We start from the raw sequence: 246,531 nt of genomic DNA, 5'->3' as shown, positions 1-246,531 counted from the left end.
CTATGGGGTAATGAGCAAGACATGATGGAGACCAGCCTATTCCAGAACGAGCAGGCGGTTTATTGTCCTTGCGAGGCTCCTGCAGTATGGGCACAGAGAACACTGTGTCTCGAAGGAGCACATTGTAGCTACAGCTTACATAAGTTAAAAAATAAAAACACTCTCTCCCAGCAAGACATTTCCCACCTCGCCCCCATCCTCCTGACTAGCAGGGACACTTCTGGGTTGGGGGACAGGGGGCCTTCAGGCACAAGCCCTGGGTTCTTGTCAGCTCCTCCTCTTGGGCTCCTACAATCGGGGGCCCACTTGTGCAAGCACCTGGGGGATTTCCAGATGGGTCCCATCCTGGAGTCACTGGGGTCTACACCAGGTCCTCCCAATGAGAGCACATGATGAAAACTAAAATGCTGTGAGTCTGCAGTAGGTGAGGCGAGGGCGTGGGTCCCTAAGAGCTGTGTGGCTGCCTCCCATGGATGTCACATCAACCTAAGTAACAAACCAGGAGAGGCTTGCTACAAAAACTGAGGCTCACTTGGGAACGGGTGCCACATGGGAATGTGTGTGCCATGGTAAACTGCATGCTTGTCCAGGGAGGTCAAGGAACACATGTTTTTAAAGGAAAATGTGGAATATTATGTCATCATTTTGAGATAAGTGTCCTCGGCTAGTAGAATCAGTAACAAGGGTAGCATCGGTCTAAGGCTAGACAGGCAGTTGCTGAGCAGGTGTCCTCCAGGAGCGGTTTTCTGTGTAAAGTTGCAATGGCCTTTGTGCAAAGTGGTGGGGTTGTCTGTTTTTGAGATAGAGTCTTGCTCTGTCGCCCAGGCTGAAGTGCAGTGGTGCGATCTCAGCTCGCTGCAACGTCCGCCTCCAGAGTTCAAGCAATTCTTCTGCCTCAGCCTCCCGAGTAGCTGGGACTGCAGGTGCACACCACCATGCCTGGCTAATTTTTGTATTTTTAGTAGAGACAAGGTTTCACCATATTGGCCAGGCTGGGTTTTTTTATTTTTGGAAGTGGAGTCTTGCTCTGTTTCCCAGGCTGGAGTGCAGTGGTGTGATCTTGGTTCACTGCAACCTCCTGAGTAGCTGGGACCACAGGAGTACACCACCATGCCCAGCTGATTTTTTGTATTTTTAGTAGAGACAGGGTTTCACCATGTTGGCCAGGATGGTCTTGATCTCCTGACCTCGTGATCCACCCACCTCAGCCTCCCAAAGTGCTAGGATTACAGGTGTGAGCCACCACACCTGGCCCAAAAGTGGTCGTTTTTAGAGACTTTTATGCTAGTTCTTGGTATCAGGCATTCATGCATAAGAACCCTCTGTTGGTGGCCTTCTCTGGCTCTGTTTCTCAGGGTTTTAAACACAAGTGACTCCACTTTGACTCTGACAACTTTCACCAAAGACACAGTGAGAGCAGCTGTCTCAGCAGAATCTGGGAGAAAAGGCAGCTGGCCGAGCAGCTTTGGCCTCAGAGCTCTTTCCCCCAGAGCAGAAATCCCAGGTGGGACCTCCATGCCCTCAGGGCAGGGCACCCGGTCTCCAAGGAGAGAGAGAGCAGAGTGGGCGCCAGGATCTGAGGGGCCCACAGCCTGGAAGTCCGGTGGCTGGCCGCCTTCTTTCAGAGCCCAGCCGCCGCTGGGGCAGCAGCCTCCGCTGTTTCCGGGCAGGCTTCTCTTCTGTTTTGGGGACTCCGTCTCAGTGGAAGTTTCTGATCCCAGGAGTGGCAGAGTCAGGCAGTCTCATGGCTGGAATTTGGAGCAAAGCTGGTGTTCTGGAGGAGATGGGACACTGGGGACAGACGAGTCCCAAACAGGCAGTGGCATTACCTAGTGCGGTGGGGTGGGGGGCAGTTTGCAGCTCAGGGAGGGCTTCCTGAAGAAGGAAATGCCATAGGAGCATCTTAACAATGAGAAGTTCTTGGCTGGATGAGGTGGCTCCTGCCTGTAATCCCAGCACTCTGGGAGGACAAGGTGGGCAGATCACAAGGTCAGGAGTTTGAGACCAGCCTGACCAACATGGCAAAACCCCATCTCTACTAAAGACACAAAAAATTAGCCAGGCATCGTGGCACGTGCCTGTAATCCCAGATACTCAGGAGGCTGAGGCAGGAGAATCACTTTAACCCAGGAAGTGGAGGTTGCAGCGAGCTGAGATCGCGCCATGGCACTCTAGCCTGGGCAACAGGGTGAGACTCTGTCTCAAAAAAAAATGAGAAGTTCTTATAAAACTTGTAGGAATTCTTTGGCAAAGCACAGGAGGTTGAGAGGGAAAGGACATTCAGGCCCCCCGGGTGTGGGGAGGAGGACACCGTAAGACCCACCCAGGGAGCTATAGCTGGCACAGCATTTAGAGGGGAGCCAAGTATCACCCCGAAAGACATAATCCTGAACACCTTCATCCTTAATGCTGAAATCCCAAAAGGTCAAAGTCCCAAAGCTATCATTTCTGGAAAAAACAATTTACAAGTCTTAAAAATATATTTATTTGCTTTTTTTTATTTTTGGAGACAGAGTCTTACTCTGTTGCCCAGGCTGGGCTGAGTGCAATGGCACGATCTCAACTCACTGCAACCTTTGACTCCCAAGTTCAAGCGATTCTCCTGCCTCAGCCTCTCAAGTAACTGGGACTACAGGCAAGTGCCACTGCACCCAGCTAATTTTTTTGTATTTTTAGTAGAGACAGGGTTTCACCGTGTTGGCCAGGATGGTCTCAATATCTTGACCTAGTGCTACACCCACCTCACCCTCCCAAAGTGCTGGGATTACAGGCGTGAGCCACCATGCCTGGCCTATTTACATTTTTAAAAGGAGATTTATTTAAGAAACATATAAAAGCACAACAGAACACTTCATAGGCCAGTTTACAAAATAAAACAGGCAATAACACCATACATATTCTTGCAAACAGAAACACCCAGGTGTGCCAACGACAGTCGCATGGGTATTAAAATTCTGAGCAGACAAAGCATACTCATAAAGAAATACGTCAAAAAGGGAGAGTATACATGCATATCACCAAGTATAACAATTATAAGCAGGCAAACCGTATTCAGAAAGAAGTGAGTCAAAAAGGGAAAGGCGGGTGACATTGCCAAGGGGGTTGTGTGCACTTGGCTTCATAACGGTGGTCGTCTGAAATATTACGTGGCAGACAACTAAGCCTTTTGATGAGACTGACCGAAAGTCACACTGTGCCACCAGGGCTTGTGCAGGTGCCCCAAGAGCCAACATCCTGAGAAATTTTATTTCCCAAATGCAGATGTACAAAAAGGACATCTCTCATCTATTGAGGAAGTTTCAATGTTTTTATGTTAAGAGGCAAAAAAGCCAGTGGTCTAAATCTCAGGCCGAGGCCAAAAACCTCAAGGTCCCTCAGGGTCAGGGGATGCTGGTTAGGTCTTGGAATCTAAAAGTTGTGAGCCTGACGTTCTGATGTCTGAAGCTACAGAAGGAAAGCCTGTCCCGCCTTCCGCATTTGCTCTCTCCCACGCCCTGGCTGCTTGGATAGCACCTGCCAACACTGAGAACATCGCTTTGCACGCAGCCCACTCGGACCCACACACTGGTCTCCCCTGGAGACGCCCTCACACACACACCCAACACAGTGCCTCACCCGGTCCCTCCTCTGGGCAAGCGGATGCCTAAAATTCACCCACAAATCGACCCTTGTCATCCTGGCACCCATACACATCTCCTGAAGCCACATTTTAATTTCCAAAGGAAGACAATAGCCAGGACATAGTTTTGCATCATATGATGCGATAGCCTGTGATGGTGATTTTCAGGATTTTAGAATTTAAGGATTTTAGACAATCGGGATTTAGACTTTGGGGATTTGGATCTTTGCGGATTTGGATCTTTTGGGATTTCAGCGTCCAGGATTATGGCATTTGGGATTGTGTCTTTCAGGATTAGGATCCACAACCCCTTTTGAGAGAAGCTTGAAAGAGCAGGCAGGTGGTGACCAGCATGAAGGACCAGGAGCCTCCTTCCAAATGTCTTGGGGCCACCAAAGATGAGAGGCTGGGGGCTGGACTCATTCACACTTAACATGGATCCTGGGGTATCAGGCAGAGGGTAGGGTAAGAGGGGACCCATGCGGGCTGGGGCCGACTCAGGACAGTGGTCTTGTCAGCAGAGACATTTAGGAGGCAAAGTTATCTGGGCTTGAACCTCAGTTCCCTTGGTCCCAGAACAAGGTGAGCTTCAGCCTGCTGGTGGCAATGAAACAGTCAAGGTCAGCTGGGTGCGGTGGCTCACGCCTGTAATCCCAGCACTTTGGGAGGCTGAGGCGGGTGGATTACCTGAGTTTAGGACTTCAAGACCAGCCTGTCCAATATGGTGAGACCCCTTCTCTACTACAAATACAAAAATTAGCCAGACATGGTGGTGCGCCCTCTAATCCCAGCTACTAGAGAGGCTGAGGCAGGAGTATTGCTTGAACCCGGGAGGTGGAGGTTGTGGTGAGCTGAGATTGTGCCATTGCACTACAGCCTGGGCAACGAGAGTGAAACCCCATCTCAAAATAAATTAATTAATTAAATAAAATAAAAAATAGTGCAAGGGAAGTCTGAGCAGGGGGTGCCTGGGCCAGTCTGCAGTGGCTGTGTCCACCCCTGGCCTGAAGCCTCGCTGATTGTGGAAAGCCAGGACCCTGGGCTGGGTCAGTGGCTCGGCTGGGCAGCCAGCCTCTCTCACCAGATGACCAGGTGAGGTGTTGCCAGGGCAGGAAAGCAAGAGGTTGCAGGGGCACCTGCCCAGCTCTCACTGGGCATCCTGGAGCTGCTTTGTGGCGGAAGGTGATCACCAGCTAACAGTGAGGACACTGACCCCTAGAGAAATAGTCACAACCCCACGCTGCAGCCCTGGAGCAGATGCAGCCCCTCCAACCAGCATCCTCTCCTCCGCTCAGGCTGGGAGGGCCAGGCACTTGGCCTGATGGGAATTTTCTTTTTCTTTTTTCTTTATTTTTGAGACAAGGACTTGCTCTGTTGTGCAGGCTGGAGTCCAGTGGCGGGATCATGGCTCACTGCAGCCTCAGCCTCCCAGGCTTAAGAGATCCTCTTGCCTCAGCTCTCCCTGAGTAGCTGGGACTACAGGCACATGCCACCACAATGGACTGACTTCTGTATTTTTTTGTAGAGACGGGGTTTCACCATGTTGTCCAGGCTGGTCTCGAACCCCTGGGTTCAAGTGACCCACCCAGCTCTGCCTCCCAAAGTGCTGGGATCACAGGTGTGAACCACCGCACCTGGCCAGATGAGAATTTTAAAATCACCCCACACTGGGCAGGGCCTCTTTGGGTTTGAAACTGGGTGTATTCTGGGGCATCTGTGAAGGTCAAGACCAGAGCCGCAGTGCTGTCTCCAGGTTCCAGACCCTTAGTCAAGGCACGATCTGTTTTCTTCATTACAGACCAGATTCCTAGTCCATCGCTCAAACTAATCAAAAATCTTGCCTGGGTGTGTCCCTCCCCCCACTTTTTATTACTTTCCCCCAAAGCCTTCCTTGAATACAGATCTACACATGATGTGGCCACTCAGCCGAGTTTAACCCCCAGTGTGCTGAGCGTCACCCCAGGAATCCAGGGTGGAGTCTGCGGGGTGGGGGCAGGGAGGACGCTCACACTTTTGTCTACAGCTGCTGCTCACCCCTGTCTGTCAAGTACCGAGGTTCACAGGGGAATAAGAACCCTACAGATGAATCCTTTGTGTGCTCAAACACTGCTGTCTGCCAGTCGGAAGGGCAGAGGCACCACAGCAAGGCTGCTGCGGAGTGGAGTGCCCAGAGCGGGTGGGGAGGGACAGCTCGGGCTTCGGGACCTCGTGGACCACCAGGTCTGGGATGGCCATGCCAAGCTGTCCCAGGAGGTGGAGATCAGAGCAGGATGCTGACAGTCTGTGTGGCCCATCAGAGCCTACCCTGGGAGAGCTGTTTTGCATGACGAGGGGACATCATCCCCCTTGACAGCCCAGGGACCTCCACAGGGCCCACGGAAGCAGCCCACACTGGCCCTCAGAAGGCAGAGGATGGACACCAGCCCCCGTACAGGGCCGAGCTGGACTCAGTTTTATAGGTTTGGCTCCCTGCTCACCCGCCTCCCACCATCACCAAAGCGGGTAACAGCTCCTGCCCCTTTTTCTGGGAGAGACTGAGGGTGGTGATGCTATTTGTTCAAGGTCGCATAACTAAGGACAGAGCCTGTCTGAGACACACCCCCGGCCATCTCAGCCCTCTTCCTAGAGAGGTTCCTCCACCCTGCAGAGGCCTGGGGAGCGGCAGGATGTCAGAGCAAGGACCCTGGAGTCAGACAAACCTGGTTCAAACCTGCCTGGCCACTGCATGGCCATGAGCAGGCATGTGACTTCTGTGTCCGCCTTCTCACCCGCAAAACAGGGAGAAACGCTTCCTGCCTCCCAGGCCACCAGAGGCCAAGTAGATGCCCAGGAAAGCCATGTTGCCCAGAGCTGCCCCCTGGGGCTGTGCCCACACTCCCGGGGCACCCACACCTCCAGGAAGAGTACCGTGGCCAGCATAGCCTGTGCCTACCTAGCTGGCACTGAGTCAGAGCCTGAGTCATGGGGCCGCTTCTTCCAGTGCAGGAGCCCACGTGGGCACAGATGGATGGGTCCTGCCTGGGGGTGGCATCCCAACATTTCCTTTGCAGATCCTGAAGAGAAATGGAATTTGCTTCAAAAATCCTAAACAGAAAGCTGGACTCTGGAACTGGCCCTCGTGGTGTTGGCATCCCTTCCATGCACACTGTGGCCTTGGGTGCCCCTCTGTGAAGTGGGGTCTCAGCCTGCCCGGAGCCCAGGGCCCAGGCCACCCCTGCAGCTTTCCTCCTCCAACCAGTCGCTCTTTGGGGCCCCACCCACTCCTGGCTACTGAGGTAGCCTGCAGGTGCCCCGCTCGGGTGGGAAGACAGGCCGATTTCTAACCCGAGTTAGGTGGTCCAGGGATAGCAGGGCGACCGCTGCAGACAAACAGTCTTGGGCTGGATCCCATTCCCACGCCTGGTCCAGTCAGGTTCCCCATGAGTCCAGATCACGGCCCTGTCCCTCGCTGCCAGTGCCGGCTTCCAGCTCACACAGACTTCACAGCCAAGCCGGCTTTCCTGGTATCCGGCTCAGTTTCAGCCCATTATTCCTCATTACTCTCCCAGACTGCTCTCTGCAAAGCCTCTCCCTCCTCCACCTTCCTGCCCTTCAACGGTTTGCAACAGGACTCATTTCTTGGCTAAGGGACAGGCCATCAGTCTTCTTAATCTGGTCTCATAAATCAGCCACCTGAGCACCCCCAGGCACCTCCACTTCCTGCCCCCCCCGAATTCCTGAATCCTCTGGCACCTCTTGGGGCAGCCCCAGGACCCCCAGCTCCCTCCTGGGGCAGGGGGCAGCCATGCCCCAATACCTGGCACTGTCCTTCTCCCCTCCCCTCCCAGGACCTGTCCCTGCAACAGGCTGAGGGCTCACAGCTGCTCCTGCAGGATCTGGACAGCAGCCTCGGCAGCTGCCTCCCTGTCAGAGGGGCCGTCCCTGGAACGGGACATCTTAAGCTTCTTGGGATCAATTGCCTGTGGCGTTCCAGTTCATCCCCCTGGCTGGTGACTGTCGGCTTTATCCAGAGGAGGCATGAGGACTTGTTAGGATGCAGCCTTCCCTTAGGGTAGGGAGAGCAGAGAGGGGCCAGCTGGGATCTGAAGGAGTGGAGGGCTAGTGGAAGCACCCCAGGGCCCATGACCCCATCTTTACAAAAGTGCCCTGGGCTTTAGCTGCCTACCTGTCCAGAGCAAAGGGCGATAAGATAAGCCAGAGTCCAGCACCTGGCCTGGCATAGCAGGCACTCAAGAAGGCTGTTGAAAGGCTGTGTAGACCTACCGGGAAGCAGGCATGCTTCGTGGGAGTGTTGCCAGCCGCTTGAGAAGTCGAGGCATGATCAAAATCATTTGATCTAGTTTTACACATATGCTTTCTGCCAACTGTGACTCACTGTGGAGTGTTCTGTCCTGGGTTTTGCAGCATGAGGCTGTGGGTCTGGTGGTGTTCTGTAAGGGACCTGGCAGGACCCTGATGAGGGCTTGCTCTGGCCATGTGCCCAGGTCCACCAACCCAACACCTCTTTAGGTTAATTTCTTGGTGTGGGGTTTCTGGAGCACTCCAGAAGAGAAAGGGGTGTGTGTGTGTGTGCACGTGCGCATGGGTTTCTCGGTGGGAGAAAGGGCCCAGAGGTATCCTTAGCCTCTACCCCCAACCAGAGACCCCCTCAGCCAGACGTGCCCTTTAAGATTCTCACAGCCAGTCATTCAGCTGCAACTGATTCTGCACCTGCTCCGTTCTGAGCAGACCGAGATAGAAACGCAGAGCTTGCCTTCTGAGGCTTCCTGGAGGAGAGGTGTTAACTCTGCCATAGGCTCGGGAGATGAGGGGTCATCAGCCACAGCAGTGCTTCTCAGACTGGTCTGGGACCAGCACCTGGGAACTTGTAGAAACAGATTCTCAGCACGGAACAGCCACTCTGGGCAGGGCCCAGCACCTGAGTCTTAATAGGTGACTAGGTGTTTCTGGGGAGAGCCACTGGACTGGGGCGTGGGAGATCTGCTCCCAAGCAGACCAACAACCAGGGCATTCTCTCCTTCGGCCAAGAGTTAGGGGCCTGACAGTGTTTTCTGCACTGGTCAAGATGCTGGCAGGTGGACAAAGCATGTACTTGGCACATTGGCAAAGCAGAAAACAGTGCTAGAAGAATCATATTTCTCCAGAAAGCATCCATAGAGTCACGGAAACACTAGCATCCTGACAGACACCCAGTGTGTTTCATCCCCCAAATCAGACATGAGGACAATTGTCCCAGGAAGCAAATGTGTATTCAGGTTCTCCCACTCAGCTGACCGTTGCTTCTCCCTCCTGCTCTTGCCTCTTGGGACCTTCCTTCCGGAATTACGTTCCTTTAGAAATGGCTCCAGGGAGGTTCCACGCGCACTTGGGATTTGTCTGGAGATGCTGACATCTTGTTCTTGAAAGATATTTTTACTCAGTACAAACTCGAGGTGGACCCTGTTCCTGCTAGTGTTTCGTGACGTGGTTTTCCAGGTGCCTGGTCTCCATTAGCGCGGTGGGAAGCTGGCCTGTCATCTAATTCCCATGTATTTGTAGCTAATTAGTCTCCTCCGCAGCTTCTTTTGAAACTGTCTCTTTGCTATTGTATATCCCTGTGTTGGGTCCAAGCTTGGATCTTTTGTTTAATCCGTTGCTCAGGCTTTATCATGTTCCCTGAACTGATATTCGTGTCTTTTAACAATTCTGGAAAATCCTCAGCCATTACCTCTTGAATAGCAACTCTTGCCCTTCTCCCTCTTAGAGCTTTCTGGAGCTGCGAGCAGATGAGCATCTGGCTTCCTGCTCTGACCTTCCCTCTGAGCGTCCACCTCACACGTTCGGCCCTGCATTGTGCATTCTGGCGGTTGCTTCAGCTCAATCTTCTAGGCCACAAATTCCCTCCTGCACGGGGTCTATTTGCTGTTCAGCCCGTGCACTGAGTTCCTCATTTCACTTATTACATTTTGCATTTCAAGAAGTTCTATTTGACTCTTTTTGCGTATCTCCCTGAACGCTTTTGTAGTGTATTTCTCCTTGTCTCTGCTCTCCATTTTTTAAATGTCTTTAGAGATGGAGTCTCGCTCTGTTGCCCAGGTTGCTGCAATGTCTCGATCTCGGCTCACCACAACCTCCGCCTCCCGGGTTCAAATGATTCTCCTCCCTCAGCCTCCTGAGTAGCTGGGATTACAGACATGCACCACCATGCCCAGCTAATTTTTTGTATTATTAGTAGAGACGGGGGTTTCACCATGTTGGCCAGGCTTGTCTCGAACTCCTGACCTCAGGTGATCTGCCTGCCTCAGTCTCCCAAAGCGCTGGTATTACAAGGGTTAGCCACTGCACCCAGCCTAGAATTTTTAAACTTATTTCTATTCTATTTCTGATCATTCAAACATGAAATCATTTGATCTAGTTTTACACAAACGGTTTCTGCCGACTGCGACTCACTGTGGAGTGTTCTTTCTTTCCTAGGCTTTGCAGTGTGAGACTGTGGGCCTGGCGGTGTTCCGTAGGGATCCAGCAGGACCCTGATGAGGGCTTGCTCTGGCAATGTGCCCAGGTCCACCAACCCAGTACCTCTTTAGGTTAATTGCTTGGTGGGGCGGGGGGGAGGGGTTCTGGACCACTCCAGAAATTTGAACCTGATCCCGAGTGATTGGCAGCCTAAGCTGACACATTCTCAGGAAGGAATATCCTGTCATCCACAATGATTGCAGAGGCCAGGACAAATGAATATTGTTGTCATTTTTCTTTGCTAAAGGGTTGTTTTTCGGGGCCACCCTTACACTGAAGGTACAGCCTTCAAGGACCCCAACTTGAGAGGAGAACCCTCACGTGCCCGTTCCAACCTTTTGGGAGCTCAAGATGAGGTAGTGTCTTCTGTGCCCTGCACAGTGTTTGAACCCAAAGTCCCGGGCCCCACGTGTGGCCAAAACGCCTTGGGCATTGGGAAGTCAGAGTTTGCTTCCTGTTCTGGCATCAGTTCCCCTTCATTTCTGGCTCTCAGAAATTTTCCTACACCCTTGCAAACTTAGCTACACATTGAATAAAGAAGTTGGTGGTGACTTGTCCTGGATTTTTAAGGGTTTTGTAGCAGAAGCCCCCACCCCACCTTACCCCTGACCCAGAAGGTCTGACCGTAGCAGAGCAGATCTCACTACTTTAACAAACCATTTCTTCGTCCTTTAGGCTCCTGGACAGCTGGACCACAGCGTCAGACTCCCCTGACCTGAGCACAGCCATGCGTCTGCGTTCTCTCCAATAGGAGGTGGGTGGGAGAGGTAGGCACCATTCCTGCACCTGGTCCATAAAACCCTCCCACACGATGCCCATACCCTTCCCCTTCTTCAGTGGCCTTAGAAGCCTCAGGTTGATGTTGGCGGAGCCATGAGATACATGCGCCTGGGTCCCTCGTCACTGCTCACAGGAGAGCTGCCTGCCATGTCAGGGGCTAACGAGTAGGAGAAAAACTCCTGGGACCAAGGGTGTGTCCCTACAGCAGCTGGTGGGACAGCACAGTCCACGGGCTCACGCTTTGCCAGAATTGAAGCCTCTTTTTGGGACCCCACAGCTTGGTGTTGTAGCAGAATCAGGGAACCAGAAAGACCGACTTCGGTTGCAGAAGAATCTTTATTAATGTGATCATGGGCTCTGAGAGCCTCTGTTCAGAAGAAGAGCTCAGAACAGAGAGAGTAGCTTTTGGCTGGGCTCAGTGGCTCACCCGTGTAATCCCAGTACTTTGGGAGGCCGAGGCGGGCAGATCACAAGGTAAAGAGATCAAGACTGTCCTGGCCAACATGGTGAAACCCCGTCTCTACTAAAAATGCAAAAACTAGCTGGGCGTGGTGACAGGTGCCTGCAGTCCCAGCTACTTGGGAAGCTAAGGCAGGAGAATTGCTTAAACCAGGAAGGAAGAGGTTGCAGTGAGCTGAGACTGCACCACTGCACTCCAGCACTCCAGCTTGGGTGACAGAGTGAGACCCCATCTCAAAAATAAAGAAAGAAAAGAAAAGAAAGTGGCTTTCTTGCATATGTTTAAGGTGGGAATCTTTACAGAAGTAGAACAAAGAACAGTTAATCAATCCATGACGTGTTTTATGACGGATTCTATGCCTTGGGAAACTGTATATCCAGGCCCCGCTTATCAGTCTGTGTCCTTGCAGATGCTCAGTGAGAAGAGCTAGAACTTTCAGGGCTTAGAGAAAACATGCAAGGAGTAAGATAAGGTTGTTGGTTCGCAGGAGTAGGCAGTAACTTAGCTGGGGAAGGGGGCTGACTCAGGAATGCAGGCTAAAAGTTTAGTCACTGTTTTCCTTAAAGTGAGAGAGTTATTTTTTTAGTGAGGCAATCGACTGGCAATTATTATTATTACTTTTTCTACCTTCTTCAGTGTCACATACAGAATCTTTGCCTGGCGTAGGGACATCAGGATGTTTATTTGGCCTGGCTCTCGGGAGGTGGGGTGGCGGGTTTCAGAGCCCAAGCCAGCCCCTGGCAGTCCAAATGGGATGCTGGTGCTGAGAAAGATTTACCCCCCTTCTTCCTGCCAAAGCAGAGCTCTGGGCCAGGCCCTGTGCCAGCTGCCGGCCTCCAGATAACCCAGCCATGTCCCTGCTCTCGAGGAATTCCTAGGTAGTCGGGACACATATAAAGGCAACCCTGGGACAAGAGGATGATGGCTGCAGTGGGTCTGAGGATGGGGGCCATGTTACTCTGGTGACAGCATGTTCATGCTGAGGCTCAGGGGACTGGGGGAGGGCTGTGCTGGGTGCAGGGACCACATGGGCAAGAGCACTGGAGCCAGAGCACCAGGCAGGGCTTCTCTGGGCTGGAGCAGGTAGGAGTCTAGGAACAGCCCATCCTTGCCTGGCAGGAGACACTGCACAGGTCCCTTCAGAGAGGACAGGGACCCAGGGCTGGCAGGACCAGAAACCTCATCTCCAAAGCCATGGATGACAGTCCAAAGCCTTGCCTGGCAGTCACTGGCATCCTCAGGCTGCCCACTGTGCAAACTCATCATCAAGAAGCCATCAGAGCTCTAATGACTACAGGGAGGCTCTTCTCCCGGGGATGAGGACTGGCTTCATGTGGCTGGCAACACTCCCATGACAGGCTCTGCAGGGACACAGCAGGCCAGAGGATGGGTGTCGGGACCCTCATCGGAAGCCTTCTCTGCTCCTCTCAGCAGCCTGCCAGGAGAAGTGCCACCAGCCTGCCGGCCACCGAGACTCAGGTGCAGCAGACGGGCCACCACTCAAACGTGCTGGAGCCAGGGTTTGAACCCAGCTGTACCCGCTGATTTATGTGTCAACGTGACTGGGCTGTGGTGCCCGGGTGCTCAGTCAAACACGAATCTAAATGTTTCTGTGGAGGTATTTTGTAGGTGTAACTAACACCTACAATTAGTTAAGTGAGTAAAAGCAATTACCCTTGTTCACCTGGGTGGGCCTCATCCAATTTATGGAAGGCTGTCGGAGCAAAAACAGAGACTTTCCAAAGAACACGGACCTCCACCTGGAGACTGGGACACAGAAATCCTGACTGAGTTTTCAACCTGCCTGACGGATTTTGGACTTGCCAGCCCCCACAGTCACATAAGCCAATTCCTCTCTCTCTCTCTCTCACTCTATTTACACAATGTACAGTTGAACAATGCAAGTGTAAACTACACAGTCCACTTATACACGAATTTCCTTTCTCCTCTGCCACCCCTGAGCTGGCGAGACCACCCCATCCCTCCTCCTCCTCAGCCCACTCCTGTGGGAGCTCTTAAGCCCATCACCTAGAATTCTACCATTTACGTAGAATATTACTGGCTTTACCACACATCCATCCAACCATCCTGCTGTCCATTCAGCAACGCGTCTTATTTTTCAATGCATTTCAAAGAAAACTGAAGAACCCAGCACACTTCCCCCAAATGCTGCAGTGTTTATTACTTCCGATGTAACATTTACATACAAGGAAATTTGCAAATCTTGAAAGACATTTTCTGAAAGTTGGCAAATGCGTACACCTGTATAACCCAAGCCCCATTAGAATGGGCGTCACTCACCGTCAACCCAGTGTGAAGCTTCCTCATGCCTCTCCTCAGTCAGCCCTTCTCCTGCTCCCAGGAGGCAAACACAGATCTGAGGACTTTTTCCCATCATAGATGGATTTTTCCTGTTCTAGAATTCCATATAATATAGGGCATGATTTCAGAGCACAGTACTGAATGTACTTGTATTAGTTTATGCCTGTGAAACAAATTACCCCAAATTTAGCAGCTTAAAACAACAACATTTATTATTTCACAGTTACTGTGGCTGGGAACCAGGACGCAGCTTGACGGGGGCCTCTCTGGCATGGAGTCTCTCTGAGGCTGCCATCCGCACGTGGACCAGGCTTGCTGGACGGAGGCTCTGTCCCTTGAGGGCTGTGAGCTAAGGGTCTCCGCTCCTTGCTGTGTGTTGGCCAGAGGGAGGTGTCTTCAGCTCCTTGGCCCTCGGGCTTCTCCACAGGGCGGCTCCCATGTGGAGCAAGACGGGAGCCAGCGTCTTACTGTCACCCACTCTGGGAGGTGGCATCCCATCACTTATGCCATATGCTACTCATTAGCAAGAAGTGGGTGACCAGGCCCTGCCCACACGCCCAGGAGGGGTCATACCTGGAACGGGGACAGAGCACCCATCACAGCCAGGAACGGCACTCCTGGTGCTCCCTCCGGATGCCCATCTGGCTGTATGGAGGGGGCCATGGTGACAGACCTGTGCCCATGTCCTTTGGCGTGCCCCCTCCTGTGGTTGCAGGTGGCCTGCACCCTGACCTACAGCCAACTGAAGCCCAGAGGTCCTGATTTTTGCCTCTCCCAGCCTCCCACGAACAAAGGGTGTCCCCTCCCTTTGTGTGGACACCCCATGTTGGAAGCACATACAGGGGATGCCTGGGGGAGCGGGGAGAAGCCTGAGCCCTGGGTTCAGCATCAGACCCAGAGCAGCACATGGTCCCTATCTGCCCAGGGAGGAAAACCCGGGCCTCAGTCACTCAGGGACTAACAATGGGGCTGCAGCCCTGTCCTGAGTGCCCCCACCTTCACAAGGGATGCAGGAGGTGAGGACAGGACCAGGAATCTGCCTCTCCCTCGGAGATGAACAAGCCCCTCCCTCTCAGAGAGGAAATGGACAGGAGCCATGCAAAGTCTGCACAGAGAGACAGAGAGGGAGAGACAGGGGGAAAGACAGAGAGAGAGAGATACAGAGAGAAGAAGGGAAACAGACGGATGAAGGGATGAACATAGACAGATGAGAGACAAACAGAAGGAGGAAGAGAGACGGGAAGGAAGGGAGAGACAGAGGGAGAGAGGAAGAGACAGAAAGAGATTGAGGGTGAGAAAGAGAGAGGGAGGAAGAAAGGGAGGGAGAGGATGAGACAGAGAGACAAAGTGAGAGAGAGAGACAGGAAGAGGCAGAGGAGACAGGGAGAGAGCTGAGGATGGGTGGGACAAAGGCAGGGAAGGCTAAGGGCTGGGGACAGGGAAGGCAGAAGTCAGTGCCTGCAGAAGCCCACCCCTCCCGGCCGCCGGCTGCCTCCAGGCATCTCGGAGGAACACAGAAGCCTCTTCCTGGAGCTCAGGGCAGGCCCTGGAGATGTGGAGGGCCCGGGCCCCAGCCTGGACCCAGCCCATGAGCTGCAGGCAGGGTGGTGGGAGCTGCATGCCCCCTGGCAGGGCCCTGCTCAGGAGGGGCCTGGCCCCTGTCCAGCTGGGGAGCAGGTGCAGCAGACCCTTCAGTGGGGCAGGGCACCTGCCAGCACAGGAACTCAGAGAGGCCCGGCCACTCCTTTGTCCCCATCCATCAGCCCAGCTTCTCCTCAGGCCACCCCTCCAGGCTGTGCCTCCTCGCAATGTGCCCAGACACTGCAGGCACAAGCCCTGTAGCTGAGCCTTGTGGCCTAAGACATGCGCCCCACTTGCTGGTGGCCCTGGCTTCTTCCAGACCACAAATGGCCTAAGGGACCTCTGCCCAGGTGGAGCCCCCACGGCCATTCCTCTGGGGCCCCAGCCCCTCTCTCCTCTCTCCTCCTCCTCGCTTCGAACTCTCTCTTCTTTTTTTTCATAAGAGACAGAGTCTTCCTCTGTCACCCAGGCTGGAGTGCAATTCTGGGCTCACCACAACCTCCGCCTCCCAGGTTCAGGCAATTCTCCTGCCTCAGCCTCCCGAGTAGCTGGGATTACAGGCGTGCGCCACCATGCCCAGCTAATTTTGTATTTTTAGTAGAGATGGGGTTTTACCACATTGGTCAGGCTGGTCTTGAACTTTCAACCTCAGGTAATCCACCCACCTCGGCCTCCCAAAGTGCTGGGATTACAGGCGTGAGCCACCACGCCCGACCACTCTCTCCTCTCTTTCCCACATTCTCCAAGTTTTCCTTTGGGCTTTTGGAAACAAAGCTCAGGAAAGGCTCAAGGACCATACAGCAAGAGTGTGCCAGAAAGAGAGGAGAGGAGATGGAAAGAGGAAGGAACGGGAGGCAAAAGCCCGCTGCGCATCACCCATCCAAGGGCGAACCCGGCCTCACATAGAGGTGAATTGCTGAGGTGGCAATGTGGGGCCTGCTGCCCTGGAGAACAGCACGGTAGCTGCCCAGACATTTGAACCTGGGATCACCGGGTGACCCAGCAACACCACCTCTGGGGATGCACCCAACAGAGGTGAACGCAGGGACTCCAGAGCCACTGGCACCCACAGGGTCACAGCAGCACCCCTCACAGTGACCAAAAGGTAGAAGCAGCCAAGAGCCCCTCAACGGGTGGATCCAAACACTGTGGTGTGTGGTCTACACACGCGACAGGAATCCCACTCCCCATGAAGAAGGAAGAAAAGTCCGGCACTCGCCACAGCATGCGTGGACCTCGAGGACCTTGTGCTAAGTGAAATGAGCCAGTCATAAAAGGACGAATATGGTGTGACTCCACTCGAATGTGGTACCTGCCGTGGTCACATTCATGGAGACAGTGGCGCTGCCGGGGAGCTGGAGAAAGGAGTTCAGGTTTAATGTGTATGAAGAGTTTGGTTTTATGAGATGCAGAGTTCTGGAGATGGGCGGGGGTGACGGTCACACAACATTGGGAACATTCTTTTTTGTTGCTTTTTTACTTTAAGTTCTGGGATACATGTGCAGAACATGCAGGCTTGTTACATAGATAAACATGTGCCACCATGCTTTGCTGCATCTATCAACCTGTCATCTAGGTTTTAAGCTCTGCATCCATTCGGTATTTTTCCTAATGCTGTCCCTCCCCTTGCCCCCCACCCCCTGACAGGCCCTGGTGCGTGATATTCCCCTCCCTGTGTCCATGTGTTCTCACTTATGCATGAGAACATGCAGTGTTTGGTTTTCTGTTCCTGTGTTAGTTTGCTGAGAATGATGGCTTCCAGCTTCATCCATGTCCCTGCAAAGGACATAATCGCATTCTTTTTTATGGTTGCGTAGTATTCCATGGTGTATATGTGCCACATTTTCTTTATTCAGTCTATCATTGATGGGCATTTGGGTTGGTTCCAAGTATTTGCTATACTGCACTTTGTAAATAGTGCTGCAATAAACATACATGTGCATGCGTCTTTGTAGTAGAATGATTAATAATCCTTTGGGTATATACCCAGTAATGGGCTTGCTGAGTCAAATGGTATTTTCTGGTTCTAGATCCTTGAGGAATCGCCACACTGTCTTCCACAATGGTTGACTGAATTTACACTCCCACCAACAGTGTAGAAGTGTTCCTGTTTCTCCACAGCCTCGTCAGCATCTGTTGTTTCCTGACTTTTTTTTTTTTTTTTTGAGAAGGAGTTTCGCTCTTGTTACCCAGGCTGGAGTGCAATGGCGCAATCTCGGCTCACCGCAACCTCCGCCTCCTGGGTTCAGGCAATTCTCCTGCCTCAGCCTCCTGAGTAGCTGGGATTACAGGCACGTGCCACCATGCCCAGCTAATTTTTTTGTATTTTTAGTAGAGACGGGATTTCACCGTGTTGACCAGGATGGTCTCGATCTCTTGACCTCATGATCCACCCGCCTTGGCCTCCCAAAGTGCTGGGATTACAGGTGTGAGCCACCGTGGCTGGCCTGACTTTTTAATGATTGCCATCATGACTGGCATGAGATGGTATCTCATTGTGGGTTTGATGTGTATTTCTCTAATGACTAGTGATGATGAGCGTTTCTTCACATGCCCTCTTCTGAGAAGTGTCTAGGAACATTCCTAATGCCACTGAGCTCTACACTTAATGACAGCTAAAATAGTAAATTTTATGTTATTTGTGTATATTTCACCACAGTTTCTTAAGTGGCTAATTTTTTAAAGGAAAGTCAGAGGGTGGGAACAGCCTAGAGTGACAGGGAAATTTCTGGAGACAGTGAGGCCTAAATGGGGGCTTGAAGGGGGAGCCCAGCAAAGAGGTGGGGGAGGACAGAGCAGGGCAGGTCAGCGTGGCCGGTCCATGAAGCCGCACTGGGTGGTGGATGAGGACCGGAACGCCCAGGGCCCTGTGCAGGCATCTGGCAGGCCCCAAGAGCCATGGAAGGCACTGAGCACTGAGCTGCAGAGGCGGGGTCAGCTGGTGTTTCCCCTTCACCAGGCTCCCAGTGAGAAGGTATTGCAGGGACAAGGTGGGTGCGTGACCCAAGAGCAGCATCCGAGGAGGACAGGCAGGGGTGCGGGACAGAGGATCAGGCAGGGCACAGCTGCTCGTGGCCGGGGGAAGTCATCCCCCGCTCTCTGACAGGCTTGTCAACTTACCAAAACGAATAAGGACAGCCAGTTAAATCCAAATTTCAGATAAGCAACAAACAACTATTTAGTGTGAGTATGTCCCAGATACTGCATGGGGCCTGCTCACACTGTGAACGTGTTCCTGGCATATTCGTTGTTCTCATGGAGCCAGGCGCCTTGGCTCTCATCTGGACACTGATGAGGCTCCTGTCCCTTATCTGGAAAGGGGTGGTCACTGCCTCAGCAGGGTTCTCCAGGAATCCCCCAGCCAGACCTCCCAGACCACCAAGCCAGGAGGACCCCCGCCCCCAGCCCCAGTCACAGTCACTTCATTGGCTCTGCTGCCTTTGTGGCACTTGCAGGCACTGAAATGACCCAGCTGTGTGCCTGTCTGTCTGGGATCTGCCCCCCACTCTGAGGTGCGGGCTCTGTGAACACAGGGACCCATCACCGCCATGTCCCCAGCACCTAGCGGAGGCTGGGCGTGTGTGGGTGTGCCGCTACGATTTCCTGAAGATGACGGGGACGGATGCCTCCCTGGAAGGGAGCCTGGGGGACGGAGAGCAGGAAGACGAGGGTGAGTGGGGCAGGCCCCATGCACCTGCTGTTTCTGCCTCACCAAGCCCTGCCTGCTGATGACCCACCCTCTCCCCTCTGAGGCTTGGGCTGGCCTCTGCCCAGGGGACCAAGTGCCCCTAGCTCTGGCCAGATGTGGGCAGGTAGATCAGTACCAACCCAGCCTGGCCCTACCGCCACCCCTCCCGACAGGACCAGCATCTTGTCCACAGATTCCCACAGCAGCCAGTTACCATGGCGACAGCAATCCGAGGTCACCAAGCTGGAAACCGGAGGATGCTTCCCTCCTGGAACACCACCACGAGTCAGAATCTAATTTTCATTACAGCCATAATAGTGGTTTTGCATAATCATGCATATATTAATACCTAACATGTCTGTGTTTATTTGGTTAAAATTCATGAATTCAGGTCTAAATAAAAAGTGCTGATGGCTGAAGTTTTTCATTCTCTTAGAATGTTCTTGGTTGTTTTTTTTTTTAAGCCAGTCTCTCCTTGGCAGCAACTTGCTTTTAATCCCATTATTAACAGAGGGAGAGAGGAAAACAAATCAGGGCTCTCCTCCCAGGGCTGGCCACCTCTGGGGAGAGCAGGGGGCGCACTTCTGGCTGTGGAGGTGGCATGGTCACCTCTGGCCTCTGCCTCGCTGTGTGGCCCAGACCAATCCCTGTCACCTCTCCAGGCCTGTTTCCTCAAGTGGAAAATGAGAGAAGGCGTTAGTTGGTCTGTGAAATCCCTTCTGCTTCCAAAACGCAGCCACGGAGCTGACATTTGCTGAGACTCACAAGCACCAGCCTCTGGGTGGGAGGAGTAAACAGGTTCCTGTCCTTGGGTCACTGCAATCTGATGGGGACTCATTCAAGAAACAGGCAGTGCAGTCTGGACGAGTTAGTTCACAGCCGTAATTCCAGCACTTTGGGAGGCTGAGGCGGGTGGATCACCTGAGGTCACGAGTTCGAGATCAGCCTGACAAACATGGTGAAACCCCATCTCTACTAAAAGTACAAAAATTAGCCAGGCATGATGGCGGGCACCTATAATCGTTACTCTGGAGGCTGAGGCAGGAGAATGGCTTGAACCTGGGAGGCAAAGGTTGCAGTGAGATGAAATCGTGTCACTGCACTCCAGCCTGGGTGACAGAGAAAGACTCTGTCTCAAAAAAAAAAAAGAAAAAGAAAGAGACAGTGCTGTCAGGGAGGGAGGGCTGGCATGAAGGAAACAGGGAGCCGTGGGACAAACAGGGCATCTCCCTCAGCCATAGTGCCATGGGGAGAGCCTGCCAGAGGAAGCAACATTCCAGCTGAAACCTGAAGGGATAAAGCCAGGAAAGGGAGGAACAGAAACAGGTGAGGCTAGAAGGCGGCCCCTGGTCCTTCAAGGCCACAAGAGACAGTCTCGTTTAAACTGAGGTGAGACAGAGTGGAGCGGTGTCCACAGAGTCAGCCTGGGGAGGAGTCCCTCGGGGCTGCCGTGGGGGCTGGGAGGGAAGGAGCTGAGGCTGCAGTGCTAAGGCTCACTGGGGCCTCTCCTCCCTTCCCCTCCGGCAGCAAGGCCAGGTCCCCAGGTGAGGAGTGCGGCTCTGCACAGGAGCTCCACCCTCAGCCCCACGCGCACAGGGCAGGTCCCAGCTCTGGCCCAGTCTGCCCTGTGGACAACCTTGCTTGGCCTCGGCTTCCTTATTTGTAAAATGGGGTGAGATCCCTTTCTGGACAGATGTGGGAGGCCCAGGAGCTGGCCCAGGCCTGTTTTCACAGCCTGAGGCATCGTGGCTGTGTCTGCACCTGCACAGGCGCCTGGAGCCTCTCAGCACACACACACCTGAGTCACCACCTCCATCCCCTACAGTGAGGCAGACACCCAAGGTAGAAAAGGCCTTTAGAGGGTCCCCCATCAGCCAACGTCTTTGAGCAGTAGCCCCCAGTGCTCTGGGTGGTGCTGTGGTCAGCTCAGAGCTCCAGCCTCCAGCCCCAGCCACGTGTCACCCACTCTGCCAAGTACCGGGGCCTGTGCAGACTTCTGTTCTTTTCAAAAGCTGCAGCAGCAATCAGAAGGGGCCCAAAAGAAGAAACAGGGGACAGGCCTTCTTCCTGCGGGGTGGCCTCAATTCACCCGTCTCCAGAGTGGGCTGGGCCTCGGAGGCAGGGGCGCTGTGCTACAGGCCACACCTGGTGTCCTGGTGTCCCCTGCTCCTAAAATGCCAAGGCCAGCCAGCCCTTGAGGAGAGAGGACATACAATGGGAACAGGGAGGCCCAGGGGAGGCTAGTGAAGCCTGGGCAAGCCCTCTACCACCAGCATGGCATCTGCTGCTCCGCCCACTGGGCACATCCATGTGACTAGTCTCTGTACCTCTCTGGGCCCCTTCGCCTCCCCTTGAAGGGCAAGGACAAGAACTAAGGGGAGGAATCACAGGGTTTGCTGCCTGCCCAGTGTGCATTCCCTCCTCCCAGCAAGCACACAACCCAGCTCCAAAGACACTGTCTCCCTTTCCTAGTCTCAGGCAGTGGTGCAGGTGGGTCACCCCCATCCCTGGATCCCAGAGTGAGCTGATGGTTCAGACCTGGCCAATCAGAGCATAACATCTCTATGGCTCCTACCCAATGCAGCTGAGCGAGGCTCCTCCTTGGAGATTTTGACAGAGCTCAGGGAGAGAAGCTCCTGTTCACCTGCGGAGAGACACACAGGCCTGAAGCCTCGGGGCACTGCTGGGCGCTAGGAGAGGAGGGAAGCAAAGGCAAAAGGAAGCACAGCCAAGAGGTAGAGAGAGACTGCATCCTAGTGACACAGTTGGAGCCCTTGATTCAGCTAGACCTGAAGCTGGAAGCACTTCTGGGATTGTTTTTTTTTTTTTTTTGAACTTGAACCACTAAGTTATTTGTTTCTCTTATTTCTTTTCTTCTCTTCTCTTCTCTTCTCTTTTCTCCTTTCTCTCTCTCTCCCTCTCTCTTCCTTAAGCCCAATAAGTTGGGTTTTTGTCCTTTGCAGTCAAGGGTACTGAAAATACCCATAAGAAAAATTCAGGGTTAAGCACGGTGGCTCATACCTATAATCCCAGCACTTTGGAAGGCCGAGGCAGATGCATCACTAGAGCTCAGGAGTTCGAGGCCAGCCTGGGCAACATGACAAAACTCCGTCTCTACCAAAGATACAAAAAAAAAGAGCTGGATGTAGTGGTGCGCACCTGTGGTGTCAGCTACTTGGGAGGCTGGGATGGGAGGATTACTTGAGCCTGGGAAGCAGAAGTTGCAGTGAGCCGAGATCATACTACTGCACTCCAGCCTGGGTGACAGAGTGAGACAGAGAAAGGAAAGGGAAGGAAGGGGAAGGGAGGGGAGGGGAGGGAAGGGGAGGGGAGGGGAGGGGGAAGGGAGGGAGGGGAGGGGAGGGGAGGGGGGAGGAGGGGGAGGGCAGGGGTGAAGGAAAGAGAAAAGGAAGGAAAGAAAGACAAAGAGAAAAGAGAGGGAGGGAGGGAGAGGGAAAGGAAGGGAGGGAGGGAGGGAGAATTCAGGACAGTGACAAAGGGTGAGTAGATGATTATTCCCATGTGATGCTCTCACTCGGCCTCAGCCACAGCAGCAGAGCGTGGGAACTAGGCCTGCCTCCTCCCCAGCTCCACAGGCCCCCATCCACCCCTCGGCCGTGAGAGCACCCTGCCATGAGCATCATTCTATGTCCTTGACACCCCAGGCCCCACCATGAACATGGGGGAGGAGACACCACCCCCCACTTAAGAGAAACCTCATCTTGCCACCCACCCTGCTGGGGAAAGAACAGCAGAGACACACAGAGAAACTCATAAACAGGCTTCTGAGCTTTTATTCAAAACACTGGCGGCGGCTGCCACTTGGTTTCTCTACGCCCGGCCCACCAGGGCCAGCAGGGACCAGCGCCGTCAGCAACTTGGAGGCAAGTTCATTCACACCATAGAAACTGTACAGCGACTGAGTGCTAGAGTCACAGCGGCAGCCCAGGCCGAAGGCTTCCTGGAGGATGTGGCCTCTGCCTCCTCATCAGGCTGCAGCTTGGCCCAGGCTCTGCCAGGAACACTGATTATTGCACAAAGACAAAAAAGAATATGTGTATCTGGGCTAAAGAGCAGCTTCTAAGACCCCAAGCCCTTACACAATGCAGCAAAGGGGGCCGGGGTTGACCCTGGAAGCGGAAGGCTCTGAGCTGAGGATTTGGGGGGAGACAGGCCAGCAGGGACCAGACAGGCTTTCCACACTTTGTCCTCCTTTAACGGGCTGCCTGGTGCAGGAGAAGGTAGAGCAGGGGAGAGGAAGAGGGTTTGGCCAGGGTGCACCGTCTCTGCACAGATGCCAAGGTACCCACCCACTGCCACTCTTCAGAGCCCAGCAGAGGCAGCTCAGGGTGTCCCCACTTTCCCCACAGCTAGGCCCGTGCAGATTAGGGCAAATTTGTGCTTTTGTGACAGACACAGGCCTGAGGCCATGGCCCCAGACCAGAGGGTTGGGAGGCCCTTTGCCCAACCCTCGCCCATTTTGGCTTGCCCTGGCCGGTGGAGCACAGCTTGCCTGGTTCCCCATCTGTCGCCAGGATCAGCAGGTGGGGCCTCCAGGAGCCCGGGCTTGGCCAGGCCATCTCTCATAGCCCCCTGTGAGGAGCTTCTCTGCCTCTGCTCTCAGCTCTTCAACCTTCTCCACACGCCCTGCTCTGTGGACCCTGGAGCCTTCGCTCGTGCCCATGCCTTTGCCTAGAACGCCCGCCCCGAGGTGTCTGCTTGTTCCGGAGTCACAGGGTTTAGGGTGAGGGGAGGTTTCATGTCAGACATGTCTGAGGTGTGTTCCCCGCTCAGCTGCTCTGAACCCACGTGACAGCAGGAAAGGCTGCTCAGCAGAGTCACAAGATGACCCGAGGCTGCTTGACCAGTGTCTGATCCTGTCCCCTTAAGCCCAGCCTTCCCCATGGCCTTCCCAGGTCATGCAGCCCCTCTTCTGGGCTCCAAACACGCATGTCCCTCCAGCAACACGCGGACTTGCAGAGTTGAGTCTGTCTGCCCCCTCCAGTTCAAGTGCTCAGGGTCAGCCAGGAGCAGTCAAGTCAAGCCTACCCAGACCCACTTCCTCCCCAGACAAGGTACCTCATTCCAGATAAAACCACCACCGTGGAAAGGGAGGAAGGGCCCAGGCTCTCTGGAGCTGGCAGCTACGGCTCAGACCCAGCCTTCCCCACAGGTCTACCTGCCCTCAGGGAGGACCGGACAATTCCTCCCTCTGCAGGCACCTTGCTCAGCTTCACAGCTCTGGGTGCAGAGTGGGGCCCTCCACACCACCCCAGCTTCTTTGCTGTCAGAGCCCTGAAGGATACTGGGCTGGCCGCTTCCCCTAGCCAGGACTCAGTTTCCAGTATATATGGTAGGCTTGACAACCCCTCCTGGCTCCCTCTCCCTCAGCCCAAAGGGAAGGTCTCTGCATGTGACAAAGCACACATTGCCCGCCACCTCCCCCATGGTCTCTGTGCGAGCCTGGAAGGCACCCAGAGCCCCTCAAAAGGGCACCCCACACCCTCACCAGCCCAAGCACAAGCTGAGTTCTTCCAAGTCAGAGTTTGGGAACAAGGACAAGGCCCTCCTCGGCAGGCCCCCCTGAAGCCCTCGGAGGGGAGCTTAGCAAAGACAATGTTATTGCTGAAACACAGCATCCCCAAACTGGCGGCCTCTGCAGCCTCTCCAGACCACGGCCACCAACATGCTCCCAACCGCCTTCAAACTGACTTCATGAATGCCACTCACTTTTTAAAAATTAGCCTTGACTCAAGCTAATGTCTGTGAAATCACGGGCTCAATGTCTTACTTTTTTTCTAATAAATAGTGAAATAAATGCAGAACTCTTCAAACACCTCCGTCTAGAACCCGTTTGGGAAGCACTACTAGAGTGAAAGCTGGCCTGCAGTTGGGGGCAGAGTGGGAGGAGAGACAAGGGTTGACAGGTAGGGCCCGAGGATGTGGCCTCCAGGTGACTTGAAAGACTGGGCATGGGGATGGAGCCAGACAAAGGGTCCAGACAGGTGCCCCCACCCCTGCCTAGAATTCTGTCAGACCTGCTTTGCCCTGAACCTGCTGGGGCGGGGGCATAGTTGCTCAGGGTGGGGACAGCACAGCGTCTAGGTATAGCCACAGCTCAGGGCCCACATTGGGGATAAAAGGCATAAGTGACTGAACAACTGATTGCCTGAGCCGGGGCACCTGCGGGGCAGTGGGGGGCAGCAGACACCAGGCAGCCACCTGGCCCCTCCCAGCAAGCTGCAGCCGGCTCCGTCTCCCTCACCCTTCCCCTGCAGGCTGCCTCCACTCCTGCCCGCTGCGCTTCTGAAGATGGAACCCACCCCTTCGGAAGTGCTCAGGAGCCCCAGTCCAGCCTTGAAGCTGCCCTCTACCCCCCACCCCTGTCCTAAGGAAAAACAGCTACTCACCCCTGATTTTTCTAAAGAGAGACATCTAACCGGTGGACTAAGGGGATGTGTGTGCTCTGGGGTGTCTATAAAAGACTTCACAACAACGAGACGATCAGGATGACGGGACAGACACCCCGACACGTGGGAGCCATGTGGGATCTTAGCAGCGTTTCTTCTTTAAAGGAAAAAACAAAAACAAAAACCACACCCTGAATTGCACCTCTCCTCCCGGGCCTGGTGCCCTCAGAGGCCTGGGGGTCCTCTCCAAGCTACCCTCGACCCAGGAGGAGACACCAAAACACAAAGCGGTGATGCCTGGGCAGGACAGGTGCCCTGGGGTGGGTCTGGCCTGAATCCCAGAGTGTCAGACAAAAAAGCCCCGTCCAGGCCCTGGCCCACCTCCCACCTTTAGCACTTTCTGGAAGTCATAAGCTCTCAGTAAAAAAAATAAATATATATGTCTGTCTATGTATATATATATATGCATATATATATATATATATGTATATGCACTGGAAGGGCCATGGTGGGCCACGCAGGCCTGGTTCACCCAGACAGGCTCAGCCCGGCTGTCGGGCTCCTGTACCCGGGGTAGGGGGGCCCTGCACGATCCCAGGTGTGGACCAAGTATTGCTGTCTGCTCCTGGCTCCTGAGGTAAAGAAGGTAAGATGGGGTGGGCGGTGGGCATCCCCTGCGACCCTCATCTCTTCCTCTTGTTGGCGGCGTCTCCCGGCTCCAGCTCTCCGGGGGGCTGCTGCGGCGGGGACGGCAAGGGACCCAGGCCCATGGGCAGCGATGCCCGGCCCGGGGGGTCTTTGCCGCAGTCCGCGGCACACGAGGGGCTCCGGGCCAGGCCGCGGGCGGGGGGTGCGGTGGCGCGGGGGCGGCCGGGGGCGGCCAGGCTGCTGGTGCTGCTGAACTTCCTGGCGGGCGTGAGGCCGGGGGGCGGCGGCGGGGGCGGCGGGCAGAAGAGGGAGGTGAGCGAGAGGCTGCTGAGGGTCTCCGAGTGCTCGCTGCCCGCGCCCCCGCCGCCCGCGCCCCCGCGGCCCTCCTCGTCCGAGGGGTCCATGGAGTCGTGGTGGGTGCAGCCCGGGCTGGTGGAGCCCCCGCTGCTGTGGCTGCGCTGATGCGCCCGCAGCCCCCGCAGGCTGAACAGGCCCCGGCCCCGAAGGCTCAGGCGGCGGCGCGCGGCGGGGGACAGGCCAGCCCGGGGTCCTGGAGCAGCTGTGGGCGGCCCCAGGGCGCGCCGGGGGCTGTCGCTCAGGGTCAGGCTGTCCTCCAGCGTGGTCTGCAGGCTGCCGGCGGAGCTGCTGGGGCTGGCGTCCAGCGACGTATCGCTCCCGGTGGCCTGCGGGGAGGCGGGAGCGGTGGAAGCCGCCTTGTCTGCCCCCCACCTCCCGTAACCCGGACGCCCCCTCCCCGGCACAGCAGGCAGCCCCCACCCCTGGAGTTCCCTTCGCAGCAGGGCTTCTCCTCTTCCCACGTCCAGATTAGGCTGCAGTCACCGCAGGGCCTCCACCTGCCCTGAGAGGTTCCCGGAGAGGAGCCAGCAGCCACCCCAAACACAAGTCAGATCCAGCCCTGCCCGTTGTGGAGGGCTCCAGGCTCACTCCCAGGGGAAGCCCTGGGCCCACCGCCCTCCCCTAGGGCACGTGGCTACCCCACTGCACCCTCCACGGTCCTGACCCGGCCCCTGCCCTGCTGCTCCCACAGGCTCTGGTCCCACACTTGCTCCACCCCTGGTTCCCACCTCCTGGCCCCAGGGGCGCCCACCTCCTGGCCCAGGGGGCCCCCCAACTCCCAGCCACCCAGCCCCTACCTCCCGGCCCCAGAGTCCCCGACCTCCAGCCCCTCCCTGGTGCTGTTCTCCCTGCCTGTCCAGCATGGCGTAGACTTTACTCTGCAAACATTGATTCTGGTTATCACCCTCCTCCTCCTCCTGCACCCCCGCAGCTCACTCTCAGCACTAAACAGGAAGCCCAGCAGGCAGAGAGTTTGTATCCTGCCCGCCACAGCACACAGCCTGGTGTAACGGGGTTAGACAGTCACCCAATGAATGAATCAACGATCACAGGAGTGCCGGCCGGGCTGGCCCAGCCCTCACCACACTGTGGGAGCCAGTGAGGTCCCATTTCCCCACCCACACAACAGAGCCAAGTGGGTCTGCTCAGTGCTCTGGGCCACTGTGTGTCCATAGGCAGGAGGGCTGTGGCCTGGGCCAGTCCCATACAGGGGACCCTGTAGGCCAAGTCTTCCCATCTGCCAGACCGGCCTTCCCACCTCCACTCCTAGTAATCAGCCCTCACCCACACCACCTAGAGCACCCAGGGTGTCCTCCCCACTACCAGCACCCGCCACCCTGCAAAGTCTCACATACTCCTACTCCTCCTCTCCCCTTAAACTAGGGATCACAGGTCTCTTCCAGAGCCCCATCAGGGTCCTCCCCACCCTCTGCTGTCCCCAGGACCCAGCTCTGCCCATTCCATCTGCCCCAGTGCCACCTCCCCCTCCAGTCTCAGCATCACCCCTGTGTCCCAAATCCCCTTGTACAGTGGTTCCCTGGGCCTTTGGTTGAGTCCCTCCCCTCCCAGTCTCTTGGACTTCCAGGCCTGGCTTAGATCCTGCCCCTCTCCCACAGACCAGCACTCTGGAGCCCGAGAGGTGTCAGTACCTGCCGGAGGAGGGTGCAGTTGACCCTTGGTGACCGCAGAGATGCCCAGGAGCCCTGCAGCGAAATCTTGGGAAGGGTCCCAGCACTGGTGCCCTTTTCTGGGCCTTTCTGGCTGGCAGACACTGCAGGGTGGAAGAAGTCGGCTGGCATGGGCAGGAGAGGGCTGGAGGCGTCCAGGGAGAAGGGACTTGGGGGTGCTGCTGGGGAAGGAGGAGACAGAGCTGGGGGAGCACACTCACACCAGGGGGCAGCCCCTGGAAGGCAGCACTGAGCACCAGTGTCACTGAGCCAGCAAGGAGGGGTCCCCTAATAAACTGACTATGAGACCATGGGTAACTGGCCCTCTCGAAGCCTTAGTTTCCCCATTGTGACAGCAAGAGAGAAATCCTGAACCAGCCCTTGATGGGGCATAAGGAGAAGAAATGGCTGGAAGCTCCCAGCTCAGTACCAAGTACACAGTAGGTGCTCACTAAAATCAGTCACCCCCAGGTCCTGACCCCTCCATGGGGCCTGGCCAGGTCTGGGGGCCCCTGTAGGACAGCAGAAGGGTGGGGTGTCCCAGCTCCGGGTCAGGCACTGCATTGGATGGCAGATCAGTCTGGCCTGGTCAGCTGCACATGGTGAGGGGCAGGGATGGGGGTGAGGGGGTCTGAGGGCTGGGGCAGGTGTTGGGTGTGGGAGCATCAGGGGGTAGCAGCAGCCTCTGCTCACGGTCCCCTCAGCATTTTCAGGTTAAGGGAGAGATATTGGAAGAATGTACCCAAGACAGCTGGACAGTCTGAATGTCCCACCTGGGGTTCCTATGCCATGCCATATTACCATTTAAGGAAAACGTACATAAATGGTTGATTAAAGGGAATGAGATTTCTCCTTCCTCCAGAATGGCTCTCGGGTCAGACTCTGTGCTCTGACTTCTGGTTTTGGAAGTCTGGGGTTGTGGCACTTCAGTCACCCTGGCCAGCTGAGAGGCCATCGGTATTAAGGAGGGTACCCAGGAAAATTACCCCACCCTTGGCTCTTGGGAGGTGTCCCTGAAGGGCGCTTGGGGTGGGCTCAGGGTCTTGGGCATCCCTCTTCTGCTAGGCTCATCTCTCTGCCTCCCTCTACAGCCAGCGCTGGGAAACCAGGTTCCTGCCACCGTCCACAAGGACTACAGCAAAGATGAGTCCATGATGGCAGCCCCCTGGCCCTGTGCCCAGAGCCCAGCCACGGGCCCAAAACGCAAACAGAACACTGCAGGTAGGGCTGAAGGATAAGTATCAAATTTACAAAAGGGCTGTTGAAGACACCAGGCTTTTCTGTTTAACATCCCCATGTATCTGAAGATCTGCAGGCCACACACCTCTCAAATTCAGCTCTAGAAAAACACCACAATAATCTGGCAGTTTTCCTTCTGCTTGATAATGAGAGCTATGTGTACCCACCTGTTTCCCTTTTCACTACAGCTCCTAGGAAGCTCAGCATGAAGCTTCCTGTAGCCTAGGTTTCTGTTACAATTACCTCATCTTTTTATACTATTTGGCTCTTGTATCATTATTATATCAGGCCTGAGATTTTATGATTGTTATATCAGCTATTTCTCACGATCAGCTATCCATCTGGTTCTTTCTGGACTAAACATAATAGCCTGGGTAAAAACAGTAAGGAAAAAACTCAACTATCTCCCTGTGAAGCAGATGCCCAAGACGAGGGCTGCGGGGAGATGGCAGGGATCCCACCCCTCACCTTGACTGCTCTCGTGTTTCAGCCAGGACCTGACTGGGTTGAATGGGATCTCCTCCATCTCACACAGGAAGTTCTCTGAACCCGGTGAGATGGCCGTAGAGGACAAGGGGAAGAAGCATTCACCCAGGTCTCCCACACGCATGGGCTCAGGCAGGTCCAGCTCACCCTGCAAGGAAAGGGTAGGATGGGGCAGGACGGGGAAGGGGGACGGCTGCCCTCATGACCTGCTCCACGGCCCCTTGCTTAATGAGGCTATCCTCACGGCTAGTCTGACCTTCCTCTCAATTCCTCTACCTGACCATCTTCCAAAACACCTCCCAGTGCCCCACTGGATGCCCCAGGCAGTTAGTGATTTCCCTAGTACAGACCCTGGCCCAGTGAAGAAGCCAGGTCAAGGCTGGCGAAGGCATCAGAAGACAGCCTGAGCGGCCACATGAGTGTCCCGTGAACATGACCTTGGGTGGGTTCCTTCCCTTTGCTGAGTCTCAGTTTCCGCATCCAAAGAGAGTAACCCCTTCCTTCCTGGGCATTCCCTGGCCCCGGCATTCCTCAGCCCTGCAGCCCAGAGTGACCCCTTCCTAGAAGAGCTGCCTTAATGCACCCCCCCAAGGCAGGTGAACGCATGCCATCCCAACCTCCTGTGACTTGCTGGCACAAAAGACTGCACCCTGCCCGAGCAGTGGTCACACCCATAATCCCAGCCCTTTGGGAGGCCAAGAAAGGTGGATCATGAGGTCAGGAGTTTGAGACCAGCCTGGCCAACATAGTGAAACCTTGACTCTATTAAAATTTTTTTTTTTAAATTAGCCAGGCATGGTGGCAGGCTCCTGTAATCCCAGCTACTTGGGAGGCTGCGGCAGGAGAATCACTTGAACCAGGGAGGCAAAGGTTGCAGTGAGCCAAGATGGTGCCATTGCACTCCAGCTCCGGTGACCATGCAAGACTCCGTCTCAAAAAAAAAAAAAAAAAGACTGCTGCCGGCCCAAGTCCCACTGACTCCCAGAAACTGTGCCCCTGACGTCCTCTGTAGGAGAGCAGTGTGGGAGTACAGGGGCTGCAGCACGATAGCAATCAGGAAGGGGCTGAAATGACATGGAAGGTACCAGAAGAACTCCACCCGCAGCCTACCCTGAGCTGATGGAGGGCCAGTCTGCGGGTCAGAGGTGCCAAGCCCAGGGTATCCCCCAGCTGTCCTTTCCCCCCCACCTCCAGCAGGGCAGGACCACCTTGACCTTGAGATCATGAGCGCCGGTCTTCAGGTCTCACCCCTCAAGACTGCAGGAACAGCAGCAGGCCCTCCCTGCCCCGCAGGCCTCCTCAGACTGACCCCCTGGGGCACAGAGGTTTGGGGTCCAGTCTTAGGGGTGACTTCCTGCTCTGTCATTCCTGGCTGTGTGATGCGAGCATCACCCCACTTCTCAGAACCCCCATTTCCTTGTGTGTGAAGTGGGGACACATCCTCCCTGTTGCACAGAGCTGTGAGACAATCAGCTGGTGTCGGCAGAGCGCCTGCACACAGTAGGTGCTTGTGCCTGGCGTGACTCTCCAGTTTGCTTCAACCTCACAGCCCCGCCAAACAGGGATGACCCATGGAATGGATAAAAAATACCAAAAGCAGCAAAAAACAGCCAGCGCTGCTGGGTGCCAGGTTGGAGCGCTGGCTGGGCTTGTGGCTGTGTGATCTCAGGCAAGTCACTCCACCTCTCTGAGCCCTACTGCCTGCATCTGTCCAACAGAAGATGAAGGCCTAGCACGCAGTGGGTGCCACTTACATGGTAGACTGGAAAGACAGGGAGGGGGGGTCCTGCCTGGGTGGACAGGGGCCAGGCTTCGAGGACAGACCTGCCTGCCCAGGAGCTTACCTTGCTGTCTTTGGGGCCAGGTGGGCAGGCTGTAGGGTCCTCGAGACTCAGGTCGTCACCCAGAAGGATGGACGAGGACCTGTCTGAGTTCAGGGAGAAGGCTTCTGTCTCAGCCAGCTGCACCTGCAGGCAGAGGGGGTGGCCTTGGGTCACCCCAGGGCTGGGACAGCACACCTGGGTCTTGGGGCATGCAGCCACAGGCCTGAGGCTCTGAAGAGAGGCTGAGCAGTGGTCAGAAAGGTCCACACACCTGCTGGGCACGGTGTCCACACTTTGCAGGGGCACAGCCTATGTGACATGCGATGGTGACACAGTGGCCACCTCCAGTGGAAGCCAGCCCTGAGTGGCCCCTGTTGCTATCTGGGCCTGAGGACAGGAGAGTCGCCGTGGGCTATGGACTCCACAGCTGTCTGCTTGCCCCAGACCAAGTGCCTGTCAAGACTGGGCAGGGCTTGACTCACCTATGGCCCCGTGTGGATGACCTGCCCAGCGTGTCTCAGGCAGGGGACAATGTGGGGCCCAGAGACACTGGAGAATTTCCAGCCACCACAGGGCAGGGGTGTGGGGCAGCCCAGACCTCCAGCTCCTGCTGACGGCTGCTGGGGATCCGACCTGACAGCCACCTGAGGCTGGGGCCACCCTGGGGGCTAGAACACCCTGGTGAGAGGTCAAGGGCCTACCCTGCTGGGGAGAGTGGAGGGGCTGCCTGCACCTGCACTGGAGACAGATGCATGGCCACAGCCTGGGAACCCCTCCAAGAGCTGGGTGGTCAGCTCCCCCTCCAAGAGCTGGGTGGACCTAGGCCCCAAGCTGGAGGGCAGGGAAGGACACCTGGAGGAGGTTGAGTGCCAGGATGATGCCCTGGCAGAAGAGCAGGCAGATGACCCTCAGAAAGGGCAAGCTGCGCTGTGAGTGACACACAGGCTCCTGGCCTGGCATCCGCAGCACACAAGGTGGAGCAGCTGCCCTACCCGAGCACCTACTGTGTGTGGCACAGGGCTGAGGCCAGCAGCTGCGGCCACCACACCTGGTCCTGGCTTCAGGAGCCGGTCTGCCTGGCCATGGAAGCAGCATGTGCCCACATTGACTCAGCCTGGTCTCTACGGCCCAGAGCCCGGCTCTCCCCTCAGGCTGGCCCCCCACCAGGCTTTGAGCTGCCCTTGCCCAGAGACACTCCCAGGCCGCCATTACCTCTTGCTTGTCGTGGTGACACTTCCTGCAGCCGGCAGGCGAGGAGTAGTGATGGAAGATGGAGCCAGACAGGTTGTCGATGATGGTCAGCTCCCCCTCCAAGGAGTCCTTGATGATTAAAGAGACGCTATCCAGCCACAGGTTCTCCTAGGCGGACGGGGATGGGGTGGGGACAGGCGGGATTATCAGCCGGGTCCCGGGGCTGCGGGGTGGGTAGGACACAGCTGCCCTCCCGGTTGGTTCTCTGTGCCTATGGCCTGGGACCGACCCCCTCATCGTAGGGTTACCCCTTCTATGGAGCTGAGTGGGCGCAGGGGGCCCAGCAAAACAGAGGCCTCTGTGCAAAGCCTCCCCAGCCCCACTGCCCATCTGGCCCTGCAGTGCCCCCCTCCTCTGATGACCCTCAAGCCTCTCCAGCCCCTGCCCACCTGGGCAGGCGAGTAGCAGCGCCGGCACAAACCGCCCTCGGCGTCGCCCCCGCCGCCCGTCCCTCCCGGCCCACGGCCAGGGGCTCCTGGGGAGCTGGCAGGCAGCCTCGGGCCGGGGCCCAGACTGTGGGCCATCTCCAGCTCGAGCTCCGCGTCCATCTCAGCGTCCTCCTGCGCCTCCTTGTTGCTGTCGTCCAGGTGCTTCATGAGCACGGCCACCACCACGTTGATGAGCACAAACTGCGCAGTGAGCACGAAGCTCACGAAGTACAGCGGCGACACGAACTGCAGGCTACTCAGGCAGCTGCGCTCGTCATGGGTGCAGTCCCGCAGCGTGTCCTGCATGGCGGGGAGGGCGTCGAGGACGAGGATGACAATGAGGATATCCCAGAGTCTACTGGAGGCAGAGGCTGGCCAAGGGCCACACACGGAAGCAGCAAGACGGGGATTCAACCCCCGAGATGGCCCCCAGCTGCCCTGCCCGACTCTGCCTAGCGGCAGCCTCTGCCTGCCTCAGCCTCAGCTAAGTCCCCACATGGACAGACAGATGGCCCAGGGCCCTCTCCTCCTTTCTCGTTCCCACCCACATTCCCTCCCTACAGCTGGCCCTGCCTCCCGGGGCCACAGTCAGGCCTGAGAAGGAGCATCCGGGGCTTCCTTCAGGGTCCCCTGGGAAGGGGGTGACTCAGACCAGGCCACCTGTCCTTCCTTTCTGGTTCTTCTGCCAGCTCAACCCCCATCCACAAAGCCCAAGAAGCCTCCACCACCCTCCGGCTCTGGACCAGGGGAGTGGCCACCTCTCCCAGCCCCCCAGAGTCCTGCCCCCTTGCTGGAGCATTGAGGGATAAGCAGGGTGGGGGTGGGAGGCAGAGTAGGCCTGGCACTGCCCTCTCCACCCCAGGGCCCTGGAACCGAGGCCTCACCCGTATCCCCCAGGAGCCCCTCTCTTTCCTTCCAAGCCCAGCCCAGATTGTGCCCCAGGCCAGGGAGCCTCTGCCAGGTGATCCAGTCAGTGTGGCAAACAGCAGGGGGGCCTAGCCCTGGCCTTCGGGACTGCCTGGGCCCCAGGTCCCCTCTGGAACTGGGTAGAGCTGTCTCTCCTAAAATCTGAGCCCCGATCCCAGGCAACACTGGGAGATGGGACAGTGGTGGACAGGGGGCCTGTTTGTTCTGGCTCAGCTCTCCCCACTGTGCTGGTCCCACGCAGACCCCTCCACTCCTCTGGGCTCTGCAGCCCCCGCCCACGTGTGGTGGGGCCCTGGGCAGACAGAGCCCTGAGCAGCAGGACCATCAACCTCCCTTTCCCAGAACCTGGCTGCTTTCTCCACCGCAGCCCCCCTGGGAGTACCTTCATGATCCCATTCCAGTTGTCACCCGTGGAGACCTGGAAGAGCGTGAGGAAAGCCATGCCGAAGTTCTCGAAGGTGGCATGCCGGCTCATGCCCTCACACGGGTTCTCGTCGTTGCAGACTGGAAGCGGGGAGAAGGTCAGCCCTGCCCGACAGCAGAGTGCCTTCGGGGCTCACCCGGACCCGGTGCCCCCATCTTGCCTCAGAACCCTCACCACACCCTTGGAGGGGCAGGCAAACTGTCCGCAGCCTACAGATAAACTGAGGCTCAGGGAGATGGCGCATGAGCTGGGGCTCAGGTTTTGGTGAGTCTGACTCTGCCCCCACTGAAGAATGGGTTTCTGAGAAAGAGGATGAAATGGGGCCAGGGCCAGCCCCCCCAGGGAACCCTGCTTTCCAGAGCTGTCTGGTGCAGGGTGGAGCTCAGCGTACGCTCTGTTGCCCTCTGACCCAGCCCTGGTCTCTCCACTTGATGGGACGGGCACTGGCTCAGGACAGGCACCAACACAGGGATGGGAGGGCAGGTTCCCTGGAAGACCAGACAGCTGGAGGATCCAAGCTGGGCTCCAGCACACAAGCCTGGTGAGTGCCCGAGGACACAGGCTGCCCTCTCCCAAGAACTCCTACCCGAACCAAGAAGGGAGAGCAGATGGCAGAGGGCCACCCACCCGTGCGCCCTTCTGTAGGCATCTCCCCAACACAGAGACCCTGATGTGACAGGCTGGAGGGGTCTCAGGCCTCCCCCACCCCCCTGGCCATCCTGCAGCCCTGCTGCACCCCCACCACAGGCCTCCTCCAGGAGTCACTCACCCAGCTTCCCGAAGAGCTCCACCCCAAGGGCAGCATAGATGAAGAAGAGCAGCATGAAGAGCAGGCCCAGGTTGCCCACCTGCGCAAAGACAGGTGAGGCCAGGTGGGGCTGCGGAGCTGGCAGGGGCACACTTGGCCTGGGAAGGGTGGAGGCTGGGCGATGGGGGTGGGCAGCCTGAAGGTCAGGGCAGCTGTTACATTTCCCCGGGCTGTGTGTCCACGTCTGTCACCCCCACAGAACCTGGAGGGCAGGCTGGGTCCAACACAGGCCTCAAAATAACAAGAACACGCTCGTGCCGCCTTTACCACAAGCTGCCGTTTCCAGCACGTGCAGTTCATAAGCTCACTTTCTCCTCACAATAATGCATGAACTATCTTTTTTTTTTTTGAGACAGAGTTTCACTCTTTTTGCCCAGGCTGGAGTGCGATGACATGATCTCGGCTCACCATAACTTCTGCCTCCCGGGCTCAAGCGATTCTCCTGCCTCAGCCTCCCGAGTAGCTGGGATTACAGGTGTGCACCACCACACCAAATATTTTTGTATTTTTAGTGGAGATGTGGTTTCTCCATGTTGGTCAGGCTGGTCTTGAATTCCTGACCTTAGGTGATCTGACCACGTCAGACTCCTCAAGTGCTGGGATTACAGGCATGAGTCATCGCACCTAGCCGTGAACTATCTTTTATCCCCATTCTTCAGATGAAGAAGGAGATCGACCGAGAGGTGATGTCACTTGTTCAGAGTCACATAGCTAGTAAACAGGGATTCAAACCCAGCAGACTGGTCCCAGGGTCCATGCACACCACGTATGCTGCACACCTTGTGTGGCTACCAAGGTTGAATGGATGGATAAATGAAGAAAGGGAAGGAGGCCAGGCTCAGTGGCTCACGTCTGTAATCCCAGCATTTTGGGAGGCCGAGGCTGGCAGATCAGGAGGTCAGGAGTTCAAGACCAGCCTGACCAATATGGTGAAACCCCGTCTCTACTAAAAATACACAAATTAGCTGGGTGTGGTGCCACGGTTCAATAGCTTGAACCCGGGAGGTGGAGATTGCAGTGAGCCAAGATCACGCCACTACACTCCAGCCTGGGTGCCAGAACACGACTCTGTCTCAAAAAAAAAAGGAGGAAGAAGAAGGAGAAGGAGAAGAAGAAGAAAGAGCAGGGAGAAGGCAGGAGGTCTCAGCGCTAACACTAGCTCCTTTACAAAACCACGGAAATGCACTTGTCCCTGTCACTGTCATCTGCTGGTCTGGGAAATCTTCAAGAGCAGGAACACAGCTGCATGCGGTCAGATGTGCCTCCTTGGGCCAGCACAATGCCTGGCCATAGAGAGGAGGGAAGGCAGGAATCACGCAGGCCCAGGGGCCCCAGAAGCCTCTGCAAAGCCAGCCACCCCCGTCCCACAGCTCCTGTGGGAGAAAGCGTCCTGGATTCCAGACCTAGTTCAAATCTATCCATGCACAGAGACCACCTTTAACTGATGCTGTGGAGAAGACAAGGCTCAAACACTTCCTTGCCCTAGAAATGGAATATCTCTTAGAACCCTCAGGAGGCCTGCATGAAGAGAATCAGAAGACGTTCATGTTAATTGCTGGAAAGTAAACCCCATTAATCACCGCTCCTTGAGTTTCTCCGCTCCACTCCAGAGCAGGGATTCCTGCCCAGCCATTCTGCACTGCTAGTGTCTAATTAAATGACGTTCCCTTCATTAATGAAACAAGCACTTACTGAGCGCCTGTGAGGCAAACTGTAGGCCCTGACGGCTGATAAGGATCTGGCATGGCTGAGGCCCTAGGATTTCAGCTTTGTGCCCTGCACAGGCCGGGGATGGCAGCATCTCTTAACCAGGGTTGCCTTCAGCTTTTCTATCTGACCCTTCCTGCAGTCAGCATCTCAGAGCTGGCAAAGCTGCGGCAGCCTCCTCACCAGCTTCCCTACCTCCAGCCTCTCTCTCCAATCCACTCTCCTCCCAGCCACCAGAGCCACCTTCTCAAAGGCAGCTGTCTGCAATCTCCCATGTCTAGAACCCTCCTGCGGCACCCAGTGCCTGCAATATAAAGCCCGATGTTGCTGCCCTGGCATTGAAGGTGTGCTGTGACCTGATCCCCCAAGGACCCCCTCCCAGCCTGACCTTCCAACCCCCCACACTCCACCCACATAGAAAACAAGCCCCACAGTGCCTTGGCATACTCTTTTCCGTCTGCAGGGAGGACCCTCCGTCTTTGCCTAGTAAATGCCTCCTCCTACCCCTCAAAGCCCCATCCATGGGTCACCTCCCCTGAAAAGCCTTCTCTGGTGCCTCCTCCCTCTTTCTGGGGCAGAGCCTGGTGGGAAAAGGCTGAAGTTTCATTTTCCTAGCACTTTCCATAGAACCGAGGAATGGCCAATGTCCATACAACAACATGAGCATCAGCGAATGGATTTTGAGGGGTAAGCACCATTTCACGGCCAGCGGCACTTGGAACACACGTCTTCTAAAGTGCTGATGCAATTGTAATGACTACATGGGTCTCCTGCTGGAGGCTGGGATGTCCTGAACATCTCCACATGCTGTTCCCTGTGCCAGCTCAGCACTGGATTTGGGAGTCATGATAGGACTGCCCAGGGGTCAGAGAATGAGGAAGGGGAGTGGGACCAAGGAGGGCCAGGGAGGCCGAGGCACACACCCTCCATCCCCATCCCTAGCAGCTTCTTACATGCCCAGTTCATGGGAAGTGGCATGTAAGAGGCTGCTAGGGATGGGGATGGTGTGCTTTATGAGCTTTAACCATTTGAAACCTCACTGCAGCCCTTCGAAACATGCACTTGAGGGAGCGATGCTTCACCATCATCCTCATTTTATAGGCAAGGAAACTGAGGCACAAAAAGCTACAAGTCCTCTGAAGGGATTTAGTGTTAGGAAAAGCCACACGTCTCCGAATGAATACCCTTGCTTTCCATCCAGACCACGTCACTTTCCCTTTACAATGAGGCTGCTGGAAAGCTCACACTAAACTCAAGAACAGAACTCACTGGTGTCCTTAGCCAGGGTCCCTGAAAGAATTAGCTCTGCTTCCACCTTCCCTGGGCTGTTAATCTTGTATCCTCGTTTTTAATGTGTGGTATCTGTATTTTAAGGCGCCTAAAGTTCCTGACGGCTCTATGAGTCATAATGAATAAATAAATGAGCCTGAAGCTCAGCTCAGAGCAGAGGCCACCCTGAGGGGAGGGGGAAGGGGAACAGACAGCAGGGGGAGGGAAGGACTGGGATTGCAGAATTCTCAGGAGGATGAAAAAGAGGCCCTCTGTGGTCCTGATCACATCTCCCCTTTCACTAACGACGGGGTGCAGGTAGAGGGACTTCCCTAACTTCCCAGATGCCCACCTGGGTCAGGGTCTCACACTGTCCCTCCTGGAATGCCATCTTGGAACTTCCCCATCCACACTGCCACCTCCTTCTACCAAGCCACCCTTGGAAGTCCAGCTCCGTTTCTTTTCCCAGGCTGCCTTCCCAGAGTGTCCAGCACTCTTCTCTCTCTCTGGAACATGCTGGAGGTCCCTCCCCACATTTCCCTGAAGTATTTGTCTCCCCAAATCAGCCTGGGGGCAACCAAGGGCATGATGTGGATCCTCAGGGCGTGCACAGGGCTGGACAAAGAGTGGCACTGGCGACCACGTGGTGAAGCCGGAAGAAAGAAGCAGAAAAGGGCCCTTCCCACCTCTCAGGCCCCAGCTCAAAGTGCATCCCCAGAGACAGCATCTGCCCTGGCTCTGGCAGGTGCAAGGAGAAGGGAAATCAGAGCCTGCACAACCCAGGGCCCAGCTAGACTCCAACGACCTCTAGAAGGGCTGCCAGAAAGAGTGGCTCTTACCTGGGGCAAAGCTTGCACCACTGTGTCCAGCAGGGCCCGCATCCCTGTGGCCATCTTCAACAGCTTCAGCACTGCAGGCAAGACCCAGCCCTGCCCACTCAGTCCCGGGGCAGCCGGGACATGTGTGTGCATGTGAGTGTGTGCACGTGCATGTGCACGTGTGTAAACTCAGGAGAAGAGTGAGAACATGAAGGCACGTGCAAGCAGAGTTCGGCTCTCAGATGACACATTACACAACGTGGGTGTGTGCAGCCACAGGGTAAGTCGGGCATGCACAAAAATGTGTGTACACAAGGCGTGGGCGTCACTGTAAAAAATGCCCCAGAGGACAGGGCATAGCCACAGGAACAGAGGTCTATGAAGTGTGTGAATGAGTGCACCATGAAAAGTCACGGGCACAAAGGGCCAGCGTGAGTGGCCACATCTCTTCCCTTCCCCTCTCGATAAAGATGACTCTGGCATCACTCGCTGAGTTTCTGGCAGGCAGAAGACCATGAGGCACCTCGGCTTACCCTGAGGCAGGAGGCTTTTAAAAGAAGGAGCCACCTTGAGGGAGGGAAAAGGGGGCTCTGAAGACCCTGCGTCCTAGTCACTGTGTTTGAGAAACGCCAGTGAGGAGCTGGAGGTGTTTCCCATCTTCCCAGCTGGACTGGGTTCCTTGCATAACACTCTGAGACTGGACCCCACGGGTCATGGTGTTATAAGGAAGTGGGAGTGTGCCCATGTGTGTTGTGCAAAGCTGTCTGTGAGTGTGTTGGGGGAGGTGTGTGCACACAGAGGGTGCATACATGTGTGTTGGCTGTGTGCCTCCCGGCTCTTGCTCACTCCTGCTCAGCAAGGAGCCCACCATGCCCACGAACTCCTGCCCCCACCTCTTCCCACCCCACTCCTGTGTGCCCTCATCAGGCAATGGGGAGTCTCATCCCACTCCTGCTTGTCCCTATTCCCTGTCCCATCCTCTGCCCCTCACCTCGGGCAATGCGCAGGACCCTCATGATTCGGATGATAGTGGGGTTGATGGGCAGGGCCGCGTTGATCTCAATCTCCTCCAGGGTGATGCCCATGACTGACAGAAGCACAATGGCCAGGTCCAGCTGGTTCCATCTGCTCGGCAGTGCATGGGAAGGCAGGAGTAAGCATCAGGAGAATCTCTCTGATTCAGACACACCTTAGTGGGGGAGCCTCCCAGGTCCTCACCCTTCTATTGTGACCCATTGGGTTGTGTGGCTGCCCTCCCTTACTAGCTCCTCCTAATGCCACTGGGTCCAGGCCCCTTTCTGCTCCCCATAGCCATCATTCTCTCACGCAAGGGGCTGATCAGGCTAAATAAACATCTGTGGCCTCCTTCAGAAAAGGAGGCATGGACTGTAACTTCTAGAACTAATCTTGACCTGGCTGCTCCTTTTGTGTGGCCTTAGGCTAGTCCATCAACTTCTTTGAGCCTCACTTATTCCCTTAAAAAAAAAAAAAAAAAAAAAAAGCAGATGGTGCTCTGCCTATAGGGTACAGAGAGCCTACCAAAGATCAGCCAAGATGGGCCAAGTAGAATGGCCTGCATCTATCAGATGAGACCATAATCATTTCCTGTTCAGCGTCATAAGCAGCAGCTGGTGCACTTGTCCATCAGTGCCTAGATGCTTACTGGCTCCCCTCCTCAGGCTGCTCCAGGCTTCCCTAAGGGTCAAGACTGCTTCCTCGTCCTGCAGTCTACCCTATTACTGCCATAGCCCAGCCTGGCCACTCACCGGTCTTTGAAGAAGCGCCTCAGACCAAATGCCACCAGCTTGAGCACAGCCTCCAGCACAAAGACAGTGGTGAACATATAGTTGCAGTACTTGAGGGCTGTCTCCAGAGACTATTGGAGCAAAGAGAAGCATGATCCAGGGCACATGACCTGCTCCCCAACCTTCCTCCACTCAGAAAGTCTCTGGCTTTTTAAGGAGAGAATTTAATCCATTTACTTTTCGTGTCATTGTTTATATGCTATTTTATTCTTTCCATCTTAATGTGTACTATTTATTTTATGTTGTTATTTCTTCTGTTTCCTTTTTCTTATTTCTGTGTGTCTGGTCCAGCTGGTCCCCTTTGGAGGCAATATAGGGTATTAATGAAGAGCTACTGAGCCAGACTGCCTACATTTGAATCCTGGCTTAGTGCTCACTCCTTATTCACCATATGATCTTGAGTAAGTCATTTCATCTTAGAAAGCTGCTATGAAAATTAAATGAGCTAATAGTTCAGTGCTGGACACAGAACAATACTTGGTAAATGTAAGCTATTACTATTCCAACTTTTTCCTGTTAATTTAGAAGTTCTATAATTATTGTTTCATTCTGCCAATGCTTATCTTTCTTTTTCCCGCATTCATAATATTCCTCTCCTATCATTTGAAATAAGGTATTAATTCCACACCGGCTCTGCTTCCCTCTTCTTCCCCTCCAACTCCATCAAGGTTTTTAGAATGCACTTGCTCCTCACATGCCCCTCACATACCCAGTCTGCAGCAAGCTGGGAAATGGTCATCCTCACCCACCCCCAATGTTTGCCTGAAATGGTTCCCCCACCCTGTTCCCAAGTCTCCATATGCCCAGGAAGTAACTGAAGCTACATGGTAGGCTTTGAATGCAAATCTAAGTTCCCGACTTGGTTCACTACCTATGGCTAGGCAACTTGGACAGGATCAACATCTCTAAGCCTCAGTTTCTTCACCTATAAAATCTGTACAAAGGATTCCCCCTGCCACATTAAAGAGTTCATATATGTAGTGTGCCTTGCAAAGAGTCAATATTTAACACACCACAATCATCGCCACCCATGTGCAGGCCAGGGTCCAAATGTTGCCTCCCTGACCCTTCTCTTCCAGGCCCTGAGCTTCCTGAAGGTAAGCTTGTCCTGCGCATCCTCCCACTGCAGTGCCCAGCATAGAGCTCAGCATGGAGGGGCTGCTCAGATCCTGCTGTCAGCTAACCCCTTCCTGACCCTATCCCTGGGGTGGGGTCCTGCTGAGACCCCACCCTCACCTTGTACCCTTAGGCTGGGAGGCAGACCAGGGCTCACCGTGGGCTGATTGTAGTGCTCCAGGGACATGGTAACCACATTAAGGCAGATGATGAAGGTGATGAAAATGTCCAGGTAGTGGCTGGTACACATGGAGTGGATGAGCAACCGGGTGTGACAATAGGTGGCATAGTAAGGCAGCCGCTGGGCCTCTGCAGGGGATAGAGGTGGAGTGGCACAGACCACAGAAGGTTGGGGTCAAGGAACAGAACACAGAGCACAAAGGACGGAAAGGTGGATGAAAGGGAGTGGGTAAGGAGGAGGATGTCCGTCCACCCCAGGCCCTGGAATCAGTGTTAGAGCCCCTCCACCCAGCCAAAGCACCATGAGAGAAATGGTGGGGAAAGGTGACAAAGAAGGCAGAATATTCATTCTCCCCATCTACCCCAAAAGAGCTTATGGCAGGACCTCTGGGCTTGCCTGTAGGGAGGGCAGGGTTCCCATGGCCCAGGGCACCCAGGCTCTGCCTTTGCTCTCTGCCTGGACTGAACCCCCCACAGTCTCACTCAGGTTGGCAGTGGTGTCAGCCATTGGACTCTGGGTGGACACTGATGGGGCTCAGGTCCCCTGGAGAGGAAGATGCTGGGAAAAGTGGCTTAGCCCTGGGCACAGGGACTGTATCTTTTGTTCCCTTCCAGCTCCAAAGGCCCAGGAGGCTGGGGTCAGGCCCAGGCAGAGGGGCCTAGAGCTGGGTGGCCCATGCCCTCCACAGGCACCCACTCACTCCGGCGCTTCTTCTCCAGGCGCCGCAGCCGCTTCTCCTCACGCCGCCGTGCCTCTTCAGCCTCCTGGTGCTGCCGGCACTTGTGGAAGTTCTCCACCACGACGCCCACAAACATGTTGAGCACAAAGAAGCTGACGATGAGCAGGAAGGAGATGAAGTACAGCAGCATCCAGGGGTTGTGGTTGGTCACAGGCTGCAGGGGAGCCAGAGAGGGCTGAGGAGGCTGATCAGGCCCTACAGGGCCATGGGCAGGTGCCCAACCTGGCTGAGCCTCCAAGAAGTGAGGATGTGTTGAGCCTGCCTCCAGGAAGGCAGCTGTGAGGTCTAAATGAGGCAGCAAGTAGGAAGTAAATACCCTGGGCATGGCACAATAATGTGCTCAGCAAAGAAAGCCACACTTCCTTCCCAGCTCAGCTGCTGCCTCCTGGACACATCTGTCTTCTTCCTCTCGTTCACCTATTCATTCACCTATGCATGCATCTATCCATCCATCCATCCATCCACCCACCTATCCTTCCACTCACCCATCTACCCATCCACCTGTCCACCCACTCATCCACTCATTCACCCATCCATCCACCCACCCAACCACTCATTCACACATCCATCCACCCACCCATCCATGCATCCACCCATCCATCCACCCACCAGCCAGCAAGCCATCCATCCACCCACCAGCCAGCAAGCCACCCATCCATCCATCCATCCATCCACCCACTCATCCATCCATGCATCCACCCATCCATCCACCTGCCAGCCAGTCACACATCCATCTATCCATCCATCCACCCACCCATTCACCCATTCATTCATCCACCTATTCACCCATCCACTCACCCATTCATCTACCCATCCATTCATCTACCCATCAATCCATCCATCCATCCATTCACACATCCATCCACCCATCTCTCCCATTCATCCATTCACTCATCCACCCACTCATCCATCCATCTACCCATTCACTCACCCATTCATCCATTCACTCATCCACTCACTCATCCATCCATCTACCCATCCACCCATCCATCCATCCACCCATCTACTCACCCATCCATCTACCCATCCATTCATGTATCCATCTACTCACCCATCTATCCTTTCATCCATCCATCCATCCACCCACCCGTTCAACCACTCAGCCAGCCAGCCACCCATCCATCAATACATTCATCCATTCACTCATCCACCCATCCATCCATCTACCCATTCACTCACCCATTCATCCATTCACTCATCCACTCACTCATCCATCCATCTACCCATCCACCCATCCATCCATCCACCCATCTACTCACCCATCCATCTACCCATCCATTCATGTATCCATCTACTCACCCATCTATCCTTTCATCCATCCATCCATCCACCCACCCGTTCAACCACTCAGCCAGCCAGCCACCCATCCATCAATACATTCATCCATTCACTCATCCACCCATCCATCCACCTACCCATCCACCCATCCCTCCATCCATCTACCCATCCACTCACTCATCCATCTATTCATCCATTCATGTATCCATCTACTTGCCCATCTATCCATCCTTCCATTCCCATCCATCCATTCACCCACCCAGCCAGCCAGCCACCCATCCATCAATACATCCATCCTTTCACTTATTCACCCATCCAGAAACAAGGCAGAAAACAAGGTGGCCAGCAGAGGGAAGAACTTGGATGCACAGATTCCTTGGTGGAATCTGTGTATGCACATGCATGCATGCACTGGTAGGGGTGAGGGGACAGAGCAGACAAGGAAGTAGAGGAAGATGCATCCAAGTGTTCTCATTACTCCTACCCAATACTGCCACCCTCACTTCCAGCTCCAGAGTTTTACTGGATGGGACCCATGAAACCAAGAACCAAAGGGCCATTATATATAGGCCTGGGAGTTGCACACAGCCCTGCCTCCACCAAGTGGGCATTGTTTTAAGCTAGAAAATTTCACTGTTCTTTCTCCTAGTGACCCCCTCAGTCTGGACACAGTCAACCCAAGTCAGCCACACATCTTGCCTAAAGTCCCTCCCTAGCCCCAGAGGAACCCCTGCTTCCCGAGGGGTCTCGGAAGCCAAGTCTGAGTCTCTTCCCTGACCTCCTCCACCCAATCCCCCTCCCCAAATCCATCTTCACCCAGCAGCCCTCAGGAGGTTGCACTGACAAGCAGATCTGAAAAGCGGGGGCACCACTGTTGTTGCAAGTCCCGCACTGGCTCTCTGCTCTCAGAATAAACTTTTTCCCCTTGTCATGGCTCACTCGGGAGCTTGCAGACCACCCAGCCCTACCTGCCTCCTCTCCCCACCTCCTACCTCTCTCATTTTTTACCCCTGGCCCTCAACTCCCAATTCCCTGAACACATCACTCTCACCTCTCTGTTCCTGTGCCTGCTGGCTCAGCCCCTCTTCTTTGCCTGCACTTGGTTCTCCACCCACCAAGCTCTGTGCCCCTCTAGGCAGGAGTGGCTCAGCTGCCTCTCCACACAGAGCAGGGGGGATTTGCCAAAGCAAATGGAACAAGGATTTACGCTACCCAAGGAGCCGCCCTAATGGGGAAGATTCAGGCCAGGATATGAGGTGCGGGCTGTGCTGACAGTGGGGAGACACTGGGGTTATGGGTCTCACTGATACCAGTTTCAAATTCAAACCACTGGGCCCCAAGGACACCATGTCTCCCTGCATCCAGGCTTGGCCTGGTCCCAACAACACCTACCTGCTGGTCCACAGCGACAGCATCCAGTCCATTGTACATGATGTTCACCCAGCCATCCTTGGATGCCAGAACAAAGAGGGACATCAGAGCCTGGGAGACACGGGGAGAGGGAATGCAGGGGTGAGGGGTGTGTGACTCCAGCTGCAGCCACCCCTCCTCAGCTCTCTATTCTTCTGCCTCTGGGAGGCAGAGGGACACAGAGGTCTTCCCTGTGTGGTAGACCTGTACCTTCATGCAACAAACCTTTCCAAATGACCTACTATGTGCCCGCCACATACTCCGTAGTTGCTATTATAGAAGAAAGAGTACTGGACCCACAGTCCTGGGTTTTGGTCTCAGTTCTGAAATTATCCAGCTGTGTGATCTTGGGCAAAAAAATTCAATTCCTGCCCCCTTACCGAAAGAATGGAGCTAACAAATGCCTTTCTGGCAGATGTGCTGGGAGGGCCAGCTGAAGCTCAACCAGAAGGTCCCTGCCAGCCTTACTCTAGTGGGTAAGACATGCTTGCCCCAGCATCTGACAACAGGAGCTCATGAGAGGAGTCAGGAGCCCTGGGTCAGAGGTGGCCATACCCCCTTCTGCCACTGTGGGCTAGGACATGGGGTTCTGGAATGAGTCTCTGGCCTGGCAGCACTGTCCCTTCCTCCCACCATCCAGAGCACAGACCCCTGCCTCTTCCCTTTCCAGGTGGGAATGGTGCAGAGGGTGTCCAGAAAGGGTTCAGACCCAGGAGCAGGAGGGCAGGGGACACAGAGGAAGCCCTCCCCAACCCCCCACCAAGGGCACAGGAGGCTCCTACATTCGAAGAACCTGCCATCATGGCCCCATTGACAGATGAGGACACTGGAACAGATGAGGGTCTGGCACTTGTCTGAGGGCACACAGCTGGAGAGGGCCACTGAAGAGTCAGAGGCTGCAGCCCAGGCTGGATCTCTCCAGGTGGCTCCGAGTGCTGAGAACACCCCACAAGGAATTCCAGGAGAGCCCGAAGCCAGGTGGACCCAAAAATGCTCCAAAGGGGCAGGGCTGGCACTGGAGCAGAGCCCACATGTGAAAGAAGTCAGGAGCATGGGCAAAGGCCACAGGTGGGCTCCCCTCAGCTTCCTAAGACATCTTTTCCCCATAGGGGCAGGGGTAGTGACTGTCCCGGTTCCTGACACCCTTTCCCTGGGCACTCACTGCCCCTCTAAGGCCCTGTGGCTCCCCTCCCAGGTGGCACTGGGGGGCAAGCCCTCCAGTGTTATCTAGCTGGAGGCTGCCCATTAGCCAGTGGGGACACGAGCCTGAAGCCTGCTCCTCCCTGTGCTCCTGGGGCAAGGCAAGCCTGCACCTGGACATACCTGGGCTCCTGGGCAGGCCCTAGAGAAATGAGAGTAGCTCTGGGGAAAGGGGAGGCAGCCAGCCAAGGGCTCTCACCTGGGGCACTGCCCAGATGGGTCTCTCCTGGCAGGCCCCCAGGAGAGGAGACCAAGGGGAAAGCAGACACTGGAAAGGGGCTTGCCTGTCGATGGAGCAGAGAGCAGCGGGCGGGTGATGGGAGAGGGAACCACCCTGGGCCAAGGGCTTGGTACACTTGATACCTTTTCATCTCTACGGTGGCCTTCTTGGCAAGCTATAACATTCTCATTTCATAGATGAGGAAACTGAGGCTCAGGGAGGCCACAGTTACAGAAAGTGGCAAAGCTAGATTCACTCTTGACTAAAACTCCTGTCAGGGTCCCGTGGGTAGGGGTGAGGTGTCTGCTGGACACCGCAGGCAGACCCTCTGAGCTTCATCCCATCTGAGAGGTGAGTGCTACCCTCACCCATTTTGCAGAAGAGGAAACTCAGGCTTGAGAGAAGTCAGTGTCAGTTCTGGCAGTGCAAGTCTGAAGCCAGGTGTGTGATTCCCAGAGCCATGGCATCCAAGAGAGGGGAAGGTGTGATCAGGACTAGGAGGGCAGCGCTCACCTGGCCCAGGTTGTCGAAGTTGTATTTGTGATGGACCCAGCGGTAGTTGGCGGCCATGCAGTCCGAGCGGTTGGTGATGTTTCGGGTGTCCACACCCAGGCAGTGGTAGAACTTGCCTTTGAAGAGCTGGGAAAAGGGAGGCAAGGTTGGTGCTCTCACGGGTGGGGGTTGCAAGTCAAAAAGAAATCTGCCTCTTCATCTCATAGACTCAGCCTGCCTTGTGCTCAGTCATTTGGGCCCGTGTCTGTCTCCCTCCCTGGAGGGGGAGCCCATTGCTGGCAAGGCAGATGGCTGGCCAGCAATGGGTGGTGGCGGTTGGAATGTGGAGTCTCTCCCCTGGCTGTGGGAGACTTCCTCTTCCCCAGTCACAGAGCCCAGTCCCCACCCAGCCTGGGTACCCCTCACCTGCACTCCCAGGATGCCAAAGATGATGAAGAAGGCACAGCAGATGAGCACGATGTTGCCGATGGGCTTGAGGGAAGAGATGAGTGTCTCCACCACCAGCTTCAGGCCTGGTGCCCGGCTGATGACACTACGGGCAGGGAGAGGCCAGGCGCATATGAACCTTTGGCCAGGCCAGGAGGCAGCCCTTGCTCAGCCCAGAGTCACCAGGGCTGAGCTTCCGAGGGCAGGAGCCCCAGGGCTCACCAGGGCTGAACACCCTAGGGCATGAGGACAGTCACCGGGAATGCAGAGAAAGCGGCCAGGCAATCTAGACATGGCAGAGCAGGAGGTGAGCTGTACCCAGGCCTTAGATCTACAGCAGCAGCAGGGCACCTGCCCTCACCCCTCACTGTGCCCAGCTCCACGGGGGCCGTACCACACCCTGATCTAGGGACTGACGCCCAGAGATGGCAATGAGCCACCTGGGGACACACAGCGTGGGTAGCAATAGTGGGGTCCACCTTCAGCCCTGCTCTTCCAGCATGCCCCTCCCCCAGGGTCTGCAGACCCCTCCCCTGGGAACAGCCCAGGGTGCTTGGCACTCACTATTGGAGGACTGAGTGGGCGGGTGGGGAGGGCGGAGTGAGGGCCCAATTCAGCGGAGGCTTCTCTGTACAGTGTATGACACCTTCCCCCATCTGCCGGGGAGGGGTCCTCACCGCAGGGGGCGGAGGGTGCGCAGGAGCCGCAAGACTCGGAGGACCCCCAGGATCTTGGCTCCCCCGGCCGAGGCCACAGACACCACGATGTCGATGATGGACACGAAGACAAGAAAGCCGTCCAGCACGTTCCAGCTGCTGCGCAGGTACGCCTGCTCGCCGAAGTACAGGCCCAGCGAGACCACCTGAGGCGGGGTGGGGTCGGGGTCAAGCCGCCGCGGGACGGGGAGTGGGGGGGTAGGTGGGCGGGGCTGGCCAGGCTCTGCGCTTAGGGGCAGGGCAAGGCCCAGTGGGCTTCGGGGATGGGGCGGGCTCCGGCAAGTGGCAGCGCCGAACGGAAGGGTTGAGTTCAGGTCTCACTCTAAGGGAGGGTGATGGGCGGGGACGAGGCGGGGTCAGGGCCTCGGGGGCTGCCCCGTTAGGTTCCCGGCGCCTCTGGAAAATCCAATTCAAAACTGCCCACCCTGGGAAGCGCCCCAGACGAGAGTCTTCCCCTGAGCCCCACACCTCCAGCAGGTGCCTCCGTCACACTCAGTGTTCCCTACACCAGTCTATCTGGCGGGGTTATGACTCCTGTGAATGGGGACGCAGCTGACCCCTTCTGGATCGCGAGAGCCCAGCCCAGGGTCTGATACCCAGAGGGGTGGGGCCACGAGGTTACTAGTGGAATGAGGCCTATGGCAGGTGAGTGATGAGCTGAGGCAGGGGCTGACAGAGGGCCAGAGTGACCGAGCTGGGGCTGGTAGGGGTCCTGGGTGAAGCTAGGAACTACCTTCAGTGTCATCTCGCCCACGAAGATAGCCGTGAAGATGTAGTTGGACACGGTTAGGAAGATGCGTTCCTGAAAGCATTGGGAGGTACCGTGGACCCAGGGGCTCCCAGACCTGCCCAGCCAATGGCCAGCCTCTCCTTTGGCCAAGGTGCGTGGAGGAGAGGCCGCCACCTCTCAGTTCAGGGAGGCTTTCCCCGCTCCCGAGGCAAACTCCCTGTCCCGCCTTGAGGTGCCCAGTGAAATCCCTGCCTCCCTCAGCCCTGATGAGCTGTCCCCTGGCTTGGCCCTGCCCTAAGGGCTGCAGCTACTCACGGTGCTGCCCGCCTCGATCTGAGGCCGCTCCAGGGCGATGGTGATGCAGTTGAGAAAGATGAAGGCCAGGACGACGTAGTCGAAGAGCTTGTGGGCAATGATGGTCTGACACAGAACCCGGAACCTGGGCAGGGTGGGCGGGGGCCGCCTGAGCATCACCTGCCTCACACCCTGGACAGAATGAGGCAGAGAGCCCAGGCAGAAGTGCAGACCAGGCTGGCCTCGAGGAAGCAACCCCTCTCCTCTCCTCTGGCCACACAACAGGTGCCGACTCTACACCTGCTCAGCATGCCCAGCTGGCACGGCCTCCTCTGACCACACACCCACACCACCAGGTCACCCCCTTGCCCTGACACTCTCAAGGCTTTCCCAGCCCAGATCCCTAAGCCTGTCAGGAGGACACCACACTGCCTGGTGCCCTCTGCTTCTGCCCCAGGCCTTCCCTTAGGCTGCTCCCTGCCCCTGGACCAGGCTCCTCCTCTTCACAGACCTTGCTGTGCCTACTGGAATGCCACCTGCCTCCACAGCCCAGCACAAAGGCCTCCTCCTCCAGGAAGCCTCCTGATGTCCCCTTCAGATGCAAGCCCTACAGGCTACTTGAGAATGGTTCAACCTGGTCCCCAGCACAGGGATGGCCTAGACTAGAGGAGAGCCTGGCCACCAACATCGGGCTCCTCCCTCTCCCCTGGAGACCCCCAACCTCTGGGCCGGCAGGGTCTGCTGTGGTTTGGGAGAGCGCCACCAATGGCCCTGCCTGGCTCAGCAGAGACCTGTCCCTCCCACATCACCCCTACTTTAACCCTCACCCTAGGCCTGACCCCGCACACCTGTTATCGGGAGAAAAGAGGTAGACAGACCAATTTTCGCGGACCTCGCACCAGTCGGGCTTATAGACGTCGATCATCTTGCGGACGCGGAAGCACAGGGTCTGGCGAGAGGAGGACGGAGCGCCGGGGGTCAGCGCTGCGCAGGGCTGCCCGTGTCCGCCCACGCGGCCATCCCGCCAACTGGGGTCGCAGGGTCACCTCCGAACTCAGCCCGTCTGGTGCAGCCAGCGAGGGTTTCTCTCCCAGGAGCCGGCCCAGTTCAGGTGTAGGCAGTTCTGACCCCGCCCCTCCTGCCTCGCGCCTGAAGCCCCAGCCCCTCCGGCCACGCCCGCTCGGGCCCCGCCACCTGCGGCCGCACCCCTTTCTTTCCAATCTCACCGCTCCTGTCCCCTTCGGTCCCGCCCCCACTCACGTAGTCGATCTCCTCCTCATCCTCCCCGCGATCCCGGCGGTCGCCCATCTTGGTGAAGACGTCCTTGGCGATGCTGGGCATCCTGCCATTGCAGTCCTCATGCCCGGGGACCGGGCCTGGGGCCCTCCAGGCGGCCCGGGGGTGGGCGCCCACCGCGGGCACCAGCTCTGCCAGATCCACCGAATCCCTGGTGTCGAGGGACAGCGTCCGGCGGTGGTGGCGGTGGCGGTGCGCCAGATGGGGCCCGTGATGGGCATGATGGGCGTGGTGGGCATGCGGGGAGTGCAGGGGCGCGGCCCGCGACGGCCCCTCGTCCCCTGCACACTCGCAGACCCGGGCTCCGCCGCCAACACGCTCCGCGGAGAGCAGGGACTCGTGCTCAGCCGACGGCGGCTTGTGCTTGAGGCTGTTCCAGCTGGAGCGGCGGCTGGCCCAGGCCCCGCTGCGGCCCCACGGCCCGTAGTAGGAACTCCGGGAGCTGGACTGGGAGGAGACCCCGCCCCGGTCAGTGGCCCACAGGCACACCCATGAGTGGGTCATCAGGTGCAGAAAGGCAGCCTGCACCCCCGCTGTGGCTCTAAGAGTGCCACCGCCTGACAAGTGGTGATGAAATGGGCTTGACCCTAGAGCTCCTCTCACTGGCCCACCTTATTCCATCTACATCCACAGGGACATGTGGGCAAATCACCCAGAGGTTACATCCCCTCCTGCCACCTCACTTCCCTTGAGGAAGGTACAGCAAATTAGGGCCATCTTCCCATTTTACACGTAAGGAATCTGAGGCTCAGAGAAGGGCAGTAATTTGCTCATTGTAACACAGCTGGGAGGTGGCAGAAGCTGGATTCAAGCTGCAGTCTGCCTGACCCCAAAAGCCAGCTCTTTTTACCTGACACATGGATGCTGAGATGAAAACCCAGTTCTTTGCACCAGACCCCACTGGCACTAGGCATTCATTCCTTATTGCCAGGTCCCGCTGTGGCACTGGGAACCCAGGAATGCAACAGACATACCCCTGCCTGACTTTGGCTGGGCACCAGAGTCTGAGGCTGGACTGGCAGGTACCTCTCCTCAGGGCCCCTCCACACACACCCCAGCAGGAAGATCCCACCGGGAGCTCCCCATAAGAACTCACCAGGGAGCGCTGATCATAGCTCATCCTCCCCAGAGACATGACGCTGCTCTTTCGGGAGCCCAGGGCCACCAGCATGGGGTCCGGCTGCAGTGAGAGTCGGGGGGCAGGTCCCATGGCCCCAGCAGGACCTAGGTGCCCACCCAGCGGGAGACTGGGGTCCAGGTGCCCATTGGGGGTCATGGGGATTGGGCAGAGCTTGGGATCTGGAGGAGTGAGATGGAGACAGAGGGAGGGACAGAAGGCAGAGAGGACAAAACAAGAGCAAGGGAGGCACAAGACAAACAAACAAGGAAGGAGTAGAAATGGAGAGCTTTTCTGAGGAGGCTTCCTCTACCAGGAAGTCTTCCTGGTTGTACCCCATCACAGCACCTCCCCTCTGCTCTGCCTGCAGGGCTCTCAGCTTTATTTAGGTATGTGTGGACCCCTTGCCTTCCATGTTCAGGACCAGCCTGGAGCCTCACTGCCATGCCCACTGTGGGAAACAAGGCAGGGACTGTCCACCCTGGTTACTAAAAAATACACTGGGCTAGGTTTGGGAGATGCTTGTTCTAAGCTGCCCAGTGGTACCAGGCAGGACCAGAACATAGGCCTTGACCTGAGACCCTGAGGCAGTAACCAAGGGGCCCTGCTGTGTGGAGGGATGTGGCGGGCTGCAGCTACCCCTGTGCCTAGAATCCCACAGTCTGTGGATGTCACCGACCTCTTTTTGAAATTTCACATTTCTTCCAATTATGAAGGTAGATAACAAACCATAGAGAAGTAGCAGTCCCTGAGCCTGGGCTTGAGGGAAAGTCAGACATTGTCCCCTCTGCCCACTTGGATCTGGGGGGAAGGCTCTTGGCCCTTTAGGTGACAAGCAAGGACCTGTTTACCTCCACTGCTGTCCAGGCCTTCCTGGAGCTTGTCAAACTCCTCCATGTTGGATGAGCTCTGGTCCTCGTCCGAGTAGGAGCGATTGGCGTCACCCTGGGAGAGCGTCCCTCACGTTAGAATGCAGATCAGCCCAGCTCCTCCCTTCCCAGCTCCCTCCTGAATTTTTCGATGGGTGTTTCCACCGCCATTTTACAGATGGGAAAACTGCTAGAAAAGGGAAATGAGATGCTAACAGGACCCTAGGCCACAAAGCCAAATCTGCCTGACTGCACACATCCCCAGAACCTCAGAGGATGCAGAGACCAGGGCCCAGAGTCCCTGATCTTAGGGGATTTCGAATCTCGGAGATGAAGAAGCCTAGTCCTGCAGCCCTTGGGGAGGGCAGGGATCGAAGATGCGGCATCTACTTGCATGCTTCCTATGATGAAGAGCTCACCACCTCATCAGTAACCCCCTCCTTTAGGGATAGGTTACCTGCCAGACAAGTCAGGAGGTGGAGACCAGCCTGGCTAACATGGTGAAACCCCATTTCTACTAAAATAGAAAAAATTAGCCGAGTGTGGTGGAGCACGCCTGTAATCCCAGATACTCTAGAGGCTTGAACCCAGGAGGCGGAGGTTGCAGTGAGCTGAGATGGCGCCATTGCACTCCAGATTGGGCAACAAGAGCGAAATTCCATCTCAAAAAAAAAAGAAGTTTGAATTGCAGCCCCTCCCCCATCCAGGCCACCTCGCCCTTGCCCAGTCTTTTGCAGGCCCTGTGGGGGTGCTTCCTCTGCCAAGACCACAGTCACCTCCGCCTGGAAGCCCTCCACCAGGATAGCCACCAGCAGGTTGAAGAGCACATAGTTCCCGAAGGTCATGAGGGCGACAAAGTAGAGGGAGGCCCAGGGGGAGGTGGAGGCCATGCCATTGTAGAGAACGACGTTCCAGTCTTCCTGGGTGAGGATCTGTTGAGGAGACACAGTCAGCCCCGGTGCACCCCTAGTCCAGGCATACGCTCTACAGGGAGGCGTGGGGGCTGTCAATCCCTGCCCCCCCCCCCAGCCAACTGTCCCATTGCTTCCCCAACACACATGGACACACAGTGGCCACTGACCTGGAACACGGTGACGATGGCCCACAGCAGAGAGTCGAAGTTCTTCCTGTCGGGGACCGTGTCTCCAGTGTCGGTGCGGAGGCTGAACTTGCAGCCAAAAATGTGCATCCCAAGGATGCTGGGGAAAGGATGGGAGTGGCTCATCAGACTCACATGCACCAAACCGCCCACCCACCTTGTTTCATTCTCAGTCAACTCAGTAAAATGCGGGGCAGGGGGAATCTGGGCAGTGTTGGTCCTACTTTACAGAGGTGAACACTGAGGCTCGGGGGGTCATGCTTGCTGAGAGCCACAGGGGATTGAGGGACAGGGTCAGGCTTCACACTCAGGTCCAGGTGGCTTTGTCCAGAGAAGCACAGAGGACCACATTCCCCAGGCTCCCAGCCCCAGCAGGCCCTGAGGTGTGGCCCCCGGCAGGGCGGGCTCACCTGAAGATGAAGATGAAGAGCATGAGCAGCATGCAGAAGGTGGCCACGTTGTCCATGGTCTTCATGAGCACCACAAGCTGGCGCCGCAGGGCAGGCATGAAACGCACCAGCTTCAGCACACGCAGCAGCCGGAAGGTCCGCAGCACTGACAGACCACCGTCCGCCTGCCCCACGATCTCCCAGATGCTGTGGCCCAGCAGGGCAGGCCCAGGGTGCAGGAGGAGGGAGCAGTAGAAGGCCACAGGAAGAGGAAGACAGAGGGAGAAGGGAAAACAGAAATACAGAGCTTCCATTCATCTGCCCATCCATCCATCCAACAAATATGTTGGATGCTGCTCCATGCCATGGATGTTGAGAGCAAATTCTGACGTGCGTGATGTATCATATTGTTTGCTGCGAGCGGCAGCAAGGAAAACCTAGTCGGACCCCCAAAGCGGAAAAGTGCTCAATGCGTTATAAAGCGGTAACCAATATGAATATGTCTCACACCAGATGACTTAGTTCTTTGAACACAGGATACATGACTCTTTCCTTTGTTCCTTCGTAAACAGTGCTTCCCAGTTTATCTTTAACCTATAGTAAACATACACTAGCTGCCTGGTCAGTTCACTTTTAATCTATGAAAGAACACAGAGCATCTGCTTGTAAAACTTATCACTGGAAAGTAAAGAATAAGTTCGTGGCTCAGAGTCTGCTCTGGGCTCTCAGCTGGAAATGCTGTGAGACCCCTGATCGCCCACCTTTTACTTTCTATCACTGTGTCTGTTTCTTAATTCCTTCAGTGCTGCCTGGGTTGGGGTCTCCATGGCTGAGCTGGTCTCGGCACATGAGCTAATCAGGGGCTCTTCACCTGGAGTCCGTGGACCACCACCCCCACAAGAAGTCTCTGGGTAGAATCCAGAAGGTCCACGGTTGTCACTGTCCTCTTTTTGAGATTTAATGTGTCTTTTGGTTATAGTTGTAAACAGCAAGCCACAGAGAATTAGCGGTACCTATGGCTTTGTGGCAATCAAAGTAACTGATGTCTCCACGTCACGTGATAGTGGATGCAGCTGTTTCTCAATATCATTTATGCCCATCCCTTCCTCGGAATGACGGTAGTCACAGACCTGCTGCTAGATCATGCTGTTTAATGCAAAAATAGGTTGCTAAATCACAGACATTTGACTATTTTGATCAGTTTCTGGATAACGGGTTTCCACTGCCATCTTATGTCCTTTATATGCTGGCTGGGGTCTCTGAGTTGACTCTCCCCCCAGCCCCAGGGCTGCCGGGCGGGTTGGGGTAGGGGTACCTGATGATGACGATGATGCTGTCAAAGATGTTGTAGGGGTTGCGTAGGTAGTCGAAGAGCCCAAACGCAGCCAGCTTCAGGATCATTTCCAGCGCAAACATGCTGGTGAACACCACGTTGCAAATCTCCAGGATGTTGGTCAGCTCCTCCGGCTGTGGGGCACCGACAGGTGGGAACGGAGACCCGGTCAGGCCAAAGGGCAGCTGTGGATCCCCTCTGGACACCCACCCTGACTGTGTCACCCTGGCAAGCAGGTGTCCCCATCACAGCTCAGTCTCCCTACTGCCCCATGCGCAATGCCCTGCGGCGTCTCAACTCTGCCACCTCAACATCCGGAGAGGTCTGCTGAGATGGTGAGGGTTGGGGGAACCCCACAGGGCTGACCTTCCACAAATTTGGAAATGGGCTTTGTAGTGCATCAGGAGGGGAGTGTTCTGATACCCATTTTACAGATGAGGAAACTGAGGCTTGGAGGCCAGCCTGAGGTCAAACGGCTAAGACACAGAGCAGGACAGGAACACAGGACAGGCATCGCTAGAAACTCCCCATTTGCCCAAGACCCTAACCCATTTAGCAAGCATGTAGCAAGTGCCAGGAACTATTCTATGCATTTTATAGTCGTCACTTCACTTAGCCCCTCACAAGACCCCATCTGCAGCCTGGCAAGGAAGCAGGTTCACAGGAGGCCAGACCCTTGTCTGAGGCCACAGAGCTGACAAGTGGTGGGGCCTGGCTCCAAGACTCCTGCCCTTAATCCCTGCCCATGTGGAACTTCTCTCTCCCCTTCCCAGCAATGGCCATCTCAGGACTAAGCGTGGCTGGGGACATCGTGCCCCATGAAAGGGGAATGGACACCATGCACCTGCTACATGACACAGAGCACCCATGGTGGCTCTTAGCCAGCCCAGCAGCTCTCAGAGGAGCTCATTCAGACCCAGGGAGGTGAAGGCACCTGCCTGAAGCCACCAGCTGGTTAGAGGGAGACTAGCTCCCTCCCACCACAGCCACAGAGCCTCCCTCTGCTCTCAGAGCTGTTTACCCCTGGTGTTTAGCAGATGCCCTACAAATGGACTGTCCAAAGAACCCTGGTGTTTAAAGCAGGCCCCAAGAGAGACCACGACGGGGGGCAGTGGAGGAAGTTGGAGGGGTCCAGGCCTGGTTTGGACATTAAGTGGCTCTGTGGCCCGGACAAGTCACTTCCCCCTCCTCTGGGGTTTCGTTTCCTTATCCATAAAACCAGGGGGTCGAGTGAATGAATGAATTCACCAGAGCCTCTCCCCTTTGGCTCACACGAACTCCAGCCCCATCTCTCCCCTCCACTGCTCCCTGGGACTGCTAAAGTGACAGCGTGTGCTCACCGTGGTGCCCGGCCGTCCCTGCCTGAATCACAGAGAAGGAAGGGCAGCACCGTTGCTCAGACCTGATTTGACACCCAACACAAGTTAGCCTCTCCGTTTTACAGATGAGGAAACTAAGGCTGGGGAAACTGGGACGGAAGTGACTTGTTCAGAGCCACTCAACAAGGTTGTGGCAGGGAAAGGCAGGGCATTGAACCAAGCTGGACTCCAAACTGCTCTCCCATTACACCACACAGGGACCGAAGCCGAACTCATTCATTCATTCATTCATTCATTCATTCATTCCTGCATGCCTGCCACAGATCTGAATCACATGATGTGGTGGGCTCGTGCTACCCAGGTGGGCAGTGGCGAGAGTCAGGGCACTGTCCCTGCCTTTGAGAAGCTCATGCTCTGGTAGCAAAGCCCAGTAAACCAAGTTAACAAACCAAGCCGGTGTGTGCTGATGCCAGGAAAGCAGGGGGTGGCTAGGGGAACGCTGCTAGTGGGATCAGGAGGCAGCAACACCTTAGCAGAGACCTAAAGGCTAAGAGAGAGCCAGCGCCAGGGAGCAGAGAAAGGAGTGCAGTTGGAGGCCCCATCAGGATCACAGGCTGGGAAGCGGAAGAGCTGAGGACCCCCAGGGAGCTGCAAGGACCTGATTCTGACTCCATGTGAATTAAAAGGAGAAGAAAAATAAATAAATAAATAACAACACAAGCACCGGCTTCCGGCCCGGTGCTTGGGAAACCTGATAAAACTGCCAGCTCCTCTCAAGCCCAGGTGAAAGGAGAAGGACCATTTCCATCTGTGATTACATTTGACTCAAGAAGTGGTTCCAAAAGAGGAGTGGGACCCTGAGAGGAACCCTCGGTGGGGAAGGCTGAGGCCTAGCACCCCTGGCTGAGCCAGGACCCAGAACGCTGCTCAGAGCCAGCAATTTGCCGGCCCAGCCAGTGATGTCTGCGGAGATGGAAACTGTAGGCACTGACACTATGAGCTGACGATCAGTTGGCTCCAGCCACACGCACAACACATGCATCCCCACCGGGGACGTGGGGGGCCACTGCCATCCAAAAGGTTGCTCCGCGTCTCCTCCTCCCTCACAACAGATATTTCTCCCTTCAGTGCACCTGCTAATCTTTTTCTAATGGATCATCCATCACTCCTGCAAGCATTTCTCTGGGACAGAGACACACAGATGAATATAGACACAGCAAGTGGGAGCCCAAGGAGGGAGGAGACATGGAGAGGGAGGGGCAGAGATGGGCAGAGACGGACAGACAGACAGATACAGACAAGAGAGTGAAGGGCAAAGATAGGGCACGGAGAGACGGAGACACAGAGAGAGGAAAGCAGGGACACGGACACGAAGGAGGACAGGGACGACGAAGCAGTGACACTGTGGGAGTCTGAGATACAGCCAGAAAGAGACATAGAAAGAGCAGACAGACAGATAGACAGACAGACATATGGCAGAAAGGTCCCTGGAAGTGGTGAAGACCACCCAGTGAAGGCAGAGGTGCTGAAGGACTGAAAACACCCAGTTTAGCCAGAGGAAGGAGGTGGGGGGCAGTGGTGGGTGTTCAGGTGGCACCAGGCTGCCCAGCCTCTGCCATTTCTGCAGGGGTAGATAAAGGTGTGCAGAGGTCAGCTGGTCCCCGGAAGCCCTCCAGCCAGCACCCTCCCTATCATCATAATGGCAGCCAGCGTTGATGAAGCCCCTCCCATGGGCCAGGTGTGCTGAGGACACTCCTTGCATTATCTCCTCTCAGCCTCGAGCCCTATATTATCCCCATTTTACAGACTGAGAGCCTGAGACTCAAAGAGAACTGCCTGCCAGGGTCATGGCCAGGCTGCTGTGAAGTCAGATCTCAAACCCACGTCTCCCCACTCTGGCCACATCCCCACCTCCATGGCCCAGGTGCCTTCACCCACCCCACTTTTCTGATGAGGCTCCAGTTCAGCACAGATGTGTCCCTTGCTTTCAAGTATTCCAGAGCTCCCCACTGCCCTAAGGATAAAACTGGCCCCAAGGTCCTCCTGAATGAACAGCCCTCCTGGCTTCCTGCACTGTCTGCCCTGCTCCTTGTATACATCCTTCTCGAGGACTCAGGGTCCTTTGGGGAGGATGCCCATGCTCCTGGTCCCTGTACTTGTCCCTCTGTCTTACTGATAAACTCCTAGTTATCCTTCAGGATCCATCCCCAGTACCACCACCTCCAGGAAGCCTTCCATGACTGCAGTCCATGTCTGTGTCTCTCTCCCTTGGGCCCCTATAGAGCTGGAATGTCAGCCACTAAGTCACCCTATCCTTTACTTCCCAGAGTCACCCCAGACCTGGTTGGCGGTGACTTGGCAAGACAGGGGCTACTGAAGGGAGAGTAAAGTCAGCTTTGATCCAGCCACTGATTCAGAGGCCCTGAATGCAGTCCCCTAGGAGCGGGGGCCAGTGTCCATGCCCAGGCCCAGGATCAGCCCTACCCAAGAGTCTCCCTGCACCCTGCTATGCTGCCCACACAGCCCAGCTCTCTGTTTTTTGTTCTCCAACTTGGTGGCTAGCCTCCAGTTCCAGGACACAATGAGGCTACAAGGCAGCCCTGCCCAGCTCAGGAGGAGTCAGGGTCTGCCCTGGTGTGTGCAGGAGAGAGAGAAGGTGAGACAGGTGCTGCTCCTAGGAGCAATGCTTTCCTCCAGTTCAACTGTCCACACTGACCTCAACTGCTGGGAGCCTAGCCCTGTCGCAGCTCACCCTGCTGCCTTGGACAAGCCATCTACCTCACTGAGCCTCAGTTTCCCCATCTGCCCAGTGGGGATAAGGTGCTCCCCCAGCCTGGCCCACAAGGCTGCCAGAGGACCACACCAGGAGGAGCTGTGAGGCAATGACAGCAGTGACGATGAAGGAGAAGCCTGGCCGCCCCAGCTGACCTGTCCCACCTGCCCGCCACACAGCTGGGGCTACCCACGGGGTGGCCATTTCAGTCCCGTTTCCCCACTTCCTGAGTCACACAGAGGCCTCTGCCTGGCCGACCCCCCACTTCACCCATCATCTCCTTGGAGGCCAGGTGCTGCAAGAAACAGCGTCCGCCACCACAAGGAACCTGAATGAGCCAGCTGCGCTCTGGGTACCACCCCCATGATTTCAGCCGCAGCGAAGGCTTGGGCACCTGCAATCTAACCTGTCATTTGAGCGCTCCGTGACCAGGCCCTGAGGTCACCCTGCCCCACTTCACAGCATCACACCCTCCCCTCCTGCCTCTCAGTGACACAGAGCTCCCTGCCAGCCAGGATGGAGTATGGGGCAGGGGCCCCCATGCCACTTCCCCTGCAGGAGAAGGGTTCCGGGGGTTCACTCGCCCTTTCCTCCTCTCCTCCTCTCCCTGCACCCCGCTTGGAGGCCCTGGGCCACCTCTTTCTCTGAGTGCCACCTCAGACAGGGCTGCTCAAAATAAACATGGGGGCGGATCATTTCCCGCAGAGCAGTGTCTGGGAGCCAAGGGAATGGAGCAAAAATACCAGCAGGGGCCACAGTCAGGTCCTGCGCAGAGCCCGGGTGACCACGGCTGCCACTGGAGCTGCTTTATAAAGAACATTTCAGAGATTCTTCCTCCCCCTCACTCTTACTTTAATTAATTTTTGAGGCTCCAGACAGAGGATGGAAAACGCACCCAGGGAGGGTGGCGCGAGGCTCAAACGGACTCCGAAGCAGTGACTCATCAGTGAGCACCTACTAAGCACCAGGTTCGCAATACAGTCAACCCTCTCAGCCACTGTGTTGGGGGATCCGGGCACCCATTTACAGGGTGGGGGTGCCAGGTGAGGAAGCCAAGGGCTGCACTCCGGGCCACCCTGCCAATCATCAGCAGAACCAGGACTGGTTGGTCTGGCTGGTTTGGAATGTTTTTGTTTGTTTTGACGCAGGGTCTCGCTCTGTTGCCCAGGCTGGAATGCAGTGGCACAATCAACCATCACTGCAGCCTCAAATTCCTGGGTTCAAGCAAACCTCCCACCTCAGCCTCCTGAGTAGCTGAGATTGCAGACATGCACCACCACACCTAGTTATTTATTTATTTTTTTTGCAGAGAAGGGGTCCCACTCTGTTGCCCAGCCTGGTCTTGAACTCCTGGGCTCAAGCAACCCTCTTGCCATGGCCTCCCAAAGTGCTAAGATTACAGGCAGGAGTCACCAAACCCAACCAGAACTAGGATTGAAACCCGAACACTGTGTGATCTATTTGCCTCTCTGAGCAGTGGCTTCCAAGGCACGAGAGGGGTGAGGTAATAACACCTGCCTTGAGGGTGGCTGGACCTACTGGCACTGTGCCGGCTCAGGGCCAGGCCTGTAGTAGGTGCTCAGTAAATGGTGCCTGTTCCTATAAGGGAAAGGCACCTGCTTAGTAGATGAGGAAATCAGGTGGGTCCTGTGACCAGGCAGGAGACACACAGCGGGAACAGCCTCTCTCATCTCTCAGCCTGATGAGGGAGCCACGTGAAGCCTGCTACTCTCAGAAGAGGCTCCACCTGGCTGGGCACAGTGGTTCACGCCTGTAATCCCAGCACTGTGGGAGACCAAGGCAGGCGGATCACCTGAGGTCAGGAGTTCAAGACCAGTCTGGCCAACGTAGTGAAACCCTATCTCTACTAAAAATACAAAAATTAGCCAGGCATGGTGGCACACACCTGTAATCCCAGCTACTTGGGAGGCTGAGGCAGGAGAATTGCTTGAAACCAGGAGGCGGAGGTTGCAGTGAGCCAAAATCACGCCACTGCACTCCAGCCTGGATGACAGAGTGAAACTCTTGTCTCAAAAAAAAAAAAAAAAGGAAAGAAAAGAAAAAAGAAAGAAGAGGCTCCACCAGATTCGCAGTTGGAAAGCTTGCTCGGATGGATGTGGCAGAAGGAGGGAGGGACGACAGGCCAGAGAAGCAGATCCTAAGGAGGCTTGGGCAGGGATCGTGGTCTGGCCTGAGGCTGGACCTGCCCTGGCCATAGTGTCTCCATGGATGTTGTGGATGAAAAGGCAAGGACCAGCCTGGCAAAGAGACCTCTGAAAACAGCCCTAATGAGTAGCATCTGCCAATTTCCATGGTGTAAATACTCCCTCCACGGCCAATTTCAAGCTCCCAACTCTTTCATCCTTGGCTTGCGCAAGTCCTGAGGTTTGGAAATTGGCTCTCACCAGCTGGCTCCAGCAAGCCCCTGGCAAGGACAGTGTCAAGGCTCAAGTGTGGCAGGCTGTGCAGGCCCCCTCGATGCTGTCCCTCTTGGATGGAGACTGGAGCCACCCCCATAGCACTCATCCCCTGTGGGGCTTTCTGCAGGAATGCTGCTCCTCTGCAGGCCTGGGTCAGGTGCTGACCAGAGGATGGACATTAAGCAAGGGGTTTCTGGGAACCCTGTCCCACCAGCTTTCCTCCTGCAGAGAGCCCTCCCGCCAGGCCTCTCTAGAGACCTTTTTAAGCCGGAATGGCTGGCAAACCAGCAGGTCTGAACAGAGTGTCACGGCAGCCCCAGGGGCCCCATTTAGGTAAATTGAATGGAGCCTGTGCTTGGTGAGCTAACGAAGAGGGAGATGCGAGTGCGCCCTGTGGGGTGTGAGAGGCATGCAGGGCCTCCACAGGAGGAGGGCCGCAGGGAAGAAAGGAGAATGTCAAAATCCAAGCCCTCCCGGGGTGTCAGTCTTGCCGCAGAAAGAAATGGGTTCAAACCTGGCCCCCAGCTGGTGATGGGACCTCAGGCCAGTGACGTCCCCCCACTGGGCCTCAGGGTTAGGTGGGGCCAGCTGCTACGTCAGAGCCCTAGCAGAGCTGGGGAGTAGGTTCAGGGAGCCACCCCACCCGGGGGCTAGTGGATGGCAAGAGCCAGAAAATGGTGTTTCTTGTCAAGACTAGACCTGCCATCCAGGCTGCACCCCTGGGTGGGGCCTGAGGGCTGAGGCATCTGTGCTAACCTCTCGGCCCCTCCCTCCTGTGTCCCCACAGAGGCCCTGCTCTCCTCACACACACATCCTCCCTGAGCTCCTACCGCCTCCCAAAGCTGTCCCCTCCCCGTCAGCCCTGTGGGGCTGTATGGGGTGGAGTCACTGGATGGGACAGGTTAAGCTGGCCTGGTGAAGGGCTGTTGTGGCCAAGACAAGGGGTCTTGAGGGTCATGGAAAGGTCTGGATTTTGCCCCAAGGGCAATGAGGAGCAACAGAAGCTTTGGAGCAAGGAAGATCCCACCCAGAATGGCCCTCTGGAAAAATCACCCCAGCTCTTTGGGGGAGAAGGGACAGAAGGGCCCCCATGGCCAGGCTTGGTGGCACGTTCCTATAGTCCCAGCTACTTGGGAGGCATAATAGGAAGGATCGCTTGATCTTGCCACTGCATTCCAGCCTGGGCAGCAGAGCAAGACCCTGTCTCTTTTCTAAAAAACATGTTAGTTTGTTTGTTTGTGTGTTTTTTAAAAGAAGGGCTCAGGTGGAGAGGTGAGGAGTAGCAGTCAGATTTGCAGGGACTGGCAGTGGATGCACTGTGGCTGCCTTGGTGTCCAGGCTGAGCAGCTTAGGAGGGAAAGAGCCCCAAGAGCCCAGTCCTAGCCAGCTTCGCTTGGTCACTCATTCATTCAGCAACACCCGAGCCCTTCCCTCCTCTGAGCTTGGCCCCGGCTGGGCGCTAAGGTTGCGTGGATGAACTGGACCCAGCTTAGGCCGGCACTTCTCAGGGGACAGACACAAAAACTCACACAGGGTCCTGGGGTCCCCGCGCCTCCCCTGCAGGCCCTCCCAGCGTCGCTGCACTGGCCTGCTCATGGTGCTCGATGCCCATGCTGACGGTGTTGACCAGGATGGCCATCATGATGCCACGGTTGAAGTACTTGCTGTCCACGATGCCGCGCAGCTTGGCTCGCGTCTCCCGCCACACATCCCCACACAGCCGGACTGCCCCATCTGCCTGATCCTCTTCCTCCTCCTCTTCCTCCTCCTTCCCCAGTTCTGAGGAGGCTCCATCCTCGATGCTCCGGGCCCCATCCCCATCTGCCTCGTCCTCGACACCAGCGGACCCTCCAGAGCCTGAGCCCTCCTGGCCCGAGTCAGTGCTGCCCAGGCCTGAGGGCCGCCGGCTGGCCTCATGCTGGCAGCAAGGGCAGCTGGCGGGGTCAGAGGCCAGCGTGGCAGGGATGGGCTGAACCAGGGTGTGGGGCATCGCGTCCAGGGGGTTATGTCGCCGGCACAGTTCTGAAAAGCAAACCGGGGGGAGCGTGGGTAGAGTCAGCACCCACACAAGGCCCAGTCCAGCCTGGGACACATCCCTGAGTGCATATGGCTCCCAGACCCACAGGTCTGCCTGGAACCAGCCGGCCCAGCCTGGAGGGGCGGGGAGGGGGTCCCTGGGGAAGCAGTTGCAGCTCTCTGGGCTTTGTCTGTCCCTGTGTAGAAGTGGGGACAGAAGCACCCACTGTGCAGGCTGTGGGAGGATTTTCCTCATTAAGGCACGTGATGGGCCCAGCATGGTGTAGGGCAAGCATCTATGCTGATCGGCCATCCCTCCTGGCCCGGGCCCTAGGTCAGCATGGAACAGACCCAGAGCCCAGTCATGCAGCCTGGGAACTAGAAGTGATTCTGAAAGAGCCAGGCCAATATGGGGATGGCCTACCTTAGAGGAGACCATGGTGGCCTTGGTGTTCTCAAGCCTCCCGCCTGTATAGCAGGTGGGGAGGTGGAGTGGGGGAGGGGGTGAGGTTTGTTCCTCAGGGAGGGGAGGAGGCATGGAGCCCTGGGTGGGGGGCAGAGCCTCACTCCAAAGCAGGGCCTGAGGTGGCTGACTTCCCTCCACACAAGGGGTGGAGGTGGGGGCAGAGGAGAGGAAGGGCCGCTGGGAAGAGGGGACTTCATCCGTTTGCTGCCCAGGAATCACAGGAGAAGCCAGGGCTGGCCCTGGACTGGGTTCTGTGATCTGTGAACCATCTCAAAGAGGTGTCAGAGAGGCCTCTCTCTGCGGGGTTTAATTTCTTCTTCGTGTTTTCCTATATATTCCTAGAATAAACACGTTTCCTTGTGTAAGCCAAAAAGTAACATGAAAGGGGAAGAAAAGCATTCACGCCTGCCCTTCGTTTCTACACTTGCCTCCAGATGCCTCCTGAGCCCTGGATAGGCACCCCTGGCGCATTCATGCCTCTGGAGTTGGGGTGGGCAGCCAGGAACCCAGGGCTCGGTCCAATCTCACCATGGGAGGACAGGCCAAAGCCCTTCCCAGCGCCGGCCCACTGCTCCCACCTGGACTAGGGGCTGCAGCCAACTCTTTTTTCCATGGCAGAGGGGAGGCCCAGGGGCAAGGGTGCCAGGAGAGGGTGCCAGGAGAGGGGGCTGGGCAGCCACAGGAAACCCCTTGGATTGAACACTTCTCCCCCACGTCCTCCAGCAACACCAGTGCCAGCCTTGCCCGGCCCCAGCTCCTGCGTCCGCGTGCCAGGCCTGCCCACAGGCCACCTGGGGCCTCCTCCAAGCCCATGCCTGGATGGCTGGCACCCGAGGATGGGTGGGCGGCAGCTCGGAGCATGCTTTCTCCTGCTTGCCTCCCAAGAATCAATTCCCAGACTGTTAGAGCTAGAAGGACAGGGCTTTCCAAAGCAGGGCCTGAGGTGGCTGACTCCCGCCACTGTTGGCCACGTGCTGGGGACCCCTTGTCCTCACTTTACAGGCAGGGGACAGGCCTGCAGAGGGCCTCACTGCTCAAGCACAGTCCCCACGCCTGCTGGCTTCCTTCTTGGCACCAGCTGGGAGAAGCGGTGCTGGTGCTGGGGCAGGACCCACCTCCTGTGGCCCTGGCTTGCCTCCTCTCAAGAAAGTGATCGTTTCCAGGGGAGGCAGGTGCCCGCAAAGCCTGGCAACACTGACTTCCGAGATGCCTCCCTTCCTCTCCCTGACCCTTAGTCTTCCCATCTGAAAAGTGGGGATAATATTACTAACTGCTCCCTTCTCAGGACTATGTCCTGGAGCAGACAAGGTAACTAGCAGGACAGCCGCTTCCAAGTCTAAAAGCATAACCTCGGCCAGGGGCGGTGGCTGATGCCTGTAGTCCCAGCACTTTGGGAGGCCAAGGCAGGAGGATCACGTAAGCCCAGGAGTTTGAGACCAGCCTGGGCAACATAAAGAGACCCACCTCTACAAAAAGGATTTTTTAATTAGCCAGGCATGGTGGTGCAGGCCTGTAGTCCCAGCTCTTCCAGTGGCTGAGGTGGGAGGGTGACTTAAGCGAGGAGTTGGAGGTTGCAGTCAGCTGTATTTGCGCTACTGTATTTCCTAGGTGACCCTGTCTCAACAACAACAACAAAAAAAAAAAAAATGGCAGGTGAGGTGGCTCACGCCTGTAATCCCAGCACTTTGGGAGGCCAAGGTGCATGGATCACAAGGTCAGAAATTCAGGACCAGCCTGGCCAAGATGACAAAACCCTGTCTCTACAAAAAACACAAAAATTAGTCAGGTACAATGGCAGGTGCCTGTAATCCTAGCTACTCGGGAGGCCGAGGCAGGAAAATCGCTTGAATCCCAGGAGGTGAAGGTTGCAGTGAGCCAAGATAGTGCCACTGCATTCCAGCCTGGGCGACAGAGTGCGACTCCATCTAAAAAAACAAAAAACAAAAAGCATAATTCTCACAGCCCCATGGCAAGCACATAGCACAGGGTGGCATGAGTCCCCCATGTGCCACAGCTTTGAGGGGCAGGCCACAGCCCCTTTGGGCCAGGTGCCCTGCATCATTTCTCAGGTGTGCTGGAAAGCAGGGGACGGCAGCGGGAACCCAGAAAAGGGAGAGATGTGAACTGTGGGCTGCCATGGGGGAAGAAGTTTAGCTTTCCAAGACGAAGGACAGACACTTGTTCATTTCTTTCCAGCGTGGATTCCAGGGGCAGAGCTGCTATCTCTACACACACAGGGATCGAGTTCCTCCAGCCCCAGGCCCAGCCCGGTGCAGGCTCTGCAGGTGCCAGGAGAGGGCAGGCAGCCCAGGGGCTGTGAAGGAAACACTTGAGCATGAAGTAAAGACCTGCTGGGCCTGCTGGACGCGCTGGGAAGGAGCGACACTGCACACAGTGCCCGTCTGGATGCCGCGTCAGATGCAGGGCCACTTACTATAGTGCCGGGGCTCCTTGGCATGGGGCCCGGGTTTGGCTGGGGCGGGGGCCTCCAGGCTCAGGGCCTGGCGCCGGCTCTGCAGGGCCTGGTAGAGGCCCAGGGCGCGGCGCTTGGCCTTGCGCAGGATGTGGCAGACGTATTGGAAGATCTCCTCATAGCAGTCGCCGGGCTCAGCATAGCTGGCCACAGTGCTGGAGGACAGGTAGCGCTGCCGCTGCTCCAGCATCAGCCGGTGCTCCCGCTGCTTGGTCTCCGAGAACTGGGTCGCTATGACAACGAGGCACAGGTTGATCATGAAGAAGGAGCCCACCTGTGACCAACGGGAGGAGAGGACAGGGACAGGGACAGGGATGGAGGGGACAGAGGGGTGGGAGAGGCAGAGTCATGGGGTGGGGACAGTGGGGAGACACGGGGAGAGGGAGGCAGAGGGACATGGGGAGATGGAGACAGAGATGGAGATGGGGGTACAGAGGCAGAAATGAAGTGAGGAGAATGGGCAGGGACCAACCAGACACAGAGGCCAGAGCAGGGGCAGATAGCAAGAGATGGCAAGGTACAGAGACGTGATGACAAAGGGACATGCAAGGGAGTGAGGCGGGCTCCAAGAGGACAGACACGAGGGAGTAGAGATGCAGGGGGCAGGTGGAGACAGGGAAAGAGAAGGGCAGGGGAGATGGAGGGGCCCAGAGAGACACAGGCAGAGACACAGATGGGGACAGGAAAAGATCGCTGAGGCCTGGCTCCAGGAGAAGCGATGGCCCCGGCAGCTCCCCAGGCCTGACTGGGATCTGCTTCAAAGCCCAGCTCCTCTCAGACCCCTGGGCCCTGGCCTGGCCCCCACCCACCTAAGACATCTGCACTGAGCCCAGGGAGGGAAGCTGCTGCCCGACTCTGGCTTCCCAGGTTGTGTCCTCGCCCAGCCTTGCCTTTTCTCTGGCCGGAATCTGCCCTCCACTGGGACCCCAGACGAGAAAAGAGAAGCTCCCTCAGGATTTTCGCACAGCTTTATCTGTACTTGCATGGGATAGGGAAGACAGGCTGCCCCGGTTGGCACTGGGATCCCACATCCCTGTGGTCTGTTGGCTCCAGGAGTGGGGCTCCCCTCCAGCTTCTAGCTGTCCAGGGCACAGCCCCCTCTCCGGCATTTGCTGAGCCTGGGAGTGAACTCGGCTGCCGATCCTCCAGAGGAGATATCTTTCATGCCCCTCAGAGGTGCCCACCAGGAAGCTCTCACCAGGTGCAGCCTCATCAATGGTGATTGAGAAGCTAGGGTCTTAAAGCAGGGGCTGGAGGAAGTTGCTGGCCCAGAGAACTCTGGGAAAATCCCCTGCCTCTCAGGTAAGAAGATGGCCTCCCAACCTTGTCTCGGTCACCTCGTCCATGAGCATTTCCTGGGGAGCTGCCCTGTGCCAGGCCTGTGTGAGGGTCACAGGAAGAAAGGGCGTGGCCCTGCCCTCTGGGACCACACACTTGTCGGGCTCCTGCCCAGCCCTGCCTCTGCAGCTGCTGCCCTGGGCAACCCAAGCAGGCCCCCATCCCCGCCAGGCCTCCACTTATCCATCTGTAAAATAGGAGGCTCAGACCAGATGAGCCAAGACCTTTTCTAGTCAGAAGGTAGCCAGCCAAGGTGGCTCATGCCTGTAATCCCAGCACTTTGGGAGGCTGAGGCAAGCAGATCACTTGAGGTCAGGAGTTCAAGACCAGCCTGGCCAACATGGTAAAACCCCGTCTCTACTAAAAATACAAAAATTGGCCAGGCGTGGTGGTACATGCCTGTAATCCCAGCTACTTGGGAAACTGACATAGGAGAATCACTTGAACCCAGAAGGCAGACATTGCAGCAGTAATTGGGCCATTGCACTCCAGCCTGGGCGACAAGAAGTCTAAAAATAATAATAATAATAATAAAATAAAGAAGAAGAAGAAGGAAAAGAAGGAACACTAGGGTCCATGGGCCATGGCTTATGCCTGTAATCCCAGTGCTTTGGGAAGCCAAGGCAGGAAGATCACTTGAGTCCAGGAGTTTGAGACCAACCTGGGAAACATAGCAAAACCCTGTCTCCAAAAAATTTTTAAATCAGCCAGTCATGGTGGTACGTGTCTGTAGTCCCAGCTACTTGGGAGGCTGAGCAGGGAGGATCACTTGAGCCCAGGAGATCAAGGCTGCAGTGAGCTATGATCACACCACTGCACTCCAGCCTGGATTACAGAGCCAGACCTTGTCTCTAAAAAAAAAGAAAGAAAGAAATTTAAAGAAGGAGCATTACAGGCCTGGGCTTGAAGACCAAAGGACCTCTCACCTCTCTGAGATTCAGGGTTTACACGGTCTGGACCTGCAATTGTCCAGACTGCTCTCTGGACCCTTTCCAGCGCCTGGAAAAACTCAGCTCTTTCAACCTCTCACCTGCACTCTTTGTCCTGTGACAGGGCCACCTGAGACCCAACAGTACCCAACAGGTACTGAGCACTCACTGTGTGCCAAGGGTATGCAGGCTTCAAGCTCTGTCTCACCTAAGCCTCCTGAGAGCCCAGGAGCTAGGTACTGTCACTGTCCCCCATTTCACAATAAGCTTGGGGAGCATCATGCTTCACCACATCCGCACCCTTAGCCACCCTTAACCCCACAGCAGGAGCAGATGGAGCGTCCTCCAGCCCCTCCTGGGAACCGGAGGCTCCTCTTGCAACCCCAGTGGCTTGTGGCTCCCACACTGCAGGATCCTGACCGGCTTCAGGGGCTCTGCTCTGTGAGCTACCCCTGCCCAAGAGGCTCTTTCTCTGCTGACCTTTCTGAGTCTTTAAGGCTTAATTCTGGCATCACCTCCTCCAGGAAGCCTTCCACTTCCCCATCCCTCCTCCAGGCTGGATCAGGAGCCTCCTCAGGGCTCCCTGAGCCCCGTGGGCTTCCTTCTATAATGGTGCCTAAGATGCTGTATGGTCACTGACTGCTGTCAGGCCATCTTCCCCACGAGACCGTGAGCTCCTTGAGGGTAGGGGCTGGGCCTGACTCCCTGCTCTGTTCCTAGCATTCGGCTCAGGGCCTGGTCCAGTGTAGGTTTCCTGAATGTTTTGGTGAATGAATATGCAAGGCCATGGAGGGCAATGCTGAATAAAACCTGGGCCCTCTCCTTCTATCTGGGGCATCTCCTATAGGTCCAAGGCCCCAGCTCCCCCAAGAAAGCACTGGCACTTAGACAACAGCAGGTGTCTCAGGTCACCTGCTGGCCTGTCCTAGCCCCCCAGGTCAAGGTCCTGCCAGCCAAGGATGGGGCACTGCCCTGGAGTGCCAAGTGTGCCCTCTCCCACCACCAGGAAGCCAGAGAACCCGCCTCGAAGCAGTAGGGATTCAGCCGCGACTCTCCCCGGAGTGAATCACCTTGACATTTTGGGGACTGTGCTGTGCTGAAGCTGCAGTCAGGCATGACGAGGTGGATGAGCTCACTCTGGGGAGACCGTACAGGGGGTGCAGGCAAGAGGGGCTGGCCAGGAAGAGGTGGGTGAGCCCACCTCCATCTCCAGGTTACCCCAACGAGGCAGGGCTGCCCGAGAGGTGGGAGTCCTTCCGAGAATTTCAGGAAGCTCCACCGGGTCACTATCAGGCAACCTCCCTCAGGCTAAACCCTGCTCAGCCTCAGGAGATCTCGTCTTCCCCTCCCAGGAAAACAGGGATGAGTTGGAGCCCTTGCAAAGCTTCCAGTATGAGGCTGCACCTCGGGCTCAGGTCATGCAAAGAATGTATCCCAGAGATACGAGGCAGAGAAACAGGAGCAGAGTATCAGTGGCGACTTAAATGCCCAGATGTGAGAAATGACGGCAATTGAAGGTGATGGATGCTTCCGACAGCCACCCCCGATGAGCCCTTTCAATCACCTGCTGCCCGGCGGTGCTGAGAAACAGCCCCACCTGCTTCCTCCTCCAGGCTCTCCCGGCTCCAAGGGGCTCCTTGGGGACTCCCAAAGCCCCTCCCTCCTCCGGTCTCCTGGTCCGTGGGTTCTGAGCACACCTGGGAGCCCAGGCTCCCTGACACTTACTATGATAAGCAGGATGAAGTAGATGAAGTTGTAGAAGGAGTGGGCATCCATCACATAGTACATGATCTCCACCCAGCCTTCCAGAGTGATCACCTGTAGCAGCACAGAGAGAGCCGAGAGGGCTGACCCGTGGGCAAGCCCGTAGCCCGAGCAGCACACCAGACAGGGGCCCCACTGTGTGCCAGAACACATCACACATGCTGTCTTGAGTACCTCTCACAGGGGATGGACAGGGCACACCACATTATACAGGTGAGGAAACCGAGGCTCAGCGAGAGGAAGGCACTTGCCCACTGTCATACAGCAAGGGGCGGAGCTGGGACTTGAACCCTGGTACCTCCAGTCTACCACACCAGCGGGAGGGCTGGGAAAGCAGGGAGCCTGTCCCTGCTCCAGCTTATGAGCTGGTCCACCCATACTCTCTGAGCCTCAGCCGCTTCTTCTGTATGTGGGGAGCCCACCTGGCAGGGCTGGGATGCAGCTCGGTGGGAGCCAGGGAGGATGCACTGTAATTAGGCTGGTGTGACTCTGTCACCTCCCACCCCACCCTGACTCCTTCCCAGACTAGGAGATGGAACAGCCTTGGGAAAGACAAACCCTGGGTCCTTGCTGGCTTCTGGCAAATGCACAAAGTGGGGCCCCCTGAGCAGCCATCCATCCTCCTGGGCAGAGGGTTCCAAACACAGCTGTTGCCATCACCTCACACCCTGCAGCTCTGAACCCATGATCCTGACGCTCCCCAGGGCAGCGTGCCCAGGGCAGCGGAGACAGCAGAGTTCAGCCCTGTCAGGCTTCCCGCTGCCCCTTCAGAGGCTACTCAGCTCCCCCTCTGTCTGCTCCTGCCCCTTCTTTCTGAGGATAGCAGGAAGGTAACCTCTACCCAGCACTCTCTGCACACAGGGCTGGCTGCCCTGAGCATGTCAGCTGCTTTATTTTTATCGGCCACCCAAGGTGAGGGGGGGCTGTTATTACCCCATTTTAAAGATGAGAAAACTGAGGCACAGAGAGGCCAAGCAATACCCTCAAGGTCCACTGCCCGAGTTCCTTCCCTGTGCATACACAGCATGTCCTCTGCAGAGTATAGGCTGTCAGTCGGTGCAGAGGGGCCACACAACAAGTGCTTCACACACCACAAGGCTAGCGCTGCTTTGTGAATGTGTGTGCATTATGTGCACAGGTTGACAATGCGAGACACATTTCTCACTGACTCCAGATGAGCTACTTGGCATTCCCTGCAGCAGGATTTTGCTCAGGCTGTCCCCACCAGGAATGTCCTCCTACCCCACGCTCCTGGCCTTGGTCAGCCACCCTCCAGCTGAGCTTGAATCCTGCCTCTTCTCTCTGAACAGCCCTCCCTGCTGGGATCCATCTGGCCCAAGGCAACCTGGGGCTCTGCAAAGAGCTCAGGCTTTCGGGTTACCCCGAGCTGGGTTGGTGGCTCGTGCCTATAATCCCAGCACTTTAGGAGGCCAAGGCAGGTAGATCACCAGAGGTCGGGAGTTCAAGACCAGCCTGACCAACGTACAGAAACCCCATCTCTACTAAAAATACAAAATTAGCGAGGCATGGTGGCACATGCCTGTAATCCCAGCTATTCGGGAGGCTGAGGCAGGAGAATCGCTTGAACCTGGGAGGTGGAGGTTGCAGTGAGCCGAGATCACGTCATTGCACTTCAGCCTGGGCAACAAGAGTGACTCCATCTCAAAAAAAAAAAATCCTATATAGATCCTGTATTTGCCTATTTGCCATTTAATAGTCACAACGCATCATCTGTGGTCAATTGGCTTGCTCTGTTTTTATTGATTTTTCTGAATCAGAGTCTCTCTGTGTCTCCCAGGCTGGAATGCAGTGGCACAATCTCGGCTCACTGCAACCTCCACCTCCTGAGTTCAAGCAATTCTCCTACATCAGCCCCCAAGTAGCTGTAATTACAGGCGCCTGCCATCACGTCTGGCTAATTTTTATATTTTTAGTTGACTGGGTTTCACCATGCTGGCCAGGCTGGTCTTTTTGGCCAGGATGGTCTTGAACACCTGAGCTCGTGATCTGCCTGCCTCGGACTCCCATAGTGCTCGGATTACTGGCATGAGCCACCGTGCCCAGCCTAGCTTGCTTCCTTTCTTTGAATCTGTCTATAAAATGGGCATGATAATGCCTATATTGCCAGCAAGCTGGACGGGTTTCAGTGAGATGGGGGTGGCAAATGCCAAGCACAGAGACCTGCCCGTCAGGCAGAGCTGCCCACTCAGTCCCTAAAACCAGGCCGGTCCCAGGCCTGAGCCGCCTCACCTGGAAGATAACAATCCAAGCGTAGCCAATGTTGTCGAAGTTGATGGCGCCCTTGTGGGGGTTGGCGCTGCCTGTTCGGCACACATTGTAGTAGCGGTTCCAGTTGACACAGAGGCCACTGGTGTTGAGGTCCTGGCGCCCCGCCCCAAAGTCGTAGACGTCGTCCTTGGACAGGCAGCACTCACGGCCCTGCTCCTTGAGTGGGGGGATCTCGTGGCAGCCCATGATGCCGTTGTCCCCAGACAAGGAGCAGATGAAGGGCATCTCATCGTCCTCCTCCGGCTGGTAGTACGGGGGCAAGGCCACATCCCCTTGTCTGTCCACAGGCCAGGGTGAGGAAAAGAGGAAAAGGGGAGGGGTCACTGCCATGAGGATCAGGAAGGGAGAGGCCATGCAGCATGGCAGGAGGGCCCCAAAGGCCTTGTCACTCGTGTCACTGCCTCCAGGCCTTGGCACATGCTGTTCCTCTGCCTCTGTCACCCTTCCCTACCTCTGTTAAGGCCATGAAAACCCCACTGGCCCACTGTGGTCCTCGTCTCTGGGGAGTCTCACTGTGCCTTGCACACACCTTCGTTATGGCTCCTGGGGGAGATGCCCTCAAATCCCCCGAGAGGCCAGCCATCTCAGCATCCCCTGGCTCCACACACTGGTGGGTTGGCACAGACAGAGCAGGTGCTCAATAAAAAAGCACTAGCCTTTACGGATCTAGCAGATGAGAGGTAGATCCTCCACGTGCTCCACCCTCTTCCATCTATATGACCTGGGCTGCTCATTTCCTCCCTCTCTCTCTTTCTATCTCTCTCTCTCTCTCTCTTTCTTTCTTCTTTCTGCTTCCTTCATTCCTTTCTTTTTTTGAGACAGAGTTTCACTCTGTCACCCAGGCTGGAATGCAGTGGCATGATCTTGGCTCACTGCAAACTCCACCTCCCAGGTTCAAGCAATTCTCCTGTCTCAGCCTCCTGAGTAGCTGGGACTACAGGTGCATGGCACCACACTCAGCTAATTTTGTATTTTTAGTAGAGATGGGGTTTCACCATATTGGTCAGGCTGTTCTTGAACTCCTGACCTCAGGTGATCCACCCACCTCTGCCTCCCAAAGTGCTGAACTTACAGGCATGCGCCACTGCGCCTGGCTGCCCTTCTCTGGACTTTGATTTCCTCATCTATAAAATAAACACCAATCGCTGCTCTGCCCATTCAGAAGGGTTAATCTATGCTTCACTGCAATCCTAACCAAAATCCCAACACTTTGGCCTGTGGAGCCTGCCCAGATGGTCCTAGGATTTATTTGGATGGGAAAATAGTCAAGACAAGTTTTAAAAAGGAGAGAGATAAACAGGAACTAGATCTACAAGAGAGCAAAACACTCTACAACTACGATTATTAATACAGTGTAGCACTGTGACAGGAACAGAAAGGTTAGTGGAATGCCACAGAGCACAAAGACAAACCCATGTACAAAGGGAAACTTAGTATATCACAGAGATGACTTTTCAGACGTGCAGGGAAAGGAAGGGCCCATCAGTAAGTGGTGTGGGGATAATTGCTCTCTATTCGAAAAATAAGTTAGATCCTAATCTCACACCATACACAAAAATAAACTTCTTGAAGACCTGATATCCAAAAAAGATATATAAATTATCTCATTTTTAATGTCTATACTGTTTTCACATTAAAAAATAATATTTGGCTATATTAGATTAAGATATATTATAAAACTAAAAACAGAAAATTTCCAGTGGATTAAAAAGCATAAATGCAATGACCATAACCACAAAAATATTAAAAGAAAATATGGAATATTTTTTGTTAACTCAGGATAGGTATAACCTTCCTGGGTAAGACACAAAATTCAAATTTTGTAAAGAAAAAGTTCAACCAGATTAACTACATACTGATTTTACATACTAATGCAAAACTTCACTGAGACAAAATACGCCACACAAAGTAAAAAGACAAGCAACAAATTGGGATAAAGCAGAAGGAGACAAACTTTTTGTGTAATAAGCTGGATTAGCAAATATTTTTCTGCAGAGCACATAGCCTCTGTCCCAGTGACTCAACTCTGCCATTTTAATCTGCAAACAGTTGTAGGAAAGAGGTAAACAAGTGGGCATGGCTGTTTCAATAAAACTTTATTTAGCAAAACAGGTCATAGTTTGCTGTTTCATGGGATGAAGTATTTGCAACATACAAAAAAGATAAAAAGTAACTATCTAAAGCAGGGGTCCCCAACTCCTGGGGCCACACAGCAAGAAGTGAGTGCCGGGAGAGGGAGCATTACTGACTGAGCTCCAACCCCTGTCAGATCAGTGGTAGCATTAGATTCTCATAGGAGCCCAACCCTACAGTAAACCTCACACGCAAGAGATCTAGGTTGTGCATTCCTTATGGGAATCTAATGCCTGATGATCTGAGGTGAAGCAGTTTCATTCCAAAACCATCCCCCCTCCTCCAGTCCATGGAAAAATTATCTTCCACGAAACTGATCCCTGGTGCCAAAAAGGAATCTCCGGTAACTCAGTAACAAAAAGGAAAAATAACCCAGTGGGGGGTGGGGGAAGACAAGAACAGAAAAATTCACAGAAGAAATTAAAAAATGGCCAATATATAGGAAGAAACGCTCACCAATGCAACAAAATAACCAAATGCAAACAAAAAATAATGAGATTATTTTACACCCATTCAAATGGCAAACATTTCAGGGTTGGTAATATTCAGCATGGGAAAGAATGAGTGTAAACAGACACTCACATACACTGTCGTGGGAGTATACATTGGTACAACCTTCTTAGAGGGCAATTTGGCACTTCCATCAATAAAAATGTACCCATCCAACCCAAATACATATGGTCACCTGAATTTCAGAGAGGCACCACTGCAATTGAGCAGAGAGAGGGTGGACTTTTCCATCACTGGTCCTGGGACAAGTGCCTCATGCCTGTAATCTCAGTACTTTGGAAGGCCAAGGTGGATGGATCACCTGAGGTCACAAGTTCGACACCAGCCTGACCAACATGTGAAACCCCATCTCTACTAACGATACCAAAATTAGCCAGGCATGGTGGCGTGCACTTGTAATCCCAGCTACTCAGGAGGCTGAGGCATGAGAATCTCTTGAACCTGGGAGGTGGCGGTTGCAGTGAGCCAAGATTGTGCCACTGCACTCCAACCTGGATGACAGAGTGAGATTCTGTATAAAAAAAAATCTTGACTCCAACCACAAACCATATACAAAACTAGAGATGGACCACAGACCTACATGTGAAGAATTTTAAAAAAAGAAAGTTTCAAAAAGAAAGCACTGGAAAAATATTTTCACAACCTTGAGTTTGGAAAAGATTTCTTAAACAGTACACAAAAACAATGCAAAAAAAGAAGATTGATAAACTCGACTTCATTACAAGTAAGAGTTTCATTGATCAAAAGACACCATTGAGAGAGCAAAATGTAATTCCTCGTCATGTCTGTGAGTATTCCATTGAGTGAATACACTGCCACTTATTCATTCTGCTGATGGTTTGGGGTTGTTTCTGGTTTTTTGGCTCTTATGACTCATAAATATTCTTGTACATGTCTTCGGGTGTATATAAGCCATCCCTTTTTTGGGTAAATACTCAGGAGCACTGCCAAGTGACAGAGGCAGGATTTGACCCTGAAAGCCAGGCTGGGGTTCCGGTTCCTAACCCACTAACCACACTGCTGCAGTGGGCCTGCCTCACTCAGAAATACCCTCCCCATGCCCTCCCATCCCCCTGCCTGCCTGGAGATATTTTTCTTGAACCTTTGAGTTTCAGCTCAAGGTCACATCCTCTGAGAAGCAAAAAGTCCCATTGGTCCTCCGTGAAGCAAGAAAGCCCATTGGTCCCCACGTCGGCTCCATCTTGTACCTCCTCTGGGCTTCCAGGCCCCACTCTGCCATAGCCCCGAGCACCCTGAGGCCTAATTATCAACACATCCAGTTCCCCAGTAAGAGAGAGTGCAGAGGGCAGAGGCCAAGATAAAAGGTCTCTGCATCCCCACAGCCCAGCATAGGTCCTAGCACCTGGAAGGGGTTGGTGACTGTGGAATGACACTGTCATTCACACAAGCTGGGAAGAGGCTGGATGCTTGCTGGAAGCCTTGCTATTGGTCCTGGATGAGTCTCTTCCCATCTAGGCCTCAGTCCCCATCTACAGGTTGGGCTGAGGCTCTGTGGCCCCATCTCCAACCTGCATATGTTACATCCCAGGAAGGGCCCTTCTCCACCCTGACTACTGAGCTCTGCTCATCTCACAGGGCCTGCTGTGCCAGGGGCTGGAGGCTTCCAGACAACATACTGAGATGAACAGCTTCAGTCTCAGGCCTCTGGACAAGGGAGTTGTAAGAAGAGAGCTAGATTTTGTGTCAAGACACCTGGTCTAAATCTAGACCCTGTTGCTTCTTAGCTGTGTGACCGAGGGCAAGTACTTTCAGTTCTTTGAGTCCCCAGTTGCCTTCTCTATAAAACAGAAATAACAGTACCAACCTCACAGAGTTATCATGAAAACTGAAGACCACATTTTTGCAAATACACAGAAAAACATTTGGTACATAAAAGGTGCTCCCTAAATTCTTGCTTGTTCATTCACAATCTAGTGTAAGTGCGGCAGGGCCCAGAGCCATTTCTATGGCTTTTTGGGTGGAGGGGCAGATACAAAGGAGAGAGTATGCCTGAAAGAGGTCTTTGAGGAACACTCCTGCCCAAGACCCTGCCTGGTTCTCCCAGATCCTAGCTAGGATCTCCTCAAATTCCAACTTTCTGGTCATCCAGAAGAGATTTTGCTGCCTCTTTGTGAACCCCAGTTACCAACCTCTCTGCTCACTGCCCTAAACAAGCCTTGTGAGTTAAGGTCTAAACCTCCCTTATATCTACAGGGGTCATAGACCTGGGATGACCCTAGTCTTGCTCTCCACCCAGTTGTGAACTTTACTGATTTCCTTTTTCACACAACACCAACGACCCCCCAGCCCAATAGGGCATGTGAGTTAATTCCACCCACCCTAAGCAAATGAAGCCAGGAGCTCAGAGGGGAGGCGAGGAGATCACCCAGCATCTTCCCTTAGGGTGTTCTTGCTCCAGTGACATTTCTTTATATTTATTTTTCCCTTCCTGGGGCAGGGGTGGGGGTGCACCAGATAAAGTTCCTCTTTAACACTCTGGCCCAAGGGCATCCATAGCATCCTCCCTCCAACTCCCCTATTCCAGCCAAGACAGGGTCAGAGCCATCTCACAAGGCCTGGGATGACCACAGAGGAGACATCCAGGGACCTGGACACAGAATCTCCAACTCACCAGGCCTAGGAAGAAGTGGTCCTGGCTCCCAGCCTGCCTCTGGGAGGTAAGTGCACTCACCCATCCACTCACTCACTCATTCCTTCAACAATTAGTTGGAAGCACCTGTGCCAAGCCTTGCTCTAGACCTTGGGAAGGGTCAAGCCTCAGGTGCCCCTCCTGTGGTAGGAAACTCACATTCCAGGGGACTCCAGAGACCTCGGATGAATGAACAGGCGGTGATTTCAGAGAGATGAGTCAAGAAGAAAACCTAGCAGGGCTGTGCGATGGCAAGCCTGAGGCTGGGGTGGTGAGGGAGGGCAAGGGAAGGCCTCTAGGAGGAGGGGTCGGGTGGGCTGAGCACGCGTAATGAGAAGGGACCAGCCACAGAAGGATTCAGGGAAAGAGCCCTATGGGACAGAGGGGTGGGGCTCACACTACCCTGACTTCTAAGCAGCCACCTCTCCCCTGCCCCTTTGAGGGGTGGACACAAGTGCAGACCCACTCCCTGAACCCCCACTTAGGGCCCTCACCCACCAAGGTGCCCCCGCTGTGGTCAACCCAGGTACCCTACTGTTCCCCACACCCCAATTTTCACCCTCCAGCTCTGCTACCCTCTCCCCAAGTGGACAGGCTGAGAGGGAGAAACCAGCCTTCACCTGTACAGCATCCCCACATCCCCACGCCTCCTACGGTCCCCTCGGTCCATGACTGACAGACTGAACGGCACTCACTAGAGGTGTTTCGGATCGGCTCCCAGCCCTGTGCTCCTCAAGGTCAGGGACCCCCCCTCTTCTGCCACATCTTGAGTCCTGAGCACAGGCTCAAGGAAGGGGAGTGAGAAAAGGAATTAAAATGCTCTCCTATTTCTGATTCTTCGGGGCCTGGCACTTAGTTGAAGCGTGCCATGCATATCTGAAATGAATGCATATTCATGTCCAAACACATACGCCTAACTACATGTGTGTACACACTTATCCCGCATTGCTAAGGAAGCACAGGTTCTATAGGTGTCAAATTTTTTAGACAGCTAAGCCCAACTCCTCCGAGAGCCGGAGCTTGATTTGTGTGTCAATAATCCTCTCTTGGAGGAGCCTCCCGCCCCCTGCTTTCAGACTCAAGCGGCTGAATGGGAGCTCACCCTTCCTGGATGACTCAGTCACCAAGAGGAATGAATGTGCTGTGAGTGCAGAGCCAAGTTCTGTGCCTGCTTTTCAGGTTTTCTGTCTTCCTTTTTCTCCTGAGCATTACTTCTGCTCATATCTTAACTTCCCTTTCCCTTCCAACCTGACCTCCCTTTTGTTGCTGCTTCTACCCCATTGGTCCTGATTCCCAATGACCCAGGAGGTTACAACTGAGTCCCCAGGGCTGCATGGGTGGCAGGGGCTGAACTCACATGGTAAAGTTCTCCTCCAGGAAGCAGCGGTTACGCAGCAGGCCCGCCCAGAGCTGCACACCTATGATGCCAAAGATGAAGAAGACAAAGAAGCAGAGCAGCAGGACGTTCCCCAGCATGGGCAGCGTGTCCAGGAGCAGGTTCACCAGGATTCGCATACCTGGGAGGGGGAACAGTGGAGGGATGGTCAGACAGGGAGCAGAGGTCTCAGGGAGGAAAGAGTGAGAGCAAGGTTAGAGAAACAGGGAGGGGGAGTGGGGTGCATTGGCAGGGGCTCCTGGCTGCTCCCATCCTGTTCAGTGGCTGCCAGATACACCCTCTCCTTTGTATCTGCCCCTCCACCCAAAAAGCCATGGAATGGCTCTGGGCCCTGCCACACTTACACTAGATTGTGAATGTACAAGCAAGCATTTAGGGAGCACGTTTTATGCACCAAGTGCTTTTCTGTATACTTGCCCAAATGTGATCTTCAGTCTTCATGACAATTCTGTGAAGTTGTTGGTACTTTTATTTCTATTGTATAGAGAAGGCAACTGGAGACTCAAAAAAGTGGAACTGCTTGCCCTCGGTCACACAGCTAAGAAGCAGCAGGGTCTCTAGATTTAGACCAGGTGTCTTGACACAAAATCTAGCTGTCTTTTCACAACCCCCTTGTCCCAGAGGCCTGGGACTGAGGCTGGTTCAACTCAGTGTGCCCAGAACCTACCCGAGTGGTCATAGTACGTGCCCAATAAATGTGTCCTGAACACCCTTTGTCTCCGGGGTAGTCACTGTTCCCCTTGACCATGTCAGGACACAGCAGTACCAGCCAGAACTACCACACCCCCTGCATGATGGAACCAGGCAGAGCGCCCAGAGCCACCTTCAGAAGAGCCAAGGGCCTGCTAATGGGCTTTACAGAGAAGGCCCACACAGGAGTCCATGGCCCCAAAGAAGGCAAAGAGCTGGTGGGGCACCCTTGAGTGCACACCCTCCCCCTACAATCCTGTGGAGTCCATACTGCCCACCTCTCCGGCTTCATGCCTCTCTCAATATGCACTCTATGCCTTGCAGTGCCAAATTATTTGAAGTTCCCTAAACATACCACGGGATTTCACACCTCCATGCTTTTATCCTTGCTGTTCCCTCTTCTTCCTGGAACACCCTTGCTCCTCTCTTATGCCTGGCAAATCCCTATTCAGCCACCATAGCCCTGTGAAAGCTCTTTCATGAAGGCTTCCAGACTCTTACATCATCCCAGGTAGAGTCCATCCTTCTTTCTTCTGCTCTGGGCCATCTCAGCATCTCTGACCTACCCTAGGCTGCCATGTACAGTTGTGTAGGTTGTACACTGTAAAACCTAGGAGATTCCATCCATATCAATACCTCTTCTTCTTCTAGCCCTAACGTATAGTTGTATGTTTACTTTCCTATCTCTTCCACTAGGCTAGAAGGTTCTGGGGGCAGGGCCCTTGTCTAAATCACCTTAGTATTCCCAGAACCCAGCAGGTCCTGACCCAGAAAACAGGCTCACCTAACATTTGTTCAATGACTAATCATGAACGAATGTCATACATAAGTCATGGTGAGGGAGTGGAAGATTGGAGAGAAGAAGATGGAATGATGATCACAAGTAGAACAGTGGCCCTGTCCAGATGGTTATATATGCCAGGGGTGATGCTGAGGTGGTTATTAATGAGGATAATTATTTGGAATTTGCATCACAAACTCTGCATGCAGTAATTTCCAATCAATAATTAATGCCCACCCCGTCTTCCCTTCCCACAAAACTAGGTCAGCCTCCTCTCAGGAAAGACAGTGGGGCTCGCCTGCAGGCTGCTTCATCCCCACAAGAGCAGGCCAGGGCGAGGACTCAATGTCCCATTCAATGCTGTAAAAGAAACGGCACTGGAAGATGAATCCTCTCAGCAAGGCGGTTTAATTCTATAGAAGGGTTCAGCTCATGGATGGAGCAATGGCAGCTTGCACACTTGGACAAGGCGGGGAAGGGGTACTTATGCCTGACGGGGGTCGTCCCTACTGATGTGTCATTCCCCTATTGGCTAGGGTTAGACCACACAAGCTAGACTAATCCTGATTGGCTATTTTAAAGAGAGCGGGGGTCTGAGCTGGAGTGGCAGGATGGGTGTTTTGACGGGAAGGACGGTTATGGGTGGGTTAGAGCAGGTAGCTGAGGTGACCTAGGTCAAAGAAGGTGGCCTGAGCAGGTGACTGGAGCAAGTGACCTGGATGAGTCAGGACGGAGCTGGGGGCTGCGGGAACAGATGGGAATTACTGATTAGAACCGGTGGAGAAGGTTGTTTACTGGAATTACAAGGAAGTTAAACTTTAAAATAGAGAATTAAAGAATAAAAGAGCTGAACATACTGACATACTGATTCTTTGAAGAGAAACTTGGGGTTCATGATAACACCACCACCTTATACCACCAAGCAGGGGAATGAGGCATGTACAGCAGAGGGAAGGCAGGAAATAGAACGGGTGCCCTCGTAATCCATCCAGATGGAGCCCTTGACTCACACAGGCCAACTGCAGGCCTTCCTGGTGACCCATTATTCATTTATTCACTCGTGAAACACATCGCAAATGCATGCTGCATGCCAGGCATGGCATTGGGCACGTGGGGAATCCGAAGACACGAATGAGACCCATTTTTTACTCCCTACCCCCATCCCCAAGACTTCACAGCCTAGCAGCAAGGGGACGAGGAACCTAGTGTTGAGCCAAAGGACCATGCCTGGGGAGATGGTGGGGGGGGCACTACCGGCACATTTGCTGAGCTGGACTCCAGGATGGGAAGCATTGGCTGGCAGAGGGGTGGGCATGGGCAAAGGCACCATTCCTGAGGGCGGTTGCAGGGGACTCTGAGGAGCGTGGGGCTCTGTGCTGAGAGGCTGCGCAAGGAGGTCTACTGGCAGATTTCTAAGCAGGCAAAGCCCTTGATCAGCTCTGAGCTTCAAAAAAGGAAGGGTGAGCCCAGAGGCCAGGGCAGAGGCAGGAGGCAAGCACAGAGGGCCGGCAGCAGCTGGAGAACAGGCTGGATGAGAGGGGCTTGGAGGAGCTGTCTCTGCACAGCCCCAGCCTGCTGCTCCCTCTGGCTGGCCTTTGTTGCTCAATTAATTACATCTCCCTTGTTCTCTGGGATATTGAAATTCTGAAAGCCTTCTGCAAATTTACTTGGCTGGCTTCCCTGAATGGCAGCCCCGTCCCTCCTCCCCTCCCGCCTCGCTCTGCCCAGCTGGCCCCAGTGCACTTCATGGCCCTCCCTGGGGCCCAGGGAGTCCCAGGGCCACAGACCCTCAGCATAATTAGCTAATTAGGGACTTAGAACGATTTTATCCCTTCCACTCCAGGGAAGAGGAGCCACAGGATTAGGGAGTCAGGGAGGACCCCAAGAGACCACGGCTAATCTTCCTTTTATGCTCACGGTCAAGTAATTAGCCAAGACAGGTTGGCCGGTTACACTCTGCCCTCATTGCCTCTGGAGCCTGGCACGGGAAGTGAAGGCAGGGAGAGGACAGAGAAAAGCAGACAGAGGAGAAAGTGAAACCAGGAGTGACGGGGAGAGAAACGAAGACAGAGGACAAACAGGAAGAGGGGAGAGGCTGCCTGCAAGTCACCATCTACCTCAAGCCATCCTTTTACTTCATCTCCCTCCACACCTTTCCCCGCCAAACCCTCCTCCTCCAGGCAGTACTCCCAGACTCTCACCCCCAGTTAGTAATGAAGGCCTCCTGCCTCTCATTGCCCCAAGGCTCTCACTCACTCTCAGGCAGCCTTACCTGGTTCTGCATTCTTAGTGTGCGTTTTCAGGCTTCTCCCTGGAGCAAGAGCCAGATGCGCCATGATGGGGATAGGCTACAGGCAGCCCCGTGAATGTGACTGAGGGCCCTGGCTCCCCAGCTGAGAAGGGAAAGGGGACCCTGGAGACTTCAGGACACCTGATGCAGCCCCCAGCCCAGGGAGCACCCAGAGCACAGACCCGAGACAGGACTTCTGGGTCCCAGTCCCATCTGGGTGGCCTTGAGACAAAGTTTGCCCTCTCTGGGCCCCAGCGGTCTCCTCTACAGAGGGGACAGTGGTTCCTTTCCATCCAGCCCTTCGGGAATACCACGGGGCCAGGACACCTCTGGCAGAAGAGCCTCTGAGGTCAGAAGCCTCCAACAGCCCATACATCCCATGAGAAATCAAAAATCCTTATCCCCCACCATCCTGGCTCCTGCTCAGACTTCCCCGGAGTCTGGCCCCACCTCCCTCTATCCTCCTTGCCACACCTGAACCGGCATCCAGCCTCCTCACTCCACACCCCTGCACACACTCTGCCCCCACCCACAACGCCTCCCCGACCCTGCTATAGGATCCCAGGACCACTGTGCTGCATCCAGACAGACAGACACACTTCCAGTCCTGGAAAGCCCACCTTCGGGGCTGCCTCCGTGCTCTTGCACATGCTTGGAGGGGCATCTCTGGCCTTTTTTGGGGATCTCAGCTGAGGGATCACCTCGTCTGGTGCCCCTGCCATGAGCTGCCACCGCCTACCCACCCTCCATCACAGCTTGTGCCAGTTCCCGGCTCTGACTCTTCCTCCCCGCTGGAAACCAGCCATGGCCTGCATGCAAGGCTGAGGTAAGTGCTCTGCGTTCTCCCACCCAGCCCAGGACCTGGCACAAAGCAGCCCCTCAAAGGATGATGGTTTGAATGAGTAAAGGAGCGATGGGCGAGTGAATGGAGCCACTCAGCAAGTAATGAATGAGGGCTGACTGCATGCCAGGCACTGCGCTAGGCTCTGCAGATACATGCGTTTAAAAACAACAAAATAGGCTGGGCGCAATGCCTCACACCTGTAATTCCAGCACTTCGGGAGGCCAAAGTGGGCAGTTGACAAGGTCAGGAGTTCAAGACCTGCTTGACCGACATGGTGGAACCCCATCTCTACTAAAAATACAAAAATTAGCTGGATGTGGTGGTGCACTTGTAGTCCCAGCTACTCAGGAGGCTGAGGCAGGAGAATCACTTGAATCTGGGGAGGTGGAGGTTGCGGTGAGCTGAGATCACACCACTGCACTCCAGCCTGGGTAACAGAGCAAGACTGTCTCAAAAAAAAAAAAAAAAAAACCCACAAAGTTCCCTGTCCTCATGCGGCTCACATCCCAGGCGGGGTAGGGAGAGACAGGCAATAAATGACGCGGGTGATACATGCAAACATGTCCTCGTTTGTTGGGTAAAAAGTGCCATGAAAACAAAAAAAAAGAAGGGGGAAAGGGCTGGGGATTTGGCCTGGGGTCAGGTGGGCACCAAACAGGGGGCCAGGAAGGGCAGGATGACGCTGAACAGAGATGGCGAAGGGGTGGCAGAGTCAGCTGAGGGGCAGAGTCTGGGTGGAGGCAGCCTGGACAAAGGCCTGGGGACGGGAGGCAGACAAGCAGAGCCACATCGAGGAGACCCGAGGAGACCATGCGTCCAGAGGGCAGCAGAGCAGGGATGAGGCTGGGGAGGAGACAGGGCCCAGTGGCTGGAAGACTTGAGCTTCTGCACCAGGTTTCATGGAGCCACCAGAAGGGTCTGAGCAGAAGGGAGATGTGATCTGGGGACGGGTTGAGAGGGTCACCCGGCCTGCTGGGTGGAGAATGGACCTCGGGGCCATGGCAGAGGCGGGACAGCGTCAGGGGGCATAGTCTGCAGGATCCCGTGCAGACGCCCCCATGGACGGCCCCCGAACGGCACACACTCTGAAAGGGAGCTGCAGGGGACTCCACCGCTGCCTCCCGGGAGCCTCTCCTGGGTCAGAAACAGGAGCGCTGAGGGTGGGGCCCAGGAGAGCTGTGGCCCCCTGCTCTGTGTGCCCTCACCGTTGAGGTGGCCCAGGCCAGACACTGCACCCGCTCCACGACCCTCAGGGCCTGAGGACAGGGCCTCCCGTCTCCCTGCTCCTCTCCACCTGCCTGGTGTTATGATAAACTGGAAGATGGTGAGGCTGGGCCCAGGCAGTGATGGCAGTGGAGTGGGGAGCATGGTAGATACTGGGGGACTTTGAAGGTAGACCAAGGGATGGGACCAGCATGTAGAAGGAAGAGAGCAGCTGGGGATGACTCGAAGATTGGGGCCTGGAGCCACAGAGCGGCCATTAGCTGGGGCGAGGGGGGCTCCATCTGGAGATGTGAGTTTGGGGTGGCCGGGGCACATCCGAGGCATTGCTTTGCTAGATCTTGCAAGTTGTTCAGGAGAGAGGAGTCTGGCCTGGAGTGCCCGTGGAGCCTTGGGATGAGGACCGTCTCTAGGCAGCACTGAAGGCTGGGGCTTGGTGGTGGCAGAAGGCAGCAGGCAGGTGGATGGAGCTGCTCACCCTTTTTTGGGGACCCCTAGACTAGCTGCTGGCAGCAGCCAGGCAGAGGCAGCATCTTGGTGGCAGTGGAGACACTTGAGAGTAGGTGGTGGGAAGAACAGGATGCACTTCCTGACAGCACCCCTGGAGGTTTGGGGTGCTCTTGGGGGAAAGGAGCTGTCAGCCTAGATCAGTTCAGTCACTCTGCCAGGACAGCTCAAGTAGAAATTGCCAGACGCGTGCCAGCCTCTGCCAGGGCGCAGCCCATGGCCCGGAGGAGGTTGTGGCCTGGCCACTGGGGGCCACTCTCCCTGGACTGACCAGGTCGGTGGCAGGGCCGGGCGGCTTGGAGAGGCCGTCTGCTGCTCCTGCCATTGCTGGCGCCAACTAATCAGGGGTACAGTGGGCGCCGGGAGGCCTGGCCAGACAGCAGACTGCCAGGTTTCTGGGGTCACAGCTGCCAGCCCAAAGCCCGCCAGGGAGGGGCCTGTGGGCTGATGGAGGGCCTTGGTGCCCACTGCTGAGAAAGGAAGCCAACCTCAGCCAACCAGCCCAACCAGCAGCCCAGCTCCCCCATCCCAGGAGAGGCCTTGGGTCCCTCCCAGAGCCTGCAGCACTCACACCCTCCAGTGACACACCCTGCTGTCTCACTGTCCCCCCACCTGCTGGAGCCCAAACCACTCCTAGGAGTCCTTCCAATGTCCCACACCCCCTCCTCTGAGAAGCCTCTTCCAGTCCCAGCTCAGCGCCCTTTCCCACCGGCCGCGCCCCCATCAGAGCAGACATCCACTGGCCTGTAGCTGTCAGCCTTTGGGGAAGGGGCTATGTTTGATCTTGTCCCCACACCTGGCCAGGGTCTCCCCCAGAGACCCCCAGGTGGCTTCTACTTTGGATGAATGACGGAGTTCAATCCAAGCGTCAGTGAATCTATAGTGCCCCAGCCCTTCAGTGTGGTGTTCTGTCCAGGACTCCCTCCCTCTGGATTTGTAGAACAGAATGCAGAACTCGACCTAGGGGAGGGGAATGGGAAGGGGCTTCCTGGGCCCTGCTCCACTCCCAAGCACTTCTTGCACAGTCCAGGCTGCTCTTTTTTGTTCCCAAATCCAGCACTCTCCAGGCTCTGCTCAGATGTTCTCCCTCCCACCCAGCCCCATCTCTTCTGGGAAGGCAGCAGCCCTGGGGAAATCTGCCCCCCTCATTTCATCTCCCCGTTTCTCTCCCTCCTTCCCTCTCTTCCTTCCCCATGGGACCTTTCAGTCCTGTCCCTCAGGACAACGTGGGAGCCCCTCATGGGTGCCTAGTCCAAGGCGTGGCCTGGCGGGGGCTGATGGCCCCGCAGTCTTCCTTCCTCGCTCCCCAAGCCCTGAGTAACCAGATGCTCCAAGTGAAAATGCCAACACTTCCACGCCAACTATTTCAAGGTGCATTTCCCAGGCCTGTCCAACAAATGTCCCCCGACCCTCCTGAGGCCCTTCCAAGAAGAAATCCTGACGCCTTCCTCCTGCCTCCTCAGCACAACTGGCCTGACCATGACCCTGGTTGAGCAGGCATCTGGGCAAGAAAGAGCTTGGCCCAGGGCATGAGGGTAGGTGCCCACTAGGCACTAAGTGTGGGGCCATCCTGCCTCCTGCCCTGCCTCGTGGCTTTGGCCCAAAAAGGGCTTAGCACCACGAGAACTGTGCACCCTGATGGTGAAAGGCATTCAGAGGTCTGGAGCAGACTGGGCTGAGCAGGGAGATGGGAGGAGAGAAGGCCTTGAGGCATCACTGCAGCCCCCTCCTTTGACCTCTCTCCTTTGACCCTGGAAGTGGGCAGGGGTGTTTCCTGATGCCCTGCAGACAGCGAAGAGGGGGGTGTCTGCCGCCTACACGCTAAAAGAAAGGAAAGGAGGTGGTGACACAGTGAGAAGCTCTAGGGTCAGGTGAACATGGGTTCCAACCCTAGCTCTGTCCCCAGCCAGCTGTGTGGCCTCGGGCAGGCTAGTCAACCCCTCTCTACCTGCTTCCCCGTCTATAAAGTGGGTGCCATGTTGTCACTAGCTTCCTAGGGCAATAGTGAAAAGGAAACGACACCAGCTATATGATGGGTTTGTCCCAAGCATTTGATAAACTTTAGCCGCTTATGATTATAAGTAACTCCCTAGAAGATTCAAACGACCCTCTCCTGCCTTTCCTGACATGGAGTCCCCTGCCCAGCCCAGGATGACACCTCCACGCTACCTTTGCACATGCCAGTCTGCCTACCAGGCACACCCTCACCACCCCTTGGCTGATGGGTGTCTTCAAAAACCAGCCCCTGAGAAGCCGCCCCTGATGCCCTACATCCACCCTTACAGCTCCAAGCACTTCATCTAGCGGCAGCACCTGTGGATCGCGTACACACGAGGCTGTGCACGCAGCTCTCTAAATCCATGGTGGCATTTCAGCCTTCCAAACCAGATGGACATCAGTATTATTAACTCCTCTGGAGAGCTGGGGAAATAGAGGCACAGAGAGGCACATGGCTTTTCCCGGGTCCCACAGCCAGTGAGTGGGTAGAGGCCCTGGGACCAGAACATGGTCTGACAGCGCAGAGCAAATTTCCAGCTGGTGGCATAGCCAAGGAGACAGTGGCCTTCCCCATAGCACTGTCAGGGACTGTGAGCTCAGGCTCAGGGCCGCCCCCAACCTTCCCAGGGTCTGCCTTGCCCCCGCTCCACAGCCTGGGTCAGGGGAACAATTGCCTCTGCTGACCAGGCCTTGGCCGTGAGGACTTTTCACACATAAATGGCTCAGCCGTTGGGCTTAGGGAAGCAAGGCTGTGCCTTGAGGGAAGTATAGGCTGTGTCACCAGTTGGCTGGTGCTAGGGCAGCATTGGAGGGGCACGTTTAGAAATAATTCAGCCCCATCTTGCCAAGGCCCGGAGAGAGGCAGTGATTTAGGAAAGGTCTCACAGCCTCCTGACTTGTAGTTTGCTGCCTCCTTCCTCCCTCTCCAGCCACCTCTCTGCTGTCTTCCTCTCTTTATCCATCAGAGGCTTAGTGGCCTGAACAAGGACCCTCAGGGCTGGGGTGGAGAGATTCGTATTTTATACAATTCTGTAAACAGTACCATGACGTCCATGTCCCCCGGCTCATCCTGGATACACAAGTTGAGAGACACATATCTAATCTAGCTTCTCCTCCTGCTTTGTACAAGTAGGGAAACTGAGGCCCAGAGATGCCAAGGGACTTCTCAGGTCACACAGCAGGCTTATGGCAGAGCTAAGACCAGACCGTTCATTGCCTGACCTGCAGCTGCGTCTTCCTGGTTGCTCGTGCTGGAGCTTTGCAGCCTTTGCCGTACTTTTAAAACACAGAGAGCCAGGCGCGGTGGCTCATGCCTGTAATCCCGGCACTTTGGGAGGCCAAGGTGGGTGGATCACGAGGTCAAGAGATCGAGACCATCCTGGCCGAAATGGTGAAACTCCATCTCTACTAAAAATACAAAAATTAGCCAGGCGTGGTGGTGTCCGCCTGTAGTCCCAGCTACTTGGGAGGCTGAGGCAGAAGAATCGCTTGAACTCAGGAGGTGGAGGTTGCAGTGAGCCAAGATCGCATCACTGCACTCCAACCTAGTGACAGAGTAAGACTCTGTCTCAAACACACACACACACACACACACACACACACACACACACACACACACACCCCGAGCCTACTCCACTTGGCTTTGCAATTAATAACCCATTGCTTGACTGTGCCCAGAACCAGCTCTCTAGCTTGCCCTCTAGTGACAAGACTGAAAGCTACAGGCTACTGTTGAAAAGATGGTGTCCCAGGGCAGAAAGCAGCTCAAACATGAGCAGGATTGTCCTCAGGAAACTCATATTGAAAAAAACAAAAAAAAAAAACAGCCCATCAAATCTCTCTAGAAAGCACTTCTAAGAGCCCGATCCGCCCCTGCCTTGCCTCAAGTCACTCATTCCCTGGCAGCTCTGGGCAGGGGACCTGGCACCCGAGAGGACAAAGCTGTCTGTCCTGTGAAATGAGGGTTAGATCAATGGACCCGCAGCCCCCATGTGCTCCAACAGCCTGGGGCTCCTGTAGAATCGCCCCTGAGTTTATCTACAGGGCCCTTCCAGGGGAACACCAGGTGCCGGAGGGCAAGCACTCCCAGTGACTCCCCAGTTCTGGTTCTGAGAGACTTTTCAGGTGGAATCAGGTACCACGGCTGGAGGCAGAACACCCCCCAACTCGATGCTCCTTGCTGCCCAGCAGTGGCCACTAGCAGGAGGGGACCCTGAGAAAAGGCACGGAGCCTGCTGGGGGCTTCCTCTGTAATTGGAACGCACGGGAAAGTTGGGCACAGGGTCAATCCCTGTCTTCCCCAGAGACCAGAGCAAGCTGGTGCTGGGGACCAGGAGTGACCTCCACCTCTGGGAAGCAGCTTAATGAGCTCCCCACACAGCAGGAGAGGAGCCAGGAGGAGCAAGGAGGACCAGGAGGGAGAGGCACAGGCGCCACACACATGCTCAAGATGCACACTGCCACCCTCCTGGTCTCCTTGCTCCACAGACATCCTGCAGCATGGCCTCCCCCACCCGGCCAGGCCTGCCCAGACTGACCAGTGAATTTTTCAATCCCGGGGTCAGGCCAGCACCACAGGGTGCTCAGGATAAAGTGGATGTCAGAGGTTGGCTGGGTGGGGTGGGTGACAGATCCCCAAGGCTCCAGGGCTGGGAATTAGGGGAGTGGAGACAGCACTGTCTGTGAGGAGGAGCAGATACCAGGACACCTGTCCTCTTCACCTATGGGAAAACTCATTGGCCTGGCTGAGGACAGACAAAACTCTGTTCAGACTCCAATCCTGCCACTGCATTGCTGTGTGACTTTGCGCGAGCCACTTTTCAACAGCTGCTGAGCCAACAAATGTCAAGTTCCTAGACCACAGGAGGTGGGTAGGTGCCTAAAAAGCCCTGTGCACCCAGGCATGGTGGCTCATGCCCATAATCCAAGCACTTTGGGAGGTCAAGGCAAGCAGATCACCTGAGGTCAGGAGTTCAAAAGCAGCCTGACCAATATGGTAAAACCCCATCTCTACTAAAAATACAAAAATTAGCTGGGCATGGTGGCACATACCTGTAATCCCAGCTACTTGGGAGAGTGAGACAGAAGAATTGCTTGAACCCAGGAGGTAAAGGTTACAGTGAGCTGAGATGCGCCACTGTACTCCTGCCAGGGTGACAGAGTGAGAGCAAGACTCTGTCAAAAATAAAAAAGCTCCTGGAAGGCAGGCAGGGTCCTCGTCCTCTCCTTCCCCAATCTCCACCCCAACCCTAACAGAGAGCAGTGAGGAATCAGAAGGCCTAACGGGCTCCAACCTTTGCTACTCACTGGCAGTGCATCCCTGGGCGGGGAACCTTGTGTCTCCACGTCTTAGTTTTTTCATCTATAAAATGGAACAGCTCACCTCCCTCAGAGTGATTGTAAGGCTCAAAACAGGTCATGGACATGAAAACTCTACAAGGCTGGGCAAATGTCAGGGCTTATGGCTGCACAATAACCCCTCTTAATACTAGGTGGGTGGACAAGTGAATGGATGTGCGGGTGGATGTCCAGGTGACTGCACAGATGGATGAATGGACAAATGGAAGGTAAGCAAGAAGGATGAGCAGATGAATGGGTGGACAGGTAGATGAATGGACATGTGGATGGGTGGAAGGATGAGTGGATTGATGGGTAGGTGGATGGATGGATGAATGGATGGATGGATGGATGGATGGATGGATGGATGGATGGATGGATGGATGGACAGGTGGATAGGTAGACAGGTGGATAGGTGGACAGGTGGATGGATGAACAGATGGCTAGGCATATGGGTGAGTAGGTATGTGGACCTGTGGTGGGTGAGCAACAGAGCTCAAGTTCTAAGTCAGTCAGCGCAAATGAGGGAGTCAGGTTTCACTGCCCCAGGGAAATGCTCTACAATGTTCTCCTTTAAACTAAGCAACTTCTTTTCCTACAGGTGCTCTCCTTGACATCCTATGAGGACCACTCCCTTACGAACCCTTTGTCCCCCAAAAACCAGCCTCCCCAGCATGTTCTCCAAACTCTTCTGGGACTCAGAGGCATCAGGGCAACCTGCCAGTGTCTTCAGACCCATGAGCTCCATGGAAGAAGGGCACATCTGTCCAGACACTGCAGGATCCCGCACCCACCCGGGCCCTGGTCAGTCTTCTCCTAGTTAATGAAGCAGTGTGGGGGATGGGCACTGGCTAGGTAGGCCAGGGATACCCAGGGATGGGTCATCCAGGAATGTGTGGACAGGGAGCAGCTGACTCACTGGGCACGCGGTTGATGGCTTTGAGGGGCCTCAGGACACGCACGGTGCGGATGGCTGACAGGTTGATGTTCTGAAGGTCCAGGGAGTACTCGACCATCCTGTGGAGAAAGGGGAGAGTGAGGGATGGTGCTGGAGGCCAGCCAGGGTCAGGACCTGGGCCACAGTATTCTCCAGCCACCTGCACACACCTGCCTGGACAGGGCGAGTAAAGACAGCTGTCGGATCTCCAGCTACACCCGGGCAGCATGTGGCCTGGCCCTTGTCTCCTCCTCTGTAAATGGTGCTGGTGACAGATGTGGGCATGGGCTGAGGGTGTGAAGGGAACACAGACGTTGCTCCCCCTGTGTGCCCAGCACTGTGCCAGGTGGCTCCTGCCCTTGAGGTTCATCCCCCTGGCCTGTGACTCACGTCAGCCCCAGCTTCCAGAGCAGTCTCTGAAAGCAGGAGGAACAGCTCTTGCACCAAATAGCTCCATGCCCCACACCCCTTCCATGCTCAACCAGCCCTGCAGCTCTTTGGAGGCAGTTTGCCTCCTCCAGGAAGTCTTCCCAGATCTCTCACAAGAGGCAGATCTCTGAGGTCCCCTCACAGTGGAAGCACAGAAAACCTCAGTCGGGGGGACTGGGAGATGAGCCTAGCCTACATTCCCAGAATGACTCCCGGGCCCCCATCGGCAGACCCTTCCCCAGGCACCTCCCACCCCAGGACTTCAGTGCTGCTGCCAGCTCCACCTGTCACACCCCATGTCACCACTGTCAGTAGGAAATGAAGCCTTTTCCTAAACACCGAGCAAACCTGTCCGACTGTTGTGAAGTGCCGCCCCCTCCCGCTGCTTGAAGAGTCATTGAGTGAAAGCTCCATTCCCTGAAATGCAGCCGCCATCCATCCCCCACCCTCTGGAGCACAGGCTCAGGCTCCTGCATGCACTCACGCACACACACTTCCAAACCTGTGTGCACACACACACAGTCACACACACCTCCACACCTGTGTGCACACACAGTCACACACGCACAGTCATACACCCACACATAACCACACCTGCACAGTCACACACCCACACAACCACACCTGCACAGTCACACACACGCACACAACCACACACAGTCACACGCACACACACATACCTCTACACCTGTGTGCACACACACACACGCACACACAGAGTCACAAACACGCACACAACCACACCTGGACAGTCACATACACATGCACACAACCACACAGTCACTCGCATACAACCACACACACACACACAACCACCCGTACACACACACACAACCACCCGTGCACACACACACACACCGGCACACAACTGCACACACACACATACCCTTCCTGGACATCCTCATACATGCACACTCCTACTCAAGCCCAAATTCAGATGATGGGGAGTGACCCAAAAATTGACAGACCTAGAGCTAGAGACGGAGACCTTGGGGACCTGATGGGGAGGGAGGAAAGTGGGAGGGGGAGCTGGCAGAGAGCAGGGAGGGATGAGGGGGGCAAGGGAAGTAGCAGGAGGACGGAAGAGGGGTGGGGGAGGGGCAGGGAGAAGAGGCAGTGCTGGGGGCAGCAGCCAGGCAGAGAGGGTGAGGCCCACGGTGACCTGGAAGGGGCAGCAAGGGAGCGGGGCTGCGTGAGGATTCTTTGCGTGGGTGAGCCCAACTGTCATTTTCACATTTTGTAGAAAGAGCTCTCCAGGCAGCCGGGAGACACGTGTGACGGAGGGGCTGCGGGGGTGGCACACACAGACACACAAACAGGAGCTGGCACCCGCAGGGCCCAGGACTGCGGAGTCCCATCGCAGGCAGCCAGGCCTGGCTCCGGCTGGGCCCCCGCCCCCACCATGCCCCTCCCCCACAGACGTGGCCTCCTGTCTTGATCATTATCCAGATCCTGTGGGGAAGCAGGTTGGGGAGAGGAGTTGGGGGGAAATCAGTCCCTAGAGAGAGCTGGGAACCCCCTCAGGCTCGGTTCATGCTTTGCTGGGTGAGCTGGAGGCAGGGGCTCCCAGCCCACACCAGCCTGAACCCACCCACGTGCTGCCTCCTGGGGGCCCAGAGGGCACACCTGCCCAGCTCTGGGGAGACGCTCATTGAGGACTTGTTCCCATCCCCATGAAGTCTGGCCATGAAAATAAACAGATGCCTGAAAGATGGATGGGTAGACAGAAAAGCCACGGCTGTTTCAGGCCCTACTGGGTGCTGGGCACTGTTCCCTCTGCCTGCAGGAAGCCATTTCAATCTCCACACATGTGAGCTTGGGGCCCATTACTCTCTCCTGTCGCAGTCTCCCTCCATTCCACCCCAGACCAGGGCAAACGGCATCCAGGACTGGCTAGCTGAGAGAGCCCTTGGGATGATGCCCTGCTGATCCATAACTCCCCTCCCCCACAAGGCCACACAGCTTCCTTCCCTGCCAAGTCTAGGACTGTGGCTCGTAGTTAAGTGAGGGCACCAACCATGGCCCCTGCCCCAGGATAGGCTGGGGGACGAGAATGTCCCCGTGCAATTCAGCCCCTTGATGACAAAAAGTGTTTTCTTGCATTTTGTGTTTCTCTACAACAAGGGGTAGCAGGAAGAGGCTGACCCCAGGGTCCTCAATGAGATACAAGTTGTGACCAGATGTCACAGAGGCCCACGATGACCCACTTAGTAACTTTAGGATCTGAACACCTTCCAGACCTCAGTCTTGCCACAGGCAGCTGATCAGACACATGTCTCAATTTTTCCTGAAGGCCACCTGGGATGGAAGAACTATCTCCCTACCCTCCTTCTCTTTCCACCCTGGTGACAGCCAAGACAGCTGGGACTTCCTGCCCACGTTCCAAAAAGAGAAGGTAAGGAAGGGCCGCCCTGTGGGCTGACTCCCCTCAGGCCCCAAATAAGACATCACTTACGGGAGTGAGAAATTAATTCCTAATTACACAGATACTTTATCACGCAACTTCAGTGCTAAAGTCTAAAAAAGAAATCAACAAACCCCCCCCCCCACTACCTCCTGTCAGCTCCTAAGCGCTTAATTAGATAAGTAATGTTGCTTTAAAGAGAGCACTTCCATCCTGAAGTCTCCCCAGGAGGAGGTGGCTGTCTTCTGGGGAGAGGGGAGAGGGTGTGGCCAGGCTGTAGGAGGGGCCATGCCAGGGAGGACAGGGAGGATAGGCATCATTTCTCCCCAGTACCCTGAACTCCGACCTTATTCCTCAAAAAGCCTCCCTCCCCGGCTCCTGGCTCCTAGCAGAGGTCCACCCAAGGATCCCATGACCCCAGCCCGGCCACCATGGTTGGCTCAGGACAGGTACATGGTCCCAGGCAGGCCGTGAGGGCAGCGCAGCTAATGAGCGGGGTCTGTGGGGAAGAGGCCGCTGCCTGGAAACCCGGAGGCCACCATGGCTCTGTGGTGGCCTGAGAATTTTGCCAACACAAAGGAGGGCTGAAGCAAGAGCTGGAGAAATGTAGGCTCCTGACCGCATGCTGGGTCAGGATCCAGCTGAGCCTGGATCCCCGACCTGCCCTCTGCTCTGCACAGTTACCTGAGCCAGTGCTTTCCTTTTGAGTTCTAGGTCCTGCTTGCACTGTGTTTCTCTCCACTGGAACTCAGGGTCCTAGTTGGTTTAGAAAGGTTATCTGAGCACTTGATACCTGCCGCAAGCTTCATACCCCTTCCCTCAGGTACTCCTCCCTCCGTTGGATTACAGCGCTCACTGCAGATGAGGAAACTGAGGCATAGAAGGGGCTCATGTCAGGCCAGGCATGGTGGCTCACACCTGTAATCCCAGTACTTTGGAAGGCCAAGGCAGGCGAATCACCTGAGGTCAGGAATTCAAGACCAGACTGGGTAACATGGCAAAACCCTGTCTGTACTAAAAATACAAAAAAAATTAGGTGGGCATGGTGGTGCATGCCTGTAATCCCAGCTACTCTGGAGGCTGGAGCAGGAGACTCACTTGAACCCAGGGGGCAGAAGTTGCAGTGAGCTGAGATTGTGCCACTGTACTCCAGCCTGAGCTACAAGAGCGAAAGTCCCTCTCAAAAAAAAAAAAAAGGGAGCCATGTCCCACAGCCAAGGGACCCAGGAGCTCTGTGTGACTTGCCCCCTCCCCCACCTCATCAGTCACAGGCAAGGCTTTGCCGAAGCAGACCCTGGCAAGGTGGGCAGAAGGCACAGCGCTCACCACAACACAGAGACCATGGCCAGCAATCCCTGAGGTAGTGCTGCCTTGTGGTCAGAGGACAGAGCTGGGTTCCCATCCCAGCTTGCTGCTTGTGCACCATGTGACTTCGGGCAAGTCACTGACCTGAAACGTGTTCACATCCAGATCCAGTGCTCAGAAGAGGGCCTCACACAAGAAACAGCCAAGAAATGTGAGCTATTATTGTATCACAGCCTCAACTGTTACCTCAGTTCACACGCGCCCACGAGTCCCATGAGGCCCTCTCCAGACCCCACCCCCAGCCAGAAATGAGCTCTCCCGCCTGGTGCCCCACTGATCCACCATGAGGGTACCTCTGGGCGCCCAATCCTGTTCCTCAGAGCAGGGGCTGGCTCGGAGCCCCTGCTGGGTCCCCAGTGCCCAGCCCAGGCTCTGACATAGAGGCGGACTCCCTGTGGGAGCTTATCAAACAAATGATTTGAGGGACAAGATCAGAAAAAAAAGCCAAAAAAAAAAAGCTTGGATCTGACAAGAAGCCACAAGCAATGACTGAGATTCAACATCTTTCCAGGAAATACCCCGCCCAGGAGATGATTTCTGTGTGTGGCTGATAAAAATAGGGTGTTTCCTCAATCTTCGCAAGGGGCCCACGGGGGCTTTCTTAAAATGTGATTTAAGATGTAGCTAATGGAAGGGAAGCCGAGATGCTGGAAATCACAGATCATCTGTCAGGAGGCAACTCTGGGATGACTCAGGCTTGTGTTGGTTGCTAACTAGACCACCAACCATTGCCAATATCCAGGCACCCAGCACACAGTAGGTTTTCTGCGGAGCACACAGTAGGTGCTCTGTGGAGACAGGGAGGGAAGGAGGAAGAGAAGGAGGAAGGAAATAATGGAGAGAATTTGGGAGTAATAGCATTAACCCTTGACTGTGGCCAGCACCTCATGATTTATGGGTCATTTTACCCATTGCTATGGTCTAAATGTTTATAACCACCTAAAATATTAGGAGGTGGGGCCTTTGGGGAGGTGTTTGGGTCATGAAGGCAGAGCTCTCAAGAATGAGATTATCACCTTTTTAAAACAGGCAAAAGGAAGCTCATTCACCCTTTCATGTGGGGACCCACATGAGGACTCAGTGAGAAGACTCATCTATGAAAACGTGGGTCCTCACCAGACACTGAATCCGCCAGCACCTTGATCTTGGACTTCCCAACCTTCGGAACTGTGAGAAATAGATTTCTGTTGTTTATGAGCCACCCAGTTATGGTATTTTGTTAGAGCACTCCAATCAGTCCAAGACATCTGTCTGAGTCCATTTTCTGCTGCTAAACAGAAGCAGATAGCCTGGGTGATTTATTTTTTAAAAATAAATTAATTTGCTTTAGGATTCTGGAGGCTGGGAAGTCCAACATCAAGGGGCTACACCTGGCGAGGTCCTTCTTGTTACAGCCTTGCACGGCAGAAGGGCAAGAAAGTGTGTGTGAGAGGGAAGGGGCCAAACTCATCCTTCTTATCAGGAACCCATTCCCACTCCCACAATAATAACATCAATCCATCCAGGAGGGCTGAGTCCTCATGACATGGCCACCTCTCAGCTCTGTTGCACTTGGGATTAGGTTGCCAACACCTGAACTATGAAAGATACATTCAGACCACAGCAACACCCATAGTCCCTCACACAAACCTATAAGGCCAAAGAACAGAGGTTATTAAGCCCATTTGACAGGTGCTCTGAAACCAACTCGGCCTTAGAGTACAGAGGGGATTTGGAGGAAGAATGCTGGGTTGGCCACACAGCCGAAGGATGGAGCTGCAAAGACAGAACCCAGGCAGGTGGGAACCAGGGCAGCTCCAGGAACCTCGGTAGCAGAAGACCTAGACCTTCTCTCTTCAAGCCTCCATTCAGGTGACTTTACTCCAGTGGTTTATCTCTGGGTAGAGTTGCCAGATAAATAGAAGCTTCCCAGTTAAATCTGAGCTTCAGATAAACAATGAATAATTTTAGTATATGCCTCATGATGTCTGCCTCCCATGAAACTTAGCTCCATTACTCTAGAGTAGTCTTGGCAGCATGGCAGGTGGGAACCAGAGAGTGGGTTGTGTGGGGCAGAGATGCCTTAGGCTCTGCCAGAGCTTGGGGGAAATGTTCCTCTCAGGGGACTCACCTCACAACTTTCTGAGGGCTAGTGAGTCTTCCCAAGTCCTCAGAGGCAAATCAACTGCTTATATTTCAGCCTCTGGGAAGGAACCACCCCTTTATGTCATGGTGAGCACGAGCCCTGGGGGCAGCCAGACCTGAGCAATCCCAGATATGCTCCATAAAGGCTGTGTGTGTCCTGGGGCAGGCTGCCAACCTCTCTGAGCCTCCATTTTCTCATCTGCAAAATGGGGTTAACAATACTAATTTCTAGGGATTGTGAGGATATAACGCCATCATGGGTGTAAAGCAGCCCAGCTCAGTCAGTAAATGATAGTTCATGGTAAGCCACCTAAACGGCTTGGTTTCCACCAGCCAGGGTGCCCTTGTGGATTCTGAGAGTAATAAACCCAGGCCTGGGATTCTCCCTTTGCAGCCTCCCTACCCTCAGCCACGTGGTAGGGGCAGGGCTGACATCCTGCCAGGGGTGGACCTTCACCTCTGTCTGGCCTATAGGAGCTCTGCCCACCCCACCCGCAGTGATTAGCTCAGGGATGAGAACGTGCCCCCTGCCAGCCAATCCAGGCCAAAGAGGCTCAGTTCCAGGACAGGTTGGAACTGCTGGGAAAGGAAAGGCATCTCCGAACTGGAGGGAATCAGCTCTGAGCCCCAGCTGCCTGCCACCAGTCTGCCACAGAGAGAGCTCCAGGAACAGAAGTCACCACAGACCAGCAGAGCTATGGGATGGAAGCACACAGGGTCTAGAGACATCTTTCAGGATTCTAGAGCAAGTGGGCCCTGAAACTGGAGACCCCTTGGCTTTTCAGTAGAGAAGATGTAGCCTCCTTTAAACCAGAGTTCCCTTCCCATGTAACAGAGTCCTTCCCGATTCATTATTGATGGGTGTCAGGCACCTCAACCCATGGCCAGAGAATCTCTGGTGACTTCCCCCCACGTCGCAGATGACAGCTACCATCCTGTTTCCATGGAAACGAGCCTCCACAGTGACCATCACCTTCTCTCCCACCCCATCCCATTTGCAAATAAGAAAAACACACTGAGGTTCCCACGGGAACCTTCCCTGGTTCCCAACGGCAAGCTCACCCAACGGCAGCTCAGCTTAAAGAAAATGGCTCCAGATACCCTTTCCCCAGCTCTTTGGTGCTTGGGTGCAACAGACAGGAAACAAACATGTAATGATGCCGCCAGGGCTCTGGGGACTGCAGGATGGTGACTAGCCTTGGCCCTGCCCTCAGAGCACCCAGTGCACCCAAGTATTCACATCCACAGGGCAGACAGACCTGTAAGTCCAGGATACATCAGAGTTTAAAGGCAATGACAACACCAGAAGGGTGCCCTGGGCTTCACAACGTTTGGAGGGCTTTCTTACACACCAATAGTGCGCACAGAGCAGTGCAGGAAGGCCAGTTCCAAAGGCTTCTGGGTATCCCAGTGATCACCTTCTGGTCCCCATGACCACAGCAAGATCTGCTGGCAGGCGCTGGGCTCTGTGGAGCTTGCATAGGTTGGTGTTGACTTTAGAGATCTCAACAGAGCCCTGCCCTGCCCAGTCCGCACAGGAAGAGCTCCAGAAGCTCTGACCAAGGCTTGGAGACATGGTAGAGCCACAGCTTTGGTAAATGGTGGGTGAAGAAACTGAGGCTTGAGGAGAGGAATGTGGCTGACTCGGAGCACCCTCCTCCCACCCTGTAATGTGCATTCTCTCTTCTGATCTTGCCCGGCCTCAAGGAGCAACTCCTGTCTGATTTAGCCAAGTTCAATGATGTTTTCTGCTTTCTTAGCCCCGCTGCAGCTCAGGTGTCCATCAGACCCAGTTCTGGCCAAATGCACTAGGGAAGGGAAGGATCCTGGAAAGAAAATCTCATTTTTCTGATCCAAGTGGACATGCCCTGTCACTCTTCACCCTTCCTTCCTGTCTTTAATTCAGGCATGACACCCACGGCTTCAGTGGCTGCCTTGTGACCATGAAAGAAAGGCCTGGAAAATCACAAGGATGTCAGCCCCCACACTGTAGAACTATCACCAGTAACCAGAACTTTGTGTTATGTCAGAAAAACACATTCAGGATTCGGGATTTACTTGAGCCACTGTGGGTTGGGTTTTCTATTACTTGCAGCCAAATGCATCCCTGACAAATACACCCAGCAAGTCACACTGAACCAGGTCCCCATCCTAACTGGTGGAGCCAACTTCCCAAGGTTCAACTCCCGACTCTGCCCCTTACCAGCCTGTATCCTCAGGCAAGTTACTCCCGGTCACTGGGCCTCATCTGTGAGGTGGAACTGACCATTCAACAAGATGGTGCACAGTGTCGGGCCCACTGTGAGCACTCAGCAGTCGGTGTTCTTATTTTTATCACACTCTTGGAGGAAGCATCAGAGGATTCAATTCCCTTTGCCTTTTAAAGTCCCACTGATGGGGCACTTTGGACAAAAGGAACTCTCGGCCAGCAGCCTCAGCAGGAACATACCTGCCTGATCTTTCTAGAAAGCCCTAGCCCAGAGCTGAGGAACAATTCTTAGTGGTTTTTTGTTTCCCAAGAGCCTATAAGAATCAGGCTGGAGAAGCTGCCCCCAGCGGGCATTCCAGAGACCCTGTTTCCAGGATATAATAAATCCTTTTTATTTATTTATTTATTTGTTTGTTTATTTATTGAGACAGAGTCTTACTCTGTCATCCAGGCTGGAGTACTGTCACCCAGGCTGGCATGATCTTGGCTCACTGCAACCTCTGCCTCCCAGGCTCAAGCAATCCTCCCACCTCAGCCTCCTCAGTAGGCAAAGCCACCACACCCAGCCCAGGGTACAGTGAGTCCTAACCTGGCCTCTCCTTCTCACCCTCTAGCCAAGATATTTAAAATACTGATGTTACTGGTATCTTTATTAATACTATCAATGATCATAGAAATTCTTTTTTAAAAAATGTTTTAAAGAGGTGGGCTGTTTCTATGTTGCCCAGACTGATCTCAAACTCCTGGGCTCAAGAAATCCTCCCACCTCAGCCTCCTGAGTAGCTGGAACAATTGGCACACACCACTGCATCAAGTGATCACAGAAGTTCTGTGTTTTTTGTTTTTTTGAGACGGAGTCTCACTCTGTCACCCAGGCTGGAGTGCAGTGGCATGATCTCGGCTCACTGTAACCTCTACCTCCCGGTTTCAAGCAATTCTCCTGCCTCAGCCTCCTGAGTAACTGGGATTACAGGTGTCCACCACCACACCCGGATAACTTTTTATTTTTTATTTTTAGTAGAGACGGGGTTTCACCATGTTGGTCTCGAACTCGTTACCTCAGGTAAGCGACCAGCCTTGGCCTCCCAAAGTGCTGGGATTACAGGTGCCCACCACCAAACCAAGACGAATTTTTGTATTTTTAGTAGAAATGGGGTTTCACCATGTTGGCCAGGCTGGTCTCAAACTCCAGACCTCAGGGGATCTGCCTGCCTCAGCCTCTCAAAGTGCTGGGATTACAGGCATGAGCCACAGCACCTGGCCAATCACAGAAGTTCTTACATGGAGTTCCCACTGTTCTGTTCACAAAGTACTTCTACATGTCACGAGAATTATTCAAATCATGGACACAGGTGCAGAGATGGAGCCCTCTCTTCCCCTTCCTGCCGTTCCCAGATTAGGAATCATGACTTCTACTTTTCAGTGGTCCTGATTCGGGGCCACTGTGACAGTCAAATGAGCTGTAGTTTCTCCGCAGGTGGCCCACAGACCACATCAGGGCCACCTGGACATTTGGTTAAAATGCAGATTTCTAGGCTCTGCCATGCCTGCAGGTACTGGATCCCTGAGCTAAGGCCCAGAAATCTGCATTTCATCACACGCCCCAGTGATCCTGTTGCTCCCTGAAGTTGGAGGAGCATTGTGAGGGGGTGAAAGGCTGTGCATGTGTTTAGGCAGTGTGGCGGTTGCCCATTCCCGATCTGTGCACACACCTCCCTCAGCTACTCCATTTTCCACATGGTCAGAAGCTCTCAGAGTCTTTCAGATGTAAGGTGGCTCCTGTTCTCTGTACTTATCCAAGGCAGGGTCTGCACCGGCTGTTATTGGCAAGCCTCCTTCTGGTGAGGTCCCAGAAGCCTCACCTTCCAGAGACCAGGCTCACCCTGGTCAGGCATCAGAATTATTGGGGAAGCTTTTAACAGTGGTGGCCAGGCTCCGCCCCACAGGTGTCAATGGCCACTTTGTTTCTGGTGGGGAGAGGAGATAGAATTACCAGCATGATGCAGCAAGGGAGACACACAGCTAAAGAACATCTCAAGTTCAACTAGAATGTGATTGAGTAGTTCATGACCTCCTAATGGACAGAGGCAGCAAAGTGTAGCTTAAATGATAAGACAAAGAGTTGGGCTTGTCCAGGCGCAGTGGCTCATGCCTGTAATCCCAGCACTTTGGTAGGCCAAGGTGGGTGGATCACTTAAGGTCAGGAGTTCAAGACCAGCCCGGTCAACGTGGTGAAACCCTGTCTCTACTAAAAATATAAAAATTAACCAGGCATGGTGGTGCATGCCTGTAATCCCAGCTACTCGAGAGGCTGAGGCGTAAGAATTGCTTGAACCCAGGAGAAAGAGGTTGCAGTGAGCTAAGATGGTGCCACTGTGCTCTAGTCTAGGCAACAGAGAGAGACCTTGTCAAAAAAGAAAGAAAAATAAGGAAGGAAGGAAGGGAGGGAAAGAAAGAAAGAAAAAGAGAGAGGGAAGGAAGGAAAAGAGAGAAAGAAAGAAAGAAGAAAGAAAGAAAGAAAGAAAGAAAGAAAGAAAGAAAGAAAGAAAGAAAGAAAGAGAAGAAAAGAAAGAAAGAAAGAGTTGAGTTCAAAGAATGAGTAGAGTTGATGGCCAGGGCTTTCTCACACACTGGAAGAGTCTAGTGCAGTGCCACAGGACTCGCCGTCCTGAGTTGCGTGAGTACCTGGAATGAGTGGCTTCATCAGGACTCCAAGAGGCCACTGTGAGATGAAATCAACAGCAGTAAGTGCAAAGTTTGTCATGTGGGTTTTTAAAAACACCGACTTTTAGTTCCAGGGTAGGAGAGACCTGGTCTGGAGAATGAACGTGACCTGATGGCAAAAGGGAGCACAGCCACTCCCCAGATCACCACAATCCCGCACTCCACTGGGGTGAGAGCCGCCCATTCTTTCTACCCCATAAGCTGCTATCGGGAGGGTGGGATCCCGTCCTCCTGCCAGGGACAGAGACAACCTGAAGCGAGTCCAGCAGGTGAGGGATGAATGCTGTCCTTTGACACACGGTGGGAAGGCTGGAGACATTTCATCTAGAAGGGGAGACTTGAGGAGGACAGGAGCCACCCCCAGCTTCCGAAGGACAGCCGAGATTTTGTCAGTGATGCCGTCCCTGCACCCTCTGGGCCCTTCCTGTTCAGTGAAGGCCTTGTGCCTTCTCTGGCCTGTCTCTGAGCACCCACCTCACAGAAACCCTGGGCTCCAGCATCTCCTGTCACTCACCGTTCCCTCTCAGGCCTCCCCCATGCTTCCCCCCCCGCCTGAAACTCCCTTTCCATATCCCTCTGCCAGGCCAGCTCTTACCACCCTCAGCTTTGTCCCTCAGGGAGATATACAGTGACCCCCCCCAATCAAAATCAGGGCCCCATTCCGTGACCTGATGACTTTCTATACTTCTCAACAACAGCATGGTTGCGAATTTAGACTTTAGCTGATGCCTTTTATTTCTGTTTTCCAAACTAAAAGTTCCATGAAATCACAAAGGGTGTGTCTTGTTCACCTTTGTCCCCCCACTGCCCTGCACAAGGCCTGGCTTGTAGTAGGTGCTCAATAAATGCTGATGTAGTGAATGAATGAATGGTACCATCCAGTGGGAGCCACAGGAAGATCAGTTTCAGCTCCGTGAAAGAGCATTCTAGTGCTTTCGGCTGTCCCAGTTGGAGACTGGCTGCCTGGTAAGGCACTGCGCTCCCTGCAGGGGCAGCCTGGGAGCAGAGACAGGCCCTGGGTCTCAGGCACACCTGCCATGAGGGTTACAGCAGATGTGGAGATGAAGGCTGTGACCTCTACGGAACCTTCCAACTGGAGGTGCTACGCCTGCCTCTGCAGCTTGAAGAAAGAGCTAGTAAGTAATCAGGGGAAGGGGAGGTGCAAGAAGGGAGGAAACATCCTTGGGATGCCAGGCCGGATACTCAGGAAACAGAACATTTATAGCACCAAGCCTGGGTGGGACTGCGGGGGATGGGTGGGCGGCTCTGGGGATGGGTCTTGGGTGGCAGCAGGACTGGAGGGCTGGGCTCTGGAGCTGGGGTTGTGACTCCCCATCCTGTCCTCTCCACCTACGCCATCCTTGAGTACAAAGAATGGGAATGACCTTGAGCATAGGGTAGTCTTGTCCACCTGAGTCCCGGAATCCAGCACATAGCTGGGCAGTGAGTATTCAGGATTCTAGCAAAAAGTCAGCTGAGCGTGATGGCTCACGCCCATAATCCCAACACTTCCAGAGGCCAAGGTGGGAGAATCACTTGAACCCAGGAGGTCACATAGTGAGACCCTGTCTCTACAAAAAAATGAAAAACTAAAAAAAATTAGCTGGGCATAGGGTGCGTGCCTGTAGTCCCAGGTACTTGGGAGGCTGAAGTGGGAGGATCACCTGAGTCCAGGGAGGTTGAGGCTGCAGTCAGCTGTGATCGCACCACTGCACTCCAGCCCGGGTGACAGAATGAGGCCATCTCAAATTTAAAAAGTCTCCTTTGCATCTGTCCCCCAGTCGGCACCACCTACGTCGTGGTGGGGCTTGGTGCAAAGTGAAGATGCAGGGACCCTTGTTCATAAATGATGAAGAATTTCAAAATAGCAGAGTGCGGACCCAAGCATGGGGGCCCTGTGCGACTACACACGTTGCATGTCAGCCCAACGCCCAGCCCTCCCTGATCTCCCAAGGATGCTAGACTGCAGACCTAGCGTCATCCAGCCTCCATCTCCAGGACCAAGACCCTGCCATGATGCTGAAGCTAGGCAGCTCCTTGCCCTGCTCAGCTTAGAGCCTTGTCGTCTTTATTTCTAAATATGAGCCGACAGGAAAGAATCGCTAAGCAATACAGAAGGCTTCAAGTCAAAAGGGCATCGTTGGGGTGCCCATGGGAGGCAGACAGTGGAGCCAGCAGAACAAATGACTTCCTGGAAATAAGAGTTAGGAAAAATTATCCTAGAACTTGGAAATATGGTAAAGAGAGGGCACTATTTCTCACAATGTCATTTTGCACATAATTTAACAGGCCATTTAAAGATTATTTCACAATCCAGGGGGAATATACCTTTGTTTGGTTCACAATTTCTTATTCACTAAAGATCTGGATGCTGTGAAATTACATATTAACTTGTAGATTTTTATCTGGCAGAGATGTATGTGATTTCTTCCCAAAAGAAAAGATAACCCCAAAAGTTATGGTTTATTACCCTGTAGGTCATTAACCAGCTTTGACTCCAACTCAATTTCTTCTTGCATTCTTTCTCCAATGTCTGTTTTCCTAATTCTGCTGATTACCATCTGCTGAGTTCCTACTCCTTAACAAGCTGGATAAATTTGCCATATATGTTGATTCTAAGATTTGTGTAAGGGTCACTTTTTTTACCTTTTCAGAAATTATACTTTGACGCAGGGTTACTTCCAGAATCACGAGCAGACTTTTAAGAAGCCTAATTCGTATATAAGGAGATTCAGGTGAATAACGTATCCATAAAACAAGAACAGGCACAAAGTGCTCTGAAAAACAAGAAATCCAAAAACAAGAAGTGTTCTTGGGAACTGAAAAGACACCGAGGAAATGAATTCTTCCACGGGGACGGTAACAGGGGGTGAGGACGTTGCTGAAAAGCCCACTTGTGATTCAGAAGCCCAAGTCGAAGAATTCTCTCATATTACAGACAAAATCTGTGGAAGAAAAGAGGAAAGGCATGGAGAAAAGGTAGAGGACAGAAGCATCCACATAATGTGAATTCCAGAAAAAGAGAGCAGAGAAGAATGGGCCATAGACAAAAAAGAGATGGAAGAACTTTCTTCTGAGATGAAGGAAAGCGTCTTTTTTTTTTTTTTTTTTTTTTTTTTGAGACAGGGTCTTGCTTTGTTGAAGGCTAGAGCCCAATGCCACGGTCACTGCTCACTGCAGCCTCAACCTCCTGGGCTCAAGGAATACTCCTGCGTCAGCCTCCTGAGTATCTGGGACTACAGGTGTGCACCACCACACCAACTAATTTTTTGTTTTTTGTAGAGATGGGGTCTCACTATGCTGCCCAGGTTGGTCTCAAACTCCTGGGCTCAAGTAATCCTCTTGCCTCGACCTCCCAAAGTGCTGGGATTACAGGAGTGAGCCACTGCGGGTGGCCAAAAACACCAGTCTTGAGTTCTCTAAGGTCTCACTTAGATCTGCCCTAGAGAAAGGTCTGATTCTGAAGGTAAAAAAAGAGAAAAGTCCACAAGCTTCTAGTCCAGAAAAAGTAGGTCATCTTCCAAGAAAGAGGAACCAGACCTGTACTGGACTCACCTACAATACTATAGTGTAGGTTTGAATGGCAGGATATTTGCAGGGTTCTGACTCTAGAAAGGCATAAATAACTGTCCTCCACACTCAGAGATCAGAGGAATACATGTTTGGACAGGCAAGATTGAAAAATGACGCTATCCAAATATCTTTTCTTTAAAATCCAGTCAAACCAGAATGACAATGAGAATGAAGAACGTGACTAAGGGGGGATACAGTGCTCAGGAAACTGTAGCTTCCATTCAGGTCTAAGTGACTGAATGCAGTGACTGAGAGAAGATGCTGAGAGGCCACATGCAGTGGCTCACACCTGTAAGCCCAGCACTTTGGGAGGCTGAGGTGGGAAGACAGCTTGAACCCAGGAGTTCAAGACCAGCCTGGGCAACATAGTGAGAAAAGAAAAGCAAGAAAATCTGGGGGGGAAAATGTCTCTATAAAAAAGAAAAGAAAAATTAGCCAAGGTTATAAAAATTAGCCATGCCTGTAGTCTCAGCTACTCAAGAGGCTGAGGTGGGAGGATCCTTTGAGCCTGGGAGGGCAAGGCTGCAGTGAGCTGTGATTGCACCACTGCACTCCAACCTAGGTTACAGAGTGAGAACTTGTCTCAAAAAAGTTGAAGGAAGGAATGGAGGGAGGGAGGGAGGGAGGGAGGGGAGGGGAGGGAGGAAGGGAGGGAGGGAAAGAAACAAAAAGAAGGAAAGAAAGAAAGAAGAAAAGAGAAGGAAAGATAATGTAAGAAAGAGAGAGGGAGGAAAGGAAGGAAGAGAAAGAGAGAGAAAAAGAGAGAGGGAGGGAGTGAGGAGGGGGAAGGGAGGGAAGTGGGAGAAGGAAAGGGAGGGAGAGAGGGGAGGGAAAGCAAGCTTAGAAGTAGTGTAACTTTTTTAAAGCCCTAGTGAAACAAATCACCTCACTTGAGAACATATCTGTGGATTTTAGCAGATCCTTGGTGGGATTCTCATGCCCTGATTGCCCGTCTCAGCCATGTGTCTACTGAATCGAAAAGATCACACCTCCTCAATGGCATTCTACACACATACACTGACACACACTTTCATACATCTCTCTCACACACATGCTTACAGCCTCCAGCCTTTTCCTCTCTCCCCTGCCCTAATGACCCATCCCTGGGCATGGTTAACGCCCCCTCATCCTTCAGCTCTCCAGCATCACCTCCTCAAGAAGCCCTCAAGGCCCCAAGTCCCCAGCTTGGCTCAGTCGGGCTCCGGCGTAAAATGCTCTCAGTAAATCACACCCTTTGCCCAGCACCTTGGTCCTCATGTGGGAAGGCACACCCACTGGCATAGCAGGTGGGTGCCTCCCCAAGACAGGAGTGGAAAGGACAAGGCCTGGCTTGCTCTCCTCCTTGCCCCTGGCAGCTAGGACAGCACCAACACTGGGAAGCAGCTTGTCGGTGGATGAACGCATGGATGAGTTTGACCCCAGGAAAGCAGGCACAAGGCCCAGAGCAGGGTCTGAGATGCTCCAGATGGGCTCAGCTGTCACCAGGCCTGTCCCTGATGGCAGCTTGTGTCTTGGTAGAAATAACCACAGTTTGGAGTCAGAAAGTGCTTGAGTCTGTGCTTGGTCTCTGGCTTGATGAGTGATCCAGGATAGTAATCCTACCAGCTAGCGTTTATTGGGTGCTCATTTTGACGCAGCTACTATTATTATTCCCCTTTTCAGATGAGGAAATGAAAGCTTAGAGAGGTTCAGTGACTTTCTCAAGGTCGGATCGTTAATTAGCATAAACACACCAGTATCCGCTGGCGGTGCTGGAAGACACACAACCTAGGAAGGGAGGAAAGAACAACTGTCTGTCCATCACTCCTCCCATCCCCGGGGGTCCAGGAGGGTCCCACACATCACCATAAAGCTTCATCACCATCCCCAAGAAGCCCTGGATTCTCTAAATTCTATCCAGTGTGCACCGAGGCTGGGACCTGCCTGACGCGCTACCTACCCTGCCATGACGATGAAGAAATCCAGACGGTTCCACGTGTCCCCAAGGTAGCACTTCTTGCCAAAAATGCCCAGGGCCACCATCTTGAGCACCATCTCCATGGCAAAGAAGATGAAGATGAAGTCGTCAAAGACCTGCGGAGGCAGGAGGAGGGAAGCAAGGGACAGGGTGAGGCTGCAGAGCGGGGCCCAGGATTTGGATCCACAGTGTGAGGTGGGGACACAGCATGGATGCAAAGGGCCTGGGAAATACCCGGAAACTCCTCCTGGGCAGGAGGAGAACTTCAGTGATCCGGGTCCAACGCAGGCATTTCAAAGATGAGGAGATTGTGGCCCAGAGAGGGGAATGAGTTTGCCCAAGATCATACAGCCCATTCTATCTGTGCTCTAAGCCTGGGAACAGATAGAAGAGCCCCAGATGGGGGTGGGGTGAGGGGCCAGCCCATATTCTCCCTAATAATTATAAAGCACTGGCTACACACTTGACCCCCATTCTCTCTCCTAATTGTCACAAGGACCCCATGGGTCCATTTTACAGATGAGAAAACAGAGACTCAGAGAGGTTAAGCAACTTGCCCCAGGTCACACAGCAGATAAGTGGCAGAACCAGGATTGAAACTCCAACGGATCTGCCCCAAAGCCCCCATGGAAGAAGCTGTCTCAAAGTAGCCCCCAGGCACAGGCCTCAGTGTTGCCTTCCTCTGCTCACAAAGGAGGCTCAGTGAGATTATGCTTCCTGAGGGCAGGGCCTGGGTGGAATTCCTCTTTCCAGGATTAATGAGGTCTGCAATCGCAAGTTAACAAACAGGTGCCACACACCTACTGTGTGGCAGGCCTAGGCCAGTGGTGAGGACACAGAGGTGTGTGCTCAGTGAACTCGCTATGAGGCTAGCCAGGTCTAGCTTGCCTGGGACCTGGAGCTGCTGAGGAGCTTGTTACCCACTCAGACCCCAGACCCACCCAGAGATTCTGCTTCAGCAGGTCTGAGATGGGGCCAGGGGTCTGGATTTTTACCAGGTGCCCCAGGAGACTCCGTGGTCCAGTGCTGCCTGGGAGCAACTGAGTCCTAGAGAAACCCAGAGGCAGAAAGCAATTCCTCCCGGGGGGAAACTGGCTTTTCCAGGGAGTGGCACTGAGTGTTTCCACATCTGTAAAATAGGTACAACGCTAGCACCTGTGCTACCTGTATACCTGTCCTGCACAGGGTATGTCAGCTACACCCAGGACCTGGGGAGATAACGGAATGTGAAACCAGAGACCCGTTACTAAAGGGCGTCCAGGGCGAGGCGTGAACTCGGCCTCTAGTCCAAGAGTACGGGGGAGGAAGTGCAGCTTATAGGCAGAGGAGCGTCGGGGTCACTGTGCTTTACAGGGATGCAGTGGGGGGTGCAGGAGGAGGCTGGTGGGGGCGCCCGGGTGGGAGAAGATTGAGGCCTGGACTAAGGCAGAGGCCTCTAGGTGGAGAGGAGAGATGAGAGAGCATCACTAAGGGTAATAGGTAAGATTAGTTCGGAGTGAGGAAGGGTGGGTCAGCCAAATGAGTGCAGCTGGTGGTGGGGACGTGGCTGAGTTCGGCAGCGCTGGGTAGGGCAGCGCAGGACGGGGAGGGGCAAGGAGCAGGGGCGGGGCGTGGAGTAGAGTGGGCGGGGCACAGGCCAGGACAGGGCGCGGTGGGTGGAATGGGAGGGGCACAGGTCAGGACCAGGATGCTGGGGACGGGGCATGGGACGGGGTGTGGAGTGGGCGGGGCATAGGCCAGTGGCTGGAGGATGGTGACAGGGCAGGGCTGGCAGTGGGGCGGGGCGGCCGGCTCACCTGCAGGATCTTGCAGCGGTCGGACAGGCAGTCCATGTCGTCGCACGGCTGGTACATGCCAAGTGTCACGCAGTTCAGCAGGATCACCAGCATACTGACACATTCAAACCACGTGCACACCAAGTCAAGGACAAAGCAGCAGGTGGGACCGTGGCCGTGGGGGCTGGGGCGCACCCTGGAGTGTAATACGCCCAACCCACCACACACACAGGCATACACCCCATTCCTTATTCTTCTCCCTCAGGGCGCCATCCCTGAAACAGCTCAAAGCCCGTGGATCCCGCGTGCCCCCATCACCACAGACATGGCCACATGCGCCAAACCCACCAGGCCCCCACCTGCCGGACCCCGCTCCTTGCCCCAGCCTGAGATCTCCGCTCAGGCCCAGGGAAGGGAGAGGTTTCCGGAAGCCTGGCTGACAGGGAACTTGGGGCTATCCCAGTATCTCCACCCCAACCACCGCCCTCTGACTGCCACTGCCACCCTTCTCTGACCACCTTTCCATTTCCTGACCCATGGTCCCCCATCTCTGCCAAGACCCGGGTCTGGAGCCCGCAGAGGGCCCTCCAGTGGGGCTGAGATTGCTGGATGGCCCTGTCCTTCTTTCCTCGCCCACAGTCAGGGTTAGGTCTCAGTTAGGGTTCATTGCCTAGCTCCAAAACACCCGAACCTAGCCCAGCCCTGGCCTGCATCACATAGGGTGGGGATGGACCCCCTCAGGCCTGGCCAGGTAGAAAGTCTTTTTCGGTGAACCGGCCCTGGCAGGGCCTCCCGGCACGAGCTTCCAGCTGGAGTGAGTGGGTTCCCCTCTGCATCCGGCCAGGCTACTCTCCTCACCACAGCCGAGAGCCCCTCCAAGAACGCCCTCCTCCCTCCCTCCCCAGCCAACTCCTGCCCATCCTTAGAACACAGCCCACAGTGTCCAGTCCCCCCACCCTCAATCCTCCCAGTCACAGGGCCAGGGAGGTCAGGGCTCAAGGACCTCAGGGCTGTGTCACTTCCAGCCCCTGCATGTCATACCAATGAGAAAGCCGAGCCTGCTCATATCTCCTGAACTGGGATCTCCGGTTGACTGAGTCCCAGGGCCTCAGAAAATCCGTGCCTACTTGAAAAGAGGTAACCCAGGGTGAAATGGACTTGAGCCAAACACCATGAATGACTGAAGTCAGACACCCAGGGGAACTTCCAGACCACGCAGCTGGACTGGACTTAGAGGCAATGACTGGAGTTGGGAACAGGTGCTCCTTCTCTAAGAGGAGAGATGCTGATAGAACACCCCACACCCCGCCTGCCATGCAACCCCTTTCCTCCCCCAGAAACTGAGTGTCAGGAAACAGAAAAGCGGCTCTCATACAGTAAAAGCAGCAAACAGGACAATGAAGCCGGGGCCCTGCATCTGAACTCCAGTCCCAGCACGACTGACTCTGCAGTCTTCGGCAAGCCCCTTCCGGTCTCTGAATCTGGATGCCCCCCATCGGATGACCAGGAGCCTCCCCACCCGCCCCCTGGGTCTCCTCTGGCCCCTCGAGACCACCCTCCCTGCAGGAGCAGTGAGCAGTTAAAAACATCCGTGAGACCACTTCCCTCTGGCGCAAAACCCTTCCCCGGCTTCTGGGCTCTCTCAGCACAAACTTTGAAGCCCTCACCTGGCCTGTAGGGCCCCACCCCGACCCCATCTCCCTCTGCCCTGGTCTGGCTCACTCTGCTCTGGCCTCCCTGGCTCCGGCTGCTCCTCAGACACACAGTGAGTGACATCAAGATACTCCATCTCAGGCCCTTTGCATGTGCTGGTCCCCCGCTTCAAGGGCTGAGCCTCCAGCTTGACAGCCACCTCCTCCGAGAAGTCTCCACCCAACCTCTTCACCCCCAGCGGCCGCGCGCCCTCTTCACACCCTGCCGCTCTCTTGCTGACATACTCATTGATTCTGCCTCTACTCTAATCCACATCCCAAGGGGGACAGGGACTTTACCCTAACATTTAGTAGGTGCTCAATGAACATCTGTTGGATGGACAGATATGACTGTCCCTTATTAACTGCCATGTCGGTTACATATGGTCCACCATGGCCCAAAATTAGGTAAGTGCAGTACAATAAGAGATTTTGAGAGAGAGAAAGAGGGAGACCACATTCACATAACTTTGATTATTGTACATGATTCTAATTGTTCTTTTAAAAAAAAATTTTTTTTTTTGAGATGGAGTTTTACTCTTATTGCCCAAGCTGGAGCGTAAGGGTGAGATCCCAGCTCACTGCAACCTCCACTTCCTGGGTTCAAGTGATTCTCCTGCCTCAGCCTCCTGAGTAGCTGGGATTACAAGCACCTGCCACCACACCCATCTAATTTTTTGTATTTTTAGTAGAGACAGGGTTTCACCATGTTGGCCAGACGGGTCTTAAACTCCTGACCTCAGGTGATCCGCCTGCCTCGGCCTCCCAGAGTGCTGGGATGACAGGCGTGAGCCACCGCGCCCAGCCTAATTGTACTATTTTATTATTGATTGCTGCTCATCTCTTACACTGCCTGATTTATAAATTAAACTTCATTCAGGTATGCAGGTATAGGGAAAAGAATAGTAAATATAGGGTTCCGTGCTGTCTGTGGCTTCAGGCATCCACTGAGGGTCTTGGAACATGTCCCTGTCGATAATAGCGGCGCTAGTGTAAATCTCCATGGGCCCTACCCTCTCCAACTTCCAGGGACTCAGGAGTGTCTCCAAGCAAACCCCTCACCCCTCCATTTCAACCCTTGCCCTTAGCTGGGATGTAGCCACACCTGACAAACTCCTGGTAGGGACTGCCACCTGGTTTCCATGGCAACAGCCTCCCTCCCATCCCCAGCCTTACCCACTTTGGGATGCTGTCTTCTCGTGGCCTCTCCTCAGCTCCTCCCAGCCCCAGCCCTGCTCCTTCCTGTCCCCTCACCCCACTGCCACTCTCCCGCCATAGCCTGTAATTAATTTCAGTCGCTGCCACAGCCCCCTTTGAGCCTGAGCCTGGCTCCAGCAGCAGCTTCATCAATAATTAACTTTTTTGAAGTTCAAACATTCTAATTACCAGAGAACATCCCCCATCCCCCTCGCCTTGCCCCTGTTCCTGTCTCAGGCGCTCTCCTTCCAGCCCCATCCTCCTTCCTCTACCCTTCCTGCTAGTTTCAGCCTCAAATTGCCCTTAGCAGGTGCCTCCCGGGAGCCTAGTGCCCCTGCTCCCTCCTCAATAGGGCCCTGAGCAGTGGGGATCAGCAGGCCCATTTTACAGATAAGGAAGGCTGAGACATGAGGAAATCGGAGGCCTCTCCTGGGCTGCACAGCTAGGAAGTACTGGAGCAGAGACTCACACCAGGCCTGCTGGATTCTAATGCCAATGCTGTCCTCTGTGAAGTACGGCCGTCTCTGCCCATGGCTCTCACTCCTCACCTGAGGTCTCTCAGCCCATCTTCAGTGTCTCTCCGCAGGACCCTGACCCAGCGTCCCCTGTATCCCCCAGCTCTGGTCTCTGCCCCACACAATAACCAGGCACTTGCTGTGTGCCCAACACAACTTGAGCATTTTGCAAGTGTTATCTCATTTAATCCTCACAGCTCTATTATAAACCCCATTTAAAAAATACGGAAACCCAGACACAAAAGGGAAACAGATTGGCCCAAGGTCACCAGCTGGAAAAGAGCAGAGCTGAGACATAAAACCTTGGGCAGGAGGCTTTTCCTGCCTCCAAGCTGTTTTGCCACTGCCAGCCTACTGCCTGGAACACACTCTGCTGATGCCTCTCTCCTGCTCAGGAACCTCCTATGGCTCCCCATCACCCTCCCAACCCTTCTGGTCTTACTGCTCACTGGCCTTAGCACTCACTGAACTCGCTGTCCCCAAACACGCCGTCTGCCTGCACTTCTCCTTTCCTCCATCTCTCCAGCAGGCAGACTCTTTCAGAGCCCAGTCCTCGGGTCACCTCTTCTTGAAGCTTCCCAGGATGTGCCTCTCACCCCTCACAAGGCAGTGGCTCAGCCTCCTCTACGGAACTGCTCCCATCTGCCTTGGCTAGCGTGGACCACAGTAATGAATTTGGCAGTAACTCTGGTGACTGTGTGCCAGGCACCCTAGGGACATGACCTCCGCTCTCACAGTCCCCTAGGGGCTGATAAGGAACAGGCCTGGAGAGCTGACACCACTCACCCAAGGTCACCCAGTCCCCAAACAGCCCAAATTGACGCGCAGCAGTGCCAGCAGCCACTGCACAGCGCAGCCCCTGTGGCTCATCTAACTCTCCCATTGCACTGGCTCTCCCCAGGAGGCAAGTGGAGTGAGTTTCATCCCTGGGCTGCTCAACTTCAGAAATTCAGCGATGGACAATCTCAGCCCTTGCCCAGAGGTGCCCGGGGAAGTCCCAGATGGCACAGCTTGGGCCCCTTCCAAGAGCCCAGGAGGCTCAGAAGTCAGGCCAGAGCTGGCATCGCTGCCCGTGGTTCTTGACACACTCCCCACTGGCTCAGGGATCAAAGGCACCAGCCCTCCTTGAAGTTAAACCAGACAGTGCAGCGTGGGGTAGGAGGGTGGCAGAAGGAAGTCAAGGTCTCCCGCTCGAGCCACTCTGCCACCTCACCCAACGCCTCATGCTTCCACCATGAGTCACAAGTGTTGAGGAGCTCTCTGAGAACACAGGCAAGTGAAGCCATAAGATTCTGGGACAACCTGAAGGAAGTGGGAGGCCCAAGGGGCAGTGCAGGATTTCCAGGTGACAGAGCGGGCAGGGCTGGAGTGCTACTGCCACGAGGTCAGAGAGTCTTCAATGGCTCCCAACTGCCCCTCTCACAGCGAGGCTCGAACCCCCCACCTCCAACTGGCATCTGAGGTCGTGCAGTTGGGACCCAGATGCCTCGCCTGCTTCACCCCCCAGACCATCACTGCAGTGGGGTGACCTTTGCCACAGAGCAGCCCTGCCAACGTCGTTAGAGAGCAACAGATCCAATCCCTCATTGCACTGATGGAAAACAGAGGGGCAGGAGCCTGTCCCAGCTCCACAGAGAGCTCAGAGCAGAAGTGGCACTCAGACAACAGACTCCCCACCCACGGGGGTCCCCTAGCCACAGTACATTTTCAAACTCACACCAAAACCCTCCGCGTTTCCCCACACACTCACACGCTGTCACTTTAAGCTGATCAGATCCCTGATGGGCAGCCCCGAGCGCCTTTGAGGTACACAGATGGAGAAACAGATCAATGGTAATGCAATCCATCGCGTTTCTTGGCAGGCAAAGCCGTCCCAAGCACGCAGGCCTGGGGGAGAAACACACTCAGGGTCCTTGGGTGCTACTGCAGAGACCCCCAGCATCTCAGCACAGCCTGGGATCTCAGCCCCACTTCCCACCCATGTCCCCCCCATCACACCTCTCAAAGTCTTCAGAACTGGAGTCTCAGAGCTGAGCAGGGTTCCCCCTTATCTTTGGTGCCTGCTTTGTGCCAGGCACCAGCCTACCAATGGTAATAATGGTGACAATCGTGAACACTTCTTCAGTGTCCCTGAGTGTCTGTTTGCCAAGCAGCCTCCTAATCAAACAGCATGCACGGCCGAGTGCAGTGGCTTATGCCTGTGATCCCAGCACTTTGGCGGGGCCAGGGCAAGTGAATCACCTGAGGTCAGGAGTTCAAGACCAGCCCAGCCAATACAGTGAAACCCTGTCTCTACTAAAAGTACAAAAAATTAGCTGGGCATGGTGGTGGGCGCCTGTAATTCCAGCTACTCAGGAGGCTGAGGCAGGAGAATTACTTGAACCTGGGAGGTGGAGGTTGCAGTGAACTGAGATCGCGTCACTGTACTCCAGCATGGGTGACAGAGTGAAACTCCATCTCAAAAACAAATAAATAAAAGAGGCTGGGCACAGTGGCTCATGCCTGTATTCCCAGCTCTTTGGGAGGCTGAGGTGACAGATCACGAGGTCAGGAGATCAAGACCATCCTGGCTAACGTGGCGAAACCCTGTCTCTCCTAAAAATACAAAAATCAGCCAGGTGTGGTGGGGCGCACCTGTAGTCCCAGCTACCTGGAAGGCTGAAACAGGAGAATTGCTTGAACCCAGAAGGCGGAGGTTGCAGTGAGTCGAGACCTCGCCACTGCACTCCAGCCTGGGTGACAGAGAGAGACTCTGTCTAAAAAAAAAAAAAAAAAGAAGAAGAGAAGAGATGCTAGTACGGCCCCTTTGATTGACGTCTGTCCTGCAGCATGCTGAATCTTCACCACAGCCTTTTGTAAAGAATCCAGGCCGAATGTGGTGGCTCACATCTGTAATCCCAGCACTTTGGGAGGCCAAGGCAGGAGGATCACTTGAGGCCAGGAGTTTGAGACCAACCTGGGCAACATAGTGAGACCTCATATCCGGAAAAAAAAATTCTCTCTTTTTCTTCAGACAGAGTTTCACTCTGTTGCCCAGGCTGGAGTGCAGTGGCTCCATCTTGACTCATTGCAACCTCCGCCTCCCAGGTTCAAGTGATTCTCCTGCCTCAGCCTCCCAAGTAGCTGGGATTACTGGCCCCACCACCATACCCAGTTAATTTTTAAAATATTTTTAGTAGAGATGGGGTTTCACCATGTTGGCCAGGCTGGTCTCGAACTCCCGACCTCAGGTGATTTGCCCGCCTCGGCCTCCCAAAGTTCTGGGATTACAGGCATGAGCCACCAAGCCCGGCCAAAAATATTTTTTTTAATTAGCCAGTTCTGCTGGTGGCACCTGTAGTCTCAGTTACTCGGAAGGTTGAAATGGAAGGATCGCTTGAGTCTAGGAGGTGGAGGTACCTGTGAACCAAGATCAAGCCACTTCACTCCAGCCTGAGCAACAGAGCAAGATCCTGTCTCAAAAAACAAAAATCAAGAAGAATCTGTCAACCAATTCAGGCTTAGCAGTGAGCAGGGTCACCCTTAAGCAATCAGCAAAGTTCCCCCAAACTGGCTGATACTACTGTTATCCCCACTTTACAGAAAAGAAAATTAAGGCCACCAGAGCTGGTGACCCGGGTGGTATGTGGCAGGGGCAGAATCTGCACCATCTCTCGCTGGCTGCAAATCCCACGTTCTCATCCACAAATTCTTCCTTCATAGAGCTCAGTGTCTGTGGTGCAAGGGAGCCTCAACTGAGCTGGGTTTAGTGGAGTATTTGCTCTTCATTCCCACCCACACTGTCTCCCTCTCAGGCTCCCAGCCAGGCAAGGGGAAGTGGAGCCTCGGTCAGTGGTGAGCCCAGCCAGCAGCCCGTCTGGCTGGGTCCCTGCTGGGGGCCCAGGCCTGTGTTGTTTCCAGTGGAGTCAGGAAGAGGGGTGTTCCAGCCCCTGCTGTGGTTCAGAAGGAAGGAGTTACCTGCAGGAAGAAGGGGAGGGGAAGCCAGCAAGGGCATGTTTGTCTCAAGCTGCCCCAGCCAGGAGGAGCCTGAGCCGGATCAAAACCTGGCTAAGGCAGATCATAACCGCATCACACCCTGGCAGCCACCAAGGCCTGAGAAGGTCAGGATGTGGACTAAAGGGGATAGGGTCACCAGGGAAGCTACTATGCTGGGGCTCCCTCAAACCTGCCGGTTCCCAGCTAGAAGAGCAGCCGTGTGGAGGGGCAGTGCCCGGCGCCCGGAGAAAGCCCTGCGGGGCAGCCTCCTCTCCAGGAGCCGAGCCAGAGGCCTGCACGGTTACCATGGAAACCACCACCCTCCTTCTACAGGCCCAGACGACAATCAGTTTCTGTGATTTGGGGGGCTCTGGGAGGCTGGTGGGGGCGGGAGTGCTGGGTTTGGTGGGGGTGGCCAAGTTTGTTTTTATTTTTGTCAAATCTAAAATCTGATCCATTTCCCAGGGTGCGTTTCAGTTGTCTAAATAAATCAGGTGGAGGAAGGGGGTTGGGGGCTCCATCCTCCGGGATCGGAGAGGTAGGGAAGGTGGTCCAGCACCTACACGGGGTGTCCCTCCCCTGCTGGTCCCCAGTGAACCCAAGGGAGGGGAAGGCAGTCCTCAGGCCCTCCAGGGCTGAGGTTCCAGATTCCAGTTCTTGGGCCAGCTCCGTGCTCCTCTGAGGCCAGGCCTACAAGCATCCAAGGACCACCTGCTGTATACGCAGCCTGTGCCTCGGGGTGCTAAGATGAACCAGGCTCAGCTCCTTCCCCGATGGTGCCCATGTGCATCCCTGTTCCAGGACGAGCCGTGCTGTGTGACTGTGTGGCGTGTGTTCCAGCCACAGTGAGCACCATTTTGAACAGCAGCTGCTGCAGAGCCTGGGGTTTTAGGAGGACACTCGTTCACACATTCATTCATTTATTCATTCATTAAACATGAATGAACTTGATCATTCACTGAAATATCATTGACTGATCTTTACAGGCCACAACCACTCTGGAAGGCCACTCAGAAGCTTCTACTAAAACCAAACACGCCCACACAAGGACCCAGCGGGGCCACTCCTGGGTGCATACCCAGGGGAAATGCTCACGTAGCCGGCAAAAAGCCGACACAGGCATGGCTGCGTTACCAGTAAGAGCCCCAACCTGGGATAACCCAGGTGTCATCAACAGAAGAATGGGGTAAGGTGGCAGTTTTCAATGGGGGATGATTTTGTCCCCCAGGGGACATCTGGCCATGTCTGGAGACATTTTTCGTTGTCACACTTGAGGGGATAGGAGGATAGGACACTGGCCTCCAGTGGGTAGAGACCAGGGATGTAGCTAAACACCCTGCAATGCACAAGAAGGCCCCACAACAAAGAATCATCCAGCTCAAAATGTCAACAGTGCCATTCTTGAGAAGCCCACATGGAGTACTACTCAGCCGTGAAAAGGACAAGCCACTGAAACACACACAGCATGGAGAGATTGCTGCTGGGAAACAGAAGCCAGACACAGCAGAGCAAAAATGCACATATCCAGTTACACAAAGTTAAGAGCCAGGAGAAGCCAATCTATAGTGAAGGAGGTTAGAATAGCTCCCACTGGGGAGCACCCAAGGCGGGTGGGGGACAGGGAAGCTTTGGGACTGGAGATGTTCTTCTTGACCTGAGTGGTGGTCCCAGGAGAGGACTTACATGAAAATGCCTTGAACTGCACACTGGGATTTGTGAGCTCAACTTATACATTTAACCTCAATAAAAAATAAAACAGCTGAGTGCAGTGGCATGCACTTGTGGTCCCAGTTACTTGGGAGGCTAAGGCAGGAGGATCACTTAAGCCCAGGAGTTCAAGGCTGTAGTGAGCTATGATGGCACCACTGTACTCCAGCCTGGGTGATAGAGCAAGACTCTGTCTCAAAAAAAATAGGAATAAAAATTTAAAAATGAAGAGCAACTGCTTTAAGGAAAAACAAAAATGCAACTATTAAAAAAACCACAATCAGCTGGCACAGTGGTTCACACCTATAATCCCAGCACTTTGGGAGGCCAAGGTGGAGAGATCACATGAGGCCTGAAGTTCAAGACCAGCCTGATCAACGTGGTGAAACCCCATCTCTAATCAAAATACAAAAAGTGAGCCAGGCGTGGTGGCACATGCCTACTATGGTCCCAGCTACTCCAGAAGCTGAGGCAGAATTGCTTGAATCCAGGAGGCGGAGGTTGCAGTGAACTGAGATGGCGCCACTGCACTCCAGTGATTCTCCTGCTTCAGCTTTCCAAGTAGCCGGGACTATAGGCGTGTGCCACCATATAGCCTGGGTGACAGAGTGAGACTCTGTCTCAAAAAATAATAATCATCATAAATAAAATAAACCACAAGCACCTGCTAGGGCACCTGCTGCTGCCAGACTCCTCAGGAATCGTTACAATACCCTGCAGGGGTGGGCATCATCTCTGTTCCTCAGCCTTGCCCAAGACCACAGCTAGTGAGGGACAGAGCCTGGATTCAAACCTCACACCCTCCTGTCTTCTAATGCTCCTTCAAGCCTTGTTCCATCTGTGGCCACAACTGCCTCGGGAGACAGGCATTGCAGATATTATTACACCCCACTTGTAATTCATTTTCATAGCTATGAAAATGAAGCCCCAGAGAGGAGAGCACTTGCCCCAGATGACACAGTGGTGGGGCTGAGACAGAAAGCTGCTCCATAAAATGAACAGACCTGCCAGGCAGATGGTCCTAGGCCTCCCTCCACTTACACACCTCCAGCAAAGGGGAGCTCCCCACATGACAAATGGCATGATTGGTTCTACTTCTAGGCTACGGCATCTCAGTGCATTGAGATCCTTTGCAGAAGGGGACAAGGGAGTAAGCCCTTCCTTGTTCCTGGCCCAGCCCCACTTCTTGGAATCCCCATTGTATAAGAACTCTTTGGATTTGGCCAATATCTTTGATTTCCAGATACCCAGCAAGCTTCAGTACCCAGTGCAGCCAGTGGAGTAGGGGAGGCAATGGCAGAGAACAAAGGCTGCACCTGGGGAGAGAAGCCAGGATGGAAGGTCTACAGGAAGGACGCTCCAGCCGGAGAGACTTGCCAGACACCGCTACTTCCATCACTGCCGAAGAGAAGGGCCAGGCAGGCCCCTGGGGGCCAGGGTCCCACTGTCTGTGGGCTGATCCAGCCTCGGGAGCCCAACCACACAGAAGGTGTGCAGGAAGGAAGCCTTCATTGACTCCTGGCCAGGGGCTGCAGACGCCTCCTCTGGGCCCTCGCAGTGCCTGGGACGCCCCTCTTCCCCCAAGCAACCATTGAACTGAGAGGGTGAGGGCTTAACCAATGTGGATGACACCTTCCTCCGGCCTCCCTGGGGACCTGTGCCCCACCGCACATCTCCGCTGCCTGCCCCTGTACGTGCTCATGCGTGCATTCCCAAAGAAAACTGCAGCCCTTCATGCACCTGACCCCGCTCATACACGTGTGCACACAGATGCAGCATGCATTCATGCTCGCACGTGCCAGCAACACAGCATGGCTGACCCCTCTTCTAGAACAAGGGCTCTTAACCTTTTCTGTACCACAAGCCCCTTTTCAGGATAAAGTTTTTGTTTATTTTGTATTTTTTACTTTTGAACAGAGTCTTGCTCTGTCTCCCAGGCTGGAGTGCAGTGGTGTGATCTCGGCTCACTGTAGCCACCTCCTTGTGGTTTCAAGCGATTCTCCTGCCTCAGCTTCCCAAGTTGCTGAGACTACAGGCGTGTGCCACCATATCCAGCTAATTTTTGCATTTTTAGTAGAGATGGGATTCCATTATAAGTTGGCCAGGCTGGTCTCAAACTCCTGACCTCAAGTAATCCAACCACCTCAGCCTCTTGAAGTGCTGAGATTATAGGTGTGAGCCACAACAACCAGCCAGAATAAAGTTTTTACATGTTTTTATGTTTTTTTGTTTTGAGACAGTCTTGCTCTGTTGCCCAGGCTAGAGTGCAGTGGTGCGATCTCGGTTCACTCCAGCCTCCACCTCCCGGGTTCAAGCAATTCTCTTGCCTCAGCCTCCCAGGTAGCAGGGACTACAGGTGCACACTGCCATGCCCAGCTAATTTTTGTACTTTTAGTAGAGATGGGGTTTCACCATGTTGGCCAGGATGGTCTTGATCTCCTGACTCGTAATCTGCCTGCCTTGGCCTCCTAAAGTGCTGGGGTTACAGGCATAAGCCACCGCACCAAGCTGTATTTTTTTAAATGTTGAAGTACAGGATTAGTAAACCAGGGATAGTGGTGTGCACCTATATCCCCAGCTACTGGGGAGGCTGAGGCTGGTGGATCACTTGAGCCCAGAAGGTCAAAGCCAGCCTGGGCAATATAGTGAGAACCCATTGCTACAAAAAAATAAAATTAAAAACTTTCAAACTGTTTTTAAAAAAGCTTACAGCTTTTACTAAATACAAAATTTAGCTGGGCGTGGTGGCTCAGTCCTATAATCCCAGCTACTCAGGAGGCTGAGGAAGGAGAATCGCTTGAAACCGGGAGGCAGAGACTGCAGTGAGCCAAGATCACACCACTGCACTTCAACCTGAGTGACAGAACGAGACTCAGTCTCAAAAAAAAAAAAAGTCGGGCCGAGGAGGGTGGATCACCTGAGGTCAGGAGTTCAAGACCAGCCTGACCAATGTGGTGAAACCCTGTATATACTAAAATGCAAAAAATTATCCAGGCATGATGGCATATGCCTGTATTCCTAGCTACTTGGGAAGCTAAGGCAGGAGAATCACTTGAACTGGGAGGCGGAGGTTGCAGTGAGCCGAGATTGCACCATTGCACTCCAGCCTGGGCAACAAAAGCAAAACTTCATTGCCAAAAATAAAAAAAAATTATAAAAAATAAAAGCTTAGAACTAGAAAGGAAAGCAGGTATGTTAAAGTCATTATCAAAATATTTTTAAAACAAATTTTTGATAGAGAAACATATATTCTTTGTTATCAACACAGTAAGTAGCAAGCTCCAATGCTGGGCTGGATACTAGCTGACTCTGCGTCACAGTGATGATATTCTGAGAGCTCTACAAGGACTGTGATGTGACATGGAAATATTGGTGATTTCTATGGGTGACAGCCACAGGAGTTGCTAATAATACCAGTGTGGTTTGTTTCCTCCCTCCATAACAGAAAGAAATGCGAAATTTCAGTCAGGAGTCAGTGAAAACAAATATGCAACTTGTGCCCATGCAAGCTCATGAAGCCAGGGTTCAGACCCCTGCTCTAGAAACTCTCTTCCCCTTGGGCCCCAGGAGATGCCACAAGCCCTGGGACTGGTCCATCCATCTATTCATCTATCAGTTCATCCATCCAACCATCCATCCATCCAAGCATCCATCCATCATCCATCCATACAGGCATCCAAATATCCATCCATCCATCCATCCATCCAACCATCCATCCATCCAAGCATCCATCCATCATCCATCCATACAGGCATCCAAATATCCATCCATCCATCCATCCGTCAGTCCATCCATTCAACCAACCATACATTCATCTACCCAATGATCCATCCAGCCAGCCAACTATCCATCCATCCATCCATTCATTCACCCATCTGTCCATCCATCCACCCACCCATGCATCCATCCATCCATCCATTCATCCATTTACCTATCTTTCCATCTCTTCATGTGTTCATCTGCTCATCCACCCATCCCTTCACCCAACCTTTACATTCATGCATTTATCCACCCATCTTCCTAACAATTTTCCACTGGGAAAAGCCAGGTACAGTCCTCAGCACCCCCTTCTCTGTCTGCCTCCACCTCGACCCTCTTCCCACGACGCAGCACCACAAGCCCTCACATTCGCACAGCACATCTCAGCCACCACACCTTCTCCTCCTGCTTGGAAGTCCACTCAAAGAGGCCAAATAGCTTGCTCAGCATCACAGAGGATAAGCACCGGTGTCAGGATTTGAACTCGGGGAAGGAGAGGGAGACTAGAGAGCAAAGCATGGCTCCACTCAGCAGATGAAGATGGAAATGTGAAAGGTGGCCCTACAGGAAATCTGGAGAGAGATTAGCAGGAAGATATCCTTGCTGATTAAAAAGACATATTCACTTCTCTCCAAGAAAACAAATGTGGCCGTTTGTCTCAATGGGATCATGAGGCAGTTTAAGGGAGGTGGCAGGGCAGAACCCCAGGCAGGGTGGAAAGTGAAAATCCAATCATGTCTTCAATTCCCTGGCAGGGGCTGGCCCTTCACCAGCCGGCCAACCTGCTCTCTAGTTCTCCTTCAGTTGAGAGACTTCCCATCTCGATGGGTCTCCTGCCCAAGCCCCTACCAGGCTGGCTGGTGCAGGTCAGGCACTTTGCCTCTATGGACTGCATCTGTCAAATGGGCAATTCAGGGCCAGCTCAGCTGCTGGAAGGAGGAATGGCACCCAGCCTCATCCCCCTCATCTGCACCAGTGCCTCCCATCACAGGCTTCTCCTCTGTCCTTCAGAATCTGAACCCCAAATGTCCTTCCACCACCACATATGTCCTCTCCCAGCCCACACACCAGGCTACTAGCAACCCTGGTGACCCTAACCTCAGCTGTGAGCCCTTGACCAGGCTGCTTGCTCACCTGGGAGGCCACGCCCCCCTCACTTCTCTGCCTCGCCAGTTCTCCCCTCCCCCTCTCTCCTGTCCTAACTCCAAGGTTTCCTTCTTTGTGGGAGGAGGCTCCCGTGGCATCCCCACTCAGAACAACCTGGCTGCTCCGTTCTCCTATCATCCATGCCCCCCGAGGGTCCCTCTACCTAGCCTAGATCCCATTTTGTTTCACAAGAGTGTGATTTGGGTGTGGTTCTGCCTTCTCCATCAGGTTGGGGACTCCTTAGGGTCACCGCTGGGTGCCCAGGCCTGGTGCGCTACAGTCCCACAAAACATAAATGAATAGGCCTGGGGTGCCTCCACTCAAGCCCAGACCAGTGTCCAACACATAGCCAGGCTCCAACACTTGCCAAATGAATGGGTCATCCATCCATCCACCCACACATCCATCCATCCATCCATCTATCCATCCTCCCATCCATCCACACACCCACCCACCCATCCATCCATCCATCCATCCACCCATTCACCCGCCCACCCATTCATCCATCCGTCCACCCATCCATTCACCCATCCACCCACCCATCCATCCACTCAACCACCCATCCATCCATCCACCCATTCATCCATCCGTCCACTCACCCATTCATCCATCCACCCACCCATCCATCCACCCAACCACCCATTCATCCATCCACCCATCCATCCACCCACCTATCCATCCACCCACCCACCCATCTCTCCATCCATCCATCCATCTACCCACCCATCCATCCACCCATCCATCCATCCACCTACCCACCCACCTATCCATCCATCCACCCACCCAACCATCCATCCATCTATCCATTTATCCACCCATCCGTCCACCCATCCACCCATCCATCCACCCATCCACCCACCCATCCATCCACCCATCCACCCACCCATCCATCCACCCACCCACCCATTCATCCATTCATCCACCCAGCCATCCATCCACCCACACACCCATTCATCCATCCATCCACCCATCCATCCACCCATCCATTCATCCACCTACCCACCCACCTACCCATCCATCCAGCCATCCATCCATCCATCCATCTGTGTATTCACTGCAGGAACCTGCCTGGTTTCCAGGCCTCAGTCTTTCCCTCGAGCATCCTCCAGTCTGCTTTGAGAGTCACCATTATAATAAGTGAATTTGCCCAAGTCCCACCCCTGCTAGACACCCATCGGTGACCCCCCAGGGACCACAAGACCAAGTGTAAATTCTAACCTGGTATGTAACACCTTGCCATCCAGCCCCTGCCTCAGTAAACCTCTCCCTGTGCCCTACCCTGTTCCCTCTGCCTGGAAAACCCTCCCTGAACTGTTCTGGAAAATTCCAATTTATACAGCAAGACCCAGGCTGAACAGCCCCTCCTCCAGGCAGGCTTCACCAATGCCCCCCAGATTGGATCAGGGATAGCCTTATAGCTCTCTTTACACAGAAACCTCCATGCCAGGGTACCTAAGGTTGGGAGTCAGGCAGTGCCTGCCGGGCCCGCCCTGCTGGTCAGTGATAAAGTGTAGCCTCTGCTCTGGCCCCGCTGAGCATCCCTGGGAATGGTGCCTGATGCTGACTTTTATTTCTGAGAAAAACAACTTTCTCCACAGCAGATGGAGGGAAACGGACAATTTCCCAGACATGTGCTGCTGCCTCCAGTAATGCTTGCCACCCGTCTGGACAGCCCATTAGGCCAGGGCTGAAGGCAGAAGGGACACCTCCCCCTCTAAAGAGCCCCTTCCCCAGTGATATGGCTTAGATATGTGTCTCTCCCAAATCTCCTGTTGAAACATGATCCCCAGTGTTGGAGGTGGGGCCTAGAGGGAGGTGTTTGGATCATGGGCTGGATCCCTCCTGAGGGCCCCAGTGTCCTCCCCTCTGTAACAAGTGAGTTCTCTATTTGTTCATGTGAGAGCTGATTGCTTAAAAGAGCCTGGCACCACTCCCTCTCTCTCCACATGACACACCTGCTCTCCCTTCCCCTTCTACCATGAGTAAAAGCTTCCTGGCTGGGTGTGGTGGCTCACACCTGTAAACCCAGCACTTTGGGAGGCTGAGGCAGGAAGATCATGAGGTCAAGAAATTGAGACCATCTTTGCCAATATGGCAAAACCCTGTCTCTACTAAAAATACAAAAAAAAATTAGCTGAGCATGGTGGCATGCACCTGTAGTGCCAGCTATTCAGGAGGCTGAGGCAGGGGAATCACTTGAACCCAGGAGGCGGAGGTTGCAGTGAGCCGAGATCGTGCCACTGCATTCCAGCCTGGGTGAGAGAGTGAGACTCCGTCTCAAAAAAAAAAAAAAAAAAAAAGCTTCTTGAAGTCCTAACCAGAAACAGATGCTGGCACCATGCTTCTTGTACAGCCTGCAGAACCATGAGCCAAATAAACCTCTCTTCTTTATAAATGACCCACCCTCGTGTAGTCCTACACAGCAACGCAAACAGACGGATACACCCAGCCACCCAGCCGTGAGCGGGCTGGGGTGGGGATGGCTCTGGCCTGAGAGCCTGGGGACCTGGGCTCACCTGCCCTGGCTTTGCTAAGGAAATTGTCCCAGTGTGGAGGCCTGGGCACAGCATCCTCCCTTCCTGGGCCTCGGGCTCCCCAGTTGTGGGTGAAGAGTTGGCACTGGCTGCCTTGTACCCTCCTGGGAGGTGCTGGGAGGGTCTGATGGCCTGTGGTGGGTGGGGAAGAGCTCTGTGAACTGGAGAGTGCTGGACCAGCGAGGGAGGCCAGGCCTATGCTAAGCGTTGGAGACATGGTAAAGTCGGAGGCTCAGGCCCTGTCCTTCAGGGTCTCACAGCCCGGCCCAGGGGATGAAGCTAGCAGCAAGCAACTACTGGAAGGAGGGGAGGGCAGCACCCACACAGGGGTGAGGAGGATAGCGAGGAAAAGGGAAGACGTCCTGCCCATGGTGCCTGGAAGTTGGGTGTGTGGGGCTGGTGGGATTTGGAACCCCGAGATGGAGGAAGGGCATCACAGGTGGTGCCCAGCAGCAGCAAAGGCAGAGGAGGAGGAAAGGTCGGGAAGCCTCGGCAGCTGTGGCTGGGGCTTCAGAACAGAGCACCGGACACGAAGGGAAAGAACAGGAAAAATGGGGCTGGAGGATCACGGGGGATGGTGGAGACTTCGAGTTCAGGCTCAGCGGATTCTGGGGGCTAAGGGGAGTGAGGAAAGAATCAGCCCACAAACGAAGGGAGGCAGGGAGCAGGGCCAGAACAGCAGCCCCTCTGGGCACACAGCACTTGACAGCAGACAAACCTCCAAGGAGGAAGGCAAGCTGGGGAGGAGAGGGGGTCCCAGGGAGAGGTGACTGCCAAGGTCACACAGCTTTCGGTGCCTGGCCCAGTGCTCTCTCTTCAGTGCAGCAGAGGGAGAAGGAGGGTGGTACCAGTGGTCACGTGGGGCAAGGTCCCAGGAGCTGCCTGTGTAGACAACAAGAGACCGAAAAACCCAATCCCAGCCACTCCCAATGGCCCCACCAGAAAGAACTGAGGGCAGGGAGGATGGAGGTTAGATTAAGGGAGGACTTTCTGATAGTCCAGGGCTCCCAGAGAGTCCCAGAGGCCTTTATGCAGCAGCCTGAGGCCCTGTCTGGAGCAGAACTGAGAGGTGGCCTGCTGAGAGGCAGGGCCAGGGGCTAAGTGACCAGGGCAGAGACAGAGGGTGATGGGAGGGGGTCTTCAGCAGAGATGGCAACATTCCTCCCCCAACACATTTACAGCTCTCCAGGCCCCACTCCCCACCTTCCTGTCCTCCCATCCCCAGGGACCAGTGCTCTCCCACCCTGGCCAGGCCCCGGGTGTCTCAGCCCATTGCAGGCTCAGGACCCTGCAAGCGCCACCATCAGCTCCAGTGTGCACACAACTGCCACTCAGCACTTAGTTTGCCCATGCTTGCCCCAGAATTCTCACTGGACCTCCCCAATAGTCCCAACTGGGGGTCACTGTGGCCCCCATTTCACAGATGAGCAAACAGAGGTTCAGCAAGGGGAAGGGACTTGGCCAAGGCCACTGGTCTAAGAAGCCACGAGCAGATCTTCCTTCACTTGGCAACCAAGCCACAGACCCTGGGGTCACCTCTGAGTCCCTGCCTCCTAACATTGACCCCAAAGGAGCCAGAGCTGCTCCACACCTTCAGCTGGCACCCCGAGCCACCATTGTTTCTTGCCATGATCCCATAGGCGCCTCTCAATGGGTCTCCTGGCTGCACAGCCAGAGTGGTCCTCCCCCTGCACAAAAAGGCCAGAGCTGTGCTCTACACAGGCCAGGCTCACAGCTCACACTCGGGAAAGGCTTGGTGGATGTATCAATGACTGGGAGAGCGATGGATGAACACAAGCCATGACCTCCCTCAACAGCCTCAACCCTCGCCTCGGGCAGCACAGTGGGCTCCCAGGGGCCATGAGGAGACCGGATGCCCTGTCCTCTTTTTGTCCAGTACCAGATGAAATTAGTGGGTGTGAGAGGCAGGGGTCTCCACCAGCTGCATGGGCAGAACCAGACAACCGCTTAGAAGCACAGATATTCAGACCCCAGCCCTGGCAGGCAGAGAACAGGAGCCAGGCAGGGGAGCAGACACAGACAGAAGTGGGCAGAGGGTCAAGGTGGGGTCAAGAGAGAACCAGGACCTCAAAGGCACAGAGGCGGGGGCCACCCACGAGGAGGGGGCAGGGAAATGGTTGCCCTGGACAGCCCCTTCCAGACCTGGTGCCCATCTTTCCCCATCCCACAGACAGGGAGACAAGGGTGCAAGGGGTCAGGTGACTCGTCCAGGGTTACTGGGCAGCTGGCGTCTCCTGCCTCCCCGCAGGCTGGCGCCCTCCCCCTCCCTGAGCAGAGAGGCAGCCTTCACAGCCCACTGGCTTCACCACCACGCATGGCTGCTTCCCACCGCAGCAGAAGCACTGGCTTAGTGCTGGCTGGCATGCGGAAGGCCCAGCCCCAGAGCATGCCAAGAGGGCAGGGGGTTGCAGAAGCCTCAAGGGGCTCGCCCCAGGCAGGCCACAGAGCCTGGAAGCTCCTCTCTGCCCTGTGGAGTGTGAGAACCTGGTGTTTCTCCAGACTCCGCAGGTGGTAGTGCTGTCCTGAATAAAAGCCAGGGCTGGAGAGGCACAGAAATCTGAGTTTTCATGCCAGCTCCACCACAGCCTGGCTGTGCAACCCTGGATAAAAATGAGTTAATCTCTTTGAGCTTTACTTTCCTCATCTGTAAAATGGGGCTATGAGAGCATCTATCCCCACGGGTGGTTATGAGGGTTAAAGCTGATAATACAAGCTGGGCGCAGTGGCTTGCACCTGTAATCCTAGCACTTTGGGAGGCCCAGGTGGTGGATCACAAGGTCAGGAGTTCAAGACCAGCCTGGCCAAGATGGTGAAACCCCGTCTCTACTGAAAATACAAAAATTAGCTGGGTGTGGTGATACACCTGTAGTCCCAGCTACTTGGGAGGCTGAGTCAGGGGAATCGCTTGAACCCAGGAGGTGGAGGTTGCAGTGAGCTGAGATCGTGCCACTGCACTCCAGCCTGGGCGATAAAGTGAGACTCTGTCTTGAAAAAAAAAAAAAAAGGCTGATAACACAGACAAACACTTTCAGCATTCATCCTGCACAGCTCTTTGCTAGACACACCGCCAGGTGCTTTACAGGACTCATCTCTAATCATCTTGAATCACCAAATTAAAGAGCTGAGAAAAATAAGGCTCAGGGAGGGGAAAGGGAAGTGGGCGCAATCCACCCTGCCCCTTCAGCCATATGCAGCCAGCTATGCTCCTAAGAAAGGCTCTGAAGGCTGGGCACGGTGGCTCACGCCTGTAATCCCAGCACTTTGGGAGGCCAAGGCAGGCAGATCACTTGAGGTCAGGAGTTTGAGACCAGACTGTCCAACATGGTGAAACCCCATCTCTACTAAAAGTACAAAAATTAGCTGGGTGTGGTGGCACACACCTGTAATCCCAGCTACTCAGGAGGCCGAGGCAGGAGAATTGCCTGAACCCAGGAGGCGGAGGTTGCAGTGAGCCGAGATAGCGCCATTGCACTCCAGCCTGGGTAACAAGAGCAAAACTCCGTCTCAAAAAAAAAAAAAAACAGAAAGGCTCTGAAAGTCTAATTTAGGGTGGAAAATAGTAATAGGTTTCAGGCTGATGGTTCCCCACAGCTGCCAGAGGTGCCCTGCTGGAGGATGCCAGGCTCGATTAGCAATGTCTGCATTGATGGGGCCATGGCCACTAGCAGCAGAACAAGCTGAAATTCATCTAAGTAACGGAGATTGGATCTGATGTTCCTTGGAAACAATGTCCTCTGAAGGTGTTATGTTCTATCTAAAGACCTGTCCCCAATGTCTAATTGAATCTACAGCAAGCAGAGTGTTGACTCAGCAGTACGTGAGGGCCCTGTTCAGGGCTCAGGCGCAGGTAATCAGAGTGATAACCACACATGTGGCAGCTTTTCCAGTCTGCAAAGCTTCACTGTCACATTGCCCTGCTCTGTCCTCGGTGCAACTAACCCTGTGGAGTGGGTCTCACCACCTGTATTTGACAAGTGGGGAAACTGGAGCTCGGAGATATTAAGAAACTGACCGACAGTCACACAGCAAGAGACAGAACCAGCCCCTCTAGGTCTGTGTGACTCAGGTGCCCAGTGCTTTCCACGGTGCCACACGCCACCTCCCCGTGATTCAAGTAGCACAACCCTGACATTTCAAATCCAGAGGCCTCGCAGCTGCACCCCCAGCTGGCAGTGCATACCCGCAGCCCAGGAGCAGTGCTGACATTTGGGTGAGGGGCCCTTTCCCACCCCAGTTTGCCGACTCCACCAGGGTCCCAGCAGCCTGCTGGCTCTCCGGTGAGTCAGGCGGTGACTCAGGGCCTCACTCCGGGCTGAGAGTGGAGCTGAGTCAGGGAGCACCAGGCTTCAAAGGGCATCTGGCTCTGGGCCAGGGCCCCTCAGCACTAGGGGTAAGAGCTCAGAAAAGACTGTCTGGGGGACCCTCCCATGCTGCCTTCCCCTTCCCAAGCCTGGCCATCATGAGAGCAGCCCCCACCTGCCTGACACTGATGCTACGCATGCACCATCCCTTTGGATTCTTGGTGGGGAAGAGAGTCACCCTCTGCAGGGTCTGGACGTGTGAAGAGTCATTTGTGGTGCTCACAATGATTGAAGTATGCTCACTATTACTGAGTATGCAACACAGCCAAGACTACAAAGGATCATCACCCTCCAAATGCTTAAGCACTGCCCCAGCCCTCCTCCCACGGAGCACAGGAGGGAGAGAAGTTTCTGGCCAGAAAAGAGTCCTAGCTCCAGCCAGGGGTCGTGGCTCATGCCTGTAATCCCAGCACTTTGGGAGGCTGAGGTGGGCTGATCATGAGGTCAGGAGTTCAAGACCAGCCTGACCAACATGGAGAAACCCTGTCTCTACTGAAAATACGAAAATTATCCAGGCATGGTGGCATGTGCTTGTAATCCCAGCTACTTGGGAGGCTGAGGCAGGAAGAATCGCTTGAAACTGGGAGGCAGAGGTTGCAGTGAGCCAAGATCAACCGCTGCACTCCAGCCTGGGCAACAGAGTGAAAATCCGCCTCAAAAAAAAAAGGGCCAGGTGTGGTGGCTCACGCCTGTAATCCCAGCACTTTGGGAGACCAAGGCAGTTGGATCACGAGGTCAAGAGATCGAGACCATCCTGGTCAACATGGTGAAACCCCATCTCTACTAAAAAATACCAAAAAAATTAGCTGGGCATGGTGGTGCATGCCTGTAATCCCAGCTACTCAGGAGGCTGAGGCAGGAGAATTGCCTGAACCCAGGAGGCAGAGGTTGCCGTAAGCTGAGATCGTGCCATTGCACTCCAGCCTGGGTAACAAGAGTAAAACTCTGTCTCAAAAAAAAAAAAAAAAAAATCCTAGCACCTTCAGTCCCCGTCCCCAACACACACACCCCACTGCAAGCCCCTAAAGCCTACCCTGAGCTCCCCACGACCGAGTCCTTGCTCTGGAGGCCCCCTGTGGACAGCCAAATCTCCTGGGTTTGTTTGTAGAGCCCTCCTTGGCCTCTCTCCCACCTGACCCAACTCAGCTATGAAATCTCAGGCCGGCAGCAGCTGCAGTTGCCGCACCCAAATCCTCCAAATCTCAGACACACAGCATCACAGCCACCAAGTCTTAGGCTCACACACTCTTTGAAACACAGAAATTTTCAGTCTTTGAATCACAGAAGCTTAGAATTTCAGTGTCGCTGAGTCTTAAATCTTAACTTTGAACCCTTAGACTGTCACAGAAGTTTCGAGTCTGAGTGTCCCAGAGCTGACACCTTTGAAGCTGCTGTGCTTTCACGTCAATGAATCTCTGGCCCAAAAAGAGCCCGTATCCCAACAGTTAAGGCTGGGACCTGAATCACCTCTATCCCAGCCCAGCCTCGGCAGCCCTGGCCATGGGGGTGCCAGGGCAGCGCTCACTCTGAGCAGCTCCCAGGGCTGAAAAGTCCCTCCTGATGGAGGGGTCTGCTTACTGCCCCACCCCTTGAACCCAGGGCTCTTTCCAGACAGACAAGAGGCAGGCCCAGCTCTTCCTGAAACCAGGACTCCTCTCCCTCCTGGCCAGCCCTACTGTTGTCCCAAACCCCAGGCCACGACTCATATGCCCTGAGGGTGGAGGCGAGAGGGGTGGTAAAAACCCAGGAGATGTCAGGCGTGGTGGATCACACCTGTAATCCCAGCACTTTGGGAGACTGAGGTGAGCAGATCATGAGATCAGGAGTTCGAGACCAGCCTGACCAACATGGTGAAACCCCATCTCTACTAAAAATACAATAATTAGCCAGGCTTGGTGGCACACGCCTGTAATCCCAACTACTCAGGAGGCTGAGAAAGGAGAATCACTTGAGGTTGCAATGAGCCTAGATCACGACACTGCACTCCAGGCTGGGCAACAGAGGGAGACTCCATCTCAAAAAAATAATAAAATAATAAATAAATAAATAAAAACAAAGAAACAGTGGCCCCAAGGACTCTGTTTACTCAACAGGCCAGAAATGTGGAAAACTGGGTGGGTTCTGGAGGGGTGGTTCATTCAGTGGTCAGGGGTCAGGGTGCCTGAGGTCAAGGCAGCCCCCACGGTGTGTGTGGCTAACACCCCGGGTTCCCAGGGCTGGAAGGGGCAACACATCTGGCTCCCCATCTTAGGTGGAGGTGCAGAGTCACACACATGGCAGATGGGACTCGAACCACCCCCATCTGGAGGCCTCACCATGACACCAGGGCAGCAGCCCAGCCAGCCAAGCCGGAGCCCATCAGAGATGCAAGCTGGGTCAGACTCCCAGGCCAAGTCATCTAAGCCATGTCCCTGCCTCCATCCCAGAGCAGATTGCCCATCCAGACTCACTAAGGCTCAAAGAAGCAAAGTGACTTATGGTCGCACAGCACCCAAGTGACAGAGCCAAAATCAACTCTTGTCATCTCACCCAGGATAGACCCCCAAGACATTGTGACATTGTCTCCCTAGTCCTCCTGCCAGCCTTTCTCTTCCTAAAGGCCCAAAATTCCTGCGGCCACCCCCTTCTCAGCCCTGGCTCTCCTCTGTTTGCATGCCACAGGCCCCTGAGGTTACCCCAATGCTTTATATTAAAACTAGCCATGTGGCAGGGTGCAGTGGCACATGCCTGTAATCCCAGTACTCTGGGTGGCTGAGATGGGTAGATCACCTGAGGTCAGGAGTTCAAGACCAGCCTGGCCAACATGGCTGCTAAAACCCCATCTTTACTAAAAATACAAAAATTAGCCAAATGTGATGGCACACACCTGTAATCCCAGCTTCTCAGGAGGCTGAGGCAGGAGAATTGCTCCAACCCAGGAGGCAGAGGTTGCAGCAAGCTGAGATGGTGCCACTGCACTCCAGCCTGGGCGGCAGAGAGAGATTCCCTCTTAAACAACAACAAAAAAAAAAACCAGCCACGTGGGCAGTGCCTGCTTCCCTCTTCTCTAGGCGCTCCCTGCGACAGACCAGCTCCACATTTTTGTCCTCAGTGTCCCAGGGCAGATGTCGGTGAGTGCTGGGTGAACTAATTACCAAGCGGACCCTCTCACCATGCCTGAGACCCCATAAGCCGTGCCCCAGAAGGAGCATGGAGACTCTCAGCGCCCCCCCGCCAAGCAAGGAACACCCAGCTCTGCACCCCACTCCAGCAGAGACCCTCTGGTTTCCAAAGTTAGGAGGACCCAGGGCCCACCATCACCTCAGCCCCCGACAGAAGGCGAGGCCAGCAGTCCTGGGGCCGGTTTCAACAGCGTCCATCAGGCATCCCTGGATTCCAGGGCAGGACTCATGCCTGCACCTAACCCGCCAGCTCCCCGCACCCTGCCCTGTGTGGCCACAAGCACCAGCATCCCAAGACCCGTGTGGGCATTGTTTGGTGGGCCCCCCAAACCACAAGGCCACCACGGTGGTCCCCGGCCACCAGCTTAACCCTGCAATCCAGTCCCATATAGTCCTTCCAGAGCACAGATCTCTCCAGGCACCTGCTTCAAATCCTGCCCTTGGAACACAGCCCCACCCTCATGCAGCCTCCAAGGCCCTGCGGGGTTGCCATCATGCCTGCAGCCTCACCTCATCCCACTCTGCCCCTCAGGGCTCCAGCACTTCCTGCAACTCCTCCCTTCTCCAGGCTTTGTTCCTTCATTCCCTCCTCCTGCCTCCCACTGCCCTCTCTACTCAACCAATGCCCTTCCTTATTGAGGACTCAGCTCTGGCATTGCCCATGTGCACCCAGCAAACACTGCCAGAGCACCCACGATGTGCCAGGTGCTGTGCTGGGTGCTGGGATCCCTGCCCTGGTCATCTGACACATCTGACAGTACCCCACTGGAGGCAAATGTTAGATTCAGAATTCCACAGTTAGATGTGAATCGGAGGAGGAATCCCAGAGGGCTTCCCTGAGGAGGTGATGCTTACGCTGAGATTTTAAGGATGTAGCAAAAGATTTGGCCAGGTGCAGAAGGAAGGGAAAAGCTTTTCAGACAGAGGGAAGAGCCAGTGAGAAGACCCTGAGGCTCAGAAGAGCATGGGGGAAGCTGAGGGGTAGGAAGTGAGGCTGGATGGGACACTCAGGGCCCGGCAGGCTGGGTTAGGACTTTGCTCTGCACCTCTGGGGCCAGAGCAAATCATGACAGTCTCAAGCAGGGAGAATATGAGCCCACTGGAGGCAGCAAGTAGAGGCAGGAGGCCTGGGAAGAGACTGCTTGGAGGCACAGCAGGGAGAATGAGTCCTGCCCTGTATGTTGGGACCGGCTGCCCCCTGTACACGCCCACAGTTCCTGATCACAGCTCCTATCACCTGTGCATTCACAGCCCATCAGGTGGCTCCAGAGTCTGACTGACCTGCATTCCCAGCCCAGCACAGGTCTGGGGCCCACACCCAAGGACTTTCTAAGCGAGCCAGCCACTGGACTGACCCAACAGCTACCAGCAACTTCCAGAACCTTCACATCAGCAGGACACCAGGTCCTCGTCTGTTTGAGATCTCCCCAGACCCACCCCTGAGCTCACTTACCACCACCAAGGCCCAGTGACCTCACCCCAGGCCTCAGGTCTCCCTGGAGCAAGGTATGGGCATGCAGCGCTCAATCCCAGCCCCCAACCCTTCAGCCCCTGCAGGACCCCGATCAGCCGAGGCTGCGGAGGATATGGGTTGCACACCATCTTGATACACCAGTTCCGGGGGCTGGTGGTCTGTCGCAGGCAGAAGAAGGCAACGGGCGCCAGGTCTGGGTGTGGGACGTCAGGATCGGCTCCATCCAGGGGCTCCTCCAGGCCTGGAGGGGAGGATGGGGGGCTCCGGGGCCCAGGCTGCTCCGTAGTGGTCCCCGGCACAGCGGCCGGGGCAGCTGCAGATGAGGAGGGTGGGGAGGCACTCTCAGCCATGTCCACGCTGAGCTGGGAGCCCTGGGGAAGACAGAGAGGGTGGCACTTGGTGGGGACAGGCCTGGTACATGCTCCCCAACCTGCCTCTCCACCAATAAGTGGACGGGCGCAGCTCTGATAGCCCCACCTAAGCCCCACAGGCCCCTCACCCTCACCCTGGTGTATTACAAAATAGCTGTGGTCCCAGCTCCACCCACGTCGGAATCCTCTTCCAAGCTGAGAGATCATGGGGCAAGTTGGCTCACCTGGCTGAGCCTCAGTTTTAGCAAATGAAGATAGTAGGGAGAATAAAACCTTCTTTTTTTTCTTTTTTCGAGGTGGAGTCTTGCTCTGTTGCCCAGGCTGGAGTGCAGTGGCACAATCTCAGCTCACTGCAACCTCTGCCTCCCGGGTTCAAGCAATTCTCCTGCCTCAGCCTCCTGAGTAGCTGGGATTACAGGCATGTACCACAATGTCTGGCTAATTTTTTTGTATTTTTAGTAGAGACGGGGTTTCACCATGTTGGCCAGGCTGCTGTCTATTTATTGCAACATCAAAGGTAAAGAAAACTTGCAAGAAAAAAAGAGATTATTGTAAAGACAGACATTATTGCCAAGACAATGCAGGCTACATAGGTGAAGTTGGGGTGCTGCCAATCAGACACTGGGGGAACCCTGGCATACCAGGAGGGAATCACAGTCGGCTTCCCTGAAGAAGTGACCCTGGAGCTGGGACCCGCAGTGACCCCTTGTCCCAGGAATCTCCCAGCCGCTGCCTTACGAGGCTGAGAACCCAGGAATCTTAGAGTCCAACCTCTTTGTCTTACAGATGAAGAAACTGAAGCCCAGAGAAGGGACAGGGCAGACGTGCAGCTGAGTAACAGCAGAAATAGAATCCCAGTCAAAGGCCGGGCACGGTGGCTCATGACTGTAATCGCCACACTTTGGGAGACCGAGGCGGGTGGATCACCTGAGGTCAGGAGTTTGAGACCAACCTGGCCAACACAGTGAGACCCCATCTCTACTAAAAATACCAAAATTACTCAGGCATGGTGGCGCACGCCTGTAGTCCCAGCTACTCGGGAGGCTGAGGCAGGAGAATCGCTTGAACCCAGGAGGCAGAGGTTGCACTCCAGCCCAGGGGACAGAGTGAGACTCCATCACCAAAAAAAAAAAAAAAAGATTTCCAGTCAGAGCTCGCTTCCTGGGCCTGTGGCCTGGGCAGCTGCACAAGGCCCCTTGCTGAGAAGAGCCTGAACTTGCTTTAGAATTCTACTGCCACCAACATGCAATTCTTAATTTCTTATCAAGGGGTCCCACATTTTCATTTTTTTCTGGGCGGCGCGAATCATCTTGCTGGCTCTGACTCCAGCTCAGGACACCCTGACCGTGTCTGATGCTCTCAATAATCTCAGGAGGGCTATTATGCCTGTTTGGTAGGTGAAGAAACTGAGGCCAAGAGAACAAAACGGCTTGTCAAAGCTATGCACCCAGCCAAGTGAAGCACCAGGCGGTGTCAGAGGCCAGAATCCCAGCCCCCAGGCAGGCTTCGTGACAACTGTTGGAGCCCTCGCTGGCCGAGAGCCCCTGTAGCCAACCACTGGCAAGATGGGAAGGACAGCCACTCCCAGGGCCTGCCCCTCACCACCTCACCCTGGAAGGTACCAATCCGTAAAACTTTGTCCAGTGGGGTCCCTGGGATCCTAGAAGCCCTACAGGGCCGGGTCAGTCAGTGGGATGGAGAGGTGGGACCCACATCCCTGCTGCGCACCTAGCTGCGGCTGGGCTGTCCACCAAGACACCTAGAGCTGACGCATTTGGACATTTCCCTGGCTCCTAGGGGCAACGGGTGGGAGTTGGCACCTCCCGCCACTTCCCCTGGCTGGTCAGGGAGGCAGAGTTTTCTCCTGAGCTCAGGGCTTTGCTCCTGATTCCAGAAAAAACAGCCACGGGCCTTACATAAGCTCCCAGGCACCTTGGCCTGCCACGTGTCAACCTCCTGGGCTGAAACACACCCTCCCTAGGGTGGTTCCAGGTCTGCCCACCACTGTGCCAGCCTTGGAGCCACCATGCCCTCCCCTGGCCATTCGCTCTGGCCAGACTGGACCTCATCGGGTCCTCGGCTTTGCTCCTGCTCTCCCTTCTCACTACGGCACCTTCTCCTTCTCCCCAAGCCCTACGGATTCATTCATTTGTCCAGTGAGCACCTACTGTGTGTGGGCACTGTGTGGGCTTTGGGCTATGCTGGGGCACGAGCCAGACTCGGCACCCGCCCGCATTCAGCCCACACTTCCACAGAGGAAAGAGACACACCTATCAATTACTTTCTCTCTTTCTGCTTTTCCATAGCTCTTATCACCATCAAACACAGTGCATAATTTATGTCTTTATAACTCCATGATTTGGTGTCTGTCTCCCCAACCTAAGCAAAGCCTGTAAGGGAGGTGTATCCCCTATCCCCAGCACCTGGAATGGTGCCTGGAGCTTACTAGGTGCTCAATAAATACTTGTTGACAAAGTGAATAAAAAGTGCTGGGAAGTAAATAAATGAGGGGGAAAGGTGGGAGTGGAGACAATCATCGCAGCCTCTCTAAAGGAAGAGACATTTAAGTGAAAACCAAGAATCAGAAGGCAGCAGCCCTGACCGATCTGCTGGAAAAGCATAGGAGGAACAGCATGTGCAAAGGCCAGGAGGCTGGGGCCCGCTCAGTGCATTTAAAGAACAGAAGTGAGGCCAGTCAGGCAAGGTGGCTTACTCCTGTAATCCCAGCACTTTGGGAGGTCAAAGCAGGTGGATCACGAGGTCAGGAGTTTGAGACCAACCCAGACAATATGGTAAAACCCTGCTCCTACTAAAAATACAAAAATTATCTGGGCATGGTGGCACCTGCCTGTAACACCAGCTACTCCGGAGGCTGAGGCAGGAAAATCACTTGAACCCAGGAGGCGGAGGTTGCAGTGAGCCAAGGTCTTGCCACTGCACTCCAGCCTGGGTGACAGGGCAGGACTCTGTCTCAAAAATAAAAAGTGAGGCTGAGCCTAGGGCAGGGCAGTGGATGAAACCAAAGAATTCAGCAGGGCCCCGAGGGAGAACACAGAGGAGTGTGGGCTTTATTCCAAGTTCAGTAGAAGCTGCAGGTGGGTTTTAAGCAGGGGAGTGATGTGTTGTGGTCTGTTTCTAAGCAATCTCTCTAGGGGCTGAAAGGACAGTGGATGAAGGGGCAGGGGTGGAGCAGGAAGGGCCAGGAGGAGCTAGGTTGGCCTGCCCTTGGCTGCTGGTGAAGACGGAGAAGGGACTGGCTTGAGGTTTATTCTCAAGGTAAAGCACCTGGCCTTGCACGGACTGCGGTGGCACACCCCACAACCCTCGCCCAGCATTGCTGAAATCCTTCCTGAAACCGCACAGGTAGAAAGAGCTGCCCCGGCCTCTAGGACTACACAAAACTACCCCCTTCCTGGCTCTGGGCTACGTCGCTTGCACTGACGTGCTTGTTGCCTCTCTTGACCTGTTTAACACTGCCACACTGTGCTGCTGCCCTGTCCTCACACCTCTCCGCTCACTGTGGGACTCCCAGAAACCACACCCTTGACCACGACTCCTACCCTGCAGTGTCCACCCTCAGATCTGTTTCCAGTGACCACCCAGCCTTTACCTCGGACCTGCTCCCAGTGACCATCCAGCCTCCACCCTCTGACCTACTCTCAGTGACCACCCCATTTCTACCCTCTGACCTGCTCCTAGTGACCACCCAGCCTCCTCCCTCTGACCTGCTCCCAGTGACCACGCAGTCTCCACCCTCTGATCTGCTCCCAGCGACCACCCAGTCTCCACCCTCTGACCTGCTCCCTCTGACGTGCTCCCATTCCTGCTCCCAGTGACCACTCAGCTTCCACCCTCTGATCTGCTCCCAGTGACCACCCAACCATCTCCCTCTGACCTATTCCTTAGCTGTTTCGCAGGCCACTACTCTCTGATCCACTCCCCACTCCCAAAGCCCCGCAGTCCAGTCCAGAAATCTCTCTTTCCTGTGTCTGTGGCCCAGCTCCTATCCCAGATACCTATGTGCCCATGGCTGGAAGCTGCGAGGGGACTGGTATCTGGGCCTCCCTGGGCTCCAACCTGTTTGCAGATGGAGCCTCACGACACTAGAAGACTTGCCTTAGGTGACAGCATTGGTGGATTCAAACTCAGGTCCATTAGGTGCCAGAGTCTGAGCTGCCTCCACATCCCTGAGTCTCCCTCTTCTAAGTGCTCCCAGGGCCTCACCCTGACACTCCTTCCCATGGGTGGCCCACCAAGCGGCAGTGTGGCAATTGTGCTGGCCTCCAGGAGCAGGGATATGAGCAGAAGCTTGCTGTGTCTGGAACACAGACTCCCATTTCTGACTCTGTCAGCCTCTTGGAGCCTCAATTTTCCTCTCTGTAAAGCTCAGCCTTCCTCCCACCTGCTTCAACAGGCTCTTGTTAAGAAGCAACATGATGGGCCGGGCGCGGTGGCTCAAACCTGTAATCACAGCACTTCGGGAGGCTGATGTTGGCGGATTATCTGAGGTCAGGAATTTGAGAACATACTGGCCAACATGGCAAAACCCTGTCTCTACTAAAAACACAAAAATTAGTTGGGAGTGATGGCGCACACCTGTAGTCCCAGCTACTCAGGAGGCTGAGACAGTAGAACCACTTGAAGCCAGGAGGCGGAGGTCGCAGTGAGCTGCGATAGTGCTACTGCACTCCAGCCTGGGTGACAGAGCAAGATCCCATCTCAAAAAAAAAAAGGAAGAAGAAGCAACATAACGTAGATGGGAAGGCACTCTGGTGGATGGCTGAGCATGTATTGGATCAGCTGTGTCATCCCCAGGGGCTGCTACCCCAGCCCATTCTCTGCCATCACCATCACCATCACCACAATCACCAACACCAGCACCATCACTATCATCACCACCAGCACCATCATTATCATTATCACCACCTCCACCATCATCACAACAATCACCAGCACCATCATCACCACCATCTACCATCATCACCATCACCATCATTATCACCACCTCCACCATCACCAACACCAGCACCAGCACCACCACCACCACCATTATCATTATCACCAACTCCACCATCACCATCATCAGCAACAACAGCACCATCATCACCACTACCATCATTACCATCATCACCATCACCACCACCATCGCCAGCACCAGCACCATCACTACCACTACCATCATCACCATCACCATCATTATCATCACCACCTCCACCATCACCACCACTACCATCATTACCACCATCACCATCACCATTATCAATATCACTAGCTCCATCATCACCACCACCATCACCATCACCACCAACACCAGCATCATCACCACCACCAACACCATTATAATTATCACCACCATTGTCCTCACCACCAACATGACCACCACCACCATCACCATAATAATCACCATCACTGTCATTATCCTCACTACCACCATGATCATCACCGTCACCACCACCATCACTAACACCAACATCACCATCACCATCATCACCACCATCATCACCATCACCAACACCATCATCACCACCAACACCATCACCAACACCATCACTTCCACTATCACCACCACCATCACTATTGTCACCACTGTCACCAAGACCCCATCGAGCAATGGCCAGCAGCTCTTTATGCATCATCTGTGTCAATTTTTACCACAACTCCATGGCATACAGGCCATTCTCATTCCTACTTCATGGAGAGGGAGATGGGGAACAGGGAAGTACAGCCATGACCATAATCAGTCAGCTGGTAACCGGCAGAATCAGTTCCCAACTCAGGTCTGCTCACTACCAAGCCCAAGCACGGAACCATTCCAGGCACCAACCTGGGATGGGAATGGTGCCCTGGAACAGCCCTCCCCAAGCTGAGTCATCGGGCAGTGGCGATACAGCTGCTGACCCAGCCAAGATGCCCAAGTCTTCCCAAGGCAGTGGGGAAACCTGCCTCCCAGAACCTTCCAGCCAGCACTCCAGAGCCCTGGAAGTGCAGTGTCAGGATGCCCTGTGTCTCCAGAGCTCAGAGCCCTGGTGGAGGAAAACCTCAGGCCTGGCCTAGTGGCCCCAGACCCCGTGTGTGTGTACATGTGTGTGCATGTGCATGTATGTGTGTATATGTGTGTGCATATGTGTGCTTTCATACAGGGAGGCAACTTATTTATCCCTTTGTCAACAACCACACACCGGCTAATATCACTGCTAGAAGAACAAGCAACAAATTCGTTCAGGAAATACTAGAATCCAGGAATTTCAGAATCTCTTAGAATCACCCAGAACCTTGTAGGCCCAAATTATGAACTACAATCATCCTGAATCTATAGTGTGGGTTTCAGAGCATGGGCACTGGAAGCTGAGATTTGTATTTGAGTCCCGACACCAATCCACCTTAGCACACAACTCAGCTGGCAGGTGCTGCAGCTTCCCTGTCTATAAAATGAGAAGACAACTGCTCCATGGCAGGGCTGCTGTGCAGACGAGCTGGGGTAACACCACCGGGCACTAGGCAGGTGCACAGTGATACCCCCGACAGTCTCCCATCCTTGTTAGTATCCTCTGCCATGGAGTTCCAGACTCCTGAACCCCAGGGGTCCCAGAAACAGTGTCTGGTTTTAGACTCTAATTGTTTCCAGGTCTTCAAACGGGGAATCTCTGAAAAGAATGAGAGCCCAGAGGTGACCTAATCCATCACCAAACACACTCACAAGCACAAAAATCACATGGTCACACTCACACACCCACAATCACACACTCCATAGCATACTCACACACAGACACACACATAAACACAATCACACACACACAGACATACACACACAACACATATATAAACACAATCACACATACACAGACATACACACAACACACTTCCAGACACAATCACACACACACATAGACATTCACAGACACACAATCACACCTGGCACATGGGTACACCAGCATGCACTCATACAGACACACAGACACACAATTACACACACACACACAATTACACACAGACATATACACATAACACACACTCAGATACACAATCACAGCATATGGGTATACCAACACACACACAGACACACACACTCACAAACACATGATCACACACAGACATACACACGTAACACACATAGACACAAAAAGACACACAATCACACACGGCACATGGTTACATCAGTATACACTCAGACACACAATTACACACCATACACACAACACACAGATACATATTCACACACAGACATACACACATAACATACACTCACACAGACACACACACACAACCACACATGGCACATTGATACACTGGTACCCACTCACACAGATACACACACTCACATACACACAATCACACATGCAGACATACACACACATACATATACACAATCACACAGATACACTCACATAGCATACACCCACACTGACACACACAGACATGCATGTACACAAAGAATACACACACACATACACAATCACACACACATAACATACAATCACAAAGACATATACTCAGACCTACATACACACAATCACACACACTGACACATAAACACACAAAACACCCATTTACAGACACATACATAACTCACACAAACACAAATACACACAATCACACACCCAGACACATACATATGCACACAATCACACAGATCAAATACAATCACACAGACACACACTGGCACATATGCAAACACAGAATATACAGACATGTATACACAATCACACACACACAGACACAACAGGCACTCACACATACAAACCAATGCAAAGCCTGCATCTGGTGGTCTGCAGAAAAGCCTTTGTGAGACTGCGGGAAGCCTGCCTTCCAGAATCTTCCAGCCGGCCTCCCAGAGCCCCTGGAACCCTCTATCTGCTCCCTCTTCCGCATGACAGCCCTGCAGACACATGACAACAGCCCGCCCACCCCAGAGCCTCATCTGCCCCAGGCCTCTTGTCACCAGCTCCCTCAACCATTCCTTGGGTGACAATTTCCACATCGCATGCCTCCCTGGGACCCCTCCCCAGTCACATTCGACTCTGCCCCCTTTCCTCTGCCTGGGCAGGATCGGACTTGCATCAAGCCACCCAGAGCACAGCAGACAGGTTACCTGCCTGATTCTGGCCTTTCCTGATGCAGACTAGGAGTATCAGGGCCCAGCTGGCAACCCAGTCCTACTGCAGCACCTGCGGGTCATGTGGTCCACTGATCCCCTCAGATCTTCTTCAGAGAAGCTGAGCTGAGCCAGAGCTCCTCAGCCTAAAGAGGAAAGGCTGAAGTGCGGCCCCCCAATTGCATGGCCTGACAAAAAGATTGCTCTGGTCTGGTCAGCTGAGCCTGCCCACATCTGATAGTCATCTCAGACCTGTCACAAAAATGAACAGCTGGCCCTCCCAGCTCTGCAGCCTACTGAGTGGGTTCAGTCAGCGACCCCTCCCGTGACAGCCAACGAGAATCAAAGGCGACATTATTTGTGAGTACTTATGATATGCCAGGCAGAGTAAGTTTTTGAGAAGTGCTTTTGCTCTCTCTACCGTGTAGGTGAGGAAACTGAGGCACTGGAAGGTTAAAGGATCTTCCCAAGGTCAAGAGCTACTTAGTGAAAGAGGTGGGATTTGGATCTGGGTGGTCCAGCTCCAGGTCACCAGTTTTAAAGGGTTGTCCAGGCCAGACTGTGGACAAAAGGTTGCAGCCCACCTGCCCCCACCCCGTACCTGCCCACGTATCTGTCACCAGGCACTGTCATTTGTTTGTTTTCAGCCAGCTCTCAACCTTATGACAAGTGCAGCAAGCACGGCTGTGTCAGAACCTCCATCAGTGTGTTTGAACATCTCCCAGCAGGCGCTTCTGCTGATCAGTTTTTACTCACTCTGCAGTAATTAGGGCCTTGGGTCTTACTTCAGCTAGCAAATCAGGATGAACGTGGTCCCTGATGGGAGGGAGGGGTGTCCAGCAGGAAGAGCACTGGATCAGGAGTCCCAGGGCTAGAGCTCAAGGACCCAGCTCCGCCCTCCCCACAGCACACGGTCTCCCCAAGCTTCATTTCCTCTTGCCAAAATGCAGAAGACAATGCTTCTCTACCACGAAAACCAGATCGCAAATGGGGAAAAAGATTTGGAAAGCAATTTCATGAAAGAAAAAGAGCTTCGTTGTACGAGACCCCATGCTAGGTGCTGCAGAAACACGTCTGAGTCACAAAAATCCCTTCAGGTGGAAGGTATTATCCCAGTTTTATAAGAAGCGGATGCTCCTGTGATGCCAGTGACCTGATCCTCTTGCTGTGGTTGTGGACTTGCTCATCTCTACCCTAGCTGGGACAGAGCTTATGCCCTTCCCGAAAGGCGCCTAAGACCCTAGAACCACAGAGGGCTGGATGCAATCCTCGCTGCTCAACAGGGCAGGGCAGGCAGCAGGCAGCAGAGGGAAGACCCTAACACTGCTCTCTATGTGCACCATTACCTAGACCGCTCCGGTCAGCGTCCAGGAGAACGGGGCAGTGGGCAGAGGCGGAGCCTCAGAGATGAGGGAGAAGGTCTGGGAGGCAGGGCCAGGTCTGCACTGAACCTGGCCCTGAAGAGCCCACGGAGTCCACAGAACCTCCACCCTTGAGATACCACGTCCTCCTTCTCCTCCTCTCCTATCAGGGAGCCCCAAAAGCACCCCGCTCTTTCACAAGGGTCTCCAGACAAGCTATGCTAAATCCTCTGCACCCCTGACCTGTCAAATACAGTCTGGGTGCTCCAATCCCAGAGCAAGAGTGGAACCCAGGACTCATGGCCACATCCCCACACAGCACCTGGCAGGGGAGGCCTGGATCCTCTCCCACAGGCACAGGCACAGCAGCTCCAAGAGGGCAGGCTTTGTCTGTTCCCTTCCTCTCACTGCTGTGTCCCCCAGCGACCAGAACAGGGCTTGAAACACAGTACGTGAAGAATAAATACAAGAGAGAAAAGGAAATCAGAAAATCTGATTTGTTTTCTTCCCTCTGTAGACTGGCAGCCACAGTGAGGGGAGAGACTCGACTCACATCTTCCTGGATGTCAGGATTCACAGACCCACGGACACATGGGTCTACTCATCCACAGGTCCACAGACACATACCCCACAGATTCATAGATCCCTGGACCCATAGACCCAGAGACCCACAGACCCACACACTCAGACACTCCCAGAGATCCACAGTCCACATGCCCACTGTGTGCAGGGCATACACAGCTCCCTGGGCTCTCTGAGTCCCCAGGCCAGACCCAGGACTCCGGGAGGCACAAGAGTTGACTGGGCATTAAGGCTGGACATGTCCTAGGAATATATGGGAAGAAAACCTGCAGCAAATAACAGGAGGCAGGTTGGAAAAAAGAAGTGAGACTGGAGGACAGGTGCGGAAGAGGAGCAGTAGCAGGGGGAGAGCTGACGACAGAGGAGAAGGGAGGGTGCCCTGCTTTCCCTGCAACCCAGAGGGGACTCTCCAGACCCCCACACCCAGCTCAGCATCCCCTTTTTCCAGACACTTTAGAAGGCAGCCGCTGAAGTGGAGACAGCCACGCATCAAGGAACCACACAGGAGCCTGTTTGATTACCTTGGAAAGTGCTAGGAACTGGTGGGGGGATGGAGGAGGGAAGGCAGGAGCCCCACTACGGTGGGGGAGGGACAGAGTGATGCCCAGAAACAGACTGGCCTGAGAGCCCCTTCCTGGAGGCTGAAGCCCAGGGCAGCCACACTTGGGGTGTGGGGTGAAGGTGGCAGAGAGGGCCACAGAGGGGGTGTGATGAGGGAGACTGGGGGAGGGGAGATGGAGGTGGTGACCCTGGTGGGCTCAGGGAGGGGACCTGGCTCCAGAACCACAGAGAGGCTGCGGTCCTCGAAACTGCTCCCAGCAAGGCTGTGGGCTCAGGAGGGGCAGGATGTCTGCAGCAGAGAGAGGGTGAGAGAGGAGGGGGTTCTCGCAGCACCCTCCACCCCTACCTCACCACCCAAGGTCAAGGGGAACCTGCAGGGACCCAAGGACTGCCTGGCGCCCCCTGGTGGGCCTGGGAGATGCCCTTGCAGCCCCAGCTTCCTAGGGAGGGCTTGAAATGGGGTTGGGGGGGACATGAAGGGTAGGGAGGGAGGAATGGGGAAGAAGCGGGAAGAGAACCTTAGTCAAAAGAAAGTGGAAGGGGCCTCCAGCCAGACCTGCAGCCCCTTCCCCAAGCCTCCCATCATGAGCCCTGGGATGACACGGCAGCTCTGCGAAGCCAGGAAGAGAGCGTGGAGGGCATGGCATGGGGCTCGGCCCTCTGGGGGTGTGGGCAGGTTCATGGGTTTGGTGCCAGGCCAGCTCAACAGCCTCCAGGCACACTCCTTACCTTTTCCTCTTCCTCCCCACACTGCAGCTCCAGACCTGGCCCCTGCTCAGTGTCACCCTGTCCTATCCTGACCTGTCACCCTCTGATGTCCCTTCCCTCTGTTTCTGCTTTGATGGTGGAGGCAGGAAGGGAACCGGGAGGTCCCTAGACTCCTGGGGTGTCCCCAACCCAGCCCTGGATCTTGAATCCTGAACAGAAAGTTTGTCCTGAAGGGTGGACAAGAGTTCCAGAAGCGAGTCCTTAGGGCTGAGAGGAGTCTCAGAAATAAGAGGTGACCAGGTGCCGGCCGGGCCTGAAGATGGGGTGTGGGGAGGCAGGCCCACACCTCAAGCCAAACCTTTCCCTTGGGCTGGGCCACAGACCCACACCCCTGTTCACACAGTGTCCTAGCCCTGAGGTGGTGCTACCCTCTGTGGGGTGAATCTTCCAGGTGGTGAGAGACAGAGGATGGACTGGCCACTTCCCCAGGCCAATCTGAGCTCTCCAGCGAGAACTCTCCTCACATGGAGATCAGACCCCAGTACACCACACACGGCAGATACGCAGGCCCACTCCAGTGCTCGCTCCTTCTCTCTCTCTCTCTCTCTCACACACACACACACACACACACACACACCTGGACCCAGGATACAGACCCTCAGGACCGGAATTTAGCGCAGAGGTCTTCTCAGACCCCAATCTCTTCCTCAGCTCAGGAGCCTCCAGGGCCCTGACAGGGAAGAAAGACACCAGCAGAGGGGCTGACTGAGGCCTCAGCCTGGGCCCCACCACAGCCCCCTCCCCCAGGCACCCTGACTTCCCCCAAAAGAGGCCTCCTCACCACTGCCAAGCCCTCTAGTCCCCCACAGCCTTCCCCAACACCACCCAGTAGGCAATTAGCACCCAATCAACATGAACACTCATTACATAACACCTCCAGCCTCCGGAGGGTCCCTTTCACCCCTACAGTCCCGGCTCCTCCGACCCTGGCCTGGCTTCATGCAGTGAGGCCTCCGCCCCACTGGGGTGCTGGCCAAGGAGGGGGTCTCCGCCACCCCCGCCTCCAGGAAAGTTAAACCCTGCCCGGGACTCCCCGAGCCAGCGCCCTCCGCTGCCGCGCTCCCGGGCCAGCGCTCCCAGCTCAGCCCTCCGGACACCGGCACCAGCTCTGGCCCAGCTGCCCGCAGCCGCAGCTGCGGAGGGGCAGTCGGATGCGCGGACAGCCCGGGCCCCGGCCGGCAGCCTGACTTGTTGAATAAATTTCTGCAGCGCTGGCTCAGCCGGCTTCAGTATTGGCACCGAGAGAACTTTCGTGGCCTTGGAGAGGGGACCGGTCAAAGTTTCCTGTCCTTCCTCCCAAGGCATGGCCCCGAAGGCGCGGGATGGGGGGCTCACCTGACGGGCACGCGCGGGTGGGGGGAATTGGTCCCCAGAAATAAATAAATAAATGCCCCAGTGAAGAGAGAGGCCAACGCGCCAAGAAACTGGCATCGAAGCGGAGCCCTCCCTTCCTCCCCCCACCCCGCCCCCACCTACCTTGGCATGGACGTGGCCAGGCCGCGGGGGGTCGTCCAGGTTCGAGATGCCGGGACGACGCGTCCCCACCCGAAGCCGGCGATAGAGAGGGACCCCCAGCCCCGCCAGCCGACCCCCCGCCAATTCAAGATCAGCTGAGCCCCCGGGGCGCGGGGAACGGCGGGCGGGGGGCGACGGGCCCGGGGGCCCGGGCCATGGCGGGAGGAGGCGGGCGAGCTGTAGGGATGGCGAGGCTCCTGGCGGGCGGCGGGCGGCGGGCGGGAGCGCGGCGCTCCGGGCCGGGGCGGGGACGCGGGTGCTGCGGGGACCGAGCGGCGGGGCAAGTGTCCGGGAGAGACCGGCGCGGCGGGGAGCGCGGGGCCGGGCGGGTTCCTTGCCCACCTCGGCTCGGCTCGCGCCTCCGGCCCCGGGCTCGAGGCGCGGGGTCTGCGCGCGGCTGGGGCTGCGGAGGAGCCCGAACGCCTGGCGGTGCGGGGACGTGCGGCGGCGGCGAGACCGAGCAGCGCCGCGTGCGAGGAAAAGCCGTCCTTATACTGACACCAAATGTCTTCGGGGAAAGCTGCAGGCGCGGGACGCTGGAGTGGGGGGAGGCGTGGAGGCGACAGACAGACTTACGGGGGTGGCTGATGAGCTCCCACCCTTCCCCAGGGAGTACGAAGCCCCCAGCCCGGGGCCAGCTCCTTAAAATTAAGGGTCGTGCCTGGGGGAGGGTCCTGACCCCTTGGCATAGGGGCTGCGTCATGCATAAAAAGGAGTGGGGGGACATTACTGCCAATCCCCATGTCCCAGGTGTCTGTTCTGCCACGTTCCACCCTGGCTTCTCACTGAGATCCAGGTCGGGGGTGTTCACCCTGCTACCTCATGAGGGGTCACCCACCTAAGGCCCCAGCTCTTAAACAGTGGAGCTGAGCTAGAACCCAGTTCTAAAGGTCGCTCCAGGGCCCAAGCTGCCTCCTCCCCACTTCTCATTCACACCCCTCCTTCTTCCCAACCTCCTAGGCTTGGCTGAAAGGCCACCTCCTCCAGGAAGGCTTCCCAGAGGGTCTCCAGGTGGAACAGATGCCTCTTCATCCAGCTCCAAAGGCTTCGGCCTCACCACTTCCCAGGACCCTGTCCCACCAGTTCCCTCATGCTATGCTCCTCAGCCCTGTCTCCCTTCCTCTCTCACTCAAGGGCTGTGGGTTGTGTAGAGGGAGTGTTCAAGGTTATAACCACCTTTTATTTGTTCATTTACATCTAGCCAGACAAATTAAAGGCACCAAGACTCTCCCCAATGCAGGCCAAATGGTATACTCACTGGCTCACAACTCAGGAAGCATTTAGTGAGTGCTTGCTATGTGCTAGGCACCTCTTTAAACCACCTGGAGGCCAGGTGTGGTAGCTCACATCTGTAATCCCAGCACTTTGGGAAGCTGAGGCGGGCGGATCACCTGAGGTCAGGAGTTTGAGACCAGCCTGACCAATATGGTGAAACCCCATCTCTACTAAAAATACAAAATTAGCTGGGCATGGTGGTGCATGCCTGTAATTCCAGCTACTCAGGATGCTGAGGCAGGAGAATTGCTTGAGCACAGGAGGCGGAGGTTGGGGTGAGCCGAGATCATGCCATTGTTCTCCAGCCTGGGCAACAAGAGTGAAACTCCATCTCAAAAAAAAAAACCCACCTGGAGTTTCACCCTTTTGCCCCCATTTTACTGATGAAGAAACTGAGGCCAGAGATGAGCCGCCTGGCCAAGGTTACTTTGCTGGGAAGCAGCAGCCCCCAGTACAGTCCCGTGCTCCCAACCCCTGCCCAGGTGTTGTCACGCTGGGCTGCCCAGCGCAGCCCTCTCCACCTCCTTGGAGAATGTGTGGTGAGGGGTACCAGGAGGATGCTGAGGGCTGCCCTGGGCATCCCCGCCTCCATGCTGGCAGACAGCACAACTTTAGAGAAAGGTCCGCTTGGGTTTGATCCCAGCTCTGCTGCCTCCTGACTGAGGGTGGTGACAAGGTGTTTGCCCCTTATCATCTCTGAGCCTCAGGTGCCTCATCTGTGAAATGGGGATAAAGGTTCACAGTTTGCAAGATGCAAACCATCTTTAAAGGGCTTAGCATGGTGCCTGGCACTTAGTAGGTGTCCAGCAAATATTCACCCCTTTCTAGCTTTTAATCTATTTAAGGAAGCAAGACAAGCCTTTATAAGCAGACTACAAGGCAAGGTCATGTAAGCACACAACAGGCTGAGAGGTGTCGTATAGGTGTGAATTCAGCGAGCCAGACAGCACTGCGGGTGGGATGGATTTATTGCCAGATCAGAGTGGGCTTCAGATCAGGACTCTTCAGGGAAAAGCCTCATCAAAGGAGAGAGACTTGAACTGAGCATTGAAAGCTTGTACGGGATTGAGATGAGAAGAGAGAAGGTGGGTAGGGAAATGGCATCAAGGAGGGAGAAGGCATGGAGGCAGGAACAAGATAGCATGGCAGGCACTCCACGCCCCGAACAGCTGAATGCACAGCTAGAAAACCCCAGGTCTGGCCATACATGGAGCTCACACCTGTAACCCCGCACTCTGGGAGGCCGAGGCGGGTGGATCACAAGGTCAGGAGTTCAAGACCAGCCCGGCCAATGTGGTCAAACCCCATCTCTACTAAATACAAAAATTAGCCGGGCGTGGTGGCAGGCCCCTGTAATCCCAGCTACTTGGGAGGCTGAGGCAGAAGAATCACTTGAACCCAGAAGGTGGAGGTTACAGTGAGCCAAGATCGCATCACCGCATTCCAGCCTGGGTGACAGAGCAAGACTCTGCCTCAAAAAAAAAGAAAAAGAAAGAAAGCCCAGGCCTGGAGGGTGGAAGAAATCAGGCGGTAGGAAGGATGGGGAAGATTCGAACCATCACTTATTTTCTCCCATTCTCCTCTGGCGACATCGTCATAAAGCCAAGTTCAGAAGGCTGGACAGGACCTTGAGAAGCCACGAGATGGTGAACTTTCAGGTCTGGGCCCCTTCAGCTATAGCTTCCCGAAGTGGCCACCCTGTCCCTGCTTGCACACCTGAGGTGACGCAGATCTCACCACCTTCTGGGGCAGCTCCTCTGTTCTCTGGGCATCTCTGATCATTCAAAGCTCTTTTATATTTGAGCAGAAATCTGCCACCTCCGTGATCTGGGTCCCTCCCTTGTCTTGGCAGGACTGACACTCCCACCTCAGCCTCCTTCACGCATCTACACTGGCAGAAAGTCCTGCTTTATATCTAACCTAAATGCTTTATGTTTCTTTTTCTTTATTTCTTTTTTTTTTTTTTTTTTTTTTGAGACAGAGTTTCGCTCTTGTTACCCAGGCTGGAGTGTCATGGCACGATCTCGGCTCACCACAACCTCCGCCTCCTGGGTTCAGGCAATTCTCCTGCCTCAGCCTCCTGAGTAGCTGGGATTACAGGCACACGCCACCATGCACAGCTAAGTTTTTGTATTTTTAGTAGAGATGGGGTTTCACCATGTTGACCAGGATGGTCTCAATCTCTTGACCTCATGATTCACCTGCCTCGGCCTCCATAAGTGCTGGGATATTTCTTTTTTTTTTTTTTTTTCCAGATGGAGTTTTGCTCTGTCACCCAGGCTGGAATGCAGTGGCATGGTCTCTGCTCACTGCAACTTCTGCCTCCCAGGTTCAAGCAATTCTCCTGCCTTAGCCTCCCGAGTAGCTGGGATTACAGGCACCCACCACCACCCCAGCTAATTTTTGCATTTTTAGTAGAGACAGGGTTTTGCCATGTTGGCCAGGCTGGTCTTGAAATCCTGACCTCAGGTGTTCCACTCGCCACCTCAGCCTCCCAAAGTGCTAGGATTACAGGCGTGAGCCACCACACCCAACCTCTTTTGTTGTTGTTGTTGTTGTTGAGACAAGATCTCACTCTGTCACCCAGGCTGGAGTGCAGTGGCTCAATCACAGCTCACTGCAGCCTCGACTTCCTGGGCTTCAGTGGTCCTCCCATCTCAGCCTCCTGAGTAGCTGGGAACACAGGCACATGCCACCACACCTAGCTAATTTTTTGCACTTTTTCTAGAGACGGGGTTTCACCATGTTGCCCAAGCTGGTCTTGAACTCCTGGGCTCAAGCAATCTGCCCACCTCAGCCTCCCAAAGTGCTGGGATTACAGGCGCCATGCCTGGCCCATGCTTACGTTTCAACTAAAACCTTAGGGCCCACTATGGGTCCCCCATGTCCTGGGAGTAGGGCTGCCAGGCCCCTGCCAGGGGGTGGATGAAGTAGACCCCAGCCTGGAGCACCCACCTGACAAATGGACCAGGCTCCCTATCACCTCCCTAGACCCAGAACCACCTGCATCCTTCCAGGGACAAAGCTCAACCAGGCTCTTCCTCACTACTCCAGCGACTGCCAGGCCCAGGCTCACCTCCGCCCCTCAGAACTTTCTTGCAATTGTAGTGGCTGGATAGAAAGGGATCATCTGTTCATGGGGACAAATAAACAAGCTGGACTGAAGGAAGCTGGAGCAGAATGCCTGCCCTATTAAATCTTTCTAGGCCTAAATATCTTAATAGTACAGGGACAAAGATTTCAAGATGCTCAGAATTCACATTCATTTATTTCTCAAATGCTTACAGATCCTTTATCTGTGCCAAGCCCTGGTCTAAGCACTTGACAAAAATAGTCCCCCTAATTCTTATCATAATTTTGTAAAATCAGGCCAGGCACAGTGGCTCACGCATGTAACCCCCACACTTTGGGAGGCCCAGGTGGGTGGATCACTTGAAGTCAGGAGTTCAAGACCAGCCTGGCCAACACAGTGAAACCCTATCTCCGTCTCTACCAAAAAAATACAAAAACTAGCCAGGCATGGCGGCATATACCTGTAATCCCAGCTACTTGGGAGGCTGAGGCAGGAAAATCGCTTGAATCCAGGAGGCAGAGGTTGCAGTGAGCCGAGATCATGCCACTGGACTCCAGCCTGGTGACAGAGCAAGACTCCATCTCAAAGAAAGAAAAAGGAAAGAAAGAAAGAAAGAAAGAAAAGAAAAGAAAGAAGGAAGGAAGGAAGGAAGGAAGGAAGGAAGGAAGGAAGGAGAGAGAAAGAAAGAAAAAAAGAAAGAAGGAAAGAGAGAGAAAGAAAGAAGAAAAAAGAAAAAGAAAAAAACTTGTAAAATCATTGCTACCATTTTACAGATGAGAAAACATTGGCACAGAGAGGTTAGGTAACTTGCTCAAGGTCACACAGCTAATAAATGGCAGAGATAGGATTCCAATTCAATGGGGTCTGTGCTCTTAACTTGGATCCTGGGCTCTAAGACTCAAAAGCTCTAAGACTCCAGGATTGATCTGAATCTCCTGGGAGCCCTACAAAGCAGGGCCCATTTGTAGAGACCAGAGCTGGGCATAGAGTGAGTACCAGAGGCTTTGCTGAAGGAATGAATGGGCACTGGTCCTCACACACAGGAGGCTGTGTTGGGGTGGTCTTGCCTCTTTAGCAGCGACCCCCAAGCTCCCACTGTGTGCCAGGCAGTTTAGGCCCTGGTGGTACAGCAGCAAGCAAAGAATCTCCTGAATCCCAGAGAGAGACAGGTCTACCTGCCCAGGATGAAAGCCTGGAGCATAGCTGAGGGAGACCCCAGGAACCTCAAGTTTCCTGCCAGGTGGGAGGTCCCTGACTCTCTACCAAAAGAGGTAGTTGATGCCTGAGGAGCTTCCTGGATAGGGCTCAGAGAATCCTGTCTCTACTAACAATACAGAAATTAGCCAGGCGTGGCGGCATGTGCCATAATCCCAGCTACTCAGGAAGCTGCGGTGGGAGAGTAGCTTGAACCCAGGAGGTGGAGGTTGCAGTGAGCCAAGAGCACGCCACTGCCCTCCAGCCTGGGCGATGAAGCGAGACTCCAACTCAAAAAAATAAAAAAAAAATTGAGGTCAAGAGAGCTGGTGTGACAACAGTTACACTCCAGGCTGTAACTCAGGGATGCTTATTGACTACCTAGTAAGTGCCACGTGTCAGATGTGTGGAAACAGATGAGCCCCAGCCCTGTGGGGAGACACGCAGGGTTTAAACTCAGAAGAAAGGAGGAAATGACCTTTTCTGGGGTCAGACCAGGAGGCTCAAAGAAGGCTCCACAAAGAGAGAGACAGTGAAGGCCTGGAAGGGACAGCCATCGGTGGAGTCTTCCTGGCTGAGTATTGGAAGAAGGGCATCTCAGGCCAGGGGACAGCAGAAGCAAAGGCCCAGAGAGCATCAGGTAAAAAAAAGACAGGGAGCCAGACACAGGGGCTCGCTCTTGTAACCCCAGTACTTTGGGAGGCTGAGGCTGGTGGATCACCTGAGGTCAGGAGTTCAAGACCAGCCTGACCAACATGAAGAACCCCCATCTCTACTAAAAATACAAAAAGTAGCCAGCCATGGTGGCAGGCCCCTGCAATCCCAGCTATTTGGGAGGCTGAGATGGGAGAATCGCTTGAACCCAGGAGGTGGAGGTTGCAGTGAGCCGAGACCATACCACTGCACACTGTTGCCAGCCTGGGTGACAGAGCGAGACTCTGTCTCAAAGAAAAAAAAAAGACAAGTGCGGAGGAGGTGGAGGAAGGACCGGAAAGCCCAGCTTAGGAGCGATGGAGCCAGAGAGGAGAGTGAAGAAGAGAAGAGAAGTCACCCTGGGGTGCAGGGGGTGGAGACCCTTTGCCCCCGCAGGCTCCTATCTGCCTCCGTCTCTGTCTCTTTGAGTGCCTCTCTCCTCCTTCCTGTTTCTCTTGCCTGACTCCCTTCCTCCTTGACTGTTTCTCTGTCTTCCCATCTCTGGCTCTCTCCATGCCCCTCTGTCTCTCGGTCTCCCTAACTCTCGCTGTCTGTCTCTTGCTCTCCCGTTTCCCGTGTGTGTGTGTGTGTGTGTGTGTGTGTGTGTGTGTGTGTGTGTGTGTATCTCATGCACGTGTGCCCTCATAATCTTCCTTTCTGCCTCTCCTGCTGTTTGGAGAGAGAATAACAGAGCAGGCAACCATCCCTTTTATCCTCAGCTGGACAAAATCCCGGCACCCTGGCAGTTAGGCTTCCGGGGGAACGCCCTCAATGTCGCCATCATGGAGAGATGATGAGGGCTGTGTAGTGGGAGGCAGTGGGAGTAGGTTTGGGGCTGGAGGGGCTGGAGGTGCTGTGGTTGGCTTGGTCATTACTGTAAGCCTGGGCTCTGCCCTGCGGTCTTTCAAGCTCTAGTGGCTCAGGACGGGAGGGAGCAGTCAAGCTTTGCCCAGAGGCAGAATAGGCAGCCCTTCAGCATCCGAGAGCATCTCAATTCCACTATCAGGGCTATAGTGCTTTCTTGCAAGGTTTTGATCATTGCTAAAACCAGACCCCCCTGGGAAGGATTATTCAGTCCTGTTCACCAGCTCTGAGTCCAGCTCTGTGCCTTCGCCAGCTACGGCTTTTGGAGAGTATTCACCTGCCCTGCCCTCGGTTCGGCTGTAGTCTGATGGGGGTAGAAAAGGCCATCATTGGCCAGGCACTGTGGCTCACGCCTGTAATCCCAGCACTTTGGGAGGCCGAGGCAGGTGGATCACAAGGTCAAGAGAGCGAGACCATCCTGGCCAACATGGTGAAACCTGTCTCTACTAAAAATACCAAAAAAAAAAAAAAAAAAAATTAGCTGGACATGGTGGTGCATGCCTGTAGTCCCAGCTACTCGGGAGACTGAGGCAGGAGAAATGCTTGAAACTGGAAAACAGAAGTTGCAGTGAAACAGGATCATGCCACTGCACTCTAGCCTGGTGACAGAGTTAGACTCTGTCACAAAAAAAAAAAAGAAAAGAAAAAGCCATCACCAGATGTTGCCCCCTAGAGAGTGCCTTTGCCTCCCTTAGGCCCGACTCCTCCATGGCAACCCCAGGCAGAATCAATGGTGCTTCCCTTTATACTCCCGCCCTATCTCCATGGCCCACCTCTGTGCCGCCCCAGCCAGGCTGGTCCTCTTGGAGCTTATATTTTAGTGGGGGAGTCAGAAGATAAATAAGTAAACTATATAGTACATCAGATGCTGATCCACCTTAGAGCAAATTAAAGTAGAGCTGGTGGGTGAGGAGTGAGGACGACGTTGGGGGAGGCTTGCCATTTTAAATGAGGTGGTCAGGGACATGGTTTGACTCAAATCCTAAAACGCAGCCAGGCACAGTGGCTCACATCTATAGTCCCAGCACTTTGGGAGGTCAAAGCAAGAGGATCACTTGTGCCCAGGTGTTCAAGATCAGCCTGGGCAAGTTAGTGAGACCCCCATCTCTGCAAAAGCATTTTTTAAATTAGCTGGGCACCCAGACATGGTGGCTCATGCCTGTAATCCCAGCACTTTGGGAGGCCAAGGTGGGCAGATCACCTGAGGTCAGGAGTTTGAGACCAGCCTGGCCAACATAGTGAAACCCCGTCTAGACTAAAAAGTATAAAATTAGCTGGGCATGGTGGCAAGCACCTGTAATCCCAGCTATTCAGGAGGATGAGGTAGGAAAATAGCTTGAACCTGGGAAGCAGAGGTTGCCATGAGCAGAGATCGCACCACTGCCCTCCAGCCTGGGTGACAAGAACGAGACTCGGTCTCAAAAAAAAAAAAATTAGCGAGGCATGGTGGCACATGCCTGTAGTCCCAACTACTCAGGAGGCTGAAGCAAGATAATCGCTTGAGCCCAGGAGCTCGAGGCAGCAGTGAGCTGTGATCATGACACTGTCCTCCATCCTGGGTAACAGAGCCAGACCCCATCTCTCAAAAAAGAAAAAAATATCCTAAAAAGCTTGCCCTCGCTGCTATATAGAACAGACTGGGAGAGAAGTGTCATTCTGGAGTAAAAGGGCCATGCAGGCTCCTTGGTTCCTGAGACAAAGGGCCCTGACACCTGCACCCACCTGCCCAGCTGAGGACCCAGATATTTCTCCAGGCCAGCTGAGCAGAGCCTGAGCTTCAGCTGTCCTGCCAGCCACCAGCCTCCTCTCTCAGCCCCTCCCGTCCATCTCTCATCTCTCACTCTCTTACACCGGCCCCAGCACACGCTCTCACACACACTCTCTCCCTTTCATAAAACCTTTCCAGGAATCCTTTCGTGGAGGGCAGACACAGGCCACAGTAGGGGGTGTTGGGAAGGATGGAGGCAGGTGCACACTCTCAGAGGAGGAGCTCCCAGCATGGAGCGCCTTTGAAGATGTGCCCTGAAGTGGGAGTGGCCATCCACGGATTCAGATAGGTGGGCTCTTCCAGTGGGGGGGCTCAGCCTCCAATTCAGTTTGAAAGTCGGCATAAATTATAAATAGACATTTGAGAAGCAGATGAGCCAACCCCAATGAGGCACAGACTTGACCAAGAGTCCTCAGGATATCGGGTGACTGGTGTGTCCTCACTACCCCTGCATGTCTGTGAATTCCCTGACTGCCCCCATGAGGCCCCAGGCTGCAGAGGGGAGCAGACTCATCACACACCTCTAGCACATCCAGAGCAAGAACCAGAGAAACTGGCCCAAGGTCACACAGCAGAAGTTACAGGGCAGGGCCTGAAAGCCAAACCCATGCCCACCCCACTCTCCTTGCCCAGCTAGGTCCAGATAAGCCCAGAGCCTGCAACCACCTCAATTTCAGCCTGCAGAGGCCTGGGGGTCCCCTTGCACCCTGGCCCTCCAGAGAAAACTTGGGGGGTGGTCTCTGATGTTTAACCCAGAGCATTCATTTCCCAGGCACACAGCTGCCCTCCCTTCAAGGGAGAATAAACCCATGGAGACACTGACACACAATCTCACACTCCCACATGTGCACACACAAACACACTGACACATTCACACAGACACACAAACACCCTCATGCATACACCCAAACAGATACTGCTTTTATTAAATACACTCGTACACTGAGATGCAAAATCACACAAATACATCCACACTCCCTCTCAAGTACACACAGACACATGCATGTTATTAAGTTCACACTCACACAAACACAAGCACAAATATATCCTTTCCCAAATGCACTCAAGAAGGGGGAAAGACATTGTCAGTACTAGAGACAGAGGGGAAAGAAAAAGAGAAGGAGGAAGATAGGAAAAAAATCAAAGGAGAGAGGAGGAGAGGGAACTGACTGAAGGAGAAAGGATGAGTTTAGAGCAACAGAGAGGTGAGAAAACTGGGGAGAAAGACAGGAGAGAAGAGGGGAGAGATGAGGAGAAAGAGATAAGGAGATAAGGAGGCAATAAGGGGACTGAGAAGGATGAAGAGGGGGAGAGGAGCAGGGAGCCTGTGATTGGAGACTAACTCTAGCTGCAGCAGCAGTGATGACTCACACTTTGGGGGGAGCATTGAGCCAGCTCCAGGTTTCTGTTTATATTCCTCGATGAGCTAAATATACAGGCAAGGGGTTCTTCTGTTCTGGTCCAGCAGCTCCTGTGTTCTTCCTCCCACTCTTGCCTTCCCTCCCCTCCACACGCACTCAGAACCACTGCCTCCTCTCTGTCTCTATGCCCACAGGGTGCTGCCTCTGCCCTCCTGCAGCCATCGGCACACATCCTAACCTGGCCTACAGTTCTCCCCACCAGTGAGTCACTGCCGGGAGCTGACCATGGGGTTGGACTCTGCACTCAGAAATAACATGGTCCAAAGAGACCCTTTCTAAAGCCAGGAGATCAAGGGGGAGGGGGCAATGTTTGCCCAAGGTCACACAGCATGCAAGTATACGATGAACCATGCCAGAGTCTCCTGTGCTGCCAGGCCAGACACTCCCCCAGGAGACTGGAATGAGGCCCTGGGTAGTGGGGCTGAGGACCCATGGTGAGGGGATGGAGAAGGGAGAGTGGTGTGTGAAGGGAGAAAAAAACAAGAGGCAAGGCTTGCAGACCATGGCAGAAGTGGAAGAGGGTGTGTGTGTGTGTGTGTGTGTGTGTGTGCACGCGTGCGCATGCATGCATTCTAACCTATTGGGCAGGTGGAGGGGTGGTCAAGGGTCTTGGAAACAAAGGAGGGAGTGAATACCACTGGCAGATCATCTCATCTCTGGACCCCTGAGTCTGGTCCCCCTGCATCCTGACCCTCCAGAGAAAACTGGCAGGGAGGGTGGACACTGATGCTTAACCCAGAGCGTTCACTTCCCAGGCACAGAGCTACCCTCCCCTAAAGGAGAAAAAAATTCACAAAGACACTTGCAGCTCCACATGTGCGCGCACACACGGACACATGCATGTTATTATTAACTGTGGACGGGAAGGTGGGGGGAAGGTGCAAGTGTGGTCAAGGGTCTTGGAAACAAAGGAGACAGGGAATTCCACAGGCAAATTATCTCCAGACCCACAAGGAGCTCCTCTGACATCATCAGCACCCCCGATCCAGCTCCCTGCGTTCAAGGCCTTTTGCTACCCAACCAGCGGGTCATAAACCTGCAAACCCTACAGAATAGCCTCCTTCTCCAACTCCGGGCCAACTGCATCGCGCCGCTGTCCGTGGTGCTGAATTCCGCTTCCCCTCTCCGAGCCCTGGAAGGTGGTGATCCCCGCCCTGACCTCTCCCAGGAAGGAGTTCAGTAGGATTGAGAGAAGAGGCTGCGGCAGGAAGGAAGGGTCAGGAGGAGACAAAGGACAGGGACAGTGAGAAAGGCAGTCCCTGACAGGGATTTTCAGGGAGAGACAACAGTGTTTTCTTTGACATCATTTTCAAACAACCACAGTGACCAAGGAAAACACCACCAGCGAAAATGGCTGACAAATCGGGGAACCACTGCAGACGGAGACACCTATGTGCCCGCTGTGCAAGGCTGGGCGAGTGTTGACATAGAAATGGATCCAGGCCAGAGGGGAGAGCCTGGGCGGGCTTGGAGTAATATCCTCAGCGGAGCTGAACCAAAGCACTCCTCATTTTCTCATGTTTTTGTTACCCATGTCGATGAAAAGGCTGTGAGTTTTCACACTGTCACAGAACAAACAGAGCTGTGACTTCCGTTTCCCAGGGTACATGGCTGTTTCATGTTCTCCTGATGGCTCCATCACATTTCTGACAGTCTCTAAAATTTTGTTTTCCTCTGGCAAGGGAGAGGAGCGCTAACCTTCCCTTCCCCCGGTGAGACCCAGGGGCCTCATTCCACTGTCACACACCTGCCCCTCAGAGGTCAATTACACTTTCCCCACCCCTCACTGACTCGTGCCTCCAGGCCTCTGCACATGCTGCTCCCCTAACCTGAGTGTCTTCCTTTCTCCCTCTTCCTCCTTCAAGGCCCAGCACCCCAGTCTCCCCGACTGGACAGGGAGCTTCTGGAAGGCAGGAAATACCATAACTCACTGCAGTGCCCCCAGCAGCTAGCACAGAGCCTGCCATACCCATCCACTTAGCTTCCCGTCCTATATGAGAAAAATGCTTGGCTAAATATCCTAGGGTTAGGGTGGGGATATAAATTGGTTCCTTGAGCAATGACAGTATCACAGGTGTTCCAGGAGGAGAGAGGACCAAGTTTTTAGACAGAAACTTGCTGTCGTTGAGCATGGTGGCAATCGCCTGTAGCCCCAGCTACTCAGGAGGCTGAGGTGGGAGGATCACTTGAGCCTGGAAGGAGGTGGGCACGGTGTAATCTCAACATTTTGGGAAGCCAAGGTGGGCAGATCATCTGAGGTCAGAAGTTCGAGGCCAGCCTGGCCAATGTGGCAAAACCACATTGCTACTAAAAATATAAAAATTAAGGCCAGGCGCAGTGGCTCACGCCTGTAATCCCAGCACTTTGGGAGGCCGAGACAGGGAGATCATGAAGTCAGGAGTTCGTGACCAGCCTGGCCAACATGGTGAAACCCCATCTCTACTAAAAATACAAAAATTAACCAGGCGTGGTGGCATGCACCTGTAATCCCAGCTACTCAGGAGGCTGGGGCAGGAGAATTGCTTGAACCTGGGAGGCAGAGGTTGCAGTGAGCCAAGATCGCACCACTACACTCCAGCCTGGGTGGCAGAGGAAGACTCTGTCTCAAAAAAAAAATTAGCGGGGCATGGTGATGTGTACTTGTAGTTCCAGCTACTTGAGAAGATGAGGCAGGAGAATCGCTCGAACCCGGGAGGCAGAGGTTGCAGTGAGTCAAGATCAAGCCACTGCACTCCAGCCTGGGCAGCAGAGTGAGACTCTGTCTTGAAAGAAGAAAGAATGAAAGAAAGGAAGAAAGAAAGAGAGAGAGAAAGAAAGAGAGAGAGAGAAAAAGAGAGAAAAGAGAGAAGGAGGGAGAGAAGGGAGGGAGGGAGGAAGAAAGAAACTTATTGCCAAGAAAAAAACAAACAAAAATTTGTTTTTTTCTCCTAACTCCTCAAGAGAAAAAAAAAAAGAAACTTACTGCCTAAATCAACCTTAAAGACAATTTAATGGAATCTTCTCCCCCCTCCCTCCTTGGTACCATTTTGCCAATGAGAAAACTAAGGCTGGGAGAGAAAAGGCCTCTTGCAAGATTGTCCAGGGAGACAGTGGCATCTGAGACTGTAGAAAGGGTCTTTCCTCCTCCTGGAGGAGGAGTGGGGGCCAGCTCTCTCTCTTAAACCCCCCAGGCTGGCCTGAGCCACACTCACCCCTCAGGAAGGAATCTTTGAGCCCAGCAGGAAGACGGCTCCACCTCCCCTCCTCTACCACCCCACCTGCCAGAGGATCCCAGCCATCAAATAATGAACCCCATTCCTAATTTCATTACATTTTTAATTCATCTGGGTCTCTGAGGAACTGGGAGCTGGAGTCTAAGGAAACACTCAATAGTTCCCAAGAGGGAGGGAGGATTTCCTCTCCTGTATCATAGAAGGGAGACGAGACTAGAAGCTCTCATTTTCCCGTGGAACCATGGAAACCCCTGCTTCCCTGCGATAAATCCCCCTTCAGACGTGAGTTTTGGGCCGGGTAGGCAGGGGGTAGAGGAAGTAAAAGATGCAGGAGGAGAATGCCCGCATCTGGTACTGGAGAGGACGCAGTGCTCACACACACAGCCTGGGAACTGACTGCAGATGGCCATGTGATCATAATCATGGTGAGCGTTTCTTGAGGTCTTCTCTTGGCAAGCACTTTATCTGACTTAACTTTTGTTTGGGGGTTTTTTTGTTTGATTGTTTGTTTTGAGATGGAGTCTCACTCTGTCACCCAGGCTGGAGTGCAGTGGTACAATGTCGGCTCACTGCAACCACCTCCTAGGTTCAAGCAATTCTCATACTTCAGCCTCTGGAGTAGCTGGGATTATAGATGCGCAGTACCACCCCAGCTAATTTTTTTTATTTTTAGTAGAGATGGTGTTTCACCATGTTGGCCAGGCTGGTCTTGAACTCCTAATCACATGATCCCCCCGCCTTGGCCTCCCAAAGTGCTGGGATTACAGGTGTGAGCCACCATGCCCAATGAAAGTTTTTATGATTGTTGTTGAAGATAGGGTCTTGCCCTGTTGCCCAGACTGGAACACAATGATGTAATCATGGCTCACTGCAACCTTGAACTCCCAGTTTCAAGTGACCCTCCCACCTCGGCCTCTCAATGTGAGGTATTGGGTGGTTCATGCCTGCAACCTCAGCAGTTTCGGAGGCCAAAGTGGGAGGATTGCTTGAAGCCAGGAGTTTGAGCCCAACCTAGAGAACAGAGTAAGACCTAGTCTCTACAAAAAAAAAAAAAAATTATGGGCCGGGCGCGGTGGCTCACTCCTGTAATCCCAGCACTTTGGGAGGCCGAGGTGGGTGGATCACGAGGTCAAGAGATCGAGACCATCCTGATCAACATGGTGAAACCCCATATCTACTAAAAATAAAAAAAATTAGCTGGGCATGGTGGCACGTGCCTGTAATCCCAGCTACTGGGGAGGCTGAGGCAGGAGAATTGCCTGAACCCAGAAGGCGGAGGTTGTGGTGAGCCGAGATCACGCCATTGCACTCCAACCTGGGTAACAAGAGCGAAACTCTGTCTCAAAAAAAGAAGAAGAAGAAGAAGGAGGAGGAGGAGGAGGAGGAGGAAAAGGAGGAGGATGAGGAGGAGGAGGAGAATAATTAGCTGGGCATGGTGGCATGCACCTGTTGTCCCAGCTATTAGGGATGCTGAGGTAAGGAGGATCGTGTGAGCCCAGGAAATCGAGGTTTCAGTGAGTTGTGATGGTGCCACTGCACTCCAGCCTGGGCAAGAGAATGACACCCTGGCTCAAAAACATAAATAAACAAAAATAAAAGTCACAGTATTATCATACACATTTTTAAAATGAGGAAATTGAGGCAAAGGAGAAGAAATGGCTGGCCTAAGGCTTCAGGGTAGGTAAGAAGCAAAACCAGGACTCCAAAGTGCTCTGTCTGGCTTAAAGCCCCTGCACACAGGCCCCACCTCCTCGGGGGTCTGCCACACCCACTCAGGATGGGATCTCTGATGGGGAATCCCAGGAGAATCTAACCCAAGAAGGCTGACACTCCAGGGATAAGCATCACCAGGCCCATGAGCCAGAAGCATTTGGAAAAGTTTGTTCATACAAGCAAATTTCATTAAATAACAATAGCAAACACTTCTGCTGTATTTCTTATATCTCAGGCACTGTTCTAAGCACTTTGCACATTTTAACTCATGTCCTCAGCACAGTAGCCTAGTGGGTGGGGATTACTGTTGCCATCCCATTGTACAGAGCTGAGTCACCTGGCTAAAGGTCCCACAGTCAGGAAGGGATGTGCAGTCAACAAATCTCTGCTGATACCACTGATGGAACAGCCAATAGGAGAAAAAACAGCCAGCATTTGCTGAGTGCAAACCAGGAGCCACTCCACATGCAGGAGGTGGACATTTGGGGTGAATGAAGGGTTCCATCGGGCCTGGCAGTGCCCACATGCTCGTGTTACACTCTCTGCAAGTGTGAGTCTCTGTTATCCAGCAAGAGCCTGTGTGTGACCCCAAGGTTTGTAGGGTTCTGCATTCTCAGAACCCTACAAAATAAGGCTTGTCATCCAGGTCCTAAAGATTGGGGCCCAGGCTCAGAAAGGGGAGGGCATTCCCAAGAGGTACAAGGGAAACTACCAAGCTTAGGCTCACACCCAAGACTGACTCCCAAGTCTCAGCCTCTCCCTTGCATCAAGGTGGCATGAACCTCAACCTTCACATCTGTCAAATGGTTCTGACACCGTGCCACAGATTAAGCGTGAGGGTGAGAACTCACTTTGGATGAGAAAGCACTTTGTAAGTGGATGAGCGCAAAAACATGATAGTTCCATTCATAATGCACTTAGAATGTGTTCATTTAAGGCCGGGCTTGGTGGCTCACACCTGTAATTCCAGCACTTTGGGAGGCAGAGGTGGGCGGATCATGAGGTCAGGAGTTCCAGACCAGCCTGGCCAATATGATGAAACCCATCTCTAATAAAAATACAAAAATTAGCCGAGTGTGGTGGCACGCCCCAGTAATCCCAGCTACTCAGGAGGCTGAGGCAGGAGAATTGCTTGAGGCCGAAATGAGCCAAGACTGCACCACCGCACTCTATAGCCCAGGCAACAGTGGGAGACTTCATCTCAAAAAAAAAAAAAAAATGTGCTCATTTAATCCTCACAACTGGGCAGAGGTGACTGATTGTTAAGAACAATTTATAGAGGAGGAAATAGAGGCACAGAAATGTAAGTCATTTGTCCAAGGTTATACAGTCCAGAGATGGGGGAACTAGGATGTGAACCCAGGGAGCAGGCTCCAGAGTCATGCCTTTCAGCACCACACTCTGCTCCCCTCAGGGAGTACCAGGGAAGGGGGAGTGGCATTAGCAACCAGGCCTGGAAGGACACCAGGAAGAGGACACCTGGCAGAAAAGAAGTGAGGCTGAAGGCAGAGGAGGGGGCAATTCTGGGACCAGACTCGGGGTGGGGGCACAGCTGAGCCCCCCACCACCTCCTGAGACCGACATATCCTGTGTCCTGTCAGCCTGTGGGTGCAGAGACCTGTCACTGCCAACACTGTAGATCCCCAGCATAAGTGATTTGTGTCCGGAGGGCAGGTGTTGCCAAGCCAGGGAAGGCAGAGGAGGCAGAAGAGGCCCCAAGGGGGTAATCAGCTGGGCAGACAAAAGCTGCCCACCACCAGGGCCTGCTCCTCAATGAACCTCCTAGCAACTCCTGCCTCAGGAAGGGGCAAGCCTGGGGGCAGAGGGCAGGGGCCATCCAGGAAGAAGGCTGGTGGCCTGCCCTGGGGTTGCAGAGAATGGGGAAGTTCCAGCTGGATGCAGTGGCTCATGCCTGTAATCCCAGCACTTTAGCACTTTGGGAGGGCGAGGCAGGTGGATCACATGAACCCAGGAGTTCCAGAACAGCCTAAGCAACATGACAAAATCCTGTCTCTACAAAAACATTAGTCAGTGGCCAGGCACAGTGCCTCATGCCTGTAATTCTAGCACTTTAGGAAGCCAGGCAGGCACATCACCTGAGGTCAGGAGTTCAAGACCGACCTGGCCAATGTGATGAAACCCCATCTCTACTAAAAATATAAACATTAGCTGGATGCGGTGGTGCATGCCTGTAATCCCGTTACTCGGGAGGCTGAGGCAACTGCTTGATCCTGGGAGATGCAGGTTGGATCCATAGGCCTGGGTGACTCCCCCACGTGGGGTGCGGTAGAAGAGGGGAATGGCACACCAATTTCTGGCTTGGGTGAGACAGAGGATAAAAGAAGCAGGTTTAGCAGAGGAAAGTAAGTTCCATTCAGGACAAGTGGAGGCCAAGGGGTTGGTGGGACGCATAAGACACCTCCAGGAAGTTGTGGAGATGTGGATCTGGGGGTCCAGAGAGAGGCCTGAGCTTGCATGGAAGCCATGCGGCCTCATGTGGCTCCACCAAGGCGTCTGTGGCTTCTCCAGGCCTCTCCCTACCCAATTCTCAGGAGAGGAGCTGAGTCGAGCTGCTCAGGACCCTCTGGGGACATTTCCTAACAGCATCCACCATGCCAGGTCCCCAGCAAGGGGCGGCCACCCCAGGAGTCCCTCCTGGGATGAAGCCGCCATGGGCCTGAGTCCTCAGAGCAGGCTTCGGCATCCCCTCTGGGAAATTCCAGGGATCTGACCTCACCGAGCACAGAATCTGCCAGATACAGTGGGCTTGTTCTTGATGGGGTGCATTCTCACCATCTCAGAATTAAGAATGTAAAATTGGGCCAAGCACGGTGGCTCACGCCTGTAATTCCAACACTTTGGGGAGCCAAGGTGGGCAATCATGAGGCCAGGAGTTTGATACCAGCCTGGCCAACTTGGAGAAACCCCGTCTCTACTAAAAATACAAAATTAGCGGGGTGTGGTGGTGGGCGCCTGTAAACCCAGCTACTCAGGAGGCTGAGGCAAGACAATTGTTTGAACCCAGGAGGGAAGCAGAGGTTGCAGTGAGCCAAGATCATGCCACTGCACTCCAGCTGGGTAACAATGCAAGATTCCATTTCAAAAAAAAAAAAAGAAGGCAAAATTGGGCTGGCTGCGGTTGGCTCATGCCTGTAATCCCAGCACTTTAGGAGGTCAAGGCAGTGGATCACTTGAGGCCAGGAGTTCAACACCAGCCTGGATGACACGGTGAAACCCCATCTCTACAAAAAACACAAAAATTAGCCAGATGTGGTGGTGCACACCTGCAGTCCCAGCTGCTCCAGAGGCTGAGGCAGGAGGATTGCTTAAGCCCAGAAAGCAGAAGTTGCAGTGAGTCGAGATCGCGTCCCTGCACTCCAGCCTGGGCAACAGAACAAGACCATGTCTTAAAAAAAAGAATGCAAAATCAACCACCTGACACATTTTCCAGCTATCATTCCCCATCTCACCCCTACATCCTTCCTGTCCTGGCACTCAGTATAAGGCCACAATCATGGAAGCCTAGGGGCTGTAAGGTCTGTATAGAACAGCTGCATGCTCTCTCTGTCAAAATCGATAATTTATAATTTATAGTCTCAGCTATTTCTAAAGAGGATTTTTTTTATTGAAAAAAGATCAGAAACCGCTTAGGGAATAGGCGTGAGCTAGATGTACTAGAAAGGTGGCAAAAACGTTTATTATAGCTGAATAATATGGGGATATAATACAGTCATGTAATAAATTACACTTATGACAATTGAATAATAATTTTCAATCTGAGCTTCCTACCAGCAGAGGCAAAAAGATGCCACATATTCGGCGGGTCACAGTGACTCCTTCCTGCAATCCCAGCACTTTGGGAGGCCAAGGCAGGTGGCTCACAAGGTCAGGAGTTCAAGATCAGCCTGGCCAACATGGTGAAACCCCATCTCTGTTAAAAAATACAAAAATTAGCCGAGTGTGGTGGTGGGCACCTGTAATCCCAGCTACTTGGGTGGTTGGGGGAGAGAATTGCTTGAACCCAGGAGGTGGAGGCTGCAGTGAGCTGAGATGGTGCCAATGCACTCCAGCCTAGGCAACAGAGGGAGACTTCGTCTCAAAAATCAGCAGATATTTGTTGACTACACAGATGATTAAATGCCAGGCCGGGTACTGAGCACATTCCATGCCACCTCTCACTGCACCTCCAACAGACCCCAAGCACCCTCTCGAAGCTCAGAGAGGTGAGGCAGGCTCTCGGGTCACACAGCTGCTAAGCGGCGAAGGCAGTGTCTGAACGGGGACAGGCGACTCCAGGCTGTCGGTCCTTCCTCCCTGTGGCCTCCAACCTACCCGTGTGTGAGCACAAGAGCGTGGAGATCCAGCAGCCACCTGTGAAGGTCGCAGCCACCTGTGAAGTTCACACCCACAGACAGGGGCCCGGGTCTCATGGGCACACTGCTGTCCACAGAGCAATCACTGATTTACACACTCTAGTGTGTATTCTGTGCCCAGTGGAATTCCCAGTGCTTGACACTCAATTATCCCAGCAGCCCTGTGAGGCAGGGATTATGATTACAGTCAACTCACAAATGAAGAAACAGGTACAGAGAAGTTGCGGGACTTGCCCCAGGTCATACAGCTAGTGAGTGCGAACACACAGATGTACACTGGCGCAGTCCCACTCCAGAGCAGGCGCTCCCTCCAGACCACAGGCGCCAGGAGCTCCGGGTGCCTCCCCAATTGGCTCTGTATCGAAGATGGGACAATACTCCCTAAAGCCCCCAAACCTCAGAGGAGGAAACGGACTGGGGGAGAGGGCTGCTTGCCTGTGGGCACGCAGCTGTGTGAACTGAGGCCTTGAAGACACCAGGGCATCTGTGCCAGCCCCAGACCACCAGAACTTCCTCCCCAGTACTGCCCACCTCCCAGAGACCCTACGGTCCCCTCTCCAGGGAGCCACTGGTCCAGAAGCCAAGGAAACATGCTCACACACATACTCTTGCTTAGGACCCAGACACCTAGGCAGAGCGCTGACCTGGCTTGAATGCTTCTGAAGGGCTGCAGAAAGCCCGCCTGCCTTTCAGCCTCCCAGGCCCAAGCAGGTTAAGCTGTTCCAGGGAACCTGGGAGGAGACACAGACGGGGCATGGGGGCCAAAGGGCCCCTTAGGATGATGGTTCTTCTGTGTGGCCAAAGGCCCCAGCGGGAGGATCAGGGGCAGGCAGGGACCCAGTGTGGAAACTGAGGCTCAGAGCAGTGAAGCTGCTCACCCAGGGTCATGCCAGGTGGGGAACTAGCCTGGGAGACCTCATGACCCACCCTCCCACAGGGAGACAGGAAGCAGCTGCCCCCCACCCTCCCCACGAGCCATCAGGGCCAAGTCAAGACTGGCAGGTGCCCAAATGCAGGCTGTGGAGTGACCTGCTTGGGCCCAACAGTGGCTGCCCCTGCCCATCCCATCTTGCCCAGAGGGAGCACGTAGCATGGCAGTGCTGTAGCACCCTCTGCACACAGGACCTGGGCACGCGGACCCACCCAAGCCCCACTGCACTGCACGGTATTGATCTCTGGTTCTCACACCTCTGCTAGAAGGGGCTGCTGTCCTGCCGAGCCCCATCCAACCAATGAGGACACTGAGGCAGTCTTTGTTAAGGGATTGCCAGGGTCACACAGCTCCCTGAAGTGACTGCCCAGCTATCATTTGCACACTTTTCAGGAAGGGACCTCGCCTCCCGCCCTGGGCAGCACAGCCTGGTGGCTCTGCCTCAGCTTCCCCAGCCACGCCTCCAGGCCAGGCGGCGAATGGGAGGGTTAGCGGGACAGCAGGAAGTCAGGGCCACAAGGTCCTGGTTGCAAGGAGCCAGCCGAAACCAAAGGACGTCCGAAACCACGCTCCTACCGTACACCCCAGCCCATGCCCCCACCTCACCCAGCCTGAGTAGCCGCAGCCCAGCCGCAGACTCGCGCCGCGCGAGAAAGCTGTCCTGCGGCGCCATCTAGTGGCAGAAGCGCGCCCGGCCCCGCGGATGTGCCGATTCCTCCGCGGGAGGCTGGGGCAGTGCCTGGCCTGCGGACTTGCCAGTGCCCGGCTGGGCTGCGGACGCTTCAGGGGTCTACCCGGCACGTGGGCATACAAAGAACCCCTACACCCAGAGGACCGTACGCTGACCAGCCGAGATCAGGAGGAGGACAGCTTGGTCGTTTGCCCTCCTGGGAAGGTGACGCGCTGCACATCCCACCACCTCCTGGGCCTCTCAACCGAGCGGCTCATTAGGCTCCCCAAACTCAACTCTCATGCATTCACTTCATGCGTTTCTGGGACTCTTACCATATGCCAAGCACTGTTGCAGGCGCCAGGGATATAACAATGAACAAAACAAAGATCATTGCCATGAGGAGCTTACAGTGGGGTATTGGTGGGGAAACAGGCTGTACGAAATACACATAATAAGTAAAACAGCAGCCAGGCGCGGTGGCTCAAACCCGTAACCCCAGCACTTTGGGAGGCCGAGGCGGGCGGATCATCTGAAGTCAGGAGGTATTGATCTCTGGCTCTCACACCTCTGCTAGAAGGGGCTGCTGTCCTGCCGAGCCCCATCCAACCAATGAGGACACTGAGGCAGTCTTTGTTAAGGGATTGCCAGGGTCACACAGCTCCCTGAAGTGTGTGACCAGCCTGCCCAACATGGCGAAACCCCATCTCTACTGAAAATACAAAAAAATTAGCTGGGTGTGGTGGCGGACACCTGTAATCCCAGCTACTTGGGAGGCTGAGGCAGGAGAATTGCTTGAACCCGGGAGGCAGAGGTTGCAGTGAGCCGAGATCGCGCCACTGCACTCCAGCCTGGGCAACAGCGAAACTCCATCTCAAAAAATAAAAAATAAATAAATAAATAAATAAATAAAATAATCTGACTATGTCAGAAGCAGGAAAGAAGCAAATGTTTGAACAGTTGCTGGGCTCCAGGCTCCCCACTGCCCTCAGGACAAAATCATAGTCTGAGGCCATTGCCACCCTGCAGCCCACCCAGCCTGGCATCCTGAGGGGCCACTGGTGTGTCACAGCGGATATATCGGTCCTCGCTACAGCAGTCTCCACCTGGAACAGTCCCCACTTCCCATACATGGTCAGCTCCTCCCCACCCTCCAGGGGCCTACCTGACCCCGTGGCTTGACAGGCTCCCCCCCGCCCCACCAGCACCACAGCACTGCCTTCCCTGATAGCTGGGGCAGGAGCGCCCCCACAAATCCTGCGGCCAGGCTGCCAGTCTTGATTCCCACCTCTGACTCCACCCGTGTGACCTTGACATATCTGTGCTTCTGTTTCCTCATCTGTAAAATTTAGAAGACAGGCCAGGCGCGGTGGCTAATGCCTGTAATCCCAGCACTTTAGGAAGCCAAAGTAGGCAGATCACGAGGTCAGGAGTTCGAAACCAGCCTGGCCAACATGATGAAACCCCCGTCTCTACTAAAAATGCAAAAATTAGCTGGGCGTGGTGGGGCGTGCCTGTAATCCCAGATACTCGGGGGAGGGGGGGGGCTGAGGTAGGAGAATAGCTTGAACCAGGGAGGCGGAGGTTGCAGTGAACCAAGATCAGGACATTGCACTCCAGTCTGGGTGGCAAGAGGGAAACTCCATCTCAGAAAAAAAAAAATTTTAGAAGACAGTTCCCACCCAGAAGGGTAGGGGGGATAAACGAGTTAACAAATATAAAACACTTAGAACAGGGCCTTGACCCTTGAGGTTGTGTTGGTTGTTGTGATTAATATCTAGCTGATGGAGCTCAGACATTCGGGTTCAGTCTATCCCAGAGGACCAACTCCATATCCCACACTCTGCCGTGTCAGGTACACAGATGGACCTCAGAACCCGGCTGAGTGAACCCAGTGGTCCCTTCTGATTCACCGTTCACTTATTGCGTGTCTTCTGCATACCAGGTGCTGGGCTGCCAGCTACAAATGGGGCAGTGAGAGAACAAGTCAAGGCTCCTCCCCGGTGGGCAATGTCACTTCTAGGCCAGAGGTGCTCAAATGTTTTGGTCTAAAAAGCTTAATCTCAGCACTTTGGGAGGCCCAGGTGGACAGATCACTTGAGGTCACAAGTTCAAGATCAGCCTGGCCAACATGGCAAAATCCCGTCTCTACTAAAAAATTTTTAAAAAGAAAATTAGCACTTTGGGAGGCCGAGGCAGGTGGATCACGAGGTCAAGAGATCGAGACCATCCCGGTCAACATGGTGAAACCCAGTCTCTACTAAAAATACAAAAAATTAGCTGGGCATGGTGGCGCCTGCCTGTAATCCCAGCTACTCAGGAGGCTGAGGCAGGAGAATTGCCTGAACCCAGGAGGTGGAGGTTGCGGTGAGCTGAGATCGTGAGATTGCACTCCAGCCTGGGTAACAAGAGCGAAACTCTGTCTCAAAAAAAAAAAAAAAAAAAGAAAAGAAAAGAAAATTAGCCGGGCATGGTGATGGGCGCCTGTAATCTCAGTTACTCGGGAGGCTGCGGCAAAAGAATCCCTTGAACCTGGGAGGTTGCAGTGAGCCGAGATCGCGCCACTACACTGGCCTGAGCGACATAACAATACTCCATCTCAAAAATAATTAATTCAAATAAATTTTTAAAAATTTCAGGATCCCAAAGAACTTTTGTATGTAAGCAGTTGTTGATTTTTGCCATACTAGAAACTAAAACAGAAAAATTTTACATATTCATTAATTCACTTAAAAAAAAAAAACCATTGCGGCCGGTCGCGGTGGCTCACGCCTGTAATCCCAGCACTTTGGGAGGACGAGGTGGGTGGATCACGAGGTCAAGAGATTGAGACCATCTGGTCAACATGGTGAAACCCCGCCTCTACAAAAAATACAAAAAATTACCTGGGCACGGTGGCGTGTGCCTGTAATCCCAGCTACTCGGGAGGCTGAGGCAGGAGAATTGCCCGAACCCAGTAGGCGGAGGTTGCGGTGAGCCGAGATCGCGCCATTGCACTCCAGCCGGGATAACAAGAGCAAAAACTCCGTCCCCCCCCCCCAAAAAAAAAAACCCATTGCTTGGTAACATAAATAACATATTTTATTTTTTTTAAAAAAATTGTATTTTTCAAAACAAAAATATGTCTTAATATCTGGCGTAAGGGAAGACAGCTGGATTCTCATGTCGCACTCGACCTGTGCGATACCTTGTGCTGACTGAAGCATACGAAAAATAATCCAGCTCCCCAGTTTCCTCTTTCGTAGAAATTGAAAACACCAAACCGCGCCCCGTCCCCAGCCTCGCCCGCCATGAAGCCGCGAGAACCCGAGAGGATTGGCCAACCCGGCGGAGCGGGTTGCGGACGGCTTCCGGGAAAGGAGGGGCCTGAGCGCCGGGAGCCAGGTGGATAGGGATTGAATAATAAACGTGTCCTTCTGCTCCTTGGACCCGCCTCCAGCTCCCGACACTTTTTCCGCTCAAGTGTAAATCCTTAACGCATGAGGCCTAAGAAAGATGGGCGCTTCCGCCCAACCCTCCGGAACCCTCCGTTCCTGCTCGAGTTTCCGCCGAGACAAGGACGGACAAGGCGGAAGTAATGTGAGGCTCGTGGGCGGAGCCAAGCGCAGCCATGTCTGCAGCTCTGCTGCGTCGGGGTCTGGAGCTACTGGCGGCGTCCGAGGGTGAAGAGGGCTGACCAGGGAACCTCCGGCGCGGGCAGGAGGGTGGCAGTGGCTGTGGGTGGGAGCCCTGGGTCGAGAACATTCCAAGCCGAGCTTAGCCCCAGTGGCATGGGAACGTTGCGCGCCCTCCAACCTGAGTCCCTTCCTCTCTCTTCCCCTACAGCCCTCCGGGACCCGCCAGGGCAGGCCAAGCAGAAGGGGACTCCGAGGAAACGGCCCCGGAAGGCGAAGGCAACCCAGGCCCAGAAACTGCGGAACTCGGCCAAGGGAAAGGTGCCCAAGTCGACACTGGGTAAGTTCGGGAAGATTGAAAGTGCTGCCGGCCGGGCGCGGTGGCTCACGCCTATAATCCCAGCACTTTGGGAGGCCGAGGTGGGTGGATCACGAGGTCAAGAGATCGAGACCATCCTGATCAACAAAGTGAAACCCCGTCTCTACTAAAAATACAAAAATTAGCTGGGCATGGTGGTGCGCGCCTGTAGTTCCAGCTACTCGGGAGGCTGAGGCAGGAGAATTGCTTGAACCCAGAAGGCGGAGGTTGCGGTGAGCCGAGATCGTGCCATTGCACTCCAGCCTGGGTAACGAGCGAAACTCCGTCTCAAAAAAAAAAAAGGAAAATGCTGCCTCCGGTGCGGGGACCTGTGCCCCAGAGGAGGTGGCGCTTGAGGCAGGCTTGAAGCGTTCTCCTAGCATTGGTAGACCTGTGTGCCAGGCGTGGAGTGGGGTCCTAGATATATGAAGGTGACGGAACACCCCACCGTTCTGGCCCTCGTGGACTACGCCCTATTGGGGAGAGAAGCCTCAAAGAATATCAAACCCTGCATATCATTGTCAAGTGTATGGAAGCCTCTGAAAAAAGGCTACAGTACTCTGATGGGGACTTAGGCCAAGTCAGCCTTCTCTGAGGAAATGACATTTAAGCCGAGAGCTGAAGGAAATATAAGAGTGTGCTAGATGAAAAGTAGGAGAATATTCTAGGAAGAGTAGCATGTGCAGAGGTCCTGAGTCAGAAAGAGGTTGTTGCCTTTGAGAATTTGAAAAAAACGAAGGCTGTAAAGGTGACATAGTGAATGAAGGTCAAAGATGGAGCATTTGACAAGCACTTTCACTAAGACTCTGTGCCAGGTGCTGATTCTAAGTGCTGTACAAATGTCAGCTCGTTTGAACCTTAGAGCAGCCCTATGAGGTTGATACTAATATCACCCCCGTTTTACAGATTCAGAAAAAGGCACCTGCCAAGGTGGTAGAAACCAGGCATTGTGTCTCCAGGGTGCTGCTATTACCCACTCCATTCAAACGGCACATGCTGTGGCCTGGGCACTGCCAATAGCAGCAGAGATAACAAGAGACTTGTGCAAGTGGAAGATACGTTAAGGAGGGGCAGCAGAGAGTTTCAGCCTTTACAGGAGCTTTAGTGGTGAATGGGCTGTGAAAGTGGAGCTAGTTTCTTGGGGGATGTAGTGTCACTTAACAAGACATAAAGACTTTCTGAGCCGGGTGCGGTGGCTCACACCTGTAATGCCAACACTTCAGGAGGCTCAGGTGGGCGGATCACGAGGTCAAGAGATCGAGACCATCCTGGCCAACATGGTGAAACCTCATCTCTACTAAAAATACAAAACAATTAGCTGGGTGTGGTGGCTGGTGCCTGTAGTCCCAGCTACTCAGAATGCTGAGGCTGGAGAATCGCTTGAACCCAGGAGGTGGAGCTTGCGTTGAGCTGAGATTGTTCCACTGCATTCCAGTTTGGCAACAGAGCGAGACTCCATCTCAAAAAAAAAGACTTTCAAAGGGACTGGTGTGGACAAGATGGTGATATTTTGGCTCCCATTGTAGTCAGTAAGAGGCAGCGGTCTTAGGGTGCCTGACGAGGCCTATGTGACTTATCCTCCATCCCACTTGGTCTCTTCCTGCTACCCACTCCCCCTACTCCAGTGTTTGTTGTTGTCGTTGTTGTTTGATAGAGTCTTGCTTTGTCACCCAGGCTGGAGTGAACTGGTGCAGTCTGGGCTCACTGCACCCTCTGCCTCCTGAGTTCAAGCGATGCTCCTGCCTCAGCCTCCTAAGTAGCTAGGATTACAAGTGCCCACCCACACCCAGCTAAATTTTGTATTTTTAGTAGAGACAGAGTTTCACCATGTTGACCAAGCTGGTCTCGAACTCCTGACCTCAGGTGATCTGCCTGCCTTGGCCTCCCAAAGTGTGCCACCGCATCCAGCCCCTCCTACCTTTTTTCTACTTTTCTTTTTATTTTTAGATCAAGTCTTGCTCAGCTCACTGCAACCTCCACCTCCTAGGTTCAAGCGATTCTCCAGCCTCAGCTTCCTGAGTACCTGGAATTACAGGCACCCACCACTGCACCCAGCTAATTTTTTTGTATTTTTAGTAGAGATGGGGTTTCACCATGTAGCCAGGATGGTCTTGATCTCCTGACCTTGTGATCCACCCACCTCGGCCTCCCAAAATGCTGGGATTACAGGCGTGAGCCACTGCACCCGGCCCTGTTTTCTCCTTTTCAAACACATTTGACGCATTTCTGCTTCACGGCCTTTGCACTGGATGCTCCCTCCACCTAGACAAATGCTCTTCCCCAGAATATCTACAGCTCTCTCCAAGGCTGCTACAGTGTCTTTTCAGTGAGAGCTTCTCACTCCCTTCTATTTAAAATTGCACTGACCAGGCACAGTGGCTCTCGCCTGTAATCCCAGCACTTTGGGAGGCTGAGGCGGGCAGATCACCTGAGGTCGGGAGTTCGAGACCAATCTGACCAGCATGGAGAAGCCCCATCTCTACTACAAAACACAAAATTAGCCGGGTGTGGTGGCACATGCTAGTAATCCCAGCTACTGGGGAGGCTGAGGCAGGAGAATCACTTGAACCTGGGAGGCAGAGGTTGCAGTGAGCCTGAGCAACAAGAGCAAAACTTCATCCCAAAAATAAATAAATAAATAAAATAAAATTGTACCCTCCACCCCTGGAATTCCCCTTTTCTGTTTCCTGTTTTTTCTCTATAAAATGTATGCGCCTCTAATAAGCTGTGTTCTTTGCCCTTCGTCTCTCTTCTCACTGAAGCGTAAGCTCTGGAGCAGCTTCCTTGGCATGAGTAGTATTCAGGACATAATTGTTGGGAAGGTTACATGGGGGGTCGAGAGCCTGGGGCTTTCCGCAGGACCTGTGTGGAACATGCATTTGATGGAGAAGAGCCCAGCCGCTGTAATAATCTGGGAAGGGGACGATGAGGTCTTTGGCAGGGCCATGGGCCAGGGACCAAGAATGCTTCCAGGGGGAGTGAATCTGAAACGGTGCCCCCTGCGTGCCACCCACAGACGAGTACCGGAAGCGAGAGTGTCGAGACCACCTCAAAGTAAACCTGAAGTTTCTGACGAGTGCGAGAAGCGCCGTGGCTGAGTCTGTGAGCCAGCAGGTCTGTTGAGGGGACGGGGGATGGGAAGGGACCTAGGAGATGAGAGCCGAGGCTGTTCCCCTAGGGCCCATGGCTGTCTCAACCCTGAGCGTAGGGTGGGAGGCTGGGCCAGCCCTGCACTACATCTCCCTCCCCCGTGACCTCTGCGAGCCTCTGCTCTTGAAATGATGGGCTGTCGCTCCTGCACCCTCCTCAGATTTTGCGCCAGAACCGAGGCCGCAAGGCCTGCGACCGGCCTGTGGCCAAGACCAAGAAGAAGAAGGCCGAGGGTACCGTGTTCACCGAGGAAGACTTCCAGAAGTTTCAGCAGGAATACTTCGGCAGCTAGACTCCCGGGGGGGCACGGGGGAGGGGCACGTAGGCCCCTCAGCCTCCGCCTCCTCTGCTGGCCCCAGGACCCGGCTGTGCTGCGCACGCGTGGCCAGCAGATGGCGACGCAGGACCAGCCTGGCTCGAGGAAGCCGCGGAGCTGGAGCCACGTGGAGCTGGCGGGCCGGAAGCTCTGGGGCGGATTTACACACAGACGAGCTGGCTTCTGCAGGCATGGGAAGAGCATCTGCACTAGTCGGAAAGGAACTTTATCTGTTTTGTTTGCTTTTGCCCAAGTGGGGCCTCAGGGCTCTTTGCTGTGAAACAAGGCTAGTTCCTGGGCCTTTGGGGATGACACCTCCAGGAGTAGGAAGGCTTGTGGGTTGCTTCCAAGTTGTAATAAATGTGAACACAAGAGCTATGTGTGCTGCTGACCCACCTCACAGGGTGTCTTCCATCTCCTGTGGCACCAAAGCACCACCCTGCCTTCCCCCATCTCCCAGCGTGTTTCTGAGCTCCGGGTCACAAGTCCTCCGGTCCAGTCCCAGTAGGCATGCGTCAGAAGGCTGTTCACCCACCTTTGCTGCCCTACACCAGGGGAGCCTCCCTCCTCTGGGGGCAGCCACCACAGCTGAGAAGGTGACTCTTAAGGCAAAAATAGCTGCTGGAAGCAATTCTGGTATGGGTGGCCAGGCCGGGCAGTGGAAGTGGTGCTGTTTCAGCCCACACCTGGGGGGTATAGAGTTTGCCTTGAGTGGAACATTTCACGGTGGGATCAAATGCCTGCCGTGGTGGGGAGGGGACAGTAGGGGGGACTTCAGGAGGTAACGTGAAGAAAAGGTTTCACACTCAGGTGTGTGCCTGAGCTGAAGGGTGGAGGCAGGGGTTCCCTTCCAGCAGGCATGGGGTGTGAACAAGAGGTGGAAGACAGGCGCTGAATGACTGAGTGAAGACCAGAGGTGGGGCCAGAGAAGGAGAGGTGAGAAGTCAGAGCTCAGCCCAGGAATCCTTGGCAGGGGCATCAGGGAAGGGACCTGGGAAGCCTTCAGGCTGCTCCCTTTGTCTCCTGAGCTCTCACCTCTCCCCAGCCTAAGGGCTCCTTTGGTGTAGTGGTTCCCATTGCTGCTGGTAGAGGGCATGGCTAGGTCCCCTGAGGCCAAGTCTGTTGGGAGTGAGGCTTTGGCTTCCTGGGTTCCCTGATGACACCGCCTCAGGGCCTGTTATTTGTAAGCGTGTTTGCTCCCCCACTGCCCTGGGTGGTCTGTTCCTGGTCTTTAACTAGTGTTCCATTCTAAGTGAGGACGTGAGGGGTCACACGTCTTCCCAGGGCAGAGCTGGAGTTGGGTCCTGTCTCCAGGTGGCCTCCATCAGCAAAAGGAGTGGGGGAAGTCTGCTGTGACCCAAACTTTAAGAGACTGGGCCTCTTCCTGCCTACTGGGCTGTCAGGACCCCACTGAGCAGACATCCTTGGAGACTCATGCTCGTCATCTTTTAAGCAGCTTAACAAGAAGCCAACTCAGCCTCTAGTGCCTGGAAGAATAGGCTGACCATAGGCCCAGGGTACCTTTCTAACGAGGACACGCCCACTGCTATATAATCGCCCAGGTGTTCTTCCTGCCCCCTCCCTAGATTGAGTGCAGAGTGACAGGGACTGCCCCTGGAGGAGGATGGGAGCAGAGGTCCTGCTGCTTTGCCGCTTGTGAGCTTCCCAATAAATCTTACACTTATGTCAAGTAGCACTGTTTGGTGTCCATGCTCCCTCTGGGTGACAGTCATTTGTGTTCACCCCTGGGACTCTGGTCCAGTGGGTCAAGGACAGGACAGAGGAGTCTGTCTTTTAACTGTCACTCTGAGCAGTTCTGGTGCAGGTGGCTGGAAGGCAGCAGGGAGCTGGGGCAGCGCTGGAGAGAGGGTGTGTCCGCATGGGGGGCTGGGGAGGTGCTGACCATGATGGCCAGGACCTGGTGACCAGCAGGGCCCAAATAAGGGTACTGGGGCTGAGCACAGTGGATCACACTTTTTTTTTTTTTTAAAGATGGGGTTTCACCATGATGGCCAGGCTGGTCTTGAACTCCTGACCTCAGGTGATTCACCCACCCCGGCCTCCCAAAGTGTTGGGATTACAGGTGTGAGCCACCGCGCCTGGCCGGCTCACACTTGTTATCCCAGCACTGGGAGGCTGAGGCAGGTGGATCACCTGAGGTCAGGAGCTCGAAACCAGCCTGGTCAACATGGTGAAACCCTGTCTCTACAAAAAAAATACAAAAATTGAGGCCGGGCATGGTGGCTCATGCCTGTAATCCCAGCACTTTGGGAGGCCGAGGTGGGCGGATCACCTAACCAACATGGAGAAACCCCACCTCTACTAAAAATACAAAATTAGCTGGGTATGGTGGCACATGCCTGTAATCCCAGCTACTTGGGAGGATGAGGCAGGAGAATCGCTTGAACCCAGCAGGTGGAGGTTGCAGTGAGCCAAGATCACGCTACTGCACTCCAGCCTGGGCGACAAGAGCAAAACTCCATCTCAAAACAAAAAACAAAAAAGTTAGCCAGGCATGGTGGTGTGCACTTGTGGTCCCATTTGCTTGTGGGAAGAGGGCTGGGGTGGGAAGATCACTGGAGTCCGGGAGGCAGAGGCTGCAGTGAGCCAAGATGGCGTTACTGCACCTCAGCCTGGGTGACAGAGCAAGACCCTGTCTCCGAAAAAATAAAAGAGGACACTGAGTTGACACTTCAACCCAGGGCTAACAGGACAGAGCAGGAGGCCTTACCCGGTCTAGACATTGTGGATGGGTGGGAAAGCAACTGGAAACATTTGCATCACAGGTGGTTTGGGGAAGCAGAGTTTGAGGAACCAGCACCATGACCCAGGGGAGGGCCTCGGCTGTGGCTTCCTGTGTGCTCTATACAGTGGGATGGGCTGCTCAGTCCCCACACTCTCTGGCCTTCTTTGCTCCTGGAGGAGTTGGCCCTGACTGCACTGTGGGACTCCGCTGGGGCCCAGCTACAGGCTCAGAGCTTAGCCTGGGCCCAGCCTTCCGGCACAGGCAGTGGGACTGTGGCACTCGGTGTGTGCAGTGTTCTTTCCCTGCCTGGCTGACTTTCATGGGGTGCTCTTCCCATTCTCTAGGTCCACAACTCTCCCCACCCTTCAAAGCCCAGCTGGGAGGCCCTACTCTTTCTCCTGAAGCTGCCGCTTTCTACTTGGTCTAAGCATCTACCTTCTGAACCCCAGCTAGACTGAGAGCCCCCACCCCACCTTACAGGGCACCTAGGCAAGGGTGTTCAGCACTTGGGAGTCACTGCAGCGACTTTTGATTTTTTTTTTTCTTTTTGAGACAGTCTTGCTCTGTCACCCAGGCTGGAGTGCAGTGGTATAATCTCAGCTCACTGTAGCCTCCACCTCTCAGGTTCAAGCGATTCTCCTGCCTCAACCTCCCGAGAAGCTGGGACTGCAGCCACCATGCCCAGCTAATTTTTGTATTTTTAGTAGAGAAGAGTTTCCCCATGTTAGCCAGGCTGGTCTTGAACTCCTGACCTCGTGATTCACCCACCTCAGCCTCCCAAACTGCTGGTATTACAGGCATGAGTCATGGCACCTGGCCAGGGACTTTTTATTTCTACCTGGCCTCTTTGAAATAAAAATCATGCTCCTCCCCTGGTTTTCCCCATCTCGGGAAATGGGCCCTCCTTTGTCTTGCTCTGGGGGTCCCCTCACACCCACATTCTGGCCGCCTCTCCTTGCTGATCCCAGCCCAGTCCCCTGAGGTTCCCTGAGTACCCGTCTTAAGGAGCATGCCCAGATGCCCACTCCCAACCCACCTGCTGTGTCACATCTTTCTTCTTTTTAGGGTCCCTCTGTCTCCTTTATCAGAAGCAAAGCTGCATGAGGGCAGGGTTTGTTTTGTTTGTTTGAGACGGTGTCTTGCTCTGTCTCCCGGCTGTAGCGCAGTGGCACAATCTCAGCTCACTGCACAGGTTGTTTATCTACTTGGCTCACGGGAATAGTAGAAAAGATGAAGGTTGTTCTCTGCTTTCCACAGCCTACAGCCTTGACATAAAGCAGGAGAAAATGCTGAGAGCCAACCACTCCTGCCTGTGAGGCCCCTTCCTATCCCCTGGGTCCCTGGTCACTGGATAAAACCCAGCTCCACGTCTGACCTGGTCAGCCCAGGCTGGGCTAGCCAAGGCCCGGCAGGGGCCACAAGTTGCCACATGCAGGGTGGTGGCCGGACATCAACCTCATCCCTGCCCCCTCTTCCCATACCCCTGTTGTGCTGGGCTCTCTGGAACAGACACCTGCCCAGCCAAATGCAGAGGTCTGTCCAGGTTGCTATCACTGCCTATACCAGCTGCCGCTGGGCCAGTGTCTACCCCCAGGCCAGGCTTCCCAAGGGTGCCTAAGTCTGGGTCTCAGCTGCATCAGCAAGAGGGGGACAGTCATAAGACCCTCCACTGCCTCTCAGGAGGACTCTGAGCTCATCACTGGAAGGCACCTAGAGCCCCAGAGCTCTTTGAACATGTTCGCTGCAGTCATTTTTGCTATTTCCCAGGCACTTCTGTAGTCCTGGAAATATGGGAATGAACAAGACAGCAAAATATCTGCTGTCATAGAGTGAGTTTATATTGTAGTTTGCGAATGGAGAAGAGAAAGTGGATCTGTATACAGATAAACTCAATGGAGAAAAAGTTATGAAAAAAATACAACAGGGCAAAGGATAGTCTGGGACATGAGCAGGGTCACCTTGGAAGGCTCCTGCAGTAGCATCAGACTGAACAGGGTGGGAGGCAGCCAAGGGAAACTCTCAGGCAGGGAGAGCAGCAAGTGTAAGGCTCTGAGGCAGGACCCAGCCTAACAGACAGATGGAGAAAAGGCTGGAGTACAGTGAGGGGAGGAGGTGAGGTCAGGGAAGAGGGCAAAGCCATTGTGGCCTGAGCTGGTGCCTTCTGTGTCTGGGAGGCCTGAGCTGCAGGGGCCTGGGAAGGGCACAGCCCCAGCATCCTGGCTTCACACCACTGGCCCACACTGCCCTTCTTGGTGCCTGTTTCTCATCTGCCAAATGAGGGCCGACCCCCACTGGCACTGGATGACTGATATCACACCCTACGCCTATTTAGAACCTGGATGTGGATGGAAGCCCATGGCCTTTGGAGAATTCTAGAATCTCGGCAGGAAAGACCTCTAAGAGCACGAGGTCCAAGACCCATGTGTGATGCCCACTCCCACTGGTGCCTTGGGCAACTTCTTTACGAGTGGCATGCAACACATCCACAGCTGGCTCTCAGGTGACAGTCTATGCTGGCCATGTGGGCCCCAGCATGCTGGTCATTACAGGCCATTTGTTTCCAGCTCAAGAGGCAAAATGAAGAGCCCAGACTGGAGATCGAGTCCTGGGTTCAAATCCCAGCTCTACCTCTTTGCTCAAAATCCTTCTGGGTGAGCTGGGCGCTGTGGCTCACGCCTATAATCCCAGCACTTTAGGAGGCGATCACCTGAGGTCAGGAGTTCAAGACCAGGCTGGCCAACATGACAAAAACCCCATCCCCACTAAAGATACAAAAATTGGCTGGGCGTGGTGGTAAGCATCTATAATCTCTGCTACTCAGGGGGCTGAGGCATGAGAATCACTTGAACCTGGGAAGCAGGGGTTGCAGCGAGCAAGTGTGGTGTCTGCGCCATTAGATTTCTGCAGGGACTGGATTAAAGGACACGCATGCTGTGCTGTTAGAGCAGTGGCTGGGCTGCACTCACCCTCACTCTCCTCCCAGACGCTCCCCGGACACACCTGGTCTACACCACCTTCCACATGAGGAAAACTGGTTTGGCTGATACCCAGACACAAAAGGCCAGATCTGCCCAGGCTGGGCTTATCCTTGCATTCAAGCATTCATCCACAACCCAAAAGGCATTGCCTGCCTGAAAAGGCAAATGCGCCCCACCCACGGGTAAGTCTGAAACTGCAGTGAGATACTGCCTGGCTTCTAAGTGCTGCTCCATCCTAACATAACCCGAGGACATCAGGCCTTCTAGTTTAGGTAGCGGCAGGCACAACAGCCTTCACTGTTGCCTTAGTGCCCAGCTCTAACCAGAACCTGTGCAGAATGTCGTATTTCCACCCCCAGGTAAGGAGAAAGAGGCCTGTCTCCAGCCCGCGTCCTGCTTCAACATCAAGTCCCAAAAGGAGCTGTTTCTCAGAGGCTTCTGCAGAACTGTTTAGGTTATAAGTGAAACCTAATCCTACGTGCTCACCTCAAGGAGTGTGCAACCTTGCCCAGGGTTTTATGTGACAGGATGTTGGCACGAAGGCCTTGAACACACAGGTGAAGGCCCAGGCTGTTCCTCCCTTCAAACCGCCTCCCTACCTGACCAGCACTCAGCTCTGGCCAAAACCCAGCTTGCTACAACCAGCTCTAGAGAGCCCCATCAAAGTCATCAGCCACCATGGTCTACACCTAGCAGGGATAAGCAAATCCCACCCTGGGTACAAATCTAGTCTTAGACTGCCCTCCTCCCCAGATTGCACAGGGCACATTAAGACCAGCATGGGGCAGGCGGATGGTAGCGGTTTCACTCTGTTACTGTGCCAAAAGGAATTACACACATGGAAGTATTCACTACAAAATAATTTATTCACACACACAGCTACAGCGAGAGACTCCTATGTACAAGCACCTTGCGCTCCTGACTACCCTCAACTAGGGGACCCTTTTCTTCCCCCTTGCCTTGCGGACCTCTTCTATCAAATCTTTCAGGTATTGGATCTCCTTGGCCAAGGAATCTGCCCTCTCTTTTAGAGCTTCGTTCTTCTTTTCCAGCTCCTTACACTCACCAGTGAGGGCCTCCTGCTCTGCCCTCTTCTTCTGGCGGTACCTAGTGGCTGCTGTCTTGTTTTGCTCCATTTTTTTCAGTTTCTTATCCAGTTTCTCACCCTTTACTTTTGCTGCTACCATTTTCTCTCCAGGAGGGTCGTAAGGTTTGGGACGGGCAGAGTCACAGAGGACACCTGGAGATGTGAGGCTCCTATTTGGGGAGCCCCTGGCAGAGGGGCTATGCTGGGGGGAGCCCAAATAGGACTCTGGGCTCATACAGATGCCACTATCATTATCTGAGGGGGTGTCTTCCTCCTTTATGCACTGCGGGATCATGGCTATGTAAGCAGTGGAGTCTGACTTCGTATCTCCTTCAGAGATACCTACTTCACTGCCCAGTTCTAAACTAAAGGAATGATCTGGAGTGGTGGAGAGGACCCCGGGGGATAGGGGAAGAGGTTCCAAGAAGGTGAAAGGGGCAACCTGGTCGGGTTTTGTTAAACTTTCTGGGAGATGGCCAATTGGGTTCACCGCCTGGGGGGGCTCCTTATTAGTCTCCTGGACTAGCGGGGCAAAGAGGTCACATGTGTCATCTAACGTGGCCAAAAGCTCATCTGTCATGGTTTCCAGGTCATCTGTAGCCAACAGGGAATCAAAGTCAAACTCTTTCAGATCCATTTTCTCCAACATCCAATCTGTCCCGGAGAAAGCATCCTCTGCAAAAGATACGAGTGATGGGCCCAGTGAGTCAGACACAAAGATAGCAAGCCCCTAACCCCAGATCCCACCTGGATGTGGCTGGTGGCAGCCTACTCACCCTTGCCGTTGTTGGGGGCACTGACCAACCCATCCACAGCCAGCCATTCGGAGGAGCCCGCCTTAGCCTTGTCGCTGGAGAACCCATGAGGTTTGAAGTGCTTGGCCACCTCCAGGTAGTCATCTAAGAGACCTAGGCTTTCCTCAGCCCCCAAACCCGACTGGTCGAAGGGGGACATCAAGTCCCCCTCCAACACCTCGCTGCTCAGGAAACTCATCTCGGTCATGCTGCGGTGCTTCGCTGGAATCGAGGAATGTGCTTAATTCGAAGGTGTCTTTGTCGCTTACAGCAACGCTGCTGCTGAATGCCGTGAGAAGCCTGAATAAGAATCAGAAGCCAAGTCCCATTACGTTAGCTGATCTAAGAATTTCATCTTTCCACTTATGAGGTGGGACGGCTAAACCGGCCATCTAGAGACAGGGCAGATGTATTCCCCCCCCAGCCCCCCTCCCCCCGCTTCCAGCTCAGGTTCCACAAAATGGACGATCGTGGAGGACCGGCCATTCCCTCACTGGCCAACAGGAAAGCGCTCCGTCTCCGCGTCCAAATACGGCCAGGGCGGCTACGCCCCGCCCACCGCCCGCCCGTGACTCACGCCCGCGGCGCCGCCCTGCGGCCGCCATCTTGGCTTCTGCCACGTTTCGCGGGTGGGACAGTTGAGACCCTCAGGGAAACGTCTCGAGGTACGAGGGTGGCGAGACCCCCGGGGAAGCAGTCCTGGCACCTAGCTGCGCTTTCCCGGCCCCGGGTACGCGAGCGTCTCGGAAACACCCAAGCAGAGACTACAGCGTCCTTGGCGCTCGTAAAATCGCTTCCCTCTTGGCGGCACCGTCCCGGCCCCATGCCGCGCCCCACCAGCCCAAAACCCTCGCCGACCCAGGGAGCACGGCTGGATAGCCCGCCCGGATACTCACGCCATGGCTTAAGCCGCTGGGGTGCCGCTGCAGAGCCTGGTGCTGCTGCCGCCGCTGCAAAGGCCAACGCTGCCGCAGGCACTGCTGCCCCTAATACGCCATGGTGGCCTTGGACCCTGCGGGCGGGGAGGAGGGAAGGCGCGCACGTGCGTGAAGAACTACATCTATGAGAGAGAGAAGTAGAAATGGCCGCAGCCGCCGCCCGTCGGCCCTTTATAAAGTTCGCCTCCGCTGGAACACAGCACAGACTTATCCTTCCGCAGCAGCCACGTGACCGTCTCCTCCCGTCTGCTCGCTTCCCTCCCTCTGACGCCCCCACCACCTATGTCCGGGCGCAGCTGTGACAGGAAAAGGAATTTGTTTCTATGGCCTCATGAAAGGAGAGAGGCGCACTACTTTATTAGTTTCTATGATTAAAGAGTCCGTTCTTACCTTTGCCGCCGGAGCGCGGAGTGATCTCTCAGACACGCCTCGCTTCCGGTGTCGGCGCAGTGGGCGGGGAGAGGTGGTTTTCCCACAGAGGGTTTTCATTGTGAAGGCCGAGGCCGCCAGGTTATCGCGCGAGGTGCTGGTGTAGAGCGCGCGTCGAGCTGATTGGCCCAGGCGCGGTGAGTCATATATACCTCGAGCTCTTATTGGCTCAGGGCCCTAGGTGGGTGGCTGCTGCGAGAGGGAGCCCAGGGCTTGCGCGGGAAGGGCCGGGGTTCGGGGTTGTCTGCTCTGTCTCAGCCCCTCCCGCCTGCTAGCCCGCCATGATCGCGCCGACTTCTGCCCCCAGGTGGCCTTAGTGCCATGCGACCCACAGCGGCCTCGAGGCCCGGCCCCAGCTGTCGGTCCCGCCGCCCTCAATGGAGGTCCGCGCTGGCGGCTATGTCGCCGCTCCCAGCCTGCGCGCTTCTTCGGTGCACGCTGCGCTGATTTATGGCCTGCGGAAGCCGCGGGGTTACCTGCACCAAGCCTGAGTCTTCCAGAGACCCCATCCATAGCCAACATGGTGCTGTCCTCGGAAGGCTGAAGGGGTCTTAAGAGGGCGCCCCGTCCTCGCCTACCTGCCCGCAAAGGCCGGCTGAGTCTGCATGGCCCCTCCTAAACTCTGGAAAGGAGCCGGGAAGACGCGCCATCCTGTCGTCCAACCTGGGTTTTTACAGTTCTCATCCGGCTCAAGTGCAAGGCTGCTACGGAATTGCATCAGAGGGGAACTTCTGGTGGCCTCAGGTTCCGTTCTGTTCCCCTAGGAACAGGATTTTTCTTCGCTGCCGTCTCTCTGGGGTAGTTTCGATTCACTCCGGATTCTGAACTCCCCAGCCTAACCCGCTTTTCAGCAGTCACGTTCATGGCCCTGGGAGGAGAGGCGCCTGGGAACCCACGGCCACTTGCTGGGGGTTGTGCGTTGGGAAGGGGTAGTCTGTTTAAAGAATACAAGAAACCTCCCCATAGTCCCCCAGCTCCCTCCAGTCAGGCCCCGCGAAGGTGGAAACCTTCCGCCTCCATTTCACTGAGCCACACAAGTATTTCTATGAGCGCTGTGATACAAAAAAACCGGGGAAGCACTGCTGTAACCACAGGCCATCTGCTGCGCTCATTCAACCTCGCCCAAAGAAATCCTTTCTAATGGAGGCCCAAAGGGATGAAGCTTCTTGCTCAAAGTCACGCAGCTCCCAGTGGAAGGAGTTTGGAGTAGGAGTTGGAAGACATTTTGGGGAGAACACGCAAAAGAATCCTGGCTGGGACATTTTGGCTAAGTGACTTATCCTCTCTGAGCCTCGGTTTCCTCATTTGTAAAATGAGGCTATTGATGAGTCTCCTTACCCCATGAAGTGAAATCATACATGTAAAGCACTTAGCACAGCACCTGATAACACGTAACCAATAATGGTTGCTGTTGCTGCTACCGGTCATAGAACTCAGGTTTCCTTACCCTGACCTCTGTCACTGTCTTCATCACATCCTCCTGGTGCCTCAGAGGACTCTTCACTATTATTTACTGAAAGGAAACAACCGGTATACACAAGGCATACTGGATGCTGGAATAAAAGTATGGTTTTTCTTTCTCCTTGGGGAATCATGAGTGTCGAGATATACAGAAGCTGGTTCCAGAGCAGTGGCTCCAGCCTGTAGTCCCAGCTACTCAGGCTGAGGTGGGAGGATTGCTTGAGCCCAGAGTTCCAAGCTGCAGTGAGCTGTGATTGTAACACTGGAACTCAGCCTGGGCAACAGAGCAAGACCCTGTCTTAAAAAAAAAAAAAAAGGAAATTGTCTAGCCTTTTCATGCAAATGCAGTAAGAATCCCTGAGCCATTAACCACATCTTCCAAAGGCAGATCTAGGGAGCCACAGGACAAGACACTACTGGCCGGGCATGGTGGTTCATGCCTGCAATCCCAACACTTTGGGCGGTGTAGGCAGGAGGATTGCCTGAGGTCGAGTGTTCCAGACCAGCCTGGCCAGCATGGTGAAACCCCCGTCTCTACTTAAAAAAAAAAAATACAAAAACTAGCCAGGCATGGTGGCAGGCACCTGTAATTCAGCTAGAATTGCTTGAACCCAGGAGGCAGAGGTTGCAGCGAACAGAGATCGCACCTTTGCCCTCCAGCCAGGGTAACACAGTGAGACATGTCTCAAGGAAAAAAACCTACCTCCTGATGGATAGTGCAGATGGTTAAGAATTAAAGTAACACTTCCCGTTCCGACACTGAAAAGGTCGTGGAAGAATGACTCCATTAGCAGTTTGTCCCATACATTCTCTTATAGAGACCTAGCTCAAACACTTCAAAGGTTCCCCTAGCTGAAAATGGAGACCCAGTACCACTCCCACAGGAAAATGTTTGATCCGCCACACACAAGTCAAAGCTGTTCGAAAGATTTTATTTTCTTCTTCCCATGCTATGGAAGGACATTGTGTTCCCCAGTTTCATTTCCTCCCTCAGGGAGAAAAAGGACAGCAGGTCTCTGGGTCTCAGGGCTAAGCTGACTCTACCTAAATAGACTTAGCCAAGACAGGACGGAAAGACTGGTGACTGATTCCAAATTTACCAGCTAACACATCAACCACCACTGGTGGGCAGGCAAGTGACTAGAAGGCAAGTTGTGGGCTTCGCCTCAGGAACCAAGAATTTAAAGACTACAGGTGACCAAAATGTAAAGGTAAACACCTCATGTGCAGCTGACCACAGACCCCACATCTCTGGTATTCTGGCCACTTACAGTTAAGTTGGATCTAAAAGGGATGCAGCCTTGAGCCTGCTACAGGGGTCAGCTCTACCCTAAGTCTCCTATAATTCTCCTTGGCCTTGAGCTTCAGATAAAAGGGCAGAGTTCTAACAAATCCCAGCATTAAGTTCTCAGCCAAGTCAGAGTCCCAAGGAATTACCATGGCAGGGAGATCTGGACACACGCAGTAGTCTCTATTTACAGAAACCCCCTCGGGGACTCTCCTGGGTCATTCAATCCTGAAGCTGATTCTCCTTCAAGATTATTTGAACTCTCAACTTGAGTGGAGTGCAGGGAGCACAGTCACCAAGTGTGGAATATGGACAAGTGGCCCACAAGGGCCAGGACCCAGGAGACTGAAGGCCGGCCTCTGTGACACTTTTTTCAACTTGAGCTTCAACATTTCTTTCCTTTAATTAAATAAAATGTAAAAAGTCACAACCAAGCATGTAAAGAAAAAAATACTGTCGTCTTGAACTCATATTTTAGGAAGGGCAACAGAGGAGAACCAAAATAAACTCTGGAATTGATTAGGTTTAAGATGAGTGCATTTTTTAAGTGTTAGGCTAAGTATAAGGTTTGCTAACCTTGATGGCACACACACAAAAATCTCTAGATGGAGAAGTAGAGAAAATGCTATTACTTCAGGCAAAAGTAAGAGTTACTGAACAGGAAGGCAGAGTATCAGGGAAAGTTACTCAGCTTTCCCCAACGATTTAAAAAAGGGGGCAGGTGCAGAATGTTGTCCTCTTCCATGCCAGAATCTCAAAAGCAACTGCTATGTTCCACATTTTATGACGAGGAAGATGGCAGCAAAAAGAATGGCTTGCCCAGTCATGGTCAGCAAACCCACCAGGACCAGGGCTGAGAGTTCCCACTGCTTCTAGTTCTGAGGTCTTCTTAAGAGGTTGTTGCTTATGAAATGACAAAGTTACGGTTTTATCAAACAGTTGAAAGCGGTGCTGTTTCAGAAAGATAAACTCATTTGCTATCCTAAAATGATAGTTATACTCGACTTAAATAACTTGAGACTCTTTAAAATCTTGAGTTCTCTTTCCAATTTTTTTTTCTCTTTGAAACAGTGTCTCATTCTGTCACCCAGGCTGGAGTGCAGTGGCACGATCTTGACTCACTGCAACCTCCACCTCCCAGGTTTAAGTGATTCTCCTGCCTCAGCCTCCCAAGTAGCTGGGATTACAGGTGCCTGCCACCACACCCGGCTAATTTTTTTCCTTTTAGTAGAGACAGTTTTGCCATGTTGGCCAGGATGGTCTCAAACTCCTGACCTCAAGTGATCCACCCACCTTGGCCTCCCAAAGTGCTGGGATTACAAGCGTGAGCCACTGCACCCAGCCTCCTTCTAATGTTTTATGTAGTATTTGGTCAGAGATGCCAGCTTGGGAAAACTAAGTTTTTTTAATACTCATGGCAGGGAAACCAAATCATTTATCTCAGTGAATAAGCTATACTTCTGCAATACCCTGTCAATCCTCTCCTCTCCCTTCTAATGAATACATGATGGGTACACTGGAACCTTCAAAGTCAGGCTTCACCCCATCCCTTCTAAAGCATTCATCCAGGGTGGTACTCAGGCATACAGATTTTTTTTTTTTTAACTGCCCTTTAAGTCTGACCAACAGACAGGGTAGAGCTGTCTCAAGGTTCTCAGCTTTATCATTTTTGTTCCCTCTCAATACCTTCATGCAAATGAAATTGAACCACCATAAGAAATCCTTGTTAAGGGGAAAGGACGCAAGAAGACCTCTAAACATAGTCAAGGTTAACCCTAGTTCTCAACTTCCTGATCTGTGACAAAAGAGGGACAGGAATCTCTACCCTAAATTCAGAGGGGTGCTGAGGTTATCAGTGCTAGCCATTTCCTGTTCCTGTCATTGGGAAGGAATGAGACAGCTGCAGAGCTTCACCAGAACCTCACTGATGGAGAGGTAGTAATAGAAAAAAAACAGGAGGAAAACAAATACTAAATGGGCAGAGGAGACACAGAATTATCATCGGTCTTGCCACAAACAGGGAAAAAACACGAAACAACAAAGGGACATGGTGTATTAAACATTCCCCCACCTGCAGGATCCATTTACCTGGCAAAAAATACTGCATCTTAGCAGCGGGAAATGAGGAGGAATAGAGGAAGTGCCCACCTCCCTCCCCTATGTCTCATCTGTGTGCTCTCTTCCTTGGTAGCACCGATCTCCCCAGGTGCTGGGTGAGAAATAGGACAAGGGAAAGAGGTCTGCGCATGCTCACCTGCCCTCTGGCCATGCCCGGAGGGCTCACGTTCCAGTCACAGACACTGGAGGATGAAGGGCCAGTGCTGGGCCTGTTCCTGCTCTAAGGCCACACATCCTAGAAAAGCAGGGCCTGTCTGAGGAGAAAACATGGCCACCAAATCCTAACTAGTGACTGGATTTTCCAGCTGACATTCAGCCTCCTGTCAGCCTCCCTCATCCTCAACTGGCAGCTAAGGCTGTGTTCCTTCAAGGCCTTGTCCTAATTGGCAATAAAAGGAGAAGGGGTGAAAACTCAAGCAGGCAGATCGCTTGAGCCTAGGAGTTCAAGCGAGGAACATGCCAGCCTGAGGAACATGGCAAAAACCCATCTCTGCAATGAATATAGATGTGCTGCCCTGGCAACCCCATCCTTCCTTGTCTGTCCGACTCCTGCAGCCATAGATGAGGAGCAGACATGGGGCACACAAAGGCTCCATGAGGCCCTTAACCAGCTCTGCTTCCCTACTCTGCACTTTTGCTGACAGCCACCAAGAAATTCAATCTGCAAATAACTTTGCATCCAGTTTATCCTGTGTGGGTCATTAACAGTGTTCCCATGAGTGATGCTCTCAGCATTTATGAATGGGTCAGGAAATGGTGGGAGAACGGACTTCTTTTCCAGGAACTGGGGTCAAAGACCAGCTCTTCTACCAGCCTCACTCCCAGAAACCCTAAATACTGTCTCAGCGCTCACTCTGCAGAGTTCAGCTTTGAAACATACAATCACAGCTCTTCAGTGACATTCAACTAAAAGGCAACATCTTAATTAGGCAGATATGCTCCAGGGACAAGAGCAAAACAGAAGGCGTGAACGAGAGAGGAAAAGATAGAAAAGACACTGAGTAGGAACAGGCAAATGGGCAAGGCAGGCCAGAGAGAGGCAGCAAACATGGGCTGACATGCAAAACACCAAGTGGTCCATCAGCACAGGCCAGCACTCTACCTTCTCAATTCATTCCAGAAAAATTAGCCTGGAGCCAGGGAGGAGTAGGGAGCACAGTGATTGGTAACTAAAATAGAAGGAGTTGGGTAAGAAAACAGGAGACAGAAGAGATGTCATTCTAATTGGCATGAAGTGACCAGGGTGATGATCAGCAAGACAGGCGGCACCAGGGACCCTGTGAGGCACCAACTACATAGCCAAGTGTATCTAATGGAGAATCCAGGGCCTGACCACCGACACCTGCTTTGACCTTCACCTGCCCTACGTCTGCAGCAGCACCTCTGGCTCAGACAATGAGCAATAGAGAGTGTATCCTAATTCATCTATTTCTTCAGGGGTGAGCTCTGCAAATAAGTTCACCTTGGGGTTTAGGGCACTGGGCAGGACTCCCGCCTCTAGGTAGCTGATAAGTCCCCTCAGGGCCTGTAGGAAGCGGTCGGCCAGCATATCTGGAGACCAGTCAGCCTCCTCCTGGGCCAAGTGGAGGATGACGTTGGTGAGCTGGCTGGCAGTGAGGTGGCCCAGAGCCGGGGTGGACTTGCATATGGCCTTGAGGATCTTGAGGCACAGGGATCGGCAGCCCGAGTCGGCCTGGTCCAAAGCCCGCAGGCGTGCCGTCTCAGCGGGACGCAAGCTCAGCCGCCACAGGTTGTCATACTGGGCTAGCCGGTGTGGTTTGGCCACCAAGACTGTGTCACCAAGGGTCACTGATGGCAGGAAGTCAATGACGAGATGTTTGTCACGCTCGTACTGCACCTCCAGTGTCAGGGCTTCTGGGGGTGGGGCCGGTCGGATCACATAGTCCAAGAGGGACCCGATGGCTGGCCAGTTGATGGAGCCAGCCACTACCTTCTCAAATGTATCTGCAACTGTCTTTGGGGAGAGGTAACCCCCTACTACACAGCGGTCCCAGTAACTGCTCCCACGAGGAAAGTACTCTGGATTCTCACGACGAACCAGGAAGAAGCCAGGGACATTCATGATGGTGTCTTCACCAGGAATACATGACCACAGGTTCTGCTCTAGCACAAGGGGCACAATGAGTTGGATGTGGTCAGCTGTCACCACCTGTCAGAGCAGAATTTAACAAGTTCTGAGGGTTTATTCTGTTCAAAAGACATGCTTCCTCCAACACAGGTCGCACCATCTTACATTCCCCCAACAAGAATGGGAACTAGGCTGGGCACAGTGGCTCATGCCTGTAATCCCAGCACTTTGGGAGCTGAAGCAGGCAGATCGCTTGAGCCTAGGAGTTCAAGACCAGCCTGAGGAACATGGCAAAAACCCATCTCTGCAATGAATATAAAACACTAGCCAGGTGTGGTGGTGCATGTCTATAATGCACCTCGCTACCTGAGAGGCTGAGGTGGGGCCTGTTTGATACCAAGAGGTCAGGGTTGCGGTGAGCCACAACCACACCACTGCACTCCAGCCTGGGTGACGGAGTGTGTTCTTGTCTCCAAAAGTGAAAAAAAGGGAACTAAGAATTCTTTCATGTCACCCTATCAATCTACAGAGTGAGAAAATTCGAAAGGAGAGACGGGGACAAGAATATAGGAAGGAAGAGGCCTCTTAAAGTTTCTTAAAACTTGTGAGTAGGACTAAAACATGAGAAGGGATTAAAGACACAAAAATAAGGAATGACAGGCTGGGGGTGGTGGCTCAAGTCTGTAATCCCAGCACTTTGGGAGGCTGAGGCAGGTGGATCACCTGAGGTCAGGAGTTCGAGACCAGCCTAGCCAACAAGGCGAAACCCCCTCTCTACTAAAAATGCAAAAAAAATTAGTTGGGTGTGGTGGCACACGCCTGTAGTCTCAGCTACTTGGGAGGCTGAGGCAGGAGAATCACTTGAACCCAGGAGGCGGAAGTTGCAGTGAGCCGAGCTGCACTCCAGCCTGGGCGACAGAGCAAGATTCCATCTCAAAAAAAAAAGAATAACAAATATGGATCTCCAAATGCTGCTGCAGTACACAGGATTCAGAGGCTGTAAGACCTCAGTCTTTCTGGCTAGTCTGGGACAGTGACCTGTGCCAGCAACACTACTGTGCTTGGCACCCAACCCCACCCACTGTGAGAACCACCTTGTTACCTGCAGGTCATCATAGAGGCTGCCACTCAAGTACATGTCCCGAAGCGGCATGTCAGGCAACTTGGCCCGCAGGAAGCTCCGGAGCTCCGCACATATGTCCACAGCAGCTTGCTTGGCCCGAGCCTGCTCTCCAGCAGGGATGGCTGCCCGGTTCCGGTAGTAAGTAAGAAGTTTCTCCTGCAGGGACATGCGGAGTCGTGACTTCTTCAAGTCTACCTGGCCCTTCCTGGCCAATGGCTTGGGCCGGGGCAGGCAGAATGTATCTGCCAAGGCAAGAGAGAGAGGCACATGAGCTCTTCCCACGCTTGCTCAGTCCACAGCTGCCACAGTCCCAGAAAGAAGGGTCTGGCATGGAGGGCAAGTGCTGGCACTGTGCCTGGCACAGATGTGCTCAGGAAACGTTTGCTGAGTGCAGGAGTGGTCCTGAAAGTCCAGAGAGGTCCCAGGAGGGGTAGCAGCCCTTCTCACCTGTGTCAAAGGCTGAAGAGTCTGTGGGAAGGGTCTGCAGGGACCGGCTCAGGCCTGTCTTCATGTCCCTGTTCAGCAGTCGGGGGGAGCCCATCCAGTTTGGTTCCTCCCAGCTCCTTTTCCCTGAATGGCTCAGGCGGGTGGGGCTGGTAGGGGCACTGATTGCCCGATCATACATCTGAAATGGCAGAGAGGACACAGAACATAAACCTGCCCCCTCTTTCCCTATTTTCTTCCAATCTACTTCATCACCAGAAGCTCTGTTCTAGTAAGTTCAACTACTTTTAATCATTTTGTTTTTATTCTAGATTATAGAATACCTTGCTCCATGAGGAAAATCTCAGGGAAGACTAAACAATGTAAGACATAGACAAATGACCCAGAGCAAACTGTGAATACCAGGTATGTTTCTTTCTAGATGTATGTAATGAGGATCACTCTATACATACTTTTGAAACCTGTTTCTTTCACTTAACATCATTGTGATCATTTCCTCCTATTTGTAAGAATGCTTCGACATTTTCTTTCTATAGAACATTACACTTTATGAGCACAGCACCGTGTCCCACCCCTGGCCCTGGCTGCATGCACTTACCCGCTTAACTGCCAGTGTGGCGATGCCCAGCATGGCCGCTCCACCCACCCCCAGCACAAGCCGGGCATTGGAGAGCACAAAGTCAATGGCTGTGCCAATGCCATTGTCATCCTTCTTGCCTTTGCGCTCACCAGCGCCTGCCATTGCTCATCTGAGAATGAAGATAGAACACGGCCGTAAGTACTGGGACCCCAAGAACCTCCCTCCCCAATCAAGTCAAACCCCAACAAGTACAGGGTACTCTGAGTTCCAGCAACCCTAATCCTCTTGCCTCCAGCACCGCATGCTTTAGGGACTAGCAGGAGCTACCATGTCCCATGATATATAGGGATGCAGGGAGGAGGGGCTGATCTTGGGTACTGTAGGAAAACCTTTCCCCAAGCTAGTGAGATTAAGAAAGTGTTAAGCTCACTGTCAATCCTTTTTCGTATTAACAGTGAAGTACCCCCCAACCATGCAAAACAACCCTCTCTCTATCCCTTCACAATGTTACAATGCAGGTCACGCCTTCATCCTTTGGCCACTACTTTGTGGAAGGTTAGAGCTGAGCAGGGCGGAGCTCATCTGACACCATCACAGCACCTCAAACATAGGGAGGTGATGTGCCAGGTCTCAGCGTAATGAACTGGTACAATCGCCAGGTGCAGTGTGGCTAGCACCTATCATCTTAGCTACTTGGAGGCAGAGGTGGGAAGATCGCTTGCAGCCAGAAGTTCAAGACCAACCTGAGCAACATGGCAAGACCTCCATCTCCAAAAGTAAAAGATAAAAATAAAGAGCGTGCTGGGGCATGCCTGTGGTCCCATCTACCTAAAAGGTTGAGGCAGGGGAATTGCTTGAGCCCAGGAGTTTGAGGCTACAGTGAGCTATGATCATGCCACTGCACTCCAGCCTCAGTGATAAAGCGAGACCCTGTATCTTAAAAATAAAAATAAAAAGCGAAATGACACAGTCTTCTCCAGAACTCAGGAATCCCCGCTCCTTGTATGCTTTTTTTTTTTTTAAAGAGATGGGGTTTCTCCATGTTGGCCAGGCTGCTCTTGAACTCCTGACCTCAGGTGATCCGGCTACCTTGGCCTCCCAAAGTGCTGGGATTACACGCGTGAGCCACCACACCCGGCGTATGATGCTTTTTCTACCATACCACCCTCACCCTTACCCAAATCAAATCAGCCCTTATTCTAGGTACTTTCTGCAAATGAAACACAAAACATGTACCAAACACCCAGCACATGGAACTGTAACTACAAGTCCATATGTGAGAAATGAACCCTCCGTGGACTCTCCTGCTTGACAAATGGTTTGTTGCTGGAGAGAACTGTGCAGTGGGGACTATATAAGCTTAGGTAACGCTGGCATACTGGGAGATCAAAAGCACAAAGGACACTGCAGACTCGGCTGCTAACTGGGAAACAAAACACCCATCTGCTCCATCACACTCAGAAGGGTAACTAAAAACACGGTCACCTGAAAGGAGAGCTTGGGCACAGCAGCGAAGAGGCTGGCCTCCAGGCAGTGTGCTGCTCCCAGCTACAATGGCGTCATCCTGACTGCAGCAGCAGCAGTCCCCAGGTAAGCCCATTCCCGTGGAGCCAGAACCCTGGGCCTGAGCCGGGTAAGGGATGACAGCGTGGTTCAGATAGGAATACCACTTAGCATGCTGCCACTTTCCTCTATAATTCCCCCTGTCCTTCACACCAGGAATGACATAAGGGAAAACAAAGTCAGACCATTCAGGGTCCCAGAATGGGAGGACATTAAGAGACAAGATCACTGAGGACATCTTCCATGTAAAATAATATTCCTTCTGATACCATGTTATAACTGGGTATTGCTAGCTCCACATCTTATGCTCCTGCCTGAAAAACAAAGAAATATTTGACTCTATTATTAGAGTTAACTAAGAGGCACTGTCAAGTCCAAAAATATTTTTTCCCTAACTTGAGTTCACACCTTGGGGGCACTTTCCTTTTCTCTACCACTTACAGTCAATAGAAACTTCAGGTCTAGAGACATGAGAGACTACTTGGCCAAACTCAGTACACTCCTACCTCAAATGCACAGAGCAAGGCCAGGGAGAAGAGGTAACGTTTGTATTTACAGGTGGAGTCAGGGAAGAACACCAGACACCCTCCCTCCAGTGGCCACTGAGACAGAGACGGGACATACCAAACTTAGTGGAGGCAGAGTAACCAGTGAGGAAAAAAGCAGAATATTATACATTTCCCCACACGTAACAATGTCTCTTGTTTTCACTCTTTACTGAAATATTTACAATAGGGAGAGCCGCTGGACACAAGTGCCCTCTAAACGATCCTTGAGTGTGATGCAGCAGGGCCAGAAGGGCGCCGCCTTGCTCCGGGCAGAAGCAGCCTCCGTGGACCACTTTAGTCCTTGGCGCCCTGGTGAGAGCAAGGTGGTGCTACAGATGACAGAACAGAGCACAGGTTTAGAGTGAGAAATCCTGAAACACAGTACTTGCCTTGAGCCCTGAATTCTTAGCTGGGTCACTTTAAATGAGTTACCTAACACCTCAGCTACAAAAAAGTGATAATGGCACCTGCATGGGACCAAATCATAGGGTTGTAGTGAGGAAAAACCATCCACCGAAATACTGAATGTGGACAGTTATATAAACTGTATTGCAGTGGATGTGACAGAAACTGTAAAAATGCTCCACAAATGAGTTCTCATCTAGTCTTTTACACAGGACAAAGTTCGGCTTCCAGAAGGCAGTCAGCAACCCAGACTGTCCTCTGAGTGACATTTCACGTTTTGAGACAGCTCTAAAATGGCCTTTAAAATTCGCAGTGATGCCATCCTGGGCTTCAGATCAATACTATTTTTTCTTTTTTTTTTTGAGACAGAGTCTCACTCTGTTGCCCAGGCTGGAGTGTAGTGAGGCGATCTCAGCTCACTGCAACCTCTGCCTTCCAGGTTCGAGTGATTCTCCTGCCTCAGCCTCCTGGGTAGCTGGGATTACAGGCGTGCGCCAGCACACCCAGCTAATTTCTTGTATTTTTAGTAGAGACAGCGTTTCACCACGTTGGCCAGGCTGGTCTCTAACTCCTGACCTCAGGTCATCCACCTGCCTCAGCCTCCCAAAGTGCTGGGATTACAGGCGTGAGCCACTGCGCCTGGCTGAGATCAAAACTAGTAAGCTGAGCCAGCTTGTTAAAGGGTTTTCCTACTGTAATGCAACATGTACCCCCCACCATCCAAGGACCAAGTGACATCATAGACCTGGAATATGAGAGGTGGCCTGGAATAGGAGAGAGCACCCACAAGCTCAACAGAGAGACATGAACCTTACTTGAAAAGTTAATTCAACTTGTTCCAGTTTAAACTGCTTCTCCACAACACATTCTCCACTCAGGTTCTGCTGCATAAGCTTACAGCCTAGTAGCAGGTAAGCACTCCACCTCCCATAGGACAGTCATCAATGAACCCCGTTGTTTAATGGGTATAGAGTTTCAGATGTGCAAGATGAAAAAGGTTTTGGGGCTCTGATACACAGCAATGTGAATACACTTACAGCTGTACACTTGAAAATGGTTCAGATCGTTTTAAAATAAAAAACAAAAAAGGAACACAGCCCTGGCGGGCAGAAGTAGGGATGGCGAATTTGAGCCCTGCCAACATTTCAGGCAAGTGATTTAACTTATCTCCCTTGATACAAAAATGGGAAGAGAAATGCTCATTACCCTAATATAGTAAGGATGATGAATAATGGAGGCCTTGCAGCTCCTAGGATGACAGCACAAAATTGTGAAAGTTCCAACTGATTTTAATTGAAAAAGCCATAGGCCTTTTTATAAACCTAACTTACCTGAATACATACAAGAACAGCTAATGTATATTGACTGTACATTACATGATGGGAATTTTACACTTATTATTAATTCCCGCAATCCCATGAGGTCAGTAATATTATCCCAAATTTACAGGATGAAGAAACTGAGTGAGGTGGAAGTCAAGTAACAGACCCAAGGTCACTTTGTCAGTAAATTATATGGCCACGATTTGAACCCCAAGCTCATGCTTCTGGGGAGAACTAATCTACAGGGGTCCTAAGTACTTGCTGCCCACCTTGTTCCCATCTCCACTCCATTAACCCCAGGTCGTATGCTTCTGGGGGACATTTGGACTCATTCACTGCTGCATCCCCAGGGTGTGCAGTGTTTGATGCACAGTATCTGTTGTGGGAATGAACTATTAACCCTATGGCATTCTGTTTCTTGGTTTTTTTTGAGGGGATAATGATTGCAGCATGTAGCCCAGCTCACAGCCAAAATATATTAGGAATACACAGATTTCAAGGAACGCCCTAATTTCCTTCCAGATCCACTAGCCAACCCTCCCTGTGCAGACAGGCTCCCATGGGCATCACCCCACTCCTGGCCCTGTGCTGCCAAAGGCAGGTGTGCCAATCCTAAGTGGCTGAGAAGAACCAAAAGCTATTATGTAAGGCTCCTCCTCCTGCTTTCCCTCCCCCAGTTAAAAGCAGCACCCTCCACCCAGCTGGCAGGCCTTACACCCAGTTACCCTTCATCTTTCTTTCTCCTCCTCCTGCCTCAGCCAACTGATCACCAAGTCCCACTGCTGTACATGCTGTGTTTCTGTGTGGCCACCCCCATCTCCTCAGTCCCTCAATCTCATCTGGCTACATCCACTGCCTCTAGTATCTCTCATCAATTTATTCTTCACACTGCCACTGGTATGCCCTCTAAGATACAAATGTGGCCATGTCATTGCCCTGCTTACAGAGCTGTGATGGACCCCCCCATAATCAGGTATCCATTACAATTTCAACTGGGAGTCAGTGTCCTTCCAGACCTGGCCCACCCTCAACTCTGACTAGGTGCCTTACAGGAGTGCCATTCTGGCCACATCAGACTTAAGTTTCCAGACTATAAAGTGCAGTTTCTGGAAGGCACAGTTGTTTGCATCTATAATCCCAACACTTTGGGAGGCAAGGGTGGGAAGATCACTTGAGGCTAGGAGTTTGAGAGCAGCCTGGGCAATATAGCGAGACCCTGTCTCTACAATAATAAAAATTAAAGATTGGCTGGGTACATTGGTATATGCCTGGAGTCTCAGCTACTCAGGAGGCTGAGGAGGGAGGACTGCTTGAGGCCAGGAATTCAAGGTTCCAGAGAGCTATGATCATACCACTGTACTCCAGCTTGGGTGAGAGTGAGACCCTGTCTCAAAAAAAAAAAAAAAAAAAAAAAATTGCTGTGCCTGTCTCTTTAAAAAAAAAAATTATCGGCTCACACCTGTAATCCTAGCACTTTGGGAGGCTGAGGTAGGCGAATCATCTGAGGTCTGGAGTTCAAGACCAGCCTGACCAACATGAAGAAACCCCATCTCTGCTAAACAAATACAAAACTAGCTGGGCATACTGGCACAAGCCTGTAATTCCAGCTACTTGGGAGGCTGAGGCAGGAGAATTGCTTGAACCCGGGAGGCAGAGGTTGCAATGAGCTGAGATCACACCACTGCACTCTAACCTGGTCAACAAGAGGGAAACTCCGTCTCAAAGAAAAAAGAATGCAGTTCCCACTTGCAGGCATTTGCTTATTCTTACCCTGTGGCTGGTAAGACTCTATTTCTCATCTGAGGCAGACCTCAAATGTCCTCTTTTTTTTTTTTCCAGAGACAGGGTCTCATTCTGTCACCCAGCCTGGAGAGCAGTGGTGCAATCATAGCTCACTGCAGCCTCAATCTCCTGGGCTCAAGCTCATCCTCCTGCCTCAGCTTCCTGTACAGCTGGGACTATAGGTACATACCACTGCACCTGGCTCTCCACTCATTGTCTTTTTTTTTTTTTTTTTTTTTTTTGAGACGGAGTTTCGCTCTTGTTACCCAGGCTGGAGTGCAATGGTGTGATCTCGGCTCACCGCAACCTCCGCCTCCTTGGTTCAGGCAATTCTCCTGCCTCAAGCCTCCTGAGTAGCTGGGATTACAGGCACGCACCACCATGCCCAGCTAATTTTTTGTATTTTTAGTAGAGACCGGGTTTTACCACGTTGACCAGGATGGTCTCGATCTTTTGACCTCGTGATCCACCCGCCTCAGCCTCCCAAAGTGCTGGGATTACAGGCTTGAGCCACCGTGCCCGGCCCCTCATTTTCTTTTTTTTTATTGAGACAGAGTCTCGTTCTGTTGCCAGACTGGAGTGCAGTAGTACAATCTCAGTTCACTGCAACCTCTGCCTCTCTGGTTCAAGTGATTCTCCCGCCTCAACCTCCCAAGTAGCTGGGACTACAGGCACGCGCCACCACACCCAGCTAATTTTTTGTATTTTTAGTAGAGACAGGATTTCACCACGTTGGCCAGGATGGTCTCGATCTCTTGACCGTCGTGATCCACCCGCCTCGGCCTCCCAAAGTGCTGGGATTACAGGCATGAGCCACCACACCCGGCTCTCCACTCATTTCTAGTGACTAAAAGAACGACTTTGGTCCTTTCCTCAGTCCCTTGTGACAAAAAATAATGAAATCTACAGGAACGAGGGTCTACATACCTGAAGCTTCTTAATGCATCTGTGAGGTGGGGATGGGAGAGACCAGGAGTGTTTACAGAAGGCACCTTTGTCCTCTTTCCTTTGGAGGAGCCTAAATTATCCTTCCCAATTTGCCGTGAAGAAAGACCAGGCCCTTCTCCAGCTGCCTCTCCCGGGCCTCAGGGTCCTCTAGCTTCTGATTTTTTCGGAATTCACGGCGGATGGAGGCAAAGTAGAAGTCTCGATCAGTGTAGCGAAGCTGTCGGCCCTGGCGCAACAGAGCCCGATAGAGACTCAGCACCGCCTCTCGGCTCCACGGGGCCATGGGGGACTGGCAGGGGCTGGGTGTCACACTATAAACAGAAGGAAAGACAGACAAGCCTAGTATCAGGATTAATAACAAAAGGACCTGTACAGACTATGTAGTGAGTGGTTTTTAATCCAAGTTCCAGAGACCCCCTAGGTCACCCTATGACTTAATGGCAAGGCTAGGTAGGACTAGAGACCCCCACTCTGAATGCCCATTCTGGGAACATACAGGTTGTGGTTCACCAGGGCTCAAATCCTGGCCCTGACACTTACTTGCCATATGACTTTGTGCAAAGGACTTAAGCCCTGATGACCACCAGCTTCCTCACTTATAAAATGGAGATTAGGATATTATGGCAATAGTACCCACAACCTAGGGTTATTTTAAGAACTGTGCATGTAAAGAATAGTAATAGAACTTCACCAGAGGGAGTGGTCTCAGAGTGCTTGAAGACAAGCACTCAGTCATGCTTGAATCCCAGCACCAGCACTTACGAGCTGCATTATCTTGGGCAAGCCTCCTAACCTCTCTGTGCCTGTCTCAGTTCCTCATCTGTAAAGTGAGGATAAAAATCGTATTTTGTCCATGTGGTTGGCATAAGCACTAGATGAGTTTAATGTATGTGAACATGTTTAGAACAGCACTTGGCACACACTAAACACTATCAATAGCAGCTATTATTAGTACCACCTGGCCAGGTTTGTAAATGCTCAATAAATATTACATTTAAGTATAAACTACCACTGTCTTCCTTCAGTAACAATAAACCCTTACACCAGACTATTTGTAAAGTGCTTTGTTGCCCACTATCATTTAAACTATCAATCTAGGAGGTAGTCAGGGTTCTTAGGAACCGTTAATGCTTATTGCATCATATTATTGCACTATATACATGTGCAATGCTTTTTTTTTTTTTTTGAGACGGAGTCTCTGTCGCCAAGTCTGGAGTGCACTGGTTTGATCTCAGCTCATTGCAACCTCCACCTCCCGGGTTCAAGCCATCTCCCTAGTAGCTGAGACAACAGGCCTCTGCCACCACACCCAGCTAATTTTCCTATTTTTAGTAGAGCCAGGTTTCACCATATTGGCCAGGATGGTCTGGATCTCTTGACCTCGTGATCCACCCACCTCTGCCTCCCAAAGTGTTGGGATTACAGGCTTGAGCCACCCAACCTGGCCCACTGTGCAATGTTCTAAGCGTCTCATATAACAACTCATTCTGTCAGCTACCCTAGGGTTATCATTACCCCATTTTAGGTGAAGGAAACAATCTCTCAGAGGGCCCACAACTTGCCCGAGGGCCCACAACTCTCAAGGGGAGGGCTGCACTCTTCTAGACTCTGCCTGCCTGTGGAATGAGTTACTCTTTGCTGGAGCCGGACCATGTGTACACCAGTTCTGGGTGCTCCACGAACTTTCCCAGCACAGCTCTTGGCACATACAAGGGCTCAAAATTATATTTAACGAATGAGGGAATTGCATTCACAGCATCCCTATGTGGAAAAAATGATCACCTTCGTTTCAGAAACAAAGAAATGAGACCAAGTGGCGGAGGTATTTGGCTGGAAAAAAAGATTGGACTTTGGGCCCAAAGTCAGCTAGCCCTTGGCCTCCGGCCTTGCTAACTTCCTGCGCAAGCTTCAGCAAGTCACCATCTCTGTCCATTTTTCCTCATAAGAGCTCCCGCGGCCCTAAGGGCCTCCCGATGCAGGAAATCAACAGGACAAGTGTCTGATGAGGTAAAAGGCGACTGTCACGACGAGGGCTGTAACTACAAGGTCGCTGAGCAAGTGGGCGGCTGAGCTCCAGCCAGTCCGCATTTCCCCGACCCTGGGGGCCGGGCCGGGGTAGACCGGCCTGGGGACCCGGGAGGACTCTGAGGCTGGAGCGGGGCGGGGCTACCGAGAGGCCTCGCAGGGGAAAGCCCAGGGCTGAATGAGGCAAGACCCCGGCGGCAGGCCGGTATCCCGGGCCTGGGCCGCATGCGGGGCGCCGGCAGCAGCCTGAGGGGAGGCGCTGCGAACTCCCAGCCGCTCACCCGCCGCCGGTCCTCACTCGTTCTCTCACTCACCCGCAGGCCGCACGCGCTACCACTCCGCAGGACTCGCCTCTGGCCCGGTACCTCTCTCGGGGTCACCCATCAACATGGCCCCTTAACTTCCGGGACACGACCTTGCGTACGGAGCTGCGAAGGGGCTGAAGGGAGCACGAGGGCGGGCGAGGGCTGAGGGACTTCCGGTCTTCTCCTCCACGCTCTCTCTCGGGCCCCGCCCCCTATGCATGGTTCCTCCCAATCCTGAGCCCCGCCTCCGTGTCATCCTTGTGTGACGTCAACAAGGGACGGGCCTGCAGAGGCCACTCGTGCCCCGCCCCCAGAGGACCCCTGGGTCCGGGTCCGGCTGTAGGTACCGGGAAGGTCCCGAGCTGGCAGAGAGAGTCAGAGGATAGGACAGGCTAAGGGGCCCTCACCTGCTGACGGCCCCTTAGCCTGTCCGGGATGCCAGGCCAGCCTCCTGCACCATCTGTTGATCTCTAGCTGGGGCCCTGGGGTACCTGAGGGAATTATAACACTAATATTCAGAGCTCTTCCAAACCCATTTTCTCAGATCGCCTTCTTTCCATCCCTCCATGCTGTTTCCACTCTCCAGGCCTAGTGGCTTCTAACAAACTCCTACCCTTCCTTCAAGGTCTACTTCAAATGTCCCCCTCCACTGAGAAATCTCTCCTAGCCCATTCCTTGCCTCCCTCGCACTCTTGTTCCTTCTTTAGGCCCCACAGAAATGTCTACACACCTTAAGGCTCTTAATCTGTTCAACAACAAAACATATTTATTGGCACCTAACATTTGCCAGGCACTGTGATTCATCCATTTGCTTCTCTGTCTCTCATTAGTTTTGAGTACAGAGGCTGTGTCTCTATGGAACGCCCCACCCCCAAGTGCCTCCCTCAGTGCCTGGCTCAACCAAGCCAGGGCCTGGGGCTTTGGAGTCCAGGGCCACCGCTGGGTCCTAGTTCCAGTTCCACCACTTAGGGACAGCTGCCCTCTGCCGCGTTTCCTAACTTCTCCCAGCCTTGGGGCTATGGTGAGGATTCAAAAGTAATATCTACCAGGAGAGGTGGGCAATTACAGGCTATCTGGCTATCTGATAAAAGGACAAAAACCAGAAGAACTTTGCAGGGAAGAGCTTTTCAGGCCTGTCCCCAGATAAGCCCTTAAGCTAGCTCAGTGTGATCTAGGAGCAGCAGGGAGAAGGCCAGTGCTTCCGAAGCCAGGTGAGCAGGAGCTGGCAAAGAGGCCAAAGGGAGGCCCTTACCCCCTTACCAGAATAGAGAGGGAGATGGCGGGTACAAAGGAGCTACCGCAGGGTTTGGAGCCAAGGAGTGCTGATATCTGACTTCCGTTTCTTCTTTTTTTTTTGAGACAGAGTCTCGTTCTGTTGCCCAGGCTGGAGTACAGTGGCACAGTCTCTGCTCACTGCAACCTCCACCTCCCGGGTTTAAGTGAGTCTCCTGCCTCAGCCTCCTGAGTAGCTGGGATTACAGGTGTGTGCTATCATGCCCTGCTAATTTTTGTATTTTTTTTTTAATAGAGATGGGGTTTTGCCATGTTGGTCAGACCGGTCTCGAACTCCTGACCTCAAGTGATTTGCCTGCCTCAGCCTCCCAAAGTTCTGGGATTACAGGTGTGAGCCACCACACCTGGCCCATGTTGCCCAGCTTGATCTTGAACTCCTGGACTCAAGCAAGCCACCCACCTTGGCCTCCCAAAGTGCTGGGATTATAGGTGTGAACCACCACGCCCTGCCAATGAATCTATGGTTTTTATAGATAAGAAAACCAAGATGTAGAGAGGCGTAGTAATTTTTTTAAGACACTGAGCTAACAAGGACAGAAGCTTTCAGTGGAAGCCAAGTGTGTCTTATTCTGAAACGTTCTTTCCATTCTTTCAGGCTACCCTAATTTGCTTTTTAAAGAAATAATTTTGTGACCCAAATAAATCTAATTGGTGATTTTTCCATCTGGCATGCAAGGTGACCTCTTTCCATCTCTCCTTCTATGGAATGTTATTTTTCGGAGGGAGGGACAGAAGGAGGGCATTTGGAGGGGTCTTCCCTTCAGATCACTACCCCTCTCCCCCACCCCCAATCCACTGGCTCTTCAGGGTTTTCTCTCTACTTACACTGACAAGGCCTCTCCCTGCCCCCAGTGCTCCCATGGCAATGGAGGGTGGGCAGTGAGGTGGCATCTAGCACCTATATATAGGTACCCGTGGTGTCTTTGTAGGCCAGAGACACACAGCAGGGGGCATTGACCCAAATCTCAGGGCTCCGCCAGGTTTCACAGGGCAACAGCATTCTGGGATCTCTTGGATTGATACTGCAGGTTTACCATAACCCCCGATCTCACATCCAGATGATGGCATCAGCCTCTTATGGCGATCATGGCTGGAGGGAGAAAGGGGAGCACCCAGAACAGTGACTCACGTGTCGTAGTGAATGGATTTAATTGTTGAATGCATGAACATTTTTCGGAAAGACAGGAGAGATGGACCGTTTCACCCGGGTCAGAGTGGTCAAAGCACTCTCATTCAAAAGGGGCCTGTGGGTTGGTGGTGAGCTCAGGGCAAGTGTGCTGGGCTTTGTGAGCCTTGGTCCCTTCATCTGTGTATTGGAGATGGTGAGGAAAGGACCAGCTCATCAGGCTGTTGAAGATGAATCAGAAAGGGCATGTGAGGCCTGAGGCAGGAGGTGAGAGGTGGCTTATTATAAAATGTCACTGGGGCCCAGGCGCGGTGGTTCATGCCTGCAATCTCAGCACTTTGAGATGCCAAGGAAGGCAGATCACCTATGGTCAGGAGTTCAAGACCAGCCTGGCTAAGATGGTGAAACTCCGTCTCTACTAAAAATACAAAAATTAGCTGGGTGTGGTGGCGCATGCCTGTAATCTCAGCTACTCGGGAGGCTGAGGCAAGAGAATCACTTGAACTCAGGAGGCGGAGGTTGCAGTGAGCCAAGATCACACCATTGCACTCCAGCCTGGCAACAAGAGCGAAACTCTATCTCAAAAAATATAAATAAATAAATAAAATGTCATCATTCTTTCTCAGGCACAGATGGGCACGTGTAAATATTGGCCCACAGCAGACTTTGTTTTTTTGTTTTTGCTTTGTTTTGTCTTGAGACAAGGTCTTGCTGTGTCACCCAAGATGGAGTGCAGTGGCACGATCATAGCTCCCTGTAGCCTTAAACTCCTGAGCTCAAATGATCCTCCCATCTCAGCCTCCCTAGTAGCTGAAGCCACAGGTGCATGCCACCATGCCTGGCTAATTTTTTTATTTTTTGTAAAGACAGGGTCTCATTGTGTTACCCGGGTTGGACACAGCAGACTTTGGAAACCCAGGACACCAGTCCCAGGGCAGAACCTCCGGGGAGTCCCAGGCCGGGGTTCCCCTGGCCCTGGAGAACCTTAGTGGTCAAAGGTCTGGACCCAGGGGGCTGAGATGGGATGCTGGAACAAAAACCAACACAACATTTTTGCGAAAGGACCCATAAGAACCAACATTGTTGCTTCCAATGTGTTAGCCAAGCAGCCGGTCACTCAGCATTTACCGAGCAGCTAGTCGGAGCCAGGACTAGAGGCGGGAATGTAGAGATGAAATGCGCAGGCCAGCACTTTGGGAAGCCAAGGCGGGCGGATCACCTGAGGCCGGGAGTTTGAGACCAGCCTGACCAACATGGAGAAACACCCTCTCTACTAAAAATACAGAAATGAGCGGGGCGTGGTGGTGTGTGCCTATAATTCCAGCTACTCAAAATGCTGAGGCAGGAGAATCGCTTAAACCCGGGAGGCAGAGGTTGCAGTGAGCCCAGATTGCACCATTGCACTCCAGCCTTGGCAACAGAGCAAGACTCTGTCTCAAATAAATAAATAAAAGAAGGAAAATGCGCAGCTCGTTTCCTCATGAAGGTCAGGGTTGAAGCGGGAGATGGACAAACTCACAGACATTGCCGGGAGAGAAGCCTTCACAGGTGCCATGGAACCCAGCAGAGCCTGTGGTCAGTGTAGAAGCTGGCACTGGGACCCAACGAACTGGAGAACCGGGTAGGAAGATGAAGGATGAGATGCAAGGCCGAATAGAAGAGCAGCTGGGCCTCAGACACACCCGCATGGCCTGAGGCTGCCCAGGGAGGAAGTGATAGCCAGCAAGGTGTGCTTAAGGCTATTCCACCTGCACCACTGATCTGGAGTCAGCGTAGGTTTGAATTCTACCACCTGGCAGGAGACTTCAGCAAGATTCACAACACATCTGGGCTTCAGTTTGCACACCTATAAATGAAGATTAGCTAAAGTACCCAAGGAATCAGACCTTGAAATTGACTCATGCTAACCAAGATACAGGGAGGGATAAGCAGGTCAAGTGGGTTGTTTGCAATGAGAATTCAAGTCTCCTTGAGGTCTTAGGGAGTCCCCAGGTGAGGATGCAGGGCAGCAGAGGTCCAGGCAGACAACATGGTATGGCCCAGTGCAGAAGCTCTAAGGAACCAGAGCCCAGAGGATTTAGGAAAGAGAGGCCCAAGATGAAACTGATGAAGGTGTCAGGGCCTGGCAGACCACAGCCAGGAATCCAGTGCTGATCCTTGTAGTAATGGGAAATGCATGCTATGATCAGACTTGCATCTGGGAAACATAACCTGGCTGCTTTGTGGGAACTAGACAGGCTGGTGGAGATCCGAAGATCAGTGCCAAGCCACTGCAGTATCCACTTGAGGCTCTCATCAGCCAACAGCAAGAGTTAACACTTATTAAGCTCTGCCTGTGCCCTGGCACTTACATGCACCAATTTTCCTAATCCTCAACACAGATCTGCAAATATAAGAATTGTTACTGCCTCAATTACATCCAACAAAATCGGATCTTAAGAGCCCTAAGTGGCAAGGCTAGGAACTGTACTGAGGCCTGGAGTGCTGAACCATCCATGGAACAGACAAAGTCACTCAGGACGAGCGTGGAGAAAGAGGGCAAGGGGCCGGGCATGGTGGTTCATACCTGGAATCCCAACACTTTGGGAGGTTAAGGCAGGCAGACCACTTGAGGTTAGGAGCTCGAGACCAGCCTGGCCAACATGGTGAAACCCTGTCTCTACTAAAAATACAAAAATTAGCTGGACATGGTGGCACATTCCTGTAATCCCAGCTACTCAGGAGGCTGAGACAGGAGAATCGCTTGAACCTGGGAGGTGGAGGTTGCAGTGAGCCAAGATCACACCACTGCACGCCAGCCTGGGCAGCAGCAAAACTCTGTCTCAAAAACAAAAAAGGCTGGGCACGGTGGCTCACGCCTGTAATCCCAGCACTTTGGGAGGCCGAGGCGGGTGTATCATGAGGTCAAGAGATCAAGACCATCCTGGTCAACATGGTGAAACCCCGTTTCTACTAAAAATACAAAAAAATTAGCTGGGCATAGTGGCGCATGCCTGTAATCCCAGCTACTCGGGAGGCTGAGGCAGGAGAATTGCCTGAACCCAGGAGGCGGAGGTTGCCGTGAGCCAAGTTCACGCCATTGCACTTCAGCCTGGGTAACAAGAGTGAACCTCCATCTCAAAAAAAAAGAAAGAAAGAAAAAGGAGGGGGAATTCTGAGGACACTGAAATCTAAGGAGTCCAAAGGACAATGAAGAGCACAGTGGAGGAACCATCAGAAGCTCAGCATGGTGGCTCATGCCTGTACTACCAGCTATTTGGGAGGAGGCAGAGGTGGGAGGATCACTTGAGGTCAGGAGTTCAAGACAAAGCCTGGGCAACATAGCATGACCCTGTCTCTACAAAATAATTTTTCAAAATATATATAAAGGAAAAGAATAGGCCAGGCATGGTGGCTCATTCTAGCATTTTGGGAGGCTGAGGTGGGTGGATCACTTGAGGCCCAGAGTTTGAGACCAGCCTGACCAACATGGCAAAACTCCATCTCTACTAAAAACACAAAAATTAGCTGGGCATGGTGCTGTGTGCCTGTAGTCCCAGCTACTCGGGAGGCTGAGGCAGGAGAATCGCTTGAATCCAGGAGGCAAAGGTTGCAGTGAGCCAAGATCATGCCATTGCACTCCAATCTGGATGACAGAGTGAGACTTCATCTTCAAAAAATAAAAATAAAAAGAGCATGGTGTCTCAGAGGCTGGGAGGGAAGGAGGGTGTGGTCATAGAGAGCCAACGCCCCAGCAAGTGCCACATTATCCTTTCCCAGGGCTTGTGACTGGCTGGTTCAGCAAAAGGTGGGGTGAGAAACCCAGGGCCTGAAGAGTGAGTGGGAAGCAAAAAGGGAGACAGTGTGCCGGGCGCAGTGGCTCACGCCGGTAATCCAAGCACTTTGGGAGGCTGAGAGGGGGTAGATCACCTGAGGTCAGGAGTTCGAGACCAGCCTGGACAACATGAAGAGACCCCCATCTCTACTGAAAATACAAAAATTAGCTGGGCGTGGTGGCAGGCGCCTGTCATCCCAGCTACTCAGGAGGTTGAGGCAGGAGAATCACTTGAACTCAGGAGGTAGAGGTTGCAGTGAGGCGAGATCACACCACTGCATTCCAGCCTAGGCAACAGAGTAAGACTCTGTCTCCAAAAAAAAAGGGAGAGACAGTGATTTTCCTGGAGAGGAAAAGAGAAGATGACAGGACAGCTACAGGGGACAAAAGCCAGTTGAATTGTATGTGTTGACTCTGGGTTGGTTTGGGGTTTGGCTGGTACTTATTCTAGCCTTCATGAGGCAAGGGGCAGCCAGAAGAGGGAGAGAAGTTGAAAAAGGCAGAGAGAGGGAGCCCTCAATGGCTCAATGGCATGATGTCACTGAGAAGATGGGACAGTGAGAAAGGCCAGGGGCCCTTTACCTACAGGGGCAGCAGTGGGGGCAGCCCAGACTTCCTGGCAGAAGGGCAGAAGAACCTGGGTCTTACCAGTCTCATTCCCTTTACTTTGCCCAGTAGGATGCCTTGTAAAATTGAGACCCTGTGTAAATGCTTGCTGTCCTGAATTGGGAGGAAATTGCTACTGGGTGATAGGACCACCCAGTCCACCCTCCTCCTCACCCCTCCCAGGGGTTAACCCAGGCTGATGGAGGAACAAAGGAATCAGGAGTTCCTGATTCCTGTAACCAGATCAGGAAAGCTCTGGGAAGTCAGCCAGCCAGCGACCTGAAAATTACTGTCAAAGAGAGAGCCGCCTCCCTCCTAATAGGGTTTGCTGTTATCAGATGTCGTTACTCCTGTATTCACCAGACTAGAACCTGATATCCCCGGGGGGAAGGGCCGGTCCCCCATTCACCTGTAAAATCTCCACTGCCCACATTGTGCCAGGGGGTGTTGAAAGGGACAAAGGGAATGTAAACTTGCTCACTGCACACTCTCCCTTTGCAGGTGGATTGGCTGTCTTTGGATGTCTACTCCAGTCCAAGGGGATGGGACAAGGTAGCAGGATAGGGTAGCAGGAGATCCTTGAAGCTATAGCAGAATTTTGACTTGGCACTGCTGTGATGGGGAACCACAGACTATTTTAAAGTTGGGGTGTAGTGGCTGGGCATGGTGGTTCATGCCTATAATCCCAGCACTTTGGGAGGCCGAGGCGAATGGATCACAAGATCAAGAGATCAAGACCTTTCTGGCCAACATGGCAAAACCCCGTCTCTACTGAAAAATACAAAAATTAGCCAGGCATGGCGGCATTCACCTATAATCCCAGCTTCTTGGGAGTCTGAGGCAGGAGAATTGCTTGAACCCAGGAGGCAGAGGTTGCAGTGAGCCGAGATCATGCCACTGCACTCCAGCCTGGGCGACAGAGCAAGACTACATCTCAGAAAAAAAAACAAAAAACAAAAATTAGCTGGATGTGGTGGTGCGTGCTTATAATACCGGCTACTCAGGAGGCTAAGGCATGAGAATTGCTTCAACCCCTGAGGCGGAGGTTGCAATGAGCAGAGCTCACGCCCCTGCACTCCAGCCTGGGTGACAGCAAGACTCTGTCTCAAAAAAAAAAAAAAAGTTGGGAGTAGTGATAGAATCAGATCCAGAATGTGAGGCAGGCCTGCTGGTAGTTGTTCATGTCACACACTGCACAGAGGCACCACATCTAAGGGGCACTTTTCACATCAAGACCTTGCAGAGTTGTATGTTTCTTACATTTCCTTGGCAGAAGGCGGTGTATCATTCTAACAAAATCAGTGCGCAATGGCAATTTCCCAATCGATGGGAGTAAAATGTTTTGAGGAAGGGATGTCCTCGCCAGTGGGCACAAAGGCCCATATGGGCTGGTGTCAGCCCTGTGGGAGAAGGCATTGCTCAAGACTGGAAGAGTCTCTCGGGCTTGGCCCCATCTTTTTGGAAACCTCTGTGCCACAAGAGCCAAGTGGAGGAAGAAGCAAATGTACAAGCTGAAGTGCAAAAGAAGATGAGGCGGAGGTCCTCATAAACCACCAGCTTGTGCACCCATGGAGGCACAGGAGAAGAAACGTGGGATGCCAGAGGCTGGAGATGCTGCCGCAAGTTGTTGGCCTGTGTGCTGGTATCTAGAACTTTCTTCTCATGGATCTAGAACTTCTGTCACCATCTGATCGCGAAGACCTCCTTTGAGGAACCCACCTTGCTCATAGCAAAGCATTTTCTGTTGATCTTTGCCCTGGACCTGTGACGTTCTGGGCTATTTCTGTTTTCACTTGTGGTTGAGTGGAATAAGCATACAATAAACCACCTCTTGGCTGGACACGGTGGCTCACACCTATAATCCTAGCACTTTGGGAGCCCTAGGAGGGCGGATCACCTGAAGTCAGGAGTTAGAGACCAGCCTGGCCAGCATGGCAAAACCCCATCTCTACTAAAAGTACAAAAATCAGCTGGGCATGGTGGCGGGCGCCTGCAAGTCCAGCTACTCTGGAGGCTGAGGCATGAGAATCGCTTGAACCCAGGGGGCAGAGGTTGCAGTGAGCTGAGATTGAGCCACTGCCCTCCAGCCTGGGTGATAGAGTGAGACTCAAAAAAAGAAGAAAGAAAAAAAAAAGCCAGTGAGATGCCAGTTACAGCCGTGCCTGGCCCTCCCGCGAGGAGGCAGTGCAGCACAATGACAATGGTATTGGAGCCCCTGGTCCTAAATCCTGGTTAGGAGCTGTACGCCTTTGAGCAATTCATGCCCTTAATCTCCCTAAATCCTGGCATCCCCCCTTTTAATCCCCGCAGGGTGGAAAATGGAAGGACCGGGTTCTGAATAGCGCTCAGTTCAGCGGGAGGGAAGCTGACACTCCAGTGAGCGCCGGCAGCGCCCCCACAGGATTCTACGAGGCAATGCAGGCAAAGTGCCTGCCTGGTACGCGCTCGCGGCCCAACCCACTGTCCGCTTCTTCCTCCAGTGAGTTTGCCCTCCAGGCAATATTTAGTAAGGTCTGGAGATATTTTGGTTGTCACACTTGCGGGGGTGGGTTCCACTGGCATCTAGTGGCCGGAGGCCAGGCGTGCTGCTTCAGCACCCTACAGTGTACAGAACAGCCTCACAGCAAGGAATGAACTGGCCTGCAGGGTCAGCCATGCCAAGCCTGAGAAACCCCAGCCTACTCTCAAACACTTTCAAGCTCCTAGAAAGCAGAAAATGTGGCCGGGCGCAGTGGCTCACGCCTGTAATTCCAGCACTTTGGGAGGCCGAGGCGGGTGGATCACGAGGTCAAGGTATCGAGACCATGCTGGCCAACATGGTGAAACCCCGTCTTTACTAAAAATACAAAAAATTAGCCAGGCGTGGTGGCAGGTGCCTGTAATCCCAGCTACTTGGGGGGCTGAGGCAGGAGAATCACTTGAATCCAAGAGGCGGAGGTTGCAGTGAGCCCAGATCATGCCACTGTACTCCAGCCTGGTGACAGAGAGAGATCCTGTCTCAAAAAAAAAATCTTCAAGCAATTCTCCTGCCTCAGCTTCCCAAGTAGCTGGGAATACAGGCGTCTACCACGACATCTGGGTAATTTTTGTATTTTTAGTAGAGATGGGGTTTACTATTTTGGCCAGGCTTGTCTTGAAATCCTGACCTATGATCCGCTTACCTCAGCCTACCAAAGTTCTGGGATTACAGGCGTGAGCCACCGTGCCCCGTTGAGGTTGTTACTTTCGAATACTTTGTGGACACTCATGTGGATGAGGGCCTGGTCTTGTCCTGTGTGGCCTTCTAGAAGGCCCAGTGCCCTAGCTGGGGCCTGCTGTGAGGCACGTTGGGTCTTCAGAAGGCAGCCTGGCAGGACAAGTGGGAGATGCTAATTACACCATGGGGGCTCCTGTGTGACAGTCAACAGCAGTGCCAAGTCTGGGCCAGATTGGGCCAATAACTAGGGGGCAACCTACCCTGCAGGCAAGGCCTTGCCGACTTGGAAGTTTGGACCAGAGAATACGTGCTGCCCCCTGGTGGGCAGGTAGGTTGTATGCAACAGAGCCCCAGCCTGGAGGCTGGCAGATTTGGTGTTCCGGGAGCCAGAGTATCATGGAAATCAGGGGCACTGGACCGAATCAGAGACAGCCCTGGGTTCAAATCCCAGCATCTCCACCGATTAGCTGTGTTTATTTGCTTAGTTAACCATCCTACAAAGAGCTGTTGAGCTGTGCCAGGAACTGTCTGCTCCCTGTTTGTGGGAGATTAAACCAAAGCAGGCCAGTATAAGAGCATGTGGACAGGCTGGGCACAATGGCTCATGCCTGTAATTCCAGCACTTTGGGAGGCCAAGGCAGGCGGATCACCTGAGGTCAGGAATTCGAGACCAGCCTGACCAGCTTGAAGAAACCCTGTCTCTACTAAAAATACAAAATTGGCTGGGCATGGTGGCACATGCCTGTAATCCCAGCTACTCGGAAGGCTGAGGCAGGAGAATTACTGGAACCTGGGAGGTGGAGATTGCAGTAAGCCAGGATCATACCACTGTACTCCAGCCTGGAGACAGAGCAAGACTCCGCCTAGAAAAAAAAAAAAAACAAAACAAAACAGGAATCTGGCAGGGCATGGTGGCTCACACCTGTAATCCCAGCACTTTGGTAGGCCATGGTGGGTGGGTCACCTGAGGTCAGAAGTTTTGAGACAAGCCTGGCCCACATGGTTAAACCCCGTCTCTACTAAATCTATAAAAATTAGCTGGGCATGGTGGCGGGCATCTGTAATCCCAGCTACTCGGGAGGCTGAGGCAGGAGAATTGCTTGAAACTGGGAGGCAGAGGTTGCAGTGAGCCAAGATCACACCACTGCACTCCAGCCTGGGAGACAGAGCAAGACTTCATCTCAAAAAACAAACAAACGAAGAAACAAACAAAAGGAATTTATGGACTCAGATTTTTATGACAAGCCAAGTTCCATTTTGGCCACATGGTATTCGAGGTGGTCTTGACACTTTGGGGCTTGTCCAACAGGCAGCAGGCTTCATGGATTGGCTCCTTAGGAAAGAGGACTCCCTGGAGAGATGGAGCCCGCCCCACCTTGGTAAGCATTGAGAATTGTAGGTAGAACAGTGGATCCAGGACCAAGCCCTTATTGAAGGGCTACGTGGGGAACAAGGAGCTAGGAAAACAACCAGGAAGAAATGTCAGAGGGAGGAGGGAGAGGAGAGCCACAAGACAGATGAGTCACAGAGGCTAAGGGAAGCTGACCCAGGAAAGGATGCATGACCCACACGTCACATGCAAGGAGATGGTGGGTGCGATGGGGCCACAATGCTGAATGCCCACACTCATGGAGCCCTCACCATGCCCCAGGCTCTGCTCCAAGCTCTGAGCATCCTCACAATCACCTCTGGAGGTCTATCCTATGACAGTCCCAGGTTACAGATGAGGACCCAGGAGAGTGAGGTGACCAAGGGCTGGTGGCTAGTGAAAGGTCTGTTGGAGGCAGAAGAGGCTGAGCCAAGGGTACCATTTCGGCCCCAAATATCTTTTGGAGAACCACCTTCCCTTTTCCTCAGCCAGGAGAGATAGGGCTCTGATTGATCTATGTGGATTGGCAGAGTCCATCCCAAGCCCCTCCTGTCTCACTGATGCATTCAGGGATGTTCACGTGACCTAAATTAAGTCAGTGAGACCCACACTCAGAGAGAGAGGAGCTCTATTGCTTTTCTTTTCTTTTTTGAGATGGAGTCTCAGGCTAGCTGCCCAGGCTGGAGTGCAACGGTGTGATCTTGGCTCACTGCAACCTCTGCCTACCAGGTTCAAGCGATTCTCCTGCCTCAACCTCCCGAGTAGCTGGCAGGCAAGCGCCTGCCACCATGTTCAGGTAATTTTTTTTTTTTTTTTGTATTTTTAGTAGAGATGGGGTTTCACCATGTTGGCCAGGCTGGTCTCGAACTCCTGACCTTGTGATCCGCCTGCCTCGGCCTTCCAAAGTGCTGGGATTACAGGTGTGAGCCACCACGCCCGGCTGAGAGAGAAGAGCTCTAATTTGTTTTGTGCCTAATAGAAAGTTGAGATGGTGTGAAGCCTGGAGCTGCTGCAGTGCCGTCTTGCAGGCATGAGGGGTAACCCTGTCTGAGATTAGGGACACACAGGTTGGGAAGTGGAGCTGTGCTCAGCCACAAGAGCTGGATGACAATGTGACTGCACCTGAACCCGGCATTACCCCTGAACTTTACCATTAGCAAACCAATACATTCCTTGCCTGCCTCAGTGGTTTGGGTTGGTTTTCCAGTTTGCCTCACTAGTTTGGGTTGTCATCAAATGAACGCAAACTGTACCAGTTATCTATGGCCACAATTAAGCTGTGTGAGAAACCACAGAAGCGCAGAGCAATGGAGCTCATGAGGCTGGATCAGTGTTTAGGCTGGACTTGACAGGGCAGTTTTTCTGGTCTCAGCTGGGCTCACACACATGTTGGTCCACTGGGAGGAGTGGGAAAACCAGGCCACCTGTGGAGGCCACCATGACAAACATTTGAGTCACTGTTGCTGTTTTGTGCCTAGAAGCTTTTGGCCATCTAGGATAGGAATTTGAAAAGTGGTTCATTGGCTGGGCTTGGTGGCTCACACCTATAATCCCAGCACTTTGTAAGGCTGAGGTGGGTGGATCACAAGGTCAGGAGTTCGAGACCAGCCTGGCCAAGGTGAAACCCTGTCTCTACTAAAAATACAAAAATTAGCCAGGCACAGTGGCAGGCGCCTGTAATCCCAGCTACTCGGGAGGCTGAGGCAGAAGAATCGCTTGAACCTGGAAGGTGAAGGTTGCAGTAGGCCAAGATTGTGACACTGTACTCTAGCCTGGGCAGCAGAGCAAGATTCCGTCTGAAAAAAAAGAAAAGAAGAAAAGTGGTTGGTGAAACTGACTCAGAGTTTGGATTTTCTGCAAACGCCTCAGAGAAACAGAATTGCAAGAAATGTGTGCATTATGAGAAGCTAGTTTGTTGCCGATTGTCCCTCCGTTTTGGCTTGTGTGCTGTTTCCTTGGGATTAGATCCAGGTGGTTAATTTTTGGCAGCAGCCCTCACAGCTGCTGTGGGGTCCTTTTCAGAACTTTGTCTCAGTGGATTTGTGATGTTGAGGGTCCCATCTATGGTGAGGTCCATCCCTCTGATGTGGTGGCGATCCTTAACAGGCTGATAGGCTCGTTCCTTTGTTCCGTCCCTCCCTTTGTCATCCACCCAACAATCCAGGTCAGATTCAAGTGGGCAAGTGTGTCCCTTTGGCAGCTGTCCACCTGCTGCTGGGCAGAAGAGCTGCTCAGCTAAGTCCAACCCAAATTGCAGAACTGTGAATAAATAAATTGTTTTAATCTACTAAGGTTCGGCGTGGTGTTTTGCAGCAGTAAATAATTCATAAACTAGGCTGGGCACGGTGGCTAAGGCCTGTAATCCCAGCACTGTGGGAGGCCAAGGCGGGTGGATCACCTGAGGTCAAGAGTTTGAGACCAGCCTGACCAACATGGAGAAACCCCGTCTCTACCAAAAATACAAAATTAGCCGGGTGTGGTGTTGCATGCCTGTAATCCCAACTACTAGGGAGGCTGAGGCAGGAGAATCGCTTGAACCCATGAGTCAGAGGTGGCAGGTCTGACTCGAGGTCACGCCACTGCACTCCAGCCTGAGCAACGAGAGCAAAACTTCGTCTCAAAAAAAAAAAAAATCATAAACAATGTTCTTTAACTTAAAGGAATTGGCTTCCTGCCATAACTGAGTCTCTGGGAATTTACTAGAACAGCAGTTGAGGAGACAAGGATGCCAGCCAGAGGGCTGGTTTTGGCCAGGGCTGTTCACTCCCTTGAGTTTTAACCAGTAATCTATAGATGCTTGGTGATTTCCCATACACGATGGGAAGGGGCTTCTGGTGAGCTCCGGGGACTATGAACTTCAGGGTTTTCAGGTTCTGCCTGCGCACAGCTCAGCCCCAACCTGGAGAGCGCCCGAGGGGGTCTCAAAGAGGGATGTTGACCTTCGTTATCTCCATTGCCTTCATCCCTCCCAGTTCCCTTGATTTCCTTTTATTTCATTTTGCCTTCTGGCTGCAATAAAGCTTTCTTTCTTTCTTTTATTATTATTATTAATATTTTTTTTTTTTTTGAGACGGAGTTTCGTTCTTGTTACCCAGGCTGGAGTGCAATGGCGCGATCTCGGCTCACCGCAACCTCCGCCTCCTGGGTTCAGGCAATTCTCCTGCCTCAGCCTCCTAAGTAGCTGGGATTACAGGCACGTGCCCAGCTAATTTTTGTATTTTTTTTTTTTAGTAGAGACGGGGTTGACCAGTATGGTCTCAATCTCTTGACCTCGTGATCCACCCGCCTCAGCCTCCCAAAGTGCTGGGATTATAGGCGTGAGCCACCGCGCCCGACCAAAATACACATTATTTTCAAACGAATATGGGACATACATCAAGATAGACTAGATGATGCCAGTTAAAACAACTTCATAAACTCAAAAGGACTTAACCACTTAACAGAATATTTTCTAGACCATGAAATTAAATTAGAAATAAAAAATAAGTAATATAGCTAAAGCGTCTCCAAATACTTGGGAATTAACCAACACACTTATAAATAACCATGTGTTGACCCTGCATGGTAGCTCACACCTGTAATGCCAGCACTTTGGGAGGCCAAGGCAGGCAGATCACCTGAGGTCAGTAGTTCAAGACCAACGTGGCCAACATGGTGAAACCCCATATCTACTAAAAAATACAAAAATTAGCCAGGCATGGTGGTGGGCAACTGTAATCGCAGCTACTCAGGAGGCGGAGGCAGGGAGAATTGCTTGAACCCGGGAGGTGGAGGTTACAGTGAGCTGAGATTGGGCCACTGCACTCCAGCCTGGGCAACAGAGGCAGACTCTGTCTCAAAAAAAAAATAAATAAATAAATAAATAAATAAATAAAATAATTAAAATAAATAACCATGTGTCAAAAAGAAACCACAAGAGATATTAGAAAATATTTTAAACTAAATAATAATACAAATACATATCAAAACTCATGAGATGCCGCTAAAACAGTGCATAGAGGAAAATTTATAGGTTTATATTCATATATTAGAAAATGTGTTTAAAAGCATAATTTAAGTTGCTAAATAAAAATAACAAAAAATTAAACTTGAAAAGTAGAGGAGAAAAAATATTTAAGAGCAGAAATTAATAAAATGAGAATGGATAAATAAGGAAAATCAACAAAGCCAAAAGTTAAATTTTTTTTTTTTTTGAGATGGAGTTCCGCCACCGCGCCCGGCCCAAAAGTTAAATTTTTAAAAACATAAATAAAATGGATAACCCCCTTGTGAAACTGATTAAAAAAAAATAAGCAAAAACTTAAATTATAAATATAAGAAATAGGAGGAGAGATACCTACAATTATTACCGACATTAAAAGCATATTGCCTTGAACACTTTGGGAGGCTGACGCGGGTGGATCATGAGGTTAAGAGATCAAGAACATCCTGGTCAACATAGTAAAACCCCATCTCTACTAAAAATACAAAAATTAGCTGGGCATGGTGGCGTGTGCTTGTAATCCCAGCTATTCAGGAGGCTGAGGCAGGAGATTGCCTGAACCCAGGAGGCAGAGGTTGCGGTGAGCCGAGATCGCGCCATTGCACTCCAGCCCAGGTAACAAGAGTGAAACTCCATCTCAAAAAAAAAAAAGCATATTAAGGGGCCTGGCATACTGCCTTATCCCTGTAATCCCAGCACTTTAGGAAGCCAAGGCCGGTGGATTACTTGAGGTCAGGAGTTCAAGACCAGCCTGTCCAACGTGGTAAAACCTTGTCTCTACTAAAAATACAAAATTTAGCCAGGCCTGGTGGAGTGCACCTGTGGTCCCAGCTACTTGGGAGGCTGAGGTACAAGAGTTGGGTGGACCCAGGAGGTGGAGGTTGCAGTGAGCTGATATCATGCCACTGGACTCCAGCCTGGGTAACAGAACAAGACTGTGTCTTACAAAAAAAATATATATATATATATATATATATTAAGGGAGTAATGTTAACAAATCGCCCACAATTTGACAACTTGATTAAATGGACAATTCAATGAAAATAAAGCTTACTAAATTGACACAAAAAAGGAAAAGAAAATTGAAATAGCCCTATATCTAAAAAAAAGTAAGACTATAATTTAAAACTTTTCAAAAAAAATTTCCATTCCCAGATAATAAATTTTGTTAAGCATTTAAGGAAAAAAAAACAACAAAAAAACAATTTTATCACAAACTGGCCTATAAAATAAAGAGTGGCTGGCCAGGATAGCTCACACCTGTAATCCCAGCACTTTGGGAGGCTGAGGCTGGAGGATCACTTGAGGCCAGGAGTTTGAGATGAGCCTAAGCAACGTGCAAGACCCCATTTCTACAAAAAATAAAATAAAAACATTAGCCAGGCATGGTGGCATGTGCCTCTAGTCCCAGCTACTTGGGAGGGTGAGGCAGGAGAATCCATTCAGCCTAGAAGTTTGAGGTTGCAGTGAGCCACGATCATGCCCCTGTATTCCAGCCGGGGCGACAGAGTGAGATTCTGTCCCAAAAAAATAAATGAATAAATAAATAAAATAAAATAAAAAGCAAAGGACCAAATATAGTTGGGAAAATATGGAAGAAGAATAAAGGTGAATGAGTTACACTATCTGATTAAGAGACTGACTATATTAAAATATACTATTAGGCTGGGTGCAGTGGCTCACACCTGTAATCCCAGCACTTTGGAAGGCAAGGTGGGCGGTTCACGAGGTTAGGAGTTTGAGACCAGCCTGGCCAACATAGTGAAACCCCCTCTCTAGTAAAAACACAAAAATTAGCCAGGCATGGTGGCGTGCGCCTGTAGTCCCAGTTACTTGGGAGGCTGAGGTAGGAGAATCGCTTGAACCCAGGAGGCAGAGGTTGTGGTGAGACCAGATGGCATCACTGCACTCAAGCCTGGGCAACAGACTGAGATGCTGTTTTTTAAAAAAAAAATAGATATATACTATTTTTTTGGAGGGGGGGACAGAGTTTCGCTCTTGTTACCCAGGCTGGAGTGCAATGGCACGATCTCAGCTCACTGCAACCTCCACCTCCTGGGTTCAGGTGATTCTGCCTCAGCCTCCTGAGTAGCTGGGATTACAGGCGTGCGCCACCATGCCCAGCTAGTTTTTTTTCTTTTTCTTTTTCTTTTTTTTTTTGAGACGGAGTTTCGCTGTTGTTACCCAGACTGGAGTGCAATGGCACGATCTTGGCTCACCGCAACCTCCGCCTTCTGGGTTCAAGCAATTCTTCTGCCCCAGCCTCCCAAGTAGCTGGGACTACAGGCGCGCACCACCTTGCCTAGCTAATTTTTGTATTTTTAGTAGAGATGGGGTTTCACCTTGTTGATCAGGATGGTCTCAATCTCTTGACCTCGTGATCCACCTGCCTCAGCCTTCCAAAGTGCTGGGATTACAGGTGTGAGCCACCGCGCCCGGCCGGATATATACTATTTTATAGCACAACAGAATACAGTTAATAATAACTTAATTGTACATTTAAAGATAACTAAAATAGGCCAGGCGCAGTGGCTCATGCCTGTAATCCCAGCACTTTGGGAAGGTGAGGCAGGTGGATCATCTGAGGTCAGGAGTTTGAGACTGGCCTGGCCAACGTGGTGAAACCCCGTCTCTACTAAAAATACAAAAATTAGCCGGGAATGCAGTGTGTGCCTGTAATCCCAGCTACTCAGGAGGCTGAGGCAGGAGAACTCGCTCGAATCCAGAAAGCGGAGGTTGCAGTGAGTTGATACCGCTCCTTTGCACTCCAGCTCAGGCAACGAAAGTGAAACTCCATCTCAAAAATAATAAATAAATAAAAATAAAAATAACTAAAAGAGGGCAGATGCGGTGGCTCACCCCTGTAATCCCAACACTTTGGGAGGCCAAGGTGGGTATATAATTTGAGGTCAGGAGTTTGAGACCAGTCTGGCCAACATGGTGAAACCACATCTCTAATTAAAAAACAAAACAAAACAAAAATTAGCCAGGCATGGTGGTACCTGCCTGTAATTCCAGCTAGTCAGGAGGCTGAGGCAGGAGAATTGTTTGAACCTAGGAGGCATAGGTTGCAATGAGCTGAGATAGCGCCACTGCATGCCAGCCTGGGTGACAGAGCAAGACTCTGTCTCAGAAAACCAACCAAACAAAAAACTATAATAGTGTAATTGGATTGTTGTAACATGAAGGATAAATGATTGAGGGTGAATACCCCACTCTCCATGATGTGATTATTTCACATTGCATTTTTGTATCAAAATATCTCATGTACTCTATAAATATATACACCTACTATATATCAACAAAAATTAAAAATAAAAGTCAGGCTGGGCATGGTGGTGGCTCACACCTGTAATCCCAGCACTTTGGGAGGCTGAGGCAGGTGGATCAGTTGAGGCCAGGCGTTCATGTATGGTACCAGCATGGTACACATTATTTTGACTAGTATCTTGCCCTAATTTACCAATTTTACATATTTAGAAATCTGTATACACTATAGAATGTGGACATATTAATACAGTTGATTATATACATTCACAGAGTTCAGCAATCAGGCTTTGCAGGCCTGTGGGGACTAAGCTGTGCTCTTTCCAGATTCACATACTGAAGCTGTAACACCCAATGTGACTGTACTTGAAGACAGGGCATTTAAAGACGTAATTGAGGATGGGCAGGGCGGTTCATGCCGTGATCCGAGCACTTTGGGAGGCCGAGGCAGGTGGATCTCTTGAGTCCAGGAGTTTGAAACCAGCCTGGCCAACATGGTGAAACCCCGTCTCTACTAAAATTACAAAAATCAGCTGGGCATGGTGGCACATTCCTGTAATCTCAGCTATTCGGGAGGCTGAGGCAGGAGAACTGCTTGAACTCAGAAGACAGAGGTTGCAGTGAGCTGAGATCATGCCACTGCACTTCAGCCTGGGTGACACAGCAAGGCCCTGTCTCAAAAAAAAAGATGTAATTGAGGTTCAATAAGGTCATAAGGGTTGGCCCTAATCTGATAATGCTGGTGTCCTTATCTGATGAGGAAGAGACACCAGGGTTGCTTCCACAAATATGAATGGCCATGTAAGGACACAGTAAGAAAATGGCCATCTGCAAGCTGAGGAGAGAGATTTCAGGAGAAAGCAAACCTTCAGCACCTTGATCTTGAAGTTCCAGCTGCCAGAACTGTAAAAACATAAATTACAATTCTGTAAGCCATCTAGTCTGTGGTATTTTGTAATAGCAGCCCTCCAATCTAATACAAGGCCACACAATCTCTGTCACAACTACTCAGTTCTGCCTTGGTAGAGAAAAGCTGCCATAGCTAACATACACATGGTCTCCTACTTATAATGGTTTGACTTAATAATGGGTTTTATTGGAACTTAACTCCATTATGAGTTGAGGAGCATCACAGATAGAGCTCCAATTTTTACTGCAGGCATATCACTTTTGCAATAGTAGAAATTCAAAAAATTGTCAGTCAAACCATCAGAAGTTGGGGATCATTTCTATTGTGTTGCCAGAATAACATGATTTTTGCCATCATCTATTTTCCCATTATATATTTTACCAGTATATAAAATTGGTAAATGCATTTTTGACTTACAGTATTTTTGATTTATGATGTTTGAAAAGATGTAACACCATTGTAAGTTGAGAAGTTATCTGTAAAAATGAATGAATATGACTGTGTTCCAATAAAATTTTATTTACACGATAGGTGTCAGGTTGGATTTTATGGTCATGGGTCATAGTTTGCCGACCTTTGATCTACAGTATTTAAAGCTATGTATATATAAAGTGGGGCACTGGATTTGAAATGTAAGCCTCACATCCTGTTATATAATATCATTCATAGATTCATTAGACATTATTACTACCCCTATTCTGGAAATGCAAAATGGTGTATAAAAAGATCTAACTTTCATGAATGACTTTGTGTTTAAAAAATTTTATGTATAAAGTTCTCCTTTGTATTTTCTTTGCCTCTTAGGTAGAGATAATATTAGAGTAAAACTTTTCATACATTTATTACTTTCACAGTTTACTTCATGATGAACATATTAATATTGAAGTCACATATTATTTTCTACAATTATGTTTATATTATATTCATCTATTAATTTATTAATGTTGAAGAATGCCTGTGCTTATGCTGAAATATTTCCCACATAAAATATATATTGTTTAATAATAACATTATTAGTTTGAACATAATAGTCTGAATTCCTTTTCTTTTTAAATTCTAGGAAATATAATTTATAATTCAGAATTCCTTTTTTTTTTTTTTTTTAAGAGACAGGTTCTTGCTCTATTGCCCAGGCTGGAGTAGAGTAGTGTGATCGTAGCTCACTGCAGCCTTGACCTCCTGGGCTCAAGTGATCCTCCCACATCAGCCTCCTGAGTAGCTAGGATTACAGGCATACACCACCACTCCTGGATAATTTTTTAAAATTTTTAGTAGAGATGAGGTTTTACTATGTTGCCCAGGCTGGTTTCAAACACTTGTGTTCACGCAATCCACCTGCCTTGGCCTCCAAACGATTACAGGTATGAACCACTGTGCCCAGCCTAGTCTGAATTTCTTTGTGTTTAGCACATCATTAAGGAGGTTTTTTTTGTTTCGTTTTGTTTTTGAGATGGAGTCTTACTCTGTCACCCAGGCTGGAGTGCAATGGCACGATCTCAGTTCCACCTCCTGGGTTCAAGTGATTCTCCTGACTCAGCCTCCTGAGTAGCTGGGATTACAGGTACACACCATCATGCCTGGCTAATTTTTGTATTTTTAGTAGAGATAGGGTTTCACCATGTTGGTCAGGCTGGTCTCGAACTGACCTTGTGGTCTGCCCACCTTGGCCTCCCAAAGTGCTGGGATTACAGGCATTAGTCACCATGCTTGGCCTAAGGTTTCTTTCTTTTATGAATCCTTTGATGTTGAGCAAGGTATGCATTACATTGAAGGCCTTTCCACAGTCCATGCACTGATAGGGCTTTTCTCCAGTATGCATCCTTTGATGTTGCATCAGATGTGCCCTCTGACCAAAGGTTTTCCCACACTCATTACATTTTTAGGGTTTCTCTTAAGTATGAGTTCTCTCATGTTGATTGAGATGTGTACTTCTGCTGAAAGATTTGTCACATTTTCTGCATTTATAAGTTTTATCTCCAGTATGAATTACCTGGTGTTGAGTAAGGTGTGCATTCCATCAGAAAGCCTTCCTACATTCATTACATTCAAAGGGTTTTTCTCCAGTATGAATCCTTTTATACTGAATAAAGGATGATCTATGGCTATAGGCTTTGCTACATTCAGATATAAAGTAAGTTGAATACTCTGGGTAAAGGCTTTTCCACATTCTTTACATTCACAGTATTTTTCCCCAGTATGAATCCTCTTATGGCATATTAGGGATGAACTAGGACTATAGGTTTTACCAAATTTAACACATTCATATGGTTTCTCTCCAGAATGAGTTCTTATATTACAAGTAAGTTGACTGAATGCTCTGAATAAAGGCTTTGCCACATTGATTACATTCATAGGGTTTCTCCCCACTATGAGTTTTCCAATTCAGAGAAAGGTATTAACTTTGCTTAAAGGCCTTCCCACACTGATGACATTCATAAGGTCTCTCCTGTATGAATCCTCTGATGTTGTGTCAGGCATTCCCACATTCACCCCACTCAGCACTTTTCTCCAGTATGAGCTCTCTGATGTAGAATAAGGAATGAGTCCCAGCTGAATGATTTTCCACAGATATTACATTCATATAATCTTTCAACTGTGTGACATCTTTCATGTTGTGTAAGGTGTGTTCCCCTGCTGACAGACTCTCACAATGTTTGCATTTGAAAGGCTTTTCCCTAGTACCAAACTTTTCCTATCCAATAATAATGTCCAGGTTTTCTCCAGCATGAGCATGCTGGTGTTAATATCTGAGCCACAGCTAAAGTATTTCCCACATTCATCACATTTGTATGGTTTCTTTTCCCCCCCCCAGGTAGATTCTCTGATGATTACTTAGATCTAGGTTATGTGAAAAGTGACTGTCATCACTGTCATCTTTTGGCACCATTTTCCCTGAAGAAAATTTGTTTTGAGTATCAATAGATAGCAGTCTAAATTTTCTTCAAATCCATTACATTAGTGAATGGTCCTCTGAGTCAGCCCTTTCTTCTGGGTAAATGCTATTTGCTCTAGATGACTCTATAAATACTCAAAAGATGCTGTGACTTGTCTTGTGGAGTAATGGATTCTATCCTTTTCACCTTTGGTGATTATCATTCCTTGGGAACAATCTTTAAAAATTATTTGCTTTATATTTGACTCTATACTTCCAGGTCTGGTCTCCTGGTCTGAAAAAAATTACTTGATCATTTACAAAAACAAAGCCCATATAACATGTATAACATGTTACTATTACTTTTATATTTTGATTTCTCAGATAGAGGTATGTGGCTTTGACTGATTCTGAATGTCATGCAAGCTAGGGGCCACTGTGACACAGGAGCAAGGAAGACATAAACAGGGAGAGAGAAGAGGTTTAGAAGTGTTGAAAATGAAGTAAATGAGGACTTCCCTCATGAAATGACTGATGGGAGAAAACTGGGTCCTTGAGAATGGACAAAGGAACAGTGTTAAGGGGAATCATAGCAATAATTACCAGGCAAGGAAAGGAGCATAAACCAGATTCCCCACATGCCTGGATCACAGTAAAATGTCACCAATAATTCCTTAGCACACAACTTGTTTCTCTGTGTGTTCTCGTAAATTTTCACAATGACTTTCCTGAAACAGCAAGTTACCAGGTTTGTAAAGACAGTCTCAGTCCACCCACTCTGCTGCCATCAGCAGTCACTGCTGCAGACACTGCTGAATTGACTAGAGGGACAATCCATACCTCATAAAGTCATCAAGTGATGGGCAGAATGGACACATGCAGAATCTACCATGGGGAAGGCGGCATGTGAGGAAGGCAGGAAACTGAGGAGCACGTGTGAATGGAGAAGTGATTACAGAAATCTTGCTGAGACTGAATGCTGCAGAAAGCAAAGAATCACAGTGTGGGTTCCGCCAGGTGGTGGTCATGGTTAAAACGAAGTTTTTAGTGTATTTGACTAATGATGGCATTCAAGATGGCTTCTGAGAAGAGAGGAGTAATGGAGAGTTCTGTCCGAGTGCCCATGATTTCACAGGCTGACACAGGGAAGTAGTGCACAAGAGATTCTATCAGAACTGAGAGAGACAGAATCTATGGGTGCTGAGGGACATGGAAGGTCAGATGACTAATGGATTTTGAGGCTGAATGGGAAGTGAGAGCTGATGACACAAGTGGAGATATGAGTGCAGAGGAGGAATCTGGGTGCTGGGACGCAGAGCAGAGAGGTTGAGTGCTGGGAGGCAGGGGAGCCAGTGGTGCAGCGAGCCTTCTGCACTGGCAGCCATTGGACCTGGTGCCTGCTCCAAGAGGTGAGGGTAAACAGAAAAGAGCAGAAGATGACAGAATTGGGATATGGAGGCATACAAATCAAGGTGTAGTTTCAAGGAAACCAACAGGAGAGAGGACACGAGGAAGGAAAGAAGCACAGTTAATTCAGAAAAACAAGGATTTCAAATCGTTTTTGGATTGTAGTAGACAGATGGTATCTGCCATGGGATCATCTGTGTAGAACAAAGCATGCAAAAGAGGCCTGACACTCCTAGGAACACTGGAAGGAATGAGAGAGAGAAACAGGTGAAAGCTGCACAATGAGCAAGGAGGGGTGTTCTTTAGAGAGAGAGGAAATGCTGGCAGTACAGACACTGTGTGTACAACTGAGAGAATGGAGGTTAGGAAGCACAGCCTAGGAGAGGTGGCACGGCGGAGGATAAGAACAAAAGCAGCAGTCAGGCTGCCGAGCAACACAAGGAGCAAGGGAAGTTTCACACACAGCAAGTGGCACTAGGGGCGAAGCTGGGCAGCTGCCTGTTCAAGTCCAGCCCTGATTTCCCGGTGGGGCAAGGCTCTGAGGACAGCATCATAGGAACCACTGGCTTGCTGCTCAGCCTTGTGCATGAGCTCTCAGGACCCCTTTCTGCCTGTTCACCTAGGGAGGGGCTGGGGCTCCTGGGAATTGTCCTCCACACCATCCAGGATGATAAACCTTCCTCCAAATGGGAGATTACATCAGGCTTGCAGTCCTGGAACCCTGCTTGGGAAAGGTAAGAGGCTTAGATGTAGGGCTCAGGACAGGTGTGAACCCAGGGCCCTGCCTGTGTTGTTCCCTGACACTGAGAGACTGTACAGCACGAATGACAGGGATTTGTGGGAAAGCCATAAAAATTCCACAAGCCTGTATGTCCCATGGGGCAGGAAACTATGACCTCTGAATCTCAAACAAAGCTCCATAGTCAAAGTCCCCAGGTCCTCTGGATTCAAGGCTGGATAGTTGCAGAAGAGCACCCACAGCCCTCTTTTTCCAGCCCCCATTAGCAGTGCAGGGCCCTCAGGTGTGCAAGGATCTGCACCTGTAACTCTGCCAAGTCCAAAACCTCTTTCAGAGTCTGTTGCATCTTTTAAAATTATTTATGTTTTTGGTGCAATGGCTCACGCCTATAATCTCAGCACTTTGGGAGGCTGAGGCGGGTGGATCACAAGGTCAAGAGATTGAAACCATCCTGGTCAACATGGTGAAACCCCGTCTCTACTAAAAGTACAAAAATTAGCTGGGCATGGTGGCGCGCACCTGTAGTCCCAGCTACTCGGGAGGCTGAGGCAGGAGAATTGCCTGAACTCAGGAGGCGGAGGTTGCGGTGAGCCGAGATCGTGCCATTGCACTCCAGCCTAGGTAACAAGAGCGAAACTCCGTCTCAAAAAAAAAAAAATTATTCACATTTTCATCAAAATCTCTAATGCATCTGTGTTTATTTAAAAATAAACACTTGCCAGCTAAATTTCTTTACTTCTTCTGTTCTCCCTATCAGCTCTGCAGACACCACAGCCACCATGTGTCCCACAGCCACATCCTAGAACATCACCACTTCCTGCGAGATGACACACAACAGTGCTAGGCAGTGGGAAGGCCATACATGGCACATCGCAGAGTGTCACCAAGGCTGTCTCCACAATAAGAGAAGGGCACATTCACAGAAACCAGAGACATATATCACACTGAAAAAAAGCACAAGCAGCGTTCTCATTCAAGCAAGACCAAGATGGTGATGCTGAGTTCTGCTACTCTAATCTTCTCCCAGAAGTTCATGTGAATGCATTGATATTCCAACAGAGTAACCACAGCTGGTCCTTACAACTGTAAGGACCCGAGACAAGATGTCAAAGTGAATAACGTAAATAACAACAGAATACGTGGGGTATGCATTTATTCAGCTATATGGGCTGAACTGCACCCCTACACTAAATTCATGTATTGAAGCCCTATCCCTTAATACAACTGTATTTGGAGACAGGGTCTTTAGGAGGTAATTAAATTAAATGAGGTCAGAAGGTTGGGATCCTAATCCATGATGACTGATGTCCTTATTAGAGGAGGAAGAGACACCAGAAATCTCATTCTCTCCATGTGTGCAGATAGAAGAGGCCACACAAGGAAATAGTGAGGATGTAGCCTTCTCTAAGCCAGGAGGAGAGGCCTCAGGAGAAACTCTCCTGATAGCACTTCGATCTGCACCTTCCTACCTCCAGAACTGAGAAAAGATGCATATGTGTTGTTTAAACCATGCAGTCTATGGAATACTGTTATGGCGGCTCCAACAGACTAATAAATTCAGAGTTCAAACATACAAACCATATACAGTTTAGGATACATGTGGTAATGCTACAAAGAAAAGCAAGAAAAATATTCCAATAATTTCTGATTAGAGATTACATTTGAAGCAGAAAGAGGAATGAGAATGCTCCATTCTTCAGGTAGACACGGAGCACTTCACCTTATGATTATTTCACATTACATGTATGTTATAAATATTATTTAGTATCTATAGAACATGTAATAGAATTACTAGAAAAAGAAGTGGGGCCAGGCATGGTGGCTCACGCCTGTAATCCTAGCACTTTGGGAAGCTGAGGCAGGCAGATCAGTTAAGCTCAGGAGTTCAAGACCAGCATGAGTGACATGGCAAAACCCTGTCTCTATTAAAAATAAAAAAAATAGCCACGTGGTGGTGTTTGCCTGTAGTCCCACACACTTGGGAGTTTGAGGTGGAAGGATCCCTTCATCCCAGGTGGTAGAGGTTGCAGTGAGCTCCAGCCTGGGTGACAGAGTGACACTCTGCTTCAAAAATAAATAAATAAACAAATAAATAGAAATGGGATTTAACATTAGAAATGAGAAAACACAGATTTATTTCAAGTCAATTATTAAGGTAAATTTAATCCCAAACTAAATCTTTGGGAAATGTTCGGCAGATTTAAGAGAGAATTTCTAAAATATCATGAAAAATAAACCAGGTACCAGGCACCAGGTCAAGAAAGGATGGAAAATTGAGAACACCCTGACCCATATAAAGAAAGAGAGAGGCTGAGCATGGTGGCTCATGCCTGTAATCCAAGCAGTTTGGGAGGATGAGGTAGGAGGATTGCTTGAGCCCAGGAGTTTGACAACAGCCTAAGGAAACATAGGGAGACACCCTCTTTACCAAAAAAAAAAGAAAAGAAAAATTAGCCATGCTTGGTGACACATACCTGTAGCCCCAGCCACTTGGGAGACTGAGGTGAAACGGTCACCCAGGTGGTCAAGGCTGCAGTGGGCTATGATTGTGCTACCGGACTCCAGCCTAGGTGAGAGCCTGTCTCTAAAAAACCAAACCAAACAAACAAACAAAAACTAATCAATGGAGCAGAAAAGGTAGATTCCCACCCACATCTTATAAAACCTTATGTTTTATTTTTTTGAGGCAGGGTCTCACTCTGTTGCCCAGGCTTGATCAATGTTCACTGCAGCCTCAACCTCCTAGGCTCAAGTGATCCTCCCACTTCAGCCTCCCAAGTAGCTGGGACTACAGGTGTATGCTGCCATACCTGGCTAATTTATGTATTTTTGTAGAGACCAGGTTTTCCCATGTTGCCTAGGCTGATCTTGAACTCCTGAGCTCAAGCAATTGACCCTCCTCAGCCTCCCAAAGTGCTGGGATTATAGGTGTGAGCCACTGTGCCTGGCCATAAAATCTTAAAAACAAACAAACAAGCAAAACCTATAAAAACCTAAGTTTAGGAAAATTTTCCAGTAATTAGAAAGTATAAAGACATTCCACTATTAATGTAGTAAAATGGAAAAGTTAAAAATACACCATAACAACACCTAGGATATGTAGAGATTATGGGAAACAAACTTTGGGATATAAATTATTATACCTTTTGTGGATGGAAGTTTCACACAATGTATTCAAACGCCTTAAGTGCAGTCATATCTTTGTCTCTGGAATCCCATCAGTGTAAATATATTCTAGTAATGTGCATGAATTAAGTAAATTAATATATTCTACAACATTGGTTATGACAATAATAAGATGGAAACAATTTAGTGGTGACCCAAAATGGCAAATTGGTTTAATAAATTATGGTACCTCTAGGCCATGGAATGCAATGTGGCCAATATAATGATGCCTGAAGATGTGTCATGACCTGGAAAGACAATTATGCTTAAATATATTGAAGGAATATGTTCACCATGAATTATATTAAAAAATAAATATGTATATTTTCATACACACATTGTACAGGCGAGCAAATGAAGCTTCATCTGTATTTTCAGTCATTCACCATACTCACAGCCTGAGCCTGCCTCCTGTCAGATCAACAGCAATGTTAGATTCTCATAGGAGCACAAACCCTATTGTGAGTTGCACCTTCAAGGGATCCAGGTTGTGCACTCGTGAGACTCAAATACCTGATGACCTGTCACTGTCTCCCATCACCCCCAGATGGGACCATCTACTTGCAGGAAAACAAGCTCAGGACTTCCAATGAGCCTACATTATGGTGAGTTGTATAATTATTTCATTATATATTTCAATGTGATAATAATAGAAATAAAGTGTACAATAAATGAAATGCACTGGAATCATCCCCAAACTATCCCCCTACTTCCTGGTCTGTGGAAAAACTGCCTTCCACAAAACTAGTCCCTGGTGTCAAAAAGGTTGACGACCACTGATCTTAGCCTTCCAAAGCGCAGGGATTATAGGTGTAAGCCACCGAGTCCGGCCAGGTAGTTATCTCTTAATGGATGCAGAGTTTCTGTTTGGAGTGATGAAAAAAGTTTTGGTTATAGCTAGTGGTGATGGTTGCAATTATTATGAATATAATTAGTGATACTATATTGTATATTAAACATGATTAGAATAGCTTTTTTTTTTTTTTTTTTTGTAGAAACAGTGTTTCACTATTTTGCCCTGGCTCTCCTTGAATTCCTAGGCTCTAATGATCTTCCCATCTTGACCTCCCAAAGTGCTTGGATTAGAATAGCAAATTTTATATTATAGTTGGCCATCCTCATCTGCAAATTCTGCATCATCTAATTCAACCAAATGTGGATCAAAAAGATTCGATTCTGCTGAGAAAAAGTACTATAAAAAAGTTGAAAATAAACCCATAAAAGTCATACAAATATACTTTTATAATAAAAGTATATTAAAAATAAGCCCATAAAAGTCATACAAATTTTAAAAAACATACAGTATAACTACTTACATAGTATTTATTATATTAGCTATTATAAGTAGTCTAGAGAGGATTTAAAGTATATGAGAAGATGTGCAAGAGTTATATGCAAACACTACACCATTTTACATAAGGTACTTGAGCATCTGCAGATTTTAGTATCCTCAGGAGGTTCTAGAACCAATTCCCTATAGAGACCAAGGGACAATTGGATACATTTACCACACACACAAAAAGCAGCGTGATAACCTGTGCATATAGCATTCTATCATTTGGGTAAAAAACAAGTGAACAAGGAATATCAATGCAGATGGTTGCATACATATGGATTGTCTCTAAAAGAATACACACAAGGGGCTGGGCTGGTGGTTCACGACTGTAATCCCAGCACTTTGGGAGGCTGAGGTGGGTGGATCACAAGGTCAGGAGTTCAAGATCAACCTGGCCAACATGGTGAAACCCAATCTCTACTAAAAATACAAAAATGTGTTGGGCATGGTGGTTCCTGTAATTCCACCTACCCAAGAGGCTGAGGCAGGAGAATTGCTTGAACTGGGACACAGGAGGTGGAGGTTGCAGTGAGCTGAGATAGCTGGGAACAGAAGAAGATGTTTGAATTCTGAACTGTGTGTATGCATTACTTATCCTACAGTTTAATTACTTAAAAAGAATTCATAGAAATGAATTTAAAAAAACATTATAACCCCAACAAATAAACATGCAAAGGTCAGAAAAGTCAATACATTAAAAAAAAATATGCCCTTGCCAACTTGGCACTGGCACAGAAAGCAAAGTCCTTGCTGTTACCTATACCTCGGCCATGTCCTCTTCTCCAGGGAGGGGTGCAGGAAGAAAGAGGATACACAAGCACCAGGTCTGTGGGGCTCTCAACTGCTCAGAAAAACGGTGCACTCCTGTTCAGCACCGAAACAGGGACAGGCTAGATGTGCCACATGTGCATCTGTGGCTCCACGCTGTGAAGAAAGAATAGCCTTTGTCTTTGGGTTTCTAGACTTTTCTGACCTCTGTGAGGCACTTAACACAGTGTAGACCACATGTGTCTTCTTAGAACCAGGTCCTCCTACAAAGAAAATTCCTGGCCAGATTATTTCAACAACAAGTGCTATCAAACATTTAAGGGTGAAATACGCATTCAACTTCTATCAGAAAATAATAATAAGGGAATGCTTCATAACTGATTTTATGAGAGCAACATACTCCTAATATCAAAATCTAACAAATTATAAGAAAAAAAATTAAAGACCAATCTCACTCACTTAGATGTAAAAATTCTCACCATATATTATTAAATGAAGTGTAGGTATATGTAGTGTGTGTGTGTGTGTGTGTGTGTGCGCGTGCGTGTGCGTGCCTGTGAGTTTATCCCAGAAACAAAATGTTGGCTCAACATTAGAAAATTTATTTAATCAAGAAAATGGGTTGGGTATGGTAGCCCATGCCTGTAATCCCAGCACTTTGGGAGGCCAAGGTGAGCAGATCACTTGAGGTCAGGAGTTTGAGAACAGCCTGGCCAACATGGCAAAACCCTGTCCCTATTAAAAATACAAAAATTAGCTAGGCGTGGTGGCGCACACCTGTAATTCTAGCTACCAGGGAGGCTGAGGCATGAGAATTGCTTGAACCCGGGAGGCAGAGGTTGCAGTGACCCAAGATCATGCCACTACACTCCAGCCTGGGCAACAGAGTGAGACTCCATCTCAAAACCCACCCCCCAAAAAAGAAAAACAAAGAAAATGTATGTAATTAATCACAACAATAGAATAAAGGAGAGAAATCATAAAATAATATGTGCAGAAAAGCATTTCATAAAATTCAACACCAATTCATGGTAAAAATGCTCAGCAAACTAGGAATGAAGTTAATTGATACAAGGCATCTACAAACAATACCTACAATTCACATCATTATACACAGTGACATATTGAGTGTTTTTACCCTAATATTGGGAAGTAAGTAAAAATGGCTATTCTTGGCTGGGTCTAGTGGCTCATACCTATAACCCTAGCACTTTGGGAAGCTGAGGTGGGAGAATTACTTGAGGCCAAGAGTTCAAAACTAGCCTGGACAACAAAGGGAGCCTCCGTTTCTGCAGATAAGTTTTTTAAAAAATTAACCAGAGGGGTTTTCTCTGTGTTTGAATCCTCCCTCCGTCTCTGTATCGGGGAGCTATTTTTTTCCTCATTCCTTCTTTCTTGTCTATTAAACTCTCTGCTCCTTAAAACCACTCCATGTGTGTCCATGTTGTTTTACCTAATTTGACCTGAGACAAAGAACCCTGGTGTTCCTCCACTCACTGGAGCTGTAGCATTTTGGTGCACTGGCTGGGAAAGGGAATTCATTCATCATACTGGTAAGTATGGAGAAAATCTCAACTTTAAATCTATTCTTTAATCCCAAGGCTCTCTTCCAGCTATCCTGTGTCCAAACTTTCTTTCTCTCTCTATCCACAGACGGAAGCAGACAGTTTGGCCACTGTGTCTGCTGCACTCACCTCCTCCCCAGACAGCACCTGCCACCCCAGATAGCACCTGCCACCTAGAAACTTTCTTAGCAAAAATAATAAAAACCAATCCATTGTCCTCTTAAAAAAATTAGTCTTTTACACTCTCTGTGTGTCTACTATGCAGGAATCTTTACAGTTCAGGGAAACAGGTCTGTTAGAAGAGGTCACAAATTGCAGTAAGCAGTAGCTCAATAAACATCTCTCTACAGTTACACATGGTATTTTTAAGCCACCTAGTGAAAATAAAAATCCTCTTCATGAGACTCTCTGCAGTACACAGCATCTTCACAATATTTCCATTTTGTGCTTTTCTACTGCTACTTCTGTGGATGGGAAAGTTCTGCATTTTTTTTTAACTTGGGTTTTAATTATGTACCTAAATAGCAACATGAGAATGAGGAGTTCTAAGGCTTGTACATTATCTCTAGGTGAAAGGGTTTCAGATTAGTTTGCTTGTAGGATGGTATCACCCAAGATAACAGAAGTCTGGTCTAATTTTTCCTGAAGAAGAAAACCAATTTAATACATTCAATACTGACTTCTCTGCCATTTTTCTGTAGAAATACCGATTTATTCTATGGAGTTTCCAATGTTTACCTATAACTGATTAAGATGGGCAGAGCATGGAGTTTTCTACTTAGTTCCAGGTGAATTCTTCACATTTCCTGGCTTTTGAAAGTTCTCCTTCCACAAATCTTCTATGACGATATATCCTCGTAAACCCCAGTCATATAATCTCTCCCCACTGACCTGGGCAAACACGATGGCTTGTTGTGGATAATAGAGGGAGGCAGCTAATCCCATGAAACCAGGCAGATACACTAGCTTCTTCATTTTTGAACCTCTAGCCAAAAAGAGTCCAATAAGGCCAGCAAAACCAATAACACCAAGTCTCGGAAAAAATCCAGGAGGTACATTTTGGAGATAGTCATAGCTGTCTAACCCCCATTGAACCAAACTTTGCATCTTGGGCTTAGTTTGGGAGTACGTTTCCTGACACCAGCTTGTGTATGGCTCACAGTAGTGTCGAAGCTATGAGACGCTTTCTTCAAGTGGGCTCCTTGACTCCTCCACATACTTCGATTGACCTTTGAGAACTGAGTAGAGTGAAAGCTCATCAACCTTCACAGAATTTTTGGGAGGTGAGTCCTTTTTTGGTACAGCATAGACTTTGAAGGTGAGCAAGCTCAGGCTGGCCGGCCCCACGGACCTCTGAGTTACCTTGAACATGTCGCTGGCAACGGTGGCTCTGGCAGGGTCCAAAGTTCTGCTTTTAACAGTTAAAAGTAAACTGTCTCCCACAGCCAGATTTTAGTCCCAATTCTCTCCCATCAGTAGGAAAATGGCCATTCAGTTCCTATGTTCCTTTAAGGGACCTGTTCTGTCTCTGATTAAGACAGTTCTTAATTAGCAAGGGGATTTTAAGTCCAGAAGTTAACCAGGACAATTGTTTCTATGGGTAAATGTTTTAGCATGGACCATAATAGCAGGATACAGAGTTCAATCTAGCATGCCCCCTCCCTTTAAGGGGCCTTGGCCAATTACATGGTTTTTCTTGAAATCTGGAAGGCACAGAGGCCACACAAGTCTAGGAGGTCAAAGGAAAATAAAAGGCAGAGAACTAAGAATGCCTGGGGAAAGCATGCCTAAGGCCCTGAAGTTTAGTTTCTCTGGTGCCACAGCTTGAAGGGCCTGCAGTCATGAGGGCCACTTTTAAATAGGTGCTGGGGGTCCAGGAACTAGAGAGAATATAGTTGGGGGATGCCCCCCTACTGCTTTCTTCTCCATCCTGGATCACATATCAAAACAAAAGAGACTCACTTCTCTTTCTAAATGGGATCATCTTTAACATGCACTCCCCTAGAGCGTATTTTAAAGAACCGGGACTCATTCAACCCTGAAACTTTGAAGAAAAAGTGGCTTATTTTCTTTTGCAAAAGGCCTTTTTGCTAGACCTTTCCAAGCACTGTAATGTCAACCCAACTCTTTTAGCAACCATACCAGGCAGGCCCAGGGAAAACAGTTCCCCAAAATTAAAAAAGTCACTTTCAGGGAAATCATCTGAGAATCCCCTTTATTTGTGGCCCCTTCAAGTTCCCTTCTCATTGCAGGATCTTAGGTAAGTAAAGGGAGACTTAAGCTGATTTTCTGATGACCCTGATACAGAAGCTTTCCAAAATTTAACTCAGGTATCTGACCTCTCATGGAGGAATGTTAGGTTGCTCCTAAGCCAAACCCTAACTGCAGCTAAAGCAGGCAGCTCTGCAAGCAGAAGAGAATTTTGGAGATGACCAATATATCTCTGATAGCAGGCCAAAAGGCAAAAAGAAAATACAGAAGGCAAAAATAGGGGAAACAGCATTCTCAGTAAGAAGAGAGGCAACACCTCAACCCTAATTGGAACTCCTTCCTATGGCATTTTTCCTTCTTTCGTGGTTTAAAATGGCTTCTATCTCTTTTATAGTGTTCTTCCAACCTGTGAAAAGTTAATTTTCCAAACCTTAAAATGCTTGGCACAGGGTTGAGCTAGGGGGAAGGAACTCAGAAGCCTGAGAAGCTGGTAAAAGGATAAGTTTCTTACCAGTCGGGCTTATGGCTTCTCTCTCCCTGTGCAAAATGGTAAAGGGATAAGGATTAGCGTTTATATTCTCTGTACATTTATAATTAATGAAAAAGAATTTGTGAGGTTGGTCTTAAGTGGTAGACAACATGGTGTGCTGTGCATGTCTTTCTGTATGGTTCTGTCAAAGAAAGGGGATCTTAGGTCAGGATGCAGGCCCAGGACCCCAGAAGCCTGCTGGTCAGTAACAAACTTGGCTACAGGCCTCCATCTTGTTTCATGTCCTTGAAAACATGACCTGTAACCACATGACAATACTTTGTTTTAGTCTCTGCCATTTTACAATGGTGGCTGTCATCCTGTGCTAAGTAGTTCCTGGGTGAAGGCCACAAAATCAGATAAGCCAGTTCCTCAATCTGGGTTGTGCCAGCTGATCCATCAAGGGCGGGGTTTACAAAATATCTTAAGTAGTTATCTTGAGAGCACTTTAGAGAGCATCAAAATCTTGTAGCCTCCAGCTGTATGACTCCTAAGCCATGGTTTCTAATTTTTTTTTTTTTTGAGACTCGTGTCTAACTCGTGTCCCTCAGGCTGGAGTGCAATGGCATGATCTCGGCTGACTGTAACCTCCGCCTCCTGGGTTCAGGCCATTCTCCTGTCTCAGTCTCCCAAGGAGCTGGAATTACAGGCACCTCCACCACACCCGGCTAATTTTTGCATTTTTAGTACAGATGGTGTTTCACCACGTTGGCCCCGCTGATCTTGAACTCCTGACTTCAGATGATCCGCCCACTTTAGCCTCCCAAAGTGCTGGGATTACAGGTGTGAGCCACTGCACTTGGCCCCTGGTTTCTAATCTGATGGCCAGTTTCTTGGTCTGGTCCACAGGCAAGAGGGAAGTATATCTTCAGAAGGGGCTGTTACCATCTTTGTTTCAAACTACAAACTGTAAACCAGGCTCCTCCCAAAGTTGGTTCAGCCTACGTCCAGGGATGGACAAGGACAGCTTGTGGGGTAGAAAAAAACAAAGCTGTTTGGGTTGGATCTCTTTCACTGTCTCAGTCATAATTTTGCAATGACAGTTTCAAAAGCTGCCTATCCCTCATTTGAAAATACCTTGTACACTCCTGGTTAAGTAATAACCTAATTAAGAGAGGCCTGAGAGAGCTGCCTAACCCCTTGTACTACGTGAGGACAGTGAGAAGTTGCCATCTATGAGAAAGGAGGCACTCAGCAGATGAGGACCTTAAGCTGGGACTTCCCAGCCTTCATAACTGTGAGAAATAAACTTAAAATTGTTTATAAGCTACTCATTTATGTTATTTTCTTACAGCACCCTGAATGGACTAAGATACCTTTGCAGAGTTTATTCTGTGCACCCTTTTGGTGTAATAAGTATTAACAATGAGAATAACAACTTGTGAGTCCAGTAAGTCTTTCTAGTGAAACGCTGGCCCTGAGGGTGGTAGTGGGATCCCTAATACAGCAAACCACAGACTGCAAGGAAGTAACGCAGACTTCCTTGCAGAAGGTAACGCAGACATAATACAAATAGGCATATGAGTATAACGTATACAGAACAGACACATGATCAAGATCTTACATGCAGAACATATAAAGCACCCTTAAAGCTCAAACACAAGAATCCAAACAGATAAAAAATAGACAAAGAACTTAACCAAATCTTCACAAAAGAAGATACAGACATAAAAAATAAGATGCTTGCTCATCCAGGCACAGTGGCTCACACTTGTAATCACAGCACTTTGCGAGGCTGAGGTGGGAGGATTACTTGAGTTCAGGACTTCAAGACCAGCCTGGGTAACATAGCATGACCCCTCTCTACCAAAAATCAAAACAATTAGCTGGGTGGTTTGGTGGTGCACACCTGTAGTCCCAGCTACTCAGGAGGCTGAGTAGGTGAATCACTTGAGCCTGGGTGGCCAAGTCTGCAGTGAGCCATGGTTATACCAGGGCACTCCAGCCTGGGTGACACAGCAAGACTCTGTCTCAAAAAAAAAAAGAGATGGTCATCATCATCAGGAAAATCCAAGTTAAAAACACAATGAGATACTGCCACACACAATTACAAGGGCTAAAACTTGAGTGACAATATAAAGTGTTGACAATTTCTGGAGCAAATATTTCTCACACATTGTTGGTGGCAGTGTAAAATGAACCGGCCACTTTGGAAGTTTCAGAGTTTTTTAATAAATTTAAACATACTGTTACTTAACTTGTAAAGTTAAACCTCATGACTGAGCAGAACTACTAGGTGTTTATCCAAGGCAAATGAAAATACATAGCCACAAAAAGGCCTATACAGAAATCATAAACATCTTATATCCATATTTATTCATAAGAGCTCAAAACTAGAACCAACTCAAATGCCCATCAACAGGTGAATGAATAAGCAAACTGTGATAGGTTGACTCAAGGAATACCACTCCATAAAACTCAACTAACTGCTAACATGCACACCCTGTGGATGGCCAGGGATATCTGAATGAAGAAAAGCCAGACACAAGAGTGTATACACTATGGTTTGAATTATATAAGGTTGTAAACAAGTTCTATGGTATAGAAATCAGACCAATGGTTGCTTGCAGTGAGGAATAGCAGGAACTGACAACAGAGGCATGAAGGAAGTTTTGGGGGTGTTAAAAATGTTCCCTGCCTTGATCAGGGTGGTAGTTACATAGATCAATACACTGGTCAAAACCCATCCAACTGTACACTCAAATGTGAATTTTACTGTAGCTAAATTTTACCTTAATGAACTTAATTGAAAAGAAAACCAGCTCCACACCAGCTCCTACAAGCTAGCATCTTTGGTTCCCTTCCAACCTCCAGGCCTCACTTCCCATCTCCTGTACCTCTTCCTTGAACCCTGTCCTCCCCGCTACTCTCACTCTATAAACAGCCTTTGGGCACAGTTCCTTTTGGCCTCTACCCTTCCCTGAGATGTTGGCAACTCCAAAATTCTTTCTCTACTCTGTAACGGTCCCTGATGCTCTGAATCTGGGGTGGCCTGAATTTCTTCCTCTGGATATCATCCAAGCCAAAATCTCACTCATTACACTTCACCCACATCATCCAAACGTGTGTCCTCATCTGGGAATGCACCATCTCCATCTGGCAAGCTGTGCAGCCAGAAATGGGAGACTCTAAGGTCAGGCCTTCAGCCTCTACTCCTCAGCCCAAGTCCTACAGACTCATCACTCCAAACCCCTTTGACCTATCACTTCCCCAATTGCCACAGCCTTCTCCTTCCTGGGACTACAGGAATGGGCCACCATACCCAGCTACTTAAAAAAATTTTTTTGTAGAGATGTGGTTTTGCTATGCTGCCCAGCCAGGTTAGTCTTGAAGTCCTGGGCTCAAGTGATCCTCTGGCCTTGGCCTCCCAAAGTGTTGAGATTACAGGTATGAGCCACAGCATCTGGCCAAGAATTTGCTTCCTCTGTAAGGATGAATATTTCACTGCATATATACACCACATTTTCTTTACTCATTGCTGGTAGACTGCACCTCTTAACTGTTGTGAATAATGCTGCTTAGAACATGAGTATACAGATATCTCTTGGAGATCTTTATTTTTATTTTTTAAAGACAGGGTTTCACCATGTTGTTCAGGCTGGTCTTGAATTCCCGACCTCAGGTGATCCACCCGCCTTGGCCTCCAAAGTGCTTGGATTACAGGCGTGAGCCACGGCGCGCCGCCTGGAGATCTTTCTTTCAATTGTTTTGGGTATATAACCAGACTGGGATTGCTGGAGCATGTGGTAATTTATTTTTTTTATTTTTATTTTTTTTGACGAATTACCATACTGTTTCCCACAGCGAAGGCAGCATTTATATTCCCACCAGCCATGCACAGGTTCCAAGGTCTCCACATCTTCTATATACTTGTTATCGTCTATGTTTTGATAACAGGCATCCTTCTGTAAGGTGATCTTTAAACAACTTTGATTGTGAAATACAAACACAGGATAGTGCAAAAATCTTACCTGGAACAGACAATTGAAAAGAGAACATTCAGGGAGTCACCACACAGATTAAGAAATAAACATTCCTGGCATCCCAGAAGCAGCCTCTGCCCTATCCCAGGAAACCATTTCTTTCTTTTTTCTTTTTTCTTTTTTTTTTTTTTGAGACGGAGTCTTGCTCTGTTGCCCAGGCTGGAGTGGCCGATTTTGGCTCACCACAATCTCTGCCTCAGGACTCAAGTGATTCTCCTGTCTCAGCCTCCCGAGTAGTTGAGATTACAGGTATATGTCACCACACCAGGCTAATTTTTGTATATTTAGTAGAGATGGGGTTTCAGAATGTTGGCTAAGCTGGTCTCGAACTCCTGATCTCAAGTGATCCACCCCTGGTGAACCATTTCTATCACAACGCCTCTCCTTCATTGGCCCACATCCCCCAGGCCTTTAGAGGAATAGTAATTTCTCTGGCTATTACAGTCATAATTTTCTTGTTTATCCTTACAGTTTTATGATTTTTTTTTTTTTTTGGTATCGCAAAACAATAGAACTCTTTTTTGCCAGTTTCTGAACTTTGCAAGTTGAATCACCCTGTATGGCTTGTGTGTGTTTCTCTTTTTGCTTAACACTGTGTAGGTAACATTCATCCCTGTTGCTCTCGCAGCTCTCATCCGTGCATTTTTAGTGTAGAATTTCATAGCAGAAAGATTCCCTTTCAGTTCTTCAAATACAAATGCACAGACAGAGCGAAACTGTACCTGTCTTCTCTGGCTCCGGGGCAGGGGCCTCCACGGGTTCCGCGGAAGCCTCCCCAGGAGGAGTAGGCAGCTCTGTACCTTCCGGACCCGGGGCAGGCCCAAAGGAGCCTCCTGCTCCTGGGGCTCTGGGTCCTGCAGCGGAGCCTCGCGGGGCGGCCACGCTCAGCCCCATGCCCAGCGAACGCACGCCCCGGCACACCCCCGCCACAAGCTACTCGGGGCGAACCCGCGCTCAGGGACCAGGGCCAGGCCTAAAGTTCCGCGGCCCAGAGCCATCGGACGCGGAGCCACCAGCGGAGAGGTCCCGAGGCGGACAAAGACCGCCGACGGTCTGACTGACTGGCTAGTGAGCGGACGGGACTTTCACAAAAGGACGGCGACTACTACAAAGAGCAGCCTGCAGCCGACGCAGAAAAGTACCCGGCCGCGGAGTGATCGCGAACCACACCACCTGAGGCCTTTGCGCCGCGCAGGCGTCGGACTCCATTTCCCAGAGGGCTCCCGGGCCCCTGTTTGCGTCCCGACGCCGACGAGTATGTAGCTCGGCCTTCTGGGAAATGTAGTTCAGGAGCCGGCAACTGTGAGCTCCAGTCCCACCAAGCTTCTTGCTGCAGTGGGCGCTGTATATCTCCATGTGCCCGCCAGTGCGGGGCCGCTGCAGGGGTGTCTCATTGCGAGGTTTTGGCGGGGGCGGATGCCCAGGAACTAGGTAGGAATTGCCCTGTCAGTTCGTCCACGTCTCCAGGTGGGATCGCAGCCCAAGGCCCACCGCCCACATGTAGCCCCTTTTGGAGCCAGACACCTGAGGCCCACGGGAAAGGCCCCCAGAGTTGGGAGAGCCCTAGTGCTGCTCTCAGATAGTCTCCGTAATTCTGACCACAGTCCCCCTTAAGGCGACAGAACAGGAGGAGCCCAGTATTGGCACAGTGTTCTAACTACCGCCGCTTCTTCGCTTTAACCTAGGTTCAGCTTTGGCCACAAACTCTGCCCAGCCACCAGAATCACCACCAGAGTTCTGCCTGGGTAATAAGAGCGAAACTCCGACTCAAAAAAAAAAAAAAAACCCAGGTCATTCCTTAGCACTTTATCTACCTCCTATCTTCGTTTTTGGGCATCTAGAAAATACCAGTTGGCACCTTCCACACTACCTGTAAATCTCCTCATCCAAATATATAAGTTCATTAGGTAAATTTACTACTTTCTACTTTACCAAATTACAGTTTTGCTACACTCTCTACCACTCCATAATAAAGTTTCCTTTTCCTCCAGCTTCCAAGACATATTCTTTGCTCTCCTTCAAGCCCTGACTGGCAGCCTCTTCAAGGTCCATCCTGTTTCTGTCCACTGCTTAGTCCCCAACTCAATGTCACATGTTTTAGATTTCTGTTATGGCAGCATTCCACCTGCAGATACAAAATCCTATTCTGGCTATTGGTGCTTCATAACATTCAACTCTAAACTTCTTGGGATACAATAACCAATGAAAAATGTTCACACATTCTGTGGGTAGGAAGTTTGAACAAGGCATGGCAGGACTAGCTTTTCTGCTTGTCTCTGTCCATGACTCCTGCAACCTCAAATAAATGGAGGCCGGAATTATCTGGAGGTTTCTTCAATCACAGATGTGAAGCCTAGGCCGGGATCACTTGAGGTCAGGGCGTAGCTAAAATTGCAAACTTGAGAACTTACACCTGGCCTCTCCAT

At 52.7% G+C, this 246,531-nt stretch overlaps 5 protein-coding genes, 2 long non-coding RNA genes and 1 pseudogene across 15 annotated transcripts; 2 read left to right on the top strand and 6 right to left on the bottom strand.

The window, feature by feature from the left end:
- Positions 1-22,713: 22,713 nt before the first annotated feature.
- On the bottom strand, positions 22,714-150,868 carry CACNA1I (calcium voltage-gated channel subunit alpha1 I). Of its 6 annotated transcripts, XM_078334385.1 has the most exons (38): positions 150,190-150,291; positions 137,235-137,490; positions 111,600-111,712; positions 109,786-109,919; positions 93,001-93,098; positions 80,376-80,535; positions 73,687-74,002; positions 71,398-71,490; positions 67,367-67,679; positions 66,048-66,176; positions 64,039-64,472; positions 55,921-56,072; positions 54,627-54,812; positions 54,199-54,316; positions 53,894-54,049; positions 53,100-53,193; positions 52,228-52,430; positions 51,096-51,578; positions 50,684-50,784; positions 49,857-49,980; positions 49,545-49,613; positions 48,773-48,957; positions 48,075-48,201; positions 47,670-47,795; positions 45,719-45,808; positions 43,010-43,202; positions 42,286-42,437; positions 40,974-41,083; positions 40,199-40,332; positions 39,229-39,299; positions 35,375-35,453; positions 34,564-34,685; positions 33,216-33,554; positions 32,788-32,934; positions 31,597-31,719; positions 29,735-29,900; positions 28,010-28,206; positions 22,729-26,686 (listed from the first exon to the last, which is right to left on the bottom strand). In XM_078334385.1, the coding sequence occupies exons 1-38, from the start codon at positions 150,283-150,285 to the stop codon at positions 26,039-26,041; spliced, it is 6,837 nt and encodes a 2,278-aa protein (XP_078190511.1). In that variant the 5' UTR covers positions 150,286-150,291; the 3' UTR covers positions 22,729-26,038. The 6 variants fall into 6 exon arrangements, with proteins under 6 accessions (XP_054095065.1, XP_054095061.2, XP_054095064.2 ...); XM_054239090.2 differs by lacking the exons at positions 66,048-66,176; positions 150,190-150,291 and adding an exon at positions 150,331-150,868 and having other exon boundaries at positions 22,714-26,686; positions 28,010-28,209; XM_054239086.2 differs by lacking the exon at positions 66,048-66,176 and having other exon boundaries at positions 22,714-26,686; positions 28,010-28,209.
- Positions 150,869-175,137: 24,269 nt separating this feature from the next.
- On the top strand, positions 175,138-180,687 carry RPS19BP1 (ribosomal protein S19 binding protein 1). The gene is made up of 4 exons (XM_002763909.5): positions 175,138-175,218; positions 175,382-175,510; positions 178,545-178,642; positions 178,839-180,687. Exons 1-4 carry the CDS (start codon positions 175,167-175,169, stop codon positions 178,968-178,970), a joined length of 411 nt encoding a protein of 136 aa, XP_002763955.1. The 5' UTR covers positions 175,138-175,166; the 3' UTR covers positions 178,971-180,687.
- Positions 180,688-185,565: 4,878 nt separating this feature from the next.
- Positions 185,566-187,686, bottom strand: ATF4 (activating transcription factor 4). Its single transcript, XM_002763908.6, has 3 exons — positions 187,496-187,686; positions 186,582-186,899; positions 185,566-186,480 (listed from the first exon to the last, which is right to left on the bottom strand). The coding sequence occupies exons 2-3, from the start codon at positions 186,805-186,807 to the stop codon at positions 185,651-185,653; spliced, it is 1,056 nt and encodes a 351-aa protein (XP_002763954.1). The 5' UTR covers positions 186,808-186,899; positions 187,496-187,686; the 3' UTR covers positions 185,566-185,650.
- A 327-nt stretch (positions 187,687-188,013) lies between these two features.
- Positions 188,014-198,025, top strand: LOC128928643 (uncharacterized). The gene is made up of 4 exons (XR_008474054.2): positions 188,014-188,103; positions 196,801-196,894; positions 197,026-197,263; positions 197,588-198,025. It is a non-coding gene; the product is annotated as an uncharacterized LOC128928643 (long non-coding RNA).
- MIEF1 (mitochondrial elongation factor 1) lies at positions 190,339-206,052 on the bottom strand. 3 transcript variants are annotated; one of them, XM_078334339.1, is made up of 7 exons: positions 205,977-206,052; positions 203,617-203,948; positions 198,555-198,946; positions 197,088-197,238; positions 196,493-196,670; positions 196,025-196,287; positions 190,339-195,003 (listed from the first exon to the last, which is right to left on the bottom strand). In XM_078334339.1, the coding sequence occupies exons 4-7, from the start codon at positions 197,229-197,231 to the stop codon at positions 194,197-194,199; spliced, it is 1,392 nt and encodes a 463-aa protein (XP_078190465.1). In that variant the 5' UTR covers positions 197,232-197,238; positions 198,555-198,946; positions 203,617-203,948; positions 205,977-206,052; the 3' UTR covers positions 190,339-194,196. The 3 variants fall into 3 exon arrangements, with proteins under 3 accessions (XP_078190465.1, XP_078190463.1, XP_035122109.1); XM_078334337.1 differs by lacking the exon at positions 198,555-198,946 and having other exon boundaries at positions 205,420-206,052; XM_035266218.3 differs by lacking the exon at positions 198,555-198,946.
- Positions 203,683-206,052, bottom strand: MIURF (mitochondrial elongation factor 1 upstream open reading frame). Its single transcript, XM_054239076.2, has 2 exons — positions 205,977-206,052; positions 203,683-203,948 (listed from the first exon to the last, which is right to left on the bottom strand). The coding sequence occupies exon 2, from the start codon at positions 203,918-203,920 to the stop codon at positions 203,708-203,710; it is 213 nt and encodes a 70-aa protein (XP_054095051.1). The 5' UTR covers positions 203,921-203,948; positions 205,977-206,052; the 3' UTR covers positions 203,683-203,707.
- Positions 206,053-217,204: 11,152 nt separating this feature from the next.
- Positions 217,205-245,312, bottom strand: LOC128928639 (uncharacterized). Of its 2 annotated transcripts, XR_013521028.1 has the most exons (3): positions 244,828-245,312; positions 225,487-225,523; positions 217,205-217,459 (listed from the first exon to the last, which is right to left on the bottom strand). It is a non-coding gene; the product is annotated as an uncharacterized LOC128928639 (long non-coding RNA). The 2 variants fall into 2 exon arrangements; XR_013521029.1 differs by lacking the exons at positions 217,205-217,459; positions 225,487-225,523 and adding an exon at positions 233,375-235,973.
- Positions 237,869-238,784, bottom strand: LOC144577345 (MICOS complex subunit MIC26 pseudogene; annotated as a pseudogene).
- Positions 245,313-246,531: the final 1,219 nt, after the last annotated feature.

This window comes from Callithrix jacchus, chromosome 1 (assembly GCF_049354715.1).
Source record: "Callithrix jacchus isolate 240 chromosome 1, calJac240_pri, whole genome shotgun sequence".
Lineage (NCBI taxonomy): Eukaryota > Metazoa > Chordata > Mammalia > Primates > Cebidae > Callithrix > Callithrix jacchus.
This window is presented reverse-complemented; position numbering and strand designations above follow the sequence as displayed.

Excerpts from the sequence above, each read along its gene's own strand:
- MIURF (XM_054239076.2), bottom strand. The coding sequence starts at position 203,920 with ATGGCCCCGTGGAGCCGAGAGGCGGTGCTGAGTCTCTATCGGGCTCTG.
- ATF4 (XM_002763908.6), bottom strand. The coding sequence starts at position 186,807 with ATGACCGAGATGAGTTTCCTGAGCAGCGAGGTGTTGGAGGGGGACTTG. Across the intron at positions 186,481-186,581 it reads TGCCCCCAACAACGGCAAGG|AGGATGCTTTCTCCGGGACA; the intron begins GTGAGTAGGCTG and ends TATCTTTTGCAG.
- MIEF1 (XM_078334337.1), bottom strand. The coding sequence starts at position 197,231 with ATGGCAGGCGCTGGTGAGCGCAAAGGCAAGAAGGATGACAATGGCATT. Across the intron at positions 196,288-196,492 it reads CTCTTCAGCCTTTGACACAG|ATACATTCTGCCTGCCCCGG; the intron begins GTGAGAAGGGCT and ends TTGCCTTGGCAG. Across the intron at positions 195,004-196,024 it reads GCCTCTATGATGACCTGCAG|GTGGTGACAGCTGACCACAT; the intron begins GTAACAAGGTGG and ends CTGCTCTGACAG.
- RPS19BP1 (XM_002763909.5), top strand. The coding sequence starts at position 175,167 with ATGTCTGCAGCTCTGCTGCGTCGGGGTCTGGAGCTACTGGCGGCGTCC. Across the intron at positions 175,511-178,544 it reads GGTGCCCAAGTCGACACTGG|ACGAGTACCGGAAGCGAGAG; the intron begins GTAAGTTCGGGA and ends TGCCACCCACAG. Across the intron at positions 178,643-178,838 it reads CTGAGTCTGTGAGCCAGCAG|ATTTTGCGCCAGAACCGAGG; the intron begins GTCTGTTGAGGG and ends CACCCTCCTCAG.
- CACNA1I (XM_078334385.1), bottom strand. The coding sequence starts at position 150,285 with ATGCCAGTTTCTTGGCGCGTTGGCCTCTCTCTTCACTGGGGCATTTAT. Across the intron at positions 42,438-43,009 it reads CCTGGAGAAGAAGCGCCGGA|AGGCCCAGCGGCTGCCTTAC; the intron begins GTGAGTGGGTGC and ends TATCCCCTGCAG. Across the intron at positions 28,207-29,734 it reads GAAACACGAGAGCAGTCAAG|CACCCCCAAGTCCCTTCTCC; the intron begins GTGAGGGGTGGG and ends CTTCCCCAGCAG.